We start from the raw sequence: 288,358 nt of genomic DNA on the forward strand, positions 1-288,358 counted from the left end.
TTTATTTTAAATGATCACGTCTGAAACCCATTGTGAGCTGTCGGGTCCAACTTAGAGCAAAATTTGTGAGAAGACGTTGTGTTGAAAAAGTTATGAGAAGAAGAAGTCAGAGAAGACAGAGAGACAAATGGAAAAACTGACTTATTCATTCATAAAACATATTAAAAATGTGACATTCAGACACCAAAGCCAGGTGCTGCTTTATGAGAGAGCCAGCACGCACGCGCACACACACACACACACACACACACACACACACACACATACACCACACACACACACACACACACACACACACACACATTCTCTTTAATGTAATCCAGGCTTGTGAAATGACTTCTGCTTATGAATTTTGAATAAAGATGGCTATACATAAAAAAGCCCTATTCATTTAGGCTGCTGCCACGTTGACATATTTTCTCCTCAAATTTATGAAGAGCGGCTCGTGTCAGTGAACTCAGATAATGGCAAATCAGGATCTCAGCACTTTTTCTAATAGAAACTTTTTTTTCTCCCCTCCCTTTTTTGATGAATCTTCTGGCCTCTAAACTTGTCCAGAGCTCGGGGGAAGCTCATACTGTAAATACTATCAAACAGAACTCTTATTTATGCAGCGAATCCCTTTATTTTATTTATTTGGGCTTCTTCTAGGCAGGACCTCTCTCTGCACTCAGCTCTCCTTTTACCACACAAACATAAAACACACCAAGGTCCTGAAGAATGAACCCCTTTTGTCTCACAAATAGGTTTGCTTTGTATATTTGCACTTCCTCACACACACATACACGCACTCACAGTGGTGTATTTTGCCCTGAAAGCAATGCTTTTAGGGCGGTGGTGTAGAAAGGTGTTGGATGTTCTCTTTGCAGGGAAACAGATGGTAGAGTAAACCTGCTGGTGTTATTGCAAACCTGTGTTTCTTTCTTAGAAATGTGCCACAAAGATGCCAGGACCGTCTGCGACTTGTATGCCGACTTCTCCGAGGTTTCATATCTCAGAGACAGAGAGAGAGAGAGAGAGAGAGAGAGAGAGAAATATGCTCACTGGTGTATAAAACAGCTCTATTTGTGCAGCAGGAATCAAGACAACCGTTTGGTTTCTTCTGAGGAAAGCCTAGGCCTCATGCCACAACATTCTCTTAAATTATTATTATTTATTATTATTATTTCTTTTCATTTTCTAGTAAGAGAAAAAAAATCAGAGAAGTCAATTCCAGACGCAGATCCACTTGATCATAATCTGGAGGGTGGGGTTAATTGTTTGTTATTAGCATGGGTAACATGCCCTAAACCAGTGTTTCCCAACCCTGGTTCTCAAGGCACGCTGCCCTGCATGTCTTAGATGTTTCCCTGCTCCAACACACCTGATTCCAATGATCAGGTTGTTATAAGGCTTCTGCAGAGGCTTGATGACGAGCTGATCACTTGAATCAGGTGTGTTGGAGCAGGGAAACATCTAAAACGTGCAGGGCAATGTGCCATGAGGACCAGGGTTGGGAAACACTGCCCTAAACACTATATAAGGGCAGGTGCTGTGTTGTGTGCAAACACTCTTGCACATGACCAAGAATTCAAGAGACACCATGATGAAAAACTGTAAGTTTTATCTATTAAATAATACATTTTGTTATTTTGTTGGCTTCTCTTATAACTTTTTATTTCATTATGTCAACTTCTGGGCTTCCATAGATGCCTTCAGTGCTTGTTTTGTGCAACCAACAGTCTAAAGCCCCCAAAATATTGAACATGAGCTGATAAAGAATAGATAAGAACAGCAAATTTGTGGAGGTGGGTGCGGCTACAGGAGGAGAGAGAGGTGTGGAGGGCTGGCTCATGAGAGTAGTGTCAGGTGAGCTAATTGGCACAGCTGCTGCTGGTTTTTCCTGATTGCATCTCTCCAATTTTCATGCAGTGGTGTGCTGACCTTCAGAGAAACAAAGAAGAGGAACTCTGCCTGAGTTTTCTGTTAAACAGAGCGGACTGGAGGACATGTGCTGGAGGAGCTGGGCAACTACAGGCACATGTTGTGTGTTAGTGATTTATGTTACTGTGTTCTGAGTGTGAGTCATAATAAAAGCACTGTATACTATCTGAGAGCTGAATCTGTGTGTCTGTGCTGGGGAAACTCATGATGGTAGTAAGATGGCTACAACAACTAGATATTTTATTTATATAATAAATTATATATTATATATACATGGACTATTTGCACATACATTAAAGGGATAGTTCTGAGTTTTTTTCTGAGGTGGGGTTGTATGAAGATGAAGCTGTGTACAGGGTCAGCGGCAAAATGTTTCTTAGCCACTTCACCCGACCAAAAACAACTCAATATCAGTTTAAGTGTAGGCAATATTTAGAAATTATTCACAGCCTTACAGGTCGGACAGCTGTTGCTTTTTAAAGTGTTTCTTTATTGTTGCTAGGCAACCACCAAATCAGCTGAAAAATCAATGAAAACAACTCACCTGCCTTCCTCCAGGCTGCTGTTTTCTGTTCATATCCTGGTAACTGTGTTTGGTAAAATCACACATTTAAAGGTGTCCAGCAACAACCACCACTGATTTGTCCAAGCGTCTGTAAACTTTGTCCTCACCTCCACAGAAGGCTCGTCTCTTAACTGATAATATAATTGGACAATGTGAAGAAAATGCAAATGATGTCAGACGCTTCTTCACACTGAGTTTAAGTTTTTTCAGCTCGACACATTCATGGCGCTCCTGTAAAAACACAAGGCGCTTCAAGTGCCCACAATGCAAGCTGTCCAGTGTGCATTAGCAGTGTGCAAAAGGCTTCCTGCCTGTAGAAAAGCTGTGATGTGATAGGACGGCTTGTAGACTGACAGGAGGATCTCTGTTCATGGGGCACACACTCTACAACTTAGCTATCAGGGCTCCTCCAGACAGCGTTTTCTGACGAGAAGCCGCCATTATAAATCCATAATTTTACCTTTAGTTGCAGGTGAACAGCTGCCTCGATTGGTTCGTTTGTTTGTGTGTGTTATTGTGTGACTTCTGTGAATCCGAACTAACACTTTAAAACACAAAAGTCACACAATAACACAAACTAACTGATCAAGGCAACAGTAGACTTGCAACTCCTGTGTTCTATGAGGTAAAATGAATGTTTTTGTGTTACACTGACTGTGGATAAGTACCTCATACAATCCCACTTTAAAAAAATCCGACCTATCCCTTTAAACTTGGCCTATACTTGTATAACTGGCATGAAGTTGAGGTAGAGATTTTCTAACTCTATCAGTCCACTTACAGGCTCACACACTCATGCCGACATTGGGATTTTTCAGGCGGCGCTGATATTTTTGGATTGCGACTCCCAGCGGTCGATTACAGCGTGTTATCAACATTTTACAACAGCAGGCAGAGGCCGTGGTTTTAGCAGAGCACACAGGGTTTTATGTCTGACAACTCAGCTTTTATTTTTATGGCTGTATAAAGGCTGATGTATGAAGGCTGATGCCAACGTTTCGTGTCGATATTCTGTGTCTGAAAAATTGGCCATTTTCAAGCCTGAAGCTGTTTCTAAAGGCATGTCTTCATCCCGTGTCTTTGTCAAATCGGTTCTCTCTGAGATAGAAGTACAATAGTGCACACTCACACACACACACACACACACACACACACACACTTGTACTGCTATTCTTTTGAGGATCCTTACTTACCATGATGCTTTCCTTTATCCCAAACCTTAAAGGGATAGTTCAACCACAAATGAAAATTCAGTCATTATCTACTCACCTTCATGCCAATTGAAGGTCAGGTTTATGTTGTTAGTCCACAAAACTCTGCTGGAGTTTCACAGGAAAACGGTGTCGTACAATCTCCCAAACAATGGAAATGAATGGTGACCAGTTTTCAAGGGTAAAAAAACAACTGGAAAAAACATAAAATGCCTCCATACTGCCCATCTGGTGTAATTTAAGTCCTGACATGCTGTTTGCACACTGTCACAACACACACGCCCAGTTCAGATGGATCACTGGTGGATCTACAGTGAAGATTTAGCCTTTTTAGTCAACTTGGCATGTTGGGATGTTGATATACAACCCCAAATACAAAAAAAAAGTTGGGACGTTGTGTAAAACAAAAATAAAAATAGAAAGCAATGATTTGCCAGAAATATTTTAAGACTTGCATTTAATACAAAAGAGAAAAATGATTATCTTTATTGTTTTTTGTACATATGCACTCATTCTGAATTTGATGTACCACTGTAAAATATAAAGTTGGACAACATGACAGCTCCCCAGAAGTGAAGCTAAAACATCTGGATCACCCCCTTGTGGCATTCTGCAGCACAGATCATAAATCTCGCTCTGTTTACGATTGAGTCGGCTCGGTGTGGTGCTGTCTGACACAGGTACGACTGATGTGCACATTTTGAAATTGAATTATTTGATTCAATTATTTCATCAGACTCCTTTTCAAACAAGATACTATTTAGCTCTAGCATTAGCTCCAGGCATTTCGCTAAAAATCCTGGCCTAAAAATCTTGTTCTCCAGATGAAAAATAAAAACATGTTTGTTTGGTACAGACCTCAATAAATATCACATCATCACGATTTTAATAGTGTTTTGTTTTTTTGGATTTTGGGTGTGCCAGCTGCCTCTCTGGGTGGCACAAGCACACCCGTGGCTACGCCGTAGGCGCAGACTCTGGCTCCAAACAAGATGGCAGCGCTTGTATCCAGAATACTAAGACTTCATTTTTGTACAGTGGGAGGAAGTGGAGACTCACCGTGCATCTTTATTTATGCCAAAGGGATATAGACACAGGAGTCTTGCCTGCTCTGTCATTTCCCAGCTGATAATAACCAGGAGTCGCTTGACAAAACTTTTCAGGTGAGATGTATATTGTGCAAGACAAGAGACGTAGTTCACTGTGCGGCTTCCCAGAAAATTAAACTAAACTACGAAAAAACCTCGAGCAAACTTTCTTGACTTGCAAACTTTTCTTTTAACTGACACACATCAAATGTGTATTTCATGGCACAATTCAAACTACGAGCCACTTGTCTCTCGCTATGAAATACCAAAAGAAGGTCCCATGGAGGACAGCGGAAGGGGAGGGACTTCCTCTGAATGTCCACACTGTGGTCGCAACCTGTGCTGCTTTATTTTAAAGGAAAAGAGGCCCAAAAAGTTATCAATCCTCAGCTTACCACGAAGAAAATGGCACACTTTCAAGCTCAATTTTGCTGTCTGTGAAAAGTTAACAGCTTCGCAGATGACTTGACAAACAGACAGACAGACAAGTGATGGTGCTGAAAACTAACAAAGAGCAAGGTGTTATAAGTTGTGTTAGAGACACGCAGTGAAACATGGTGATTTGTTCCCCCTAGGGTTCGTATTTTATTCATCAGGACTTGATGCATCCAAGTATAGGATCATTCGGTTTTGGCACCTTTAAAGATTTTCAATTTGAACAACACATTAAAAATCAAAAGAAACAAAGAAATGACTAAGGCTGTGTGAGTTTTAAAAATAAAATACATACATACATATATTTATATATATTATAAAGAAATCAACCAAACCATTTAAAAAAGCAGTTTTGTTCAATGTAGATTGTTTGGTTTGTCTCACAAAAGCAATAAGATAAAATGAACTAAATAAATAAAAAAAGAAAACATAAGAAAAATACACATGAAAACATTAATACTTTAAACTTTAGCATCTTTTTGCTTTTTTTCCCCTTATAATTATTAACCTTTAAAACTTAAGTTTCTCAAGAGCAGATTTGCTGTAATTTTATAGCATGCATTTAATTTCTGAAATTGTGAGTCACTTAGCTTCTCTTGTACTATTTCATATTTAACTTGTTTTTATTTTTGTGTTTGGCGTCCTCTTCTTTTCCTTCCCCTCTGCTCCTTCCTTTTTTATTTTGCAGAAGTCGTGTTTGGAGTCTCTGCTTTGTGAACTTTGACCCCCCCTGTTGTTGTTGTTGTTGTTGTTGTTGTTGTTGTTGTTGTCGGCTCTTTCTGTTAAGGGGTTCGACTCTCCCGTTACGACCCCCCCAAAAAAAAGAAAGCGAACAGGGACTGAGAAAAAGACGAGAAGGTTCTATTAAAAGAATAGATATTATTCTACTGTTGACTGTCTGCGTCTGCCTCTGGTGGCTTCAGTCGCCGTGTACCGCTGCTACCTGAAGCACCTCCTCTGGTTCTCAACCTTCAAATGAACAGATACTAAAAGAGTCTTTTCTCATCTTACCAACAGCACTTGGTTTAGTTAACTTGTTTTTTTTCTTTTTTGCTTCGGTAAAGTCTGTAACTCTTGATTATTAACGTAATAATTTATTTATAAAAGTAATACATATATATAGTACCTTTGTTAGAGATTACAGATTGGGCTAATTCTTACTGAATCCCAAGCTGTAACAATTCACAGTTTTAATGCAAAAAATTAACAAATGAGTCAATAAATAAAAGAGGTGTGTATCTGAGCGGTGGGCTGGCTGAGGGGGAGCTCGACCTGTTGCTCCAACCAAACTTGTGGGGCAAAACTGTCAAACCAAAGGGCTATGAAATCATGAAATTCTTTATCTCATAAATGCCCGCCCCCTCCCACACCACCCTGTCAGTGCCCCAAACCTCATAAACAAACCCCCTGCGCATAAAATGACAGATCTCACTCTCTCGGGACACTCTGACCCATTCTCACTGCTCTGCCATTCAATCCAGGAACACAGCAGACTTGTTGAAACTCTCTCAACAATGGTAATGGAAAAGTCATGCAGCTGAACAAAAAGAACAAATGTCTATAAACATGGAAATCCATCTTCTCCCGGGGCGTTCTGCACCCACAGGGGTTCCCGTGTCTCCTGGTCCTCGCTGGGCCGGCCTGGCCTGTGTCGACTCCCTCATACCGGCGTGGTGCGGCGGTTCGCTGTGTTGGTGTGGCTCGAGTCTTTCAGGTCCTTCTGGATGCAGTTGTGGACTTGCAGGAAGTTGTGGTCCCTCTCCGAGTTGTAGGTGGCGGTGGGCGTGCCGGAGGACTTGAGGGTGTCCCGGGGCAGCGTGTACATGGAGATCTCCGTGGATGGCAGCGCGCTGAAGCCCTTGAGGCCCACGGGCGAGGTGTCGCGGGAGTGCGATGGGTCTGTGGAGCGGGAGGAGGAGCGCGAGCGGCGTCTGTAGCGGTAGCGGTAGCTGGGGATTCGCGTTATGGCCGAGCCCTGGAGGTAGTCGGCTGCGCGCGCCCCTATTCGGAGCTGTCGATGGCGGTCGATGAACATGTGCACGGCCAAGACGCCCACCATCTCAGCCATGATGAAGGAGAGGGCGCCGAAGTAGAAGGACCAGCCGTAAGAGTAGCTGTTCTTCTTCGAGTCGCTTTTTGAAGGGTCCCCCGCGTTGGCTGATATGTACACGATGATCCCGATGATGTTGCTCAGGCCTGAAGGGTCGGGAGGTGCAGGACAGGCACCGTGCAGGCAGGAGAGGGGTGGATTATGGGTAATGGGTTCATAGGGAACAAAGAAAAGAAGAAAACAAAATATCAGTCAGGATGAGCTCATCAAGTTATTCTTAGTGCACGCTTAACTTAATATACAGTATCATATATGTTCAGAGCGCTGATTCATGCTCTGTACACGCTGTACTGATCCTGACCAACATGACTGAGCTTACACTCCCACACTCCTACAAATAAGGGTTCCATAAGGGTTCTTCCTGAAGGTCTGCACAGAACCATTTACTTCTGAGGAACCCTTTTTATTGAAGACACAGCTTCTTTGTAAGACTAAGGGTTCCATTAAGAACATTTTTCATTCAAAGAACCTTTTTTGGAAGAATCAGTTCTTAAAAGATTGTTTTGTTGAAAGGGTTCTTTGCACCATGATTTCTATTTTCTTTTACTTCTTGGTAGAACCCCCTGGGTTGGTTCTCGATAAAAAGCTTGGAAGCTTGTTAGTTCTACATAAAAACCTTAGAATATAAAAGGGTTCTTGGTAGAACTCCCTGAGTAGGTTCTCAACGCAAATCTTGGAATATAAAAGGGTCCTCAGAAGATTCGCTTGGGTGGGTTCTAGATAAAAACCTTGGAATAATAAAGGGCTGTTGGTGGAACCCCCTGAGTTGGTTCTAGATAAAACCCTTAGAATATAAAAGGGTCTTGGTAGAACCTTCTGGGTGGGTTCTAGATAAAACAATTGGGAGAAAAAGGGTTCTTGGGAGAACCCTTCAGGTAGGTTCTAGATGAATTCCTTGGAATATAAAAATGTGGTCCGTGGAATAAAAAACCTTCCGGTAGAACCCCATAAATGGGTTCTAGATACATCTTGGAATATAAGAGGGTCTCAGTAGAACCTCCTGGGTGGGTTCTCAATTAAATCCTTGGAATATAAAAACGTTTTCATTAGAACCCCCTGACTATGTGGTCTAGATAAAAAGTTTGGACTATAAAAGGGTTCTTCATAGAGTCCCTCGAACCTTGTAAACACCCTTGGAAGGTGGAAAGGTTCTGCATAGAACCCCCAGAGAGGGTTCTGGGTGGAACCATTACACCATAGAGGGGTACTTCTGTAAAACCTCTCATAGGGGATTCTAGGTGGAACCTTTCACAGATGGTTCTAGGTATAACCATTTATGTTTGGTTCTAGGCAGGACTCTCTAAAAGGGTTCCAAATGCAACTGTTATAAAAAGTTCTACCAGGAGCCAGAACGAGTTCTCCTATGGGGATAAGCCAGAGAACCCTTTATGGTTCTGGTTAGCACCTTTATTTCTAAGAGTGCAATCTTTGCCCTCGCAGAGAGAAACAAGGTCTTGACGTAGATCATTTGGGACAGAGTAGAAGATAATCCACATTGGAGCTGTGTTCTGTGTTCTGTGTTAGAACACATCATATATCCACATATATATTTATACTTTGACTTGTTAGTTTGGTCACACAGGCAGAAATGTTTGACGTGGTATATCTGGGAAGATGGATCGTAGGGAAAGTGTGTCAGGGACACCATATTTTTAGAGATGAGTCCCAATGGGTGGCTTTTAGCCCAGCAACAGGATCAAGAGAAAAGAAAAGAGGACAAAAGACGGAAGAACAGAAGAAGAGACTTGTGGCTGCGGTACAAGAGACAAACAGCCAGAGACAGAGCAGTACGTGGCCTTCACTAACATCCTTTTGTCCAATCTGTGATCACATTTTCAGAACTTTAAACACATTTAGCACGACATCAGCCTGTTGAGGATCATTTTCACAGAACATGCAGTCAATAATTATGTGCTTAAATTTTCCAAATTATAAGCTTAGTCTCTGGTAACATTAACGTTCAACTAATTGATAAATCATTATTAAAAAACATTCAAAAATTTCTTATATGAAACAATAGCAAAAGTATTTGTCCTCCCTTCATTAAAGCTTTATTTATACAGCAACATACTGCATATTCTCTGACAAATAAAGCGCACTGAAAATATTCTAAATATAACATTTACTTGAACTGATGATGATTTTTTGGGGTGGCTAAAGAGAAAATAGAGTTTAATCAGTATGGAGATGCTTAAAATGGGTAAGTAAATAAATTTAAAATTAAAATTCTTTTAATTTTTAACTAGTTTTAAAGTTTGGGGCAACATAATTTAAAGTTAAACCATGATTAAACTGGGTTTAAAAATTAGTTTTTGTTGGTGCAACCCAGTCTACATGTCAGTGGAAAGACACACAAAGGCCTCCATGACCTTGTCTCTGTTGTAAAACTCCCCCAAAAACAAGGAATTGATTAAAATATCAGATTTTGTAAGCAGCTATTCATGAAACACTGATATGCTTTTATTGTGAAGCCGCTGCAGGGAGCAGTCATGGAGGTTAGCGACTGCAGTTAAGTCGCTGTTCAATAAAAACTCACCTGCAGACACAAAGAAGATCCCTGCGCTGAGGATGATGTTGTGGCGTGACTTGTAGAACTCACTGGCAGCTATACACAGGCCTCCCATGAAGAGCAGGATGACGCTGAGGATGGGGAAGATGCTGGAGGCTCGCACCGCACCTGCAAAAATCAGCGACAGAGGACAGCGGCGGAAAAAGAAAAAGAGAGGGAAAGGAGGAGGAGGCGAAGGGGAGAATGGGATGTGATTTGGTGTTCACACAGAGATGAGAACAGCCAAAGGGGCAGCAGAGAAAGAGGGGAAATGGCAGCAGCGAGCACGGGGATGAAAGAAGTGATGAAGATGAAGCAGAGGGAGCGAGAAACAAAGAGAGAAAAAGCACATTAGAATCCATTTCAGCATCTGCTCCTTGTGTGTGAGCACATCCTAATCAACACCCCATCAGGCCTGTGAAAGACTCCATCAACACTGTCTAGTGAGTGTGTATCCCCACAGTGAGCCTGTTACCCAACCTTATGTAATCACACCGCTTGACTCTCCCTCCCTCCTCCCTCTCAGCTCTCTCCTCCACAGACCACAGAGCTCGCTGGCTGCTTTATGTAGCATCATGTGAACGGCAGACAACAAAAGTGCTATGGGGCTCTGGCATGTATATGAGCCAGGCCGCAGTGCAGAGGGATGCAGACCGAACGGCGTCCTTGCAGCTAATTATCAAGAAGCAAAACACTGGAAGAGAAATGTGATGTTACTTCTGAGGTCGAGTCAGGGTCAAAAAAGAGCCGCGTTATGCCCTCAGGTGTCAGGTAAAATTAGAGTCTCACTGAAGTTTTTTTTTTTTTTTTTTAAATACTCTATTTATCAGTTTGCAGGGTTACTTTAAAAATGTATTCTGATACAATTACTAATTACCTCTTACTAGAAATATAATACTCCAAGTATAACAATATTAAAGTAATGCAACATGATAACTTTCTGTAACCTCACTATAAAATATAGTGAAATTGTTTAGCCTTATGTAGTAGTTTAGGGCTTCATCATCAATTAATCAATTGATTATTTTCTCGATTATTCAGTGGTGGAAAGAGTGCTGAAAATCTGTACTCAAGTACAAGCATTGTTATTTTACTCAGTTACAAGTAAAAGTACTGGTGCTGGAAAAATACTTAAGCAAAAGTACAAAGTATTCTTCTAAAAAAAACTACTCAGAGTATTAGATACTTTTTAACCGCTGATGTTTAATGCATTATCAACAGCAGCATTCAATCAAAAAGGGGTTCTGCTTCCCAAAGTCCAAGATGACGTCCTCAAATGTCTCGTTTGTCCACAACTCAAAGATATTTCCACATTTCGATAGAAATTTCCACCCAGTGAAGCATTATTCCACTGATAAACTGAGGAAAGCAGAATGGGTTTGGCTCAAGGAATGATTTAATATTCATTTACAACATGTATTTCCTGTAACCTCTTCCATCTCACATCAATATTTTAGTTATTCTTTCCATTTTATAGATTTTGTTAATTGTGTCCTTCCATTTGCTCATTTGCCCCTCTGGTTTCAATCAGTTTTTTATTTGCTCTTAAAATCCTAAAAAGATATTGATTGTTTAAAAAAAGAGGCGTCCTTGCAGCTAATTATCAATAGGCAAAAACTTTGAGAGAAATATGATTTTATTTTTGAGGTCGAGTCAGAGTGAAAAAAAAAACTGCGCTGCGCCCTCAGGTGTCGGGTAAATTACAGTCATGCTGGAGTTTGAGGAGCAGACAGCTGTTGCAGGGGGAACAATGAGGAAATCTCCCAAACCTGTCCTATTTTTTTCATCAGTCACCTCCTTCCATCCTTCCCCCTCTCTCCTGTTTAACATGCACGCTTAAACTTTCATCAGGCTGGTTAAATTTTCACCACTTCACCTCATCTCCCCACATGGCTGCCACCTCAGCACTTTCCCATCTTCTCCCCAAAGTGCTGACGCCGGGCTGGGTGGCTCTGTGCTGAACTCGGCTGCCTGCACCTCCGCGGGGACCCGCTGGGGCCCCCGCCGGCCCATCTGTCCGCATACCTGCTGCCATTCATCGCTCCGACCCCCCCACCGCCACACATCCTTCTCTCTACCAGGGATTCATTTATCCTCCACCCCCACCAACACCCTGAGGTGTTGTGGCGCCCGGCTGGCTCGATGGGAAAGCCACCCTCAGCCCACAGGCTGATAGGCAGCAGTCAACAGCTGCAGTGGAGGAGAGCGCCAAGCTGTAGCCATGGCTGGCTGGCTGGACGCTCATCACTCAGCCTCCACCAGGCTCTCAACACGAAATACAGCAACACCAGGGCCTGATGAGGCGTTGTACATATGTGCTGTAGTTTTGCATGCAACCACACATAGAGATTATTTACAAAATCGTTCTCCAAAAGTTGTTTGGTCTCCAGAGTTCCACATCCAAATCTAATGAAACAGGCTGTGTAAAGTTCATTAAAGCCTCTTTTACACTGGACAAAAAAAAACACAGTAGCATCTGGCTTTTGTCTTCAGTGGGTACAATCAGCATTTACTCCCAGGTCAAAAGACTGAACAGACTTTAAGGTGTGTGTTCATCATCTTTAGTTGAGATGAGCATGGAGAGAAACAAAACTTCAGACCGCAGAGATTCAGTTAGAAGCTACAAAAGTACCGAGAGCTGAACACACAGACTCTTAAAAACACATTTCTCTCTGCTCTCCTCTACAGACATGAGTTGAGTCTCATCTTTCCAGCTCACATCAGAGAAAAAAGGAAGGCAAACTCGTCTACTGGCAATGGGAAAAGGGTCAGTCATACATTTTTAGCGGGGTTAGCCACATTTAAAAAAAACTCCACTTTTGTATGAAAACTTACAGAGTCCATCCTGTCCCTTTAGAGCCCGCTCTAATTCAAAAGTCCTCAAATACAAACATTTTATCGCGCCCCTGTGTGAGTCATACAGACATGGAGGGAAACCATCAGTGGCTGTATGAGATGCACCAGGCTTTCAACTTAGTATTAACTGTCTGGAGGAGGTGGGATGGGTGGATGGGTTGAACCAACACAGAACCGAGCTTCATGTCCCATTCAAGACCAAAATGTTATTAAAAGTTTTCACGTACATAATGTTACACAGCTTGCTTCAGTTACATCACTGAGAAAAAGTACTTATTGATTACGTTTTCCCAAACCTTGCCAAGGTGTCTAAACCCAACCAAACTGTGACCTTTCCCTCAATGTTAACCACGTGTTAAAAAGGCTTTCTGTCAGCGTCTCATTCAGCCGCTTCTGCCAGAGTTTTCCACAAACTAGTGCAAGTTGGCCTCTATATATAAACACAACATCTAGCAATGTACAAAGTTGATTGAAAATTAGAAAAGTTTCATAATGACTATTACTTTTTTTCCGGTTATGACCAAAGAGCAGTTCAGAATTAATTAAATTGTGCAATTTCATGGGGAGGTAGAGCGGGTCGTCCACTAATCACAGGGTTAGTGGTTTGATCCCCGGCTCTTTCCGTCCACATGTCCAAGTGTCCTTGAGTAAACCCAAAATTGTTTCCGATAGCAGCTCTGTCACCATTGGTGTGTGTGAGTGCGTGTGTGTGTGTGTGTGTGTGTGTGTGTGTGTGTGTGAGATGAATGAGAGGCAAACTGTCCATTAAGGTAGAAAAGCTGTACACAAGCGCAGCACATTTATCTTTCATTTCATCAACAACCTGCTAAAGAACTTGGAGGCTGAGTCAAGGTTTGAAAAACACCAGCCTCATGCTATAGTCTTTAATACCTCCTTTAAATGCATCCTGCTGCAGGCATTTTGAGATATGAAATATGAAAATGAAAAGAAGACGCTGGGATTTACAGTGAAGCTGATAAAAATAAGAAGCAGAGACATCGGTTTGTCAGTGTTGGCATTTTAAGAAAAGTCAGTTAGCATCATACACATCTGAATTTATGATATTTAATGTTTACTGGATCAACATACGGCTGAAATGTTTCCTCTGTGATTTTTGGGTCATGTGTTGTTGAGTAAAAATTTTTGTGTCCCAGGGTGATCTAAGTCAGAGGAGCGCAAGTTCGTTCTTTTGAAGGGCCAAAAATTAAACTGGATGGAGTCACGGGCTTATAATAAATGTTGATGTTATGTAAAATTACATTAAATTAAAATGCATAGTATTTCATGCAAAATTTACTTTCTAGATCTCAAATGAAGTTTCAAAAATAATTAAAACGCCACTCTTTGGTTTGCTTAATTGCAATTTTTATTCATTTGCAGAGATGATTCTCAAAAAAGAAAACATCCATATGTGATATTTGGGAGCCTCAATTAAAAAGGAAAGACACCTTTCTGACAGAAAGTGCATGCAGCTCAAAGTGCTTTAAATTAGCTTGAACAACTGTATTGTCAAGATTGGAAATTTGACTTCAGCTTGAAAAATTCAACTTAACAAAAATATGAATACAATTATTTTCATAGTTGATTAATCGGTTGATTACTTTCTCGATTAATAAATTAATTTGTTTTAAAATGTCAGAAAATGGTAAAAAATGTCAACCAGTTTTTCTTCAAGCCCAAGATGACGTCCTGAAATGTCTTGTTTTACATACAACCCAAAGATGTTCAGTTTATTCTCAGAGAGAAGTAAAGACACCACAAATTTTTCACATTTAAGAAGCTCTTAAAATAAAAAAATACTCAAACCGATTAATCGATTATCAAAATAGTTGGCGATTTCAGTACGAGTAAGATAAAAGGGATATTAGATATTTTTTAGCTGCACAAAACATTTTGTTGTCATCACAGTCAGGATTTTTCAGCACTCCTAGCGTCAAATCTGATATAAATGCTGTTTCAGAGACATTTATGGCTTCACGGCAGCAGTGAAGGAAATCAGACGTAGATGAAGGCTGCAGAGATCCTCCTCCCACTGACAGAGCACAGGAGGAGGTACAGTATGTTCACAGGTTACTGTATATTCAGCCTCAGTGTGAAACCTTCATGTCTGGATTACAGTCTGTATGTTAGGGGATTATGGGAAATGCTCTCATGGACAGTGACGTTTGTGCAACATTTGGTCTTCAACAGCTACAGGCCAGATTGTGGTGAAACCTCATATGTGGCCCCCAGAGGCAGAATACTAATGATTTTAGTGACCCGCTGACCTTTTGAATTGTGCCTTCACGAGGCTAAAACCTTTCAGTTTTACGCCATGTGTACCGAAAATTTACCAAGCATGTTCACAATCCGCAGAGGACTGCACACAAGATATTTAACTCTTTAATGTGTGTTTGGCGGGCACTTTAATTGACTGAAATATCACATTTTTATCTGAAAGCACTGGTAAGGGTCAGTAAAAAATAAATAATCCATCCACAATCCATTCTGTCATTTAAATCCAATCCAAAAATTCAAAATTTTCTTTGTAAAGGGCATGAAGTTGATCACACTGATTTAAAAGTTAAATATACACTGAACCAAAGATTATCATGACATCAAGTTGATAACGAAATAAACTTTATTTTTGATAAAAACATTTAATTTCAAGTGTCGTATTTCAGCTTCATTCAAATAGTGTCAGATTTCAGAACTTTAATTGACATGGAGTTTATACTAAAATACTTTAAATAATTCTGTATTTATATATATATTTATATTTGATTTATTTGTATTTCATTTATTTTATGCTTTGTCAGTTTTGGTCCTCGATAGAACTGAATTAATCTACAGAATCTTCAAATCTAAAATGTTTTACAAGAAAAGTGAAACTTTCTGTTTCAGGATGTAAATGACTGAAGCTGTTAACCCGGAGCTTTAAAACATTTTAGAACCTTTATGAATGTGTTTCTGACCCCGACACTGTAATGTCTCTGCTCCTTGTCCCACCTGTCCTCATCATGTCATCATTCACCATCACGATGTGCTTATCACTTCCTTTAACCTTCCCCTGAAAGAACCCGGCGACTGAGCTCCAATCTGTATGATGAACAAGACTTTAATGCCGTTATTCGCCATCTTCCATTTTTCTTTCGTCTGTCTGTCTCCGTCTACTGCGCACAGTCATCTCGCCGTCTTTGTCTCCCTGCAAATGTCCCCCGTCTCATCTGTTCTTTCTCTCACTTAATTCCCACTCAGTCAAAGCACAGGATCATTTGAAAGATAAAGTGTCGTCTCGCCCTCCAACCCCCCGTCTTTCTCCATTTCTACCCCCCTCTCTCCCACTTGTCTCCTTGAGTGACCAGAGGGGATTGTGGGGGTTTAGGGTTACCAGTGAGGTGGGTTGATTAAATATTAAGTTGTCCTGAGAGTTGACCCTGCTCCTGTGTCCCGCTCTAAATGCATCGCTCTTCCTAAATTCCCCCTCCGTCTCGTGCCTTCATCCCTCCATCCTGTTAACCCTGAAGATATTGACACAGCCGTTCACAGCACATTACCTGGGAGAGGGCACCGGGGCTCTTTTTCATCCATCAGCTTCATTTGCGGAGACAAAAGAGGGATAGAGGGCCAGCCAAATTTATTGACTGTTGACAGTGGGGCTGTTTAATAGTGAGCGATCTCAAGGTGACACCAAACTTTAAGAAACCTCAGAAAGGCTCCGGTGCAGAGAGAACTTTTAACGCCATGCAGATCATAAGGGTTCAGCAAATATTAAAGTCATAGTTTGGATTATTTCAAGTGAGGTTGTATGAGGTACTTATCTGTAGTCATCTACAGTAGATACCAGTCGACATACTCCTACAACAAAATGTCCACCTAAAAAAATCAGTCAGTTGCAGTCCCTTCAAACCAACCAAAGTCCATAGGCGGAATTGATCATTTTACCATGCAGAACACAGGAGTTGCTGGTTTACCACTGCCTCAGTCTGTTAGTTAATTTATGTTACTGTGTGACTTTGATGAATCTGAACTATCCTTTTAAAACATCACTGTCATGTAATGACGCAAACAAGCTAACAGATCGAGGCAGCGGCACACGAGCAAGTCAAGGTAAAATGACTGATTTTGCCTATGGAGTTTGGTTTGGCTTGGAGAGAGTGATATTACGCTTACTTTCACGTCAGAAAAGGCTGTCTGATGGCAAGGTAAAGCAGGAAAAATATTCTAAATACAGCAAATTAAATATAGGTGAGCATTTTTTTAGTGGCTAAAATACCTTTTGTTGCTGATCCCGTCCACTGCAGTTCATTTCTTAACTTCTGTGCCGCTGCCCCTCTTTCTCTCCAAACTCAGGGTCTGCAGCCCGCAATCCACTGTAGGCAATACACTGACTATTGACTACTAAATACAACTCTACATCAAATAATCCAAACTATATTTCAGCTGTTTTCCTTAAAAACCTGATAACAGTTTGTTCTTCAAGTTGTTGCAAAACCTTTATACACCCCCTCTTGCACTAGCCTGCTTTGTGCAAAATGTTTTATTGCCATGCTGGAAATTTAAGGGTGCATGAGTTTTATACAGTTGCAATATTTTCATTATATTCATTCATGTGGTCTGAATTGTCCTACATTTTTTTAAGGTTGGTAAATTAAGATATAGAATTCAAGTATCCAAGATTCAACAACTACACTTTTTTCAATTGCTGCATGTATATGTAGACATATAAATATGTCTACAAAGTAACAAAAACATGAACCTTGGTTTTGACTTATAGGTGTGAAAAGGCCTGCGCACTAAAATTAAAGCTATGACATTCAGACCTGAACATCTGGGGACGCCAAGGATAAGCCTTAAAGCCTGAACGGAGTCAATCAGACTTATAAGATTAAAATCATCTTCTTTTGCTTCCATAGTTTCACCTTCAAAATCAACTGGAAAGAGCCTGGAGGGTCAAACAGTCGGCTCAGCTCTCCGTACAGTTAGCAGCAGAAATAACCAGAGGTGGGAGGAAGTCACACATGTGCAAGTCACAGGTCTTAACCTTCAAGTTTGAGGCAAGTCGCAAGTTACTGTGGTAATATCGTAAATGTCGATGTAAACAATGACAAAAAAAAGTTTCTCCCTCCACTAAACAGAAGTGCTGGATCATCCTGCCCTAAACGGTAACATGAAATGACTTGGCTGACTAAATGACTGAGAAACAATAGAACATAATAAATGTACGATTTTCTGCAAAAGAAAAAGTGATAAATGTTGACTACAAGCACCTGCAGCACAGTATTATCAAGTATCATAACAGTATATCTGCCAAGAAAAGCCCTGATTATTTGTATCCTTCTTCAAACCACATTACATCCAAAGCTATAAGAAGTGTGTATGGCAGCTGGTGCCTCAGGTCTGCAGAGCTTCTCAGAAGTCTTGAGAGCAGTGAAAGGACTCGTGATGTTGCAGCTCTCCAGGGCAAGAAGACCCAACTCATTTCCATGACCTCGAGGATCGGCTGGCCTGCAGTGCTTCTCCAGTCCTATGCATTTCTCTGTGTTAGCTAACATGTTTAGCAGCACACTCTAAAGTGCAGTGACCTTCACAGTGACCTCCCAGCATGCATCGTGCCTTCCCTGGAATCGGGCTGCAGCTTGCTGCCCCTGGGTTTGGCTGACTACGCTCTACCTCGGAAGAAAAGGCAGAAGTCCCTGCAGATTTTCCATGTCAGGATGCACTCTGCTCTCCTGCGCAATACTGAGTGTGTCAGTGTTCACATGAGGCTCAGATCGCTGTGTCTCCGAGCGGCTTGTTGCCTGCAGTGAGCAACGACGACGGGAGTTGTTGGAGGAAGACGGGACAATAACTATGCCCCGAGGCAGTGAGGCTGCCTCTGTGAGAGAGGCCACCTATTTAAAGTCAATCCTTCCTCACCACATTCTGGAGTTTTCACATCTTCACATTCCATCGTTTAAGGATCGGCTGAGCCCCTGTCAGAGTTTTGGATCCTGCCTGGAGGGATGTTTAAGCACAGCAGCACCCCGGGGAGAGGCAGGCACAGAGACTGACAGGCTGACAGATAGACAGGGACTAGTCTCTGCTGTGTGCTGCTGGGTGAGTGCAGAAACAAAAGGACAGGTCCATGATACACCATGTTTAACAGTCCTGCACGGGGTGACACAAATGTATTGATTTGTTGATATACTCAGCTGATGTTGACCTTATTAAACATTAGCTACTGACTGATAATGTCAGCCATCTCTGACATGTTGAAAGTTTCTTACATCAGACGTGCAAAATGTGATTTTTTGGGAGTCATTTTATTTGTTTTAGCAGCTCATGGTGACAAATGCAAGGACGGAAATCACTGAAAATATACATGGAGGCATGAGGTCTAACCTTAAGTAAAATCATTGCAACTCACTGAATTTTTGTCTAATTTTCAAGTGGTTTGCTTTATTATAAACATCACCCACATATTTACACAGGATAAAATGCTGGTTTTCATACCAAAATACTTACATAATATTTAAGATTAACATACCTACATAATCAGGTTCTAAATGTATTCGTACTTTTCTCACTGCATGTAGATTGGCTGCCATGATGTAATTATGTTTTTAATTAACATACAGCGGTCCTTTAGGGAGCACTTTTGGTGTCTTGAGAATTTTTTACATTTATTGTCCCCCCAAAAGTGAAAAGAAATATCCACCCTTGCATAAATGCTGACATAAATCAAAGGTGACACAAATTGGAAGCTGGAAAACTGACAAAAACTGAAACAGTATTTTCTCAAACTGAAGAAAATCACCTGTGATGTTTGACAATTATCTCAACCAGGATGACATTATTCGGACAGAGGGCTGCTGGTACAGCTACCATCCTAGGTCAAAATGTTAAAAATTGATCATTTCATATTTTTATTTTTATTATCTGTCTGTCCATCCTGTTATTATGAACAGATTTAAGTGGAGCAGTTGTTGTCAAGGATGTCATCCAATCCTGCACAGTGCACAACAACCTGCAAAATATGACACGCCCACTTTGATTCCCATGAAAAACCTGCTCTTTTTTTTTTGTTTGTTTCCAGCTGGAAACCAACTTTTCAGGTGCTGAGCCAATTTATTTTATGGTGGAAAAGCTCAGAACAGTTCAAAATTAGGTCCAGGAACCAGAACGGGGACCATGTTGGTGGAAAATGCCTTTAAGTGAAAACAACATGTTTCTCACTGGAAAATATTCACTGGAATCACATGTCAATGAAGTGATGACTTCCATTTTGCCCAGAAATACACTAACATGAAATTTCTTCTAAGTCTTCATTATAGGAGTCTGGACAGATGTGGATGTAAACAGCAACTGCTATTCACCTTCTTTAAGTAAAAGTACCAATACAACAATGGAGAAAAACACTCCAAGCAAAAATCCCACTTAAGTAAAACAGCTAAATATAATTAAAAGAATCAAAACTAAAAGTACTGAATAAAAGCAACTATGCAACACATTATGTTACAGCTTATAGACGACGGCTGACTCAGGGCTGCTGGGACACTCTGGTCCTGAGAAAGAACTGTGGCGACTCTCCTGTGTGGTTAAAACTCTGTCAGTCTCCGGCTGCTGGAAAACAACGACCCCGTCCAAATGAAAGCTTTGACCTCCATGCTAATAGCTAATGACAGCGGCGACCTCCGCAGCATCTTGTGTTTCTGAAGCCCGCGCCTCGGCCCACATGAAAGGATGCTCGAGGGAGCCCTGTGATTAGCACTGAGGTCGCCGTTTTGATTTGGGTCGAGGTCACGATCACACAGAGAGTGGCGCATCTTCTGTTTCTTCCCCCATGACACCCACATTCATGTGACACCCAGTTGAGGAGTGAGCACCAACTCTGCACTCGTCAAGAACGGCTGGTCACGCATTATATGGTGTTTTCACACGTTTTCTGTTGTAAATCATTTCCATCATGATTGACCATTCACTAAAACCCGTCCTGAACCTGTGATTGCCCAATGAAACCATGAGTAGACTTTCTGTACTATTTCAGTACCTTGTACACGCTCATTTCCCAATATACAGGAAAATTCTATACCCTAAAAGAATCCTTTAAAAACCCTCTGTCAAAGCGAACCCCAGTTTTTGCAATTCACGCAATTTCTGGATGGTGGGAATTTTTATCAAAGGCTCTGATTGATTGAAGCCTAATTTTTTTTCTCACCTACACTCCAGGAACTCTGCCTCTGATTGGCTAAATCTGTCTGGCTTAACCTTGGGCGTACCTTGGGCACAAAAAGTTTGGGAAAAAAGTTTGCAACATAGGCTGCAAATAAAAAAGCATGTGTGCCTAATTTGCTTAACACCTACAGCTGTAAACTTGCATTAGTTCCACGTGTCACGGCTCAGGCTGTGACTTCAGGTGTTTTCCTTGGGTCTCCCCAGCTCTCCTCTTCCCCTGCGTGTGTGTGAGTGTGTGTGGGGGTGTGGCCACATCATCTGGCACCTGGTGGAACTGTACACCTGCATGCAATCACCTCATCAACACTCTGAAGAAGCCAGCTCTCCAGCCATTCAGTGGCAGATTGTTCAGCCAGCTCAGTGTTAACATCTCAACATCAAACCAGCTCCAAACGCTGCTCCAGCTCATTCCTCCACCCATTCACTCTCCTCATCTGCCTGCCTGTCCCCTGCCTTCTCCAGCGCCCCTCACCTTTAGTTGTCACAGTAAATCCCCCTTACCTTTTGCAACGACCTGCTGTGTCTGTGTCCTAAACGACCATCTTAACACCCTGACTTCTATATACAGGAGGCCATTTTTGTTTGTCCCAGGGTCATGACCCACCCTCCTTTGAATCTGACTAGCTAGCCTAGTACCATAGATGTACATAGATGTAGTCTTTGTGATGTCACTGAGCGCTTTCTGAAGAGCCATGGCGGAGCTCTCAGTGTGGTGGGTCTAGATGTCACCATCTTGGAAGTCAGCTAACTCCTCCCTAATTCACATCAGGTTTTCCAACTCTTTTGCCATGACAGACTTTCATCTTCAGGGGCTATTATGAGCCCAAAAAAGACATCTCCTTCACAAAAAAAACAGAATTTGGAATTATAACCAATCTGTCTGATGCAGTTTTCTGTAGCAGATACTTTAGATCTAGATCAGTTTGCACAACATTTTACCTGCAGAATAAAGTTCATCTGCGTGTGCATCCTGACTGAAATCCCAGTGAGCTACACATATAATATAAATAATACAAAGTTGCACCAAACTCTTATGAGTTCTATTCAAATGAGGCAGAATCTTCGCAGCCGAAGAAAAAAAACAAAATTACAGCTTTTCTCAAACTCTAACTGATTTCTATTTATACTGGTTGTTAGACTGTTTGCCTCGTGATGATTGGCACTTTTCTATTTACAACCACTATCACTGGTTGTTTTGCTGTCAGTAGCCGCAAATGAGAATTGGCACACAAGTTTACTTTCCACAGATGGAGGAAATCTCATCTACTTTGATTTTATTGAGCAAAAACACTGAATATTGTCACTATTTGGTTTCTCTGGTCCTTCATATACACATGCAGGAAGAGGCAAATGAGTTACCCAGAGTTTGGAAAGTAAAAGAGGATGGGAGACTGGAAAAAGCAAACTAATGAGGAATGCCACAATTCAAATGAGCAATGAATCATATATTAAAGCAACACTTGGGAAAATGTGCTTATTCACTGTCTTGGTAACAGTTGAGAAGCTTGATATATTCCTTCATCCTGGTATTTTGGACACTTGAGCCTTTCTTCCAAATTCTATAATATTTTTCCAGTCATGGGCAACATATCTGGTGTTCTTGTTTCCACTGCCTTTGAATCTGACCGATATTTAGTTGTTAAATATTTTGACTTTTTGAAGGGATTCACCATGGTGATGCACAGATGGGCTCCAAGTTAAACTGAGTCTGCATGTCTGCATAAATCACCCACTGTAATGTTTTATATATTTTTTTCCAATTTAGAGACCTGTACATGCACCTGTAGGCTATATTACCTTTTAAATGATGCTGAACAGCATGAGCTTTCCAGGTGATTTCTTTATTGAGTGTTGTAGTGATGTCTGAGTGTTTTCTTTAATAATTTACTCATGATTAGAGAAACTGCTTTCAGTTTTGCCCTCCATGTGCAGCCACACAGCCCATGTAAGCAGCGTGGCTCACCTGCAGGTCACACATGGTTGCAGCGATGCTTCTTTTAGAGCAGGGGTGTTAAATTCATTTTAGGTCATGGGCCACGTACAGCCAAATTTAATCTCAAGTAGGCCGATTCCTCCACGCATTCATATCTTATTAGGTTCTTACTGTGCAAAGTGCCTGGAACACAGTGAGTCTGCACCAGCAGCGGGAGGAAAAGCTAGCTTGGAAAACTATGCATCAAAAAGATACACTTTGGTTTTCATACAGATTAAACAAGCAATATATGAAGCATTAATTACTCAGCTTCCGATGAAAAGTGGATTTTATTTCCTTTGGACAGAGCCAGACTAGCTGTTGCACCGTGCTTCAAGTCTTTTTGCTAAGCTAAGCTAACAAGCTGCAGGTGGTAGCTTCATACTGAACAGATATGAAAGACAAAATGGTTTCAGTCCTCTCATCTAACTACTGAAAATGAAGTAAATAAGTGTATTTCCCAAAACTTGAATAAAGGATTTAGTAACATTTTACATAACATTTAGCTGTTTCTCCAGGTCTGTGCGGTACGACAGCGCTCACACACAGGCCGCGTCTCGCTCTGCCTGGCGTGTGGGTGGCTGCACCGGGACAGGAGCTGTAGTAATGAGCGATGGAGGCTGGTTGGCCCCGCCCGGCCCTGTCGTCCTGCCAGCATGCGTGCCAACCTGCTCACAGAGACACAGGGTGAGAGCGGATACTGTGTGTACTGTATTGATTGGCACGGCTGCCGCTCAGGCTGGTGTCCGAGCGCTGGCACTCTTCAGCGCTGGCTGACAAACAACTTAATGAGACTCAACACCCATGCAGGCCCATGGCTGGGTTTCTACAGCAGTGAGTCCTCCTCAATGCCACTGTGGCTTCACTCATGCAACCTGAGTCCAAATAATCTGAATATTTAGAGGCATTCATGCACTGACTGGCAGCTGCTTTAATTTCCTGGAGCACCAGGAAACAAACACACAAGGGAGCGAGGGAAGCAATCCATGAAACCCTGCATTTAATATTTATCTTGAAGTACAGTTAGCCTCTAAATATTGCATTTAAAGTTATGGTTCACCTCAGCTTCCAAAGCTGCTTATTCTAGCTACATATCTGGGGACAAAATCACTAAAAATGACCATGTAGCTGTTTATGTGACTTCTCATTTTATATATTTTGTCTCCTCCCTTCTTCAGCCAGAAGTTAGAAAAACACAACCTTTTTGTACCTTTATTTTTGATAGGATAGCTGTAGATAGACGGGAAAGGACGCGGAATCAAATCAAGCCCAGGTCCAGGAGTTTTTATGAAATTAATGATTTACTAACAACCTGTCGATTTTTACAAATCAAGACTCGATATTTTAACAATGGCAGAGAAATGGAAATGTTCCCAATATGACCAAGCAATATGCGCACTACCTTGAACCAAAATACCATCAGTCAGCAAGTTTTATGAAAAGGAACTCAGTTTGATGGAAGCAAGAATAACAATGACGTCATTACACTTCCAAAGCAACAGAAATACCACGAAAACAAAATCCCCATGAATCTTTTTCCTTCCAGTCGCTCAGGTAAATGTTCATCTGTGGGAAAATGATGCCTTTGATGCGCTGTTGTTTACCTCCACTTTCCAAAACTGGAAACCAGCTTAGCTCAGCCTAACATACTGCAAAGCACATCATTTTGATCAGATAGTGATACCCCTTTATGTTCTAAAAGGCTCTACCAGGAACCAAAAAAGGGTTATCTATGGGGACAAGCTGAAGATGGTGGTTCTGGTTTGCAAGAGCGTAGATCTTTGCTCACTGTTAGAAAAAAAAAATTCAAGGTCATATTCTTTTTTTCACCCTCCCAAATTCAGCTGACATCCATGAAATGCATAAACAGAACTGAGTACATGTGCTCGAAAAGAACACACACGCGTGGTACGTGTGAATAAACGTGCAGACTGTCCTCTTTACAAAGTCTTTTCACCTCCATCCTTTCTTTCCTTCTCCCTTGTTCTCACTGTCTTTCTTACTTTGTCCCTCTCTTTCATTGACATGGTTGAGAGGAAATTAGCATTGGCTCTTAATCAGCCTCCCCCAGCCCAGAATGTGCTGATGTGCAGGACAGGGTCATGCTAATCAGGTGCCTCAGCTCCCAGGCACATTGATTTAATACTACAAACGCTTATTAATCCCCTCCACACCTCCTCCTCCTCCTCCTCCTCCTCCTCCTCTTCCTCAATACCGAGCCCTTGCATCGTCCTCGTCCTGATCAGGAGGCTCGTTGCCCCTCAGCCTCAACTCTCACCCCTCCCAGCCTCCTCCCTCCCCCCTCATCAACCCTGGCATCAAACATCCCTGAGAGAAAAAAAAAAGCAGTAGGAGTGGCTCCTGACTGAGTTAAAATACACAGTGTGAAACAATGTGCATAAACAAAGGAAATTAGCTTTGGTGGCTAAATTCAAAATGTGCAAGAATGCTTACGCAGCTTTCAGGCTGCATCTAAAAGCTTATGTGTCCTGACAACAAACCTCGCAGGCAGAATGCAATTTGACTTGAATTGATTAGAAGATAAATGCAAAGTCTCACTCGCTGGTGTTTATAAAGTAAAAAAGGAGTGAGAGCTGAGATGTTCAGATCTGACATTTAAGACACCTCTGGGAATTCATTAACGAGTTATTTTGTTTGTTTTTACACTCACTTTTTTTGTGAGATTTCTGTTACTTATCCAGTTCCCATTCCTCTTCTTAAAACTTAGTAACTAATGGTGCTCGCAAAAACCCGCAACTGAATAGAAAACACCAGGACTGGTGTAAATTTAACAAATTTGTTCAACAAACTTTAGCGGACATGGAAAAAAACGCTACTAAAACAAATTGCATCAGATGCATGTTGGTCCTTATTTAGATCAGGGCTGCCAAAAGTGCAGCCTGTGGTCTAAGGTTCGATTTGACCTGCCAGATGTTTCTACCTAAAAAAAAATCTTACAATTAATTTTTAAAAAAATATCATATAAAAGGTTGTTTTTGTGAGGTTAAACCTGCCTGTCTGAAGGATTGATTTAAACTTCAGTTTAGTCCCAGAGTAGTTCTTATCCTCCCTCTTGTAATCAGCTTAGTTTAATACATAATAAGCTAAATCTAAGAGTATTTCAAGATAAGTCTGTGCAAGTACCTTTGAGTTAAAACGGCTGTGCGTTGGTTATAATGTTACAGATTAAAAGTCCATCACAACACCGCAATGAAAGGATTAATATCCACAGTGCAGCCACAACAAGAAGTGCATTTAATCCTGTGCCTGTCATAAAAAATAAAAAATGTTAAAATGGGGCTACCACCTGCTCCACAGTATTGCTGCATCTGGCTACAGAGAGCAAGAAGTCTCTCAGTGTTCAACTTCAACTCCAAAAATGTTGGGACATTGTGTAAAATGTCAGTAAAACCAGTATGCAGTGATCTGCAAATCATTTTCGACTGGTATTCTATTGAATACAGTACAAAGAGAAGATGTTTGACGTTCAAACTGATAAACTTTATTGTTTTTTTTTTACTACTAGCATACTACGTGGGCTCAGGAACACTTGGCCAGTAAACACAGTTTGTAGCTGCCTCTACATATGCAGGTTAAGACTCTACCATGCAAAAGAGAAAGACATATATCAACAACATCCAGAAACGCTGCAGACTTCTGAGCTCATCTGAGATGGACTGACGCAAAGTGGAAAAGTGTGCTGTGCTGTGAACCTCTCCTTGCAGGCTGAGCATGTAAAGATGTACAGGGATGATTCTGGCACACACACACACACACACAGCTACCACATTAAAGCTCAGCAGTCCTCCCACTGAGCACAGCTCTGTCATATTAACATAACATCACACACACACACACACACACACACACACACACACACAGACGGGTCAGTGGAACACAGTAGACGAGCTCCCTCACACTGAAATCACTTCACATGACAGGCCCGCTCAGACAATTAAAGTTCCCTCCACAGAACACATTTCAATTACTGTAATTACCCTCCACTCCACTGCTGATGTCCCCACAGATCACGGCTGAACGTTGGCATGACAGCGCCGCGCCAGAGCTTAGCATGGCCAACATCACACATCAGCAGGGAAGTGAACGCCACACTGAGCCGCACAGGACAGCACAGGTTTTATCTTTGGTCACAGTGGTAGAACGGAGAACTGATGATTATTAAGATCATAAATATTTATTCATGAGTCCTTTTTCATCAAACAAAACTCAAGAAGAATAACAAAAAATATGAAGGTTATGGACAAAATTAACAGAGTAAAATTATTAATATCATATGTTAGAAAGTTTTACAAAACTAAATCAACGAATTTTCAAAAAATCTGAAAGTTTTGTCAAAATGCACTTAATGTAAGAAATACTGTAGGCTCATATAATTATTGCTTCTCTTTTCCATTTCTTTATGTTATTATATTTCATAATTATTGATCCAGTATGTTCTTTAATCTGACCAGCACATCCTTTTTAATACATTATATTTCTTGTGTCTGGGAAAATAAATGAACAAAACTATTTTTAATCTTTAAGAAAGAGGCCTGCCGCTTGATTCGACGAACCAGAGCGTTTTAAACGTAAAGCTTTGACATTTGCACCCAGTCACGTTTAATGAACCGTAAAAGCCAATATGTCTGTACAAGGAATTTTGCATCAATAGTTGATACTAGTTGGACAGCAGAGATGACAGGAAATCAGGGCCATCAGAGAGAGGGAGAGATAAATGCAACAAAGATATAATCAGATATGATCCATTAGCCTAAACTATTATGTAAATGTCAGTAAACTTAAACTAAACTTTGAGCGACATGCCATAAAAAGAGATGTGTCACAGAAACACAGATGAGTAGCACGACCTGTCAGCAGCACTGTCATCATGTCAGCAGTGTGGTGGTGGTGGCAGTTTGGTTAGTTTAGACACTAAAACTACTTTGTTACATTTCATAAGTCACATCACAAAATGCCACTTAAGTAACATAAAACTTTAAAGTCGAGATAAACTAAAGAAAATGTCTTTTCAACCCTTTTAAATCACATCCCTAGTTCTACTGTTCACCTATGTAACGATACAAGTTTGCACATATATGGCCATTTATTTTAACAAAGATAGGCTAAACTACCCAGCATGCACCCCTGAGTTCATAGCTCCCACCTCCAAGATACTGTCCTGATTGGCCACTTCAAATCTATGATGTGAGAAATTAGCAGAGCTCATCTTTTCTCCCATATTGAGGCTACCTAAAATGTGATATCAGTTTGTGTAGAATGTATTTTTGTATTTTCAAATTACAGATTACTTGTATTTTAGGGTCACACTTTACATATCAGTATTTTGCATTTTATTTTGACACTTCTGAGCCAGGATTTGTAATTGGCCACAAGATACATTTGTATGTATTTGTGCCTCTCTCTGTCAGTTGCATTGTTTTACAGTGTATGGGCTGGAAGAGTATGCACACAAAGCACATCTTGCCGTTTTATCTCATGCAGACTCTCACACAGCCACACGGTGTGCGCACCAGTTGTTTTTTCTTTATGTTGTAGCAGCTGGAGGTCATTTAGCTTTTGATTGCATTTGGATCAGCTTCCCTCTGGCTTGCAGCACTAAAACTGTTCTCATTTTGATATGTTCTACACAAAAAGCGGTCAAACCTGACTGTGTGCTGCTTTTTATTTAGAGATAAAAAGGACACGAGTACATAATTTGCCATTTTCTGTCACAGCGGTGGGAATTTTCAGGTTGTTTCAGCTCGTAACTGATGAATAAATGTGTGTGTGTGTGTGTGTGTGTGTGTGTGTGTGTGTGTGTGTGTGTAAGTGATCTGAGAGTGCAGTCGTCTTTTGATGATGCCCGAGTGACGGCGTCCCAACACTGCGGCTCGTCATGTGTATTCTAATCTCGCTTTAATATGAGGACAGACTCCTTCACCTCTGTGTTTTACAAGCTGTGCTGTCTCTATATTCCCCCGTTAATAAGATATAAAGTTAGAGTGCTAGCTCTCACTCGGTCAACCAGGACAAAAATGATTGGCTTTTAATTTATTGGCCCATGTCTGTGTGCTGTGTGTTTTATGTATCAGTCGATGGGTTCCTTATTTGTTGCCTTGGATACGGCGAGAAATGCAGGACGCTCAATGTCACCGCGACCGACTGGGACACCTGCTAAAGCAAACACATGGACAGAAGCTGGATGTTAACTAATTTGCCTAGCAGTAACTCACAGAGGTGGAAAATAACTAAGTACAAATACTTTGATACTGTATTTATAGTATTTATAAATTGTGGTATTTATAACTTTACTTTTAATCCCTACATTTTAACACAAATGTCTTTGTTTTCTACTCCTTACTTTTTCAAAACAGGCGTGTTGCTTTAGTTTTAATACATTTGAGGGTAATTATGAATTATTTTACAATGACTTTACAAGACAAAAATGACAGAACACGAGGTGACAAGACTGAAAGGTGTAATAAGACAAAAAAAAATACATATAAACATATATAATACATAAAATAAAAATAATAAACAAAATAAAAAAGATGCAAGCAGAAAAACAACAACAAAGACGTGACAAAATAACAAGATGAAATGTAATAAGATTAAAAAATGATGTGATAACAAGATGAAAAACAAAGGTAAAAAAAAAAAATATAAAAAGAAAAATGACAGAAAAGACACAAGACGAAAAAGATGTAAAAAGAAAAGACCAACAAGAAAAATAACAATAAGAAAAATGCTGCAAAAGACGTAACAAGATGAAAAAGACATAACAAGAACAAAAATTGTGTAATAAGATGAAAGATTATGTAAAAGACAAAAAAGATGTAAGAAGAAAAAAAGCAAAAACATGATGAAAAAGATGTGACATGATGAAACGGACAGAGAGGAAGACTCAACAGCAGCGAAAAGGTGAAGTAGAAATGTCCTTCAGAGGGCGACTTTTTAACTTTTATACTTTGAATACATTCCAGAGCCTGTACTATTTCACAGTACAAAAGTTGAATTGGTACTTCAACTTTTACCGGAGTATCTGTACTTCTACTTGAGTAAAGAAACCCCCCCACACACACACACACACACACACACTCCCGTATACAGACTGGTACTAGAGTCTCTGCACCGGACGACAGGCCGTGTTTTTGCCACCCCCTGCTCTGCCCTACAAGCCCCTGCGTGTCCTGCCCCAGACCCATTGATTTTATCGGGCGACGCCAAAGCCAGTTCAGGCCTGCGTCCAGTCTGCCGCGAGGCCCCAGGGTGACACGGGCTGTGACACGCCTGCCCTTCTGTCATCAATGTCAGCGAATACTCTCAGATAAACACATGCAAACACCAGAGGCAGAGATCAACGATGGCTCGGGGCAAAAACACACGGGAAAGTTCATGAGAAAGTTAATACAGGGGGTTAAAAAAAACAAACAAACAAAAAAAAACAGCCCTGATACTGCTGCTTTTTTTTTACATTTCATATTTTCTGTTTTTTTCATTGACTTTTGATTTGTTCACATGTTGAAAATACTTGCCTGTGGGCTACTGCAAATGAATCATGGGAGCCCAATCCCCTGCCCTAATTCTAAACTATATACTTATTCTAACTGGAGCCTAAACCAGACAACTGGTACAATAAAATGCTGCAGGAATGAGTCCTAAAACATGGAAGTGAGTTGGCATATTAACACTTCCAGTTCCCTCATGTTGAATCTGTGGGTTTTTTGAATGGGTTTTGATCAGACGCATCTGTGTCTCTTAACCCGAGTTTGAGAGACTTTCACATTTTTCTTTTCTAAAATATAAAATAAATCAGTAAGTACCCCACGAGGGAATTTTGAAGGTGGTCAGGTAAAGTCAGATGACTCACTTGAGGATATTCAATGTCTTCCTGGATTTTGAATATATTCTATGATTTAATGTATTAGAAATTTTGTCATTCATATGTTATTTTTTTGTTTTGTTCCAGTGGTGTTAAACATATGGCCAGCGGGCCAGAACTGGCCCTCTATAGCAGTTGTGTCTAACCTTTTATCCTTGGATCCCCGCCTACTTTGACCTATGAAAAGCTGAACCCCAGAGTTTTTAATTGACATGCAAATCTAACTTTGACAACCTCAGAGCAGACAAAGTCTTGTGGACCCCCTGTGATTTCTGGCGCCCCCCTCGAGGGGCCATGGACCCCAGGTTGGGAACCAATGCTCTAAAGGGTCAAATCCGTCCCACTGGATGACTTAACGTAGAATGAAAATTGCAGAGGAGTCATTAATGTCACATCTTTTCAATAAAATGAACTGCTTTTTTTTTTACAGCTCCCACATGTTCACATACAGGCTACATGACACAACACTGTCATGCAGAGTCTAGTGTTCATGCAAGAGCTGTGGGTGGAAAAGTTTGTCACTTTTTCCAAGGAAAACGGACCAGTTTCTACTTCTTCACAGAGGTAAATAGGAAGCTCAAGCAATAAAAACAAATGAAAAACACAAGAAAACAAAACAAAAAAACAAACAAACTTATTGCTAATGATGCAGCATCAGCATCACAGCTGTAGCCTATTGAGGGTGAGTTTGTGAAGACATGCATACTGAAGGCTGCTGAATAAGTCTGCACCCACAAAATGATGGTTCATTAATTGTGAACATTTTCAGAATGCACTCGTACTTTTTGATACTAAAAGAAAGAGAAACAATTTTTAGGTGTTGTTCATAGATTATTATTCACTGGTTTTACTGGTCTGGCCCACTTCAGATCAAACTGGGCCAAAGACTGAAAATGAGCTTGACATTGTTCTCTTCTGTACGCACAACAGTACACAAAGTTTTCCTTTCTCGAAACAAGGGTCTAAAGCAGGGTTACCAGATGGCTGGGGAGAAAAAAGTGAACAAGCAGAATGGAAAGAGAAGCACGAAGCACCTCTAAGAGCTGTCAGCCTCTCAATGACATTGAACATGAAGTACAAACACTCAAAAAATATGGAAAATACAGCTGAAACAGCCACCTCACTGGTGCTGGTTTAGACTATAAACCAGCACAAAAATACAAGCATAATGTTCTGGACAGACACGTTACAAACACTGGACAGGAAATAGAGACCTGGGTCACCTGAAGGTCCAACAGTAGCAACACCAACTGAGAAATGCAAGCTCAAGGAACAAAACACAAGTTGGTTTTTGTGTGTTTTGGTTTACATGTGGTCTGGGCCTCTTAAATTTTGATCTTACCTAAGAACATGCAGAAAGTATGTAAGCATTGAGAATTACTCCCATGCATAATTTGAGATCAAATCTTTGTGTACGATCGATTAATGCATGAGGCCCGTTGAGCTGAAAGACGCTAAAATGCAAGTAGTACACTACAAGTGATGCATTGTTAATTAAAAATATTGATTAAATTAATGATGACATTCTGAATTTGCAAACTTTACGCATGCCGTGCATCATTTCCCATTCAGAATAACACTTGTTTATTCACTGCTAAAACAGAGCAGTATCAACAGCAGAATATAGTGCAGACTTTAAAGTATCAGTCTATATAGAACTGGGACACGCTGTATGATTGGGGGATTGTGTTCAGCGGGCTGCTGGAAAAACAACAGTTTTTTGATCTGAAAACAAGCAAATACGCAGCCTGAAGCACTAGAAAAATGCTCTGGCCAGGAGTAAGAGAAAATTCAGTCATAAAAACAACATAGAGTCTTTAAAGGAGTCAGCAGTGAAATGACAGAGGACGGACTGGTTGGAGTGAGAAAACGAGAAAATGGCGCCATCGTGAAAAACCTGCTGCAGGTTCAGCACACATTTTTTATGTTAGAGCTGAAACGATGAGTAGAGCGACAGAAAAACAACAAAGTTCATGAAGCTCTAATCCTCTAATGGTCCCTGTTCTGGTTTCTGGTCCTATCTTTTCTGTTTGTATCATTGCAAAGTGAGTTTGGGGGAGATTTTGGATGGTCAGACAAAAGACAAACATAAATTAAAGTTTATGTATTGGGGTTGCAACTATTGATTATCTTCTTTATAAATTAATCTGTTTTGGATTATAGATTATTTTGCATATTAATTGTTTGGTCTTCACAACCTCACAAAAACCAAAACTGTTTTCTACACTATCCTAAGGGACCAAGTAAATTTATCATATTGCTTGTATTTCATTTATTTTCAGATAATTCAGTCATTTTTATTGTTCTTGTTAGTTTACAATGTTGTGCTCATCCTGCATTTCTGCAGTGTTCCTGCAGCCTCCCTCAGCTTTCTCGTGTCTGGAGTGGAGGAGATGGGGAAAACAACTCGTTTCAACCATAAATCATATATTAAATAAGATTTCAACCTGTTTAATATAGTCTATTTGGACTGCTGTACTGATTTTTGGACGCCCAATTGCTGCATATTGCTCCTTTAAGGTTTTCTATTACTTATGATCCACACACTTGATCAATCTGAGGAATCTACCCAACATTTCAGTGCATTTTGACACAGAATCTTTTAGTTTGGCTTCCAATATTAAATTATTTTCTCTAGCAATTTAGCTGATGATTATTTTCAAGTTTAACTGATTACTCGTTTAATCAAAACATTTGAAAAATGCAGATTATAATTTCCCGCAGTGCAATTTGACTTCTTCGAATAGTGTCTCTTTTATACATATTTTTTGGACGTTTACACCTTTAATTTGAAAGAGCAGCTGAAGTGAGGACAGGAAAGCGGGAGAGAGAGTGGGGGACGACACACAGGAAAGGGCCACATGCAGGAGTCAAACCTATGGCTGCTGCAGAGGACTCACAGCGTCGGTACATGGAGCGAACACACCAACTGAGCTACCAGGTCAAAAAACCCAAAGACTCTTCATTTACTATCATAAATTATGAAAAAAAAGCAGAAAATCCTTACATTTTAGAAGCTGGAATCAGCAAACTTTTGACATTTTTGCTTGAAAAATGACAATTAATCGATCATCATAATGGTTGCAAACTAATGTTCTTTCCATCGACTAATCAATTAAACGACAAATCGGTGTGACTTTATTCTCAGATAAGTCAGAAAAAAGCAGCTGGTCTGTGTTTGCTTGAAAAATTACCTTTAGAAATGATAAATAGATTATCCAAATAGTTGTTTTTTGGGGAACTGATAACAGAGATGATGATGTATTATTTGGTAGTTCAAAATATTCTACTAAAAGTCATTTCAAGAGACAAAACCTTGTGACTAACAGTTAATATCCTGCACCACATCCCTCCTCCCCTCACATGCGCTTCCTCTCTATATCACAGTGAATTGATGTCTTTCAGTTTAGTTTTAGTAGCTTGCATAACTGGGCGTTTTCTTCCCCTCTTTCTTCTCTCTCAGCTGCTTAGCGCCCAGTAGAGCAGTGGATGATGGGAGCTCCGACACGGCATGATCTAAAAACCCACTGGCGCTTTAGTGTGCCTCAGCTGGCTTATATAACCCCGTGTGGATGTGCAAACTGCCTTGCTATTGGGAGAGCTGAGGACTCACGGAACAGACACACACACACACACAGAAGCTACTGATATGTGTTTGTGTGTGTGTGTGTGTGTGTGTGTGTAGATGTCAGCATAAGGACAGCAGATCAGAGTGTGTGTTTGTGTGATGTAGGAGCGGGGGTGCATGTTTAGCAGAATATACGCAGATTTGTCTGTTTTTCTGCTCGGCAACCGGAGCACCAAATATCTCCCTCCTCCTTGCTACGCTGTTTGATGACATCACCAGTGTGTCCCCTCGATTTTGGACCGGCGAGCTCCCTCGGTGATGTCACTTCCGCCGAGGCCTTCACCTGAAGTGACATCATTTCTGTTGCATAACTATCCCCCCCTCTTCCCACTGCTGCATGTGAGAGCAGAGGCAGCTTTTCTCTGTCTTTGGCCACCCAGAGGCGCCGTGAAACTCCTCATTATGGAAATGCCAGGTGTGTGTCCGTGAAATGGAAATGGGCAGATATGAAAATACATCACAGGGGTTTCATGTGGAGACACCCACTGATGATCCTGTGTCCTCCATGACCTCCTCATGCACCAGAGAAACACCTTAAAGGAGCAGTATGTAGCAAAAATGAGTGCTGCAGTCTGAATAGCGAGTTGGAGCCATACACTGAATATTAAATGGGTTGAATCCCTATTTGATATACAGTCTATGGTCACTCCCCCCCAGACTTGATGAAGCTCGGGCGTGCTGCAGGAACACTGCAGGAGCACAAGACGCTACTGAAATCCCTGCAGCACCTGAAGGCAGCAGGATATGTTGATAAATCCGCAGCCTCTGAGAACTGTCTCACAAGAATGCAGCGCCGTTACGCTCAGCCGTTTACCATGGTTACCGTCATTAAATCACCTGAAAACGACACCAGGCTGATAAATTATGACCACACAGACCTCTACACACATCAGACTGGTCAGCTGCTTGATATTCTGTATTTTTATGGCGGAGACGTCTGATTACCATGGGCTCATCTCTTTTCCAACTTTCTTTTTTATCGTTGAACACATCATGTTCTAAACACTAAACTATGTGACTCTATATGAGGTGGGCCACATTACAATTATTGCTAAAACAGTGTTGGCCCAATCTGATCACCATCAAATCTATGTCTTTATTCTTTATTTTGATCGTTTTTACTTTACGGAGAATCATTCTCATCTGTCTTCGGGTGCAGATTTGTGGTGATGTGTGTTTATGTTGTGATGCTCTGAATCATTCAAACATGTTGGACGTTTCCTGAGGTAAAGCTTTCTGTTTGCTGAGTTGTCCTTATCACATTTAACTGTGACTGGCGCTGCTGTTTCAGAGGTGCGAATTGAGTTGCACAATCTGTGGGCCTCAGACCTACCACCTTGTTGCTTGGCGTTTATTATTCAAATTCCAACTGAAAAAAATACTGAAAACTACAAAATATTGAACTGAAGATGCAATGCATGCTTTTGCACCCTGAACCAGGCCTGCGTCAGACAAATTTAGGGATCAGTTCATGACAATTATTCATAATGAAGTTTGAGATCCACGAAAAATTCATACATTTCCTGGGGGAAATGACAAAACAAGAGAGCACAGAAAGATGGTGTTTAACGGGAGTGTTGGCACATATGGTAAGTTCCTTTAGTTGTTTCTAACTGTCATTTGTCTGTCAATGCAAAGTTAATCCTGTTACCCTGAAAACAAAAGCCCACTGCTCCGAAAACACACACTCCAGACTGTCTCACTGCCTGCCAGACTCCATTAACATATTGCTCAAATTAACTCTTATAATCATTTACTCCTTTTATTAAGATTATTGATGATTTCTTATGACTCATAAACAGACGCTTAGTCATTTGGCAAACATTCTGCATTTATTTAAACTCTAATTCATGTGAAACGGACAAACAAAAACAGTTATTCCAGCCCGGAGCAGAAATTCCAAAAGGACACCGCTACGGTGACCATTTCAGGTGGGCGTGGTATGTGGCTACAGTGGGGGTGGCCTCCAGTATGTATCTTCACTGTCACATGAGAGTCATCATGACATCAAAAGTCAACTGCCATGTCTGTATTGTATGCATCAGTGTGTGAATCATTATCCGTTACACAAAAGTCACTTTATTATATTCATTTCACCAGTGTGGAGCTATCACATCTGTCTGCACGATGCACATGTCAGATCACTTCGTCCCCATGGCCCAGCTATACTTCCCCTTTCCTTGCAACAATTTTATTATTTAAGACAACTATAAGTTGCCTATAAGTAATGCATGTTTGGTGCGGCATTTTTCAGTATTACTGTCACCAAGACAGGTGTCCCCGCCACTTTTGCCTTAATGTCTCGAGTCAAGTTGAATCTCTCAGCACACAGTCTTGTTTTAGCTTGTTCATAATATCTGTTACCACAGCAGGACAAGATTCTGGATTCAGGACAACCGCTCGTAATTCGGGACCTCACTGAATTTTTCAGGATATCTCGTCACCCTAGACGCCGCAGCTGTAGCGATGATGTCAGAGGAGCGAGCATTTCCTTGATCTCTGATGACATATCATGGTCATTTTATGGTTTACCACAGTAAGTATATACGGATTTCTCCTTTAATGCTCTGAATCATCAGGGCTCTCTTTCAAGCCACGCAGATGACAAAAGGTGCTGTACCACTCCTGACATGAAATATTATGGCGGCTGTGAGGGTGAGGAGCGGCAGAGTGTGAGAGACAGCGATCGAGAGAGGCCTGACCTATATAAGAAGGAGGCTGAAATATTTATGGATGTGAGTGTCCTAATTGGCAAGCCACTGGGAGCACTGCAGCCTTCTCCTCCAATCACAGCCTGGGAAGAGGTTAACCCACACACACACACACACCACACACAAACACGCGCATGCACGTGCAGGCGAGCATCGGTGGTCCGAGGGCCAGAGCGCAGCCTCTACCCCACGACCCTGTCATCCCCAGTCTGAGAGACGCCTCTTCAGAAGACTGATCTGCCTTCGCCAAGGCTCCGGCATTGTTACAATCATTACCAGAGCTGTTATCATAACCGTTCTCCCTGGCACATATGGACGGGAACAACCGCTCAGAGCGCTAAGTCAAACACAGCCTAATTGGCTGGGCTTAATCTCCAGCACTGGCACGCACTGCTCGGCTCTGTGAGAGGCCTCAATTACTGTCCCCGCTGATGGAGACGAGGAGACGGACACTTTCTGACTTCTAGTTTCAAACCACTGCAGGCTGCGGCAGGGCGGGGGGAGGAGGAGGCGGCGGGAGGGGAGGGTACCACATCAGGGGTCAGTGGGGACTCTGGAAATTGGGTTGTTTATCAAATACACCAAAGAAATACATTTTACAATCTGTGGTGAGCAACTTCAGTTCCATGATATGTATTACTCATTGACAAAAGTAATTACCAGACCAATGTTGAGTTCAGGCCAAACCTCAGCAGATTTTCTGCAGATTTTAGACGAATAGAGATGCTGCTTGTAAAACCTAGATCCTTAACATGGATCAAATGATCCATGATGTATGTGCATGCATGTAACATGCAGGAAAATAGGGCTTCCCCAAAAGCCACTGTGTAATTTGAACTCAGGTTATTAAGAAGCTTACCAGACATTTATTTATGACTTAATTTGTTTGTATGCTGTGTGTTGTTGGAAGATGAATCATTAATGGTTTTGCTCTCTCTGCTTCACACTGAACCTTACATTTTATGCTGATTGACTTTTCCAACAAATGTTCACTTTGTTTTGAACTGTTGGTAATGAAATAAAGTCTCAAATTCAAAGGTTGAACTAAAATCTACTAAATAATTGGTTTTAATGTATTCTGTGCTCGCTTTTGCTCAAAAACAATCTTTGTCATTTGAAATGAATATTGTCCATCACATTACACAATCACAATTCTGCAGATTTTCATTCTGGATCATCGCTGAAACTGTGAAAAAAAAAAAAACAATAAAAAAAAAATAAATAGTAGATTCCATTGGGGACTCCTGTCTGTCAGTAGAACAGCACAGGCACTTTTAACTACATGTACCACTCTGCTTCACAGGTGATTTAATAACAGTTAATGTTATAACTAATCTAAAACTTTTTATCAATCCATTGGGACAACTAAGCTGTGGAGCTTTACTGCGGTAACATGTTGGCCTAGACAAAGTAGCTTGCAAGCTAACGTTAGTGTGCAGGAAAATATTTGTGTTGCTTGGCAACAGTCCAGTCCAGTGACAGCACTCTTGAGTAAATAAATGAGTAAATAAACAAAGAAATGAATCTGTTACTTGCTACTGAATGCTTGTTACTGTTAACTGATAAATGGAGCTTGTAGAACTGTTGTGCAAAAGCAAACTCACACAAGAGAGAGTGCTGTTGTACTGAATACCAGTACAGCTGTGTTTCGGTTGTTGTCATGAGTTTGCAGGCCCTACACTCTGGGTGCAAATAGCATTGCTAGGCTTTATAAATAGCCACATTGGCTACTGCAGGCTACTGACACCACATCACCACATCACAGCTAGCTTAGCCACAGTGACTGAGCTCATCAGCTCTCCAGAAGTCCTGTTCTTACATTGAATATGTTGGGGTTCACAGACCCTCCAACTCTCAGCAAAACCCAGAATTCCTGAATGCACATTAAGCTTACCAGTGGCTAACATTAGTTAACCAGATAAGAGCACAAAGTTACTGAGTTTCAGTTCTCCTTTTCTATTCTGACCCTGCGTCAGGCTAACATGTTCAGCAGCAGTTTCTCCACAGACCAAACTCATTTCCACCCAGCATCAAACTCCGACTGACACAGTGAACAAGCCAGCACCACACACTGCAACTGGATTTCACATTATAATTCCTTTTTTGTGATCAAATTGAATTCACATGCACTGATCAATAGTACCATACTCCATCACCTTGATAGATTCTCCATTTAATTCACCTATAATTATAATTCCTATCACAACTTGCAATACTTACAAAAGGAATCCATTTACTGCCCAACACTGACGAATAATGAAATGAAATGCACAATTTGTTATGGAATATCAGCAGGCGTGAAGACTTGAATATCCAAACTGAAGTGTCCATAAACTTTTCAATATGGATTTAATCCACCAGCGGATGGTTTCCCCGATGTAGAGCCGCTCTCCAAGAATGTTTCTTTATCAAAGCTGTTTTAACAGATTGCCTCACGAGACGACATCCAAATCAGAATAAGAAAATCCTCCTCATTGGACCAGAGCTGCAAAACTGCAACATTACAGTTATTGTCCCGCCAAAATTAAAACTAAAATCTGCTGAAGTAAAAGCAGATTTGAAGATTTAGTATGAACACAAAAAGTACATGAAAAGGAATTTGAAGTTACAAAAAGGAGAATATTTATAATTGTTTCTACAACTTTCTGTATCCTGTTGCACAAAGGTGGAGCAGAGCTGTAACCGTGGAAACATTTTTACCTTGTCCTACACTGTGACAGTGACCATAGAAACGGCTGCATCATTAGCAGAATGGTAACCATAGCAACATAAACAAATGAAAATTACCATTCTTTTTAACCGGTAGTGAAAAGTGTCGGGTCTGTGAGTGGATTAAAAGTAATATTGAATAAAATCCTCCAGGTTTCTAGTTTTAACTCATGACTGTGGAGTCACAAACAACACCTCAGACACGTTAATCGGCCAATCAGAAGAGAGTATTGAGCTAACGATACTAACAGTGCATCATGAGCTGAGAGTCATTGTTGTGATTTTTAGGATTAGCAGGCAAATGAGTTCGACAAGCATCTCTGTCTTGCTTGCACAAAGGAAAAGAGAGCAGAAATCAATGGGCTGTGTTTACAGGGTACACAGCCGACTGTAACACTGCACGTTATGTTACACACAGCCAAGCAGTAAAAACAGACGAGCTGCTTGGCAGGACTCAGCCTGGCCGGCCTCGTGCTAAAAGCAGGCAGAGACAGCAGTGACACGCGGGCCAAGAGCAGTTACTGGCACCGCGCACCAGTCTGAGACGGAGCAAGAAAGTGGGACAAATCTTAAAAATATTCTGAGGAAATGTCAAGAGAACATAGGGAGAAAAGCCTGGTGTGATTTTTCCTCGTGGTCACTTCTAAGACAAACGCTTGAGCATCAATCTAATGTGCAAAAAAGAAAGACAAGATACTCACGCAAGAAGTACTCAGATGGGTCCGCTTCGTAATCTGTTTCCTCTGGAAAGTGGTCTATCTGTTTACACATCCCTTTGAAGTTTCCTGTTGGGAAAAACAGAAGCAGAGTTCAGGAGAGTTCATACAAGAAGACACCAACAATTTTTAACCTCCAGTTAAGACGCAGCATTGGAGCCACGGGCATCAAACCAGACGAGGGGGAAAATATGATCAAATTAGAACAAGAGGTGACAAAAGTACACGCAACCTTTACTCAAGTAGAAGTACAGATAGATAAAAAAAAGACTCTTTCACAATGTGTTCTTACGTCTTTCGTCTCATGACATTTTTTGCTTTACATTTTCTATTAAAAACAAGGAATAAAAACAGGAAATGCAAAAAAATATATATACACACACACACCCACACGATTGCATGATCTCCTGGCAGGGATAAAAATTATTCTTCAGCACTGGAAAAGTCAGACTTGACCAGAATTTACTGACTTGGTTAAGCTGATGACTGATAATGTTTCCTTTGAATTAATAATAGCTAGCTTAACAGTTTTTTTAACAATGAAAAAGAAAGATTTTTCCCAGGTTTTTATGGTAATGTATATATATCAGTCACACATCAAATGAAAAAAGAAACAAACACTTGAATAATATGAAAAATACAACCATGCAGAATAACGAATCCTTTTTATAATCTTTATTCTACATGGTTGTATTGTTCATATTCAGTTGTTCGTTTTTCTTCATCTGGTGTTTGACTAATCCAACACTGCCAAAATGACAAAAAAAAAGACAACAAACAGCTGATCTGCAAACTTTGTAGTAACTCACAAACTGCTCCAGTGTCTTTAAACATCAGCACAGTTAGTCTCAGACAGTGGATGTGAGCGGACCTTGTTCTCTGGTCCTGTCTCTCACACAGACCAGAAGATGGTCTTCAGAATCAGACCTGAGCTCCCGGCCTCTCCGGCAGCAGGTGGCGGCTTGTAAACAAGAGCAGCGCAGCTGCTATGACCTGGAGCCGCTCCAACTGCTGTGCACAGGGAACCTCATCTCTTAATGCTCATTCATTTGGCCGACACCTCGCCGTCCAGCTACTCCGTCCATCCAGGAAGCAGCGTGCCGGCCTCCCTCTCCCCTCCCTATCACTTCCTCCTGTCTGCTCTCCTCTCAGTGGAAGTTTGGCATTGATGAGGTCACTCAAGGTGGCGTGGCGGGGGAGGCGCCCATAAGGCGGCCATTACGGCGACCTGCTGCTGCAGCGAGGAGGCAGATGCCGGGGCGTTTGATTGGACCAGATTAGCGTTTCATTAACTTCTTCATCTCCTTTCCCTCCAGTGTCCCTCTAATTAGGTGAACAGGTGTTGGTTACCATGGTGCCAGGTGTTGGCGAGGAGGTTTTGGCAGCGAGGCGTGATGGGCACAGCGGGGTGCGGTTATTACTTTGTGAACGGCCCACATGCAGCGGAGAGAGAGGGACCCCCCGGTGATGACCACTCAGACATTAGAGAGAGTGTCACCTGGATAAAAAGAGCCATCAAAGCGTCCTCGATCTGCTCTCCCACCTGCGTACAGGATTTGTGTCGGGTGACCTGCAGGCGGGCAGTCGCCGCCGTCTGTTCAGAGACTCAGTTCAGGATGGATGTGTTTAGATTAGGGAAATGTTTGTTTTGATTGTCTCAATGTCATTTATCAAGTTTCCATCTGGGTATGACACAAATTTTGGCAAAATTTCCAGAAAATCGGTGAAAGAAATGAGAATGTATGTTTCCATCCATTACTGCTGCATCTGCAAACACTTGCAGCTTGTTTTTTGTTTAATTTACAGGAAGTCCACTCAGATTTTTTCATGCATCAATTTAGTGTGTAGGATTTAGTGGCACCCAACTCTGAGCTTATTAAACTCATGAAAAACATAAAAGGCTGTATCTAGAGCCAGTATTTGGTTTGTCTGATCTGGACTACTGTAGAAAAATGGCGCTGCAACATGGTGGACTCCAAGTCCAGGTCCTTGTGAATCATAAACACTGGACCTTTAAAGTGTTCATAACAACAACTGGATGAAAATGCACTTATGGTGAGTTCACAGTACAGAATTATAGCCCTGATTTTACACTTGCTTACAGTTTTTGGAGATTGTAGACAGCACTCACAAATCAGCACTCCTAACCATCTGTATGTGTGAACTGTTCAAAGACGTGATCGGAGAGCTCACCAATGCCTCGCACATGCGAAGATGTTGGCTACAGGTTGCAGAGCCATGCAATAAGTTGCAGCCAATGAGAGCAGACAGAGGCTGGGAGAGCAGGAGTGAAGAAGGAGACAGCAGTGGAGCAGCAGCCAGAAAACCCCAAAGAATTATGAATAAAATGAGCATAAAGGAGCTATAAAGTTTGTCGTCCTCCAGCAGCTACAACAGTAACATGCTGCACACTCAGCTGAGACTCACCACAGGCCCCATCATATGATATTATCATGATACGTCACAATACAATATAATTATGACTTTAAACATTAGATAAAACATGTTGACAGTCTATTCATCTCATTTAAATCGTTTTTAGTATAGCAGGTTAGTCTGTGTCAAGCAGACAAACACACTAACCAGTCCAGCTGGTCGTGACCTCTGCTGACCTTGAGGAAAAGCAATGTATTCAGAAAGTTGTGTAATGTGAACAGTACAATAATCTGACAACTTTAAAAGTCACATAGTGTGACCAAGGCACAGCTTTGGAGGTTAACAGATTACAGTAATGGGATTACAAAATTAGGATACAAAAGGTAAATGAAATCCATTACAGCAACAGGGGAAAAAAAGGTGTAATCAGATTACATACATTTAGTAGAAATGGAGATTATTAGCAGGATTACAATTTTAAAATTCATGTATTCTACCATGAGCAGTGCCCACACATCACACTTCACCAGTCCCACAAAACCTGTGTGGTCTCATATGAAACCAGCTAATTATCATGGCCTCTACTGAAAAAAACACTTCCACTGTGTTGAAATTTCACCATTATTTTGTCTTTAAATCAGAAAAAAGGAACAGCATCATAGCACAGTAAGAGGTCTGACTTCCAGCTGTGAAAATGCAGGGACTCGACATCTGATGTAAATAACATTTACAGATAAGACCAGTTTCACTAAGCTTAGCTGCACAGATCAGCAGCTAACATAGCTACACAGACCAAATGCTAACACAGACAACCATTACAATATTCACATTCACACATAACAAAGAAAAGAATAGCTGAACAAAAAAAAAACAAAAAACCTATCAATGAACATAAAACATTTTCACAGTATTTGGTATTGAGGTAATTAGTAACTGTATTCAAATACATATTTAAAGTAACCCTCCCGATCCTGCCATGGCATGACTGAAATTTGATTCAGGAAACATTTTTAGTGGTTTATCAGGCCAAGTGTGGGAACCTCTGCACGAAAAACTCACTAATCCTCAGTGGACACAATCCAATGTACTGACTATGTGCGTGTGTGTGTGTGTGCGTGTGTGCGTGTGTGTGTGTGTGTGTGTGTGTGTGTGTGTGTTCGCTCCATTCCCCCCACTGTCTCAGCTCTGGTCCATAATCAAAAAACACTTATCGATTTTCATCAACAGGTTCTGTGGCAATTAGTACAAGAGAGAGTGAGAGATAAAGACAGAGAACAGCAGGCAGAAAGACGACGTAATGGGAAGGAGGAGGAGAGATAAATATAGGAAGGGCAGGGAACAGAAAGGTTTTGAAGGACAGAGAGGGAAGATGGAGCGGGAGGTGGAATACATCAAGTTTTAGTGTCACAGTTTAGGCCTCGGTAATTGCTGAGCCATGAAAAAGCCCTCCAGAGTTTAACAGTCCTGCACAGTTTTGAACTTGATGCTCTGATATACGACACAAACCGGAGATCACAACTGGGCTCGTTCCAATCAGGTGGACAGTGATCTCTGTTAACTAGCGCGCAAGCACGAAATCCTCTGCAGCTTTTGGTGGAGACGCTCGGCAGCTAGCTGTAGCACGCCAGCTCTCAGATGTGAGCTGGTGCACATTGTAGGTGTAACCCCGCTGCCTCTTGCAACTACTCCCCCAGGCTGCTGCTGGAAATAACAATATGTTCCTCTTCAACTTGCCTGCTTAAATAAGCTTTAAATAAGTTGCATTTCCAGGAGAGGAGATGCGAGAGGAGGGGGGGACACACTTGTGCCGCCTCTCAGAGCATATTTCACTGAAAGATGACTTGTGTTTACATACGACTACATTGCACGCTCCCAGTGGAGATGTCTGAGCAAACTAGCAGCAGCAGCAATCCACAGAGCACCATGTGTGTATCTTAACAACATTATCAAGTGGGTGTAAGATTTGGTTTGCAGCTGGCCGTCCCATCCGCAGTTGTGCGATTTGTAATAGCAGCTGTGGAGAGTGGCCTATTGGGGGAACCACTTCAATTAGCGTGCTAAAAGATTTATGTGACACTTAACCGCTCCAAACGGTCCTTTTCTTGTAAGACATGTAAACTCAGCAGGCTGGTAAATGTTTTATAATGGCATTTTCATTTCTCAGACCTCCCCACGTGAGTGTGAGCGCAGGGCCGAGGCGTGGAGAGGGCTGCTCGGCCATTAAGAGCTTTGGCAGGGGGACCGCTGTTGAGCGGAGAGGTGTTACCGGAGGCTCAGGTGTGCAGTGGGTCAAAACACTTATCACTCAAAGAGAAACACCTGTATTCGCTGAGCAACACTTGCACCTTCAGCACAGCACGCTGGATTATGCTGGAAGGGCTTTAAAAGTCGCGTGAAAACTGTGACTTGCTTTTGCAGTTTCATATTTTCCAGATTGAAACTGGATAAAGATCCAAAATGTTTTGTTAACTATCAAATTAAGGCAACAAGAATCAGGCTGCAGGATTTAGGGGCTTGGCACCAAAATAAGACTGGAGAGTCTGCAGCCAATGACAATGCTAACATGCAGATGGTCCGTTTTTACCATCTTATGCTGCACTCACATGGATTCAGTGGTGGACTGAGTACTGACAATCTCTACCCATGTACAAATACTTGCATTACTAAAATATGATTCAATTGCAAGCAGTAATACTAATGTTATTTATACAGTGTGACAGCCCTCTTGAGTTCTTTGCTGGGCTGTCTATCCATCACTTCCTGGTTGGGCTGGTTTCACTTCCTCTCTGATTATCACCTGTGCTGCTGCTCCTCAGTTATACAAGCTGTGAGATTTAGTCAGTCTTTCTCTCTTACCCCAAGCACATGGTTTCTTTGGGTTACCTTTGTGTTTATTTCTTTTGTCCACCACACCTCAGTACACTCACAAACACAATACATTACTGATGCTACATTATTTTTAATTCCCTTGTCTGGTTTATATTTTGGTTTAAAAAATACTTTAGTTTAAAAATCATGTGTTGTCCTCTCTACTTTGCATGCGTGCATATAAGCGTATGCGTGTGTAAATAATTAACAATGGAGTTAATAAAAAAGAATTTCCCCCAGTGGGAAACTAATAAAGGGACACTCTTCTTCTTCCTCTTAAAATATACTGATCATTGCCAGTTTACTCTGCGCCAGCATCAGAATTATGTTAACATTAAGGTAGAGTCACACTTTTTTTGTATTATCATATTCATTCAACTTTATTTCAATCTATTTGTCAAATAGTAAAACATTTTGGCTTGCAGGGGGACAAGGACGACCAGGCTGAAAAACTTTTCTGGTACGTGTGTCCTCAAAAGCAAAAAAATATAAAAAATCTAAGAAAAGAGAAAGGTTTTGTTGTTTAATCCTCTAAAGACAAACATTATGTCGTGAAGAATCAACTAACGAGGTGAAACAATGTTTTTCCTGACTCGTAGGGCAGTGAATCAAGCTTATTAGCGTAGCCTTGAATCACTGTTACAGTCTCAAAGGGCTTCAGATAATTTAACACAACAAATGAAAAATGAAACTGTCCAAACTTTAAACCCTCATCCAGAAGAAGGTTTAGGACTGTGTTAAAATCCAGACGGTAACAGCAGCCCGTTCAGCCAGACTCAGTATAAATCAGGTGGTAATAATCTGTAGAACTGTCATTAACCCTCTTTGGAACTGTGTTGCTGTCAGCTTATATACCCATTTTTGATCTCTCACACTCACACAATACTTACTCAGTTATGTTGCAATACTTTTAAAAAGACACAGGACCCTTAAGAAACTAATAGCAGTGTTTTAATTTATCACATGACTCTCTGGAGGATCCTGGATCCATTTTCTGTGGGCTTCAATTGTGCTTCATTTGATAATTAAGTCATGAAAAACTGTTAAAATGCTTCAAATATGCGTCAGATCTATTTTTGACAGATGCCGTGTCAATTAGCACAGAGCAGATTGAACTGGCAGAAAGTCAGACGCAGAAAGGGCAGGTTAATTATCAAAATAAAAGACCCCATGCAGACTCGCGATCACAAAGACAGCCAGAAAAGAAACTATTTAAACACATAGCCTGGTTATCCATGGTAGAGGCACAAAGAGCAAGGAAAGAGGACCTAATCAACAAGATCTGAGCAAGTAAACGTAACCATGCAGACGTGCCATGTTTGGTGTAACCAACTAAACCAACCAACCAACTGAAAGAGGTAAAACACTGGACCTCTTGCATGAATGTTTTTTTACTTTTCTCTTATATATGTTCTTAAACAAAGCGGTAGGATGAAAATAAGAAAATTGTAGGGGGGGTGGCCCTGTAGCTCAGTTGGTAGAGAATCCACTCCACGCCTGCGGCCCTTTGCTGCGTGTCATCCCCTCTCTCTCTACCCCCTTTCCTGTCTGCTCTTCAGCTGCCCTGTCCAATAAAGGCAAAAAGCCCAAATAATCAGAATTTAAAAAAAAAAAACGAATAAAAGAAAATCGTACGGGGGATTCATGAAGTGTGTGCTGAGAGCCAAATCTGTTCTTACTCATGCAGCGTGGTATATTGGATGTATGTGCCAGGAAGTTTGAAATCAGTGCAAATTGCTTTTTCTTCATTTTGCAGCACAAAACAAAAGTCGGTTTTGTGCGTATTGTGCAGACTGTGACACATTTTGTTCTTACCTACAAAGAAGCAAGAAATATGAAAGTACTGATGAATGCCACAAAAGTTCTTAAATTGTTTGCATGCCGTTTAAGATCAAATCTGTGAGTGATTCATGCACGACGCCCAGTGTTTTTCCTGACTTGTGGGGCAGTGAGTCAAGCTTATTAGTGTAGCCTTTAATCACTGTTAAAGTCTCAAAGGGCTTCAGATAATTTAACACAACAAATCATCCAAACTTAAAACCATCATCGAGAGCGAAGTTTAGGACTGTGTTGAAATCCAGACGGTGACTGTAGCCCGCTCAGCCTGACTCAACAGTATAAATCAGGTGGTAATAATCTGTGGAGCCGCCATTCAAAAACGGAACAGGTTATCTGAGATCCCCTCCTAGGAGCGAGCCACCGTCAAACCCCCTCGGACCCTCGTGTGGAAGTGCGCATTTGAGGGTGGTTGGTTTTTCCAGACTTACTCAGTCCAGTCACTGCTGGCCACAGTGCCCCCCCACCCCCAGCAGTGTGAATGAGCTATGGGCTAACCTCATGCCCCCTGCGTCCCCTCCTGTCCTCTGCAGCCATAAAGCACTTCATTACCACAGAGCCTGGAGAGACAGAGAAGCACTCAAGAGTGGAGTGCAGCGGAGAGAAGGGGGTTGTTGTGACAGAAGGGGAGAAGCAGGGGGTTGGTGGGGTGGATGGATGTAGATTTATAGTTGCCCACCACAGCGAGGCTCTGGGTCTGCTCCAGAGGGACCCGGGTTTATCCGGTCAGCATCAAGCACATTTTCTGGCCCCGTTGGCACGAACACATAACCACGAGAAGCAGCTATTCCTGGGCCAGTGACGTCGTCGCATTGCTCTTTTTATTCGTGTTTTTAAAAAAAGAAGCTTTCCCCGGGCTGATGTTCACATATAGGTGCAGGGTTTTGGAGTGGCTCCAGCTGAGGCAGAGCTCTGCTTAATGTGGAAACGTTCCAAGGTTTAGGTGTTGACTGGTTAAAAGAGGTCTATGATGCAGCTGAGAAGGTTTTTCTAATGCTGTGATGCAGTTGAGAAAGTTTTTCTAATGCTATTGATACCAGCAGCACAGCCCCTGGCTCCTGGTTATTAGACAGCAACAGGAAAAGAAAAACCTCATTTCCTCTGGCCATCTTTCTCAGAGTGGGAGGACAATTTTCTGGCCTGCTGCTGAGGACTTTCTGCAAGTTTTAAGGCAACTACAACCCATTTCTCCCTACCTGACTCTCACCATAGGCAGCACTATTAATGGGGCTTTTCCATCGGCACTTTTGGCCACGTGGAGTCAAACTGCGCTGCGCTGATTTGCAATTCCATTACCGCTTTGATCGCGCTGAGCTGCGTCGAGTTGCGCCCGAGATGGACCTACTCTGCAGTGGGGCCAAAGCGAGCCCAACTCGCCTCCGAGCGGGCTGTGGTGACATCTCGCCAACCACAGCTGACCAGTGACAAGCCTCCCTTCTGTTTTCCTGTTTTTAAATCAGCTAACTTCAAGGTTCAGAGGAAGGACTCCTGCTCTCCAAGACCTTTGACTTCTTGTTAAGTTTGCTGTCATACAAGACTCAGGACCATGATTGTGCAGGATTTGATTATTGGTTATTTTTGTTTTAGCAAAATATAATTTAACCATTTTCCCTCAAATCTAACAAGCAACTTTCTTCTAATTGTGTAACTGCTGCATGATAAATTATTAGAATACATATATTGTACCTCAGCCTCCACAAGAATTAGTGGACCTAATATTAACTGAGTACAACTGCTACAAATTACTCAGTCATTTTTACTTCTTTTTAGGTATTTCTCTCACTTTTATAGGCATTTTTCATCCATACTTAAGTATTCATGACATTAGGCAATCTAATGAGTTACTTTTGCTTCTAACTGAGCAATCTTTCAGTCATGTAACAGTGCTTGAGTACAGATGTTCAGCACCTCTGTTGAAATCTGATCGCTCAGACCACATTCAGAGGTTTGTTGAGCTAATGCTGTCACACACACACACACACACACACACACACACACACACACAGACACACACACACACACACACACACACACACACCTCAACACCACAAAACTGTTATGTTTGACCACTGAATTTTATAACCTCCCCAAGCTGGATGACTCTCACTTAATCTTCATTTTGCCGCCCCACCCCTACATCTCCACCATCACTGTACCCGTGTGATCGAAGTGACCACACAGCAAAGCAAAGAACCACGAGGTACAGTAGGTAGAACAGACAGCCTCTCTGAGATGATTGATGATGTCCTAGCTTGTCCCAGTGGAGTCTCAGTCTTATCCTGTCCAGTCCCAAATAATCGCCTCTCAGTGGGAAACAGAATGATGATAACGGACAACACTGTTGAGCTACAGATTACAAACATGGACATTATGGAAGAATATTGTGCAATTTTCAAATTAACTTTGCATTGCAACTCATCATTAATAAAACACTTGGATGAAATAAAGTTAAGAAAAGTTTTCCTAAACAAACATTTTTGGATAATGATGGGAGCCCCATGCTGCAGTGCTTAATATGCTATAGATCTAAGTTGTCAGTATGCTTCAACTGAAGTGTCTGTCAAATGGTCAAACAGTCTTAACTACTTACTGACAATGATGTCATATCATTACATAGCAACAGCAACAACAAGCAATGGCTGAAAGCTAAAGTAACATTGCTACCAGCTCCACGGTGGAGGAGTTAGCTCCAGAAATAGGAGCAACTACAGTAGTGTGGAATTGGTTAGGGCAGAAGAGATCAGATGTCCGATTAACTACAGTAATATGCAAGACATGCAAGAGGACAACAAAAAGGAGCAGTACAACAAACTAATTTCACCACCTCAAGCAGAAGCACCTGGCTGAGTATGAGGAGAGCCAAAAAAAAAAAAAAGCCAGCAAGGAGAACTCAACAGCTATTTTGAGTTCTAAACCAAAAATACTTTTCAGTATTTTGTCATATCATTGAGAATATCGCTATTGCAGAGATATACTGACTATCATGAGAGCAATACCTCCCACCACAAGTCTAACACTAACTAGTTGCTTTTGAGAATAAACCTGCTTGGTTACAGCAAAGCTACTGTGGTGACCACAGGCAGGGTTGGGTAGTAACAGATTACATGTAATTGGGATTACCTGATCAATAAATAACTATGATCAGATCAGATTACATTTGAAAAACTGTGTGATTGTATTAACATTACACTAACAAGGATTACTTGATTACATATTTTAAAATTTTAAAGTTCTGAAACTTTTTTCATGATAACCAATACTCAATTAGCTCATGAAAAGACATACTGGGTTTCTTTGACAAGTGCTCGAGCAAATAAGGCTATCCATGATTGGTTGGTTGGTCAGAACAGCCTACTTCCCGGGCAAACTTATTGAATTGAAAACAGGAGATGAGTATTTTGAATAAGGTCTCCTCTTGCATCACTAGAGTAAAGTCCTGCATGGGGCTGTGATTAAAAAAAGCAGCAACAAAAACTTACACTAAAGAAACAGCATCCCATCTGTTGAAGAATACACACGATACAAACACAGTGCTGAATATGCAAAATGCATGTATGTGCACTGAAAATGTTTTGCAGTATTTGAAGAGAAAAAAGAATATTTGCTAACTTCTTTTTGAGGCTGCATCCATTTTAAGTATAAGATGTGATATTTTCAATGTCTAATTTTGAAGAAGGTCAAAAGTATTCAGATTATATCATACTTGTTTGTTATTTAATGGATTACATTACTAACTACAAAAAGTGCCCTGTAATTTGCATTCAGTGCTGACTACTCCCCAAGCCTTGTCACTGGAGCTCCTCATGCTGCCCAGATTATAAATGTGTCCGATCTAGCACACCCCAGATACATGAATAACAGTCCTATCTCTGCACATTGTGTTCACATTGTCTATCATCACGTTGAACATATCTGCAGGTAGAGGAAGAGGAGGACTGGACGAATCCTTCCTGCATGCCCGAGGAGAGACAGACATCCTGGTCGGGCCTGCTGCCCACACACCAAACCCTCAAACAGTGATCAAACAGGATCACAGCTGCCACAGCGCTGCAGACAGAGACAAAGGTTTGATGAGACACAAACACGGAGGAGGTGCATGATGGGATGGGGAGAGTGGAGTGAGGCAGGGGGGAGGGGTGGGGGGGGTTTCAGGAGGTCAGGAGGACTCTCGACTGAGTAGGAGGTGCCGTTTAAAAGAGAAAGAGTTAGAGAGAGATTCAAGCCCACTTCTGATTCGTCAGTGGGCGGCATTCTCAAAAACTTTCCAGGCAGCCATTGAGTGCGTCAGCAACCACAAACCCCCCTCCCCTATACCCTCCTCCTCCTCCCACATCCATCCTCGGTCCCTACGGCAGCCGTTGCCATGTGGACATCGGAACCGTTCGCTTCGGTTGCCATGGTTATAGCTATCCGGGCCCCTACTATGGGAGGATGACATGGACGAAGCCGGTGAGGTGTCTTTAACCCCTGGACACACAGCGGCTTCAGTGACACAGCATGCAGCATTAGTCAGCTGCTGTTAGCAGTACCAGCACAGCAGCCTGCGAGCTAGCGTTAGCTTCACACAGCAACCTGCAGATGCAGTCAGGTATGCCCGCGTCCTTTAGGGTCAAACATAAGCACCGAACAGCCAATGGAAAGAGATATATTGCATGCATGGGTCATTAAACCGCACAAATGAACACAAATGGCCTCCTCTGGTCTGGTGTTAGGACGTTGCAGCATTCTCGTGTGCATGCATGTAGAGCTATGTGCATACAAATCCCCTGTGGATGAAAAGGTAATGGGTTCATGCATGTTACCCACTGACACCTTCTCCCCTCTAATGAACAGCCGCCCTAGCAGCAGTGACAAGAGCCCTAATCGCCTTATTCATCTTCATAATCACACCTTATTCATCCTTATAATCACTATATTCATCTTGGTAATGACCCCGCTAAGGCAGGGAGGCCCATACACACCGTGTCTCCGCCGTCATACACTCACACACACAACACAGATGTAGCGAGGCATCTGGGGCTCTGAAAACATGCTGTTTTCATGTCAGCACCGGAGCCGAACTGTTGTGTGACGACTTAAAGACACAGTGAAATGACAGTTAGAGCATCTGTAGCTTCAATAACGTGACGCGTTTCAAATTGGAGCAGAATATGCGGACAGGGTATAATTTCGGGAGGCATCTGATCAAAACGTTCTGGGAATTTGAAAATGGACGTGACTTAGCAGTTCAGGCCTGGATGCAGCCTGCTATGAAGGCCTCTTTGCCTCCACTCACATCCTCCTCACACATGTTAGTGGTTACAGAGGTGGAGGAAGAGGAAACTAGACCAGAGCCACTCCCTTTTTAAAGGTAAACTTTTCTACAAAAAGAGATGAGAGTCTTATTTGACATCCTAAGTCCATCCAAACACACCTCCAATTGCAGATGTTCCCATAGCATTTCCTGACACAGATTCTCATACCTGAACTTTGTGTATCAGCTGATACAAGTACCAATACCAATAAAAAATAAATAAATAAAAAAAAATGGATGGTTTAATCTCCCCTTGCCCATGATAAATTGTTGGAATGGCATTCTGGATCCTGTGTTTAAATGTGCACCACATCAAATGTTCTGTGAGCCAATGCCACCAAAAACAACATAGGTTTTTCATTTACACATATGCTTATTATAATTTCTTTACAGTTGTATACTTCTAACTCTGTATGGATGTGATATGATTGTTAGTTTAAAAAAGTTTTTAAAAATTAGTGTACGGGACGCTGCAGGAAGTAGCTAGCTCCTGTTTCAGGGATATGTCATCAGTGATCTAAAATAAAAGTCCTACTTTAATTGAATATCAGGCTACTTTTTTTTATTGTGGGTCTATATAATTTTTCAGCACGTAAAATTATTCTAAGGGACATACAAGATGGGGTCCCTAGTATATTTTCTGTCTTGTAAAAGGTCCTTGGCTGCAAAAGAAATTGAGAATCTCTGTAATAGTTAACATTATATTGGATTGGTGTACATACTTGTGTACTCGCGATACCCAAATTACCCAATTTAATTGCACTAGAGCTGGACATTTGTTGTGTTGTGCAGTTTGACATTCATTGTTTTTGATCACTTTTATCAAATATCTGACCCATATGTTGGTATTTGTTTTATTATGGATTTATAACAATGTGAAAATAGTTAGAGCCTACTATTACTGATCAGTTTTTCATGACATGGGCTTATTATTGTGTAACAAGTTTTAATCCAAATTAAATTATCAATAAAAAATACTAAATATTGTATAGTTGGGTGTCAAGTTTAAAACGCTCACACTAATGTGCTGTTGCAACACAAAGCAAACTGATCGATAACTGATACTGATAGCTAGAGCAGAACCCAAAAGTTCTGCTTTCTGGTTTATCAGATCTCTGTATGATGAGAGAGGTTAGCTGGTTTCTCCAAATCACATTTGATTGGACATAATTTATGAATACGCCCCCGAGTGCAGGATGAGTCATCGAAAATACTTCAGCGTTTTACAGGAAGAGGGATTTAGATATGTGAATAATCAAAAATGCTTTTCAAAAATATAGATGTGACATGTAACACAAGAGCAGAAGAATTAAAGCAGGGGCATGGTTTCAAGTGCTTGAGAACAATATTTTTATTTTAAATATTCGTGACTAAGTAAGCAACAAAGTAAAACACCAAGCTTCATCAGGACTGTGATCAGATTGACAGTGATAGAATAATCTACTGACTGTCATCACATCCTGATTCAAAAATTGCTTGATCCCGATTGGTGCATGAAATTAGGTGAGATCCCCATTTTCTAACTCGGCTTCAAAAAACAGAGAAAGTTGCACTTTATTTTACAGTACAGCTCTTTATTAAACAAAGCATATTATTTATAGTTTTTGCCTAATGTTGTCTTATTAGTACACTGTTAAATGAAGTGCAACCAAACAGAACTACAGAAATCTCTCATGTGAAATACTAAAAACAGTTCTAACTTTGGCAGAAAATCATGCAGGATCCCATCACTCATAGCAAGAAGAAGATAAAATATGTTTTCAGGGCCTCTGAGTATTTTTATTTCACTGTGTCTTCACTAAAAGAAAACCACGGAGCAAAAAGAACACAGTATTAGCTGCTTTGCAAATAAAGATGCATCTTGCAGGCTGTGGAGAAGTTGGCAGGTATGTAGCACAGCAGCTGTAGCTGTAGGTGATGTGGGAGGCAGACTAATGGAGGCAGCAAGGTGCCGTCAGGTTTCAGCTCGTTGGAGGATGACTGACAGATGTTAGACAGTCATTTGACCTCCCACGGCTCGGCTCCGTGCGCTTTTCCAACAAAGCCGTTCCTGTGTTGCCTTGAACGCTGGGATGTCCGCCGTTTTCTGCCGTGAGACGTGGAGTGCGCCGCAGTCCGTCTGCGAGCTGAGAGCTGCTGCAGCGGCCTGTGGCTGCACCGTATGGGTCTGTTTACTCCTGAGACGGTGTGCTGATGGGAAAGAAAGAGGAAAGAAGGAGGAGATCGCCTGTGATCCACTACCGAAGGAGCAGCAAACCTGCGGGGAGGCCAGACCCTCTCTGTCATATTCACTTCACCCCACTGCTTTCTCGACTCCTCTCTTCAAATTACTCTTTATTTATAGTCTCCTGTCTTTATACTCTGTTTAAACCTTTTCCACTAAAGGAGCATTATGTGTAGTTATTGTCACAGATTCTGCTTGTGTCTCCACTGTACTCGCCTGGCGACTTCCTGAACCTGCATTGCTGAGGAAGTGGTGCTAAATCCAAGCTGCAGGCAGGGCTGTGACGAAAACCGCTTTAAGACTGTAGTCATGTGATGCCTACCATGCCACTGAGCTCATTTTCATAATCACTGCACATTTTATTTTGAAGGGGTTTGCGCAGTGCATTTAAGTTGCACAGCCTCTGATTGTTTGACACGCCAGCAACACGGCCTGTGATTGGTTGACACTCACCCTAACAGTTTTTCTAACAACATGCAAACAACAACAACTGTTTTCAACACAGAAAAACTGATAAACAATCACATAAGAGATTCACTGCATCTCCAAAAAGGCACTGCAATTTAAGGCTGAATTATAAAGCTTCTCAATGGATACAACATTGTAAAAGTACAATGCTCAGCTTATTTTAGGGTTAATTGCCTTTAATTTTCCAGCAGTTGGGAAACAACAGACAAGACTTTCCTTGGTTTTGAGAAGCTGCAATGTTTATTAACTGACACATTAACCTGAACTGTACATTTACAGCCAGACTTAGTGCTGCTGAGTGTAAATTTCAGTGTCCTGATTCAGAATATCAGACCTGTGTGTTTTGCTGCCTTGCTATTTATTCAAGAGATCGACAGCATCAGTCGATTCAGCCATGTTGCTTCATGTCCAGGTTACAAAGCACTCATGCAGCTGTAATACTTTGACAGGTGACGTCATTATCGAGCGACAAAGTCATCAAAGAGAGGAGTGTTTGGGTTCATGACTTAGATCATGATATTTTCCTAAATCTAATCAAGTAGTTTTGTAACCTGCAACAGTTTCACCACATTAACCATGTGTTTATTACTGTTACCCTTATGGCAAAGGTCACATGACAAAGGTCACCTGATTTTGTCCTTTCCTTAATGACCAAAAATCATAAGTCATGTCCTCTCTGCTCCTCTGTGAAGCGTCAGGATGTTGCAAACTGTTCATGTCTTACGGTCGCCTCCTCTCTGCTCTTCTGTGAGGCGTCAGGATGTTATAAACACTTTGTGCCTTTACATTCGCCTCCTCTCTGCTCCTCTGTGAGGTGTCAGGATGTTATAAACAAAGACAAGATGAGCAGCGTCACCCTCAGCTCAGGAGATGTCAGAGGGAGTGGGAGGGATTTCTGCTGCCTGTGGTCCATCTGTGTGTCTCCGTCGAGACGTGTGGACACACTGGGACAGGCGAGGTCACCGAGCGGGGCAGGAACCGCGATGAAGGGTAGGATGAGATTTCACAGATCCAGGAACAGGGAACCAGTGAGTCACCGGTGTCACTGCGGAGTGCGTCACAGCCTTCTGGTCAGACGGAGCGAGAGCTGTCCAGTTCTCAGAAGAGTCCCTCAGCAGCAGCAGCACCCACAGAGAGAGGCATTCCCAGAACGCCAGCCAAGTAAACACCTCGCGCTAATAACAGCAATCGCAAAAGCAACACCTCACCTACGCCAATCACAATCATGTAATCAGCTCCACAGGGGGAAACTGGTTTCATCTATTTGTGATCCAGCGCTCCAAGACTTAAGAAACATGTTCAACTTCATTTAAAGACAGATGTTTGGACACTCCTAGAAATAATGGTTCCAAAAGGGTTCTTCCTGAAGGACTGAGGTTCTATCCAGAATCAAATGCTTAGAAGTAAATGTTTGTCAGTGGTTCTTTATAAGACTCAGGCTTCAATTAAGAACCCTTGAAAAAAAGAGTTCTTCAAAGATTGATGAAATCTTTTGTCAAGGGTTCTTTGTACCATAATATCAAAAGGGTTCTCAGAAGACCCTGTGGATGGGTTCTAGATGAAATCATTAACATATATAAGAGCTTTTGGTAGAACCCCCAGAGTATGTTCTTCTCAGCACTCTTAGGAGGCGGAGATGGTCTGGAGATAGAACCCAGAGAGAGTGTTCTGGGTGGTTTTTGTAATTCTTTGTAAGACTAGGGGTTCCATTAAGAACCCTTTTCATCCAAAGAATCCTTGAAAATTCAGTTGATTTGAATTGAATCTTTGAAAGAAAGTTCTTCAAGTATTGTTGAAATTGTTTTTCAAGAGTTCATCAAGGTTTTTTTGTACCACAATTTACCACACTTTAGGTTGGGTTCAAGATAGAACTCTCTGCAAGATGGACGTAGTTTTACTGCAGGCGAAGTAAAATGAGTCAAAGAGGAACTGACTCCAGTTTAAGACTTGACTGAGAAAACTGTCCGAGTCAGTGAAGAGAAAGACAATCAACTAGATGTTGGTGAGTAAGAGCTTATCAGCGCTGAGAAATGGAAAATAAATGCTGCTTTATTTTCATCAACACTGACCAGCGACACTAACTGCCAAACCTGGTGTAAAATTATGAAAATTCAACGTCTGAATAAAAATCAGGATGCTAAGGCAGAGTTTGAACTGACTCATCCGCTGGGTGACGTCAAACAAAATCACAAATTATAATGGGACCGCAGAGAAATGTCAATTAAAACAACTGATCTTAATGTCTGTTGTCCTGTTACTGTCTGCTGTGTCATCGCATCAGATTCTCACATCAGCCAATGAAACTCAAAACTCAAAATCAAACTTTGCTACGAGACCCAGCAGGATCCTGTGTACCATGCTCCTGCAGTGCTTATTTTATGTACTGTGTTGCTTTGTGGCATCTTTTGTCATGACCACGGCCGTTACCTCCCCGGTGTTTTCCTCGGTTTCCCCCCTTCTCCTGTCTGTCTTTGTGTGTTTGTGTTGTGGGTGTGGTCTTCCCTCCCTGGTCTCCTGCCTCCTCCCCGCTCTGCTCACACACCTGGCAGCACTCAGCTCATCTACACACCCAGTCTGTACACCTGAGATCCATCCATCAATCAGCCCTGCCGTATAAAGTACCTGTGCGTCACTCCAGTCCTCTGCAGTTCAGTGTTGTGCTTCAGGTCCTTGAATGTTAGGTTCTGATTTACTATTTGCTTGTGTGATTTCCTGGAAATCTAAACCTGCTCTCGTTGCACTTGTATAAAACATCTACATCTGCCTGCCCACTTCTAAACCATCTTCCCCCATCCACAAATTCGCTCCCCTCTGCCTTCGCCTCCAGGATTCCCCCCTTGTCCATCCTCATCCCGCAACAATAAAACCCTTTTCTTAATCGTCATCATCTGTGATACAGCCTAAAATGCTGGTATTGGTACTGGCAAGTACATGAGTCAATACAACAGTTGGATACCACATAATTTAAACACAGCTTCCCAAGGATGGTGAAGTCCTGTTCTGTGGAATTAATTTTCTATGTGAATTTTTTTTAATAAGGTTTAGTCTGAGCCAACCTTTTCCGATAAATGATAGCAATCATTTTATCACATTGTATGTACATATAAATGGTATAATAATAATAATAATAATAATAATAATAATAATAATAATAATAATAATAATAGTAATACCTGACTTTTCTTTGTTTTTAAATTGTCTTTTAATATTCCCATTGGCTGCTTTACTCCCTAAATATTGGCACTGGTTATTGAAAAACTTAAACCACTAAAAGGAGCCTTAAGGGGCCACAGAGAGTTGATGAGACAATACTAAAGGGGCAACTTGGGGTCTCTAAAAACTTTTGGTTCAGGTGAGGATAAAAGACAGAGAGCTTAAGTACTGTGTGTATTTGACCGGGCAGGAGGCAGAGCTAAGACAAGAGCTAAACTAACCATCAGGTGTACTCGCCATGCCACTGTAGGACCTAAAGCGTCCTCTCTGCAGGACTGAGCTGAGTCCTGCCTGCAGCACAGCGCCGCACTCCAACAAACCTCCACCTAATCCCTCAGACCTGAATTAATGGACCGGCGTGAACTTAAAAGCTTCGTCCAGCAGAGTCCACAGCAACATGCTAACAGCCTGGGAAACACCATTTACACAAGGAGCAGGTCATGATCCTTACATACCTTACATTACACACAAAAAGTTTATATTACACAGTTTTAAGTGCAATTGTCACAACTGTTTCACATCACAACTATAACTATTGCATGTCTACAAAAGGTAGTATCACACCCAAAACATTTCATTCATGCTTCAAAACCTAGTCATTGTGCCATTAAATTGGCCAGATCCCCCAAAACGAAAAGTTATTTTGTCAGCGTGTGAGCGGCACTGCTCAAAATGTTTAGATGTTTTCTTCACCAAGACCGTCGACCAGGAAGTGTTTTTAAATACAAATCTCTGTTTTGTTTTACACTTCATTGACATTGGCTGCTGATGTACTATACAAGAATGCCAGTTTTGTCAAGCTGAATGTTAATGTGCATCACACTGAGCTTTTTACATTCAGATTTCATCAGAGGGTAAAAGTTTACAGGGAAATGTCAATACTGTAGTATGCAGAAAAAGGATACACATTTATGTGTATACAGTAAATTTATTTGTGTAGCAATGTGTTACATGTACTGTAAACAGAAAATCCTCCTTTGCCTACATTTTAATATCTGAATGGATCATTTTGCATGTGATGGCTCAAAGCATGAGCCTGTGCAAGTGGTTATTGTGCAAACTGTTTACAACTGTACTTAATTTTTTGCACACATGCTCAAAAACTCATGTGGCTCATGTCTTCCACCTTAACTCCTGTCACACACTGTAACAGACTTGTGATGTTGCGATGTTCTTGTTGTTCATACCTTGTTCTGAATTTATTTTTGTGTACAGACTGTGAAAACAGGTTTCGAATGAATCTGAATGTGATCAGACAGTTTTCTAAGCTGTGTTTATTAGCTGATGTCGGATCAGATTCACGCCTCGGCTTTCACACTAAAACTACATTTTCAACAGTTGCGTTGACCGCCACATAAAATTCAACTGAAAGCCAGGACTCTGACGTATCCGTGTTCTGTAGTCTGAGTTGTGAGTTCTGTCGCTCAAACTGTATTTAAAACAATTCAGCCTCAACTAATTGGATCTGGAGATGTGAGTTTTGTGGAACATTGAGAGCACGTAAGGACACCGACTACAGGAGACGTTATAAATAAGTAAATGTTTACGTGCATCCTCGGTTCAGGATGTAGCATGCAAGGAAAAACTCTCAGAAGGTTGTTGTAAGTGTATTTCATGTTCGGGCCTCTGAACAAACTCCTTTCAAACAAAACAGCAATCAATATCTTTCTTTTCTCTGTCTGTGTCTGACTTCAGCCCCTTCCCTTTTATCATTCGAGGTTAGCTAAAGCTAATCAGATAGCTTTCAGCTCGTTGTCAAACTTAGTGTTGCATAGAAACACAGGTGATGTAATGCTCCTTGTGCGAGTGTTGAGCTGCTGCTTTCTGTGTTAGCAGCTGGAGCAGGAGAACAAAGCGTCCTTTAAACTTTCTCACCTCGGGTTTATATCCACAGCCTGGAAAACATCACACTCAATTCAGTTCACTTTAATAAACTGGCAGCAGCAGCACTGAGGTATCTGTGCACCGGATTGTTCACCTCTCTGTGCTGGCGATGATGAAGTTGTAGCTGATGCTCATTCGCTGTGATGAAACCCTAAATGATTTGACCCCGCCGCTGGCCTTTTACTATGATTTACATCATACAGCATGGAGGAGAGCTAACGGTATCAGCGCAAAATCTGCACAGTGAGCACAGCGGGACAGCGGCCGGGCGTCATAAATTCCCTCTTAAAACAGCTGCACATTGATCTTATGAATGTGCCGCACTCTTATTTAAATCAACTGGATCCCCAAACGCCATTAATAACAGTGGGAACACTTGAGGACAGATCTGAGAGGAGGGGGGGCGGGGGTTTACTTTTACTGGCGACTATAAAAGATCACAAATCAAAGGCAGTCAATGCAGCTGTTTCACTAGATTATAACGATTACTGTATGAGCTGTGAGACACACACTGAGACAGAGGGATGATAGAGAGAGCTGCAAGAATACAGCAGAAAGGAGAGAGAGAGGGAGAGAAAGAGATGAACCATTTACTGTAAGGTTTTATCTTTAACTGGTGATATTATTATCATGTCATTTACTGTTTTTTAAGTTATTTTCTTGCTTTGACAATATTATTTTACAACTTTTCAACCATTAAAGCACATTAAACTGTAATAAACAGACTGTGGTTTATACATATATGTAGTATTGAGCCCCTTTTTACACAGTGTTACATATCACACCTAACAAATTTTTACATTGGTTAAAATACTGGATTAAATACTTGATTCTGATTGGTCAATTACAGCATTCTAAGGTCTGTTATTTCTGTACAGAAGGCTGTTGTTACGAAGGACAGGCTGATGCTGTGTGACAAATTATTGACCTTTTTTGGTACATAACCACGTAACAAGCAGGATAATGTTCAGTGAGCAGGTCACTATTGCAAAATAAAGACGTAAAATCATTTTAAAATGAATATTTTGTGTTAAATAAAGGTGTGCCTTTATTTTGGTAAGTAAGCATGTAATAAGCAGATTATTACTGTGAAATGTAAAGCATTTTCTCTTACTTAAGCTAGCAGTAATGACAGTCACCTGCTAACTGTAATGTAAACAAACTTGACAGCGTAACCAACCTTGCATGAAGGTGATGACGATAATCTCCTTACGAGAACATCCATAAGAGCATCTTCTGTTCTATTAATTTATTAATTTTGGTGATTTGTCAAGTCGAAGTTATCGTCAGTTGAAATGTTGATGATCTGTACGCTTGTGTAACATGTTAACTGTGTGTTCTGTGTTGAAATGATCAGGAGTACAGGCCTGTGGTGCAGGCTGACTCACTCCTGTGTTTGCTGGGTGTTGGGGGTCCTGATCGCCCTCCCAGCCTGTTAAATGCACTTCAGCACTGCTCTCAGCAACACACACACACACGCACACACACACACACACACACACACACATTCTACCCAAATATGCTGCGTATTCAGCCACCCGCCTACTCTTCCCTTCACCATCTCACATCACACTGGCATGAAAACCACCATATGCACACAAGTTTTCTCTTTAGCTGTATACTATTTATAAAGAAAATCTCTCTCTCTCTCCTTTGTTCTGTGTGTTGTGCTGTTTTTACATGATCATCCAACACTCACTGTAATATCACAAAGTGCTGCAGACCTGTACTCTGAACTCATTATTAAGGGTTAGATCACAAATATCAAACAGCAGGCTGATGTTGGCCTTTTATTACATAACAGTCATCATGATCTACCTCTAATGTGAAGGATATAATGCTGCTTGATAAAAATACAGGCAGAAATGAAATGTAACTTAGTACATGTACTGTACTTGAGTACAAATTTGAGATACTACTTACTTTCACGCCACTTTATACTTCTACTCCACAACATTTCAGAGGGAAATATTATACTTTTTACTGCACTACATTTATTTTACAGCTTTTGTTACTTTACAAATCAAGGTTTTTGCACACAAAACATATAAAGATACACAAGTAGCCTACAGCTTAAACTAGAGATCTTCAGAGTGGGAGGCAGGAGGCTTCAAACCGACACATTCTCATCCGTTCTCATCACATACAAACAATTTGTCACCACCCCTCGGCCCAATTTTACTGAGAGGTGCACATTCGACCCGGGTGGTAACAGTCCACTAAGTAGTAGCACACATAAAACAACATAAAATACCAATATTTTTTATATTTTGGCAAATTAGCATCATTAAATGTTGCCAAATTAGCAGCTCCTGTTTTCAATGTATCCATGGATGTGTAGACAACTATCACTGAAATACTTTGATGCTGAAGAAAACTTAAAAACGTGATGATTCTCAGGAAAGTTCTGGAGTTATCTGTCTTGTAAGTGAATTGCTGCACACAGCATCACTCTGTAGCAAGGGGTTAAAGAAGAATATTTGTCCACTAAAACTGAGAGTCTTCACTTTTTAGAACAGTGTTTGACAGAAAGCTTGATCAACTTTTAACATGCGACTAATGCTGTGAAAGGGTGACGGTTTGGTTAAGTTTAGGCACTACAACTGCATGGTTAGGTTGAGGATAAGTAGGATAAGTGTTTGGGGTTACCATGACTACTTACATCAACTACTAGAACTAGAAATTTCTATGTACATAGGTGTGAGACCAAATATACAAATTATAGGAAAACATGATGAGTTTATTCTGTATGCCTTCATACTTGACATGCATTTAAAAAAAACTGATTTCATTTGGTAGGTGTGTGTGGGCTGAGACAGTCACGGAACTTGCCGAAGCATGCGCTGCCATGTCCTGCAAAACCACATCCATCCAGGTGAAACAAAAGTTTTCAGAGTCTTGTCTCATCTGCACGCAACATTGGACTTTCGATGTATGCATTACATGCTGTTTGCAAGTTTTAAAGGTAGGACTCGTACAAAATCTCCAAGTTGTTCATAAACGCACCAGAAAGATAGTTGATTGTTCTGTCTCCTTTTAGAGATGTCAAATACCAACATTTTTGGGTTGATAAAGTGTCCCGAGCACAGCAAAATAAGAGCAGATTAGAGAGACTGGGTGGAAATTTCAGATCAATCCCTGAACTATAAACACACACAGCAGTGATACAGTATGGTGGTAGTGCTGTACATAATGCTCAGCCAGGCCTCAGCCAACAGCAGTACCAACAGAGTATCAGATTATACCTACAGAGCATCCAAAGCCAAATCATTTCACCTGATACCTGGATATCACCACACAACATTATGATGTCTGTGGCTGCTGTTGATACTGACCCGCCATTGACGTCAGAGTTGGATAACACAGTTCTATTTAAGAGAATAAAAATGTATATACAGCAGCAAAAAAAGTTCACAAAGTTCCTCTTTTGAAGCAATGTCAAGGGCTGGAAATGTACATCTGAGCATCAATCCATCCATCCAGCATGAATATTAGAGCCATAATCATATTCTGAGAGAGGGGGAGTGAGAGAGACTTTTTTTTTTTTACAGTTGGCTACATTTACAGTGATTATGATTCACTCTTATGTTCATATGTCAGGTTTTCTTTGCAGTGCAAACAGGATGTTTTGTATCCCATCTCTCGCTAATAACACATGGACTGATAAGTCATCATCATCCGGAAAAGGCTCAGTTACACCACATCCTCCAAGAGAGGTCCAGTCGCCCGCTGCCAACTCCTCGAGAGATGGAGAAATAAATGGTAACAGTGTGATCGACGGTCTTATGCAAGATCTTTAAAGATCAAGAATGAGCTCGCTGTCCTTTTATGGGCTCAGGGGTGGAAGAGAAACACAAATCTGTTAGTCACAACAAGTCGGAATGACTTCAGCGCCTGGAACAAAACAATGGCCCAATGAGCAATCACATCATGATTTACTGCAGCGTCAAAGTTCAATTTGGCTGCAGCTCCTGGTGGTCGAACATCACGTGACTGACTGACCTGGTGTGTCATGCATCTTTCACTGTGAGAAACTTAACTTATTTAAGTGTGAAGTTTTCATCAAGAAGGTACTCATGTAACCTCTAATGTCCAAATATCAGTTTCAAAGTCTTCAAGGTTCACAAACATGTCGCTCTAAAAAGTAATTCAGGGGACTTATTGCCACCACTCAGTTTAATGCAAGATTGCAACAAATTCAAATTTATTAATTTAGATAAACCTTTTAGGTTGTAGACATTATTTTGATGAGTTGAGTTGACATAATAATGTTGGTAATTGCATTAACTTCACATCGTTTTAAAGTTCAACTCAAATTTCTGTTTTCATTAATTTAGAACTAAATTGAAGTTTTAGTAACTTCATGAAACTGGCTTAATTTTTCTCCACCTTGAGTTCAGGATTTCAAGTCCATTCCCCAACTCACTAATCATGTTTTACACCATTAGGACTACATGCTAGAAGACCTGAAGAAGATCTTTTTGGGGCAACTTAATGGTGCAGCAATGCACAATGAAACAACCCAGTTGCAATAAACTAAGGCTGCACGATTTCATAAAAATTTGTGGGTAGTATGTTTAGGCTGTGGTGGTGAGGGCTGCAGGGGATGCTGCAAAAAAACCGAAGTGGCATGTGGTGGAAAAATTGAAACGGTCAACTTCTAGAGAAACGCAACCCGATGTCACACTATGGAGGCCAGTTGTGTAAGGTGGTGATCAGAATGCTCCATAGTCAGCCTGAAATATCACTGAAACTGGGCGCTATCAAGGGAGAGTTCATGGACCAAAGCTGTGTCCTCGCTTTAGTTTATTTCTTGTGTTCTGCTTGGACACCTGGATCTGGCTGCAGTTCATGCTGCAAAACAGCAACACCGACAAGCTTCTTTTGGTTTGTGTCCATTTGTTTGAGACAGCGCAAGAGATAGTTTGTGTGCAGCGGTGGTCATGGAAGGTAGAGACCGAATTAGCAGAGTGGTCAGAGATAAATGACAGAGACAGGCTAGCTGTTTCCCCCTTTTCCAGACTTTATGCTAAGCTAAGCTAACTCGGCAAGAAAATTAATAATAATTTCGTGCTCTTCCCACAAATGGTCACCTTCCAGGCTAATTGCTCTTCTCCTCAGTCCGATTTCATTACCTCGAGCTCACAAGGAAGCCTGCGAGGTCTTCCTTGTCTCTGTGCTCTCTTTGCTTTAGCCTGGTCCCTGAAATCCCTCTCCTCCCAGCATACGGTATTAATCTTAACACCCTCGCTCTCCTCTCTTTTGTGCAATGCCCTCATCTCCTTTTCTGTTTTTTTTCTCCTCTGAAAAGCGTCAGATAAAAGATCACTCCCACCACCACTGTGCCTGTATTACTGTGTGTGTGAGTGTAAGTGTGTGTGTATGTGTGTGTGAGAGAGAGAGAGAGAGAGAGAGGCCTTTCCTTGGTCAAACAAAGTACTTGTTGTTTTGAGTGGAGTGAGAACTGGCAGATGGGGAACATGCTTCTTTTTTAAACGCAAACCTAAGTTTAGTTCTAGGTCTAGAAAGGTTCTATGTCTGTAAATTTTTAGCTCACTTTTTGTACAATGAAAACTTGCAAGTGACCTATCCTGCCCTCTCCTCAGCAAAAAAGTCAGCAACATGCAGGCGACACTAAATTTTAACTTAAATAACCTCAAAATATGTTCCAAAATAAAATAAAATAAAGTAAAATCATTATTTATATTTTGCAATTAAAAAAGCAACCAGTGTGACACTAAATTCAGCGCCAAATTTGATATAATTTAAATGCAAAAACTGTGATATCAATAATGTGTATGTGAGACGTGTCTGTTCATGTCCAGATAATGATTTAAACAGAAGTTTGACTGAATTTAAATAATTCCATCAGCGTCGTCTTGTTCCTGAAAACTGCAGACCTCAGCAACACTTGAGCAGTTTGGTAGATAAGGTTATTGGGGAGAGATAACAAAGTCTTAGCACAAAGACAAACGCACTGAGAGGCATAAAAGCCAAACTCCGAGCAGCAATTTCCAATAAAGGTGAAGTGAGGTAAATGCAGTTACGTCCGGGTGGTGATGAATATGACGGCAGGAGTCCGGGCCGCTGGGGGGAAATAAGCCTGTGTGAGAGAGTGACTAATGCTGGTTTACTGTAAACACAATATCTCATGCCCACATTACAAATCTTGTGCCGTCTTGGATACTATTGGATGTCTCTCAAGTGGAAACATTACTCAGTTTACAAATTCACATGATTCCTAGGGCTTCGGACAGGCTGATCAATATTTGTGATCGTGAACCTCTCTCTCTCTCTCTCTGAGCCAAAGAGTCTGATGTCATCAAAACGTGCTGCCTGGAGCTGCTCCATCGACAGCGAACGGCACCCTGACTTTGTGGGTATTTGAGCTTTTCCTCCAAAGCTGAGCTCCATTTTAAAAGCGGGAGAGATAACGGTTAGGAATCAGAAAATGCGTGCTCACGCTGTCAAAGTCACCTTTCCCATCTCTGCCAATTACAGTAAGTTCTCTGAGGTGCAATACTGTAACTCAGCCCGGCATCACACATCAGCAGGAGAGACAAATTCCAGCACTGTGAGACAGCTGCTTTATGCCCAGGATTACAAATTGAATTGTCTGAGGCAGTATAATATATCTGAACACTAAAATGCAGAGTTATTCACTTTTATTTTATGAAGTCTCAAACCTTATTTTAAAATATACCAAATACTGTGTCATAAAGTGGAAGTGCTTTGGAAAAACAAAAATGAATAGTGACTGCTGAACGTCAGCAACACACTTGGTTCACCCTGATATTCTTACCCTAACCCTGACCAATCGCTCTTCATGCTTAAACCGAACCAACCCAACCAACGAAGGTTTTATTAATTATAAAAGAAACAAAAAGACAGAGACAAGCTTCACGAGAAATATGACAGACCGACTTATCTTCCCTTCCTTCTCTACAGAATAACCCCCTGACTACAACAGACCAATATCCAATATAGAGAAGGTCCATCTTGAGCAGATGCAAGAGGATAAAAGCTGTAAAAAGTGGCATGGTTTGACTCGGCGCATCCAAAGTGTTGATACCTACTGTATTGCCTTTATGTTTTCAACAGCATTAACCAACTAAACTAAAACATTCACATTATATATTTTTGCCCCATGCGACCTTGCAGCAGATTGTTCATGTAAAGAATATTCATGAAAGTAAATAACCACTGTTGTCTGTGCACAGAATGTGGGGAAAGCCAACGTATAGAAATCAATTTCATCTGTCATTGTTGGAATGTGCAAAGGTGTTCACGAAAGAGCTGGGTCTTCAGTCTTCTCTTAAAGACTGAGAGGGACTGAGAGGGACTCTGTTGTGGCGGTTGAATCAGGCATCTATCATTAGCAGAGCGCAGTGGGCAGAGGGAGCGTAGACCTGGATGAGGAAGTTCAGGTGTCAGGGTTCTGAATTTGATGCGGACAGCGACTGGGAGTCAGTGGAGCGATCTGAACAGCAGGGGGACGTGTGCTGTTTTTGGCTGATTGAAAACCAGACGTGCACATTCTGGATCATCTGTAGAGGTCTGCATGCGGGGAGGCCTGCCAGTAAGGAGCTGCGTCATAGTGCTCCAGATCTTTCTGGTGTTGTACAAATCTTGTTTCAGCTCAGGACAATATATGCTGGAGTCATGTTAATGTTGGTGGAACTTTACAAATCGCCACTGTATTGCAGTAGGTGCCTCACCATCCATTGCCTGGTGGGAATCTGCACTCTATGGAGTGATCTTTTCTAGTAAATAGCCATGTTAACAGCTCGTCTTTTCAGAATAAGCACAAAAATTGGAATACTGTGTGCATGTAAATACAGTCTCCTGCAGTCGTCCCTTTAATGCTGCCAAAACTCGCCAGCTCACAGCTTTGGTGGTTTAGTTTCAACACTCTTCATATAGTCGGGGTGTGTGGTCCCAAACTCCCTAAATTCTTAACGTCTCGAGAAATCGCTCTTAATACCTTTCTGTAGCTTTCTAAACGCCCCACTCTCTGGCGCCCCCACTCAGCCCCCCCCCCCCCGCCTCCTCCTTTGGACTGCCCAAGGCAGAATGATTAATTTGTGGCTATTGATTTCTCTTCCTGAGCTGAAAGTATGTGAGAGGGAGGGAGGGAGAGGGGTGAGGTAGCGTGAGAGAGGGTCAAAGAAGCAAAGGGGTGAGGAGGGAGAGACTTGGAGCGAGGAGAAAGAGAGAGGAGGAGTGGAGTGAAGTGGGTTGGGGTGGGGTGGGGTGGGGGGGGATACATCCAGTATTCAGTGTAGTGCTTCTCTGCAGTTCTTTTTTTCTAATCTTTAATGTAGGAAAAAAAAGCCAATGGTTGCAGTCTGGATGCGTCAAACCACCTCCCCTCAGTCTCTCCCTCCCTCCCTCCCTCTCTCTCTCTCTCTCTCTCTCTCTCTCTCTCTCTCTCTCTCTCTCTCTCTCCCTCTCCCTCTCTCTCTCTCTCCCTCTCGGTGGCGATTGGCAATTCACCGAGTGTCCACATGTCATCTCTTGCCCTGCTGCAGCGGCGAGCAGCGCGGCATGCTGGGAGGAGGAAAAAAAAGGGGGGAGTTTAAGGGACGGCAGCAAGGGAGGGCAGGCAAGATGGCTAGATGGATGGAGGCATGTTTTCATCCATTTCCCCGTTTCATTACATGTATGTAAATGCTGCTGGGTATGTATGCGCACATGTGTGAGTGTGTGCTCACAACCCACCCACCCTTGTTTCCCCCCTCTTCCTCCTCCTCCTCCTCCTCTCACGGCCTCATATAAGACAAACATTGTCTTGAACACAGTTTTCTCCGCGCCAATTCCTCACTGCCTCTTTTGATTCCTCTTCCCATCCTTCCCTGTGTCTTTCTCCTCAGTTAAATCCCCATGTAGCTGCTCAGAAAATTTTATATTATGGCCTCTGAAAAAAAAAGGGAAGAAGGTCGGGTTAGAGGAGCTGAGAAGCCGTGTGATCGGCACTTAATTCTATTGGGTAATCGTTTTAATTAAGCCTGTATGTGGTTAGCGTTTGCAGTGACGAGCCTGTCTCTCTGCGTACTACAAGCACATTTCTGACAGATGACGTTTGGAGACGAGTATGACCTACATTTGCTGTTTGAGAATCACACTCTCTCACACACACACACACACACACAGCTCATCTGAATCCATATAGTTAATGAGAGAAATGAAATATGAACAGTGATCAGCAAAATGTCCATTTTGTCAAGTGACCTTTCAAGGGCATACATGCAGCAGCGGTAACAGTCGGTGAAATTATTGCATATGCAACATGACGGCTGAATCAAAGGGGTGGAAACAAAGAAATCAGAGGCGAGGGGAAAAAATCCTCAAGATGAAGAGAGTCACTAAACAAGGTCACGACTTTTGCTTCATTTTGCAAAGCCGGTTATCACTAACAGTACCACCAATTACATTCCAGCCCACAGGGTTCAACAAGAAGGATTGCTGCTTGCCTGGGGCAAGTTAGATGTCATGTTGGGCAAGTAAATCTGGCAACTCACTTGCCTGACCAGGCAAATGAATTAAACTTTTAAACTATGTTAATAATTGATTAATGGTTTAATTATCTTTTCTTGTAGTACTGGCAAAAAAATGCTGTTTTCAGGCTCTGATTTATAGATTTATTTTTGACATGTTGCAGCCCTGGACTAAACATGGCAATTAACTTCTGTCTTTGTTGTTATTAGATAAACACTAATAAAAAATGTATAAAAGTGCAATTAAAAACTGACTTAAATCAAGTGAAAAAAAACATTCACACTGAACCCTGGCCTACAATCTAATTATTTGTGCTGAAATCTATTGAAAGCTACTGTGTATGTATGATGAAAGCTAGAACACCATGTAGTATCATTGTTGTTAGTATTATTCCCATCAGGGGATCATGCAATTGGTTCCAAGTGTGTGTCGAGCTATTCTCACACACCACTGGGATGATCAACCCCCAATTTTTTGTGCAAATTTCTGAGTGTATGCTGAAGGACTTCTGTGATTCACAGTTTTAGAAAAAAAAAAAAAAGGAAAAACGTTGAAAAGCGCTCTGCACCTTTAGGGGAATTTTACAAACGCAAATTTGGACTCAAGGCTGACCTCTCAAAAGACAGTTTAGGCCATAACTCAAAAAAATATGACAAAATTACACACATATCTGACAGGATAAAATGATGAGGTGATGACATTTCACATCCAAAATGTCAGCTGCTCAGCTCTCTGTCAGTCCTCTGTCCTCCTCTGTAAAAGTGAAGACGGCATATTTCTCAGTGATTAGTTCCATTTTAGTTTCTCTGGTTAGTTTCTCTCCTGTGTCAGCTTTGTTTTACTTGTTAATGTTCACTTCCAGCTAAAAGGCACTGTGTTAAGTTACTGCTGATGAAAACCCAACATTTCTGACCTAATTTCGAAGCTTTGAGATTACAAAATAACAGGGGACTTTTATTGTGAAGAATTTATAGAGAATAAAATGTTTATCCACCACTCAGACACTCGACTGAAGACAAGTGCTTATCTCTTAAATCCACGGCTTCAAGCAGGTAAAGACTCCGCTGTGCTGGACCGAAACACACCGTGTATGGATCGAAAAGGGGCAAAAGCATTGCAGAAGTTACGGATGAAGGTGACGAGCCTTCGTTGTCTCAGCCGAAAAGGGGAAAAAAATTGTCATGTCCATCACTGCCGATCAGAGCCGGAGCGGTTAAATACCTCTGCAGAGTCACTGGATCTGGGAATGAATGCTGATTGCACCCTTCCCCACTGAAGACAAAAACATATTAGTGGGAGTTTGTGGGGGTTTTGTCCACCGTTAAAGGGGGTGAGCATAAGGAACTAAAGAGTGTTATATTAACACTGATTTTGAAAGATTTCAAATGATCCTATATGTTCAACCCCTGCTTTCTGCTCATTTCCGAACAATCTCTTCAGACTGCTCTGCTAATTCTCACCATTTCAGTGTCTCAGCTGAAACTGGCATGGCGCCATCAAAAGCAGAGATGATTATATTTTGTCCAGTGATCAATGCAGACATGTGCATTGGGAGGAGAAGCCCCGTAGTCTCTTATATCGACTTTATTTCAATTCCCAGACACGCGGCCTTGAATGCTAGTTACGTTCTGACTTTGTGGCCGAGCTGCCCCGGAGCGAGTGGTATGAGGAACACTGTGGGTAAATAAAAGATTCATTTTCACAACTTGTTCATACAGTCATCCTAAAGACAGGCACAGCGCAGGCCCTTACCGTGGTGATGTCACGGCATGACACATTAAACACACACACACACAAACACAGGCTGATTACAGACACACAACTGTGAGGCTCAGGAAAACGTCACTCACTGCCACTGAGAGGAGAGAAAGAAACACAAATGTGCAGCTCACGTCTGCAAGACATCTGCAGTCACTTCCAGGTGAAAATATCTTCATGCATGTGTGTGCATGTGTGTGTTTTTCACCCGGAGCTGCCTGTGTGCATGCTGCTATGATCATGAGAGACTCCCTGTCCTGGAAAGCGATCTGAGGGAGCAAAGGGAAGCCACGCTGCTCCTCATTAAAAATTCATCCTGTTCCTTACTGCTCACAGAAGCACAGAGACATGAAGGTGAGCTCTCACATACATGCCTGCACACACACACACATACACACACACACACACACACACACACACACACACACACACACACACACATACACAGGGCAGAAAAGAGGGGGAGGAGAGAAGCAGCATGCTCTCCTGGAAATTACATCCTCCTCCTCAGTGGACTTAGCAACACCTTATCCTCGCCTACATCAGGATGTAGCGACGATAACGCCGGCAACTTCATTTTGGCAAATTCCCTGATTCGCCCTGATCTGCAGATTAACGCGGCATTGTCTTTTTATCCCAGTGAAAATCAGCAGCATCGTCAGCAGTTCGGCCTATTCTTTGTCTAAGCGTTAGAGTCACAGTACGTACCTGCACAGACATGAATAATCGAGTGTCAGCCTTTCCCAGACACCAGGTTTACATCATTTCCTGTAGGAAGCCTATTAAATCATCATCCTTCAGGTTAAACACCCAACTCACTCTATCAAGCTGCTCCGGCTGACATGTGAGTGATAGAACAAACAGCGTCTAAATCAATTTAAGTTAGGTCACATTCAACATTTGCTAAAATTAAATTGTGACTGGTCATGCAGTTCAGTTCAAAGCAAAATGAACTGAACCAAAACCTCTGCTGTGCTCACATGAACTCCGTGACGTCTTTTCCTCCTTCATACACTCTCATGTTTTGGATCGAAGTGGTTTTCAGCCGTCTCATTTGACAGATACAATCTCATTACAACTGTTTGTTTTCCCAACAGCACCATTTGCTGTGACAGTGGGGTCTGCCAGCCCTGTCGACTGCAGTAAATAGTCACTCTGGAGTGCAGTAAACATGACCATCTGAGCAGCGTCACACTGACAGGCAGCTCTGACGTCCTCACAGACAGACAGGCGGGCACAAAGGCCAGTTTGGTGCCTCCAGGGCTTCGCCATCAACATGGCTGCCAAAGGACACACCGTACCTCTGAAGACACCAACCCTTCTTCATTATTTTCATGTTTTTTTATGTGATGAAAATCAGTTTGGAGAGTGGATCAAATGAAATCAATTTGAATATCTTGGTGAAAGTAAGATAAAGGAAAAATTACAGTTGTCAGGGCATGAAACCAAACCAAAAACCAAACAAAAAAATCTTTAAATCAGAAAATTTTAACCTTAAAAACAAAAGTCATATGGAATCAGTTTGGAATTAGGTTAATTAAAGATGGAGGCCACAAGTGAGGAGGAGTAAAACACAACCTGTTACTGTCTCTGCAGTGCAAAAAAATCAATCCCATCAGATCAACAGTCTGTCTGAAATTACAACACTGTCCAGGGTCTTTGCGTTGTTGCACAGAAAACAAATCAATCATATCGGAAGTCAAATATGAAAGACATCTGATATCTAACTACACTAAAGTCTTGAAATACAGACACACACCTGTGCTTCCCTGAGCCATCTGATCCAGATCACCTTCATCCTCTCCTACCGGCTGTTGAGTGTTACTGTAGGAGGACATCATCATGTCTGCTTCCCTCCTCCTCGCCCTCTATATCTGCCCTGCGTGCTCACTTCTCCATCTGTCACGCTCAGGCTCTGCCCTGCTGGCGTTACCTCCAGCTGTCCTCCTCTGTCCTCCACCCGGCCCCAGGCGGCGACCCACAGCTCGGCTGAAGGTTCCTGCAGCCGAGCTGTGGCCCCCCAGCCTTGGTCCAGGCCTGAGACTTTGCTGTCAGCTGGCTCTCCCACTAGGTGCTAAGAGGGCTTTGGAGAGGTGGGAACATCTCTGTCTCCTCTCTGCAGCTCTGTTTGTTTGTTTATTAGCAGAAGACAACTGGTAACAAGTCCATTATGAGAACATGTAACAGCCACAATCATCTGAGTATTCACTCCATACCAAAATTATATGTTAAAGGAGAAATCTGTGATAAATTTACTGTAAATGAGTCTGATTATGAGTCCTAAGAAATTATTAATAATCTTTCAGAAGGAAAAGGAAAAGAGGGTGCCTTAGAGTTTTTTGAGTACATCAAAAAATATTTGACAAACTCAACAGCAGTGTGTCTTTACGGAAACATTGTTCTTTACCATTTTCATTGGAACTGTTTCTTTTGCAGAAAAATGGAAGAAATATTATAAATCCAAACATTTGGATGAAAAGACACACAGATGTAATCCTTACAGACTTGATATATCAATTATTCAATCATTACTGCTATCATTATTATTACGCTGTTAGCATTAGCATCATTATCAGCAGGCAGTCGTACATTTAGCTGAGGTAAAGCCACCAAACAGACTCTAACTCTGCTCCCGCTCCTTCCCCCAACTCTGAGATGATGCAGTGTGTTTGGGCTGCGTTCTGACACAAAGCAAATACGGTGTAATAGATTGCAAATGAACTGCGCCACGGACACCACCAATTAATCAAAAGGCAGATTGTCGTGCTTTCTCCGTGCCATTGCAGAAAAAAAAAAAAAAGGAGTGAATCGCACCTCCTTAAAATGAATGGATTGTATCTGCAGTTAATTATCATTTACTACATGGTCTCTTTGGGATGTTTCCACAGCTTAAGGATACGGCCGGTGAAGTGGAACGGAGAGGAGCTCTGCGGCGATGGAATCAGAGATTGGCCTGCTGGTAATTACACTTTCATTGTAAGAGGATCAATTCTATGTAATCAGACTGCAATCTCGCTGAAAATTGAGTGGTTATTCAAACCACTTTAACATGGAAACTTTACATTTTCAAAGGAGCAACATTTGCTTGACAAACAGTAGCTGAGAGCAAATACAAAAAAGCAGTTGGGGGGTCTGATGACGCTGGATGCAGACGCACATTGTCACCACTTTTGATCTTGACCTCTGACCTCTGAGCATTTTAGGAGCTTGAAAAGTGTTGGTTGTTGGTTTTTCTTAATATTGACTGATTTTCAGATTATTTTCTCAATCAATAAATGAATCTTTTTCGTTGTAAAATCTCAGAAAAATGTAAATATTTTAATATATCAGTTTCAGGCTATATGTAATATAAACTGAATATGTTTGAAAAATTACTTAAATTGTTGGTAAATTATCAAAATAGGTAGCTAATATAATTGAATATTTGACCAATATTTTCTGTCCTATATATCGCTATAAAAGCGCCAAATCTTAAGTTAATGCATTTGTATACAACAGAAAAATTAATCTCTACAAAAGATTTCAGTCAATAATGACTTCCTAAATACTGTAATACAAACATGTAATTTTAAAACTGTCATATGTACAAAAATGGCAACATTGTATTTTTTAATTAGTCCATATGATATTTTTTTAAAGTATGTTTTATTTGCAATGCCATGGAGAAGTACTACACTACCCAATCCTGAAGTGTAACAGCGACATCTCTGATTGGTGGAGCTCACTGTTACCATGGAGATGTTTACAGTACAGGCCAGCTCCTCCAGGATTTCACGGGCCTTTTTTCAGGATCGCTGCGACCTAAAATGCCTGATTTCATGGCAGCTTTTCTAGAAAACTGCGATGCATGTTGCGATGTTTTCTGGCATTTTTTAAGTGAAATTGCAGGACCAAGAGGAAATTGCAATAAAAAGTAGCATTTAATAAAAATGCACCCCGTTCTGAGTGTTCTCAGCAACCTTACCAAAAAAGGCTCAAGATTACAAAATTAACAAAACAAAATCTAACAAAATCTGCTTTATTTATAGATGAAAAAGTGGGGGATGGAAACAAAATCTTTTTGGAGCTCAGACTCTGTTAAAACAGCACAAAATAATTTTTAAAAGTCCACAGGACATTGATAAATGTCAATTACAATGACAAACCTTGTTTCCTCTTCAGTACCTGTGACAAAATAAAACAATATGAATTCAAAAAAAGAAAAAATAATAAAACACTGAGTTGGTTCATGGAGACGTTTGTGTGGAGGACGCGCAGGCAGCTACGATGATTGGTCAAATTTGTACAAAAGTTACAGAGTTTGGACAAAATTGCAAGCTCATGCAGAATTCACAGGGACAGGCTGAATTTGCACAAATTGTTGCGATTGCAACTGAAAGGTTCTGCAGCATCAATGGTAAGAGTAAATGGGAAATTCACTTATGGAACTGAACCTGTTGCAAAAGACTGTTGACTGTTGCATTCTATAGTTGAAATTCTGCCGAAATTTGACAAAACACAGCTAAGTATGCAGCATGTGTGTTTGACCCTGTTGCTAAACTGCTTTTAACTGTCACTCTCTGGTTGAGACAGAGCCACCGGTCAAGCAAACAAATGTTGTGTGTTTGATACTGAAAACATTGATTTTTGGTGGCGTGTTTCTTAAAGCTTTGCACGTCTTCGAACTGCATTTTGTCCTGTTCCACGATCCTGTTTCAAAGATACTTACGTTGAGTTAAAGGAGCAAGATGACACAGAAACGCTGGTGTTGGCAGGCAGTCAGCAGTCCTCGCCTATCGTGGCCTGGTGCCACACAGCACAGTATGCTTACACAAAGACTAACCAGGGTATGTTTTGTATTGATTTGTTCTCTGGTCATGTAGGATAAAGATAGACCCCACCCAACAGCACCAACTGCAGCTAAAAATAACACGCGTAAATCAAGGCCACACACACACAAACACACACGCAGTGATGTGTCGGGGGGTCAGAGGGGATGATTATTATGTAGTAACTGAAACGCTGCTCCTCCTTTGACGCATGTCGCATCTTTAATGCTTGTTCTTTTATTTTTATTTTTTTCTAATTTATAGCCCCGGCTGTATGGGAGGTGGGGGGGGGGGTAGTCATTTATGGGAGAGTGCCACCGAAGTTTACAGCCCCTCTCCCATCGACCAAAGCCATCTGAGCCATTAATCATACACTAAACCTATTACCATGCCATCACACCCGTCTACTGTCCATCTCATTTCAGAGACTCGGTCAGGACGGACGAACGCCGCTTCACAAGACATGACTATTAATATAAAACCGGGGAATCATAATGGTGTCTCTCCTTCCAAGTGTGTACTTCAAACCTCCATTGTCCTCTCAAGTTTGATATAATTCAGGAAAATAATGATTTTTTTTTTCTTTTTTTAGTTGAGGGTATAAAATGATCCACATGTCAATTGCTAATACTATTAATGAACGAATGCATTTGGGCATTCTTCTTCAACAATCCAGTTTTTCTGGCTTTGTAAGGAGTAATGTAATATAAATGCAATATAAGGATAATGATGTAATATAATTTATTCTTACATAATTTCATCAATTTCCATAATATAAAAATCACTGCATGATCCAAATCCCATTCATTTTCAAGATGATGACAAGATTTAATTGAATTACTGTGTTTGTTGGCTGCACAAAAAAATCCCACAGTGGTCATTTTAAACCTACATCAGTCTTTACTTTGAGTCCACTGTAAACAGTACATGTACCAGGATGTGAATCAAGATTAAAAAAAATATAATGTTATTACTATTATTACTTATTTTAAGCCATGCTTGCAACATGGCTCTAGGATGAACAATGTTGTTCTGTCCAGACTAACATATCCCGAAAACTATTGGATTGACTGCCATGAAATTTTACACAGACAGAACAGTGGAACAATTAAAGCAGGGGCACACAATAAATAGGTTTATTTCTCTTTTATGTAATGACTTGTGTCTTGTTTAATAAGAAAAGATACAGAGAATTTAAAGGGAAAGGTTTTCAAACACACAATATCTAAGTTATACTACTAAGGATCTCTCTGATATCAAAACAATTAAAAAAAACAGCTGTCCATATATGCATCTAATTGGGAATATATTCAGGGCACACAGTCTCCACGCTCATATTTTGGTTCATGTATGTGCAGCCACACAAGTGCATGGCTTTTTAAAGTCGAGTACTGTGTTTAAAATTTATAATAATGATGTAATGTTTTACTCTTACGCTTATTCTGAAACCATTGTAAGCAGTAAATGTACCGAGAAAATGTGAATCAACATGAAAATACAGATATCATTACTATCATTGTCCATTTACAACTTTTCACAGCTGTCTAGCCCCTTCATCAGGGACCACACTGGGACCGTAACACCTCATATTTTTCATTGCTGTTGCTGGCCCATACCGTAGATACTAGTGCACCCTTGGGCTGCACAATATGATTTTTTTTTTTTTAAATGCCACATTGTGATTATTTTGACTCAAATTGTAATGGCAAAATGTGATATGATTAGTGGGAATGATAATTTTTTTTGGTTCTGTGATTTGGATATTGCACTTGATCATATTCCAATTTTGATAATATTGCGATTAGTTGTGCAGCCCAGCTTATATCAGATGCACCCCAGTCATTTTGTTCTGGCCAGTTTTTCACACCAAGTGTGAGGCAGATTTAAAATGGCTGCCTCATACTAAGATCAGTTGAATAACTGAAAAATAATGAAACAACATTAAAAACAACCGTTGAAATCACAATCACAGTGTAGAAATGTAACATACCTCAGGCCTGTTTAGGTTCGACAACAGTGCTGTTATGGTGTAGCACAATAAACAGACCTGAGGCTGCACTCGAACACAATCAATGAACTCTGCACTGATACCCGGGTACCAGAGTCTGTTGATGCACATCGCTGTAACTGAAGAATTATAACAAATGGCAACACAACCGAAGGCCACAGTCCTGCACTGTTCTTCGACTGTCTCCAGCCTCAGCCTAATCCGGTAATGTCTGGCCTGTAATTTGGCCTTAGTGGGCAATAGAGAGGGCAAGGTGGAGACCAATAAAACAGTTGTGTTCGGCAGTGACTGTCTGCAGTCTCAGCGGAGCTCCAATGAAAGGCAGGCGAGGGCAAAATGAATCCCATCCATCGCCGGCTGCAGGGCAGGGTGACAGTGCAGTGCAATAGAGCTCGGTCACTTTACAGAAGCTGCTATCAGCTGAGGGGAGAGGCAGCCCAGAGTAGCGATACCATCCTGACAGAGGAGGGAAGGCTCAGTTTATGTGCTTCAACAAGTGGCTGCGAGGCCCTGAATACACTTTTCCATCCACGCTGCTCTCAACTTGTGACTAACTGTAATCCGGCCCATGCAGCTGTGTGTACAGTGGATCGGTGTCATAATACAGTGTAATGCCACTTTAGGGCCGAGACATTAGCCTGGGTGGGCATACTCCAGCTGGGTAATCCTTATCTGATTGGACTATGAGACTAATCCCGCTCCTCACTGCCGCTCCGCTCTGCTATCTGCTTTTATCTCAGGCCTGCCTCTCATCCTGCCTCTCTGCTGTACACACACACACACACACACACACACACACACAAGACACAAACATCACCATTCAGACATGTTTAAGTACACAAAAGCACGTATGCACACACACACACAATATACTCCCACATGTGTTTTCCAATGCATGAATGTACACTACATTGATGCTCCCACGCTCTTATACATTAAATCATGAGGCAGTATGTGTGAACTGTGATCTGTGGTGATTGACAGGAGCTGTGGGAGGCCATACTGAAGTGGTAGCCATTTTAGCTAAAAAAGGAAAACACGATTTTCTAAATAATCGCTGTTGGGTGAAGAACACTTCAGTGTATGATGGTGCATGTGAAAAGAAAGAAAAGAGTTCTCATGGCTACGACTCAAAATTAAAGGCAATAAAGTATAGTGTTTGGTTGATATGGACAAAGCAAATATTCTTCCTCCAGTTGATAGGCAGGCATCTCTACACAGCGCTCAGCACTGGGAAAAGGTCTGACTCCACACATAACCACTCTGAAAAAGGCAATCCTGCCAGAAAGTTGTGATGTTGCAATCACAACTATTAATGCCAATTCAACCAATCCCAATGAATTCTGCACAGCTTTGCAAGTTTGTCCAGTCACAGCAACCTTTTCTGCAAATTTGACAAATTGTTGTTATTTCTCACGAGTTCCACCAATCATAACAGCCCCCCATGCATGCATGTATGTCTCAATGAACTGACTCAGAAATTTATTTACTATTTTTTATTATTATTTTGTCATTGGTACTGAAAAAAACACAAGGTTTGTTATTGTTCAAAAGCTTTTACTGCTTTGTTAATACCTCCCAGGTAAACTTCTTCACTTACAAATAAAGCATATTTTGTAGTAATTTTTGCAATCCTAAGCATTTGGGAAGGTTACTTAAAACACTCAGGACAGAGTGCAGTTTTATTATTCCTGCAAAAAAAAAGTTCCCTTTGATTTGTAATGAATTATACAAAAAACACTTCCTCGTAACAACGCCTGAAAACATCACAACATGCATCACATTTTTTTTTAGAAAAGCTGTCATGGAATCAGGCATTTTAGGCCACAACAATCCCCCCAAAAAAGCCCTCATCTTGGGCAATGCGAAGCCCAGGATGCAGCAGTGGTGCCGTAGAGACACTCATGTCTCTATAGCAACATCATCAGGTCAAAATTTTAGCTTGGTTTATGACCAAATACCTGACAAAGTAATGACACTCCCAGCAGCCTCAGCTTTGCATCTAGTGCTAATTATTTATTAGCATCCTAACAGACTAAACTAAGATGGTAAACTTACTTGCAAAACATCAGCATGTTAGCATTGTCACTGTTAACATTTTAGCATGCAGATGTTAGCATTCAGCTCAAAGCATTAATGTACAGAACAGCTTCACAGAGCTGCTAGCATGGCTGTTGACTTGTTTAAGTGTAAATGCAGAAAATGAGCTGTTCTATTTACTGTTCTACCAGAGTTACTACAGGAAACTGTGATGGGTATTTTTCATACTTTTCTAACATTTTACAGATTAAATTATTAATCAAGAAAAAAATGAACAGCACATTAAAAAAAGGTAAAGGGCAACTTTACTGTCACATATACATTTATACAATGTACTGTGAGATTTAGCCTCTGCATTTAATCCATCCTAGTGTTAGGAGCAGTGGGGGACTTAGCATACATGTTAAGCCCTCAAATAATAAAAAAAATAAATTATTGCAAAATAGGTATCAGCAATGCAGGAAATTGCATGGAACATACTGCAGTTCAGGTCTTTTTGATTTTAGAGATATAAGAACTAGCACATTGACTTATGAACCACCATGGCCCCCCTCCTTCATCCACCATTTCTCTCCCACGCCTCCTCCTCGACTCTCTCTCTGTGGAGCCTGAGGGCGGCGCTGTAATGAAGATGAATGTCTCAGATTAGCACCAAACACGGAGCGCTACACCTGGCTGAGAGCACAGAGGGGCACAGCGGCTCCACTTAAAGACGTCCCAGATAGGACGGAGGAGCCGCGGCCTCCAGGGCCCAATTCATCAGCAACACACATGTTTACTGTGTGCACAGCTCATGCCTCAGCAGCTGAACCGCGCTCTGCACCCACACTGTCTGCAGACACATCTGTCTGTGCAACCACAATCACTGAACTTTTTATACTGTCTCAAGACTGTAAGTCTGACCTGCACACTTACAAAAAACTTTACAATATTAACAGCAGACCGCCAATATGTGCAGATTTTACCTCCAAACACTGAAATAGACTTCTACACACACAATGGTTTGCACGCAGCTCTTGCACTAAACTTAATTAGCATTGTAGCGTAGTGAATCGGCATCTGAGCCATTGACATATGAAGATGGACGCCGCAGCTCCACTTCCTCCCACTGTACAAATCTGTGCTGCAGTGATCGGGGTTGGAACCATGTATTCCTGCCTACATGGCTGGCTGAGTCAATCGCGAGCAGACCGCAGCTGTCAATCCTGATGTGAAATCCCCTTCTTACAGCATCAAATAACTAATTAAAACCAGACCAATCAGAAAAATTAACACTCGAGCAAACATCAGCCTGATAAGAACCACCAAAAATGCCAGAAACCATCTTTTGGAAATAATTTATTTGACATGTATTTCATTTTTTAGTTTGGCCCACATCCTATCTATTAATAATGAGGAAGCAGGATATGTGACCTATACTGCAGCCAGCCACCAGGGGACACTCAAGATGCTTTTGCTGCACTTTTGGGGAGCTCTCACCTTCTCTAATTTTTTAAAATCATTAAAAATTATGCTGATGTTGTTGTGAACGATATGATATGGTACAATAAGGAGGAAAATGCTGCATGTTAGAGCCAAACTGTGGTACTTATAGTTATAGTACACTAAAACTTTATACTTATAGTATATGATGCTTTGCTGTCGATTAAACTAGCCGACAGTCCAATGCTTATTTTGGATAAATAATCATCAGTAATGTGGATATAATGACTGTGGGCAAAGGCGAAGACAGCGAGAACAGTTTGGTAAGTTCAGAAAATTACATCACTTTACTGTAATGCAGCCTTTAAAACTAGAAAAAGACAGCACTTTTGTCAAATCACGATATAACTATATCATATATATATTTGACTTCATTTCGTTCCCCCCTACACAAACACACACTTCTGAAACCAAACCTACGCTCTTCCAGATACACAATCCTTTCTTCTAGCGGGAGTGAGATTATTTTTCTCTGTGTTTCTCTGACAAGCGGTGAGTGAAGCAGAGGTCGAGGTGTTGAAGCAGCACCCAGTGTGGGTATTCCCATTTTGCTTTTTCACAGGTTCTCCTCTCCAGTAGCTGGTTATACAAACACAAACCGTCGCCCACCTGTGTCCACTCTGTGAGCAGGATGTGTGGGCCCGCGCTGCCAAACACACAGTCTGTGTTCTCTGCTGCGATAAGGACACAGCGACTACTTCGACCATTTGCAGCCTCAGTCGCTGCCTGATCGCCAGCATGACTTCATTTAAGAAGAGCTGGGGGAAAGATGAATACTAGTCATCTTGGCACTTTGAATTAATTGCGCTGAGCTGCAAACTGAAGCCTAATTAACATCTGAAATGTTAAACTTGATATCACTGCTCCTGATTATCTGTGCTGAAACAAGGCTGGGTTTGCAGCCTGCTTATCTCTGCCTCTCTCCAGCTGCATCCGCTCTGTACTATTTCTCAAATTCCCCCCGATTTTTGGTTTAAAATGTGCAAACTACCTATAATTAAATGTACTCGCTTTTTAAGACCCAATTTCCTGAGCAGGAAGTCATTTGAATTAGAATTGAAATGAATCTGACCCCGGTAAGTAAATACACTGGCCCCCTTTTTCCACTCCCTTGCCTCCTCTGGGCCGGGGATCATTCATGAATCACAAATGACAACTCTGGGTTTATTTCCTGCCATTTTGATCTCGCATTCAAAGGGAGAAGCTCATTGTGCCGATACAAAAGCAACATACACACGCACCGAGCCAAGAGTGTGATGTTCTGATCTCGTCTTGACTCGGCGCCGTTTTGTTTGCCAATTAAATAATGGCCTGGCAGGGATAAAGGCCAGTCACTGTCACAATTACACTCCAACTGTGATTAATCCTATGTGCATTAAGGTAATCATTGTAGGAACAGTTAATACACCGCAGCACTGTATCAGCAGTCAGCGTTGTCTCTTTTATCTACCGAGGCGAGGTTGCCTGAGCTCTCTTCCCAGAAACTCTTTGTGACACCTTCACAAACTTACAAAAACACTCACTTCTGGAGTCGTACCGGTGAACCAGTGAAACCACAGTTTTCTGTTGTTGACACCTGAGCAGCTTCTCGGGAACAGCTGAGGTGTAAACGCTGTGATCTGAAGTCGAGGTGAATAGTACACAAAAGAAACTTTAGCGGTGCTAAGGTGATATTTCAGTGTTCAATGTTAATGGATTTTCTTTTTAATTTAACTGGTCGACATATTTAATTTACGGCTGCAAATGTCAGAAAGTAGTGAAAAAATGTCAAGTCTAAGGTGATTTCTTTTAAACCCAAAGATATTCAGTTTAAGATGATAATCTCCATATTCGGGAGGCTGAAAACAACATTTTCTGCCATTTTGCATGAAACATTACTTGCTCATCAAAACAATTTCACAGTTTAATTCTTTTGTTATCACTTGCCTTGTTGGGAGAAGTGAGTTGCTAGATATACTAGCCCAACATGCCATTTCACTTGCCCCGACAAGCGGGCAATTCTTATTGTCGAGCCCCGCATTTGAATTTCAGCTTGGTATGAGCATTTTTTTTCTCTCACTTAACAAATAAGTGAATAACCTGCAATACAGCTTTTTGAAAAATGCTAAGTACTCTATCAAGAGCCAGTGGAAATGTGGCAGCCTTCATGGAAGAGGACACAAACCCTCTGGAGGGTATTTTCAGGTGATTATAGATGGATGAAAACATACGTTCACACAAGAGAGTCAGGTGATGTTACTCGAGTTACAACAACTTGTTAGGCTACTGTAGGTGCAATAAAAGCTTCCCAACAAGAGTAATTTATTAATGCTGTCCATCTAAAACTAAAGACAGATGTCCAGATGAGCCCCAGCTAGACAGTTACCCAGCTTCTCCCCATCAAAATTTTACATAATCATTTAAAGTGTCTGTGTGCAATAAGTTGAAATTTTCCAGCTGGCCACCATCAGCCCGCCGCCTCACTAACACCGCTAGCTAACAACTTTGGGTTCACTGTCTTGCTCAAGCATCAAAATGCCGACCCTGTGATTCGTGGACGACCTGATCCTTCTGCTGAGTTGGTGTCTAAGAGCTTTGTCTGCATAAATCAAAGAACTGACCAAAGTAAACTGGACTAAGAATCTGACCAAGCATTCAAAGCTAACTGTCCACCTGACGAATGTGAGTACCATGTTTACTATTGTTTTTTTCAAGCTCTGTTTTTGTTCTCCACCAACTCCTGAGAAAAATACCTGCTCTTTAGCTACTAAATGCTCAATTATGTTCAACCACTAGTTGCTAACTGTCTGTGTGGGTACAGCTGTTTTTTAGAGTGTTTTTTTCTGCCTGCTGCGGCTGAAAACGATGCCACAAGAGCAGAGAGACCGAACCAAATTAGTAAAGTTGTGGCCAGACGATAACTGATGATCTGAAACTGACAGAAGTTCTGTAAAATCAGCTGATAATTCTCATATTCACAGTCTCATTGTCACTTGATACATTGCTATTATAAAATATTGATTGTAGATGCTTTAAATTGTTACTTCAAACCAGGTTGAAGCTTTGAAGGTGTACAGAGTCTAGCTGACTATCACAGGAGCCACAGGAGCATGAAGTCAGACGCCGCGGCCTTTCAGGATCTCACAGCCAAAGACGATGAGCAGATTTGTAACGCTCTGCGCCCTCACAAGGTTACAGTGTCAGCGTCAGCACCCAGTGCCTCCACTGGAACATGACAGGAGGCGCGCCACCTCCGTCTGACGGGGCAGACGCAGGAGAGGTCGTCTCAAAACCTGTGCACAGGACGTGAGGCTGTTTGACATCTCAAAGAGGCCGGGTCAAAGGTCACATGGCGAGCGGCATGCAGCCCCGCCATTATCAATGCTGTCATTCAGGTCATCTGCTACCGTGACTTTAATTTCAGGGCTTTATTATGAAAATAAACACTGTTTAAACTGCCGGCCCTGTGTCACGGCCTCTTTAAGTGGACAGAACCCCTGCAGCGTCCCTTAATTAGGGTTAGACCACTGTATTGGTTTGCCAATATATCAGGCTGATATATGACGAAGGCTCCTCCCTAACTACAGCTCCTGAATATGTTATTATTTCATTATTTAAACTCTAATGTCTGACTAGAGGAACTGTTCCAGGGTGGTGTGGGAGGCTTTTATGCAACAGCTTCAGGCTGCAACCAGAAACCTGCTTCACCCTGCCTGCAGGAACTGAACACCCAAAAAGAACTATATCAGTCTGGAGAGTTTTAGTCCTGATGGTCCATATCCAAGTTGTTGTTTCTGCAGCAGTCTCTACCAGCGTGTGTCATTTCATCTGACAGGTTATTTATCTTTGTGAGATTGTTTCATTACAGACGCAATTTTGAGAAAAGGTTTGAGGAAAAAACAGACAAGAACATTAAACACGGCAGCAGAATTAGGATTTTTCTCCTCTCATATTAGTTGAATAAACTTGTGACCCCTCACGATTTTTCTTGCAGCCCCTTGAGGGGGGTCCCAAAACATAAACCTGCTTCACCCTGCCCGCAGAAGCTCAACACCCTAAAATAATTGTATTAGTCTTGATTTAAAGGGACAGTTCACCATGCACCATAGATATTTATCCATCCAGATTGTTTTGGTGTGAGTTTATGAGTTTTGGAGATGTCTATCATCTCTCTAAAATAATGGAACTAACTGGCACTCAGCTTTTTGTGCTCAAAGAACCAAAAACAAATTACATTTGTTAGTGAAGATAATTTTTCTTTCTACTAAACTATCACAGATGTGTGCATCCACTCATGTACAAGAGGCTCTTGTTCGTGACAGTGCAGGATGTAAACATTGATGGCGTCCTCCTCAGCTTAGTTAGACGCATAGATATCTCCAAAACTTGGCAACTCATGCCAAAACCATCTAGATGGATAGAGAGTTTAAGTGTAGAGTTTTTGTCTTTCTCACCTTGCAACCTTTTAAATTGCAGCAACCTTATCACATGTTGCAAACAAGAAAGTGACTTGTCTTTGTCAGATTGTTTAATTACAGACAGGAAGAAGTAACTGGCCAGTATTGTAAATAAAAATGGAAATTATAGAAATGTTAGAACAAGAACTGGCAGAATTAGGATTTTCTGTCCATTTAAGAACCTCACACCCCCTAAGATATATCTTTTAACCCCTTCGGTCATATCCCAAAACAGACACTTGTGTATTTCTTGGACTTCAGGTGTATGAACGCAGTCATTACTGGCCTTCGAACACCATTTTCAGTCAAAACCTGCTGTGCATCTCATGTGGTGAAACAGGTATGCTTACACAAGTGACATGGAAGGAAAAACAGCCTCCAATAATGATAAAAAAAAATGCATGTGATGGCTTGCCTGAAGGCACTGACAGCTGTCAACCATGTTGGGAAAGTTTGTTGAGCAGCAGAGCAGCTTACCTTCCAAGCAGCACGTCCTCCACAGGCCCGAGTGGGTCATCACCTCCTCGTTCTTCTTGCTGGTCTCGTTCTCGCTCATGGACTTGGTCTTGCAGACACCACGGGAGTACAGCCAGTAGTCCGTGCCGACCGCGATGGTCATGAGGCTGAAGGCCGCGAAGGCACCCACCGTGGTCAGCAGCATCTGGACTCCGCGGTCGAACAGACCCATGTTTCCGCATTCCATGAAAGGGGGACCCCCTTTCCTCTTGATGTACAGGAAGTAAATATTTGAAAATTTACGGGACCAAACCAAACCGAAAAAACGGGATATACTCGAGCGGAAGGAGAGGGAAGAAGGAGGAGGAGGATGCGGTAGGAACCTTATGGTTGCGTTTGGGTGAGGACCACAACAAGAGAAAAATGGAGGATGGCAGGAGGTTTTTGGGGGGTTGGAAGAGAGGAAGAGGCAGCGATGTCTCTCCTCTCTGTTTGTTCTTACTTTTGTACCCAAAAAGATTAAAAAATCAGGTGTGCAGAGGATGACAGACTTTTCAGCCCTTCAGCAGGCCTCCAGCTGCAGATGTAGCAGCAAAAAAGCTACAAATACTGAGCTATAAAGGATTAATTATGTCCTAAAGCCTAGAGTGCCACTACTACTACAGAGCCGAGCCTAAAAACGGAAGTGAGATGAACCAGACTGAGGTTTATTCTCACTGGCCTGCACAAGACGAGAAGAGGAACCTGTTTTCTTGACGTGTAAAGGTTACAGCTGAGCACAGAGCTGAATTAACATGAGCTCAAATGGAGCACAGAGATGGTTGAGGGGGGGCGGTGTTGGAGTAATGGCAGGCTTACAGTACAACAGTTCAATATGTCTGTTACAGTGAGTTACAGTTACTTTAGTCAGAGGTTATAACATTGCGTTTACTAGTAAGAATTCAGAATTATAACTATACCCTAAAGTCTATTATTATTAATATTATTGTTCTATTGTGTTTTGTTAGTCAAAAAGGGAAAAAGCAAGGAGATAATAAACTGGAGAGGAAAACGAAGGACAGCAGGGAAATCTATCATACTAGAGAGTAAACAAATGGACGAATTCAAGTCCTAAAGCAATTCTCTGGCTGTTTTATAACGACCTATTGTGGGGTTAAAAGAAAATATCACGCTGTCTTCCCACAAATCAACCCTGCTGCACACGATGGAATGAGGAAATCAAGGCTCAACAAATAAATTAATTAATTAGCGGGTTTTAAAAACACACACACACATAGAAACCGATAAAAACCTAAAAAAGAAAACCGAAATTAACCGCGTTGATTTTCCTTTTTCCTAAAATTTTGATCCCCAGTTTCCATATGTAGCCCTATAGCTCTGGGAAGGTTTCCGCCGAAAATGGGGGTCTGCGGTCAGAGGAGGTTCGGTCGTCGACGATCCGGAGAGAGCGGGGAGCATCCAGCAAGGCAAGCCGACCATCACTCGACATAGAGCCGGCAGGAGGAGGACAAGGAGTCGGTGTGGGCGCCGCCGCAGCCGAGGATGCTTCTTCTTCTTCTTCTTGTTCCGTGGATGGAGGAGGATGCTGCCGCCGCGGCTCCTGCTGATGCTGATGCTGATGCTGCTTGAATATCCAAATTCACCGTGGCAGTATCACACCCAGGACGGTCCCGTTTGTATAGCCCTTGCGCCATGTAATAGGAAGAAAAATAAATTCTGATGAATGTTGCAATCCCCCCTTGTTTTCCCCTCCTCCTCCTCTCTTCTTCTTCTTCTTCTTCTTCTTCTTCTTCTGTCTCTCCGTGCGCGCTCGGATGCAGGTTTGGCCGCTTGCAGGAGGAAAATATATATATATATTACACAATCAGGACTTGCACAGATCCACAGACAGAGCTGGTGTTGTCACGATGTCAGTGTCAGCGGCGGTACACATTCAGTACATTCAGGTCGGCCTCTCTCCCCCCCTCCGATTCACTCGGATGATGATGAGTAATGTTAAAGAAGCTGCAGTTCTTCTTCTTCTCCTCCTTTTCTGGTTTTTAGAAGGCCCACGGTGTATGTATGCACGCGTGTGTGTGCGTGTGTGTGTGTGTGTGTGTGTGTGAGCGTGTGTGCGCTCCGTGCTGCAGCAATGGAGGCTCGTTGCTGGAAAGATATTAAAGATTTTTTAATTCCGTTTCTGTGAGTGGAGGGGGCGGAAGGAGGGGGTGTTTCGATGGTGGACACTGTCTCTGTCTCTCTGTGTGTCTTTTGCAAAGGTAAATGCAGGATTACTGAATTGCATTCGTGCACACAGGCTGAGATTTATGCATTCGTGGCTTATTATTATTGTCCGATCCAATTGTTGCAGCGCTCCCTCACGCATGTACCCGCCACTCTTCCCTGAAGTAATCTCACTAAATGTCCGACCTGCGGCTTCACTTCATCTCCTGTCTTTAATAAACTGCGATTTTTTTTTTTTATTCTGCAGCAGCAGCAGCTCACAGCTTTACAGGCAGAGACACGGACTCATCCTCTGATTAGGTGATTCTCCATGAATGACAAACAGCAGCGAGGATGAGGCTGCAGTCTGGTGGTGGTGATTCATGTTGACGGTTTGAATGTGTGAACTCAATGTTGAATTAATCATTTTTATGAAATAAAATAAAATAAAACCGACTAATTAGTGTGCAGCATTAGCACAGAGATTATGTGTGTGGTGCTGGAAGATGAGCTCCGTCCAGTTCTGCCCCCCCTCTGTGGAGTTTGTCGCCCCCTGCTGTCCAAACGTCTTTATCACAACTAATAAAACTCTCAACAAGGGATGCAACGATATAACAAATATCGCAGTCAAAAATGTTTCAATACTGCACCGGACTATGACGATACATACCGTGATATTAATCATTTTATTTTATAAAAGGACTGACTAACTGCTGCACTGTTTTTGTTTTGCAGTTTTTAATTCAAATTTTCATCGCTAAAGACCAGGGGTGGAGAAAGTGCTGAAAATCTGTATTCAAGTAGAGATAAAGATAAGATCAGATAAAATAAGATATTCAAAAGGTTCAAAAGGAGGAATTTAAAAAAAAAAACAAGGCAAGAATTAAATAAAACACCAAATTCTTGCATGTGTCTTACTGTTATATGATAGGGCTCTAAGACTGCAGACTGTCTGACTGTAAGAAGCTGGTGTGACAAACAACATCATTTCTACTTTGTCATGATCAAGTTTAAGAAAGTTTTGGGAATCCTAGCAATGAATCATTATTTTTACTGCTTTTTTTCTAAGGGCTCACAAGCCAGACCATTTAGAATCAACTGATTCAATCTTCAGCGTTGTATTTTATAGCAGCATTGCATGCAGCATCTTGTGTGAGTTTGTTATTCAGAATAAGTACTTATGGTTATCCACCAGCTCGATACCAACGTGGTGATGGTGGTTAGTTTAGGACGAGGAGAAATCTTTCGATCGCAGGCCTTTGACACCTCACAGGATAATGGCTGCTCTCATGTTCAAAAATGCATGTTTATTTATGTTATGAGTGTCTTTTTCTTGCAAAATAAAAATCATATTAAAAGAAGACTAAAATTTGTCATTTTCATGTCAGACTTTGCTGTCATCCACACTTACAGCTGCATCAGCATGTTGTGAGGGGGCCACACTTTGTGTTTTTTAGGGGGGGTTGAAATGTTGTCCAGCTGCTCATGTAACCAGCGATGTCAGAGAGAGTGCGTGTGCAGGTTGGACGTCTCCTTGTGAAAAAAGTCATCATCATGTTTCTCTCAGGCCTCGGGGGCCACATGTCAGATACCCGGACGATCCGGTCAGGGACGCGTTTGGACAGGCTGATTTCTGCTGCTCTTAGTTCAGCACTTATCATCTCTGAGCCGCTGAGCAGCTGCACGTTGAAGCATGAGACTGAAACCTGCACTGCAGGTAATAAATATTATGACTGATTGAATACCAGTGGTGGAAGAAGTACGTATATCCTTTACTAAAGTAAAGCCGTAAAAAAAAGAGTAAAAGACTTGCATGAAAAATTCAGCAAAATGTATTTGAGGTATTGAAATTACTCATTATGTAGCATAATGTCCTTAGATGGCTATATATTAGGTTATTTAATTTTATTCAGCCTATAAGCAGCATTTTAATGCTCAGCTTGACATAGAGCTGACTTTAACTACTGTTACTTTTACTACTCTTGGGTAATTTATTCAGTAACACTTTATATTTGACATAACAAGCTGTACTTTGCATCAAATTAGACAAAAAATAGTCATATGTTCTTTATTAGACAGTGTTAGACCCTTTATTGGGCCATTATTAGAACTATGTAGGGGTAATTAGAGCTATGTTGTACTGTGAACACCTGCACTGTAAACTAAAGTGTATTTTTTCACCAGTGTCAGACTCATTAGTCTTTATTAGAGGGTAAACATCACAACAGAACTGTACTGTAAACTGAAGTGAAATTACTTCTCTGCTACTTCCCCACTGAAAAACAGTATGTGAGCTTTACTTTATGTCACATGCTTGGATGTAAGAGAGAATTTCACAGGTGTGTGTTGCTTTTTTACTTGTTTTTATTGTGTCAGTTTTAGATTCTTCCACCAAAAAAGATAGTGGAGGTCAGACAAAAGCTGCTGTGGCTAAATGAGAATATTTAAACCTGTAGACTGGCCTCAACTTTCAGATTATCAGATTTAATTTGTGACTGATATACTGGATGACAAGAGAGGTCTTCTTACATATGACTCTACTTTTAAAGTATAGGAATGTATGCATGGCCTTTTAAAAACATAACTGATGGCGACATTTTTTAAAAGTTTATTTAAGTTCTCAGCTTTTCAGTGAAACGCTTTTTACAAGATGTTGCCGACAGGAAAAATGCTGAAGTTTTGGAGAATAACTGAGAAAGAATATCTGTAGATTTTGGACTGACAAGGAAGAGGACATTATATAATTTTTTTTATCATTGTCCTGTTGCAACTTTCTGGCAGCAGATGGCAGACTGCTTAGTTGAACAAGCAATCCTTTTACAGTCACCTTCATAATATAATTTAGGGTTTTCAAGATGATCAAAGTACACTGAAAACTGTTGCACTACTTTGAAAAGTTTAGACGATATATTCAATATTTAAAAATGCTGACTTTGAGCTCCTTTGTTATTTTTCTTAAGCATTATTATTTGCAAGAAAAGATAATTATAAAAGGTTGAATATCAGATATAAACGTATGAGAGATCCTGGCCATAGAAAGACTTTGGATACTGAGTTCTGATTGGTCCATGATATCATTGGTTAATGATATATGTCTTTTCTTATTCTGTATGAGCAATATGATGAAATATTTAATCTGAACATGATTTTTCCTGTAAAACTGCAGATGTATGTACATTAATGTATGCGTGTATATGTGTTATGTCAAATTCAAACACAAGATGCAAAGAAATCATTGCACTCTCCGTGACAATGTTAGCAAACCAAAATTTATTATGAGCCGTGCTTTCTTCGTTTTTGTGGTTGGATGCTACTGATCAGTTTGTGGCACTGGTTGTTACCATGGTAACACGGGTCTTAAGCCTGAGTCAGCCTGGGGGTAAGGTGGGTAATTTACTAAAGTCGCTTCCCTGTTTGGCACAAACTCCTCCACCATGGAGTTTGAAGCAACTTTCATTGTCAGCCATACTTGTTGTTGCTGTGTGTAACAGTGTGATGAAATTCTGTCAGTCAGTCATATATAGCCATTATCAGGATATGTATTTTTTCTTACATATATTTCTCCTAGGAATAGATCCAAAGATCTGAAGTGTTGCTGAGGTTTCCAGGTCTGGTTTCGCTCCCCTTCATAAAGTCTGTTCCTCAACAACGACATGATGAAACCGGTGTTAATTCTCCAGTGAACTCCGGCTGAAGCAGATACCAACACTTTTCCCTGAAGGGAGACCTTGAGCTCTGACTAAAGACCTCTCTGATTCTCCCTCTCTGTCAGGATTTGGGACAGCCTTCGCTTTCATTAAACAATTATCCGTGACAGGCGTGGAGGGCGCGCAAATCAGGTCCCAGGCTCGCACCCATTCTGGTCCCACGTGGACTCTTTATGCCAATCTGACATTAACTCAGCGGGCTGCAAATCCAGCCCCAATCGGGGCCTTGTTAGAGGGCCCCTGGAGCATTGGCTCAGGGAGAGCTTCCAGTAAATTGTCCTCTGGAGTGAAAGAGGGAGAGGGAGGGAGAAAACAGAGGCTCTCTTGAAGGTGGTCGCACTTTGAACGTTTCTATCCTCAGTAATTGAACCTGATTAGAGGAAGTCTCTGGGTGAGGATGTACCCATGGGCCCTCTGTTCTACAGGGTTAAAAACAGTTCTTCTCTCCAGGAAGGCAAATTAGACAGACTGCACAGTAAACAGCTCGAAGAGGGCACATCTGATGTTTGTTTGTATTTTAAATACATAATATAATTTTGTTTGTTTTTTTAAAGCTGCAACCAACAGGATTTTGTTCCTCTCATTATTTTTGAGTTCGATCATTTCCATGAAAAAACATTCCTGAGTATTTCTCCGTTATTTTGTTCCTGTCATGGTAAGAGCCCGACTTAGTGAGACTTTTGAGGCAGATACCGATATTGATATTGATATAAACTTTAATCTGTATAAGTACTTAGTCATTTGCATTGTGTATGTTTAGTGTAGGTAGTGTTAGATTGTAAATATATGCTTTAAAGTTAGTGTGGGAGTGTCCCTGGTTGTGGGAGGAGAGTCTGGGTAGACTCTGGGCCAGGTGAGAAATCAGTGTAGGTTGTGAGAAGAAGGGGGGCAGGTTGAGTGTCTCCTCTGCTCTGCTGCACCTGTGTGACTCCTTTCTTATCCACCTGTCTGCTGCCTGTTTGGTGAGAGATGCTTTACATCTCCATGCTGGTTGGTTTATTCAATATGTAGAGTTCACCAACATCAAACCCTACAATGACAGAAATGGGAGTTTTTTAGGGGGAGATAGCAGGGCAGCAGTTTTTGAATTGATACCACTTCCTAAACAGGTGCACTTACTGCAAATGTAATTATTTTGACCACTTTGGAATCGATAAAAATGGTCAGAAATCCCCCCAAAATGTCACATTTAGACATCAAGACCTTGACAAACACCTGAAAAAAGGTAATGCTGTGGTTTGGTCACAAAACCTTTTGACATTTCTGCAATTGAGTGGCAAGCACTTCTGTTCTGATGATTGCTCAGAAACCCCCTTATTGTTAATACACACAAGAAAGTGATCCATCCTCTAAATGTCCCATGTCTCTAGTTTGTGGTTATGAAGTTTCATGAGACTGTGTAGAGCAGGGATCTTCAACGTTTTTCAGTCCAGGACCGCTCAGCTGATAGAGAGACGAAGCAGGAACGCCCTACTACATATATTGCATTTCATATTTTTGGGTCGCCACGTTATATTTGAATTATATGCAGCTTGCTAGTTCAGCACTATGGATAGATGCCTCACAGTAGTTTTAGTAGTTTTAGTTAGCTCACATGACTGCACAAGGATGGGCTTTAAGTCAGGTGTACCAAATAAAATGAGGGAATAAGTCTACTGAAGTTATGATCAAATTACTGACTGAAATATGTAAATAAAGTATGTTATTGATGACTTGAGTGGCTCAGTTTTACTGTAACATGTTGGTCTGATATCTGGATTTTAAATCTGTCCAAGTGTGTCAGAGGACTAATACAACAAAAGTGGCATGCGAATATGAACTTGAGTTGCTACAGTAGTTGCTGTTGCTCCTCCCGCCTCTCAGTCACAAACACAGAGCTGCTCTCCGTTCTGTTCTTATTCTGGGTTCCCTCTCTGTGTTCTGCTGTGCGTTCTGTCGGTGTTTCTCTGCCTGTCTTGCGTGTGTGAGGACACTGCCATGTCAGCAGTGTTTCCACCCTGATCCCTGAGTGTCTGCACTGAGCTGTGCAGCTGAGTGAGCGTTTTGACACACACACACACACACACACACACACACACACACACACACACACACACACACACACACACACACACACATTGTCCTTTGCCCTGTGTGACAGGGTTCTACCTTGACCCTCTCATAAAGGGAGCACATGTCCAGTCACAGATATAGTGATGTATATGTATTGCATTGGTCTGCAAAAGAGCAGATTTCTTTAGATCAGAAGACATTACTTATTACATTAGTTATCAAAAGGAGATCATTTTGGGGGGTAAACAGTATATAAAACCGTATATAACATTATTATTATTATAACATTGTAACATAGTATATAAAATAAATACATGATGCCAAATATGCCATTTGGGAATCTATAATGGTACAGTGTTACTTCAAGGCAACATTTACATTTTAACAGTTTTCTGTGACTTAATTATCAAATTATCAAGTACATTAAACAATTAAAAAATATTGTTGTTGATCTATTAATGATCAACAACAATTAATGATTAATGTTACAAGGTGATGGAGCCGTACAACATCAGATGTGATCAGGAAAGGACTCTTATCAAGCATGTGAAATTTGGGGCTGACTGGATCACGTAAACTCAAATTACAGCAACTTCCTGTTTCATTGGCGAGACATGAAAACTCAACGCCACGCCATGGCCACGCCCTTCAACCATAGCTGAATCTTTTCATACCTTTTGGTCACAAACTAGTCTAGATGGCACATGGCAATTTTGAAGCCAATCTGATAAATTCTGTTTGAGGAGTTACAACATACAACACGTGGAAAACGCCAAAGTTGACCACTTAATTCAAAATGGCCAACTTCCTGTTGGGTTTAGGCTATGGCTCCAAGAGGCTTTTTGTACATCTGGACATGATACACGTGTCTCCCGGTGTTCGTACATGTAGGTGAAACGTACAGGTGGGGCTACTTTGTTGAAATTTTGTAGGGGCATTTTGCCATGCCGATATACACAACCCACAAAATCCATAATTTTTCAGTGGGACTGACAAGTTTCATACGCTGTTGTACATGTTTAGGCACTCAGAAATTAAAAAGAAAATTAATAATTCACTTAATTTAGGACACTTTAGATGAGAGACTTTCACTTAGGATAAGAGTGCACTACTTCTTCCACCACGGTTTCTTAAGAATTTTCATTTGAAAAGAGAAAGAGTTATTTTGTTCTTTCCAAAGCCACAGAGTCTGGCTGGTCGTCCACATGGTTATCAGCTGAGCTGGTGAGTGGCGTCAGCATGTTAGTTCCAGCTCCAGTGTGCGAGCTCTGTTACTGTGTGTATCAGAGAAGTGCGCTGGCGTTACAGGTGCTGCGCTGTACAAACTGTGTGCTGAGCAGGTCTGTCTATTTGTCCTGTGACAAAAACAAACATATGTCGCAACTGCAAATGTGTGACTCACTTTCCAATTTGTTCCTTTTTGTTTTATTCGGGTTGATAACAAGGAAACAAGCTCAAGAAGAGCGGGATCACTGGTAACATCTAAATCATAATGCTTCCTCTTTTCATTCTTTCTTTTTGCTCATCTTTCCTTCCTTTACTTTATCTTCACATTACTCCTTTGTTTCATTTGTTTTTCTTCTCTTGTTATCTCCTGTTCATACATTTTGATACTTTTCTTTCTTTTCCTTTAATTTTTTTCCTTTCTTCTTGTTACTTCCTACTCTCAGAAAAATAATGTTTCTTCAATGGCTCTCCAAAAGACTCTCAGTTCAGGAGCCTCTTTATTTTGGGGATTGTTCTTTCTGTACTTCATGCGGTTCTAATGAGTTTTTTTGGTGGCAAGTATGTGGCATTTAAAAGGTCTGAAAGTTTTTTTTTAACTTGGAAACCTGCGCAAACCTTTCATAAGGCATTTTTGCCAGTGAGAAAGTTTGAATCCCAGTTCACATCAGCTGCAGAAATAACTTTCATAAAAATGGTTCCTTGAAGAATTTATTTATTGCTAAAGTTTTTTGGAGCACCATTTATGGCCTTTGAGGGTGATTTAAAGATCAGCTTGCAGTAACAGCTCTTTTGATTTAAGTTCCGCCTTTTGTTCTTTCTTGCTTGCTTCCTTTCTTGCTTGTTTCTCTCTTCCTTTCTCTCTTTTTAAAAATACTACATTAAACATTTACATTTGGATTCTTTTCAAAATGGTGTGGGATGATGAGGGCAAACTTTTTTCTTTGAAGGTTCGGAAATCACTTTTGCACATGTTCTGCTTTAATTTAAGTTGATGTATTCACTTTATTTTGTTTCGTGTGGTGTTTTGTGATTGTTTGTTGCAATTCAGGGTGAATGTATAATAATGTTATCTGAATAAATGATTGCTCTTTTCTGTCTGAATTTCCTTCTTTCTTGCTTTCTTTCTTGACTCTATTTACTCTCCACCTTCATTCACAGAGTCATAATATATTTGAGAGGAGCAAACTGAGATCAGTCGTGGAAAAATATACAAGTTCTTGATGTCAAGTTGCCATAGAAACAGCGAAGTGTCCACCTGCCCTACACCACTGGATGGTGTTGTTATACACGACTTCTGATATCTGAAGCATTACTGAACCCTGAAGGCATCATTACCATTTATTTTGTATGAACACCTTTTTATCACCTTTTACTTTTCATTTATCTATAATTTAACCATATTACTATCATTTATTTCTTACACCAAAAGACAACTCAGAGCTATTTTTCGCTCATAATATTTTGAGTGATTTTAACATTGAACTGTGGCAGGCACAACTACACTAACAGGATTAAAGGAATAGTTTAAACATTTTTGGAAATACTCTTATTTGCATTCTGGCAAAAAGTTATATGAGTATATTGTTAGGCTACTCTCTGTTAAGAGCCTAGCATGGCGAGACTTTTGTGTTGCAGCGGTTGTCAACACACAAAACATAGTTCAACATAAAATGTTCAATACATAAGTGTTTGATATTTGCACTTTTTTTTTTTAAATTTATATCAAATATACTGTAAAATTATGATAAATAAATAAATGATGATATTTTGGAAATTATGAGGTTTTTTATAAGGTAATTGCATTGAATAATTGAAGTCACTCAGAACATAAAACTCAGAAGTAGTACTAAATGAAGACACATTTCAGAGCTGAAAGAGCCAGAATAGACCTTTTTCATGGCAGCCTTGATATGATATGATAATGGATAAATACAGGTGTTGCCAATGATACTAATTAAAGGGAAAGTTCACCCCAAATTTTAAAAATCCCAATTTTTTTTTGCCCTGGCTGGTGGTGCTGTTTATCCATCTAGATTTTTTTTGGTGTGAGTTCCAGAGTTTTGGAAATATCAGCTGTAGGAATGTCTGCCCTCGCTCTTGTATAATAAGACTAAATGGCACTAGTGCTGTGGTCCTAAAAGCACCAAAAAGAGCCAGTGTCTCTTTCCAAACATCATGATCCACAGACCTTTGTGTGAGCAGTTTCATGCAGAAACAGCAGAAAGCAAGTAGTGCCCACATGAAACTGCTTCAAATGCAAGACCGGACAAACCACAGATAAAGACTGTTTCCCCAATTTAAACCGTTTTTAGGCTTTGACAGTCACAGAAGCATTGCCTGAATGCCATATCCATGGTGAAGGCACCAGGGAGCACACTGAATGCAAATCTCGCCAATTATCGCGTGATCTGTTGTACTAAAGCAAACATGGAAGGCTGTTAACCGGCAGCTTGTTGATGCAGTGCAATGTCCGCTTGAAAAGTCCAAAAAAAAGCAGGAAAAATGTCACAAAGTTTGGGTGAGAGCCTCTATTTCAATTGTCAAGTGCCCTCTAATACCACTAACATTTTTCTTCTTCGTCGTCTTTTGTTTATTTGACGGGACATCTCCCTCAGTGACGCCGTCAGACACGTCTTACAAATTAACTTGTGTATTTCCGACCGTCTTTGAAGGCAGCATGAGGAAATAGCAAGGTGAAGGTGTTAATATCGCTTTAATGTCTCTGACGCACAAAGTTTCAGCCTCGGACTGGAGGAGTGAACGAGTTAAACTTGCCAACAGAAGTGGGTGTGATTCATCCTGCTGCTGTGGAGAGAGGAAAACGAAACCAAACACAGTTCAGCGGCTATGAGCGAAGTTTTGTCCAGAAAGTTGTGATCAAGTAATTCCAGCAGATCCAATCAACGACCAGGTGATCTCATGCACAAAACCAGATCCGATGTCTAATCTTGATTTACTTCTGTTTCAGCCACGCAGATGATACGGTGAGGATCTGAAAACAGCAAACTGAGAGGAGAAACATGTCTGCGTCTAGGTGAGAAGTTTTCATGTTTGAGTTACTGTTAGAAAACAAAACAAACAGTAGTAACAAAAAAGTGACAAATACAGTAAAAGAAGTATGTGTAAGATTAAGATCGTTGAATGCCAGAAACTCCAACAAAGAACACAATTAATGACTTCTGTAATGAAAATGTTAAATAAATCTGTCATTTTATTGTGTCAGTTATTAATTAGTTTGCTTGTTTAATATTAAATAAATGTATCTTAAAAACAAAGGAACAAAGACAGATTGAGTTAATCATCACTACAAAGGTAGTTTGCAGTTTAAAATATGTCATGCAGTAAATGACTGTGGCCCAAGAATTTGTCGAATATTGCTTAATGATGGCAAAAATGAAGTTTTCTGTCACATTGAACTCATTAATCGATCAGTTTTGTCACTGTGGCACCCTGTGATCTCTGGCGACATCTGCTGGTCAAACACTGAAACTGCAACCAAAAGCAAAACCTTGTAGTTCCAAACCTTTTTGGCTTGTGGACCCTAAAACAAATCCATGTCCTTGGTTCAAAATGTCTCTAAATAATCACTTTTGACCAGGTTATTTCATATAATTTATTTTTACAAGTTAAAGAGCAATGATTTAGAGGAACATCTGAGGAAATAAATGTTGCAAGTATTTTTACTGCTCCTCCACCTTGTTGATCCTCTTTGACCATGTTTGTGTCTCTTTGTAGTCATTTTGTGTCTCTTTGTAGTCAATTTGTGTCACTTTGTAGTCATTTTATGCAATTCTTCAGTTATCTTGTCTCTCTGTTTTCATCTGTGCATTTTCTTTAGTCATTGTGTGTCTCTTGATACTAAGGTTTTGTACTTCTGCAGCAGCCTTTGAAGGCAGCATCAGGAAATAACCTCTGGGCAGGTGAACACCTTAGTATCGGTCTTGCACAAAGTTTCAGCTGACTGCTGACAGGAGTGTCGAATGAGTTAAGTAGGCCAACAGAAATGGGTGTTACATCCTGCTGATGTGAAAAGAAGAAAATGAAACCAAACACTCCTTAGCGCCACTTGTCAAAGTTTTGTTTATAAACCGAGTGTTGGTTTAGTCATTTCAGCAGATCCAGTGAACAGATGAGGTGGTGATCTCTTGCACAAAACCAGATCTTGATTTATGTCTGTTTTAACCACGCAGATAATTTGATGGGGTTGTGAAAACAGCAAACTGAGAGGAGAAACATGTCTGTGTCAAGGTGAGGAGTTTTAATCTCTGAGTTACTGTTAGAAAATGAAACTTTTAGTAACAGCAGTGGCAAGTAAAGTGAAACGAGTATGTGTAATGAAGATTAAGATCTTTGAATGCCAGAAACCCAAATAAAGACCATAATTGATAACTTCCGTAATGAAAATGTGAAATGAATCATATTTATGAATATGCTTGTTTAGTATTAAAATATATCACACGGCAAATGATTGTGATCCATGAATTTGCAGAATATTGCTTAATGATGGTAAAAATGAAGTTTTCTGTCACATTGAACTCATTAAACAGACTCTCTGGCGACATCTGCTGGTCAAATTGTGAAACTGCAAACAAAAGCAAAACCTTGTTGTTCCAAAACTTTTTGGCTTGCGGACCCTAAAACAAAGTTATGTTGTTGGTTGAAACTGGATATAAATCATCACTTTTGACCTGTTTTAATTTATTCTACAAGTCAAACACCAAATATTAGAGGAGCATCTGAAGAAATACATTAACTGCTGCAAGTATTTTTCCTGCACTTTCAACCTGTTGATCATCTCACAACCCCTCAGATTTATGTTAAGACCTTGTGGAGGGATCCTCACCTTCTTCTGATTTATGTAGACAATATAGGACTTTATATAGTCTATCAGTGGGTCTTGTGGTTTGAATCAGTCATTTGTTCATTAATACAGTATGTATAACGGTCAGTTCATCTTTATTAATACATTCGGCCTCGTTGTGTCCTTTTTATGGAATCGGGCATAAAAGTGAACAAAAAAACCTGGACCACAAGCATAAAATGGACCCTGGCCTCTGGCACAACAAACACTGAGACACTTTGTTACCCATCAAACAAGGATTATCTTTTGTTTGGCCCAGTCACACAAAGAGTGTGAGGATTAGTGAACCGCACATCACATGATCCCCATGAAACTGACTGTTGTTACTGGCTGTTGATCAGCCAAAACTTGTTTGTATACGTCAGTGTGGCCATGAATCTGCTATAGTTGTCTTGTGTGTTTAGTTCTCATTTTGTGTGTTTCTGTGGGTGTTACATGTCTCTTTATGGTCGTTGTGTGTCTGTTTGCAGCCAGTTTGTTTCTTTTTTTTTATCTCTTTGTCGTCATTTGTTGTTTTATTGAATCTCTTTGAGGAAATTTAGTGTCTCTTTATTGCCAGTTGTGTCTTTTTGTGTCTCTTTGTTGTCTACTACCTTACTTTTCTTCAGATGAACTCGAATCTTTGAATTTTAGAAACTAAAAAAACACAGTGAGCTGTGAACCTGATTTGTCATTATTTTGGTGCCTGGAAATTAAATGTTTTTTAATCGAAAATATTATCGTTTTAACATTCACTTTCACTTGAATGAATTTACTCTATATTTTTAAAATACAATTTTTGGGTTGCAAAAGCTCAAAGATTCACGTTTATCTAAAGAAGAAAAGTAAACAATCCTTGAGTTGGGCTCAAAACTCTACTGCCTTGAAGTTTTGAGTTGTCTCAACTTTTCCGTAACCCTACAACAATGATAAATGAAAGAGCCACAGGTTGCAGACAGGTGCCCTTGGTGGAGTTCATTTAAAGTGAGATTAACTCCACAACAGTTCAGTGGATTGTTTGAATTAGTTTTGAAATCACACATCTGGATGATTTTTTGTCTTCCAGAAGGGAACTAGAGGAGGCCCTCTGCACCTACACCACAGAAACTCTCAGCTACATCAACACAGTGAGAGGATTCTGTGAGAGGATCTCAAAATGGATGCTTGGGAGGGAGACGGAGCTGCACATGATGATGGACATCAAAGACAGGAATAACAGCATCGACTTAAACCTCAGTCATGTTACCAAGTCTGAAAGCAAAGCTAATGCCTTTTGGGAATATCTGAAGAGCAAGGTGACCCAGATGTCTGCAGACAGCAAGCGTGCAGACCTGGTGAAGGAGCTGGACGCTGTGCTGACGGACACTCTGAGAGGCCTGGAGGAGCTCGACTGCTTCCTGGATGCAGTGGAGAAGCTGGCGGTCACTTCACTTCACGTGTTCATGGAGAAGAACAAGGTGTTGCATCTGCCCGAAGGGATCAGCCTCGATGACGTTCAGGTTGTCATCGCTGCTGCGCAGCTGATCTGCCCTCTCCTCCTTGACTTTAAAAGGGATGCAAGTGTCTTCTTCCTACCCAAACTTCAGAATGTGGAGGTGCTGTCATATCAGCTGGACAGATACATTCAGACCACACAGAAAATCTGTGACAAGTTGGAGAAAAGGTAAACTGACACTTCTTCAAAATAGTGTGCAGATTTTGCAAAAAAGACATTTATTTTAGAAAGTAAGTGTAATGTGTGTCTTTCACAGCACTTTCAGTGACTTTAACCCAAAGTTGAGCATGAAAACTGTGGTAGATCTCGATGTGGATTTGTCTGAAGATGACATAGAAAGGATGCTTTATCACATCAACCAGCTGAAAGATATCAGGTAAGCAGTACCCCTTTTTGCTCCCACATATTTATATTAATGTAAATGTAATTTTATCTCTGTTTTATGTGGATTTTATTACTTCTTGTAACCTCCTAAAGTTTTCTCACCGCTTCAAACCTGAATTTTGAAGTAACATGTTAACATTGATTTTTTTAATTCCTAATTTTGTCTTTTCTCTTTATCAGGATGAACCAGCACTTCCGGACGGTGTTCTTGTTCCAGGAAGCTTCATGTTCTGAATTCATCAGGGAGTTCAGTGAGCGTCAGCCCAGGATGCTGCAGTTTCTGAATGACCTGGAGGAGACCGCTGTGCAGCTAGACAGGATGAATATGGGAGCAAAGATCTCCAGTGTGGCAGGAAGCTCAGTGGGGGCAGTGGGAGGCGTGCTTTCCATTGTCGGTTTGGCGTTACTTCCTGTAACAGCAGGGGTGTCCGTAGGTCTGATAATAGGTGGGACAGCACTGGGAGTAACCAGTGGAGTCAACAGCGCTGTCACCACAGCCACAGAGATTGGAGTAAACAGAACACAACAAAAGAAAGCCAATGAAGTCTTCCAGAGCTTCATGGAGGATGTGCAGGTTCTCCAGGATTGTCTGGAGGAGGTCATCAGCAGGGAACCAAGTGAGATAGATGTGGCTGCGGGAGTAGGTAAGGTGTTAAGTAAAGTTTGTGTCATTGGAAAAGGTATTGATTCACTGGTTGATTGTGCCTCTTCTGTTAAGTTCTTAAAAACTGAAGAGCTGATCGAAAGTGGTGGGAGGTTGTTGGCCCAGGAAGGTAAAGCATTACGTAACGTGCCCAAGGTGGCCTCAGACATCCCAGATATCGGTCAGGCAGCAGTCAAAGGGCCTCTTGCTCTCTCTAAGACAGCCAGAGCAGGTCTCATCGCAGTCAATGCTCTTTTCATTGGCATGGATGTCTTCTTCATCTGCAAAGACAGCGTCGGCCTGTCCAAAGGTAGCGAGACTGAACTCTCACAGTTCATCAGAGCCAGAGCTGCACTGTGGAGCTCGCAGATAGACTCGTGGCAGAAGATGCACGACTCCCTGAACGAAGGTCTGCCGACATCAGAGAAAAACCAAATTATCATGGAGACGCCGTTTTATCCTGAGAAGGAGATGGAGAAAGACAGACATGGAGAAACAGAAATGGAAACTCCATATGATGAAGTGGATGAAAAACTGAAGGAAAAATAGTTTTGTGTGCATCAGTGCTCAGTGAGCAGAGAATAGTGTGTGCCCTTTTGCCAACTTCTAAATAAATATGTAATATAAATATCTTGAACAATGTTTTACTTATATTTGGACAGTATGTGTTTTTTCCACTTCCGCCAGGAAGACTGTTAAAACGTAAAAACATATGAAGAATGAAAGGATTTCTGTCTAAAGAAGTTACAGAAAAACTTGTTCATGCTTTCATTTTCAAACGCTGCAGCTGGAGTGGAGTCCTCGCCATCACCAAGAGAGTGGAGCACATTACACCAGTGCTAAAATCACTGCACTGTCTTCCTGTGTGTCAAAGGAGAGATTTTAAAATCCTGAAACTTGTCTATAAGACACGAAATGGTCTCGAGCCTGATTTACTTGAACCAGACCCCTCAGATCATCTGGAACAGGTTTACTCAGTGTTTCCAGGATCAAAACCAAGCAAAGTGAAGCACTTTGTAGTTTCTCTGCTCCCAACCTGTGGAACAAACTCCCTGAATACCTGAAACTGTCAGCTCATTAAAACGTTACTGTTTACTGCAGCTTTCCAAAGAAGTAGATACAAAACTTCTTGTTAAGAAAATCTGTAGCTATTGTTTTTATATTTGTTTGCTTTCAATTTTGGTTTTGTGATCTCAAATGAAATTTTAATGTTCTTTTAATGTTTTATTTTAATGTATTTTTGTTCCCTTGTAAAGCACCTTTGCTTGCTTTGTTAGGTCACTTTTAAGAAAACTGGACTGTCAAACTGAAACAAAATGTGAAGTGTCTTTAGAGAAATGTTCAGTTCCAACAAAAATGGAACCCTAAAACCATTATGAAGGGAGGATTTATTACATGACTGTTGCATTAGACTGCATTTTAGCTACGTGGACCTGATAAACTGGTAACTGAGTTCTAAAAAACGCTGTATTATCTTTACTTTCACTGAGTTAAATAGGCTTACTTCTAACCATTTGGCAGAAGGTATATATTCTTAATTATCTGTAATTGTTGTGACATTAACCAGTATATTCAGTCATCTTTTTTACTTATTTGAGCAGTATGTTTTTTCTTTGACCGTGTTTATGAACCTTTTAGTAAAACTGTTTGAAAACATCATGTATTAAAATTTTTGATTCAGTAGTATATACTTAACCTGATCATAAATAAAATTACTTGTAATTCTAGAGTTGCTGTAACTGTCATATAAAAATATATCAGAGCAAAACTTCATGCAACATACATTCTGTAAAATCTCTGTATAATATAGTTCATTCTGCACATCCCTTTATTTCAGCCAGGATGAGATGGAAGGATGACGGTGTACATTTAATAAAATGGGACTGTCAAACCAAAAACACTGACTCTTCTCCCTTTGTTACATAAAGTTACACACTAAAGGACATGCAGACTGTATTTTGAGGGGATATTTTACTGGTAATGCTTTAGTTTACAGCCCACAACATACTTTGTAATTACTCTGGAGTTAAAGTGTCCAGTGTTTTTTTATATAACACCGTACCAACACTTTACCAACCAATACATGTATATAGGTACTGGGTAACAAGATGGAACAAGGGGTTAACTATTCCTGATTTTATAAAGAAATTATACTGCAGTTATTTTTTTAACTGCTGGGTACCTATTCTATCATAAGTATGATCTACTGACAAATTCATCTGGAGCCTATCAGAGCGGTCGCTGTGTGTACAAGGTGGACAACAGCCTGGACAAGTTCTCCAAGTTTAAGACACGACTGACACATAGAGAAACTGGCCAAACCTGTTTATTAGTGTTTTCTGCCCATGTTGCATTCATTCTTTTCCTGGTACAGAAGTCCAAACCTGAGCCTGAAAGCCTTTTTATCAAGTTAACCTACTGTTAGTGCAAGCCAAAAGTTGATTTTTATTATGAAATGAAATGTCTTTGTCAGTGAGTTTAATGCTGACCGCTATCGTTCATCAAAAGTGCATGTGCAAAACAAAACAATGGTCATTTTTGTCATTTTTTGATAGCAGCTCACTTGCAAATATTGCAGGGACAAAGTAGCTGTTAAGGATCAAAGCTCACAGCATGCTTTTTTGATATCTTCTCTATATGTTGTATGAGGAAGACACACACAGACTGTCAATGAATAAGAACATGTCAGCAGCTTCTGTTCGGTGCGGAGGCTCTGCTTATTCCCAGATGAACTTCAGAGACATATCAACAAGTCTCTCCTGAAGGAGTCGATCAACTCTTTCACTCTGAGCTGCAGTAAAGGTGTTCTTCCAGTCACCAATCTGACCTGTAATAAAGACAACAAACCAGACTTGATGATATCTGATTACAAGTTTTTCTGCACAGGTGCTGCAGTGATGTTATGCACATACCTTTACTTTACTTTAATTCATAGTATTAAATTGTTTTGAAATGAGTTTAAACTCTAACAAAGAAATTAAGATTCTATCAGAATTTAAATTAAATAGATTTGAAATGTGTCTGTCTTTGCTCACATCTCACCAAAATCATGTCAAGAGGTGTTCAAGAGGATGTCGTACTGGTCTCTCTTTGAATGCCAGTCCCTGATGTGGTCAAACCAGGATGATGCAACAACTGTATAAAGTAGTAAAGTATCTCTTAATTTACATGTGTTGTTCAGATCTAGATGTTATAGTTATGGTGTTACACCACTAGTGGGCGCTGTTGGCCAAGGAGTGTGTGGTGCCTGATCGTCCTGATTGATAATCTAATAAAATGTTTGTTGATTTTGACCGTTAATGTTGAATATCATTTTTTATATCATTTTTTATAAAATGTGTAGCTATTTTAATCGAGTGTAAAATCAACAGAAGAAGTGCAGGAGCATTAAGCAGGTGTGTATTCATCATGACGTGAGACAAAAATTGATGAAGTGCAAATTGTGAAATGTTAAGAATCACTAAAATAGAATAAAGGGCTAATGGTCAGTTTTTTTTTATTTTAAGATTGAAAGGTACCCAGAAAACAGTGGTGTCAAAGCTCAGCAGTCTGGAACGTGCTGTATTAAAGTTAAAAAAATACTGGGAAACAATGGTTTCTGGAAAGTAAAAAAGTTAGGGAGGCTTTCCAGAGCATATAAGCAGGCATTGCATAGATTTGTATTCAGTGTGCTGTTCCATGAAATAGCCCTTGGTTGCTTTGTATCTGCACTAATACGTGGTAAATCTATATTTACATTGAAACCTGTCGAACCCAGTGTTTTTCTTGAAATGTTTGAGAAGTGTTTTTGACCATCTGAGAAATTTGAACAAAGCGATGCCCTGGAGGACCAAAGAATTACGTGGGATACTCCCAGGACCTCAAGTGGAATAGTCTTAATGATAAGGGGGAAGAAAGGGAAGTGTGTGAGAAAAGATAAATAAACAAGGAAGCTGCACTACATAGGCTCTCTTGTTAGTGTTCAGTAAGTGTCTGTTGAATACATTTCAGTCCACCACTTTGGGTTTTACAGATATAAAGCATAAAACATCACTTCGAAACACATGCATAGAATGATATTTCTGCAGCTGCTAAATCCAAGCACTTGAATGCACCACTTCTACAATGATGCCATGATCATGCGTCTAACATAAGATTAAAAAGTCTTTCCAAACTTTTTGTCGAGTCTTCATCATCAGATGGCTTTCAATTAAAACTTTATCTGCACATGACTCTATCTGGTCATCACCGTCCAGACACTGAGGTACCTCACCGTTTCCCGCCAAAAAGTCCTGAAGAAATTGCTCAAAGCTGCTGGGCGTCTCCAGGTCAGCGACGGCATGACAGAAGTGGTAAAAGGAGACGATGATGTCCTTTGGATTCCGCATCATGTAGATGATCTGACATAAGAACAAACAATGAGGCATGTCATACTCCATTCAAATAATTCACTATTTTATGATTCATGTGTAGCTTAGGCAGAGACTAAATATGGAAGCCCATTCCTGCCAGGAAAAATTAGTTCACAGTTTGAATTTGCACCCCAATTTTTCTACCTTAATGGAGAAGGCCCTTTACATTACTTTACATCACATCACCCTAATCCTGGTTTCCCTCCACTGGCTCCCTGTGTATTTTAGAATTGATTTTAATATTATACTGATCGCCTTTAAAGCCTGTCTGGGTCTGGCCCCCAAGTTACATAATTGAAATGCTGATCCCTTATGAGCCAGTACGCGGGCTTAGATCCTCAGACGGGGCCCTATTGGCTGTTCCAAAGTCTTAAATCTAAAGGTGACCGCGCTCTCTCCATCAGCGCCCCTCGACCTTTGGAACGACCTGCCCCAAGGAGATAAGGTTTACAGAATCAGTAGCATCTTTTTGATAGAGACACCTGCCTGTATAAATGGAGTTGAAGTGAACAGGTGAACCCTTATTAAGATTTATAGGGGAGCAATAGAAGGTATTCTGACTGGAAACATCACAAACAGGCATCATGGGATGTGCATAACCAAGGACAGGAAAGACTCTGCAGCAGGGGATTAAAACAGTCCACAGCATCACTGGTACCCACCTACTGAGCATCAGTGATATCGGAGAGGTGACCTGCCTGTGCACAGCCTAAAGGATACAAAAAGACGATACCCACCACAGTCACAGCCTGTTCACCCTGCTGCCATCTGACAAGAGATACAGAAGTATCCACTGCTGTACCAGCAGACTACAGAGCAGCAGACTACAAAGCAGCTTCTTGCTGCAAGACTGCATAATTCATCCTATGCACTCTACCATAAATGGTTATTTTTATGGCCCATTCAATGTCTGTTTTGTGGGTAGCATAAAATAATTACAACTAGCATTTCGTGATACAGCCCTGTGTTGTAGAATGATAAAAGATGAACCTTGAATCCTTTAATGTGCCTTGTGTCTCACTCCCACATCCAGCTACTCCATCCTGCCCGACAGTTACCCCAGTCCCAGTCACCTGACCGTCCACTCTCACCTACTCACCTGTTTCCACTGTGTTTCATCACCCTTACAGTACATAACCAGCCCATTTCCACTTATTTCCTTACAGGTCATTCTATGTCGCTCCATTGTTTCATGCCATTGCTTTCAAGCCTGTTACCTGGAACCCTTGTCTGTAAATACATCTTTGAACTGCATCAGCTCTGCCTTTATCACCTGCGTTTGGTCCTGACTTTGTTGAGTCACTCTTACCACCGAGTCTGATTGCTTCATACCTCTACAAAACATCTTGCATGCATCTCCCAACACATGTAAAGGTTCCCTAGAATCAACGAGTAAGAAATTATACAACATGAATGAATATTTTTCCATTGTAATTATGGAAATTCTGTACAAAAACCTGAATCAGCAAAGGCAAAGTAGCTGTCTGGGAAACAGCCAAGTGGAAAAAGGTTCACTGTATTATAATGATGATGATGATGGTCAGGCCCAAACATAATTAAGGTGAAGGGTTCACTATACAATAAAATTTCAGTGGATCATTATAATTTACTTCATAAGTTCAATTTAGTTTAGTTTTATAAGTCATATGAAGGTGAACACAGGGTGAATGGTACAATAAAATGTACCATGGATGAGACAAACAAGTCAGCTCAGCAGTGAGACGACTAGTCGCAATAACAGAATTCCCTTTTTTCACTACTTCTCTCTGTCATAGCAAAGACGTTGTTTCATTCAGAAAAGCAAGTCCAAACTTGGAAATTATTCAGAACATTTTTGTTATTTTTGGGGGGAACATTTTACACATCACACAAAATAAAATCCCTTCACTCTTCCACTACCAGACCCATCCCTGCAACCTCCGGCCTGTCACCAGCAGGGTTGGACAAGTTATTTGGGAAATGTCACCAGATACTTCATTACTCCTTTAAAAAGTAATAATATTACTTAGGTAATTGCTTACATTACTATTTCTATTACTATATTACTTTTTTACCTTTTACCCAAAGTTGAACTGTTGATCAGGTGAACTTAAGTAAAGTATGCCTCTCTCACTTTCCTCAGCCTCCATCTTTCATTTAGCTTTTTGGCCAACAGCTGACATGACCTGTCCTGACCTGCTGCACATATACGGCATCATTAAGTAGCCTACCTCAGTCAAAAAGCAACTCAGAGTTACTTGAAATGGTAACTGTATTATAATTACTCTTTTTGTAATCCCTACACTACTCATTAGTGGAAGAAGTAATAACATTACAGCCCAACACTGGTCACCAGCATATTGGGCCCTGTTGTTTTCGCATCGGAGAACCTACATATGGTTCCTTTCCTGCTGTGGTGTTGTTGTCGTTACCACCATAATAAGATTTCGGATTTACTAATAAATCTCACGCACTGTTGAAGCAAGCTAAATAGCATATTGGTAGGGAACGCTGTGTGCAGTGGCTAGTGCTAGTAAAAATGCTAAGCTAACATATATTGTAACTATACAGTAAATATCACATGGGCAGAAGGTGTTTTCCTTGATTTTATTTATATTTTTTTCCACTATGAAGCTTGCCTTGATGCATTATATGCAATTCAGAAAAATATCAGCAAGATTCTCTCCTAAGAGTAAAATGTAGATTTTAAAAAAGATCTTACCATGGAACTGCAATATAATTTGCATTTTGTAATTATTCAGTATAGATTTTTTTCAATATGCAAACATTTGCTGTCTTGTATAAAAACAGAACTCAGTGCATAGATTAGATTGTATAAGATTAACGCTTCATGAACTGTGTTACACACAGAGTGGCCAAACTTTAACACATTACAACACATTAGTACGTGACCTCACCGGTGTGATGAATGTACAGTAATTATCGAATTTCTACCATAATTTTGTATAGAATATATATTTTTTTATTTTGACAAGACAGTGCAAGAGACACTGCCACCCTCCCCTGGATTTGCAAAACTGTTTTCTCTGACAGTGATGGTCTGGGTCACTGGTGCCGGCTACGAGACCCACTGACGCAGAGTGAGAATCAGTATTATGTGTTCGTTTCTTATTTGTGTGAAAAGATGTTTTCACTCTTCTCCTGACCATCTTTGGCAAGAGTTTGATGTGATTCTTTGAAGTGAGTACATATTAGTTGTGATAGACAGTTCATCCAATAACCTGCTAAGTGTTTTTAAAAAGTGCCTGCCCTTTTCCAAGCAGTTTCAAAAAATGACTTCCCAGATGGTTCTGTCTAACAAACAATGGGCATCAGGGAAAATATGCAGCTCAACAGCACCTGTTACACTAAACAAGTTTATGGCATTGCATCCAAGTTTGACAGATGTTTCACAAATTTTGTGTTACTCATGCCAATCACCTCAGACATCTGTTTCCTGGTTGACACAGACAGCGATGACAATGGATGAAATTGCCTCCAAAGTAGGAATGCTTTGCCTCCCGGACACTACTGCAGTGTAGAAGGAAATTATCACCCAAATATAATTTTGGCTTTTAAAAATGTTTTTAATCTGTCATCCGTGACCAATTAGTGGACGATCTCCCTGCAGGTCTCCCCCTCCCTCACCTGTTCGCTCTGGTGTGTGAGAGGAGTCTCTAACTGTCACTAAAAATCACACACACTCTGCAGCAAAATTCAGATAGAAACTCCTATTAAATGTATATGCCTCCTTATGCAGTTATTTTGTCAGTATTATTTGGTAGCATTTGGTTTGATCCAAAAACATTTTGAAAGAGACATGGTATTGCTACCTCTATTGGCAGTCACTGTTGCTTGCAGCACTAATATATATTAAAAATAATTTATGGCTCCTCCACTTCTTAAACTTTAAAACACCAACACTTTGCTATATTTTAAGCTTACTGTTACTTACAAGCTTACTGGCAGTGTGCACCCAGCTGTCAGTATTTTGAAGAAGCCAATAGCCAATAAAACATGTGCAAATCAAAGTCCAATATCCTGCTACTCTTAAGAAGAGCTGTGAAGTTTTTCTGCCGCTTTTATTTTATGGCTGATTCAGAGGTAACATGGAGAAGATCACTGACCATCTCTGCAGGTATAAAAACTACAACTTTGTCATCGGATCCATAACTGCGGAGTACATTGATTCACTCCAGAGCTTTGAAATCAGAGATAGTGACATATTCCTCGTCACTTACCCAAAGTCAGGTCAGTGAGACTCTATATCACATCATCAGCATTTACAGTTTGGTTCATTGCTGGGAACAAATTTGCTGATCAAGTATGGAGTCTCATAACTTCTGTCCACCCCACAGGAACAATATGGACTCAGCAGATCATCATCTCCATCTGTGAGTTAGGCGGAGGTCTGAATGAATATCCCAACAACATGGAGCAGATGCCGTGGCTGGAGTTCTTGGAGGGTCGACAACCTTACTCTCTCCGACCCTCTCCACGGCTCTTCGCCTCTCACCTCACACCGGCTCTCATGCCTCCTGGACTGAAGGACAAGAAGGCAAAGGTCAGTATTTTATGGAAGCTCAATCCTGCCAGGTAAATACAAGTGTAAAAATAGATTTATAAAGTTATAAATGTGAATATAAAACAATCCAATTTACTGCAGCATGAGACAGGGAAAATCACCTTTGAAAAGCTAGAATGATCACATTTTTTCAATGAATGAATTTTAATGAATTCCCCTGGCTTCTCCAGTCCACATGTCCTTGAGCAAGATGCCTAATCCCAAATTGCTCCCGATTGACAGGCCAGCACTTGGCATGGGAGCACCCTTGGGTCCCATGAGATGGCCTTGTCCATTAAATAATGCTAAAAAAAAAAAAACCCTGGTCCATTCCATTTACTACAATTACGAGAGAGAGCAGGTCAAAAAAAAAACTTATGGTGCAAAATTTAAACTTAGTAAAATCTGTTTTTCTTGGCAGGAATGGTCTTCCATATTTGGTCTGTGCCTAAGTTACACATGAATCATAATCATTTGAATGGAGTTTGACATGAAGGAGTTAACAATGTTGTATGTATTGGTGTCTCCTCTGGCCTCATTGTTTGTTCTTACATCAGATCATCTATGTGATGAGGAATCCAAAGGACATCATTGTCTCCTATTATCACTTCAGTAAAGCCCTCGCTGACCTGGAGACGCCCAGCAGCTTTGAGCAATTTCTTGAGGACTTTTTGAGGGGAAATGGTGAGATAACTCAGAGTCTGAATGGTGATGACCAGATAGAGTCATGTGCAGCTACAGTTTTAAACAAAAGCCACCTAATCATGAAAACTTGACAGAAAGTTTTGGTGGGAAACATGATGGTTGTATTTGCAAGCTGTCAGAATAAATGTATTCAACAGAAAGCTAAATTAAGGGACACATTATTTCATTTAACAGTTGCAGGATCATCCTGGTTCGACCACATCAGGGACTGGCATTCAAAGAGAGACCAGTACAACATCCTCTTCCTGACCTATGAGGACATGATTTTGGTGAGATGTGTTTTTTTTATTCTGCATTTCTGGAGTGCATTAAGGGACACATTTCAAAACAATTTAATACTATGAATTAAAAAGGATCATGTTCATGTGAAACTTAAATTCTAAGAGAAAGAATGATCATTTCTTTGTTAGAGTTTCAACTTGTTCTCTCTGATGGGTTCCCGTTTCTCTTTTAGGACCTGAGGACTGCAGTAACTAAGATCTGCACTTTCTTAGGGAAAAATCTGAGTGAAGCAGACATTGACCAAGTTGTAGAAAAATCTACATTCAGAAACATGAAGAAAGAATCAAAAGCCAACTACAAGTTTCTGCCAGAGACAAGACTGAAGGGAGACTTCATGCGTAAAGGTAACGTTACATAACTGCAGCACCTGTGCAGAAAAACTTGTAAACAGATGTCATCAGGTCTGGTTTGTGCTCTTTATTACAGGTCAGATTGGTGACTGGAAGAACACCTTTACCGCAGCTCAGAGTGAAAGAGTTGATCGATTCTTTCAGGAGAGACTCGGTGATATGTCTCTGAAGATCATCTGGGAATAAGCAGAGCCGCCACACCGAACAGAAGCTGCTGACATGTTCTTATTCATTGACAGAGTCTGTGTGTGTCTTTCTCATATACAACCGTTGCTAATGTGTAAACTGCATTGCCAAAGGTTTAACATTGAATAGCTTCTTTGTACCTGCAATATTTGAAACTGATCTGCTGAAGAAAAGTCATTCTCAGTGTTAACAATATCTTCTTTGAGCCCTTTTGATGTACACAATATCAAAATTATATCTGATATTTGTAACACACTATATCATTCATGTGCTTATAAATAGGGTTTTGTTCATATTTTCATATCTATACATACTGTATATAGAGTATACATGTAAGTTTGTACCTGTAACATCCTGTCTGTAAGCTTACATATTCAGATCTGTGCTTACTGTCTTTATTTGATGAGTCTGAAAATTTGGGTTTCTGTCTGCAAACTCAATAAAGTAACATTAAGAAAATGCCGGTCCTGATCTCCTGTGGGTTGGGTCTTTCTGTATGATACTGTTAAACAGATATTATGTTTTAGACCATTTATATTGACTCTATTGTTAAAGACAGATCTTCAAACATATGCAGCATTCCAGAGGAAACAGAGGAAGCATGTATTTTCTTAGACAGCTCTGACTGAAGAGACATTTTGGATGTATAGAAAAACACACATTTATTAACATTAAATTCTGACCAATCCTGTTGGATTTAAACAATCAGTGAAGTTACAGCTGCTGTGCCTCATGCGTAAATGCACACAACATCTCTTTTATGCACGGACACGTCATCCTATTTCACCAACCTACAATCCATCTTCTATTACTCAAAATGTGCATCATAATGAACCACAACTCATATGCATAAGCAGAAATGTGAGTAAATTTGAATTTACAAAGATCAAAGATAAAACATATGGCTTTACCAATTCCTTCACCTGAATACTCTCACTTCCTCTCATAACTGAAGAGAGTCACACCACATCTCCCTGTCTTAATGTTCTTTCCTGTATTTCAGGACACATATACCTGTTTATGGGTGCCATTGCCTGGTAACTTTAACACAGCTTTAGATATCTTAGCAAAGAAATGCCAAGCCTTAAAGAGGCTAGACATAGATGGGTGTGGTTTAAATGTGGAGATGAAAGCAAAACCAAACTTACTGGGAGGAAGTGTACATACTGAAGTTTTGACATACAAGGCACGAGGTGAATTTGCCATCAGCAGGCAAACATCTGTTTTAAAACATTATAATAACAGGAAAAGCCACCACAGAGTTGTGGACAGTGTGCCAAGTGGAGACACACAGATGTCGGCGAAAGGGTAAGTAAAGAATATTTATTAGGGGTGTAACGATTTACTCATGCATCCTATGTTTAATATCTAAGATATGAGTGCATTGATTCATATGATGCAACATATGATCATGCAATGTATAAATCTTAACATTTTGAATCTATTAATGCTATATGTTTGGGGTACTATTAGCTGCACAAATCTGGATAGTTTTATTAAATCCACTAACAGTAGAGACAGAGAGAAAAAGACATTACAGTGGTGTTAACATCTTATTATGAACCTCATGTGTAAATGAGATCCTGTAGCCTAAATGAGAATCTGTGAACAAACTTAAAAACTGCTTTAAAAAGTTTCATATGAAGAGGGATGTGGTTTTGATTATGTAGAGGAACAGCGATGCTCCATGTCACCTGCTCTTATAGTATTATGTAATGACAGGGCTGAATCATATCATTCTGAATCACTGGCTATTTAAAAATTTTATTGAACATGTATTGAGATACATACTGAATCATCTCAGTCAGTAAGATGCACATCCCTAAGTATTTAAGTTATTGTTGCCAAGGCTACAGTTATTTATTTAACAGTTTATAACCTAAGCTGGGCCAAGATAAAGTTAAGTGAAAGATCTCACACTTTCAGTTTGTAAACGTATAGTTATTGTATTTTTTTTAAATGTACTTTAAAAATGATGATGATCCAACCCAATCTGATCAGCTCTCTGCTGGATTTCCTGTCTTTGCAGACATTCACTGTTTTTCCTTTGCTAGTTTACATGCTTTGAGCTCTGCAGCCTGCAGACAATGAAGCAGGAAGTGATTTGGCAATGAAGTGAAATCAACTGGTTCTTTTGTGTCAGGATTGTGTGACACTGATCAAAATTTGGATTTTGCAAAAGTGTTTCTTGCAAATCTGATTTGGGGAACAACCTTCATTTACTGTTGCAACACAGTTGTGTTTTTTTCCATCATCTTCTGTGGAGAGAAGAGTTGCAGGGTTAAGAACATTTCATCTTTTGACAGTGATGTTAGGCAATTAAATCATAACAGTGTTATAACTGAGCCATCTTGCTGCTGAAAGATGAGATGTTTTCTGCTCAAGCAAAATCAATGAAACAGCATGTGGAACAAGCAGAGTTAGTTTAACAATAATTGGATAAGAAACAATCCTGTGAGAAAACTTCCCTCATTTCATGCTATAACAGGCCGGTTCATACAAAGTACAAAGTTCAACATATAATTTCCCCAGTTCAATTCAGTTTTATTAGTTGACACAGGGTCAGTGGTACAATACAATGTACTGGATGAGAAAAGCAGGTCAGCTCAGCAGTAAGAGCACTAGTGGCAATAAAAGCTCACTAATCCTCCTAAAGTGGAACACTACGGTGGCCGACAAGTGCAAACGCGCTGCATATACAGGCAGGCGCTGCAAATACAGAAACGCGCTGCATATAAGAAAACAGATGCAAAAGGAAAACGCTGCAAATACAGAAACGCGCTGCATAAACAGAAACGTGAACACTGATTCTGGTCTAATTGTGTAATATGGTGGCTTGTAGTCACTCTCAGGTCAACAGAAGCACATCTTGTGGGTTGACTTACTAATAAAATACAACAGGGTCAGACGGGTGGTTTAAGTGACAGCACAGCAGTCTGAATAAGTAATAACTTCCAAAAACATAGTGTGTAATAGTCCATTTCCTTCTTTCATCCCCCTCATCTGTCACTCCCTTTCTCTCTCTCAGTCACACACACACACACACACATATGCTGCTGCAGTGGTACACACAGCGACCAGAGCATCCAGTGTGCTCTCAGCTCAGCTGATTTGTCAGACTGCATCTAAACATTCCATCTTCACGGCTGCAGTGAAGACCAAGATGCTTTGCAATTTATTTTATGTTCATTATGATGTTGATTAATGTTAAAATGGTGTTCTTCTGCCTCGGTAATTATTAATACCACTAGGTAATACACTAAAGCAGTCACATTTGGAACTCACATTTCATGTTGTTATATTCAGTGTTGCCTGAAATATGACCACTATGTGTTTTGACTAAAGCCAAAATTATACCTTAAAAACAAGTTAACAAATCTGCTCTGATATGAAAATACATGGTATCCTGATTATTAATTTTCATATATACAAAACCTCTATACTGTATGTTGCATTTTTTTTTTGTGAACCCCTAATATTAAAGTTCAAACTGCACTTATGATATCAGTCCCAGTACAGCAGCAGTCATGGTTGATAGAGCATGATGAATGAGTTGAAAAGTCTGATGGGCTGGTGGTAAAAACTGTATTGCAGTTGTGACCTTGTATCATCTGCCAAAGGTAACAAGAACAGTCTGCATGCTGTATGGCAGTGGTCCCTGATGACACTATGTGTCTTCTGGTACTTCCACCACTCCACTCCACCACTCAGTTTGCTGTGGGCAACAGTTCCTTTTACCAGACTGTGATTAATCAACAATATTTTGTCTTACAGAAAGAAACTACAGAAGGCCCTGTGCCGCTACACCACAGAAACTCTCAGCTATGTTGACATAGTGAGAAAATTCTGTGACAGTATCTCTACATGGACGCTCAAGATGGAAAAACAAATGATCAGTATGGCGGACATCAAAGACAGAGCTGACAGAATCAACCTGAAATTACACGATGTTAAACAAGTGAAGAAAAACCTTGAGGCTATCAAGGAACATATTAAGAGCTTCAAGTTCCTAGAGTCTGCAGACAGCAAGCGTGCAGAGCTGGTGAAGGAGCTGGACGCTGTGCTGATGGACACTCTGAGAGGCCTGGAGGAGCTCAACTGCTTCCTGGATGCCGTGGAGAAGCTGGCGGTCACTTCACTTCATGTGTTCATGGAGGAGAACACGGTGTTACATCTGCCCAACAGTATCAGCCTCAGACAGGTTCAGGATATTATCTCTGCTGCACGGCTGATCTGCCCTCTCCTCCTCGAGTTTAAAAGAGATGCAAAAGTTTTCTTCCTTCCTAAACTTCAGAATTTGGAAGTGCTGTCATATCAGCTGGACAGATACATTCAGACCACCCAGAAAATCTGTGACAAGCTGCTGAAAAGGTAAATAGATATTTCTTCAAAATAATATGCACAAGCATCTACTGTAGAAAATGAATTGACATGTGTCTTTAACAGCTGTGTCAGTGACTTTGGCCAGAAGATGACAAAAGAAACTGTGGTAGACCTCGATGAGGATCTGTCTGAAGACGACACACAAAGGATGCTTTGTCACATTAATCAGCTTGATGAACTCAGGTAAGTATTACACAAACTTTCTTGTGTATGTACATATGTATATGTATGTCTGTATATCTATGTGTATGGATGCGCATACATACACATAGATATGGTTGTCAGAGACTGCTTTTACATAAAGACACATATGAAAAATATTAATGTTATGAAGAGCTGATTAATGAAATTTCTCTGGGCAGATGTCTGTGAAGATTCTCAGTCATCCAGGTCATGGTATTTGTAGCAAAGGTTGTCGTAGGCAACTGGACTTGGTAGAGTGCTTCTTCAGTCCTGGCTGACTGATTGGGAGTTCAGGTTCTTACCTGGAACTAAGCAGTCATCTTCAAGATCTCTACCAAGACCAGTTGCTTATGACAACCTTTGCTATGAATCTGGGCAGATGGTTCAAAGACCCTTATTTGGATGAATTAATCTCTAATTAAAAAAAAAAAAAAAAGAGTAAAACAAAAATGGTGGATCACTCAACAAATTTACTTCAATATTAAATATATTCATTTATATCCTTTGATGACTGTTTTCATGAACTTTTTTCAACATAGATTTTCCATGAAAGAAAAAATGAAAATTTAGTAATTACATACTCACCCTCATGCCAACTGAAGGTTGGATTTTAACTTGAGTTTTTAACACTGCTGGAGTTTCCCAGGAAAACAGCATTACAGAATGCCTCAAACAAGTAACTTTTCAATATCCAGCAAGAGAGCTGGATATGGCGATGTTAATTTTTTCTTTGGTTACTCACAGCACAGCTTAGAAAAAAATCCCATGTGGCCCTTAAAGCATTTTCCACATAGACCACCATTATAAAAGAGATTTCTGTAAAACTGTGGACAGGACACCTGCAAACAAAGTGAATTATTATGAATTTATATCAGTAAAATGTTTCTCTTTATCAGGATGAACGAGGACTTCCGGACATTGTTCTTGTTCCAGGAAGCTTCATGTTCTGACTTCATCAGGGAGTTCAGCGAGCGTCAGCCCAGGATGCTGCAGTTTCTGAACAACCTGAAGGAGACCGCTGTGCAGCTAGACAGGATGAATATGGGAGCAAAGATCTCCAGTGTGGCAGGAAGCTCAGTGGGGGCAGTGGGAGGCGTGCTTTCCATCGTTGGTTTGGCGTTACTTCCTGTAACAGCAGGAGTGTCTGCAGGTCTGATAATAGGTGGGACAGCACTGGCAGTAACCAGTGGAGTCAACAGCGCTGTCACCACAGCCACAGAGTTTGGAGTTAACAGAACACAAAAAAAGAAAGCCAATGAAGTCTTCCAGAGCTTCATGGAGGATGTGCAGGTCCTCCAGGGCTGTCTGGAGAAGGTCACCAATCAAACACTCAACAAAATAGAAACAAGTAAGATAGAAGTGGCTGTGGGAGTAGGCATGGTGCTTAATAATGCTCGTAGTATTACCTGTAAATGCATTGATTCAGTGGCTGATGTTGCCTCTGCTTTTGAGTTGTTGGCCCAGGAAGGTAAAGCATTACGTACTGTGTCCAGGGTGGCCTCAGACATCCCAGATATTAGCCAGGCAGCAGTCAAAGGGCCTCTTGCTCTCTCTAAGACAGCCATTGTACTCAATGCTCTTTTCATTGGCATGGATGTCCTCTTCATCTGTAAAGACAGCATCAGTCTGTCCAAAGGCAGCGAGACTGAAGTCTCACAGTTCATCAGAGCCAGAGCTGCACTGTGGGGGTCAGAGATAGACTCATGGCAGAAGATCCATGACTCCCTGCACAAAGGTCGTCTGACATCAGAGAAACACCGAGCTGTCTTAGATAAACCATTTTATCCAGGAAAGCTCTGCACAAAAGTTCAGCTGATGGACAATGCCTTGACTCTGCTTTGATCACCAACATCTCTCTGCTCTGAGTACAGCCACTGTCACTCTCTCTCTTTTGCTCAAAAAATAAGTTTGTTTTTTCTGATAGTGGGCATTGCATTTGGGACATCTCAGCTTTTTTCTGTCTGATTCTGAAGAACTCATGTATGAAAATTAAATCTTGCTAATAGCTGTAAATGACTGATCAGTGTCACACATAATTTTCAAGTCTATGATTAATTCTGTATTTTTTTCTTATTTCTTTATTTCTTATCTTTCTTGATTTATTGAGTAAATTGTAACTATCACATGGGCAGTATGTTTTTTCCTTGATCTTTTTTTTTTCACTATGGAGCTTGTGTTGATACATTATAGACAATTCAGTAAGAATTCAGCAAGATTGAGAATAAATGTAAATTAAAAAAAGAAGATTTTATCATGGAACTGCAATGTATTGAATGTTGTTATTACTTGATATATGTTTTTCCACATGCAAACATTTGTTGTCTTGTATAAAAACAGAACTCAGTGCATAGATTAGATTGTATAAGAGCCTTTTTTCTGCTTCATGAACTGTACTACACACAGAGTCCAAACATAACTCCCCAGTGTTGCCAGATGTACAGCAATTATTGAATTTGTACCATAACTTTAACAACTGATATACAATAAATAATTCCAAAAAAGTCCAGATGTACGATCATTTTGATATGCCCATAAACGCACAGCTAAACCATATTTGAGAGAAACCAATTACATCATCATTACCCTGATCAAGATGCTGGTAGACCAGTGACACAGTCAGGGTCTGAGGAAGCCTGCAGAAGCATCTGTTCTGTGCTCAGGTTAAAGATACTGAAGAAGAGCACACTGAGCTGCTGCAACATCCTGATGTGTGATGGCAAAGCAGAGAAAAATCCCTGACCCGATTTTCTGAGCTGTTACCTGAAGTGTAAGATTTTCTCAGGCAGTCTAGATTCACTTGATGACGAGCATTGGCAGTGAAAAGTGTCCATGGAAGCAACTCTTCTCAAACAATGGTGGCTCCTGAAGAGGGTAGCGTAAATACTGTGATAGCATCAGTTATATCAGAACTGGAGAGTATTAATTTATTTAATTTATTTTAAAGATGTTTTCATGCTGCTCCCGACCATCTTTGTCAAGAGTTTGCTGTTGATGCCCAGTGATTTCACAATATTGTTATGAATAAAATTGATACTTTTTTTTTTCCAATTTAACTTCACATCAACAAAGATGCCTAAAAAATAAGTGCCGGAAACTTGAGAAATTCCTCTTCCCCCCACTGACACTCTAACATAATCCTTTTCATATCTCCTTCCTGCTCCGTCCTGCAAATATTATAAAATTTGACTTTCTAATATTTAATGAAAACTTGTTAAGTTGAAACCATCTTGTAATTCTCACCTGTTCCTCATTTGTATCATTTGTTAGAGTGTGTAAGTCAGTATGTGATAGAATCATGTTGGTATCATCCGCAACCAAAATAGGAAAAGAAAATTTACAAACTAGTGAAAAGTCATTAATACATATAAGAAACGATAACAGCTCCAAAATCAAACACATTTTCTGCAGAAAAGTTCAGAGACAGTCACCTGGTTAATGTATAATCTTCCTTATGCATTTGGCATTTGTCTTCTTGATGTCATTTGGTATCATTTTGTTTGTTTCGAAAACATTTTAAAAGAGACATGGTCAATGTAGTAACAGAATATTGATCCATATTTGATCCACACTGTCTAGTTTGACAATTTCATCTAAGTTTTTTTTTTTTTTTTTTTTTTAGCAGTGGGTTCAGATGCAGCTTTCTTCCTTTGTTTTGGTCTCAGATGCTGTTGGTGTATTGCTACCTCTAGTGGCAGTCACTGATACAACACCAACACTTTGCTATACTTTAAGCTTACTGTTGATGGCAGTGTGCACTCAGCTGTCAGTATGTTACATACAGGCCTGAAGAAGCCAACTGCCAATGAAATATTTGTAAATCAAAGTCCAATGTCCAGCTACTTTTTCTGTGAGCTGTGAGTTTTTCTGCTGCTTTTTTATTTTTCCAGCTGATTCAGAGGTAACATGGAGAAGATCAGCGATTATCTTTTCAGGTATAAAAACCACATCTTTGTCACCGGACTGACAACTGCAGAGTACATTGATTCACTCCAGAGCTTTGAAATCAGAGATAGTGACATATTCCTCGTCACTTACCCAAAGTCAGGTCAGTGAGACTTTACATCACATCATCTGCATTTACAGTTTGGTTCACTGCTGGGAACAGATTTGCTGATCAGGTATGGTGTCTCATAACTTCTGTCCCCCCACAGGAACAATATGGACTCAGCAGATCATCATCTCCATCTGTGAGTTAGGCGGAGGTCTGAATGAATATCCAAACAACATGGAGCAGATGCCGTGGCTGGAGTTCTTGGAGGGTCGAGAACCTTACTCTCTCCGACCCTCTCCACGACTCTTCGCCTCTCACCTCCCACCGGCTCTCATGCCTCCTGAACTGAAGGACAAGAAGGCGAAGGTCAGTATTTTGTTTGATATTTGGCTAAGTAACTCTGAGTTACTGAGTAACTTCTTGAAGTAGGTTGTCTTATGATGGCTTGTACGTGCGATGATTATTTTCTTGATTAATGATTTCATCTTTTGGGTAGATGAAGTGTCAGAAAATGCCTGCAATAAAATCACTAGATCCCAACATCTTAAAACTGCACTGCAGTCAAAAAATCTAAATCAAAAGATCTAATTTACTGCAGCATGAGACCGGGAAAAGCAGCTGTGCCTAAGCTACAAATGAATCATAAAATAGTGAATTATTTGAATGGGGTTTGGCATGAAGTAGATAATAGTGTCGTATGTCTTGGTTTCTTGTTCTTACGTCAGATCATCTACGTGATGCGGAATCCGAAGGACATCAGCGTCTCCTATTATCACTTCAGTAAAGCCCTCACTGACCTGGAGATGCCCAGCAGCTTTGAGCAATTTTTTGAGGACTTTTTGGCGGGAAAAGGTGACGTGCAGATACATTTTAAATGAAAGCCATTTGATTATTGAGATTTCACAGAAAGATTGAAAAAAAAATATTTGTGTTTGTGTTGACAGTAACTGCAGACACAGAGCACAATTTAATAATGAGAACTGTTTAAAATCAAAAACCTTTTCAATTCAGCTGCAGAAATATCACTCTACACATGAAGTAATAAATACTATTTATTTCTGTAATGTTATGCTGGTGGGGAACTTTATTGTACCATAATGGTTGCATTTCCAAGCTGTCAGAATAAATGTATTCAACAGAAACCTAAATTCAGACATGGATTATTCCATTAAATTCCATTAAACAGTTGGAGGATCATCCTGGTTTGACCACATCAGGAACTGGCATTCAAAGAGAGACCAGTACGACATCCTCTTCCTGACCTATGAGGACATGATTTTGGTGAGATGTAGTGTTTTTATTCAGCATTCTGGAGTGCGTGAAGGGACACATTTCAAAACAATTTAATACTATGAATTAAAAAGGGTCATGATCATGTGAAACTTAAATTCTAAGAGAAAGAATTATAATTTCTTTGTTAGAGTTTCAGCTTGTTCTCTCTGATGGGTTTCTGTTTCTCTTTTAGGACCTGAGGACTGCAGTAACTAAGATCTGCACTTTCTTAGGGAAAAACCTGAGTGAAGCAGACATCGACCAAGTTGTAGAAAAATCTACATTCAGAAACATGAAGAAAGAATCAAAAGCCAACTACAAGTTTCTGCCAGAAACACGGATGAAGGGAGACTTCATGCGTAAAGGTAACATTACATAACTGCAGCACCTGTGCAGAAAAACTTGTAAACAGATATCATCAGGTCAAGTTTATTCTCTTTGTTACAGGTCAGATTGGTGACTGGAAGAACACCTTTACTGCAGCTCAGAGTGAAAGAGTTGATCGACTCCTTCAGGAGACACTGGGTGATATGTCTCTGAAGATCATCTGGGAATAAGCAGAGCCGCCACACCGAACAGAAGCTGCTGACATGTTCTTATTCATTGACAGAGTCTGTGTGTGTCTTTCTCATACAACATATACAACAGTTGTTAATGTGTAAACTGCATCACCAAAGGTTTAACCTTTAATAGCTACTTTGTCCCTGCAATATTTGAAACTGATTCACTGCGAAAAAATGCTTAATTTGACTGTTCTCTTGTTTTGCAGACACACTTTTGATGAATGGTGGTAAAAGCATTGAGAAAGACATTTTATTTCCTGTGACTAATATATAATAAAAATCAGTCGTAGGAAATGTTTGGTTTGCCTTTGCGGAAGGTTAACTTGATAAAAAAAAAAAAAAAAAAAGCTTTCAGACCCATGTTTGGATTCTGTACCAGGAAAAAAAGAATGAATGCAACATGAGCAGAAAACACTAATAATTGCTTTTGAACAATAGGTTGTCTTTATGTGTCAGCACTGTGATGAAGTGCATGAAATGATGAAGTCTCTCTCACTCTCACACACACACACACTGCAGAGAAGACTGTGGCCTGTGGAGCAGCAGTTCCTTTCATGGATCAAGGGATTCTGTTAGGCATCATCTTCCCTTCTGTTGTGGTACAGTCAGCTCTGAATTGCCCTTGTCATGCTGAAAAGCCTCGATGACTCTGTTCTCCTCCATCGTCTCCTCGGTGCTGAGTAATCTGAGGACTATTTAGTGGGAAACGGTGAGGTACCTGATAGAGTCCAGCGCAGATGAAGTTTTAAATGAAAGCCATCAAACATTTTGAGGATACAGCTGATTAAACAATCTTGTACTTAATGTAACAAAAAACATTTACATTAAAATACTACAACTACTTGTGTGTCTGACAGAGTTTGCAAAATTCAAGTCCTCAGCCCAAAAAATGCAATTTAATAAAAAAATCACTACAAGTTTGGTCTGTTATAAGCTTTAATAGCCAATAGTTTGATCTTTTAAATTCACTGTTACTCACAGCGCCAATATATATTAAAAATGTTCATTGTCCCTCCATTTCCACTTTAAAGCACCAACACAGTGCTATATTTCAAGTTTACGGTTGGTGGCAGTGTGCACACAACATGTGCAAATCAAAGTCCAGAGTCCAGCTACTCTCAGTGTGAGCTGCGAGCTTCTTCTGCTCTCCTTCAGTTCTTCAGGTGCAAGCATTTCTTTTACTTTTCCAGCTGATTCAGAGGCAACATGGAGAAGATCACCGACCATCTCTGCAGGTACAAAAACTACAACTTTGTCAGCGGAATGACAACTGCAGAGTACATTGATTCACTCCAGAGCTTTGAAATCAGAGATAGTGACATATTCCTCGTCACTTACCCAAAGTCAGGTCAGTGAGATTTTTACATCACATCATCTGCATTTACAGTTTTGTCTGTTACTGGGAACAGATTTGCTGATCAGGTATGGTGTCTCATAACTTCTGTCCCCCTACAGGAACTATATGGACTCAGCAGATCATCATCTCCATCTGTGAGTTAGACGGAGGTCTGAATGAATATCCAAACAACTATGAGCAGATGCCGTGGTTAGAGTACTTGGAGGATCGAGAGCCTTACCCTCTCCGACCCTCTCCACGGCTCTTCGCCTCTCACCTCACACCGGCTCTCATGCCTCCTGGACTGAAGGACAAGAAAGCAAAGGTCAGTATTTTATGGAAGCTCAATCCTGCCAGGTAAATACAAGTGTAAAGATATACTGATAAAGTTATAAATCTGAATATACATTCATCCACAGTGTATACTGTGATATGTCACTGTTATGAGTAGAGCTGCCAACAATTAATCTACCAATTATTTTCTAGATGAAGGATTTAATCTTTTGGGTCTGTTACGTGTGAGAAAATGTGCACAATAATTTGCCAACATCTTAAAATTGTATTTTTTGTTCCACCAAGAGTCAACACTCCAACTCAAGATATTTAATTTACTAAAGCATCAGTAATTTTCTGTTGATTTACGATCAAATGATTTCCCCCAGCTCCTCCAGTCCACATATCAAAGTGTCTTTTAGCAAGAAGCTGAACCCGACTGACCGGCCAGCACCTTGCATGGGAGATACGTCACCATGGGTGTGTGTGAATGGATGAATGATAAGATAAGACAATCCTTTATTGATCCCTCAGAGGGGAAATTAGGGTGCTGTAGCAGCACAGTGACAGAATAAATACAAAACTTAACTTAAGAGAATAAATAATTAAATGTGTGTGCAATAAGAACGGAATAAAATAGAAACTATATAAGAGCGATTCGACACAAAATGCAAAATTAGAGGTAATAGCAGCACACATGCAGTATCCACAGCTAGTGCACAACCTTCATTGTCTGTTAAGGTAGAAAAATGCTGTATAAGTACAATTCTTTCCATTTACTACAAGTGTGAGATAGTCACTGAAAATCATGAGATTTAAACATTTGACTTACTAAAAACATTAAGGTGCAAATTCAAAGTTTGTGACTCAGTTTGGTATGAAGGAGATGACAGAGTCGTATGTCTTGGTTTCCACTCTGGCCTGACTGTTGTTTTGTTCTTACGTCAGATCATCTACGTGATGCGGAATCCAAAGGACAACATCGTCTCCTATTACCACTTCAGTAAAGCCATCGTCGTCCTGGAGACGCCCAGCAGCTTTGAGCAATTTTTTGACGACTTTTTGGCAGGAAAAGGTGACGTACCTCAGAGTCTCAGTGGTGATCACCAGATAGTCTAGTGCAGATTAAGTTTTAAATTGAAGGCATCTGATCTTGAAGATTCAACAGAAAGACTTTTCAGTCTTATGTGCACTTGATTATGAACATTTTAATTTCTATTTAATAATGAGAGCTACTTAAAATGAAAATCTTCTTAGGCAAAGAACACTTCAGGTAAATATTGGTTACTTTACTGTTAGTACTTCATTCAGGCCTGTAGATTTTGCAGCTACAGAAATATCAGTTTATGCATGTGTGTAGAAGTGATAAATTTATATTTATATCTTTGATGTTACCGAAAGTGGTGGACCAACTGTCCCTGCTGGAGATAAGTACTAAACTTGGACTTAAGCTTGTCTTGTATCATGATGATTGTATTTACAAGGTGTTCAGATAAATGTATTCAACAGACACTTTGTTAGGTTACTGTTTTATAATGAAGATGAACATGAGTGCCTGTTTAGTACATCTTCCATCTTTTTTATCTTTTCTCACACCCTTCCTTTCTTCCCTCTTCTCTGCGACACTCCTTATTCCACTCCTTAACCAACAGCACCCGCTAGCTGCCAAACACCGTAACCAGACCACAGCATCTTCATGAAAATGCAGTATAACAATTAAGGGATGCATTATTACTTTATACAGTTCTATCATCATCCTGGTTCGACCACATCAGGGACTGGCATTCAAAGAGAGACCAGTACGACATCCTCTTCCTGACCTATGAGGACATGATTTTGGTGAGATGTATTGTTTTTATTCAGCATCTTATTTAGATTGGATTTCAAATCTTTTTAATATTATGAATTAAAAATGTTTGTTTGAGATTTAAATTCTAAGAGAAAGAATTTCTTTGTTAGAGTTTTAAACTTGTTCTCTCTGATGGGTTTCTGTTTCTCTTTTAGGACCTGAGGACTGCAGTAACTAAGATCTGCGCTTTCTTGGGGAAAAACCTGAGTGAAGCAGACATCGACCAAGTTGTAGAAAAATCTACATTCAAGAACATGAAGAAAGAACCAAAAGCCAACTATCAGTTTATGCCAGAAACAAAGCTCAAGGGAGAGTTCATGCGCAAAGGTAACATTACATAACTGCAGCACCTGTGCAGAAAAACTTGCAAACAGATATCATCAGGTCAAGTTTATTCTCTTTGTTACAGGTCAGATTGGTGACTGGAAGAACACCTTTACTGCAGCTCAGAGTGAAAGAGTTGATCGACTCCTTCAGGAGAGACTCGGTGATATGTCTCTGAAGTTCATCTGGGAATAAGCAGAGCCGCCACACCGAACAGAAGCTGCTGACATGTTCTTATTCATTGACAGAGTCTGTGTGTGTCTTTCTCATACAACATATACAACCGTTGCTAATGTGTAAACTGCATCACCAAAGTTTTAACCTTTAATAGCTTCTTTGTACCTGCAATATTTGAAACTGATTCACTTTCAAAAAATGCTTAAAACAGCACTATTGATGAACGACAGCGGTCGGTGTTAAACTCACTGATAAAGACATTTCATTTCCTGTCACTACTTCATAATAAAAAGCAACTTTTAATGAGCGGCTGCAGTCGTAGGACGTTTGGCTTGCACTAGCAGTTGACTTGATAAAAAAAAAAAAGAACTTTCAAATTCATGTTTGGATTCTGTACCTGGAAAAAAACATGAATGCAACATGAGCAGAAAACACTAATAAACACATTTGGACAATCTGTTGTTTTTAAGTGTCAACTCTGTGATGAACCGGAGACTTGTCCAATCGTGGTTGTTCCCCCCCCCTTATCCCAGTGTCTGCTGGGATAGTCATGGATAATAAGTGAATAAATGAATGAATGAATGTTGTCTTTACTGAATGTTAAAAGGAATTAAATTGTGTTTATGTGCTTTGAAGGCTGTGGTCACTGGCAACGACTTCACACTTCAGTCTTCATCTAGAATGAGAAAACTGTTAACAAAACAGATTAATATCGTAACCTGGAGAAAAAAAAGCACTTGTTACTTGAACACTAACAACAATTTCACCCAGTATTCCTTTCATGTAAGTCTAATTAATCTAATTATTGGTTACTAGAGGAATAGTTGATTGCTATTGGTCTAAAGCAGCCTAAGTCCCGCCTCCTTCACACAGGATGTGGAGACGCTGTCCCTGCTGTGGAAAAGAGGACAGAAGAGACGCAGGTGTTAGTTGTGTTTGATGTAGATCTGCACAGAAACCGGAGAGAAATTATTCGAGCAAGTGAGACTTCAGAGGCCTGATTTTCTTCTTATTCTTTTCTTTTCTCGGTCAGTTCTGAACGTGAACGCACCTGACGCACCTGGCGCGTGAGTGGATTGGTCTGTTAATTGTCACAGCCTCGTGAAGTCACTGTGTTTCTGTAAGGATAGAGAGGTGAGTGGGATTATTTGCATCTTAAATTAGTATATGTGTGTTATTTCAGCAATTCTTGAGAATTTGGACAAATCATGTCCTCCCAAAAAAACTTGAAAAAATATTTCTTCTAAGACTCTAATTCTTATGTTATAATAAAAATGCATTCTTTAAGGATCGATACACGTGAAATATATTTAATTTATAGAATGTTTTGGTTTTCTGTAACCCTTTTAATTTCTAAACCTGTTAAAACCTTCAAAATCTATACTTACTGATAACATAGGTGTAAAAATGTGTTGTTTTAATCATCTTTGCTGGAACGTTTTATATGAAAATGTTGTCCCTTAAAAAAGTTGTCCCATATTGCCATCAACATTGTCAGATTTTTACAAAATCATGTTTTAATCAGGCATGAATAGGGTTATCTATACCCTAAGGACCCCTGTCTCATTAAAAAAAAGCTGAAAATACAGTTCAAACACTGGTTATATTTATTAATGAATCCATTAAATAATATTGCATCAGCCGTGTCTCAACCATAACATGTCAACTCTGTAGCCCCTCTTAAAGATAAATAAGAATTATGATTTAAATATGTGTAATTTGATTAGCATTAACAGAACTGTTTTCAAATCTAAAAAATGAAATGGCTGCTCACTACAACTGTGTTGCAAAATTAAAAACTTGAACGTTTTGTCAAGATATTCCATCTAACAGAGTTGAAATCTATGCCGATGGAGGTGACATAACTCTTATTTATTTTTAATAATTGAATAACATGTTTGAAATGAGTACTTTTCCCAACTTAATAAGAAATAAATAAAAAAAGGTGTTTATTTCTTGAATAAAAATATATGAAAGTTTTTAAGTTACAGCTAAATTAAAGATTTTGTATTTGGTTTATTTTATAATACTGAACTTGTTGTGTCTGACGTGGTTCTTCCTCCTCCTCTTCATCAGAGCTCAAGGCTCCATCAGGCAGGCTGTAGACCCGAATCACTTACTTGTTGACAAAGCAGAATATGGACCAATCAGCTAAAAATAAATCCTTACAGCTGCATCAAAAACGGGGTTAATGGGTCCACGATATTGTTGGCATTTCCTCTCAGTATCACCCCGCTTCAACAGGAAGAGAGTTTGCTGAGAAACCCGCCAGAGAATCACGCAATGTCAGAATGTCACCTCAGCAGTGAGAGCAGGTGAAGAGTGAAAGGACAGAAAGAGACAGAGACGAGGAGAGGGAGACTTTGGAGAGAGAGGAGAACTGCTCCATCTAAACTTAGGTTAATGTTTTGCTTGTCGTAAGTTTACATGTTCGGATCTGGACGTTGTTTCCCTCTTCACCATGGCAGGCAGATGGAACCTCCTGATTCTGGGTGAGTCACATCTGTCTCCCATTTGCACAGTAGTTAACAGGGCTGAAGAGACAATCAATCATTTTTGTCAAAATGATGTGGCCTGATGCAATTTTAAAATTGCAGAAGGCGCAATATTTATAAGCAGTGGAATGTCGGTAAAAATACCACTTTAAATTAAATATTGATGTGCTGCAGAGACCTGCGCTGCACACCATATTCTACAGACTTAAGAAAACATCTTAAAGATTTCAGAGTAAAGTGAGACGTCCGATGACCCTTGACCCCCCGCTTCCAAAGCCATTGTTACAAATCCCTGCAAAAATCACACCATGATAATTTCAGTGTTTTTCAGTGAAAATCCTAAGAGCCACAAAGTAAGAATACAAGTCAAAGTTATTTTAAAAATAGTGCAGAATTCGCAGAAGTAGTGTGGAGCACAGCAGAGAGCCACGTCGAGCGCAATTTTGAACTGCATTTTAAACTGGATTACATTTCTGGTCGTTTGCGTCCAACTGAAGTTACTGTGCCAACAGCTCATCAGAAGGAATGCCACAACAAAAATAATGATGATATAAAAATGACAGTTCCCTATAACAGCACAAATCCTATTGCAATATCACAGAGTCACAATTAGATTTTTGTAAAATTGTCCGATATTTGTGGTGGAAAATCTGTTGCATGTTTAAAAATGTGCTGTGCACCAAGGAGGAAACTAACCGGTTGCAGTACCCCACAAATTTAAGACTAGGTATTAATATCTGTGTATGTTTCCTGTCTAAGTTTAAATCTACCATGAAGTTTTAGATAAAACAGCAGATATTGCATGAAGCTTTAAGGGGTGAGAGAAACTGATTACAACTTCTTAAGTGTAATTTCTTTTTTTTTTTTTGTCTACTTGTACTTCTGCCTATTTTTCAAGTCTGTAATTTTACCTCTCTAAGTATGCATTACACTGTGTAATCTGCTTTATTAATTTTAATATCATAATTCATCACTGACTAGGCCTACAATTTGATTAAAAGTCGAAACCTCTCATCTGTACTTTTGTAGTGAATAACGCTGTCCGAGCACAAACAGGCCAATAAAAACCATGAAATACGGACAAAAAAAAAAAAAAACTGCAGCAGGCACGGGTTTGGAGAGGTGATCATAACCTCTGACTAGAGCTGATTTAGAAAAAATATCTTTATGATTGTGATATAATTAGTGATATTAGATGGATAATTTTCATTTTTATTCCTGTTTTCACTGAAAACATTAAAATGATGAAATGATGGTGAGTTTTTTTTTGTGGGAATTTGCACTAGGGCTGCACAATAATCACAATAGACCTCAAAAAATATCACACCATCACAATTTTGATAGTTTGGTCAGTGAACATGAACATTGTAATGCAAAACTGATAATTTCCACTAATTTTAATACATATCGCAATTTCAGTCAAAATAATTGCAATGTGACTTTTATTTTTTATGTATTTATTTATTTTTACCAAATCGTGCAACCCTAATCTTCACCAAATAAAGATGTTTTATTAAGTCAGTAGAATGTGGTGTGTAGGGCAGAACCTCTCTGACGCACAACAACAACATTGAATTTAAAATGTTTATTCGATTCAACTTAATGAGACAGAACAGTGCAGGAGTTGGGAGTATTTTATAATCGAGATTTGAAGAACAGAAACCCCTTTTGATTCAATGTCGTTATTGATAATCCATTTAACATCAACGGTTGAAAAGTAATGTGAGTTTTTTTGAAAAGCTTCAATTGAGTACATTTACACTGACTGGGCATCGACATTTCTGGTGCAGAATTTTCCTTTAAATATTCAAATGTTTTGGCCCGAAAGGATGTAATCAAATATGCCTCAGTATGAAAGCAAATTTATCTAAACGCATAACTCACCATGACATTTTGTGACACGTGGGGTTTTTGTCATAGATTGCTCTTATTTACATTTAGAAATTAGGAAAAATACAATATGATTTTCTATATGATTTATGTGAAATCGTTATATGCAGCTAGAAGCAGTGGTACAATGCGGCTAAAATATGAAACAGTCTGAAACAGTAAGCCACGTGTGTGCTTCATCAGACTGCAACTAACTAATTATTTTCATTGTCAATTAATCAGTTAATTATCTTCTCGATTAATTGATTAGTTGTTTGGTTTACAAAAAATGTCAGAAAATGGTGAAAAATATCAGTCAGTGTTTGCCAAGACTCAAGATGACATCTTGTTTTTCTCTCAACCCGATGGTATTCAGTTCACTATCGTAAAGGAGGAAAGAAACTAGCAAATATTAACATTTAACGAGTACCCAAACTGATTCATCGATTATCACAATAGTTATAATTTAAGAACTGTTTTAAAATCACTTAATTTTCTCAGCTCTAGCACTCGTTTACAACTCCATCCTCGGGGAAACACTGATATTTCTAAGCGTTTCTCATGTTTTATTACTGAAATAACTTTCCACTGAGATAAAGTCTAACAGGAATCTTAACATGAAGTCTGAGAAGATGGTGAGAAACTCAAACTGACACGTTCATATCTGTCCTCAGAGGAGGAAACTCTGCTGCCGTCGGTAACAACACAGAGATTCTATCTTGTTTCTCTGGAACTGAGACTTCTGAAACATTTCATAATATCATGATCACAATCTCAGCTGGCCGCTTTTTAAACAAGTATAAGTTCTTCATTATTTAAATTAGTTCCCTCTTAAAGTTGGTAATTAAATGGTCAGTTCTATAACTTACCTATAATATCTACTGGATAATAGTTTTTACTGGAAACTATTATCTTACAAGTAAAACAAACTGTTGACATTTTTTTTAATATAAAAATTCATTCACCTCCAATATACTGTATTACTGTTGCAACAAATTCCTGAGCAGCAAATGTCTTAAAATATCAACAAATACAAAAACTATCTGCTTGTCTGGATGCCAATATTGATAAAATGGAGTTAAATGGAATTATTTTGGAAGTAATTGGGTCTAATCTATAAAATGTACAAAAACCCTAAAATGTCCATCACAACTTTACTTTACAGAGCCCAAAGTGACATCTTGAAATAACTTCTTTTGGCAAAAAAAACCCTCCTTTACTGTAGTAAATGACCAAGAGAAGAAGCAAATCAAGCAGCAATTAAGAAGCTACAACCAGCAAATATTTGACATTTTTGCTTGAAAAATGAGAAACAATCAGCTATTGAAATAGTTGGCAGCTAATTTTCTTTTTATCACCTAAGTATGTCTCATGGTGATTTGGATGAATTGACCCTTTAATTTAAATTAAATTTGCTGCTTCTTTGAAGAGAAGGCTGAATTCATTGTATCAGTTGACAATGTAAAAAAAATAATGTAACCAGACACTTGCTTCCTGTTTCTATATACTGTACTTGACAAATAGAGGTATGTGACACTCTGCTAGAGGGTTTTTAAAAAGTTTTCAGATTCATTCATTTAAATTATCATAACGACAGATCAGGACGACAGAAGAAAAATGTCGATTAACATAAATATTTGTCTTATGCGTCACCCATTAAAGATGGAAACTGTCTCTCTATCATATTCAAGTCTGGGGCTATAGGTCTATTATTGTTCTTTATCTTTATCTTATTAGGCCTAGTTTATGTCTTATATTATTTATATTACTATGGCATCTATATTAATATTTTAGAGCAGCCACACACACTTAGTGAGCAGCTTGGCTGCAGTCACGGTGTGAGTTGCAGAGTTTTGGAGATACTGGCTGTAGAGACGTCTGCCTTCAAAAATTCAGAACAGGGTTACTCAAGATTATCTCCTTTACTTTTCATGTAGATGTCTAGTCAGTGTTGATGGCAAATGTAGTCATTTGGAACAATAAAGTCCGCAGTTTGTGCTATAGTGACCAAGAAAATGGTGTTCTCCTCCTTGCAGGGCTGTACTGGCAGTGCCTACATATACCACGATGCATTGCATGTGAGCGTCAGATGCCCATATAGATCCACATTAAAAGCGCTGAATTTTTTGTTGAATGTTCAGATGAGAACTGCAGACTGACTCACCTGCTTGTTTTTCAGCTCTGTACCTCTTCTTCATTGAGGTCCTGTTGAGACCGTCCTGCCCTCTAGGTTTTTCTCTTGTGAAGAGACAATGCATCGGTATGAAAGTCAAACTTATCTTAACTCGGAACTGATGGAAAAACAGCCATATTGTGGCATGTGTGTCTTTTTGTCATAGATTGGTCATCTTTGCTTTTAGAAATTATAAACTGAAAACATTTACCCTACAGGTTGCAGTAGATCACCAGCATATCAGACCAAAATAAATGCATGCTTAATTTTTTCAATAAAGTTGAGAGAAAAAAAAGGTCATCTGAACTCTCACTCACAAAACTCTGATCAAACATGGATCAAGATTCTGTTATTATGTAACCTATTTCTTGCTTCGAATTTTTTTAGAAACTCATTTTAGTGACTGCTGATTTGCAAACTGAGGCAGGCTGTAATCAGGGAGCCGCCACTCTGGCTCTCACACAGGAAGCCCAGACTTGAAAAAGTCCTGTCTCACTCCCACAAGAGAGATCATTGTAACCCAAACTATAATCTTCTCTAACCCTAACCAAGAGTTTTCTGTCTTTGAACCTACCCAGATCTTAAACGCAGCATTGTCACATTATAAAACATAATCAGTTTAGTTAGTACAACGTGCATAATGTACAAACAATGCTTGCAAATCAAAAACTAAACTGCTGTTTCCAACTAAGACTCCTGAAACGCAGATTAAGCAGTGTTGATCAGAAATGGTTCAATATTCTGTTATTGCATCGCCTGTTTTCTATTCCTAAAGTTTTTCATAAACATATTGTAGTTTACGGTTTAGCTGTAATATGTTACTCACCAGGCCAGCATGCTGGAAACAGACATCAGGCAGTACCGCATTTTACCTTTACATTGCAAATAATTGTTTTCTGATATCTAAACATATTGTACTTAGAACCTTTTAAATAAAATAGTTTGTGTTATTAACTTGTTATTAACACAATCATAAGTGATTTTAAATCCATCTAAAATATATGTTTATTCAAACCCTTATTTATGTGATATCAATTTTTAACATTCTGTGTCTTTAATTAAGATAATGATGAATGTGCTGTTCATAAGAATAATCCTGATGATATTTGGCCCTGTGGAACGAATGCACGTTGTTTCAACACAAATGGCAGCTACTACTGCCAATGTATGGATGGTTTCAGATCATCATCACAGACTGTGAATTTTACAACACACACATCTGCAACTTGTCACGGTAAGTTATCTTGTATATTGAATAAGTTATGGCAGAAACTGTGAGATTGAAGTTTTGCAGCAGCAGTTGTGATCTAAATATAATTATCCTGTCTTTCATCTTCTGCTTTAAGAGATTAATGAGTGTCAGGAGAGCCCAGGCCTCTGTGAACCTAATGCCAGGTGTGTTAACACAGTGTCCACTTATTTCTGCATTTGTGACGATGGATTCATCTCCAGTACTGGTGTGAACCATTTTCACCATGGTGATAATGTTACATGTAAAGGTAAGATGCTTATCAATAAGCTCCCTACAAGAAAATGCTGTGGTGAGTCATATTTAGCATTGGTTCTCAATTTTCTTTCTCAGCCAAGAACAATTCATAAGATCTAAGATACGTTTATCCCCCATCTATGTCCCTTGGAATATTTTGAGGAGGCCTGTTCTTTTACACATCCATGTGAAAGGACAGTACAAGACAAATTTACACGGAAATGCCCTCTTGGTGCATGCATAAAATAAAAAGCAAATTCTTCTTATTTTAAATCATCTGCAAGATAAAATGAATTTAAAGTTAAGATAAGGAAATTTCTTTTTTTTTTTTGTTCATTTTAAAGCCCCCGTGGACAAAAATGGTGACGTTTCTGCTCTAATAACCGCAAAAATAAAATGATCTAAATACAAATGTAATAGAACCAATAATAGATTGTTAGATTAGAATAAAATCTATGAACCCGTTTAGATTTAAAAAATTAAAATAGTTTAGGGCTGCAACTAGGGATTTTATTTTTTTATTTTTTAGCCGATTAATTGGTCGATTATTTTCTCGATTAATAGTTTGTTTTAAAATGTCAGAAAATGATGAAAAATGTTGATCAGCGTTTCCCAAAGCCTAAGATGACATCCTCCTCAAATGTTTTACTCACGACCCAAAGATACTCAGTTTACTGTCAGAAAAGAGTAAAGAAACGAGAACATATTCACATTTAAGAAGCTGAAATCAGAGAATTATTTCCTTAGAAAGTTACTCACACTGATTAATTGATCATAAAAATAGTTGGTGATTAATTTGACACTTATAATCAATTAGTCATTGCAGCCCTAAAATATTCACTGTGCTGCAGTACTGATAGTCTGATCTCCCCCTCATCTCAATGTTTGAGTGATGGCATCCTTTCTCAGCTATTTTTAAATTTCTTCTACCTGCTCACATACATACTGACAAATGTCAAGAGGAAAAGGTTTGTGGTCAGAAAGCAGCATGCATGGTTGCATAAACCACCTTAAGTTTCAAAGTTAAATTTGTCCCCTCAGCAAAATATTTCACCAAGCTAAGGGGTACACTTTGGAGCGTTGCATAAAGCCTCTTAGGTTGTCCCCTAGTGTTTAGACTGAAGCTTTCGCAGCAAGCACATTTAATGAAACAAAACTTCCTGTTTCTTCAGAGTTAAACTGTGATGTCTTCAAAGATGTGAAAGAGGTAAAGCTACACCAGAAACAGTTTTTTCCACAGTTCAGCATATAATCAAAAATGTCTATTGCCTCAAACTTTGATTTCATTCTCCTCAAATTGCTCTCCTAGACATTTTCTGCTGCACATGATCTTGTGAAGGACTTGACAAAAAGCTGTCAGAATCCAACAAAGCTGGATGGACATTACATAGTAGAGGTATTTCTGCACATAAATTAATTGAAATGCAATTTGATTTTTTTTTAATATTTTCTATTTTTCCATCTTCTTTCTTCTGCTCCCTACATTTTAATGCAAATATCAGTCCTGTCTACTCCTTGCATTTTAAAAACAGACTTCAGTTTTAATGCATTTAAAGAGAATTGTTGATTAGTTTTAGGTTGTGTCATTGCACGCCACCTCCCCAACATCGACTGATTTCAACCTTAATGTATGGAAGAAGAACACGTGACAATTTCTCCAGGTAGAACCTTTATAAAGGGTTCTCTCATGGGGACAAGCCAAAGTACCCTGTATGTTCTAGTTAGCACCTTTATTTCTAAAAGTGTTGAGTAAAGAATGGGTGCACTTTTTGCACCCCTGGTACCTCACAACCAGCACAGAAACAGGGAGTTCTGCACCTTCGAGTTCTGCCACACAGTGTTCAGATTTCTCTGTACAACTTTGTAGACTGTGTGTGTGTGTGTGTGTGTGTGTGTGTTGATCAGAGGTACCCGGTCTGAAAGTCTGCCTCGGTCTGACTGTCACACGCTCATGTCACCCTCTATTCGTCCACTCTCGTGTCTGTAGAGGCTGTTGTCTACGAGCGATGAGCTCTTGTCCAGTGGAGCCATCAAGAACAGCATCGAAGTCTCCACCTTTCTGGATTTGGTGGAGAACACTCTGAGGTTCGTTGGACCTTTCACCACGCTCCCCGGGACAACGATATCCTCCAGTCACACAGGTTAAATATAAATTGACATATTGTGAAGCAGCTTTTTTTGTTTTCTTTACTTTGTTCCTTCGAGTTTATCTTTTGCTGAAGTCATTTACAGTATGAACAGAGAAGTTGATAAAAAGCTGATCTTTGTACCTGAGTCCAGACCTGGTCCTGCGGGTATATAATGGGACTGACTTACCCAGGGGACCTGTGACTCTGTCATCCAAGCAAGCCAAGATGGACATCCAGTTAGAGACAGCTGCTGGAGATCTCTCCCTTTACCCTGGTAATGATCATGAATGTAATTAACAGATTTGTAACCACGGTCATAAAGATAGAAACCAGATGACCTGAATGTAACGACCATCCTGTAAATCTCTTGTTATCCTGCTATGATCGTGAAAGGCTTTACAATGGTGTCCTTGCTGATCTACGCCAACCTGGAAGACTCTGCAGACGGATTCTTTAGTGGGATGAAACCACATGACAATCAAGGATTTAGGATCAACTCTAAAGTCGTCACAGTCACTGTCAGTAACAGAAACACGAGCCACCTCGAAAAGCCAGTCACAATAACTTTGAACCACCTGACACAGGTAGCAATGAATTAAATTACACATTAAAATACACATTTTTCTGTGTACCTATAGAGCTGTTTATCGAGATTGTTTTGGTGTGGGTTGTGGAGTTTTGGAGACATCGGCCATGGATTTCTTTGCCTTAGATGGCAGCCAGCTTGTGGTGCTTAAACCACCAAAAATTAAATTTACTCAGCAGCAACGTAGCTTTCCAGAAATCCCCGACCCATGTCTGCACCAGAGGTGGTGCGAACCAATCGGCATCCTCTGAGGGACTACTGACAACTGCGGGCGTGGTTTCAGTTGCGCTAACAGTATAACAAACCATCTGGCATGTCAGGTTTGGGGCTGTAGCTAATGAAAGAAATTTTGGTAGACTGACATTCTACTTACTCTTCATCCAATTGATGGGGAAATAAAACTGCATGTTATTTTATGTATTTATTTATCAGGGATAGTGCATATTAATAAACATTACTGTAAGTATGCCTGAATTAGCCAAAAGGCTAGTTTTCATCTGTAGTCCCTGGCCAGGTCGATATAAAAATTAAGGAACAAGTTATAACAACAATTGTAAAGGCATGCTAATTTACAGTAAAAGCAGAATACAGACATCCATAGCAATAAAAGCAGAGTAATAAAAGTGATGCAAATCACAGCAAACGTAAGTTCAATCAACAACAAACAAATGCAAGCAAGGACAGACATAAGAGAGAAAAAAAAGAACTTTGCAAAATTAGACATAAGCAAAGATGCCAAAGAACAAAGACGGACAAGAAAATACAGAGCAACATGAAAACGGTAGCACCAAGGTAGGTCTCTAGAACAGCGTTGGGCAGTAATGCATTACTTAGGTGACTCATGGATGATAGGCTTGTGTTCATGACAGTGACTGATTTAATCATTAATGGCGTCCTCCTAGGCAGAGCTGAAACCTCTCATCCATGAGTAGATGCACACTTCCTCCTGCATGGTGGTACATTTGTCAGGTGTAGTTAGGTAGAAAGAAAATAGTTCTTACATGAAATTGCTTACAGCAAGATCTGTGGATTATTTTTATATTGTGAAAGGCACTTTAACTTTAATTTAGTCCCATTATAATCGAGAGAAAGCAGACATCTCCATGTTACTGCAACTCACGCCAAAACAATCTAGATGGATGCATGACACTTCAGGTGAATCGTGTGAACTGTCCCTTTTAAGGATAACAATCTATCTCTGCAAGAAAATAGTACTTCTATAATGGCCATTATCTATTTTGTTTCACAGTTAAATGACACTGGGATCTGTGTGTTCTGGGATTCCTCCAAGAATGGTGGGACGTGGTCTGCTGATGGCTGCATTGTGGTGCAGTCCAACCATGAATACACCGTGTGTTCCTGCAACCATCTGAGCACCTTTGCTGTGCTTGTAACATCCTATGAGATACAGGTTAAAACATGATTTAGTTTTGACTCTTTCTCTTTCATGGTCTCAGAAAAGTTTCTGTCTCTCTACATCGGGCGCCACTAGTTAAATGCACACTTACGCACTGTTAGCTTAACACTGTTAGCACAATTACTGCTCTCGGCACAGAACTGTCTGTCTCCAAAAATCTACTTGAGTGAAAAGTAACCTGCATTAAAACTACTCTGAGTAACCCTTCTTTCTTTCCCAACAGGCCTTGGAGTTAGATGATTTGAGGCTGATCACTGTGGTAGGTCTGTCCCTTTCACTAATTTGCCTGTTCACCTGCATCCTGACGTTCTGGTTTATCGTCTCCATCCAAAGCCCAAGAACCACAATCCTCCTGAACCTCTGCATCAGCCTCTTCATTGCCAGCCTCATCTTCGTTTCACGCATCTCTCGCACTGAGAGCCGGGTAAGTACTTGTCCTGCGTCCACATGAGCGCAGTTATATTCCTGACATTCAAATATATGAATGAATGAATATTTTATTTCTGGTCTGGTCCTTTACATGACTCATCACTCATAGGAACAATCAGACACATTAACTACATTCAACCATGATGACACACCATCATTGATCTTCCAGTTTTGCCTCTGTATGTAGTGTTCATATATAGATCTTAACTGTGCACAGAGTGATCTCTGACTTTTAGGCGAATTTACTTAACTTGGTATTTATTTTGCTTTTTGGAAAAGTCCTAATTCACCCATTCACCCCCAGCTGATAAATCCCAGTGAAATATTTCCCTAAGCCACTCCGTTGATTGGTAAATCCAGCAGCCTGGTTCACACGCTTACCATGCTGGCTTTTAGGGTGACCGCATGTCCTGAAAAATTCAGGACAGTCAAATTTCAAAGTGTTAAAGAGTTGTCCCTAATCCCGAATCCTGGAAGATAGATAATCCTAATAGACAAACTAAAATGAGCTGTCTGTGTGCTCCAAGACTTGACTCGAAGGCAAAAGTGCTGAGGAAACAGTCACATCCATTTGTTTCCAGTGCTGCCATCTTGGTCCTCATCTCTCCACTAACTTCACTAGGTTGGCTGTACAGTGGTAGCAGGACTGCTGCATTTCTTCTTCCTAGCAGCGTTGTGCTGGACATGTGTTGGGGCCGTACATCTCTCCAGGATGGTAGTCCTGGACTTTAACACCGACTTCAAAGCCCATTACATGATGGCAGGAGGCTATGGAGCACCAGTTGTAATTGTTGGTATCACTGCTTTAACTAATATCAACGAATACAGCTCTAAGATGGCGTAAGTTCCTTTATTGATGCTGATCATATTTTTTTTTTTATTTTTACTTGAATCCTGCTTAATAAACTTTCAATATGCATTGCAGCTGTTGGCTAAATCCGAGATTGATGTACTTTTTCTTGATCCCTGCCAGTGTCCTCCTCATTGTGAGTACAAAATTAATTAATTAATTTAAAAAAATTGCCCCTGTCATTAAGCCCCACCCTTCCTTGTTACTGTTGTTTGTCAAGCTTTGTGTTCTCACACTGCATATATGTATAGTTTACATATATAGTTTACAGTGGTAACATTGGCAGATTTCACATTGAAGTTGGCAGTAATTTTTGAAACACAAGTAAACAAAAGCTGCTTCTCATTTCCAGCTGAAGACTCTGGATTATGTCAGCAAAATGCTAAGACTTAAACTCCTTGAGTCAGCAGAGAAGTCCATCTCTCGATGACTTTTTTAACAGGAAATCTGCAATATATTTACCGTAGTTTATCATAAAATGACCATGATATGCCATCAGAGATTAAGAAAACATGCTAAAATAAAATTCTCTGACAACAGCGCTACAGCTGTGGTGTTCTCCTTTGAAATTTCTATTCTGGGATAGAATGACTGTTTTAGTTTGCCAATTTCACGTTAATTAGACTTCAAATTAATGACGAATGTTTGCTGAGTTAGTGTCTATTTATGAACCGTAAGAAATCATTAATAATCTTTTAGGGGTAGATTCCAGGGTGTTTATTTTCTTAGCAGTCGGCTTTTGTTTTCAGGATAACAGACTTAACATTACATCGACAGACAACTAACAGTTGTAAATAGCTGATCAACTTAAAGTGTAGGACTTGTGCTCGCTTGTTATTGTCAGATTATATTGTTGCGCCCCTGCAGTGTTCCTGCAGCCTGCCTGAGCTTCCTCAACGTGCTTTAACCATAGACCATCAGACCAATTTAAGTGGAGCAGACCATGAGAGCCAGACCAGCCGGACCACCATCGCCTCAGGAAGAGAACTGGGATAGGAGCTAAACTAACCTGACTTAGACCTGAGAGAGCAATCCTGCATGCCTTATAAAAAAAATCCAGTTTAACCCCTGAGAGTAAGGCATGAGTTTGGCAAATGTAGTGGTATCTAACACAAGTTTGGCTGGAGGTAACATTCCTTCGCACATTTGCTCATTTGTTTAAGGTTTTTGAAAGACTGCAGAGAAGAAGTCTTGAGACAGAGTATGGCTCTTCTTTTAGAGCCTCGTGCTCAGCAGTGGAACATGTAGAGATATGCAGTCCTTGACAGGTCTGCAGTCCAAAGCTTAGCTACGATGAGACAGCTGCTGTTCAGAGGGTCAATCACTGAAATGCAAAATACCCCCAAAACTGACTTGCGTGCTATTTTAAAAACCTCATCTCTGTTGCCTTTCAGATAAACATTATCCTCATTCTCATCGCTGCGGGGCAGTTGGTTCGGAAGTTCTCAAGTTTAAACCCTGACCTGGACAAGCTGCTGAAAATAAGGCGAGTCAGCACCAACCTGTAATACCAACCTGCAACAGTCAGGGGGGACTAAAAGTAACTAATACTCTAAATAGAGATAAGTACTTTGTACTTTTACTTGAGTATTTTTCTAATGCCAGTTCTTTTACTTGTAATTGTTTAATATTTCAACAATGTAACAGTACTTGTACTTGAGTACAGATTTTCAGTACTCTTTCCACTGTCTACAGACAAAGCGAAACAGTTGACTTTCAAATAACAAGCTGTTTGTTACAAATACTCTGTAAATTCTGTATTCTGCAGACTATCCAGATAAAGTGGTACTGTTATATTCCCCTTAGATGCATTAAAATCAGAGAAATGTGGCTATTTTGAAGCTGTGGGGAGTAGAAAGCACAGATATTTGTGTTAAAATGTAAGGAGCAAAAGTAAAAAGTCATCAGAAAGATACATTCTCAAGTAAAGATGGTGAAAAATCAACTTAAGTGCTAATAAAGTATTTGCATGTCCCACCTCTGCTTAGATTTGACCTGTGTGTATCTTTGTTGTCTCCTGCAGGGCATTCACCATTGCTGCTGTGGCTGAGCTGTGTGTGTTGCACACCATGTGTATCTTGGGTTGGTTCCAGTATGCATTGGGCACAAAAATCACGGCTTACCTGTTCACCATCTTCTGCAGCCTACATGGTGTTATGCTTTTCGTCATTCACTGTCTATTTACAAAACAGGTTTGTCATGATCCACTAAGAAAATACAGAACGAACTCTGCTGCCTTATCTGGTGTCAGAACTCAAATTGTATTCTGATTTCAGGTGAGGGATGAGTATGGAAACATCCTGTCCAGACTCTGTGCACGGCAGAAGAACAGCTACCCAGAGGTCTCATACTACAGCACAGCTTGTGTAAGTAGTTATTTTTATTTCACAGTAGTGACTCTGATTCAGGTGGAATGTCGGTGAAGTTAAAGGGATTGTTCTGTTTTTTTTATGTTGGGTTTAATGAGGTACTTTTCCATAGTCAGTATGTTACCTCAAGTAGATGTCAGGCAGCACGCCTCCATTGAAGAAGCAGCAGAAGTCCTGGTGATGCACTGCTGTGGGCAGGGTCAGCAACAAAACATACACCACCTGGCCAAAAAAAAGAAAAAAGTCTTAAGCTTTGATTACACCATACAGTCACCATGGCTTTGTTTCGATAATCTTATGCAATGTCACAACATCTATTTCTGTCCAGAGTTGCATTAATTTTTCACCAAGATCTTGTATTGATGACGGGACAGTCGGACCGCTGTGTAAAGTCTTCTCCATCACATCCCAAAGATTCTCAGCGGGGTTAAGGTCTGGACTCCATGTGTGAAAATGATGCCTCATGCTCCCTGAACCACTCTTTCAGTGTTTGAGCCCGATGAATCCTAGCAAAAAAATCCACTGATGTAAAAACCTGCTCATTCAGTATATTCAGGTAGTGAGCGGACTTCATTTTTTTGACACGTAACGTTGCTGAACCTCGACCTGAGCAAGTGAAGCAACCCCAGATCATAACACTGCCCCCCACAGACTGATACCCCCATCAATCTGGAACAGGGTAAATCTGGACTCATCAGACCACCTGACCTTTTTCCATCGCTCCAGAGTCCAATCTTTATGCTTCCTAGCAAACTGAAGCCTTTTTTCCCCAATTTGCCTCACAGATAAGTGGGTTTCTTTACAGCTACACAGCTGCTTAGTAGTGTAGTAGTAACATGTTTTTAGCTTTTTAATCATTTTAGCTCACAGAACACAGGAGTTGCTGTTCTACCGCTGCCTCGATCAGTTAATTTATTTGTTATTTTATGATGTATTTATATATCTGAGGACAGGAGAGGACATGCAGCAAAGGGCCACAGGCAGGAGTTGAACCTATGGCCACTACAGAGGACTCACAACCTCAGTACCATGGTCACCATGACTCAAATGACTGATCGAGGCAGCAGTAGATAATCAGCCTCTGCAGTTAAATAACTAATTTTGTCAAAGGAGTTTGGTGGCTTGGGAAAGAGCGCTGTAACATCAGCATCTTGTTGGAAATGTCTGTGTGACAGCAAGGTAAAGCAGTAAAAAGAATTCTAAAGATGGAGTACGCTAAAGGTGGCTAAAATACATCTTGCTGTTGGATCCTGTCCACAGCAGTATCTTGCTTAGCTTTCCTACACTGTGGGCGTGTTGACCGCCATCTACTGTAGGTAATACACCGACTATCAAGTACCTCATACAACCACAGACTATCCCTTTAAACTGTCGCATCCAATAAATTTTCAGTCCACATTCACCAAGTCAATCAGAATGCTGCGTAGGAATGTGTTGAATTAAATCTTTACTTCATAGTCATGATCTATTTTCATAAAACATATTTCCTAAAGGATGTGAGACAATAGTTTTGATTTACTTATTAAATAAGATGCTGTCATTCCTCAGACAGCAAAATTATATCAAGCATTTACATTTCAAAAGCAGAGACAAAAGCCTTCTCCAGGGTCAGACGCTGTTGTCGTCTCTTGGTGACTGAGCAGAGCCTGTCCTGATAACAAAAGACTACTGAAAATGTGTGTCATGACTGTCCTCTGTGGTCCTTATGCATCCAGGAGCACTCAGGACACGTGAGAGTCTCACATCTGCAGAGCTGAACAGTGACAGGAGCAAAAGTCTGCCAGCTCAGACACACGGCCAACTACTGCCCTGCCATTTGTGCCCAATGCATCCATTTGTTTTACTGCATGAATGTTGTAAATATTATCAATCAAGCAATATTTCAAACTGACGTGCTATCAGAAAAAAAGGGGAAGAATGACTCGTTTCGTAGACACATTTTTGATGAATGGCAGCTGTAAGTGCCAAGTTCACCAACATACACATTTTGTTTTCCGTCACTGTGTTGCAGCAGTTTAATGCTTTTAATGTGAAGCTGCAGCAGCAGGAAATGTTTGGTTGGTGTTGGTATCAACTTAATACTGCATTTTTTTTCCAACGTTGCCACACTTCCATCAGTGGGTTGTATACTCAATCACCATTATGTTACCGCATTACATGATACATAGTGATTTAACAGACATTTAAATGATTATTAATTTCAAATGCTTTCAGACCCATATTTGGGACTTCTGTACCAGGAAAAAAAATGAACACACACAAGCAGAAATTGCTAATAAAGTCAGTTGCCCAATCTTTTGTCTTTATTGAATGTCAAAAGGAATTAAATTGTGTTTCTTGATGTGCAGTGAAGGCTGCTTTGGTCACAGGGACTCCACGCTTCAATTCTCTTCATCTAGAAAGAGAAGAGGAGAAAATAGTTTTCCATCCATCAACAGAACAGATTAATTTGTCAACAGGATCTCTAAGTTATCAGATAATTGTACCGTCTAAACTTAAACGGTTTACATCAGTTCTCGGTCTAGACTGGATGTGTTAAAGGGATTTATTTATTAGCTTATTATTTAAGCTAAATCTCACCTTCTTCCTCCTCATCCTCTTCATCTTCCTCTTCCTCCTCCTCCTCATCAGAGCTGAAGGTTCCATCAGGCAGGCTGTACACCCGAATCACTTGCTGTTCACAAAACAGAATATCAACCAGTCAGCTCAACAATTGACGGCTACAGCTGCCTTTAAAACAGGCCATATTAAAGAATCTTCGCAGCACAAATCTCGAACAGAGACTGCGATGGCTCACCTTGTTGGGGTCCTTGAGGATGAGGTACTTGCCCTCGTCCAGCTTGCGGCAGATGTCGATGACACAGCGGAGGATTCCCCAGGCGTTCTCCATGCTCAGGTTGATCTGGCTGGCGAACTCGTTGGGTTTGAACTGCTGGGTTCCAAGGATGACGTGACGAGCGGAGTCCTTCACGTGGTATCGAGACACGTACCTGAAAAACACAGTGATGCAGACAACAGTCAGTCTGAGCTTTAACAGAAGTACTGCTGTCAGTATTTGGGCTTCTTGTCTCTGTATATTAGTTTGTATCGTGGTCAGAAGCCAGTAGAGAAAATGTAAATGGTGGCAAAGTAGGGACAGAAAGGGGTTTGTTCCTGCAGTGTATTTGTTGATTTGATGACTAATTAGTAAAACCTGGAACTTTTTTAACACTAGTCTATAAACTACAGTTTCAGGTTTTATACTCATTAAAGTTATCAAGATGATCTCAGTAAACCAACTTCTTAGATCAGGTGCATGGAAACAAAATAAAAATTATGGGGCGTTTGTGTTCCTCACCCCAGTTTGAGGTACTCCGATCCAGCCAGCATGGCGCAGCAGGTCCAGCGGGCCAGTTTGTAGCTGTTATTCTTCAGCTCAGTGGCCAGGACGGCTCCTCTCTGAGAGTCCAGCTTCTGACGCCAGTCCACCCCGTTACAATACTGATGAATAAACACAGCAACAAAACCTTTATAACATAACAGTGAAAAAAAAAAAAACCTGAGGTAAAGGAATGGGATTAGTACACTTACTATTGAGGCTGAAGGATTACAACGAGATGATGTAATTAAAAGAGCACCAGTTGAAATTCAAATGATTTAATACAGTGTAGAAAATATGACAGTTCTGTGTTTTATGCATTGTGCATATGAAAAAGGCAAAAACCACCTCAAACGAAAATTAAAACTTTCTTGTGAAACTTTTTTTTTGCATTTTGCTGTTTTAATTAAAATTTTCTCATGTGATACTTCAAAATAAGCATAAAACTAGATTGATGGAAACAGTGGCTGTTTGTGTGTTCAGGGTCGAAATCTCAAGTTTATTCATGAAACTCATGAATGAGATCATGAATCCCTCAGAGCGAACGAGCAGAACAAGAGATAAGAATATGGACCACTGGATATTCAGATTTAAAAAGAGAAGAATTAAACGTTTAAGCGTTTGTCAGGCCTGGTGATATTATGAGATGTTTTCCCCTCAGACTTCCTCTTACCCTGGAGTCCCACTCGTTCAGGGTCTTGACATTAATGAAGGACACTTCTCCGTTGGCACCGGTCATCACTCCATCGTGCTCACAGCGCACAATCAGATCAATATCTTCCCCAAGCTTCCAGTGACGGTACCTAAAAAAACAAAAGGGAAGAGCTTATTACATACAGTGAGACCAAAGTACGCCGCTGTATTTTCAGCAGAGATTTATTGATGTTACAGCCTCATCTTGAGGTGACAGTGAACTAACCAGCAGGTTCAGCGTCTCACCTGTAGGCTACAGATGCCACCTCACTCTTGTCCATATCCTCCTCTACAAATGGGTTGGAGTTAGGAAACTTGTACCTCTCTCCACCCTGAACCAAACAAAAACACAAAACACATCTTCATGAAATAAACATATTTAGGAGGTTATAGGGTTCCCTTAAATGTCCAAGAGTTCTCACAATTAAATAAGACGTGTAACAAATGCACTTTATTTGCTTTCTGGCAGAGCACCATCTCATATCTGTTTAATGTCAACAGCTGATTAGCTTATCTCAACACAAAGACTGGAAACAGGGCAGGGTTAGGGTTAGGAGGCGCAGGGGTTTACATGGCGTGTGTTCTTACCATGCGTAAACACTGCTGGCTGAAGTTGTGGTTGATGTATGTGGCCTCCATTGCCAGGTTACGAGGAGAGTTGAAGGAGTTGCCCTCGTCCTGCGGTGGCTCGTTGGCGGTCTCACTCACAGTCAGCAAATCTGAGAGGAACAGGAAGGTGAAAAGTAAAGCTCCTGCATGAACAGGACAGCAGTGATGTGCCAGGTTATCTAAGGATGCTCCACTAGTTATTGGCCGATATTCATTCTAAACAGTTCTAGATCTGTGGTCTCTAAAGTCCAATCAGAAAAGCTGATCAGATGACGAAGCAGCTGGGTCAGAAATTAACATCTGCCAAGTGCAAACTAAAGGTAGATTTGCTGCAATCTGCCTCACTCGCGGGTAAATGTTCGCACCTAAATTTTCATGTAGTAAAACATTACATTCAGAGACCTTACTGTCTCATGGTGTCGTCATTTCTGTCCTCTGCTGTCTGTGTTGGAGTTTCACACACAGGGACAGAGACTTCATGTTTGCGTTTAAGTGCAGCTCGCAAACTCAGACATTTATGCTTGAATGGCCAAGACGGTTGTTTTGATTCTGTATTTGTCTGTTTAAATACACAGGCCTACAAATATTTCTTGTCTGATGATTCAATTAATTCATGGAATTACTCAAATAATCAATAGCTGCAGCCCTTGTTAATATACAATGCTGTTAATAGTTCAATAAATCAAACCATAAACAAAGAAAGCTTCAAACAGACCACGTGATTGTATCAGCTGGTAATGTTTCCAGCAATTGGCTCCAGAAATCTTTATGGAGCATCTTTAATCCCTGTGGAACAAGTTCCTGGTCTCAGTTGATCTCTCTGAGCCTCACCAAAGTCAGAGTTGTCTCTCTTGTCGAAGAACAGCTTGTTGCCCACTCTCTGCACAATGATGTCCCAGGAGTTGACTGAGCGTGTGCAGCACATCAAGGTGGCCAAGATAGCATCAGTGGCAAACACATTACCCTGAGTCTTAGCAAGCTGGAAAGAGAACAGAAAAACGCCTGTTGTTGTAGTAAAGAAAGAGGCAAGAAGTTTCTGTTTGTCAATGTTATGTTTGCAGGAACAGCTCACTGTGAAAATGACTGGATACCTTGCGGATGACAGGATCATCAGTGGTGGTGACGGTGTGGAAGATCCTCTTGATGCTTTTGAGCTGCTTTTCATTGCGGGTGGTGATCCGGTCAAAAGCTTTATCATAGTACTCCAAAGCACCACAGCACTCACTGGAGGAACCGGGAAACAAACACTCATCACTTCCTGTTCTCCCCACTGAAACAAATTTAAATGACTGTTGAGGAAGAGCAGGTCTGTTTCACTCACATGTCAACAGGGTCAGCCACCTCCATGTATCTCATCTTCATCAGTCTGGGGAAGTCCATCTCCTCCTTCACCTCCCAGTCGCTCCTCACCTCCACAGAGGAGTCTCTGGGCTTCAGCTGAGCCTAAAAGTACGCACACGCGGACGGAAAGAGGAGGGGTGGAATAATTGTTTACAAACACGTTACGAAAAACTCATGAGATTAGAGAATTGAGAAAATAAATCAATTAGCTGATCAATACCTGGGATTTCTGGTCCCACTTCTGACGGACACCAAACTGCTTTTGGAACTTCTTCTGCAGACGCATACGATCCCTGAAAAGACAGAAGCTGGAGTGTTAAACTGAAGTCTGTACAACACGACCAGCTGTCACAGAAAATGTGCAAATGTGGTCTCACACTGGGATCCTGCTTCTATTGTTTGAAACCCAAAAGAAGAAAACACTTGATAGAAAATCAGCTACAACAGGACACTTCTTTACAGCAAGACACAACATGTGAGTGGGGTAAAAATCACTTCCACTGTTGATTACTTACATTAAAAAATATATATATTGTTGTTTTATTGTGACAGAATCTCACCTCTCCTTTTGCTTGGCGCTCTTTGGGAGCGTCTGCATGTTGAACTGAGTCAGGTTCCTGCGGTCCTTGTCCCTGCGCAGGTTCCTCTGTCGAAAAAAAAAAAACATGTTAAATATATTCTGCAAAACTTTGATTTGAAATCAACTGACAGATTTTGGGCAAAAGAGGGGGACATTAAGTGTGTCTGTGGCTTCTGTCTGTTGTACCTGAGCAAACCTCATGCGGTTCCTCTGGTAGGCGGTCTTCTGCGTCTTGGCCGTGTCCACCAGCTGGAAGCTCGTCTCATCCTCCTCATGGAAGTAGGCGTACTGACTACCGCCTCCAAACTGAGAGGAATATTTATCTGAAGACAAAGTAATCACACATTTGTGTAAGAAACCAACTTGACACAAGGCAACAATTACTAATCACATTACATGTAAATGAATGTATTGCCGTTATTTTAAAACGTTTAAATGAGGAAATGCAAGTCTTTCCCACGTTTAGAATCTGACAGTGGTAACTGATCAACTTGACTATAAGCTGTATTCCTAGTCTTCCAATTAGAGAGTTTATTATGTGTTCAGACCTTCAAATCAATGTGCATTTTCAACTGTATTACCACACAGACAATTGAAACAGAAAATACTGAATGATATTTTTAGGTGGAGGCACATCTGGGAGGACACCTGTCTCACTTACTTGTGTATCTCTTGTCTTGATAAGTTGCTCCAGTCCAGTCGGCAACCTGATGGAGGGAAAACACAACGTTAGAAAAACTGCGGCTCTTCCAGTGAATCACTTTATGAGTACATAATGTGAGAAAACAAACCTTTCCCAGACGGTCTCCTTTGCTGAAAGGCTGGTAGGGCATGTCTTTAAACTTCTCTGGGACTGCACATGGACCCCATCCGGACGGATTGTCCTGGATCACAGGGGCGTTGAACTTGGCCATGGCCTGAAGTTAAAGTGAAAAAGACCTCTGTGATTAATAGATACCAGATGTCAAGACAAACAGATAACTTATGAACAATGTATCAGCTTAAACTGAGGAGTCTGTATCTATTCTGCCTGTGCACAGGGTCTCAGCCAAGAAGCAGCACTGATTTCTCCAGCAATGCTCTAAAACAAATAGGCACTGATCAGCTTGCGCAGTGGGCTAGTCATCATTGACCCCAGAGAACTATTATTTGTAATCAAGGAAACTGATAACTCATATCTGGAACAAATATGTAGTAAATATTAAAAATCTTGCTGTGAAAATTTAAAAAAACACACATGATCATTTAAATTCTTTTAAGAATTTCTTGGTACATCACAATTCCGATTCAGAGGGCTATGATCATGCATTGTGGTGCATCAAAATTTTAAGCTGCAGGGTGCTGGTTGATTGCATCCATCTGTAGTTGTTCATACTCAGCAATCCTCACTAAAACTCAGGCAGCAGCCTAGTTTAGAACATAAACCTTTTGCCCATGTTTACATCTATTGTGTTTCACCATCCATTTTATTAAGCTGGCAGGAGAATACAGCCCTGTCTTACAAAGTTGTTACAGAGTATCAAGAATTGGGTTTTTTCGGATTTTCTCAGAGAAAATCATACAATTTTAACATCTGAGAGGCTTGAAAGAGAACCTGTCCGGCTGATTTTTTTGTTTTTTGTTTTTTGGATAAATAATACCTTGATAACAATTAAATCGCTAATAAAAATCGTTGTACTGGCTCACATTAGTTCTTAATAACATTTATCAAACTAACGCGTGTTTTAATTCATATGCATGGGCTTTATATTACCTACTAGTATAAGTGTCACCACTCCTTTCCAATCAAACTGAACTGACTGAACAATACGTTCAGTTTATGACGCCATTATGAGTTTACACTGAATATGTATGTTTCAAAAAGCTTGAAGGTCGTTCAAAGAGCCCCCTGCAAGGACAGTGTTACATCTGTTCATTTTAAACGGCATCTTTGTCGAGCAGCGGCATCAGCTGACATCTGGCACCACTGGCTAACAATAGCATAGAGTTAGCTTCCCTTGTACAGTCACATGCTAATAAATGCGTTGAAGCATAAAGCTCATTTAACAGAAACACGCAGTTTTGCTGCATCAAAGAAGAAGAGTCTTTTTTCTGGATAATCTCGGGGGAAATGGATTCTTCACCAGGCCTGACTCAGCTAAGTAACGATGGCCACTGCTAACGCTAGTCATCCTGCCAGGTGGCCGCGCTAGCAAGGCTAAGCTAAGTGGATGGCAGGCTCTAAACACTTACACAGGACTCGCTTCTATTTCGCTTCAAACGCGACTGAAAACAGACACTATTCATACGTCTGTACACATGTTACTGACATCTTACCGTGAATGATGTGACAACCTGTCAGACCTTTTAATCCAACCAGTCCTCGCACGGTGCAAATCCCCGACTGAGCGCCGGTGTGAAAGGAAGTGGCGAACTGCCGTAAAGCGGAAAGAGTATTCCTACCGTATTACAAGTGTAGCTGTCGTAATGAAATGTTATGGCTGCAGTTACTCCAGGCCCCCCTGCTCTTTATTCCACAGTATACTAATAAGACATAAAAAGCTGTACTCTGTATCAGATGAGACAAAAAACTAGTGATAATATATTCTTAGACCGTATTGGGCCATTTATCATTTCCTTTTTAGACTTTATTAGAGGCTAATTAGGGACACATTACCAATTCAGCCTGCTTAGTTATTCTCAACCAGTGCTGCTATTATGTTTTTGTAGTCTTGATTAGGTTTTATTTATTTATTTACTTGTTTATGTATGTATGTATTTATTTATTATTAGTCGTTTATTTATTTATTTATTTATTTATTCAATTAAGTGTAGTTTCAGTGAAGTTTCAAAGCAGTTTTAGTTTCCTGAGTGGATTTGCTTGTTTTTTATTTTAGCTAGTTAAAATGTATATTTGCACCCCTAGTTTTAGTTTTTAGTTAATTTTAGTTGATTATAATAACCCTGTTGCCGTTAGTTCGTCTTTCAGCCTGCAGCTCTACATTTCGTCCAGCAGGTGGAGCTGTGTCAGGGAGTACCCCAGTAACACCAACGAAGAAGAAGAAGAAGCTAACTCGTAGTTAGCAAGTCGCTAATAAATAAACAGAGAAACTAACACGGTAAGTAGTGCTACGTGCTGTGTTAATAAAAAAGATAAATAATCGAGTTAACAGGGATTAAATACACATGGCTAATAGCTAATGTTTCTGTTGAATGAGCACAAATCACCGTTTCCTTAGTTAGCATCCAGGCTAACATCAACGAAAACCCAGTCAAGTAACGTTAGCACTTCAGCAACTGACGTTATTATCGTTAGCATTTTAGCCTGATATACTAAATGAAAGCTGAGGTGTGTTAAGTGTTTACCCGCCATTGAGATCCAAAATATTGCTTTATCCTCATTACGAATATAAGAAATTGACACCAAAGTCCGTTCAGAAAGACATGAATCTAAAATAGTAGGATCCAGTTTTTATTCGGCTTTCATTCAGTGTACTATATATTACAATTTATTTTGCTGTTTTTTCTGGTTCTACAAAATGTTTCTATTAATTTTCATCAAAAGCCCTGCCCCCTGCATTTAAAATAACAGATTATGTGGTTTTGTCTGTATTAGAGTTGTCTTTTATTTTTGGTTTTAGACATTTCAATACATAGCTTCTCATTCTGTATTTTATTATTTTATCTTGGGGTGTTTGTCTTTCATTTGCGTTTTACCCCCTGCAATATATTTACCTAATTATCTATTTTGAGTTTTTAGTCTGTCTCTGATGTTTCCTCTCTCATGATGGTATTTCTTCCGTTTCTGTTTTCAATTATTGCTGTTCTTATTGTAGTGCATTAGTTTTAGTAGTCATTGCTTTGGGGATGAGGTTATTCTTTAATTGTGTGAAATACTTTGTGTTACATTTTGTCATTTGTTTGTATGAAAAGTGCTCCATAAATGAAGTAATTTATGACTGATTGACTGATTAAACGTCAGTACACTAGTGCTTAAACGATACCACAAGGAGATAAAATATATGTATATATTAAGAAGTCAGTGTCTGGTTTTACGATGCTGCCAACCAAATTTCTTTTTGTTTTCTATGTCTACAATACTTTCAATTTCAGAATTATTCAATAATGTATTGTTCTTATCATGCAATATTGAAAAACTACCTTGGTCTGCATCAGTGCTGCTCTAACGAGACTCTATCTGATGTCAAAATCTTGTAGGTGCAGACATGTCAGCTGATACCAAGATTGCTGAGCTGCTCACAGAGCTCCATCAGCTCATCAAACAGACCCAGGTAAGTTAGTGGCATCAATTAATAGTTATTACCCGCTGACTGAAACAGACTTGGATAGGTGTAGCTATGTGACAGTGTGATGCTCGATCAATCGCTTCAAGTTAAACAAATCCAAATAATCACCATGCTTGTCTCTTCTCAGGAGGAGAGGTCCCGCAGTGAACACAATCTACTCAACATTCAGAAAACACATGAAAGGATGCAGACAGAAAACAAAAGTTAGTCACCACCCTGTGAATTCATTTTTTGTCCCATTTCCAAACATTGTGTGGGAAAGACGAACAGTCCTCACTCCAACACAGAGGGTTTTCAGACTGTCAAACACAGTTTTGCTTCTCTACCTGATTATTAGTTGCTGTTCTATGAGTCCTCATTCACTCAAATCTTTTGTCTCCTTCAGCTTCTCCGTACTACCGGACCAAGCTGAGGGGACTGTACACCACAGCCAAAGCAGATGCTGAGGCTGAGTGCAGGTGAGTCGCCACAAACTCACTGTCTTTAGGTTTCAGGTGACAGGGGAGAAGTGATGGTTCCTAAACTGATCGAGGGAACCGTGTTGGGAACAATGAATGAACAAGAGTACTGTGACAATCAAAAAAATCAAAACAATCAAGTGATGACAAATTATTTTATTGCAGAGTTCATCGTCGGTACAGCAGAAAAGTCATATTTGGGTGTTTGGTCCAGTTTTGGGAACCAAACACACATCATTTTTAATTCAAAATATTCTATCTCTACAGGTTATACATTGGTTTAAGACAAGGTGTCCAGGTAACCCTGGAAGACCTGATCTATCTAATGATTTGTGAACTCCTGATTTTTTTTCCTTTAATGTCACCATCACAGTGAAACATCAAGATCAAATCTTCAGTTTGTCTTGAAACTTCCAGATTACGTTCATGACATATTAACAGTGTTACATGTAACACTCGTTATGCTCTTTGATCACATTTTGTCTTTATTTCTCGCAGCATTTTGCGTCACGCTCTCGATAAAATTGCAGAGATTAAGTCTTTGTTGGAAGAGAGGAGAATAGGTATGTGTGTACTGATAAAATCCAACTGTTGCTCTGTAACATCAAGTTATGTTTTTTTTAATGTGAAGAGATTCATAACTTGAGGATTTTTATTTCCAGCTGCAAAGATGGCGGGAGTTTACAGTGACAGCGACCCTCCCAGGAAGACGATGAGGCGAGGCGTCCTGATGACGCTCCTCCAGCAGTCGGCCATGACACTCCCACTGTGGATCGGCAAACCAGGGGAGAGGTAGCTGCTGCTCGCTGATGAGTTTTCTTTACACCAGTGTGTTATATTTTGGAGAATCTATTGTCAGAATTGGAATATAATTTTCAAAGTATGTTTTCATTAGTGTGTAATCACCTGAAAATAAGAATCGTTGTATTTTTGTCACGTTTCAACTTTTTTATGTTGCCTTCTAGAGACACTGCTCTGCACACCAACTAAAGTCTGAGCAATGATACAGAAACACTGATTAAAATATCAAATGTTTCCTCTCCCTGTAATGTTCTCTGTAGCCCCCCTCCTCTGTGTGGGGCGACTCCAGCCAGCAGCGACTACGTGGCCAAACAGGGCGACAAGGTGGCGGCGAGGGTGAAGGCTGTGGACGGAGACGAGCAGTGGATCCTGGCTGAGGTGGTCAGCTACAACCACTCCACCAACAAGTGAGTGTCCGACAAATATTCCAGATGTCAGGATGTGAAATCACAGCTGGACTCTCAGGACACCAATTTTTTTCTCAAACTGATGTGACTGTTCTTCACTTCTCCCTGCAGATATGAGGTGGACGACATCGATGAAGAAGGCAAAGAGTGAGTTTTCTTTAATAGCTTTGTATCTGACATCTCTAATATTCATCATAAATATCTTGTTCTCAGTCTTCTGTGTTTTCAACCTCTGTGGCATTTTCTTCTTCAGGGCTCACACAAAGCCTTGAAAGTTTGGAAAATACTTAATTTTAACTGTTATGTTTTCAAGGTTAGGAATATGCTTTAATCTGAATGTACTCTTTTAATATTTGATATGAAAAAATCCTGTTGCTGCATTTATTTGTTGTCTCCTGGCTTCTCATTTTACACTTATGTTGTTGCCCCTTTCACAGTTCCTTTCAGGTCTCATCTCATATTGTGGCAGTTTTATAAAACTGTCCTTGTGTTTTGTAGTTCACCTCGTCTGTGTGTTGATTTAATTTTAAAAAGTTAATAGCCATCCATCATTTAGACAAAACACGGACAACCTGAAGAAATAATCTTTCAGTGAAGATCTCATCGACATGTGTCTGAAAATGTGCGTGTGTGTGTTATCAGGAGACACACTCTGAGCAGGCGGCGGATCATCCCTCTGCCTCAGTGGAAGGCCAACCCAGAGACGGACCCCGAGGCCCTGTTCAGTAAGGACCAGCTGGTGCTGGCCCTTTACCCACAGACCACCTGCTTCTACAGGGCGCTCATCCACACTCCACCACACAGGGTGAGACTGTCAGCACTAGAGCTGTCACGATACCAGAGTTTTTAACTTTGATATGATACTAGTATAAAAATATGACACTCCATACCTTTTCAATATCACAGCAAAAAGAAAAAAAGTCCTAGGCACACATAATAGGATATATTTTTCCTTTTTTATTAATAACTCACACACATTGCTGGTGCAGAAAAAAGTCACTGGACTTTGTCTGGTTTTGCTACAAGTCAAATTTTCAGGCAGGGAAATAAAGATTAAACTGGACCGAGGTCTTGAACAAGTACTAAAATCATTTTTTTTTTATAGCTTTCGTACTTTCAGTAGCTGAAACTTGTTTACCAGCTTCTTCTTTCACCCTCTCTCATCGGTCAACCGAGGATGTTTTGAGAGAAGTGCACCAGCTAAGATAAAAATATATATTTTTAATTCCCTTTAATTCATCATTGAAATGTTCTCCCTGTGCATTTTTGTAGCTTCTATCTGTCTTATCCAGTAACTGTAATGCACACTAACAAAAAAAAACAACAAATGCTGTTTGTTGCAGCCTCAGGACGACTACTCTGTGCTGTTCGAGGACACGTCGTATGCTGATGGTTACTCCCCTCCGCTCAACGTGGCTCAGCGATACGTGGTCGCCTGCAAAGAGAACAAGAAGAAGTGACCACTGATGACTGGATGTGAAGACCAGAGGGACTAAGATAGAGCCTGTTTGGGAGCATTATTCTGTATTGAAACGGCGCTGATGATTTCCAATTTTTGTATTAAAAGATGTTCAGAAATAGTTGTCAAAGCTCAAATTAGGACCTAATGTTTGTGATTCAGTGTGTTTGGACGAGGTTCTGATCCACAATCTGTATTGATTGATCATGGAAGGTGATTATCAATAAAAACACCCCTGAACAGACTTTTTAAAAATACTTATCATCTTTTAAACGAGCCTGTATTTGTCAAAATCACCACCAGAACACAGCAAAGCAGAATGAACTACAAACGCCTGAATGTCTCATCAGCTGTGTCCACAGTCCTCTGTTGCATGTTCATACAGGGAAAGTGACGAAATTAAATCACATAAAAACAGTAATTAATGTAGTTTCTCTGATAGTGAACTGACAGATGAGTGTTGTGACATGATGTAAGCCTTGATGTCAGACCGCCACTCTGTCTGGATCTGTCAGTGAATGATTTGGGCCAGGAGAGGGCGCTTCTGCTCTGCCATGCCCTGAGGCAACCAGGATGTCCAGTAGAGGAACTTAGCTTAAGCGCCATCAATCCTCCTCTGACTTTTCAGTTTAGTCTGTAGTTTTCAAAATATGAAAAATCAGTTAATCAACTTCTATATCTCCACAAGACCTCATTCAAATGGGAACATCAACACAGTCGTTCAGTAGATGGTCGCTATCAAGTGTTTTGAATTGTGTTCAGATCAGTCAAACAGTGAGACCACAGTGATATTTAATATTTTGCTGTAATTTGTACTAATAGCACAATATTTTTTATTTCATCTAATTTTTGATCATATTTCACAAAAATGTTTGACAGTACACTCAAAAAAAAGCAGGTTGATGTGTGATATTTTTTTTTATAATTGTGCCCCTAACAGTTACATTTCTGTGATATTTTTTTTTTGTGCAGTTTTGACATCCCTCTCTCTGATTTTCTGCTTGTGAGCTTCTTCCTGGCTCAGCAGCCAGTGGGCGGGGTCAGAGGGGGCATCAGGAGAGAATCTGCACCTGGATCAGTTAGGCCTCAGCCTGTGTTGGTGGAGTCCATGTGAAACTCTTTGTCCTCTCCTCAGGCTGTAAGAGATAAAAATAACTCACCATTTTACAAACTCGCTGTGGTGCACTGATCACCAGCAGAATGTTTGATCATGCTTAAGTGTTAGAGATCATTAAATTATTCACTCACTGACTTCATCGCAGTATTTTATTAACTGTCTGCAGAACAAAGTGAATATTTAGTGACAGCTGTGTTGTCCTGATGATCTAATGGTCTAAAGACAGGCCTTGTAACTGTAACAATACGGGTTCAAAGTGGACAATGTGGTGGTAGCGGGTGGATTGTGAATTCCTTCCACTACTCAGGTATGTATAATGACACTCGCTGACCTCAAGGCCATGTTATAAAAATGATGTTTTATCCCAAAAATTGCGTAGAGACATTTTTTTTCAGAATTTCAGTCTTTCAAGTTATCAGCACCTGGTCTTCTACTCTAAAAATGTGTTTTTCGCAACCAGTGTTGTGTTACTTCCCAACTTTTTTGCAATTGGGGTTTGTAAGTAGCAACACAAGCAGAAATGCAAGTAAAAAAAATAAAAAATAGTATCCAACATAAAAAATAAGATAAAAGGAGAAATAATATATACAATAACTGGGAATGTGCAATGTGCATGCATTTGTGTAATGTGCAAATGTTCAAGTTATACAGACCTTTTATATACATGTACAATATGTCATTGAAATATAGTCTGTTTATACACATGCAATGTTGATGTTTTCAGACTTTGCATGTGCAATAGGTGTCATAAGTGTGAGTGATGAGTCTCATACGAATATTTATACATGAAGTTTAAAATATAAAAATTTAGTTAGTCTGGGCAACTGAGAGAAATGCAAAAAGGGTTGCAACCTTCCCCAGTCTCCCCTTCATCCATTATTTTCCTGTAAAAAAAAAAAAAAAAAAAAAAAAATCAGCTCTGTCAGCAGACCAAGATTGTAAACAAACCTCTGTGTAAATCTGCTAAAATACAAGATGATCCCTGGACATACAAATTAACTATCATTACAGTGTTAGTAAGTTACTATAGATAACAGTGTAACGTCTTGGTGGAAACTGTTGTGAAAGGTGAATTCACAAACACTGAACGGGTTTGCGAAGTGCACATCATCATCATCATCATCATCATCATCACCACAGCGCGCTTCTGTCTGTCGGACACAGACGGAGCGAGCGGAGAAGCTGCTGCTGCTGTGTTCAGAAAATGGCCGACAGATTTTCTAGATTCAACGAAGAGCGTGATTTCCAGGTAATGCATGCCGAGACGATTGACAACTTGCAGATATTTTAGCATGTCAAGATGTTTTAGTGCTTACAGACGGAATAAAACGTCACGGACGGCTGTGGATGATTACAAACCGCCTCGTGCATTTCGCTCTAGATGTCGGTTGCTAGCACTGCAAGCTAGCTAGGCTAACGCTAGTGAACATAGTGCACTGCGGCTCTTTAGAATTTAACTTCCCTCACGTCTCCGTCTCCGACTGCGTGCTATATTTGACTCGTGTCATGGGATATGCACTGTAACTTTATGCATACCCGTTTAACCGTGCAACATCAAAATAGATATCCAGGTCCAACTAGCTTTTTAGTGACCTTGGTTATTTATCGACATATGCTACCGATGGGTAGCTAGCTAGCAGATAAGCTAACTTGTACGCACATTGGGCAAGGTAGCATTAGCAAGAAATGGCTGTATCATTTTTGACAACTCGGTTACAACAACTGCAGCTAGTTAGTACTTTGAAATAAACTACTTATTATCACTCATCCTCTGGTTCAATAATTTAATGACATTATATGAAATAACCGTTAATATATCACTGCTTTAAAGCGTGTGGGGAACAAGTGTTGGGCACATAGATCCTAGATAAACAGATGTCCTTGGCCACTCATTTGTTGATTTTCCATGAATAAAAACGTGTAGCTCGTGTGTTTTAACTTTTGTAAATTTAACACAATTTCATTGTTTATTTTGTTGTTGAATGATTTACTTCAGCTCGATTTAGTTTGTCTCTGTAACGCGAAATAAAAAAAGCCTGAAAACACTGAAATGGAAGCAAGACGCTCTTGTTTTGCTTCACTGTTACGTATTTAATTAATTATACCAATAAATCTGTCCCCACTCTGCACATTAATAACATTATCTTCTGACATAATGTTATTTCAGGTTGTATGTGTACAACCGTAGTACCAGAGCTTAGCTGTTGAATTTAACAACTCATGTAAAAGCTGTTTGTCTTTCCTTTTCCTATCTATGATCTAAGACCGCACCCAGTAAAAGCCAAACAAAACATTACTGACTAGACTACAAAATATCCAGTCATTTATCACAGTTATTTCCCATGAATCCCTCAGATGGCATTATAATCTCCCCGCTTCGCCCAGCCTCATTCATACTCTATATCCGTCCATAAGCCACCTAACAGCTTTTTAGTTCTTTGACATAATTATTGGCTTATCTACAAACTGGCAGCAAGTAAAGTATTTTAAGAAATTGTGTGATCAGGTGTCAGTCTGCTGCACATTTTGTCTCAGGAGCAAGTTAAATGTGTCATTCCTTCCTTAATATTAGTACAAAGGCTGTCAGAAGTTTTAATACTTAAATACTTTTTAATGCCACATGATCAAAAACAATACGAATGATAGTATTGAAAGTACCAAAACTATAAAAAGGAAAAAGTGCTCATTCAAGACATCAGTTAAATCTTTTTTGTCGTCAGGGGTGTGACAATGTGAGCAATACCATGGTCACATGATACCTCCAGCAGGGTGGAGCTCATTGCTGCAAATTTTATTTTGAAGGGTCAGTCTCATGTTGTTTCATCGTGTAGTGCGTTTTAGATCGGCGCATGTCGTATGCCACATACAACAAGTCAGGAACACGGTCTCCGATTGGTTGAAAGACTCAACCCTAGGCATCATGGGATTGCCAGTGGACAGCTAACAATGACAACTGTTGTCATGATGGGAAAAATGGATAAATAACCACAGAAGACAGTTGGTGTTGGATTTTTTTTTTTAAATTGTGGATAGTAAACCACAATCCCACAGGAATATGTAGCCTTTTCACCGTGGTAGTAAAAAAAATCCATACTGTCACAGCCCTAATTGTCGTGTCTGAAATTTGGCTTACAGCATTGCCTCCGGCTTTGTTTTTCATTTTGCTGTGGTATTGAAAGGGGTATCAAGTATTGTTTTGTTTTTATACTAGTATTTTATTTAAGTTTAAAATTCTGGTTTTGTGACAGCCCTAATTAGTACTGTGTTTTGCAGTAATCTGTTGTTAGAAAAGTAGTGGTGTCATGCTGTTCCATAAACAAAAACTTGAATGTGAAGATAATTACTAGATAGTAAAGATACATTGCTGCTTTTTCTCATCTGTGTGCCTTCGTGTCCTTTTTATTTTCCGGTGATTTGTGAAGGAAGGTGATAGTTGCTGAATCAGCATGTTGTTTAGAGTCAGTGAAAGGGCTTGGATGAATAATCTGAACAGAACCAACACAACCGCTCTTCCTTAAATTTTGCTGACAGCATTTAGTTCCATCATTTATGGGCCATGAAAAATACAGCGAGTTTTTTTGAACAAGAACGGTGAAGCCAGAGGTGATCTGGTATGATTTGAGGGCTTTGTGGTTCATGAAATATATCATCTTTGAAATCTTAGGGAATAGTGTTGAGCCTTCCTACAACTGACATCTATTTTTCATACCTTCATAGCCTCCTGACATTTCACTGGCGTATACAATATATTACAGTATTTGTGTTAGAAAAGAAAGCCCTCTGCTATTATAACATTGTGGTTAAAAAGCCTTCTGCATTTGAGGTAGTGTGTCCTCTCATAGTTGTCATAAGGCTCAAGTTTGGTTCTGTTTTTGACTTGTGGGAGGGAAAATATAGAGAAGCTGTTGCTGCTGGTCATTGCAGCAATGTTACATCTCCATGTCCCATTGATTGTCTTCTTATTAAACCTGCCCAGTCTGGGGATTTTGGTGGCAGCAGTGTTTCTTTTCTGCAGACAGATATTAGCGTTTTGTTTTGTTTTTTTCTTTCAGTAGTGCTGTTGTTGTTTGCACTATAGTTTTCTTAGCTTAGCGTCCTCAGTAAAACTACCTGGTTAACTTTGTTTCAAGCTGCAGAGGCTGAACACAACTAAGTTACAAGTTTGTGGTGCCAAGACGAAGACCCTTTTATACTGAATATATGATGGACGGTCGCCTAACGGGGATGTGACAGGAAGGGCCATGTTTGTTCCCTTCACTACTGATAGGAGGCATTTTCTCAGTTAGAGAGTTTCCATCAGAGCGATAGTAGGAAAAGGCAGTGACTGGTGAGGGCATGGTGAAGTGCCAGTTTGGCAGACTGACCTCTGGTGGTGTGTTCTTTGTGTGACAACACCTCATTACAGCATCTGTGTATCAGTTTATTAGAAAAGAAGCATATGTATTAAAAATCATACCATGGGGATTTCTAAATACCCTGATATACTGCAATACCTTGATACTGCCCAAGCGTAGTAGTCAGCAATGATGTGGCAAAATAGTCACCAGACACGCCATGAAATCTGCAAGTTTAAGCATGTGTATAACAAGCAGTTTGTGAAATTGCTTGTTTTTTCCTCTCTGCCCACGGTATTTGTGTCCAGTGGGAGCTCAGTATTCTGCTATTTTGTCAGTGAGAGGTGAATTGCTGTGTGGTCTGAATGAGTCTGTTGAGGGCAGCTCTGGCTCAGCACAGTGGAGGTCTTGTGTGTGAGATCTGCTGTGAAGGCATTCATATGCTCAGTATTCAGAAAGTTTCTCTCTGACTCCATGGACTAAAGCCTGCTGCCAAGCAACACGGTGCAGGAAACACCCACAGATGGTCTACCTCATATCCACAGCACAACCAGTCCAACTGCTCTGTCTGTCTTACTCTATTGATTTGCATTGTTGTTAGAGCGTTAGCGTGCGGCTAATCTGGAGTTGTAGAAACACAGCAGGCAATCTATGAGCATCCACAGAGCTGGCCTGCAGCAGTTCTCTGGTTTCTTAATGTAGTGCCCATTTCACCATTGCAGAGCTATGGAAATGTACGCTTGTAATGTACATCAGAGGTCAAAAGGAAGATCATTGCTATAGAAGTCATTGTGGTGGGAGATGCTGAGCTGGTAGAACATTGAGCTTCCTGAGCAAAAAGTCAGGTGGAGGAGAGGTGGGGGGAAAGTCATTGATCTCGCCATGAATAAGTCCGTTGCTCTTCCTCTGCATCTCCCCTTCTCATAATCCCCAGCTTCACTCTTGCTGATGAGGGGTCCTATTTCATCTGAATTGATGACTGCTAGTGTGGCATCAAATCAGCTCATTATTATGGGCTGATTTGAGCAGTTGCTTATCTATGCAAAACCAGAGTCCCCTAGAGAGTGTGGGGGCTAAAGCATCTTCCATGGCCCAGCCAATGTTAGCATCGTCTTTGTCATTGTCAGAATTTTTTTCTGCACAGTTCTTAAGCTGTAGACTATTTTTCAGTAATCTGCCAGTGTAAGAATAAGTCCTCAATAATAGAACAGCAAATTAAATGTACTGCCCCGCATGTTTCATCCCTCAAATATACATGAAAAGATTAAATAAAACCTCAGCATGTCCGATATTTTGTGTTTGGTTACATTAGGTTTAGGTGTTTACACATGTTCTATTGCTAGCTGCAAGAAACTACTAAATAATGCAATACCATGGTCTATTTTTGGAACCTTAGATTTCGGCTTGTGTGAAGGTCAGGAGAAGACGGACTCACAAACATGACCTTCTTCTCTCCTCTGCTGCTAAAGAGAGGAAGCCATCTGTCTCAGGGCAGAAACTGCTCTATAAACACACTCTCTTTGGTTAGGGCAGCAAGCCCATTACTCACTCTCTGTCCCAAACCACGCATACACCTAAACAATTAGCATATGTAAAGCTATGCTTCAAATTCAGACCGTAAACAAGGAGGAAGGAGGGAAGTCTTCCTTCACTGCTGTCACAGCTGGAATAATTTTGCCAAGAAATAAAGACAGAAATAAAGTCTGTCAAATTTCAATCATAGCTGAATACACAACTGTTTTTTAGCTGAGATTTAAGTCATAATATAATCCTCAAATTGAAGGCACTTTTAAATGAAAATGGAATTAGTTATGAGGGGATAACAGGTAACAGAGACCAAGAAAGTTGCATATTTCTGGTCATAGCATATACATATTGGAGATTAGCATCTATGCCGCACTCTCTGGAGGTGTTTCTATGTAGGTTTTTAATATAATGTGTATTTTCCACAAATATTTCTTTAAATGGTATGATTTATGTAATGTTTTGCTTTTGTTTAAGAAAACAGCTATTTTACAAATATATGGGGCAACAAAACACTTTTCATCACCGCATAGACAGCTCTTGGGAAGCTTAATCAACCCAACCCTGGTTTTGACCTGAGTCTGGCTCGTGATGATCATACCATCTTATGCTGTGGATGATATAACCACTGGAGTGTTTTCCAGTCCTATTATTCAGTTTGTGCGATTGACTATTAGTCATTGTGAATGACTGTTATTCAGTGCGAGTGACAGGCGGTAGGCACGCCTCCATGCACAGTGCTGTCTCATTGTTTTGAAAACAGAGAGATGAAAATAAACTCAGTCAGTGTCATGTTTTTAAAAGCTGATTTTCATGGTATAAACTCATCTTTAATCTTCTGTGATTCTATGAATAATGACTACATCTAATGACTATATACACTCTATATATGACTCTGCTGATTAAGTAATTAATCATTTGTTCTGCGAAATGTCAGAAAATTGTGAAAAATGTTCATTACAATTTCCAGATGTCTTGAAATTTCTTGTTTTGCGTAACCAATACTCAAAATACCCAAAATAGGCTGTGTGTGCTATCGCATAAGGCAGAGAAAATCACCAGAACCTCACAACTCAGTGTCTGGAGCTGGAAAGTTCACCAACTATCACTTATCAGAATAGTAACTCTTCTGTTGAGTTTATTATTTCAGCTCAACTACCGTAGATAGAGTAGTAGAGCCAGAAAGACAAGTTGGAGCCATAGATGGTATATTAAATAAGTTTAGTCCATATTTAATGGGGCTGGGACAAAACACTTGACTTCCAATTCGATGCTGCCACGATTCTTGCCGATTTGGTGTTGGCTGTATTTTCAAACCCACTGAGTTTTAACCCTTTGAGGTTGCTGTAGCAGAGTGGAGTGATGAAGCCACAGTAGTAAACTATCAAGGTCATTTAAAGAATTAATACAGTAAATACATTACATATTTCTCTTTTAAATGTGTGTCCCTCAGGGTGGGAATCACTTTGACCAGTATGAAGAGGGCCAGTTGGAGCTGGAGCAGGCGTCCCTGGACAAGCCCATCGAATCGGTAAGGCCACATCTATCATCCCGCACCATTGGACCAGCTGTGAGAGTGGATGATTGGTCCAGGGAGGAATAAGAACCACACCTTTTTACTCCATTCATTTCTGTCCATGTAGATGCACCCATCCAGTGTTTTCTTGAACACACTTTTGCCACCTAACCTGTAGAGTCACTTGTCTCATGTCCATTAATACCCTTTAAGTCCCTCCCACCTCCCATGTCCTCTGCCTACTCCATTTCCTGTGTGACAGTTAAAATGATTATGTATATGCTAGATCCTGTTTTATGTAGAGCCTACAGATAAACGTTTGATTTTTTTGTATCAGTCTCCCATTAGTCATTGTTAGTCATCTTAGCACAATGAGATGAGATGACTCTGAAAGCATGGAGTGGATAAAGCACTGTCATTAATGGTTGTTTTTATATATTGTAGCTGTTCATCCATTTTAAACTCATTTAAAATGTAGAAATTCCAAATTTGATTTGATTCTGTATACTATATATATCTGCTTTGAAGGAGGTTGCTGTACATAGCCCTGCAGTTTTGTATATTTCTGTAATCCATTGGCAATATAATAAACCCTCCTTATACAAGAAGAAAAAGAATAAACACATTCTAGAGCAGATTTTGATTTGAAAACAGCCTAATTAGTAAGATTAGACAATTAAAATAATTATATATCAAATTATTTTGCAGTGGCTCAAATCTGTCTGTTAATAAAAAATAGGCAGTGCTTATTCCACTCCATTTAGCAAACAAGAGAGTGCACATTAGATGGTGTGAATGGCTACATTGGTGTTTGAGTGAGTGTGTGTCTATGTAGCTTTTAGAATTTATGTGTTAGTGTATAGTGTTTGTGTCTATAGGACAGTTATCTTATTGTACACAACTTGGGGTGTTCGACATTTCTCTCCTGCAGCGAATTGGCCCCTATTAGCTAAGCAGCAATGACCCGGTTTGTATTTGCACGCTCTGCTTTCTTACTCCTATCTTTAGGGTCCTTGTAACGCTTCTCTGACTGTCTTTCTCTCTCTCTCTTTCTGTTTCACTACTGTCACACTCTACATCTATTCTCTTTCTACCTCTCTCGCTCCCTCCCTACTACACAGTGATTCGGTGTACAGTACCCTCTGTCATTCTGTGCTGGCATGGTGCTTGTGCAACTGGGACTGCATTTTTCGCTGAAGAGGCACATAGATAATAGCGCAGGCAGCTCTCTTCTTTCTGTCTTTCCCACTCTCTCCATCCCCTCCTCTGTCTCTGAAGCACTGTGGTGAGCAGGCCCAAACTCCCCTAAGTACACACAGTGTCGGGTCACCTCTCCTCCACACTATGGACATGCTTTGTGAGCCAATCTGATAGGATCAGCAGCCAGGTGTATATCAAAATAATGGCACAGTTGTTGTTTTTCCAGCCTCAAAAGTGATGGAAAGCTTTAGTTTCTTTAATCACATGTCAGCCATCTTAATGTTAAGTAGTTGATTAATTATTAGCTTACAAAAAAGGCATGTGTGTTTGATCTATACAGTGTCAGAAAATTGTGAGAAATGTTTCCCAAAGCCAAGTATGACGACTTCAAATGTTTTGTTTTGTCCACATTCCAAAGGAATTCAGATTTCTGTCATAAAGGAGTAAAGAAATGAGAAAATATTTGCATTTAAGAAGCCAGATACAGAGAATTTTGACTTTCTCATAAGAAATACTTGTGGCCAATTAACTTAATATTTGTTGCAGCTCTAAAAGTCTTAATATCATTAAAAAAACAAAACAGATAACCAAATAATGGCTTGCAAAGACAAATTAAAAACATCAAGCCTAAATTATTTTAATTTACATAATTTTCTGGTGGATATAAATTAGGTTTGACTAAACATTCAGGGCACCTAAAAAAAATCGGCCCCATTTTTGTATCAAGGAAAAGCGCCATAGGCTATAAATGAATGTTACCAGGTTTGTGTTTGAAGTTTTTCAGCAGCAGTAGGAGAAAATTCAGTCAACCTTGCAGACCAATGGAATATTCATATGTTCTGCTTGAGAGGAAAAACGCCATTATTTCTCACACTATACAGTCATTGTAGAGTGAGCATGTGTTTTCCATAGCTAGAATCTAATGAATCAAGAACATAAAAAAATTTTATGGAGTTCTATGAATGACGTACTTTCTCACAGGCACACAAACATCCCACTGTGTGTGGGTGGTGGAGAGCGAGAAAAGAGAAAGGGAGAGAGGTGGCCTGCTCACCTGGCTTGAGTGGCTCTGTTGCTCCTGCGCTATTATTTTGTGGAGGGGCGCTGAGGGCTGTGCTGCAGCATCACACAGTTCTTCACACATCTGTGGGAAAAATGTCCACATCAGAGGTGCCGCCAGCTGTCACTTCCTGTTGTCACCAATAATATTACATATTCTCTTTGGAAGGTGCATGCCCAAAGAAGAAGGTGGCAGACTTTTTTAATCCACAGGCAAGTAACCATGAAAGTTTGCCACCAATCTGTTTAAAATGAAGATAGTTTAGAGGATTTGGTGACACGTGTGGTTACATCAGGTGCATTTTTGTAATGCAAAAGACACACTTCCTGTTTCAGAGACCAAATCTACCAGCATATGAGCCAGATGCCTCACAGCATCTGCTGAAATATCAATAGAAGATCAGGAGAAATTTATCTACACATGATTAGCCTCATAATATAGCTGTAGACAGGTATGATCTACAGTGCACTACAATAATCATTAAATGTTAAAATACAGACTAATAAATGTAACCATGTTAGGGACACAGGTCTGTCCCTGCCTCCGTAGTGCAAACCTCTTAAGATTTTTGGCACTTGTCCACCAGTGTTACATCTCGGAGCCGTTACTGAATGCTTTGGCCCAGCTTCTCGGAGCCCCTCCCCTGCCACTTATTGTGTGTGATCTATAGGCAGCTAGAGGTCTGTGGTACTTTATTGGGATCTTTTTTCTCTTCCTGTCTTTCCCCTCTGGTCTTTGCTCTTTCTCTCTAACATTGTTTTTGCATTGCATGTGTTAACTTGGTAGCATTCAGTACTATTTTCTCTCAACACTCTGTCCTAATCACTACTACAGTTTTCCTCCCAGACTCATTCCTCCCACGTCTCCTGCCCCCTTCCAGCCCCCCCAACCCGCCCCCCCCTCCTCCTCCTCCCCCCCCCCCCCCCACCACCTGACCCTGTCCCAGAGCGATATGCAGCGGGCAGCCTCAGAGCCACAGAAACCGCACATATACACTGGAAATCTAAGAGACGCATGTTTGCAGGCCACAGGGAGATTAACTGGTAAACAGTTTACTGTGTATGTCTTTTTATTTAAGTTGTAGTCCTTACCAATTATCTCTAATACAGTTACTCAGGCCCAGAACATTTTAGGCATCAGCTTTTCATGAATTATGAAGTGTGTAGCCCTTTGCATTTTTTGAGACAGCTGTTTGTCACCATTAACTGTTAGACTCCTGTCACCTATTAGGAGGGAAGAAATTCAAAGTCAAGCCCAATCCTTGTTAAAATCCTGAAAAAAAATGAATAAATCAAAATTTACAACACTGCAATCTCTTTATTTAGCACCAGTGAACAGCAGGGTGATGGGAGGTGCAAGGTCATTGCTGAGGCCCTTTCAGTGTCTTTTTTTTAAGTAACTAATGGAGTATGAGTGGAAATACCCCCAAAAACAAAACTAGTTGTCGTAGTTTTCCCCAGAGCCAATGAAACTGACAACCACTATGTGGAACCAATATGCATTTGAACCGCAAATTAAAGTCTTGGTCTAAAATAGAACTTTTCAACATTATCTTGAAATTAAAAAGTGGTGGGAGCTGGCAGCAGCTGTTATGTTAGTTAACTAAAACTTATACTAAATAAACAAAACAAGATGGCTCCCCAAATTAAATTAATTAAAATATGATGACATGAGTAAAACTTTTGTACTGCGATTTTCGCTGAAATGCTTTTAAGCAAATGTTAAATTAAAATAGAATTTTTCATCATTATATAATTTATCTCATCAGAAATCTGATTAAAAAGAAAAAAAAACCCCACAGAATCTCATAATAATCAGATTCAAAAATCAGTTGACCCCTTAAAAAAAAAAAACAGCCAATCAAAAAAAAAAAAAAAAAAAAACACATAAGCATTTGTCTGTAAACCAGTCTGACCACCTTATAGGGCTGAACTTGTTTAAAGATGGTGGAGACCCCATTTAACTACACTTTGATAAACTTACAGTTGATGAATTGGTCCTTCAGAATTTTGAGGTAAGTATGTGTTTTTGAATCATTACATTTAAACATTTATATTAATTGGACTCTGCTTCTCTGTCATTTTCCCCATCACTTTAGTTAATGAAATCTTTAATCCCCTCACGTTCAATCTGACACATCTGCACTTAACCTCCATTTACTGGGATGCAGGAGCCCTCTGTTTTTGTTGTTTGGCTCTCAGTGCACTGAGGCAGTTGTTTCCATTTAGTCACACCTGCTAGTTGAGCTGAGACTGACCAGGAATGAACAGAGTGCAGAAAACAAGGGAGCTGCATGTGAGTTTATGAGGAGCAGCAGACGGCAGCAGGCCCTGTCCACCAGCAGCACTTGCCAAAAAGACATTCCTCAGGGACATGAGAGAGGATGATGAGTAACTACTGCAGCGGCCCACTTCACTTTTTGTAAGACAGTTCCCTAAAGGGTCTGTTTCAGCTTTCTTTTTAGATCAAAATTGTTGTTCAGAGCGGTCAAGCAAGGAAAATGACATAAGATATGTGGTTTGGAGTTGGGTCTTTTATACCCAGGCTGGGACGCACACAAACACAGCCGTACTGTACACACATAAAAATGCATGCATCAACAGAAGCAATAAGATTCATACATACTCTGAGGTCTCTAGGTGGGGTCCACTGCATATCACTTCCCTGACCCATATCTTTTGCCATGCACTGTGCCGATGACAGCACAGTGCACACTTTTAAAACACCCCCCTCTTGTAGATCTCTTTTGTTTGGATAACATTTTCTATTTTTCTTTTCTCCTGTATTAACAGTCGGTTGGTGGATTTATTGACATGCCTACCTTTTCTGTTTGTATACAGTTATTATGTTTGTTTAAAAGCAGAGAGAGATTTGCATTTTTAAGAACTAGAGAAGCTAGCAGAATTGCAGTTGAAAGCGTTTGGCCGGTTTCTTACGTTGTGTCACGTGTGACTGTTTTTTTGACAGCCCAGTATTTTAAAGCCAGGTTCGTATGGAAATGCCTTCACTCCACTTGCACTGCTGTTGGACTCGCCGTCGTTGCTTTCATCCGTCTGTCTGTCTATTCTTTTGGTGCACTCATCTGTTGTTCAACACGCAGTCTGCGCCTCATCTCCGCCCTCTAACCTTTGCTGAGGCCATTTTGAACTAATCTCTTCTGTTACTTTCAGCAGTTGCGACTGGTGCCTCATCCAACCTGCCCTTATTCTCTTTATTCAGTTTTTATGTATTACTGAGAAAAAAAACCATACAGCCCTGAGTCAGACTTCTCTAAATGTGCTGAAAAATAAACAAATCAGCCAACAGGGATTGTGTAGAGGCTGAGCAAGATTATTTCCCCTGCAGCAAGTTTAGGTCGCATTTTATTTTCTTCCCAGCTCCAAGCCTCATAGATCAGCTAATCCTCCAAATCAATATAAATGTTCAGTTGTAGAGCATTACTGCACCACAATACTGCAGTAAGGGACAGAAGCATACCCAATGTCGGCTGGAGGGGAGGCGTTCACTGCAGCAAATTCTGCAGTGTTTTCCTACACAGTGAAGTCAGGGGACAGTTTATCCACCAGGGAGGAGGCGACATACTCTATCAGCCATACAGCGTCTAATCCTGTGTATCCTGACATGTCCAGAGCTGCCATGCAGGGACATCTTATACATAGTGATAGCATGTTAATGCAGCCTTAGTGCAGCCTGCAGTTCTCTTCCCACCAAGTGAGGCCCAGCACATATTCGTCTCTTATCTAATCTAATAGCGGAAGAGATCCAACAGTCACAGAGAGTAAGCGCAGCTCATGCACCCATGAAATGGAGGGAAGAAAATACCAAACCCTAACAGAAACAGGAAGTGAAGCAGTTCAGCCTCTCTCATGGGTATTTGACACAAACATCAGCCAGATGTTTTGGACATATTTATTGGGACTGGGTGACAGGGCTAATAAATAATGTCTCAGTATTTTTAGGGTATTCCGTGAAATATAATATATATCTCAATCAACGCATTTTCTCTAAAATAACTTACTGAAAAATTTCCAATAGTAAAAACATAGAATGACCTCATAGTAGGCCTGGGCCATATGGACAGTATCGGATATATCTCTTTTTTTTTTAGAGCTGCAACTAACAATTATCTTCAGAAAACGGTGAAAACTTTTGATCAGATCATCAGGATTTAGACATTAAAAAAAATCTAGATTAATTCAATGGATGAGTAATTACAGGGAGTATTTTATCTATATTTGATCATTTTTCTTATATCATGTTTTCCTAGTGTATTTTCCTTTTTTAAATTTAAAGTTATTTATAATAATTAAAATTGGTAGATAAAGTTTATTTCAGTTTCAGTGCCCTGATGAAATTTTGGATTTTATTGTAAATACAGAGTACTGGCCAACTTATTGCTATCAGATTTCTTTTTACTTAATATCTATGTCAGTGGCCACCAAAAATTCAGTATTGGCTGGGCTCTAGTGCATATAATGACTAAGCAGGTAAGCAGCGAATAATAAAACAGCTAGAAAGGTCTGGGAAGTTCAGAAATTTGCATCACTTTACTGTAATACAGCATCTAAAACCATGAAAAAACAACATTAATGCCATATCACATGATAATGATCTCCAAAATCTAAAATCATATCTAGTCTCACATCACGTTATCAGTATATTGCCCAGCCCTAATATTTTTTCTAGTTTTCACGATTGTAAAGAGGCTTTTTTCAGTTTTTACAACATGTTTTTATTAAATAGGGCAGAGGAAGGCAACAGCTTGCTTTGAAATACCAACATTGGTTGACAAAAAGATCGATTGAGACTGTGTGGGCGGAGATGCAGTGTGTGCTGTGTGTGTGACTACCACTCCCCTTCACATGCACTAACCCATACAAGCCCAGCTCACCTCCACCACCCTAGAAACTCACCTCCACCATGGCTCAGCCTGCTCTGTTCTGCCCCTTTGTCCCGACCTCCTCTTTTTTTTTTTGTCAAAGAGAACTAATTGAGCCCTGTTGAGCCATCACCTTCCTCTTTGTGCCTGATCCACCTGAGACTAACACAGTTGGAGTTTTGTTAACCCCCCCCCCATCCACCCCCAGCCCGCCCCACCCCTCTGTATGTGTATACCATTCACAGTGCGCTACTAACACCGACGATCCTTTTTGTTAAAACACTTTTAACAAAAAGCTGCATGCTGTTTTGTTCCAACCCCTTCACTTTCTGTTTGTGAAAGTTGATGTAAATCTCTTTGTGATTATAAATATCCTTTTTTGTTTGGTTTGTATGTTTTTTTGGTAGAATGCAGCACTCTGGTGAATGTTAGACAAGCTTGGAATAGTTATAATCACAACTGAAAAACACTGCTTATTAAGAAATCTCATTGTTTCCTGTTTATTTGTGCTTGAGGATGTACTGTAGTGTGTAGTGGTGGGACGGTCTTGCATTTCACTTAATGTTTTTGTTTTCTTGCTGACCCATACTAGTGATATAATGGTCTCAGACATGCACATTTGGCCCCAGAGCGTGCCAGGAATTCCTGTTGTGTATGTTCTTGCACACCTCTGTAGCCCCTTTGATTCATTATCAGTTGCCTGATCTTGCCACATATAGTTTAACAATCATTGGTATTAAAAATTAAGCAGAAAAATAATCCTTTAAAGTGAATGGCCTCATTGTAGCTGCACACTTTTGCGGGACCACTGTCAAAATGTGTCTCTCAGCTTGTTATAAAGCCACTTTTGCTGGCTAAAAACTATCTTGCGCTTTGGTAAAGGCCATCTAGTCTGTAAAGTATGATTTCAAAATTATGAATACTAATGATTAGGGATGTAATGATACCAAAAACTCACTTCCAGGGCCGCATCTAATGATTTTCAGTATAGACTAATCTGTCAATCATTTTCTTGATACATCGATAAGTTGTTTGGTCCAGAAAATTAAAAAAAAATTTCAAATGGTAAAAAATGTTGTTTACTGTTTCTAGAAGCCCAGATATTCAGTTTACTGTCATAGAGGGCTTAAGAAACCTGAAAATAGTCACATATGAGAAGCTAAAATCAGAAAAAAAGACTTAAAATGATGAATCGATCATCAAAAATAAGTCACTAATTTAATATCTGACGACTAATCAATCAACCAATCATGCAACTCTACTGCTCTAAAATACAGTAAAAGTAGCCAGCCATGATGTAAGCATATGCAAACAACTGGCATTAATTGTCTTATTAATAATAATGATAATGATAAAGAGCCTGGGTCCACTCAAGGTTTCTGCCTGTTAAACGGAAGTTTTTCCTTGCTATAGTTGCCTCAGTGCTTGCTTTTGGTGGGGAAAAAGTGGGTTTACAAAGAGTACAGTCTAGACCTGCTCTATTTGAAATGTGCCCTGATATGACTTTGTTATGATTTGGCACAATACAAATAAAATAAAACTGAATTGAAATCTAAAAGATATTGACTTAAAAACTTTTTTTAGCATGATAATCGATATATTGTTACATCCCTATTCATGATATTTACGCAAATTATTAAATTAGAGGAATGCTAACTTTGCATCAAACAATATTTTCAAAAAGCTTGAATGTGGTTGGGAACCGATGATTGATAACAGACCAGAGAAGCTGGAGGTGTCCAAAAGCATGCACAATAGCTATTTCTAGTATATATCTAATGGGGCTACATGCACACAATGTCTCCCTCTCTTCACCTGCACACCCACATATCCCCTCACACGTGCATATTCTGTCCACCCTGGGCCTTGTAATGGTAATCCAAGGCCCACTAGCTCCACTTCTGTCTCTTCCTCTTGCTATATTTTTTGTGACAGCTGCATATGTTTCATGGTGCTCCCCCTTGTCATGGTTACGGAATCACAGCAAGCTTGGAGTTTCTGGTCTTTGTTTTGTTAATGCAAGATTTCCATACCTGTTCTGTGTCACTTTTCTTTGTGTACTAAGATCTTGCTCTGTAGTGGTTCATATATGTATGCGTGTGATACATATATTGCCCTCTCCTACCTTCCTCCTCCTCTTAACTTCTCAGTTAGTGGATGTGACTTGATGTGTTATCTTTATTATCCAAAAACATAGAAATGTTCATGCCCAATTTCTTAAAAAAAAAAAAGAAAAAAAAAAGGTTTTTAAACGGTATCCTGTAGTTTACAGGCTACACATAGCTTCATGTATTCATCATAGTGGAAAACCTACCCTTCCTCTCAGTCTCCCACCCTCTATCTCCCTCTCCCACCCCCCCAACCGCCCTTACCACTCCTTGTGCTGGAAGACACTGATGTTACACGCTGTAGGTGATGTGGATGACGATAATGATGATGGTGATGGTGGTGGTGGTTGTGCTGATGATGATAGCGTGATCTGAGTGTTGTTGTTTTTTTTTATCATTTTATTTTGTTTGTTTGTTTGTTTGTTTGTTTTTTGACCAGTGCCCACGGGGAAAAGCTCCTCTTATTATTGGAATATTTTTGGTTTTTTTCTCCTCTCTTCTCTCTGCTAGGATAACATCGGGCACCGGCTGCTACAGAAACATGGCTGGAAGTTGGGGCAAGGCCTTGGCAAAACCATGCAGGGTAAGGACTAAACTCTTCTGCACACACCTATGTGTAATGTATGCTGGTGGTACTGAGCCACTGCCCTCTTGTCATTTTCTTTCCCCTCACATTTCCAGGTTTTTTTTTTCTTTTTTTGTATCAGCAAATTTTCTTTTCTCTTCACATACTTTCTCTGATCTCTCCCTTTGTGTCTGTTGCTGGGTAAAGTGAATTTTTATTTAAATGAATGTCATTCCAGTTGCTCCTGTAGCTCTCACACTGCTGTTCCCTCAAACTTGAAGAGGGAGGAGAATATTCCTGAGGTCTTATAAAGGACGAGGGCAGGGACCCTGGGGGTTGGGAGATGGAAGTGAAGTGTTTATTCGTCTTCACTGATGCATTTAGTTATAAAGTGGACTGTTTCCCTCTTCAAAGTCACAGTTTAATTGGATGCAGTTTTGTTTAGTCAGCCAACTTCAAGAAAAAGTGGTTATGGACTTGCTTATGTGCCAGCACCTGAGTGTTGTACCTTCTCCAGATCTCTCTGAACCCCTGGGTAAAAACAAACATCCTCCGATCGGCTTACAGTGTCGGGTTTATATCTTGCTTACAGGAGCTAAATGTGGTTTCCCTATTGAAACATGGCCAAATACAGAGGTGGTAATGAAGAGCACATGGTTGACTCTGGAAACACAAACCAGCAAACGTGTTAGCCAGAACTCTATCCAACATGGCTACCTCTTTGCTGGAATGTGAAGTGCTTGAATTAACAGGTCCCTGCAGCAATGAAATTGGAGTGAATCCAGAAACAAGGTACATTAGATGGTCTGAATCTGAGAGTCCGTTTGGTTCGTGTCTTAAGGTTTTGCTAGACCTGCGTTGTCTGTCTAAATCCCATATAGTCTGCATCATATTCCCTCTTTTGAAAATCTATAAAGATCACATGTGCACTAGAAAATTTCTCTTATATTAAAGGGATAGTTGGGATTTTTTTGAAGTGGGGTTTTATGAGGTACTTACCCATAGTCAGTGTATTATCTACTGTAGATGGCGGTCAACGTGCCCCCAGTTTGGACAGTGCATATTTCTACTATATTTAGAATATTTTCCTTGCTGTCAGACACCCTTTTCCAAAGGAAAACCGCTGTTATAGAAGCTGAATAATGCCCTCTTCAAACCAACCAGACTCCATTGAAAAAAATCACTAATTTTATCTTGCAGAGCACATGACTTGCTGGTCTACCGCTGCCTCCTTTGGTTAGTTTGTTTGTGTTATTGTGTGACTTGAGTGTTTTAAAAGGTTAGCTTGGATTCACTGAAGTCACACGATAACACAAACTAAAAGATCGAGGCAGCGGTGGACCAGCAACTCAAGTCCTCTGCAAGATAAAATTAGTGATTTTGCCAGTGGATTCTGGTTCATTTGGAAAAAGCAATATTGGGCTTATGTAACTGTGGTTTCTTGCCTGAAAAGGCTGTCTGACAACAAGGTAAAGCATTGAAAATATATTATACACTTAAACTGGTGGCTAAAATACATTTTGTTGCTGAGCCTGTCCTCAGGAATACATTGCTTACCTTCCATGCCGGTACTTCTCTTTCTTCTGGGGACGTGCCGGCTGCCATCTACTGTAGATAATTCACTGAAATACTTACAACATAGAACCACCACTTTAAATAATCCAAACTATCCCTTTAAGATCAAGGATTCCTGTCTCTTGAGTGTAGTGAAAGCTATACCACAAAAAAAGCTCTGTATATTGAATTAATTCTGCCAGATGTAGAGAGCTTTCAACTAAAAAGCTGCATTAAGGAGGTTTACTTTCTGGAGACAGCTGTAATTGGATGGCCTAGTTGATATTGACTTACTGTAAGAGGGAGCACGCTGAACCGAGCTGAGTGTGTGGGTTGGTCTTGGCTAACGTCAGCACCTCATTAGCTCAACCCCGCTGTGCTCATAGGCTCATTGGCTCAGAGGCAGTGGTGCAGAGCCCTGGCATGTTTCCACTGAGCCTCTTCCTGTCTCTTCACCCTGTTTCCTCTCCTCATGAGCATCTTTATTCTCCCCATCTTCATTACTTTAACTCTCTCTCTCTCCATAGCCTCACCCTTCCCTGCGCTTTCTCCAAAGAGGATGATGTATAGCATTGTCCGTGAGTGATGTCATCACTGGCAGGCCAATGAGTCCTCGCAGTTTGCTATGAATGGAGCTTGTTTTTCCACATCATTTCTGGCATTTAGTTTTGTTTACCTCCTCCACCGTGTTGTTTTCTGTCCTCTGAGTCCATACCATTTTAACCCCAGATCTACCAGTTTCATCTCTATAACTCTCATGCAGTCATTTCCATCCACTTCACTTCTCTTTGTTGCTCAATTGCAACTCTTGCTCAAGTGCATTGCACTCCCTGTAAACCCAGCAGTAATGTGGGCTCAAAAATCTGCATTTTAATGAGAAACACAACTCATTCTGCAGTCTCCAGCACACGCCCAAACTACAGACAAGTTACAGCCTTACACATCAACATAAAAGAGCGTAGAGAGCTACCAAAGTAAGTGAGTAGTTTATATTCAGAAGATGTTTGTGTTCAGACTTGTGCTTCTTTATTTGATTTGACTATATTTAAACACAATCGTGTATACGGGCTTATTCAGAGCAAGGGTTTACTGACACTTGACAGAGTAGCCAGGCTGTGTTGCAGGGGCTGACTGATTTTCTGCTCTAATATCCAGCATTTATATAATTATCAGAATTATTTTTTTCCGATTGCCAATAAAATAAAGCAATTGCAAAATGTTCCACTGTGGCTCTGATGCAGCCTCCTCTCTCTGTCTGTTTTCCACTCTGTAGTCTTGCACAATGTCCTGCCCACAGCGCCGTCTGGCTGTTAATTAGGCTACTTTATATACTCCTGGATAGCTTTATCTATAATAATCATAACCTTACATAAAAGTTGATTTTATATTTGATTATATTTATAATCTGAATCTACAAAGTAACTGGCTAAAGACATAAAATAAATCTAGGGGACTAAAAAGTACAGCTGAACGATTTTGAAAAAATGTCTAATTGTGATTATTTTGATTAATATTGCAGTTGGGATATGATATGATATTAGAGGGAATGATAGCGTTTATATCATTATTCACAGACAACATGAATATGATTATGGTGTGATTTTTGTAGGGATCTGTATTTTAAAAAAACTGTTTTCTTAAGGCTCTAGAATATGATGTGCAGATACCTCTGCAGCACAACAATACTTAATTTAAAATGGTATTGCCTTTAATGAATATTGTGCCACCTGCAACTTGAAAATTGCAGCAGGCCGTATTGCAATTTTTCAATAAACTTTTGATTAATTGTTCAGCCCTAATAAGTACAATATTTGCCTCCAAAATGTAGTGGAAGTTTAACATAGCAGAAAATGGTTATTAAGACACTTCTATCTTTATTGCAAATGTATGTTGGTTCCAAATATCATCAAAAATCTCATCAAATAACCTTGTTGTAAATGATAAACCACATTTTATCCTTGTATTTACACAATATTATCATGTTTATTATTAACATGATATCAAATATCGCGGTTATTGTTGATACCGGTAAATCCTGACACCCCTAGGCCATGATATGTTGTTGTGTGACATGTAGACATTAAATGTAGATTGATGAGCTTCCAGAGTCCCACAGGTCAGATGACTGGCTGTCAAGCTGTTTCCTGGCTGCCCGAGCACCTCTTGTTCATGTACATATATGGCCGCGGTTCCGCCATGTCGTCTCATAGGTATTCTCTCCCTGACCGTGGCCAGGGACCAGAGTAGACCAGGAAGCTGCTTCATTCTAGGCAGGTTGACAGTAATTTCTGAGCTTAGCATTCGGTGTTCTGTTTATTTCCATCTGGCCTTGAACAGCTGAATAGCAATCTATTTGATGTGATAAGGATGTATGCTGTGCTTTGTGTGGAGGAGAGAACAAGTTGCAGGGGCTGACTGTGCTCTTGTTTTTGCCGCTGGCACCACTGATGTGTGGTTATGTAAGCATCCTGCTTTGTGGGCAGATGAGACTGCGGCAGAGTGTGTCCAGTTGTTGTGTAGGAATTAATGGTCCGCTGTTGGAGCCCACTGTCTCTGTTCAAATTTGCTAATGCACTTATAGGAGTAGACCTGCAAAAACACAATCGCATCCTTGCATCTCATTGAAGTCTGCTGGATAATCATTATAATCTTCCTCTCCTTTCCTGTCCTCCTTGCCAGAAGAGAAGGTTTTTGAATTTTTGAAGTGAAAGCATTGTGTCCCCTTTTTAAGTTTTTCACTGTATTGACTTTGTTCTTATTCTTCTTTTGTCCTTTTTGCCCCTTTTTAGGTAAGGTTTGTTGGATCCCCTCTGTATGTCAGTATGTGTGTGTGTGGGTGTGTTTTCTTTCTCCCACTCTGCAGTTGACCTCAATGTAACACCCCTTTTACAGTGTACCGTAGGCTAATGGCCTCTGTCAGCTTCCTCCTCTTTGCTTCATAATCACTAAACCTTTATTTCAATCTGCACACAAGTGTTAAAGTGCTTCGATTTGAACAAAGAACAAAAATCCATTTGAAATCAAGATAGATTTAAGAAGCCATGATTCCATCACATCCCTTAGAATCATCATCTTCCACGTATGTTAGATTTTTTATTTTTTTTTTTTCCTCTTTGAGTTTCCGTTGCTGCTGTCGGGTATCTGATTGGCTGTAACCACGGCTCAGACTTTGAATGGCTTGCAGAGTAGACAAGTTTTCCCCCCTCTGCTTGTTTGCCTGTTTCTACCTCCAAACCTGTGAAACTTTTGTGTATGTGTGTGGTCATTACGTGGGACTGAGATGTGCGTGCGTGTGTGTGCGCGTGTGCGTGTCTGTTACTGACCGGGCCATAGAGTCAACTTACAGGGAAAACCTCACCACCCTTCTACACCCCCAAATGTCTCTGTCCCCATGGTTACACGCTCCCGTCCTCCCCCTGTTTCTTTGCCCCTCCTGCACAGCATGTTTGTCCCAGAGGTGCACTCCTGCCTGCCTCAAACTGTCACACTCACCTGGGGCTTTAAGCAGTGTTGGAGGTAACACACTGAACTACTACTTTCACATCATAGAGTGAAATGTAACACTCCAGACAGGCGCACGGTTCACATTATTAAGTATACTTTGGTAAAACTGCTGCTAGATACCAATGCAGAACCCACTCTAAGCACTGCTCAAAGCCTTGCTGGCTCTTTCCTCAAGTACATTTTATGTGTGTCACGTGTTCACTTGTTCCGGGGGGTTAAGCACATCCCAAAACAAGCTTGCTGGCTGTGAGCTAGCGAGGAAATGAAAGAATCTCAGGGAGATTTGCTAACTGGGCTGACAAGCGTCTGCGAGGCAAAAAGCTCAAAGGGGGAAAATGGTGGTCGTCCCTAGAGGCATCTATCATCCCAGACACTCCAAAAGTAGACGTTACCTTTTGATTCACAACTTTTGTTGGATGGTACGCTTCCCTTTTTCCTTCACTTGTCGGAGTTGATATGCCAGCAGACTCCGCTGGTTTTGTTAATCAGTCCCTCACCCAGTACAGCTCCTCCCAAGGAAACTAAAAAAGAAGGATGGGTCATTGACTCATAAACCAACATCCTTATGATCTGCTTGGTGCCAGACTTTGGTGCAAATTCTATTGAAGCCTATGGGAGACGCATGGAGAAGCACAATAAAACCCCACATATCTGCATCTTATGTGCTTCAGTGAAAAAAATCCTCTGTCAGCACCTCAGAGAAGAGCTACCTCTAATCACCTCTATTGTGCTTTAGTAGGTACCAGGTGTGCTGTATATTTTATGGCTGTCTATCTCTTTTAACTTTTAGAAAAACTTGAAACAGTGAACTTGATGGCTGGTGTCTTGCAGTGGTTAATCTATGTGAAGCCTGGTCATCATATCAAAAACAGTAGATTACATTAGTATAGCAGTATTCTTCAATAAAGTCCAGTACCAAAAAATCCATACATCACAGCCCTAAATCCAGCATAACATTCATCTGTCTTGCATGCAAAGAAGTTATTGAATTAGCATACAAATCAAGCCAAGTGTACCTTGAAAACTCAGGAGACTTGAGCTAAAAAATGGCACATTAAAATACTGGTGCCTCCATTATTCAGACTGATACCCTGTGAAACAGAGAGGGGTGAGATGAAGGAGTGGCTGCCCGTCCATCAGTATGCTAACTGCCTGAGAGTTTTTAAGTGTGGCACTAATGTGCGTTCAGTGATGTAATGGCACTTCCTTTTTTTTTTAAGTTTCCTTGGCTCCTCAAAAAGTACTTATGTGATGGGGTTTCTATTTTTTTCTACTCGGCGAGGGTAAAAAGTGAATGTTTGCTGGGTTCTTACTGATACAGGACTTTTGGCGTACTTTGTAAGGGGTGGTAGTTTGGTACCTTCGGGGCATATTCTGGTTGAGAGAGCAAGATGACGCCAGGCTAGGGGCCTGGGGACTGGGACGAGTGGTTGGGAGAGAGTGGTGAGAGGAAATCCCTGTAAGCATCTAGCCCTGAGTGAAGGGATGAGGGGGGTGGGTGGGGCGGGGGGCGTGACACAGTGATGCCCCTCTGGTAATAAACCCCCTCAAAAAAAAACCCACAACCACACTCCCAACCCCACCCTCCCTTCTCTATGTGCCTCAATCTTCCTGCTTAACCAATTGGTGTTTCTTTTTTACAGCGATTTGATCCTGCCCATGTTGTGCTGATGGTAAACTTAGTGGTAAATGTTATTTTATCCCCCAATTGAATTGTTTTATTTTATTTTTATTTTGTTTTAATTTCTCCCATTTTTTGTTTTCCTCTCATCAGAGCACCAATGCTACATAGGCTTTCAATTCTCTCTGTATTAGTCCTCATTCTGCTGCTTGTATATTATCATGCATATGTATTACTCTTAGAACATTGTCATTTTGTTTGTTTTCAGTTTTTTTAAACCTTGTGATTCACACCCTGTGATTTAGATGCACATTGTTTTTGTCTGGTCCCTTTCTTTTCCACTGGAATGGGTAATGTGGAAGTATTGTCACTGTGTTTAAAGATTGGTGATAGTTTGGGATGATTGTAATTGTTCATTAATCTTTAATCCTGGGCCTGTCTTGTGACTTCATTCAAATAGACCACTGCAGTGGCTGGCTAACAGATCAGCCCTGTTCTTTTTGGTTTCGCTTCTCTGCCGCCGTAGGGCAAAGAGCGTGAACACACATGCCTATCAGTAGATAGTCTTGTGATGTAGGTATCACACAATCAGTCCTCTCTTCTCACCTCTGTGGTGTAATAAGGCCTCCACAATCGTCCAATCAGCAGAGTCAGGTTTCCAGCTAAAAGAAAACCCATCCAGCTGCCAGACACTGCAGTGGGACTGAGAGTCCAGGCAGGCCTTTACATGTTACAATGCCCATGCATCTATGATTTCAGAATTAATATGTCATTGGGCTGTGATGACTAAATTACTTTAAAGGAAAGCACAGGAATGATGCAAATATTTACATCAAATATTTTTTTTTACCTTCCTCTGTCCAGAAAGGTAAGAATGTGCCAGAAAGTAGCCCCATTTAAGAGTAATGGGTTTTTATAATCTAAGTAGGGCTGCCCAGAAAAAAGATTTTCCTAGTCGACTAGTAGTCATTAATTAAAGCCATTAGTCGGCTAGTCATTGCACGTTTATGATATCAACTTAATAATTCAAATATAGATTTTTGGGGCACTAAGTGAGGTGCCTGTTAAATGCTAACAGCAAAAGCTGTAATGTTTCTGAATGTGTCAGAAAAAACAGCAAGGAGGCTGAATATTTTGTTAATTAATTCAACACAGTCTAACCTCACACAAGGCTCAATTTTCTCACTCCTCAACCGCTTCGCACCTCCTTTCCCCACCTGAACCCACCATGTCTTCATCATCACCTGGTCAGAGCTGCTGTAAATCACCTCAGGCTCCGTCAGTCTAGGAGACTGTGTCCCAGTATAATAGGATCGCTAACTGAGCTAATGGCAGCTACCATAGGACTGAAATTGGGCAAGACAGAAGAAAAACAATGTACTTATTAACCTCCCCCAGGGGGAATATGATTATTTCACTCCATTGTTAATTTGACACATGCGTAGGCCTGAATACACCCATGCACATGCAGTTTGTGAGAGAGGTGATAGAGTGATGGATGCTGCCCAGAATCAGGCGCCCTGAGCAGTTGGTGAGTCAGTGCCTTGCTCAGTGTTAACCGGACAGTGCCCAGGAGGTGAACTGGCACCTGTCCATGCTACCGTACTTTTGGTTCAAGCTGGACTTGAACCGGCACCCTCCAGTCCCTAAGTCATGTCCTTGCAGACTGAGCTACTGCTGTTCCACTGGCCTGTGAACGAAGACTTTAACCTGTAACACTGAAGTCATTGGCACACTGCTGTGCTGCAGCTGCCATAGACATATATTAAGATGCAGCACTAGCTTTGGGTCGTACATCTCTAAACAAGTACAAGTAAATAGTGTAGCTGTTTTTTTCTGGATTAGAAAGCACTATAAACAAGTTGTTTTTCTATTTAAGTTTTCATGATTTACGTGCAGTAGTTACAAAAAATAATCCTGGGCAAAACGACAAGACATAGTGCCCAAATGGAGTTTGAGGTGGGAGTTATTTTCTGCGTCTAACAGATAAATTAAAGTCAATCAAGATTTTTCTCACCAACAAACGGTTTAGGCGACTATAAGGGGGCAGCCCTAATTATTAGTACATCACACATGTTGCCTCCGGGCTCTTTTTGGCTCAAAGCATTACTTTGGCAGGACAGTGGAAAATGCATGATATTAACCTTCTGTTGGCTTCTTTATATCAGAGAAAATGCTTGACTGAATCTAATTTGTAAGAAATTTAAACCACCTGCCCTATTTTGTGCGGGTATCACGACCATGCAACTTTTATTACACATTTTCAACCCAAATGCTTATAGTTATTCCATATGCCCAATGGTATACACAGAAAATTGATTCATGAAAAAAAAAAAAAAAAACCTAACTTGAATATGCGTGAGGAAAAAAACTGAAACCAAACTGAATTGATAATCACTATCAGTAAGATCAATTATTGTATCTGGCTGGCAACAGGAGCAGCAGACTAGTCCAAATTCTTTTTATGCCTTTTGTGTTGAGATTCCCCTGTCTATCTGTCTGTCTGTCCTCCCCTTCCTTCTCCTCCTTCCCCCCATACCCATGTCTTACCAGGTAAGTATCCCCATCCCTTGCACTGTCACCATGGCGATACCTGGCCTGTGACGTCACTCTGCTGTAGTTCAGTGCTTGTGTCCTTTTTTAATTTTTACTCTGTCTTTCTCTCTGCTTTGTTTGGCTGATTATGAGTGGATTAAGCAATTCTGTGTCAATCTCCAAAGTAGTTTTGATTTTTATATATTTTTTATATCTTTAATGTTTCATTCTGTTTTTTTGGTTGTCTTTGGTTTGTTTATTTTTTCTACAGTTAATTTCCTTCCGATCTAGCTCTTTTCACAGCTTACGTAATATAGCTTAAGTAGACAGTGGAAAATAATCCTTCCAGTCATGTTGAGGAAGGGGGCCTGGGACAAGGGGAACAGATTTGGACCTCAGGACAGTGAAAGGGGCTTGCAAGGGTCAGCCAGCCTGCAGACATTTCAGAAAGAGATGATGCAATAGGCCTCAGATAATATTGGGAGGCTTTGTTCCCCTCATGGAGGATGTCGCATTGGCAGCAGCTGCGCAGGCCTGTTGCAACTCCCTTCACATACACACACACACACACACACACACACACAACCCCTCAAGCTGTAGCGTCCTTGATAAACTTGGCATTCTGGTTTAACAAGACTGCAGCAGTGAACGGGTGGAGGAGGGGTGGTTCACCTACACTGAAAAGATATGGAAACAGATTGGCTTAAAGCTTCTTGTGAACTTTGCCTTTCTCTAGTGCTGAACAACCCTGATGCCCTTGTCTTCATTTAATTGACCAGGAATACTATAATTGCAGCTAATTCGACCCATTCAAAATGCAAATGAGCAGCCAGGTCAAATGTAACAGGAAGGCTAGGATAAATCGCTCATCATTTTGTGGCTGCAGTAAGCTGTGAGAATGGCTGGTGTTTGGTTCACTGTAGCTTTCTGGTCTCTTTGCACTTCAAGGCAAAAATTCTCTAACCCCAGCACCCTATGCTCTAAAAGCAGGCTGTCTCCGAGCTGGCCCTCTGTCCCAGTCTCAGACACTCACCTCGTCCTATCTCTGTCTCTTTCCCCTCAGGACGCACCGACCCTGTGCCCATCATCCTCAAATATGATGTCATGGGAATGGGGCGGATGGAGATGGAGGTAAGATGCTCTTTATTGTTTAGATTAATTGTTTAATTAAACAAAATAGAAAGTATCAGGTCATTTTAAATGTGGCTGTTGCTCTCACTGGCCCACCACACCGACAGTGTCCAACATTAGCTTAAAGGGATAATTCAGATTAGATTTGAAGTGAGGGTATTAGGTACTTGTCTGTAGTCGGTGTATTACCTACAACATTTTAACACTTCCAACCAGACTCCATTGGCGAAATCTGTAATCCAGCAACTCCTTTTTTCTGCCAGATAAAATGACCGATTTTGCAAATAGAGTCTGGTTGACTGAAAGAAAGTGATATTTGGCTTTTATAACTGAGGGTTGCCATCGTAAAAGGTTGTCTGACAGCAAGGTGAAGGGGTGAAAATGTTTAAAATATAGCTTACCTTTAAACTGATATTGATTTTTAGGCAGGCCTTTTTTAGGTGGTTAAATTTGTTGTTGACCCTGTCCCCAGCAGTATATTGATTAGCTTCTGTGCTGGTACTTCTTTATGCTTTCCCAAAGTGAGAGCATGTCTACTCATAAAACTCCATAAACTCCACTTCAAATAGTACAAACTGTGCCTTTCAAGTATTTTGACACGTGTGCTCTGAACTTGTTCTTGGTTCTCACTGCTGTAATTTTTGAACTTATTTTGCTGGAACTAAATTAATGTGTTGAACAACAACTGCTGCTGAGAGGTATATTAAATAAACAACAGAGGCATGACGTCATAATGCAGCCGTTGGTCATTAAGACAATATTAAAGCTCAGTGGCTTTCAGCATAGCACTGAGACAGAACAGGTTAGTCAGTTTTCTACTCATCTAGAGCCACCCAAATGAAGTGTGACTTCTGTTACTGTTCAGTGGAAACATCTAGGAGCAACGGTTATGGACTACTTGTCTTCACAAGGTCAAAGAACATATTACCAAATGTTGAAGCTTATAACATGCATTTTTTTAAAAATCTGTCCTGGTTTTCAAAGCTCACTGCTCTCTGGAAGAGTCATTGGGCGCTTCAAACACATTTCCAGGGCAGAAAACCTTTACATGAGCCAAAGAGCACTACGCTCAGTGCCAAGATTCAGCTGGAGACGTGTAAAGCTCAGCAGCACTGGACTGTTGAGCAGTGAAAACACTCTGAAATTATCAATCACACCAACTGGTAGTCCGACAGACAAATCTGAGTGAGTGGATGCCAGCAGAGCATTACCTGAATGAATGAATGAATCAGTCGAAAAAAAATTCATGGCACGGGTTAAGTCCTAGCTCTTGTCTACGTGGTTGCTGCTTCGGTGTGACATCGATCCTGTGCACAAAATACAGTCCATGCAAAAGTTCTTCATTGTGATGTCTGTTAAAGAGCTTGAGTCTGGATTTTAACCCCGTCCAGCACCTTTGAGATGAACAGGATGAACACAGAAAATGCGATATTATACCAAACCCTAGTTGCTTCTGCTGCCCGCAAAACATCACCGATGTTATTGGAAACTTTAGTTCCTGTCGTAAATTGCATTTGACCTTCACAGTTTTGGCTGAATATGATTCATCTGCCTCAGGGAGGATTTATACTTCCACATTGATGTGTTCCAATAATCCATCATGTCTTTACTATTAAAGTCCAACTGAAATTAAATTGTTTTTTTATCTGCTACAGCATACATATCCGCTCTACAAATCATGTCCTCCTCTGAGAAAAAACAGAAGCCATAAGGGAGAAATTTATTTGATATTATATGTGTTTGGTGTCGTGATGGTGGCCCCCAGCTTTGTGTTAATTCAATGGAATACTGTTGATTTAACTTAACTATAGGAGAAATATATTCACTGTAATAAATTAGACAATTAACATAATATGTCATCAGAATTCAAGGAAACATGTTAAGTTATAATACTTGCTTCTCTGTCAACACCCCGATTTAATCAGACAAACAGTGAGCAAACTATATAGTTGGAGGACAGTTTCCTTACTTTAACTCCCAACATCTCCCCAACTTTCTTCTTGAGGATATACTGCTTTTCTATCCCAAAAATTAGTCCATGGTGACTGCTGACCGGAGGGGAAACACAAATGTCAGAGATGTCACCGTTGATTTTGACTAATGAAAATAGGTCGGAGGCGAAGCAAGAGCACAAATACTTGCAAAATAGAATCAGAGCAAGCGTTTTTTCAAACAAGTGACACGTCACTTGGCTTGTTCACCGATGCTCAGAGCAGGTCAGGACATCTTCATTGTGGAAAACCGAAACAATCTGGTTTTGGCTCGTTTGCATCGCTTCCAGTGACGAAGCGATGTAACAGCTTGTCCCACACAGTGTATTAAATATAACTTTGAACTGCTGTTGTTGACAAAGGAGTGTTTTCTGCGAGTGGTGTAACTGCTGTTTGTCCTCTCAGCTGGACTATGCAGAGGATGCCACAGAGAAGAGAAGAGTGCTCGAGGTGGAGAAAGAGGACACAGAAGAACTGCGGCAAAAATACAAGGTGAGCTCCTTCAGTGTTAAGTCATTCCGATCACTTGTTTTTTCTATAACCTATAATGTTAGGCTGCTGTGGTTAATGTATGTAATGGATGGAAACAGAAGACAAGTACTCCAGTTACTGTAATTAAGTTTTGAACACAGCCTGAGATTCATTCACTGATTTCCCTGTGCGTTTCCCTCAACAGGACCAGATGGAAAAGGAGAAAGCTATCGCAAAGGCTCTGGAAGACCTGAGAGCCAATTTCTACTGTGAGCTATGTGACAAACAGTACACCAAACACCAGGAATTTGACAACCACATTAACTCTTATGACCACGCTCACAAGCAGGTACTTGTGCTTATTAGTTCTCCTATTCTTGTTTTGCATTAAAACATGACAGAAGTGTTTGCCTGATCCTGACGTGCTTTGTTTCTCTCTCTCTCTCGTGTCTGCAGAGGCTTAAAGAGCTAAAGCAGAGAGAGTTTGCTCGCAATGTGTCATCGCGTTCCCGGAAAGATGGAAAGAAGCAGGAAAAGATGCTGCGGAGATTACATGAGCTGGCTGAGCAGAGAAAACAACAGGACCGGTAAGAATTTATCCCCAGAGTGCCCTCTGCTGGCTGTATTTCAAAATTTATCTGTTGGTAGAACAATTGCATGTCTGTTGTGTTTAAGGGTCAAGCTGCAACCTGTTTGACCACATCTTAAAGTATTTTGTCCATTTTGTTTGTTTCCTAAACTCTTACTGAAACTAAATGATTATTTTTAAGTTGATAAAACTGAATTCTGACACTGAAAACTGTGAGAACCCTGTCAGTGTGCCCCCAACAGTCGGCCACCGTCTACTATCGTCAGATACTCTAAAAAGTGTTGTAAATAGTCTGATTGGTGGTCTCTATAATGGACAATCAGGTGATGAAGCAGCAGAGTCCAAACTTAAAGGGCCAGATGCATTTAAAGGTGCATTCAAGTGCACCTTGTAAACTCAGAAATCTCTACTCGAATGGCCACGGAGCTTGTTTAAAACATGGAAGTTTCTATTTTTTCTTCTTTTCCATTGTTGAAATACAACAACTGTCATTACTTTCTTGTTCTTTCAGTGTAACAGTTTTGATAGTTGGATATTAAAATCCTAAAAACATCCCATCCCAAATTTTATTTAAAAAATATTACCAAATTGTTAGCAGAAAACTCAAACCTTGTTTTTGTGCAACAGGTCCTGCTGAACTGTTGAATCCTGATCATAGTTTTTATTTGTGATGATAAACACAACAGGCATGCATGTATTTTATTTAACTGTCTCTATAAATTATGTCTGGTATTTCTTCAGTTGGAAACATTGATCTCATGTCATATTATCACATACTTTTGTGTTTCAGAACTCCAGGAAGTGGACCCATGTTCAAAACTACCACAGTAGCTGTGGATGGAGAGAAGGCAGAGGATGGCGAAAGCCTGACGCCTGAGAACACTACTTTGACAGACGGTGCCCGGGAAGGATCACCGGCAGATAAAACTGGACAGTCCTCTCCGAAGCCCGGACCAACCATCAGCTTCTCTCTGGGGAAGAACACCTCCTCCTCCCCAACGCCAAGCGGTGCATCCAAAGTCAGCGTGTCCTTCTCTTTTGCGAAGAAAGCTCCAGTGAAGCTGGAAACAGCTGCAGCAGTGTTTGCTGATCATGGAGAGGAGGCTATGGAGGAAGAGGAGGGCCAGGAGGGAGAAAAGGCTGCAGGGCAAGAGGAGACATCTGGCTGCAGCACAGACAGCCCAAAGGGAGGTGAAGTAGGAGGTGAAGGAGTAGAGGGTGTGAGCGTGGCAGCAGGAGAAGAGGTGCAGCCTGATGACGGAGGCTCTCTAGCCTCCACCCTGAACAAACTGAAGATGATGATGAAAAAAGAGGAAGGATATGCAGGTCAGGAGCCTCAGTACTATCATTATGTACCTCCAGCTCACTGCCGGGTGAAGCCTCACTTCCAGTTTTTGCTATTTATGAAGGCCACTGATCAGTGTCAGAGCAAAGAGGAGGAAGATGAGGAAGAGGGGCAGGAGGAGAAAAAGGTTGAAGACAGTTCTGAACAGACAGAGCCCAACGTCACAGAGTGCAAGACAGAAAAAGAACAAAGTAATGTTGCTTCAATGCCTGACCCAGAGCCAACGCCTCCATCGCCTAAAGTGAAGACGGAGGATGCGTCTTCATGTGCAGCAGATGCAGCTTCCACAGTACCAACGTCCCCTACACAAAAAGCAGAGAATGTACAGGAAAATCCAGATTCCAACTCTGGTCCTAAGATCCCCACAGGTCCCTTCTTCCCAGTTCTGAGCAAAGATGAGAGCACGACCCTGCAGTGGCCGTCCGAACTCCTCGAGTTCACTAAAGCTCAACCGTCTCTGTCCTATAGCTGTAACCCACTTTACTTTGACTTCAAGCTGTCCCGCAACAAAGGAGTGCGTGGAGGGAAAGCAGCAAAGTCCCCTAAGCCTAGTGAAGAGCCCGATGACAAGGGACAAGAGACAGCCGCTTCAACAGCTGAAGGAGACGCAACTACTAAACCTGGGAGCAGCACTGACAAAGACAAGCCAGTGACAAAGGGAGAGCCTGGCCAATCAGAAGGTGACGAGCAAAAGCCTGCAACTGGCAGCAGTAGTACAAAGAAAAAAAAGAAAAAGAAGAAGCATAAGAAGTCTGCAAAGCACTCAAAACGCAAAGGAAAAGAAAAAGGATCAAAAGATGGTGCAGAGGGTGAGACTGAGGCGACGCAAGAGAAGCCCAAAAAGAAGAAAAAACACAAACGGAAGAAGAGCAAAAACAAAGCTCCTGACCTAGACGAGGCAACAGGTGATGAAAAGGAAAAGGCGAAACCAAAGTCAGAAGATAAAGCTGTCACTTCTGGTCAGCAGGCCACTGGAGGGGGAGGAGCTACAGGAAACACAGGAGCAGAACCAGGGAAAAGGAAACGTGCAGCGAAGGAAGTGCCTTGCAAGTCTGGAGCGGAGGAAGGAGGAGCCGGAAAAGGCGCAGACAAGAACAACTCATCAGAGGAGCACAGCAGCACCAAGAGACAAAAGACAGACTCCAGCGCTCCTCAAAGTGCCTCCTGCTCCACCTCCGCCCAAAAGAGTCCCGGTCCTGGTCGACCTCCCAGCAGTGAGAGCGAAGAAGAAGGCGGCTCAAAGACTCAGCGGTCACGTCATCATAGGTCCAGTCCCCGGGAGCAACGCCGTCACCATAGCGAGGAATCAGGGCGGTCCTGCAGTCGCTCTTCAAGACGGGGGGAAAGACGGGGCAGCAGTCGTCGCCACCATCGTGGTCAAACCTCCCACAGCCACTCTTACTCCAGCAGCTCTGAGCGTTCCTCAGCAGGCAGCAGCGCCTACAGCCACCGCAGCCGCAGCTACTCAGACAGCTACAGTGACTACAGCACGGAGGGTCGCAGGCGGAGGCACTCTAAGCGTTCCTCAGACTCTGAGTACGAGCGTAGGGGAAGTCGAGGACGTAGACGATCCAGGAGACATCAGTACTCCTCTTCCTCCTCAGAAGATTCTCGCTCACGTTCACGCAGTTACAGCCGCAGGAAGAGGCACCGGCGGCACCACAGGAGCAGCTCGAGAAGCTCCAGCAGCTGGAGCCGCAGCACCAGCGCAAGGTCCTGGAGGCGCAGTTACAGCCGCAGCCACAGCTCCGCCAGCCGCTCCTCCAGCTCCACCAAAGGCTCCCCTCGTCGACGAGGCCCCAGGGGTCGAGGGGACAGTGACACGCACCGCAGAGACTTCAACCGCTCTCGCATCTACCGCTCTCAGTCTCCACGTTCATCTTCATCAAGAGGCCTTAACCGCAACACCCACTCGTCCAGCTCACAGGCTCTGAGGCCAGGAGGGTCCAGAGACGCAGGGGAGCAGAAGAACACCCTTACTGCACGCCAGCTGCTGGAGAAAGTCCAGTCTAAAAAAAGCTCTGATGATTCTGCCACAGGAACAAAATCTGGAATTAAGATTAAGGACCCACCACAGGGTTACTTTGGTCCCAAGCTGCCCCCGACCCTTGGAAACAAAGCCATGCTGCCGCTGTTTGGGAAGCTGCAGGCCGGGAAGAAACCAGTGATTCCTCTAACAAGACCGGACGAGGGTGAGAAATCAGGAGCAGGGAAGGCTGAGACGGAGGCAGAGGTTATCCTGGTGGAGCCTATCAGGGAGTTCCCCCCTCCACCACCACCTCCAGCTCCACCGGTTCAGAAGGTCGAGGAGGCCCCACAGGCCACGGTGGTGCAAGAGGAGACGCAGCAGCCCCCTACAGAAACCCCAGTTCACCAAGAACCCCGGCCGCTGTTTGAGCAGGAGCCCACCATGATAATGCCCCAGTACCAGGGAGAAGCGGGACAGGACCCCTCTCAGAACCCCATGATGGAGTCCCTCATACCAGAAATGCAGCAGCAGCAGCAGCCCCCAATGCACGCCTACCCTGGTTACCCACCACCCAACCTGGAGGAGGATGGCATGGAGGCAGAAGAGGATGGATTGGCTCCCCTGGAGAGTCAGCCAATCACGTTCACACCAGAGGAGATGGAGAAGTACAGCAAGCTGCAGCAGGCGGCACAGCAGCACATCCAGCAGCAGCTTCTGGCCAAGCAGGTTAAGACATTTCCCTCTGCTGCAGCAGCTGCCGCCGCCGCAGCAGCAGCTGCCAACTTGGCCCCAGCTCCCCCTCCACCCGCCCTGCAGCAGATCCACATCCAGCAGCCTACCGTGTCCGTCGCCTCCGGCACGTCGATCACCACAGTGCAGCATGCCATTCTGCAGCACCATGCTGCCACTGCAGCAGCCATGGGCATCCACCCAGCACATCCCCACCACCCTCACCCAGCACATGCCCAGTTGGCCCAGGTACACCACATTCCCCAGCACCACCTCACCCCCATCTCTCTGTCTCCATTGGGCCCCTCCCTCGGACACTCTCTGGGACACTCACTAGGACACGCGGGGCTGATCCCCGCCCACCCGACAGCCTTCCTCTCTGGTCAGCCCATACATATCATCCCAGCCTCTGCACTGCACCACACCCCTTTAGCCCTCCATCACGTACCACACACGGCCCTCTACCCCACACTGTTCACACCCCGGCCCTCACAGGCTGCTGCAGCAGCAGCTCTCCAACTCCACCCACTGCTACACCCAATATTCTCAGGGCAGGACCTCCAGCACCCACCCAACCACGGCTCCTGAGTAATGATGCAAGTGAAGGAGTGTCGTCACAGTACCCAACCACTGGAAGAAAAGACTCAACCCAAGCTGCTTAGCTTAGGGTTTTAAGATGAAGTCTTTGTGACAACATGCAGGCGGTGAGACAGGAAGCTGTCATGAAACCACCATCTTACTGGCCGACACAGTGCAGTAAGTTGTAGCCACAAAGTGGTGCTGCATGTGTCGGGTTCAGAACTGACACTAACTTTTTCTTCTGGCTCATGTAAGGTTTTTCTTTCCATGTTTTGCCCTGAATTTTTCAAACAGGGTGTATATTTACAGAGACTTCCTCGAGACATTGGTTTGTATTCCAGCTTGAGGTAAATTAACATCACCCAACTGTTTTAAATGAGTCAAAGAAACCACTGGAGGTGTTTTTTTTGTTTTCCACATAAAAATGTTACTGTCACGTTCAGAGACAAACTATTTCATAATGATACTCTGTTTATGTTGTTATGACTACTCTATTGGATCCTTGGTCTCAAATAATTTGTAATGCAGTAACTTGTACATATTATCAGTGTGTAATGTGAAGAATCCCACCAATGATGACCATATGGAATAGCAGCTGTGGCATTCAAATCGGTATGACATTGTCACATAAGAAGCCCCTCTCTAAGCGAGGGGGAAATGTGATGTAGCTGTTTAACATCCCTGATGCTCTGAGGCAAAGCTCATGTTCCCTGTGGCGAGGGTACACCTGAATGAATTGCACTGAAATCTGTACATCCAGATGGTGCGTTTGCATCATGTAACAATAAGATTGTAGTATACTGCAATAATTGTATTTTTCTGTTTTTAAATTATTTTCCAAAATGCTCTTCAAAAGAAGGGCTGTGTTTTTGCTTTTGTGTAATTTTGTAAATAAAACTGCTGTAGATTAACCTATTAACATTGTAGAGGTTTGAGGAAAAAGCAGAATGATGTGGTGGATGGAAGGTGGACTCATGTATGTATTTTAAGGTTGTTTCTAAAATAACCCCAGCTGCGAAGGGCCGGGATGACAAAAGAATAGTGATCTGTCAAACAGTAGCAACTCTGTATTTTTTAAAAATTTACTGTTTCAGCAAATAAAATCTTGAGTTCATGTGTCTTTTTCTATATGTATAGTTCACCACAAAATTGAAGGAAGTTGGCGCTCTTTTGAACAGGCTAGATTGCCATGGTAACTTAGGCTGAGCTCATAACCTTGTCCACAGCAGGTTATGTTCAGAGTTTCAGATTTAAAAAGCACCTCTGTTCAATTAATCCTTTTCCTCATGATTCTTCATGAACAATATAAATTCCCAGCTGAGGGTGTTGAGCTGTATATTAGATGTCACCAAACGAAGCGGTGTCATGTAATTACAGCGGCAGACTATGTATTGTGTTGCCATGGGAACATCACTTGGTGATGCAGAAAATAGTTTTATTTTTTTTCCCTGTTTGCTTCAGGTCATATTATAACTGCACAGCAGCTGATCCACACGCTAAGAAAGGATGAGGCAAATATAGATCGCTTTGAATGATGGTTTTAAGTTTGATCTGTTTTGCTTTGCTATCACTGATAATATTCAATCCCTTAAATCTTACCGATGCTCCACAGTCACGAGAGTGAAAGAATACCAGCATCACCTCATCTGCAGAAGTCACTGTTGAAAAAGAAACACTAGGTGGCGCCCTAGTTGCATCTTGAGAAAGCAGTAAATCAACAGGAGAGTTAACCACCTACCTACAGTAATGCTGCTGACTGAGAGGGAAAACTGTTCTTGATGAGAGTTATCTGGTGAAAATCAGTTTTAATTAACTTTGTTCCTGTTAACAGAGTCACAGTCATTTGATGAAGATGTACCAAGGAAATGAAACATGTTTTATTCTAATAAGAGAATGAAGTCACTCACATAGTGAGACTAGACCGAAGCATAAATCCAAGAGAGAGTATACAACAATTACAAAATAATTGCTGCTTCCATTGTTTTTCTCAACAGATCCTTGTTGCCACCCTGTTTGTCTCTGGTGTATTAACATTAGCAACACGTAAAACTAAACATTCCTCAGGGAGTATTCTTAATGAAACATGGAGCGTTGTGAGAATTACCACACTAGTATTTCTATTTCTCTATGAACCATGCTGAACAAGGCAGAGTGACACTGACAACATTATAGACAGATTACGGAGCAAAACAAAATAAGCAGCTTTTCACTAGAGGCAAAAACAAGTTGTGAATGAAGTTTTGAAAGGTTTGAAGCATTTTTAAAAACCCATTTGGGTACAGTCACAAGAGATTTACAGTTTGAGTGGTTTTGATTTTTAAAAGACTAAATTCTGGATGTGTGGCAGGAATCTGAAGAAAGCAAGTAGACTTCTTAAGTTCAACACTCTTTTGGAGCTTCAAGTGGAATTAAATACTGTATGTAATTAAGGTCTTCTTCAACCTTGCCATTTTCAGGTGCCTGAAATAGTTAAATTGGTGGAAAACACACTATAATGGCACAATTCATTAAAGAAAAATCATTTAAATCCGATGTTAAAAATTCAGTTCTGCCACTTTTCATATCATGAGGGATGATGTGCTGCAGAAATGTCCACGACTGATCAACAACCGACACTGTGGATGGATGGTGGTCAGCCCAGGTATCTGATCACCAGGAACATGAAGACACAGGTCAACAGCATGCCTCCGATCATGATGAACTTGTCCTGTGTGGCTCGTCTTTCTATCAGTCTCATCACCGTGTTGGACAGCCCTAACATGTTGGCCACGTCCAGCATCTTCTTATGGGTCCCCTGTGTGGGAAACAGAGCCGTACTCATGTAAACAGCAACGATCACACGTGTTGGATAAGTGTTTTGGAAAATTCAGGCAATGACATGACGACAGTGTAATTATCCACACTAATTCGTCTGATTTCAAGACACGTCGAGTGCCAACACCCTCGCTGACGCGCCGTTCCGTCAGAAGTTTCTCATGGCTAGACAACAGGGCTATGAGTGCCGATCAACAGACACACCCTGATAAGAGGAGGCCTGAAGCAAAACCAGGAAGACCATCTCCTCCCTGGAAACACGGACTCACCCTCTAACTGTGCATTTACCCACGAACAATGAGACTATTGTGATGAATGTGGACACCAGAAACTGGGTCAAGGAACGTCATTTTTAACTTGTATCTATCCAGGAAATGTGTATACGGGGTCCTTTCTCCAGCAAACCAAACGAAGAAGCAAAAACGTGCTCTGCAGCAAGTACAGATTTCTTTCTAGATTTTGTATTAAATTACTTGCACACCTTCAGTGTAGATCTTTGATCTCTGAGACCGTTGAGGATGCCAGCGCCGCTGCCCAGGAGGTCGTCCATGCCTCTGTGTGCGTTGTGCAAGCTGGAGTTTAACTGTAGGGTCTCATCTATAGGGATGGAGGTATCTGCGTCCTGTTGAACAAGAGCAAACATTTTTTAATTCCACATTATTCAGCTCAAGACATCCGAATGATAAACTGAAGAAAATAGCTTGTCTGTCAACCTGACAAGGAATTTCACGGCAGCCATAACAGCCATGGTTACCTTGCCTCCTCACTATTCAGTGACTCTTTGGAGAAAGTTTCTCATTATTTTGAGATGCTACCTCATTATTTATCGCACATTATTTCGTATCATTATACAGAATAACCTCTGACTGACTTCAAATGAACCTGTACTTGTAAAAAGAATAAAAATAAAATCATCCTTGACACTTAAGTTAAATTCATTATTTCCGTTCATTGTTTTATTTGATGGTCTTGCTGTCCCTGGCATTTGGCCTTAGTGCCCTCAAAACATTAACAACACATAAGGCCAGGTGGCCCTGCCCCTAAAAATGATGAAATTCTAGGCCTGCTGTCAATCAGACAAGCTCAAAGTTCACTGAGCACTATCATCCCAAGACTTGGACCTCTGACTGTTGGATTCATGCCCAGCAAAGTGACTTCTCTGGCTACAATATGAGCTTGAAAGCAACAGTGCATCTGGCTCACGTTGGTCGTGAAGGTGCGGCTCATGAGCTCCTCCCTCTCTCTCTCCTGGGCCTCCCTGGCGTAGCGTCGGTGTTGGAAATTCTGCAGGGCGGTCCGAAGGTGCTGGACGTCATACTTGAGCTGGTCCACTCGCCTGAGGGAAACCAAATAATACAGTAAATTAATAAATAATGGAAAAACGCTCTCTATACAGCTAAAATATTCTTTAACAGATACTCGATCACCTTCTTGAGATATCAGTCCCTCCAGGATTTCACAGGTGTTTTTTTTAGGGATTACTGCAGCCTAAAATGCCTGATTTCATGGCAGCTTTTCTAAAAATTGTGACGCATGTGGCTTTGTTGCAATCCAACATCACAAGTTCTTGGAGGGACTGACGTATTTTCTGACAGTCATCTTATACAAAATTTTAATTATTATTATTGTTGTAATTGATAAAAATATTTGTCTTTGGAATAAACAGAGTCTCCCCGTCTCCTCAGCTTCACTCAGGCCCCACTAGAGATCAGAGGGTGCTGTGGGATGGGGTGTACTGTGTCCCCTGAGGCCTGTTTACCCAGCTCAGAAATGAATCTTTGCCCAATGCAGCAGGAATGCTGGTGATGACGGGGCTTCTGAGGAAATGTTTTCATAGAGCCACGTCGCCACAGGGCAGGACAAGGCTGCCTGTCTCATCTTCTTCTACACCCTCCCTATGCTTTTATGAGATATTGTTCATCCTGCCCTGCCAGCTCTTGGGCTTTTTTTTTCTTCTTTCGGGTCACCATCAATTGACGGAATCCAAACTCACAATTTGGCGTTCTGGCGGCGGTTTGGTGGTTCCTTGCTGGCCAGGATCTCGAGGCGTTCTAACTGATTGAAGATCTGGTCAGTTCTAGCCTGCAATTCGTTCTCTAACACTTGAATGATGAGAAAGAGAAAAAAAATGAGAGAATACAAACAAAAGACTTGTGATTTGGTATAATTACAAGAAGCAAAACACTATATCACATTTCCATCTGAGTCTATTTGAAAAGATCAGGAAAAAACTTTACCCTTGTTAAAGGGTATTTGGGCTTTTATCTGTCAGCGGCTGGTAGATTTTTATATATTTTAAAAAGTGAATTTCCCACCCTGGTTACAGCCCTACCCTGTTTATTCCAGGTGGACTGCACACCTGCACACCGTCACAGCGTCGCAGCTACATGCACATCAGACACTGTGAGCAGGGCACTAATTGCCGGAGGGGGCACCAAAACAGCCTCTCACAGCTCTACTCACTGCATTAATAAACTCTGCAGGGACATCCTCATGCTCGGCAGGCATGGCTGTCTTTCAGGGGCTGTAGCGGACTCAGTTTTAAAGCTAGAGTGTACTGACTGGTTAAAAAAAAAAAACACGCCATGGCATGGTGTCTTGACCTCTTACCTTCAGATCTCTGAATGACTGATGAATGATGGATGGCTTTCCAATAAGTACACTGACAGTAATTGGGTTTCTAAGCAATTCTGTGTAAGAAACAGTATCAACCCAAAAATTGCTGTAAGAACTTATAACAGAGTGTCATATTAAATTACATGTAGGCACCCAAATGGCCAGCAGCGGCTCTGCTCTCATCACTTAGCATGCCACATCCTCCTCTGGTGTAAACCACAAGTTGATGTCATAATTTGGGAAGTGGAGGAGGAGGAGGGGAAGGGCTGTCAAATGCTTGGCTCCCACCATTATCTAGAAGAAGCCCTCCCCTCCCAGCTTCTGTCACTGCACCCACCCCGCTTCTTCCTGTCCTGGCACCAGCCTGGCCCAGGACTGATTGGGCAGGCACCAAGCACAGAATACAGCCCCCCCCCTCCCGTCATTATATCAGAGTAGCCATAACAAGGAGTCTGATGCTCATTCAGTGAGCAACTAGTGATGCCTCAAATGACTCAGATCGTCTTTTGTTTTGGCAGTGGTCAGATTTCTTTCATGAAAACTTTTAGTTCTGGCCTTGATCCAGAGCTGTAAATAGTGTCTCAAATGGCTTTTTATTGTTTTGGGTTTTTTTCCTTCTTTTGTTGTTTATTATGAATCTGAAATCTATATTGTTTGTTGTCCATATGAGTCAGTTTGGTGGCAAATGTGTTTCCCTCAATAAGACAACCCTTATAAATGATTTATAAATGGTTAATTCAGTTGTAAACACTTTAAATATAAAATAAATACATAAAACAACCATAAACATAACCATATCAGATTTGACAAATTGATGTGAGCTCCCTATTTGGCAAGATCCATTTACTGTTTACTTCTAATTAATCTTACTAGTAAGTTACTAACATGTATGACTGGCAAAAGGGAGCCTTAATTGTAAAGTGTAAAATATTTCACCATTTATTCATGACTTACTACCATTATAATTGGCTTACTGTAAAGTGTGAAAACGCATCACTTTGTGTTAATGACATATTAACACCTGTGACAATAATGAGGGAGGCTGCTGACAGCATGCTGAAAATGTCAAGGTAAACATTATTTCAAAGCCTTAGTGTATGAATTTGGTCATTTGATTGAGCCTAACCATAAAGTATTTATAAATGATTTATAAGTTTAACCTTATAGCAAAGTGGTACCCAGTGATTCAATGGTAAACTGCCTACAGCTGCTGCCATCAACACTTATTGTTAGTATCATTTCAACACTCATATACAGAGCAGAGGGAGAGCTCAATGTGCACAGCTCATTACTCACAGTGTACTGACTGACGGTCCGTCTTCTCCAGGTTTCCCATAAGAGACTGCACTTCCTGGATTTGTCTAATCCAAAACAAATGTTAGTTAATGTTAGTTTATGGGAACCAACACATGATGACAAAATACAATCCAGCTGTTTATGTGAAGTATATATTGTTGTTTTGTTTAATTTGCCACAATAACAACAATAAAAACAAACATATAAGCAACAGTAAAATGAACAAATAAACAAAAACAGGTCAAATCAACAAACATATCACATAGGACGTTACAAGAAATAGTTCATGTTGAAGGTAAGTCACAGATTACAAACGTTCACATTCAGGAGACTCTTTGTAAAATAATAGAAGAAAAATCAGGTCAAAGGTCATTCAGGTTGTGCTGATAGACTTGGTAGTACTGATCTACTCTACACTTTCTCTGTTATTAATAGTTTGCCTATAAAATCGCTGAAAAATGTTTAGAAAAGTCAAAGATGATGTACTCAGATGTCTTGTTTTGTTCACAACCACACAGTTATTCAAATTCCTCTTATAGAGGAATAAAGAAACCAGAAAATATTCAACATTTAAGAAGTTGAAATCCAAGAACATTGACTTTTTTTTTTTCTTAAAAAATTACTCAAACTGATTAATCAATTATCAAAATAAAATAAAATCTTTTGCTGGCTACAGAAGTTATATTTCTTCTTGGGGAGGCCAAAAGTCAAAGACATTAGATCCATTTCCAAATCTTTTCCCATTTGACACTGTATTTCAGATTAATACTTCTGTAATTTACACCATCACCATAGACGATAGGTTAAGCAACGGTGCCTATTTCTGTTTTACATTTAAGACACAGAGGTGAGAGTGAGTAGTTAAAATAATGCTACAACTAAAAGATAACATATGGACTCTATATGTATAATTATAAACTGGATTTCTTTTGTGATGGCTAACTCTCCTTTTAAAACTTTTAGAAACACAAGCCAACAACTGTGTGAAGATTTAATGACCAATAATCCTAGCATGTCGGTGTTAGTTTACTACAGTTAAAAATTAAGTTAAATCACTGGTTTGTTAACATTAATTAGCTCTAACAGTTACACTGGTTAGCTAGCAGGCTGAGAGTCTGCACACAGTCTCCACAGGAAACAGACACACTCACTTGTTCGTCTGATGGTAAAGCGTCTCCATCTTCCGCGATTTGTTAAAACGTGTTGTCTGTCTTTGCTCTACGCCGTTACTTTACTTACAGCACCTTTAATTCTGACAGGTGGATAAGCTAGCGAGCTAGCTAACGGTAGTGGAGTGTACACGTCATCAGCCGAGTGTTTGTATACGGAAATATGAAAGCGGAAGTTGCGCAGCGTCTCCCGAGAGAGGGAAAAAAAACGAAGAGTGCTCACTCTGACGCGATTTCTGGACACTGACAGGTAAGTTCAACCAACTTTACCTTTACCTTTAGCTCAGATAAGTGACGACTGTTTCTCTGACATTTTTAGAGGGGAGGACAGTTACATGGTTTATGGAAGCCCGTTTCCGCCAGTGTGAGGGGGAAGTATCCTGTAAATCCTTGTAAGGACAAACTTTCTGAAGATAATGACTTCATAGCTCAAAATGAAGAGCTAGCATGTAAACACACGAGAGATCTTCTCAAAATAATAAGAAACGTTTTACAAATAATGACTTAGTATCTCATAATAATAAGTAACTTTTTCAAAATAGTGACAGGTAACTCAAAATAATGATGGGTATCTGAGTAACTATTTTGAGAAAGTTTCACTTTTATTGAGATACTGAGCCCTTATGTTTAGATATTGATTTTATCAGGCAGTCTGTCACCACTATATCGGTCTATATTGGTATTTACATATATGTTGGCCAATATGTGCCTATATGAAAAGATATTACAGACTGTTTTTATTTTCTAGCTTTATAGACAGGCTTCTGTGTATATTTAGTCTTCTTTTCTCTCTCTCTCTTTCAGATTTAATATAAATACATTTTTGCTCTATTTATTTACTGGTGAAAGTTTGGTATTTCAGTATTTTCAGTGCTTTGATAGAATTTTGGGTAATAGAGTTAATTTTGTTTATGTATATAATCTATATTCTGTGTATATAGGAGGATATTGGTGGATATATTGATATTGGATTTTTTTAAACCTCCTAATATTGGTATTGGCTTTGGCTCCAAAAGTCCAGTATCAGTCAGACTTTAGATAATAACTCATTATTTTGAGAATGTTTCCTTTAAAATAACTTGCATAATCTTTTTGACTCACATTCCACATAGTATCATCAACAGTCCATTCCTCAAAATTATTAGAAAGGAACTGAAATTTTTAAAATAATTCAGTGTAAAAGCAGCAAATCTTCACATTTTAGGACCTGGAACCAATAGTTACCAATGAACTGCAGAATGTGTTTGACATTGTCTCGCTAAAATTAGCAGGGACGTCTCTGAAAAAAGCTCCAAAACCTGTACGTACTGTTCAGCATTAATGGTCATTGCATCTGTTTTTATTTCACAAAGCGTTCCAACGTTTTTTGGAATTTTTGGGGTTTGTAAGGTGAAACCAGACACCAAATGTCACACCGAATGTCATGCAAAGACTGAATCCTCTGTGTGGTTCCCAGGACCGCCATGATGGACGTGTCAACATTTAAGTTCAGGTTATTCAATTGATGCTAAACTTCCCAACTTTAAATCTAGGCTGCAGGCTATGTCTTCCATTATATTTGATATTCTCTTAAATGTAATGGCTGACAGGTGTGATTGTACAGATCCTTTTTCCCCACCAGGACGAGCTCTGAGAGCATATAGCATAATCTGTTGACATGTAGACATCTGACAGGAAAGACTCTGTGAAACATGTCCCGGGGCTAGCTTTTGTCAGCTCACCCTGATTCAGTCTAATTAGGCTATCCTTGTTTTCCACAGATAGGTGTCAGAATATTCCTGTCTGTCCGTCCAGAGGCTTCCTTCTCGCCTGCGGCCAGAGACACCAAAACTAATGATATCAAACTTTTCATAGCGAGGTGAGAAGTTACTGTAGCGAGGATGTCTGGGGAAGCAGACGGGTTGTTTGTGAAGTTTTCCGTCACAGACTGACTCTGTCACGGAGGTCTGTGTGAAAGTGGCACGATTGTATTTCCCAGAACAAGCTGTGAACATTTCACAATCGTTCCCCGGTGATTTAGTGGGAGGAAAATCAACCTGAGGCGCTGCCTGGCACTTTTCACAAAACCACATCTCAATCACCTTTCTCCAGCCCTCCATCACCGTGCTGAAACTGGGAGGGTGAAGAATCAACGGGAGCGGGAGCAAGCACTGCAAATTCAAGCATCCTTTGAGCTAATTAGTGCAGTGAGCTGTTACAAGCTCCCGTTTGCCAGTGATAGCTGCGTTTGTTTACCTCATTCAGCGCAGTGTTCATCAGATATCGGCCCAGACAGTTTTCCGCGGCTGCCTGATGGTACTTGAGTTGATGGTTGTATCTTCAGGCTAGACACTTCTCAACAGAGGTCCTTTTCACCCACCCCCACATGTCAGACGCCTTGAGATCTGTTCATGCCACTTCTTGCTCTCGCTGTTCACCGTTTTTGGTTGTCATAACACATCCCCAGGGCAGCGGTTTGGATGTGCACAGCTTTAACCTGTTGCTCAGAATAGAGAAGAAGTGGAGAAAGGGAGAAATAAGGCCCCCCTCAAACCATTCCTAAACAGTACATGAGGCATATTTACTTCTCTCTCTCAAGGTCGTGGGGTTCTCTCTGTCTGTCCTTTATCTTTCAGCCCTGAGGAAAGGATGAGATGAGCTTACTGGTTTTTCCTCCACACCTGAGCACCACGGGCGCAAACTGGAATCCAGACTCCAGGTGTGGAGCGCGATCACGCCACTCAGACTGACCGAGAGATGACATGTGGTTACACCTAGTTTAATGCACATTCATGATGCAAAGTTATTAGGAATCTGTCTGGTTATCACCTCCACTGAGGAAGCTACGTCTTTAGTCCCGTTTGTTTGTGTCTGCTTCTCAGTTATCAGTGCATCCCAAAAAATTGTTTTGCAGATTTTGAGGAAATTTGTTCCTACAGTGAACATACACGTTTGTTGTTGGTACAGATCCAGGATTGTCAGATACAACATTTTCGAAGATGTTTTTGTTTTCATGAATTAAGACTCTGTAGTGTTGGCGGATAACCAAATATGCCAGTGTCTGATATAGTAATATTTTCCAACTCATGTTGGCCTACAACTGATGCCAATGATGTCAACTGCAGACAACATCAAGTCTCTCCTGTGGTGGAAAGGAATCATTGAATCTAAATTATGTAATCAGACTACACAAAATAAGTAATTAAAAATGTGCAATTGAATTACCGTTACATTGTCAAGGATTTGTTTGATTGCTTTTTGATTATATCTTTAAAATATGGCAATTATAAAACTCTTTAAAAACTTTTTTCATAATAACCAGTGCTCTATTAAGTCTATTAACAGACAGCTCCTCCACAAAAAGAACCCTATGCAAAAATCATTTTTATTTTACTGAAAATGTTTTGAGATTTTTAAAAAGTGGCTGTGTCCAGTTGTTTAGTATAAGGTGCAGCATCTACAATGTTTGATTGCGAAATAATTCAAAAGTACTCAAATTAGAATAAATATACATATATATACATATATATATATATATATATGTATATATATATATATATATATATATATATATATATATATGTATGTGTGTGTGGCCGCCTCACTGGATCGTCAAAGAATGCTATTTCCTGGTGCCGGGCTTTGCTCCTTTGGGGGCTCCGGCTGGAACCGAACAGAATTTAGCAGTGGATCAGTAGCCCCGTCCCCGTTAGACAACATGACAGTAGAATTATTGGTTGGTAGATGAAGAAAGCTCTCAGTGTGCTCTGTGGCTACTCCCCTCAATAACACTGTTTTGTTCATCAAGAGAAAATGATAAGTTAGTGAATTACTTCTACACAACCTACTTAATGATGTTTTCCAGGCAATATAATACATCATAACTCTCCAATGATTGCCCAAGACAGACAGAGTGAAGAAGCCAATTATGAGGAGCAAAACTGCCTTGGGTCAACAATTTTTGGATACCAGTCATTTTTTGCAGGCAGGCTGATCTTCTCAGTCCCCCCTGAGGGAGATGATCCACTCGTCTTTGAAGCCGTGATGAGACGCTGAATGAAAGCAAATGAGGGCCTGTCAGAGATGACAGGAGAAACTCATAAGCTCCGGGTGTCTCACCGAGTTCTGGTGGGAAAGGGGTCCAGAGGCGGGGCCAGAGGTGGTGCAGCCCCCCCACCACAGTAAGGAGGTGATGGGTAGTTGGTCTGTAGTAGACTATCTGTATCAAGAGACTGCTGTTAAAAAAAATTGTGGTGAAGTTACAGTAATCAAACAACCAGGCAAAAAATGGCACACAAACACAAAGAGACACAAAACAGCTCCAAAGACATGCAGAACAAACAAAAGAAACTCAAAATGAACATGAAGTGACGCACATTGACCACAAAGAGACTCAAAATGATGCAGAACAACCAAAAAGAGATACAAAGCTACATAGAGACAGAAAGTGGCTGCGAAAAGATGCAAAACAAAGACAGAGACAAAATGACCACAAAGGGATGCAAAATGAACCCACAGACTCAAAATGACCAGAAAGAGGTGCAACAAGACCAAGATGTGATGTAAAACAGCGACAAAGAGATGCATAACAATTACAGAGAGATGCAAAAGATGCAACACAAACAAGAAGAGATACAAAATGACCACAAAGACACAAAAAAAAACTACAAAGAGATGATATATGAACACAAAGAGCCTCAAAATTACCAGAAGGATGTAAAATGGCCAACAAGAGGTGCAAAACAACTACAAAGAGACACAAAATGAACACAAAGAGATTCAAAATAACCAGAAAGACGTGCAACATGACCAAGACAAATGCAAAACAGCCACAAAAAGATGCAAAACAACTAGAGAGATGCAAAACGGCTGTAAAAAAAAAAAAAAATGCACAGTGAACACAAAAAGACAAAATGACTGCAAAGAGACGCAAAAACAACCACAAAGAGATACAAAATTAACACAAACAAGTTAACACATATCAAGATCCTCAAAAAGCTGTTAAAAGATGCAAAGCATCAACAAGAAGCTGCGACACATTTACAAAGAGAGACAAAATGACAATTAAGATACACAAACGACTGAATATATATTCATAATTAGACTAATAATAATGTACACATTATTACAGGGCTTTCACTTTGTGTTTTAAGTCATTTTTACAGATTCCCCAGATGTGTCTCTCTTCATTAAAGCAATATGGCCCCTATTCAAAACTTTCTAAACCCTGAAGGGATCCTTTGCTTCTCTGTGGATGGAGAGACAGGTAGCTTTCCCAATGAGAGAAGGTGATCAGACTCCCTTGTTTTGCCTCCTGCCTTATTTTGTCTGACCTTAGAGAGCAAAGCGTGTTCGTACAGCTGTCAGACACACACAGCCCCTGTGGCCATACCACCTGTGATGCCCAGACCTCTCAGGATGAGAGATGCTGTCCACCTTGTGGTTGGATGATGGCTCTGCCAGGACGGGAACACAAACAGCAGCATGGCACGGAGCGCTGCACCGGGCTTCCCCTGCCTGACAGCTTCCTACCCACAGTCATCCACCCGCTCATGATCAAGTCGTATGTGTCAGACTGTGTGGTTCACAGAGCTCAAGGGATAATAGATTTTGAAGGCACATTATTGTGTATCTGAATCCTTAAATGACAGTAATGATTTAATTAGCAAGAGCACTTGAGGAAATAAAGCCAACAGACGGCATAATCGTGTAGCTGTGGATATCATAAATGATCACAGACGACAATCCAGACTTATTTTTTAGACATGTTGCTGTTTGAGAGAACACATAGCTCTGCTCTTTATCTGTGCTGTGAAAAGATAGACAAACATGAAGATGAAGAGACACAAAACAACTACAACAAAATACAAAATTAAAACAAAAAATGCTCAAATGAACACAGAGACTCAAAATGACCAGAAGACGCACAAAATGACCAAGAAGAGACACAAAACAAATACAAAGAGATGCAAAAAAACAACCACAAAGAGATACAAAATGGCTGTGAAAAGATGCAAAGTGTCCACAAGAAGCCAGAAAACAAACACAAAGACACTTAAAATGTCCAGAAAGAGATGCAAAACAGCAGTGAAAAGATATAAAACCATCACAAAAAGACACCAAACATCTACAAAGATATGCAAAACAACTACAAAGAGATGCAAAATGAACACAAGAACACTGAGGTGAGGTGCAAAACGGCAGTGAAGAGATACAAAAGGACCAGAAAGAGACAAAACAACTACAAAGAGATGCAAAATGGACCTGGTCAAGATGCAAAACAAAGACAAAGAGGCTCAAAGTGACCACAAGGAGACGCAGTGAAGCAGCAATGAAAAGATGCAAATGACCACAAAGAAACACAAAACAACAACAAAGAGATGCAAAATGAACACAAAGAGACTCAATATGAACAGAAAGAGGTGCAAAATGATCAAGAGGAGACACAGAACAACTACAAACAGATGCAAAGCAAACACAAAGATACAAAACGAGCACAAAGAGACACAAAACAACTACAAAGAGACTCGAAATTGACACAAAGAGATTCCAAATGACCACAAAACAACGCAAAATGACCAGGAAGAGATGCAGACTAGTGATAATTTAATAAGTAAAGAGCATTTGAGGAAATAAAGCCAACAGATGGTATAATTGTGCAGCTGTAGGTATTATAAATAATGACAGACAACATTCCAGACTTATTTTTTCGAGATGTTGCTGTTTGAGAGAACACATAGCTCTGCACTTTATCTGTGTTTTTTCTGTTGTACATTGTTGATCTGGGAAAGTTTTGTTTTGGGTGTAATGGAGGTCAGTGTGTGTGTGTGTGTGTGTGTGTGTGTGTGTGTGTGTGTGTGTGCAGTTGAGAGAGAGGCAGAGGAGTACCATATACTGAGCATGGGGGAGTCAGTTATGAAGGTGCATGAGGTCTTATCATGTCCTATCACAGTGGCTGCAATGTAAACCCTGCTGTTAGCGCTGCAGGTGTTTCTGTGGGGCAGCATGGGAACAGCCTCCCCCAGAAGTTTCCCAGTGGGGGTGAGGCTGGGGGGGGGGGTCACAGTGGACCGGTCAAGGGGGATACCAGTAGACATTTGCAGGGCGTCTTTGCTGTGTGAACACTTCTTGTTCAGTACACTGCTCTATCTTGTTGTGCTTTGTCTTGCTGCGCTACATCCTCAAGCATCCAGCCATCTTTCTGTCTTTGTGTTTCCTTCACTTGACAAGTTTACTTGTTGAAAACATCTGTTTTCCAATTATTCCATTCCAAAAATGTCCCATTGGACAGAAAACACAATAGCTTGTTGTCCCATAAAGAAAAAAAAAACATAACAACTACAGGGAGGGCGTGTATTTTTGGAGCGATGGGCATTTGTTTCAGAATTAATTATCACAATAAATTGTCAGATAAATGTAGTTTTGGTCCAGTGGGACATTTTTTGCACTATTGGGGTTTGGAGTAATGGACAGTCACCTATTCAATATGTAAATATTATACACTATTGTTGATTTGATTTATTTGTTAACACATATACACAAAAGATACAATTTAATATATACGTAAACAAGATAAAATGTGATGGAGAGGTGGATCTAATTAATTTTTAATTAATTGATTGATCATTTGGTCTGGTCAAATGTCAAAACATGGTGTAAAATAGATGACGTGTTAACAGTCGTGGCTCTGTGAGGCTGCACAACAGTGATTTAAGCTAAGTGCATGCTAACACCCTCATAAAGACAAAGCTAACATGCTGATGTTCAACAGGTGTGTTGATTTCCATGTTCACCATCTTGGCTTTGCCTGTTAGCATGCTGACAAATTAACTGTAAAATCAAATAACTGTTGAAATATTTCAGCTGGGACCAGCGTGTTGGACCAACCACCAACCCCACAATCTGTTTAAGCCATGCTGTGCAAAATGTTCATCACAATTAGCCCGCCTGAAGCCAAAACTGTCATATTTAAATTTCTTTCCAATAATATTTCATTGAATTTTGAGAGAGTTGGGAAATAACATGCAGCAAAGGGCCATAGGAGGGAGTGGAAGCCATGGCTGCTCCAGAGGACTCGGCACATGGGGCAAACACTTGACCAACTGAAAAAACTACAACTGATTTTGCCAAAGAAGTCTGGTTGCATTCCAGGAAATTCTGTAAGAAAAGCTGTCTGGTAGCTGCTTCTCAAAACTGGGGTGCGTTGCTGCCGATTAATTTTTCTGTTGATCCACTAACCAATTAATCGACTAATTGTTTCAGCTTCAGAGCAGAGGAAGGCTCTTCACATTGTCTGTTCTCCAGCTTCCAGCTGACTTAATTCCAAGAGAATGTCTGCTTAGACTTTGTGTCTTAAATTTTATTACTACTCATTCCGTAATAAAGTTTTTTCCCTCTTTGTCCTCAGGTGAAAATTCATCATTTCAACCCCGCTCCCACTCAATTGACCATCACACACGTAAACATCTCCTCTGCACCCGTGCGTCTCATCAGCCATTGTGAGGAGGGCAGCCGCCGTCCCAGTCCACCCAGCCTCTGAGTTTAGACCCCCCCATAGAGGTATGCACTCAGCCTTGTCATAGCTCTAGGCAGTGCATGTTCTTGTTGTGGGTTGAGCAATTGCATTAGTCATTTCACATTCCAAATTCCTACCCCATGCCGTATTCACAACTCTCTCTGCCTCTGCCTCTCTTCTCCCTCTTTTTTTTTCTGCGCCAGATCCATTGCTCCCCTCATCCTCCTCATCATTTAATTTTCTCTCTGCGCCGTGTCGGGGTGTGGGGATTAGGCCCAGCGCTGATGCTATCTAAGTACCTTCTCTTCAGAGGCGGAAGTCTTGTAGGGTTTAGATGTTTGACCTGGGGCTCAGAGGTTCCGATTACAGGACGGGACTGCGCTTTGTGTCCTTGAGCAAAGTATCTACCGATCCTCCCACGCTTCAGTTAACATCTACTGTTCTTACACAAATGAGTGATGTATAAACCTCAAAGCTATGTACGTTGCTTTTCGCTAAGCAACACAAATATAATACATATCTCAAAAAAAAAGTACCCCAGCCCCAGTGTGGCAACTTATGGAAAACCATTTCCATCAATTTGAAGGAAAAAAAAGATCCTGTGAGTAACAAGAAGTTTTCTCAAAATATTTTTTCAGAACAATGACCTAGACACTAACTCAGTATTTTAAAATACTAACTCAGTATTTTGGGATAGTAACTCATTATGTTTTTATAGAGATGTATTTAATTGTGTTTGTAACAACTCACAAAGATACATTGTAACAAAACATAGTCACACTGTTATAAAAAAAAAAAAAAAAAAAACAACCTCCCTATGGGAAAAAACAATCAAACAAAGAAACAAAACAAAAAAAAAATGTAACAACTTTATGTGAAAGAGATATTGGACACTATAATTATTTTGAAACACCAAATCATTATATGGAAATATTTTGAGATACCAAGTCATTATATTAAAATGCAAATTCATTATTAAGTCATTATTTTTAGATACTAACTTGTACTACTTTTGAATTACTAAGTCATTTTTTTTTAAATTGTGTCATTATCCTGTAATACTAAGTCATCTAAGGATATTAGGTCATTATTTTGAGAAAGATTTTCACCATAATAAGTTACATGATCTTTTTTTATTTCATCACATTGGTGGACATGTGCTTCCATACCAATTCATCTTCATCCATCAGAGCACAGTGTGCTGCTGCAGCCTAGCCCGGCATAGTAACCTTTACCTGAACCAGGCCCACGCAGACGTGAGAGATAGTGTTACTACCAGCGTCACCCTACATTATCTATGTCATTCAGTGTCTCGGGGTGACTGAGAGAAGCTTCAGCATACAGCAGGCCGACTGTAGCCCACACCCGCACAGGAAAACCTGAATACAAACACACACACTCACATATCACTCCCACTGAAGTGACCACAGGTGTGCACATGGCAAGTATGCACATACACACATATGCAAAAACCTTTCTGCCCTCACCTGTCTGCTGTCAGGACTGTTTCAAACACACACACACACAGGAGCTTGCACACTGCGCCCCTGCTCCGTCCAACCCCCCACCCTGCTCAAAGCAGCCAGCCTCAGGGCTTGTGCGTGCGAATCCGGCTGTGGACTCAGCAGCCCCCATCGCTGCACCCCCTCCACTCAGGGTAGTGGGGGAAATGAAGGCTTTAGGAGTTCATTATAAAACAACAACAGCAGCAGCAGGGGATAGGCCTCCTGGGGCCACAAACTATCCCTTCTCATCCCTCCATCCTCATCTTTTTGCTTTATGTCCCTCAATATCTCAACCCCGGTCCACCCTGCTCCCCGCGACACACTCCTCTCCCTCGCTCCTCGTCCCACGGCACAACATGCCTTTTTAAAAACACAACATTTGTGCTGAAAAAGTTAAATATTGATCTGCAATATTATAATATGACGAGTTAATATAGTGAGTCAGTAGTCTCAGTTTATGAACTTGTTTGACCTCAGACATCAGAGAGACGGCTGACGCATTTATGCATCACTGAACTGAAGTTTTCAACTTTATTGTCCCAAGAGGGGAAATTGATATTGAAACAAAGGATACAAGCAGAGGTTTATATTAGTGATATAATGCTGTTATTAAATACAAAGTCAAAAACATATTGTTGCTGTCCAGTGAAAACCACATATCTCAAAAGCAGCCCCGTTTCCAGCTTTGTGACAACCCAACCCACCAGATTTTTAATGGTGTATTTAACTTTAAGAAGTGGGAAAAATGTTTCAACCCGTAAAGGAACACTTAATCCATCATTTTATCAGGAAAAAAATGAATTGCCTAATTTGGAGATACATGATTTTCATCCTGGAGAGATTAAGAACTTTTGTACTGATGAAAAGGCCAAGTTTTATATTACTGCTACGGTCCAGATTTGATTCCAACCCAGGCCCTCTCATGTCTTTCATGTCTTTTTTCAGCTGGTACTGTCAAAAAGCCAGAAAAAAATAATTTAAAACAGTATTATTAACTGTTAATAAGTGCATAGTAAAGGGTTTATTAACCTTAATAAGACACTGTTCTCGCCTTAGATCCAGAAGCTGCAAAAAGTATATAGAATAAATAATGAAGCAACAAAAAAGCTTAATAATGGTTTAACAATGACATAAGTCAGCTAAGCTCAATAAATGTGCTTCTAATGCTATTATAAACCATTACAAGAAACTCATAAAGCTTTTATTAGCATTCTTAAGCAGTCTATAAACTGTTAACAAGTTTCTTATAAGTGCTTATAAGAATGTGACAATAAATGTGTTCATTATGTTATTATTAAAACTTATTTAGTCTTATTAAAACAGAATAATGTTGATAAGCAGCTTATAAGGCCTTATTACAAGAATCTGATTGCGGTTATTTTTGACTGATACTGTAATTGCGATATGATTTGCGATATTAATTTTTACATAATCATTTCTATTTTTTATTGAAATAATATTAAAATGATAATGCAGTGAGTTTTGAGGGGATCTGCACCAAAGAAAGATGTTTTTGTAAGTCTGCAGAATATGATATGTAGATCAGTACATTTCTGCAGCTTGACAGAAGTAAATTCAAAATGATATTTTGACCTACATTTTGTATTAAACTAATATTGTGCCTCCTGAAAAAGAAAAGAGGGCTATATTTTGGTTTTAATAAAATTTTGATGAATTGTTCAGCCTGAATACATTTTTAGCAATAATTACTGCATTTTCCGAATTAAAAAAATAACTTTCAAAGCATTTTGTCTATACATAATTGATTGCTGTTTGATGTATAGAGAAGAAAGCATGCTTTTTCTGCAGTTACAATGATTACTTATTTACCCTTTGTCATGTGGTTTGAATTGAGTGACATTTGGCCCATCTTATAGCTTTATGCTGTTTCTTGTTGCAAGATTTACTTTAAGTTACATAAAACTGGCTGTTTCTTGCCCCAAAGGCATGCAAGTGCACTCATCACACTGAGAGATAATTTGCGGCAACAATAGCATGCACTGTACATCCATTACAGGGATTTTTAAGGTCATAAAAACTCAGTAATTTTGAAATTGTCTTATAATTCGCTGCAATACTTGGGGTCTTTGGTTGATGTTTTAATAAGGAATAATAATGTGTAATCATAGTAATTAGAGAGCAACATCAAAAGCACCAGAGCACACTCTATAAATACCTCATACAATAGCCCTCTGTATGCTGCAGGTTCACTGATGCCTTGCAAATGAGTGGAAAGTTATGATTCACGGCGGATAATAGCACGTAAACCGCTCTCATCGTCAATCTGGGGCGGCCAAATGTTTCTTTCTTATGGTGAATCGGGGGTCAAACGCTCTGTAACACAGCATTCCTCTGAGTCATCACCTTTGTCATCATCGTCATTATGATTGTCAGCGTGGTTGGCGTGCTGGCTGGAGGCACAACACCTGTAAGCGTGACCTCCACCCACCTTTTACCAGGCGGTTGACGATGATGCAGACCACAGGCCTTTCAGATGAAAAGGAGGGCAGGGCAGTATCAGCAGGAAGTGGTTTCTGCTGGATAGATGCAGGTCACAGAGTTTCAGGCAGGTGTATTGCACCCACTTCCCTGTTGTGTGTGGTGCAATCTCATTATAGTTGACTAAAACTAAAACTCAGTGTGAAAAACAGTTTAGTTAACTGAAATAAAAACAAAAACTACACTTCAGAAGCAAGAAAACTAACTGAAATTATATCCTTTACTTAGAAAACTAACTAAAATAAAAAAAATAATCAGGAAATATCTTTCAGTCTTTGTCAGTTGTGTCAAATTTGTCAGCACAGCAAGTATGAGGAGGCACTGGTGCATGTTGTTTATAGAGACTGGGATATCTACATGACAAAGTGTTGTGTTTGTTTGTCGAATCAGTGCCTTTTCTGACCCCAGGATATTACCTGCATGAATATGAATGAAAATTATCTGTTATAATACATCATATTATCAAGCAAAGTGTCCTGCACTGCAGGATCAAACTGTAATTGGAAGATCAGTCATTCTTGAGGAACTGGGACGAGACTGTATTTTTAAGGTTTTTAATTTTTACTCTTCAATTATGCTGGGAAATAAATTTTAAAATATCAAACTCTTGGCTATTAAACCTTGTAATGGGCAAACTTTTTATTTAATGGAGACATCAACTTGATTTTTATTTTTTCATTTGACTGTGAGCAGCCATTTCATTTTTTAAGTTGCTGAGTTCTCTTAATGCTAATTAAAAGAGTTTTAAACCATAATTTTTATTTAGCTTTTATGTAGAAAGGCTATGGAGATCACATGTTATGGTTAAGAAATGTCTGATAGCAATATTATCTAATTAATGTATCAAAAAATAAAAAATAAAAAAAAGCAGAAAGCCAATGCCAGTGCAACTTTAAAGGGCCAACATTTTCATATAAAATTGATTTTAAAACAAAGGTAATTATCATAGCACATACCTATGTTATCTGTAGCTATTGTTGGTTTTATATTTTGATGGTTTTTAATGCATTCTGACACAGAGCAAGTTTGGAAACTAAAAGATATTAAACAAATTTTCATAAATTCATTTAATAAATTATATATATTTCATACTTATAAATCCTTATAAAATAAGTTTTCACCAAAAAAAATTCAGAGTGTTGGCATTCATAATTTTTAAAGGTTTTTTGGTGGAACACGATTTATCCCAGTGTTCAATAATGACATTTAAATACATTTTCTCATCAGAAATTCATAATAGGTTGTTTAAAAATACCCATTTTAGTTGTGTCCCCAAGTTTCCACTCAGTCCTGTCACTCTGACACATTCTCCCCTCTGTAAATGTGGGATATTACACGAGTCACATGATCAACAAGACGAAGCAACACTTGAGACTCCTGAAGGACAGAGGAAGACCAAACGCAAATTCTGTTCCTCTGTTTTCTCTATTATTGTTCATATTGTTAGTATGACTGACTGTCAGCCTCAACCTTCAGTTCAGTTACCTCATTTATCGTTCAGACATTATTATGTTTTTTCTTAAAGATGTTTTGTTAAACCATTTGAAGGAGCTCATACTCTTAGTATTGATGCCATGTGGATAAATTTCATGTATTTGCTAATGCAATGCTAAAAACTCAGTCCTGTGACAAAAATTGCAGGATGCTCATTTAGGAACAAAGTAAAACCGTTATTAAACTCGTTCTGAGCTTCTTAAATCTCGTCCCTGATAAATATCCTCCATATTATAATAACAAAAAACTAATACAGAAACTGAAACTAATAAAAATTAAACTAAAACAAGCAAATACACTCTGAAAACTAACTGAAACTGAACTGAATACAAAGTAAAACTAATAAAAAACTATAATAACTCTGGTGTGGAGTGTGTGTGTGTGTGTGTGTGTGTGTGTGTGTGTGTGTGTGTGTGTGTGTGAGAGAGAGAGAGAGAGAGAGAAGAGTACGATTGAGTGCTGACCGCCCGTGGCGACTGAACAAGACACAACAAACACATGGCTCTTACAAATGTACGTCCATTTATTAATCTTATTTATTTTAAATAAGAGATGTAATGCAGCAAGATTTAAAAAAAAAAACATTTCCTTTTGAAATATGGATATATATACACATATATATTACCAAATTCAAAAGAACTGTACAAAAACATCTAAAATATGATCTTAGGAAATAACTCTGCATAGCTCATAAATCTGACTGATATTTGCCAAAAAAGATGAAGTGAGGTAGAAAAATTACGATTCCACATTGTCATATGCCTGGAGCCCTGACATGAGTTATATTCATATTTTATATATATACAGATCAGAATCACTCAAACAAAACATAAACTGGCCGATAAAACAAAACCGTGTGGGTCCGACGTGCACTTTTGACCTGCACACATGGACACATAAGAGTCGTCTTGGATGTTAAGGGTAAGAGAGTATAAACATGGTGATTTTCTTTGATTGGCAATTTGGGAAAATAGAGAGCCTGATTAGCCCACTTCAAAGGCATTCAGAACAAAGACGAGGCTAAATTAGACTTTGAGGACCAAAATGGTTCAGTCAGGCAATTTTAAACTTGAAAGTATAGGATAGTCTGTGCTTCTATAAATAGAGGAAAAAAACAAGAGGAGGGCTGGTATGTTAAGAAATTAAGTGTTTTTCATTCTTTGTGTTTGGTGTTTCCTTAACTATTACCCTTTGTATAGTGTTTCCCTTTGTTCTCTTGAGCACACATTAGAGATTTCCATAGACATTTCCATAAGAGCAACTGAAACCCAGCTTGTTTCTTTACACAATAACCCTGTTAATGCATGTAGTTACAATATATATCAGTGGCATCAACCACCCCTCGAAGCTTCCAGTGATTCTATTTAAACATATAATTAAACTAACTTCTATGATTAATTATACACTGTGTATCATATGTAGCAGAGAGAGCAACTTAAGTGCTTTTTAACCAGACATGAACCCTAATAACATGGGGTGTCACAATTCTCCAAAGCCAAAGAGGTTTTTTGATATTTAGATTTCGTGTCTAGATTTTTAAAGATAAGCAGATCATTGGTTTTAATGCCCTGACAGCTGTCATTTACATTTTTAAATTATTCTTTAAAAACTGCCTCTGCTGGATTGAGTGTGATATAACAGCTGTAAGCTACGCTGTGTTGTATTTTAAGTGTTTTTTTTTTCTTCAGACACCTGCCAGACAAAAACAATATTGGTAGCACAGCCTGAAATCAAAAGGTTCAATTCAATCGATTTCTGATTTAATATTGAAACTGTGACACCCCTGCTAACAACACAGCAGACAGGAAGACAGACAGACAGGTGGATTCCTTTTAAGGCCATTTTAGCCTCAGTGGCATCACTCATTTACAAAAACATTAAAGTATAAAGCAGCAGTACAACAGGCACAATGGGTCGGCTGCACCAACAGGACTTAGGCCTGGTCTCAAGCTAAGTTGGTCCTAACCCGGCATTCTAAGTCCGACCTAATAGTTACACTGGTTGCACCGTCTAGGCTTTAGCCTTGTTTTCAGGAGCAGGTGTAAAGTCCAAATCTAAGATGGTTAATCCAGAAATACAGATACCTTTTATTCTTTGCCAAGAAAAATTAAAGCAATACAGGTGGAAACTGAATTCTGTTCAGCCAGAAATAACTCTGTGAAGTGATGTGGCTGCACTGATTTAGCTAACACGCGATGTGTATGCTGTTAACACAGAGTTTACACAATTTGTATTGTATAATATTTGCCGAATTAACAAGACAGCCCAAATAAATGAGAATTTGTCATAGACAGCATTTCACAATGTTTATTATTTTTCTCGTCACTCAACAACTCACAAAATTGCATGATTTTTAAAGGGAGTCTGGGGATGTTGTGGTTACTCATTCAGTGGTGAAGTCGGTTGAAACAGGCAGTGTGCTTACTAACATTTGCCCATCTATTTTATCTGAACAACCATTTATGACCTAAAGTTGACTCCTTCTTTTTTGTCATTATGTCAGACTGCTTGACAGTTACTGTTTTCTTGTGCTAGCTGTACAGCTCTAGTAATTTTCTTACCTCAGTGTGAGATGAAATAACCTTTTCTTCTTTGATCCTCCATAACACTGCTGCAGTTTAGAAATGATAAGCTACAAACCAGCAAGACAATGGAAGATTGTTAATATATCCCAGTGACGCACGCTGCTATGCAACATTCATAGTGTTGTGGACGTTCACATGAACACACACCGCTAAGACCATAGATCGTACTTAAGATTAGGCTTAGGTTTGGTTGGTGCAACCGACGTTAAATCCATTCTAAAGACTGGTCCAGACAAAGACCGACTTAGCAGTTAAGACCAGGCTTAAAAAAAGACCAGTTGGTGCAACCTACTCAATGACTGATACAATAAATAGTCAAGTGGAAGGGGGCCAATGCAATTACAATACAACAAAGTCACTGTCAGAGCTCCCCTGCAGATGGGGGGAGGGGGTTGACATTGTACTGCTGGTGACATCCAGTCCAGTCCAGTACCTTGTTTAAGAGCTTGTTTCCCTCCGTCCCAGAAGAGTAGTGGCGTTTCAGTGCATCCAGCGAGAGAAAAGCAGAGTAGTTTGAGAACATCCTCACCTACAGTAAATTGCTGCATATCAAATCAAATAACCAGAACTATTATTATAATGTTACACGTATGTTCCTCCCCAAATAACATGCGGGACAGAGGGGAGAAGACATGCTCTGATGTGAGATCCCTCAGTGAATTGTCTTTGCCTATATTTCTTCTATCTCAACATCTGTTATGCATTTTTGCAGGTGTACACCTCCTCCTCCCTCACACATGTCTGACACTCCACATGGCAGCACCAGCGTACCTGGCAGTGGCAGGACAGACTGGTGAGGCGCATGGCTGTGTTATAACCCCGTCCACAGCACAGGCTCTGACAGCTGGTGTCTTTGGCGCACGACCGTCCGCCTGTACCCGGGGAGTAGCGGGAGGGTCTGCAGAAGCTCGGGGACTCCTCCAGGTAGACCAGGTCAGTAGTGCGGAGGCTCTGGCCGTGGCGACGGGGCCCCGCAAGCTCCGTCTCCCCAGTGGCTGCGTTGGTGACGCTCAGCACTCGCACTGCTGTGTCGTATCGATACTTCAGCAGCCGTCCGGTGTCGTGGAACGGAGACAGCTGCTTCCAGCAAGTCCGTACGGCACAAGAGCCGGAGACGCCGTGACACTTACAGGTTGTTTTCAGCCCGCTCTTCACTGCCTGAGATGGGAGAAAAAAGAAAGCAAGGGAGGAAAAAAAGGGAGATGTCAGTTCCTTCAGTTTGATTCATTACCTGGCCTCTTATCTGGGAGGTCTATCTGGACAGAGTGAGACAGTTTCCTGCAGGGTCGGTAGGGGGTTAGGAGTGGTGGTCTGCAGATAGTGTGCCTTTAGCCCACCTCAGTCAATAATTTTGACATAATGGATTGGGGGGGGGGCGTTCAGTATGTCGTATTTCATTTACTTCACATTTCTCACTTGGACAGCTCTTGCAATTTTTTTTTCTTTTTGCTCAATGTGTTGAAACTAGCTCTGTCTGTCTTTCCTAAAGCCTGAGGCAAAGGTGACAAACAGTGCAGACAGTGGAATCTCTCCACCCTGTTCTTTGTACATGCCTGCTCATGGAAAACATTGATAAGAATTTCTGCGCAAGAAGAAGTGCCAAAAAATATGTAGCAGCGGTTTGCGATGGTGCCCCTGATTTAGGTTAATAGTTCACTGAGCTTGATGGTCAGTGATGAGAACGCGATCACTCCGCCTGAGAGCTGCTGCTTTCTTGGCGGGGGCCAGAGACAGGTCACACAGACGAAGCCAGAGGGTACCTCTGGGTTGAAAAGTTCTGCTCAGTTCCTCCCTTTGCAGGTATGAACCCCTTAGGGGCTTCAGAGCACCATTACTGAGGGATGTTGTGGGGGGTGGGGCTCCGACCACTTCATGTTTTTGTTAACACGACTTGTGGTTTCTTCTTGGCCACATTGGTGTAAAGTGAGGAAAACATTTAACTCAGCAGAGATGAGATAAGGCAGTTGCCCTCAGTTCTTCCTGTTGTGTTTTTTTTTTCTTTTTGTCTCCTAAACCATCTCTGGCTCTGTCTAGGTGTGAGCTGCAGGAGAGGGACCCTGAGGCCTGCTATTTCGGAGCTACACAGTGGTGGTTATGAACATTAGGTGGATTTATGAAGAGCACAGTGATCCAGTAAGTGGAAAAAAATGCTCGCTCGTATATTAAAAAGAGGCCACGGTTATAATCGTTCTCTCCGACATGAGACCTTTAATTTTCTGTAGGCCCGCACAGCAAGCTTTATCATGCCTGAGAACACCTGGCTCCAACGATCCCACAGCCGTCTTGTCTCCCTGCTGCACGGCCTCACCCTCTGCCTCTGTACGATCCACCAAGGCCGACGACGGCAGCAAATAAGGGGGCGTTTGTCTGGCTGGCACTGTGCAAAATATGCAGGTGAGGATTCGGCATCCTCTGATTGTGCTGAAGTGTGTCAGAGGTATAATTTTCATGTAAAATCGCAGCAGAGCTAATTGACCCTTCCAGAGTCCTGCCCCTTTTTGCTCTGTGCCCCAATAAAAGTTGAAAAAGATTGGTACCTTGCAGAATATCAGCCAACTTTCTCCTTACCTGTTTCCTGTAAGATGGTTAAACATACAGTCACACTCAAGTTAGTCAATATTCGCAAAATACTACCTAATCTACGTTGGTCTGTAGCTTGGTTATGTCTGATAGCTAAATTAGCAAAATATTAACTAACTAGCTAGCTAATCTACTTCAGTCATTAGCTACTGTTTTGATAACATTAGCTAAATTCAGATATGACATCTTTTTAACATCTTCAAAAGTTGATTTTCTTTTCAACATAGAAAAGCTTTACACACAACAGGAAACAGGAAAGGAGAAAGTGACCACGGTTCCGCTGGGTACCGGTACCCATTAGAGGCTGACATTTTTTTAGGAATTCCACAGGACAGTTTCACTTTTCATCACAGGATCAAGTCAAGTCAGCAGGAGCAGGTGGAATCAGGAATTATAATAACAATAAATCAGTTCTTAAGATATAAATATGCACTTGTCATATAAAGAAATATTATTTATTTTGAAAGTAATGCTAGTTGTTCTGTTGGGATTGGGACAGGACAGGCGAAAGTAGGATGGGACAGGAGTGACATCCCACTCCTGTGTCACCTTCCACCAATCTTGCATAACTGTTATTGGAGCACAGAGCAAAAAGAGGGGCGGGACTTAGGAGGGATCAGTTGAGCTAAACGTGGCTCAGGTATAGGTGTTATGTTTTTAAGCCTTAGGCTTGGAAGGCAACTTTATCATATAGAGGAAAGGGTGCAATTCCGCTGAGGCACATTTGATGTAATATTTCTACTCCACTCCTTTGGGTTTATTTGTTCACACTCACCCGAATTCCAACGTTGATGTTGTGGGCATCGACCTGCGCCCTCAGGTCCTTGCTGACTCTCTTTTGGCCAAGGAACTTCTTGAGAAACTTGGTGCTGTATTTCAGGTTGTCGCCGCAGACCCCCCACTGCCACGCTTCTCGATGCTGGATGCCGGGGGAGTCGTCACATGTGCACCTCTCCATTCGGCCTGAGCTGCACGCTTTGGCGAGCGCATGGGTCAACGCTGCGGAGGACACCGCCAGCAGGAAGGCAGTCTCCTTGAATGCTGGGGTAGATGTAGAGGACATCAGAGGAGGTGGAAATTACATCAGTATTTGTGGCATTAGCAGCATGTCTTCTGAGTGCAAACTATGTATAGCTTAAGGGATTAATTCATACAATCAGCAAACTGAGAAAGACTTTAAGCCAACATGTTTATTTACAAAGAGCTCACTACGTTGTCATGGTTTACTACAGCCTCAGCATTATTCTGCAGTTTTCTTGAGTCATAATTCCTCTTCTGACCTTTCTGTTGGTTACGCACTGTTATTTGCTTCTCCCAGAGCCATCACCAGGGTATATTTTGATCCAATTAATTATTATTTTGACTAGGAAGGATTTTCCCAGATGAAAGTGGGTAATCATGCCACCCTTTTCCTCTGGGAATGGGCGCTTTCCCGTGATAAAAATAACCACAGGGCTCGAGCGCTCTCCACCACACCACATTTCTTGGCTTTCTACTCCCTCATTACCTCCATGCTGACCTGTTCATGTTCTCCCACACACTGATATCCATATGCATAAAGCCTGGAAGATCCTTAAGCATTTTCTGTGCACAGCAGACCCGCGGGAGACTTGAGCTATGAGCAATATGGTGATTTAGTATGGACATATCTTTTTTTTTTTTTCAAGTGGACCTAATCGATGGTTGTATCAGGTCAAGGAGAAAGTATTCAAGTAGGCAACTTTTGGGAAGTTATTTCAGACGTTGTATCAAGTGAAGCGGACTGTGCAGAACATCTTACATTGCACAAAATAAAAGAGAAGAGTCAGCTGGTGTTGTGGTCAGAAATGCTTTGGTATTACAGTGACTAGAAGCCTCTCTTCAGATGCAGCACGGCTAAATACTGGTCGTAACTGAAGCTAATTTCTGTGTTGTAAAATCAGTGATGCAGGAAGGAGCTGGTAGACAAGTTTGGGTTTAAGTTTTAACGTGATCATAAGGAAGGAACAACCAATACAAACAAAATTAATGGTCTAAAACTATTTTGTTTGCTTTTTATTATTAAGAGGTAAACAATATATTAACTTGTGTTTTCAAAGTGTGAGACTCTGGGTCTCCTCTCAGACAAGCTTTAATTTACTTGCTTAGTTTTGCTCAATTCCTGGATATCTGTGGGATCATGATTATGTTATTTGTTCCTGCAGACACAGCTGAGCAAGATAACTTAATATTGCTGTTTGACATCATTTCAGACTACACCAAATACATAAAAATGCATGAAATCCACCAACACTGTATCACTGAACTATGTAGGCAATTCTATGTGATCTCCTTTTGGTAATTAATGTAATAAAATCTGATATTTTTTCACTTCCTTTTAACCGTAGCTCCCCTGAAATTATTTTGAGCCCCTCTGGAGAGGACTGCCTCCCACTGTGTTTGAAAATTGCTTGTGGGTCGCACCATTAATAAAAGAAGTCAATCTAATATAATAAACATTAATATAATTATTTTATTAAAGTTACACTGGAATAATATTTGAAGTCTGTCTCCAAACTTTTGTGACAGCTCTGCTTCACAAACACTGAGTTGATTTTACCATCAGCATCAGGGCCATGCAAGCAGATGTGGCTCAGCACCACAATTTACTGTCTTGCTCAGAGAAATTTGCCCCAAAATAATAATAAAAAAAAGTTCTTCTTACCTGTAGTGCTGTTTGTCCACCTAGGTTGTGAGTGTCTGAGTTTTGGAGATGTCAGCCGTTGAGATGTCTGCCTTCTCTCTAGAATAATGGGACTAAATGCTACTTGGTTTGTGGTGCTCTCACCAAAAAATGCATTTGAAGAACTCGACAGCAATGTCAGTTTCCAGAAATCATGACCCAGTTACTCCACAGACATTGTTGAGAGCAGTTTCATGTAGGAACTCTTATTTTTCTAGTGCGAAGAAAATAGTTTCTACATGAAACTGCTCATATTTTCTGGTCTTGAGCTTTTAAAATATATATTTTTTGTCACTTTGAGCACCACAAGCCAAGTCCCATCGAGTTACATTATATTGTAGAGAAGGCAGACATTCCCATGTCTGTCTATGTATCTCACACCAAAACAAACTAGATGGCTAAATAGTACTACAGGCCAGAGGAAAAATAAGCATTTGGTGATTTTATGAACTGTCAACTTAAGATAAAACACACTATATATCTTCTAAGAGAGTAATGTAGATTTTTAAAAAAATCGGGCACCTATGCACCTGTCTCGAAAAGGATGGAACACAAAAGGGATGAAGGCAAATAAAGAAGATAAACAAGTCTGCGTAACTGGATGGTCGAAGCTTCCATCCCAGCATTAGCCACTTTGGATCACGGGTAAACATTAAAACTGCAGAGCGTGTTGAAGTTCTGGGCTGAATGAGCGGCTCACCTCTTTTCAGGAGGCTTCCTCGGCCGTCCAGACTGCAGTTCCAGCGCTCATTCCTGAACTGATACCGACACTCCAGGAGGCTGAGGCGCACCGACTCCCGCAGCGTCTCGGCCAAACCGGGTTCCCTGCGACACAGTCTCTTCTGCCGCCTGGTCAGAGTCATCTGCTCGCACTGCTTCAGGTGGGCCTTGCCCGTCGGAGGTTCATTGGAAAACGGACCTGGTAAAAACACCAAGGGTTCCCGACCTGTCAGCCTTGGAGTGGGGAAGAAAACACACAAAGATTTAGGTGAGTAGACGAATGCAAATTTTCTAACGCTGAAATAAAATGTAGGTCTATAGCCTTCTAAATATCTTCCAATAATTATTATATCACTGCCATTAAAATCAGCGAATTTGTGTTGCAGTTACTTTCTTTTTACGCTGTTTACGCAGTCGTGCCACCTGGAAATGTATATTTCTCTGTCAAAAAAATTAGACCGAGAAACGGTGTGTCTTAGTTTTTTGCAGGGGTTATACTTTAGTTTTCCTATTTGATGTAAAAACTATAAATCATTAACAATCCGCGTACAACAATTATTCAATAAATCAAAATAAAACGCGTAAAAATAGCGTAATAATTAAGATTAATGTGGTTGAGATGCATCTTAAATTGCCTCTAGTCATGAGTATGGTTTGTTGACAAATTAGCGGGACAATTTGCGAAACTGTTAATTTGTCGAACAGTATAATAACGATTTAAGTCAATAGTTTGGGTACAATTGCGCGTGCGTAATTTGGCTGAACTTCATAAAGGTTGTTGTTATTATATCCACTCAGGATTAAAACAACAAAGACGATCGATTAATGTGATGGCCGAAGTAAAAAGGAAATCGGCTGACCCAAAGTAAGCTGCAGAGTGCGAGAGGAGGATGCAGAGTGCAATGAGTCGCAGTAGGCAGGCGGTCCGTGGGAGCCTGGAGCGCATGGTGCCGGGTTGGCGCTGCTCTTCATCTCGCTGATTCTTCAACGGAGAAAGTCTCTGCCATCTGGTCGGCGCACCTCTTTAAGGGGCCCCACATGCACACAGACTTTCAATCCGGTGCGCCGGGCCCAGCGGTCCGCTGGGAGGCAGGGCCCTTTGGTGTGGGGGGTGGAGAGTGGGTGCATCTTCTTGCTGCACCCTCATTGGATTCTCCCAATATTGTTACTGTATGTTCACTCCCACTGTAACGCCACCCAAGTGGTCAGAGCTGCAAAATGACTGGGGTTACCAGCTGTAATACAGAAACCTCTGTAACACTTTCTATGATATATTATAATGCATTAGAGACATACTTATAATGTGATATGTCATGCTTATAGCAGTACATAACATCTATAAGGCTATAACAACAATAACGCGTGATGCCATGACATTATAACCATGCTTATAATGCATTACACTGTGCTTATAGTTATAAGCACTCATAAATATTCATAATGCTTTATAACAATAATGACGTTTTGTAATGACTTTTAAGGTCAAGGATCATAAAATTGTTGGTCACTCATTATAATGCATTATATCAGTAATTATAAGGCATTAGTAAGTGGTTATAATGAATTACAACTGAGTACTATAATATACTATGGTCACAGCCAAAAAATATCAGCGAGTGATGTATAATGCATTGTAAGCATACTTATTATGCAGTATACTGTGCTTATAGCAATGTATAATTATAGTTATAAGCATGCATAAATATTCATAATGATTTATAATAATAATAGTGCATCATAAAGCATTTTAGAATGACATAATGTCAACTGTCATATCAGTAACTGCAGATCACTTATATTATAATTTATTGTAACAGTCATTATAATGCATCATAATTGGTTATAATGTATTACAACTACACTGCATGGTGGTTTCATGATCAGAGTGTGAAGCTCTATTAGACCCCAGGTCATACCTGCAACGTAGGCCAACACACATCCATTCTGAGGTGTCCTTGACCAACAGGTTGGATCCCTGACTGTGGGGAAGAGAAAAAAACAAAAAGAGAATTCTCCCATTTTAGACATACTGTATTTATTACTTTATAATCATTGTGATTAGGCAGCCTAAATCCACCAAACATGAAAAGAAATTAAAGCTCAGCATTCAGCATTCAACCCGATGGATGAGGAGTTAATGATCCACGAAGTCTGAGATTAAAGGACACAAACATACAGTATATTATTAAAGGCCCTTCAGCCTGTTCTTCCAATGAACTGCACTGGCTCCTCAGAGGAAAACCAATCATGGATAGAGCTCCATCTAGTGGATTCAATATAGAAATTCAACATGGAGATAACATTTGGAGAGGCTGACCAAAGCAAGTCCAAAGGAGAGGAGATGTCAAATGAATACATCATGGTTGTCACTAGGTGCAAAGTATTCATTATTGTCTTGATTAACCATTTGATCGATAAAATTCCAGAAAACTGTGAAAAATTTCCATCACATTTTCTTACAGCCAAGGTCATTTCCTAAAATATCAGCATATTTGTCCAACTAAGAGTCCAGCTCCCCAAAATATTGAGTTTTCTCTCATATAAAACAGAAAAAATCTGCATCTGCAAATTCTCACTATGGTGAAGCTGGAAAGAGAGAGTATTTGCCATTTTTACTTGTACAGCGATGTTGATTTTGGCCACGTTAAATGACTGTTTGTGTTAAAGGAGTGATACAACAGCTTCAGTTCCATGTAGTTGAATTTACTCAAAGAGAAGTTTTGTTGCATCCACATATCAATCAACTGACATTATTATTTTATGATTGGTTTGTGGAATTAACCTGTGTAATTGTCACAAGAAATCTCAAGCACAACCACGCCCATTTCAAACCCAAAACAGGAAAGTGTACAAAAAAAACTTGGAAACTGCAGACTTGGATTATGCCAGACAAGCAGTACGGAGGCACTTTTTTCAGTTGTTTTTTACATTTGAAAACTGGTCACCATTAACTTACATTGTTTGGGAGATTTTGGGGTGGACTATCCTTTTAAAGGTTTTTAGAGTAAATTGTAATCTAGCTACTTTAGATTTACAGTTATCTAAAATTTAATTAACTAATATTTTTCCTTCCAATCTACTGCTGCGCTCTCCAGTCCAGTGGGTGGCGGTAATGAGCCTATAAACTGATTCGTCAACCACCATGAAGACCCAAAGAAGAAGAAGACGCGGGTGGTGACGACGACGACGACGGAAAACGCCATTTTGTTGTAGGACAGGACCAGCGACGGAGGACTGAGAGGCGTCAGTTAAGGTAGAGATACTATCTGTATATATTGAACATCAAACTGTCCTTTGGATATGATTTTCATCTAAATAAGGATATAGAGAAAAAAAGGTTAACTTCTTGAGAGTTTGATGTGAGTTGGGGAAACTTGAAGCCGTTAGCGGTTTCCTTAGCAGTTTAACTTTAGCGCGACTGTTTGCTGAAAAAAGTTTTTTACAGATTGTATGCCTTCATATTAACTCCTCTTAAGTAACAACCAGCGAATATATAAGTCAGTGTAGTCTTTTTGCTCATGGGTTTTGTCTTTTTTAATGTCTCTGGACGGTTCAGTTGATGTTAAAGTTAGTCCATGGCTCCTAATACATCTATAGCTAGGCTAATGTTAGCTTATGTTTAACGAGCTTCCAACTGGGCTAACACTTCTTCCTGCTTTATGGCTGATGTTAGTTCACCAATAATCAAAGTTGAAAGTCAGTTATACACCCAGCAACACGGTAATTTAGCGTTAACGTTTGAATATCAGTTAAATTTCATGCACAATACGCCAGTTAAGTGTCAGCATACGTATAATTTAAAATCAGTCCATGGTAAATAGGTTGACATTTTCTCTTGTGGGTGTTGGAGTCAACTGACCCACCTTAATTCAACTGATGACTCTTGGCATGAGTTATTTCATTTTATTTGACTTGGCATCGCAGACGTCTATCTGAAGGAAGATAGGTGACGCAACCTTACTTACCTGTTGGTATGTGTTCTTAGTTTTAGTAGTCCAGAAAGTAACTTATCATTTACATGGAGCTAGGGTTGTCTTTTTTCCTTAAGCTATGGGGTAGTTGTAATCCTTTAAGGGATAGTTCACCTAAAAATGAAAATTTTCTATCCACACTCATGCCGTTCGAAGGTCGGGTATAGTGTGTGTATTTTCGGAACAGTGGGCTTTTGTTTTCAGGATGACGGGCTTGAGTTCACATTAACAGACAATTGTTATAAACAGCTGATCAACTTACAGTGGAAGACTTACTGTCGCTTGTCATTGTCAAGTAAAACAATAACTCAGTGGTGGTCATGGATATTTATCAGCTTCAGCTGTTATTAAGGAGAGTAGTGAGCCGCATCACCACTGGAGTGAGGTAGACAAAACATAGCTGAGTACAGTAAATAAAGGATTGGATTTTGATCTGCGTTGTTTCGCCGATATTAATCCATTAAAATTTTCCTGGATCAACAGCAACATCTCTAACAATTAACTGCTTATCATTGGGTTTGGTTTGTTGGTCTAACAAAAAACAAGAGATGCCAACTTGTGTTTGGAGAAATTGTGACCTTTTACAAACCAAATATTTAATCAATCTGTCAGTTATTTTCTACGTGTAGTAAAATTATTTGATTCTAGCTACAGTTCACCTTCCTAATGAAAATCTTTCCTACACAAATATAGTGTTGTATAGTTTCATAAGAAATTTTACTCCACAAAACGTTAATAGTAAGTGTCAACCCCTCACAACTGACACAGAAGGGCATTTTCTTCTTCACTGGACATTTTGCATCGTCAGCCAACAATCATACAGGCAGAAATCGGTTGTACATAGGGCCGTGATATCAATTACTTCGCTGACAATAGATGCAGTTGTCCCGAATTGAACACAGCGAGAAGATATGTTGTCATCTTACTCACTCTTGCTCTTCCTGAACTGGAAGAATGTGTGCATGTAACACACGGCTGAGCAGAACAGGCTGAGGCACGTCTCCAGATGTCAACAGACATTGTGTAAAAACCTTAAAACCACTGGAGTATAAGCAGGTGGTGGGTTGAGGGAAATGCAACAGAAACATCATTTGCAGCACTTGAACAAGTTCTGGAATATACTGACCATGTTGGTTGTTAATGTCCTGTTTTTTTCCTTTTGTGGAGCAAAAAGTTTTCTGACTGTTAGAGTGAATGGTGAAAGAAGTAAGACAAAGAATCAGATGGTTTGGATTTTTGTCAGACATGTGAAAAGTAGCTGATTCTTCTGTTAGTGGATCAACCGAAGAAGAATTGGCACATAGGTTTGGGCTGATGGATGATGCCATCGTCCATTGTGATAGCTGGCAGCCATCGACCACTAATCCCTCTACCACCATCGTAACAGCGCAATCTAAAAGCCCTCTGTATTTGAGGTAGTGTGTTCCCTCATAGTTGCCATAGAGTTGTTGCCCAAGTTGCATTTTTCACACAGATTTTGATTCTCCTCAATAATTAAGGCCGAGTATCGGTACTCAGTGCCTTTTAAGGCATTGACTGAAATAAACTGGTTCTAAGTGATAGCAAAATGTCTCCAGATTTAGGAGGCTGCAGCTGTCATTTTAAATATGTCTGGTTCATTTAATTAGAATTTCAGTCAAATATATATTTGGATGTAGGAGATGGTGATAAGTGTTGTCTCTAGCAACATTGCCAGCTATCCCTGACACACTCAGAAATCTTGAAATCACACAGGTCAGCCAAAAACATCAGCTTCTAAAGGTGGATCTTTAACACTTTGATAATTTGTCATTGTTTACAGTGTGGTATCCAGTTTTTCAGAGACCTATCCACTCAATTTTTTTTGTTCTTCTGCAGGTGAGCCAAGATGGGTAATTTGTTTAAAGGACTTTTTGGCAAGAAAGAAATGAGGATCCTGATGGTAGGGCTGGATGCGGCTGGAAAGACCACCATCCTGTACAAGCTCAAACTGGGAGAAATTGTTACCACAATCCCTACCATTGGTGAGTCATCTCCTGCATCTGCATAACAAATTTATAGCATAATACCTGCAGTGACTGATATCTCGGCATTGGTAAGAAGACAGTGCATTGTGATGACTCAGACATCACTTTGTTTTGTTTTTTACTTCTTTTTTTCGTCTATCCACAGGTTTTAATGTTGAGACGGTAGAATACAAGAACATCAGTTTTACGGTGTGGGATGTTGGTGGCCAGGACAAGATCAGGCCTCTCTGGAGGCATTACTTCCAAAACACACAAGGTGAGAGTCTTCTGTTTTTTGTTTTTTTTTAGTTTTTTAAGCTCACTGTTGGACTAAGGCATGTGGTTACCTTCATGCACTGCCTTCATACAAACCTCTCCTTTTTTCCATTTTCAGGCCTTATCTTTGTAGTGGACAGTAACGACAGGGAGCGAATTGGTGAGGCAAGGGAGGAGCTGATGCGAATGTTGTCTGAGGATGAGCTCAAGGATGCTGTGCTGCTTGTGTTTGCAAACAAACAGGTGAGTTTGAGTCATTGTCCTAATAAAGTACATCATTAGTGGGAGAAAGCGGCATCCATCAACTAGCCATTCATCTATGAACAGGAGAATGGCTCACTATCACTTGATAATAATAAAAAAAAATTGCAGAGGTAGCTTTGGCATAAAGGTTGAAGAAGTCAGCTTGTGACTGGAAGGTTCAGTGCCCAGACAGGAAGGATAAATCAGAGGGGGAAGTAAAATAGGTACGCAGTTGCCCCAAGTGCTCATTAAGTTAACCGTATAAACTTAATAGTTTTGAATCATTACCTTAAATACTTCTAGTAGATCCTGAAAAACGAGGTGAGTCAGCTTTAGTAGGCTACAGCATTTATTCAGTGTGTCAGATACATATTTAATCAACATTTAAAGGTCCAGTGTTTAAGATTTACAGGGTCTATTGGCAGAATATAGCAGAAATGGAATATAATATTCACGCTTCTGTTTTCATTGGTGCATAATCCCCCTGCTGCCAGTATTTCAGAACCTTTAATCTAGAATCAGAATTATCCAGATTTTGTAAGACCTTTTTTGGCATCCTGTATAAAACTGATCTTCTCTGTCATTATTGTTCAAATAATTTTCAGATATAATCTTTTGATCCAGATACCACAAGATCAGGATTACAGAATCTAGATTTGTGGTCTTTGAGTAGGCCTCCATATGTTAATTAGGGGACCATCTCAATAACAGAAAAGTTAAAAATTACATGCAAATTATTCATATTTTGTATCTGTATTAGCACACAATACATAGGCTAGAATTTGCTGGGGGTGCAACAGTTACAAATTTGACATTCATACTTTTTTACCCCAATATCCTCAGACTTATTTCCTGGCAGGCTGTGCCCATTAGAACAATTAATATGAATGCTTATTGTTTGGCATTTCTGATTGGCTGCTCTTTGCGATCAATAACAAGACCTAATCAAACTGAAGAAAGCGCAGGCTATCCTATATTATAGGTCTTTTTTAACTTTCAAAAGAAATAAGCTAAATTGCTTTGAAATTTAGTGTGAGCCTTGGCTTGGTTGCCAGTTTGCCAGTTTCTTCACTGCAGGTTGTAGAAAAGTTAGTTGGAGGACGTGGCTGAATCCCTGCTTGAGACATTTTGATTAGGGAAGCATGCAGCTTGGTCCTCTCCCCAAGAGGACAAAACCAAAGATCCGTGACTAGACAATACCAGTTTAGAACACTACAGGGAAAAGATGCAGCCGTGTAAACACTCCCTTCTCTGCTGGGATCAAGTTGGCTGATAGCGGCGCTGCGATTCAGCTTGTTATGTGGCAGGTGTCTGGTTTTAGAAAAGTGTTACTGTGTGTGTTGGATGCTAGACGCCAATTTGTTTTCACGGAGAAGTCTGCCCGCCGAATATCTGTCCTGTAAATGTGTAACTGTGGCAATAACAGTGCTCATGGTGTTTCCTCAGGAGAGATGAATGTTTTCAAGAGGAAGAAACTCTTAATTATCTCTACAGGAGTTGTCACCACCTTGGTGAAATTTTATAGATTATAGTCTGATGTCCGTTACCAAGGAGGTGCTCCTTTCAAAAATATAAGTTATGTCAGGTAGATTTTCATCTGCAACAGTGCACCCCTAGTGGCAGAACTTGCATATTGTACATTTAAATGATTCAGACTTGGATTGGGGCCAAAACAAGTAGTCTGAAACTATACATCACTTCTTAACTATGAGTGGAGACGCTCACACCCACGCTGTCTTTATAGGCTTGTATGAATTCTAATGTATTGTTATTAAAAAGTTTGTATAAAGTTGCATTATTACAATTTCAAAAAATGGATAAATGCATTACTACTCATCCTGTAATGTTAATGTGAATTAATCAAGCAATTGATGATGGCAAGTGACCTTTAAAAGTTGGTCTGTGCAAACAGAAACTTAATTTTTTGTCTTCTTGTTAACTAACTGTTATGTTTGCTGTGTTTTCTGCTCTTTCAGGACTTGCCCAATGCCATGAATGCAGCTGACATCACAGACAAGCTAAGCTTGCAAAGTCTGCGCTCTCGTACCTGGTATATCCAGGCCACATGTGCCACTACTGGAGATGGTCTCTACGAGGGTCTTGACTGGCTTTCAACCCAGCTAAAGAACGCAAAATGACCTTTCACTCCACCTCTCGTCAGTGATCTCTGTCTGCAGCATGTTGGGGGACTGCACTGGTCCTGGTCTCCTCTTCTTTTCCTCTCTCATCTAAAGTGTTGGACCTTTGGCCAGTGCGTCTCTGCATCTGTGTACTGTATGGGTGTGTTTGGATGAGTATTTTTGGATGAATGAGTGTGAGTGTGTGTGTGTGTGTGTGTGTGTGTGTGTGTGAATGTGTGTGTGAGAGAGAGAGAGAGAGTGGGAGCAGCTCTTCTGTGCCTTGAACACAGTTAACTCTTAAGCACCTCAGCCTTCCAGTGTCAGCACTTCCAAAAGCACTGATCTCCACAAAACAAAGACTTGCACAAGATGTTGAGTCCTCTGTGCCATCTGTCAAGGATGTTTGAAAAACAAAAAAACATTTCTTAATTTTTTGAAATTCAGTTCCACCTTTGGTGGTTTTCCCTCTTATGGCCATGGCCGTCATATTTATCCTCATGGGAACTTAAACACACAAAGGATTAAAATGCCAGTCATGAGCCTAGAAAAGGCAATAAATGTTTGATGTTTACATTATGTGGAGGTGTATTGTGTGTGGCTACTGCATTGTTTGTCAATGTGTGTATCCTCAGGGTGCTGTGTGGGTTTCAGCTACATGGAGGCCTTAGTAGAGTTGCTCCCACTCTGTTTTTTTATTTACTGAAAGCCTTATTTACTCTTGTATGTAGTTGTCTTTTGGTTAGGGTCTGTTTTCTTTTTCTATTTTTTTTTTTACGTTACTGTTGATGCACGCATGACCTGGTTTACTTGAGCATGAGCTGACGTGCCAGGTGTGCAGTCTTTTGAGTAAAATGCTCTCGGGACCAAATTGGTTGGATTCAGAAAGGGCTTGTTGTGTTTGGTTCAGTTTGGGATTCACCTGCAAAGTGTGAGGTCGCACCTCAGAGGACACACGTGCTCTTGAACAAATTGTCAGCGCTGTGATAAACGGTACAGTTGAATTGGAAGTGTTTGCTCTGGCCTACTGTTTGAATCAGCACTGTAAACGCTTCCTTGTGCTTCAGGCTTTATGGTGTTTTTCCTGCATGCAGCCAGGGCGCTTCCCCTGGACTTATTGACATTATGACCCTCTGATGCCATTTGCACAATCTCATCAGCTTTCCCAACAGAGGCCTACGTAAAGACAGCGGTTTATCTATCAGCTTTTGCAAAGAACCCATAAACAATAACCCTCCTCATTGCTCTACACCAGCAGACAGTTAAGATGTCCAACCCAGTAACAGTGTAATTTCCCACACATTCAATTATTCCAAAGGCTTCTGCAATTAATAAGAAACCAATCTTGAACTGTGCACACCCCTTACTGAGTAAATATGACTCTAAGGTCATAATATCAAACTGACCTCTAAAGGAAAATTCATTTTCCCTTTTTGTATTTCTACAACTGGACATTTAGGTGTTTTCTTGAAAAGTTTGGGTAACTTTTTCGGGCTTTGTCTCTGTTATGGTTTTTCCTAAACATCTGTCGAGTCGATAGGACAAGTCACACGATCTGATATACAGCAAAAAAATACAAATGTATATAATATTCTATAAGAAAATGTATTTTAACTTGACATTGTCCACGTACCCTTGTTCAGATGTGAAGCTTTAATTTTCAAGATCATTTCAAACAACAAGGTATGTGCACATGTATTTCTTAATGACCTTTTATGCTTTTTTAAACTCATCTTGTAACATCTGATAAATGCACTATAATAAAGAGATCTCTATTGTACATCTCCTTCATTGGCCTTTTTACTGAATAATTTAAAAATGTATTCACATGAGAAGTAATGCCTCACTGCAATGAATATAATCCTTTAAGTTCCGTTGTAGTTGAGTCAGCTGAAGTCACAGTGATAGTGGATTTAAAGTAGAAGTTCACATAAAAAAAGACATGCAAGTGATGAGTGGGATCACACTGATGTTCCAAACAGCTGTGGGTGTAATCCTCAGTATCAGGTGCTCATGTTTGCTTAACAAACATAAATCATTTCTGAGTTGGAAATATTTATAAAAAGTTGACTGGGTCAAATCAAATATGTTTGATATTATTTTTACTTATGAATATATTTGCAGTCCATTTGATGACCAAATTTTAAAGACATTATCCATTTTGTTTAATTTAAACTGTTTTGCCCTTAAAATTGTGTCTTTCTTTTTAATCAATGAAAGGTAATAAGTTTTTGGAAGCTCAGATCATAAACCAGTAGATGCTGCATTTACTGACTGCGGCCACTGGAGGGCAGTGAACACTCGTGATTCTAGATACACTCAGGTAATTTGGAGAGAAGAACACAATCACTCCCATCATATACTTTCAAAATAAACAAATGAAAAGAGAAAAGTCTACACCAGGTTGTTAGTATACTGTCAGGTATGAACCTCTTGAGGAGGGAAACTGATCTGAACCCCAGAAAACTGCTATTTAACAGCTCTTTATCGATACAGTTATTACCAATACAGATGTCCCTGTTGTTATTTGTAATATTTGCTCTGGTACAGAGTTGAACATATGCAGTTTGACCACAACACTCAAAGTGCACTTTGAGCCTTAAATGGGCAAGTACTAATATACATTTTACACCTTTATTTAACTCATCATCTGTGGACTATAAGCCTCAAAACGTGAGTAATTATCCCTGTCTTATACCATTATTAAGAAAACGTGTCCTTCAGGATACATTTAATGCCAGATTATCAAATTTGTGAAAATCAACGTTATTATTTTTCAGCAGGAACATATAAGATAAAAAATATATGTAAACATCAAAAATTAACAGCACTTACATCATGGTCAGTGTCTTTGTTCACTGCTATTTTGGATTTTTTATACAAATGACAAGTGTTAATAAAGTCACATGACCTGGGTGCCTGACCCATCCCCTTCTCAGTGTTTTTGATGATATGATGTTCACAGCCAGTTTCATGACTGCATCTCCCAGGATGCAGAAACCATTTAACCTCCTCTGAACTGCGGCAACTTTACACAGGACAGCGTAGACAGGGAAATTCCAGCATTTTTGGCTGAGAGCCAGATGACAAGTTATCCTAATTATCCATCCAGCTACAGATCAAACTTGCATCCAGTGGAGGTCATTTTTAGATATCTTCCCACAGCTCCAAGGGAGAGCTTGTGGCGTGACATATTGGGTTAATGAAGACCGATCGTCCCGGGAGACAGAGGTGGACCGGTGGTGACGCAGGGTGAAAATGAGGGTCTTTACCTGACAGTTAAATAGCCTGCAGACCACCGCTCACCCTCGTTTTCTGCTCCTTCTAGATTTCAGGTGGCCAATTCTCCATAGAGTTGTTACCTTGGAAACAGCACCTTATGTATTTATAGAGAGAGTCTGAGTCGACGAGGAGACGGGGGAGCTGGAGACGAGACATGGACTGTGATCAAGGTGGAGCACATGCTGGGGTCTGGTTTTACTATTATTTTGTTAAGGTTCTTTAATTGAACAAATGATCACAGCCTTGTAGATACACCATCGCGCACCTTGCTCTCAGAAATAAAGGTGCTAACTAGAACCATAAAAGGTTCTTCATCTTGTCCCCATAGGAGAACACTTTTTGGTTCCCGGTAGAACCTTTTATAAACGCTCCACTTGGTACCCTATCAGAGAGTTCTACATAGAACCCCAAATAAAGGGTTATACCTTGAACGATCTGTTTAAGATTTCGCCCCCCTATGAGAGGTTCTACAGAGAACCCTCCTATTGTGTTATGGTTCCATTCAGAACCCTCTCTGAGGGTTCAGTCCAGAACAGTTTCACGTTCAAAGGGTGCTAAGAAGAACCCACACAGGGAGTTCTACCAGGAACCTTTTTACATTCCAAGGGTTTTATCTAGAACACATTCTAAGAACCTTTTTATATTTCAAGGATTTCTATCTAGTATCCATGCAAGGGGTCCTACCAAGAACTCTTTTATATTCTAGGGTTTTATCTAGAACACATTCAAGGGGTTTTACTAGGAACCCATTTATATTTCAAGCATTATTATCTAGAGCCCACCGAAGGGGTCCTACCGAGAACCGTGTAATATTCTAGGGGTTTTATCTAGAACACATTCAAGGGGTTTTACTCAAAGGTTTTATATATTACAAGGGTTTTATCCAACACACAAACAAGGGGTTCTACTAAGAACCTTTTTATATTTCAAAGATTATTATCTAGTACCCACTCAAACCTTTTATATTCCAAGTGTTTTATTTAGAACTCACCCAGGGGGTTCTACTGAAAACCCTGTTATGTTATGGTACAAAGAACCCTTGCCAGAAATGTTCTTCAAGGATTGCAACAATCTTTGAAGAACTCTTTCCTCCAAAAAGAGTTCTTTGGGTGAAGAGTGTTCTTAATATAACTCTTAGTCTTACAAAGAATCCTTGACTAAAAAGGGTTCTTCAGAGGCAAATGGTTCTGGGTGGAGCCTCAGGCCTGCGGGGAGAACCTTTTTTTTTTGGAACCCTTATTTCTCAGAGTGTTGACTCATCATCGCTCAGTTTGCAGCAGCTGCCTGTTGCTCTTTATATTGAAGTTCCGCGGCGCCTGCTAACCTGATCTAGCAATATTTTTACATGAAAGATCCTGCTTTGTAATTGAGGTTGAGCTGAGGTGATTATTATCTTCTGAATCGCCCTCGCTGGTTCGACACATTCGCCGCGTAGCCCTGAAGTACTTCACATCTTTCCTGCCATAATCTGCCTCAGTCTCCTTCACACACCTCGACGAGCCAATAAAGCTGAAATGAACCTGAAATAATTCTAACAGGATATGTAGAAGCACACACATCACGCCACACTTGACCTTTGGCAGGTGTTTCTCCAGATCCACTAAATCTCACCCCGATGTGTGACATCACGCTCTGTAGTTTCACAGCACATTAACCCTTCATTCACCCCACCATCATGTCGATTTCTCAGCATCTCTCTGTGCACTAATATTGTTACTGCTTCCCCATGACCTCTTGTGGTGCAAAGTAACCAAGTACATTTACTCGAGTACAAATATTGACATTTTGTGCTAATTTTCAGAGGGAACTAATTTGTTTGTTTTTTTTTACTTGTCTACGTTTATTTGACAATTTTAGTTACTTTTCAGTTTGAGATTTTACATAAAAAATTGGATACACTTGTAAAACTTGATGCATTATTTAAGATCAAACCATTCCCACCTGCTCATGCAAACACTCTGACCATTCATTCCCACACAATAACACACTCCAATTGATTTTGTGTTTCTCGGAGCAGTTGTGTTGCCTCAGTCAAAGGTGCCAGATGTGTGGCTGATGCACAGCATATAAATACTTTTGAATATTTGTTGCAGCTAACAAAGTCAATTAACAACTAAGAAATTTGTCCAAATGTCAGACTAGTCTTGCTTTGCCTTTGTACTGTAAATCATCTTTTTAGTTTCATTTAATTTGTTAAATCCTGGGGCCCTGCAGTGTATTTTTTGACCGTCCGTTGTTTAAACCGCCAGCCCCTGCAAGATTTGCATTGGGTCTCTGTGAGCAGCGTGTCCTGTCCTGCCATTTTTAGACAGACGTTGATTCAGCTCTGTTACTACCTTTGCTGCCAGCTCAGAGACAGAACAACAATACCCCCAAAATCCTTGTTTGAATGTTTTATACAGAACGGTGAGGCAGAACAACAGCACAAGATTCAGGCTGTAAAAAAGGCTCATGACTTGCTTGCAGTTTCACCAAAGAGTGACTGCCCCACCTTATCCTTCCAGGATGGTTTAATTTGAAAAGTCTGTTTGAGTCCCAAAGAGGTGACAGTATGTATTATTTTACAAAAAAGCAAAAATTAGAGAAAACTTAAAGGAAAAGCTCGCAACCCCCCAGATTTATCTTGTGACCCTCTTAGAGGCCCTGACCCAGAGGTTGGGAACAACTGGATAAAAGAGGAGCATGTTTACATTATTGTAATGTTCCTTTTACTTAAGCTAAGGATCTATGTGCTTCTTTAACCAACAATGACCTTCATCCCAGGAGATCTGACACACCTCACCATTGTTTTTCACTGAGCAGCTGCATCAATGATCAACCTCTGAAGATCAATCAGAGGATATCGGTAATGAATCGTAAAGGTTAGGTGGGAGTAACAGTCCAGCATCAGTCCAGTCCATCAGTTTCATCTTTGTGTGAATGCTGAGCAACAATAAAAAGACTAAAAGGTTGTTGTTGATCAGTATAAAGACGAAGCCTTGTAACAGTGAAGGTAAATATTTTCTCTCTATATATGCTCAATGCAGACATGTATAACGTTAATGGTCACTTGCATTTCTTGGCCTGCAGAAGTCACAGAAGGTGCTCAGCAGTGCGCCTGTGGCTGGGCTGGTATTTTAAATCCTGTCCATCCACCCACCCACACACACACACACACACACACACACACACACACACACACACACACACACACACACACACACACACACACACACAGAACACAGGAAACGGCACAGTTCACCAGTAGACTACACCTTTCTGTAAAGACGAGTCATCTCTAGCCTTTCACATCGCCATGGAAACACAGAATTTGTCCGACTGATTGGCAGCGGACCGACGCTGAGGCCAAGAACTCTTTGATTTTAGAATACAGCTGAATATGTAGCCTTGTAAGTTGAAGAAAGATGTCTGCCGTGTGTGAAAAAAGAAGCTAGATGATTCAATATGGACAAAGCTTTATAGATAGATAGATAGATAGATAGATAGATAGATAGATAGATAGATAGATAGATAGATAGATTCTGTGTGGTTATTTTCCTATATGGCCCACTTGCTATTGATGTTGAACAGGCTTCCTTTATTGTAGTCGTCATTGCTAATTAGCCAATATAATGTCCAGTTTCTATTCTGAATTGTTATATTTGTGGTTTCTGTTTGTACTCCATTTACTTCTGTGAATATAATATGTCCCATATAAGATAAAAAGATTTAAAATAATGCAATCTATTTCATTCTTGTCATAAAAATATACTATTTTAACCAGTTACTGCTTTAAAAGAATCTATATCTAACTTAAATAATTTTATATGTAGGCTTTCATAAACTAAATAACAAATACTCTTAATTTAATTACTGTAAAACACAATTTTCAGGTTACAGGTTACATTCACAATTCCATATTTTGCAATAAACAATAAGAAAAAATACTATTCATACTTCATTTTTTGGTGAAGAATAAGTGAAGAATAATGCCACCTCGGACACAACTGAGGGATCATTTCATTGGGGAAGATTTGAGTTTGTGAAGTGAGTTGATCATATAGGAATAAACATATGTTTATCTTGTGCACGTGGAGTCGTTTGTCTTTTGTTCTGACTTTGATTTATGTTTTGTTTTGTCACCAAGAGTGAGTGTCTCTTTTTTGTTGTTATTAGTTATATATAATGAGAAGTCTAAATAAAATCTGTTAAAAAAAAAGAAAATAAATAAATTTACAATTTTAACCACGTTAACAAAACACATACAATAACATTACAACATGCACTTACTTGCATATCAATTATGAATTTACATTAACTGCTATCTGTACAGAAGGAAACAAATCTGTTTACTAAGTGCTGTGTTCAGACTGAATTATTTATTTGATAAAAGGAAGAAGAAATAGTCACGCTCACCTGACATCCGGTACTCGCTGCAACATAAATCCAACGCACCCTTTGAGGTGAGGCGGTCTAGTTAAACTGGCTGCCTTGTTCCAGCCTGTTGTCACCTGTCAGTCAACAACTCTGTTCCCATCCTCAGAGTCAGTATAAAACATACAAATATAAAAATTAAGTCCTAACACCAGAAACGGCTCCTTATAGCGTTTTATTAGCGTCACCACGTGTGACGTTTAGCGCCTTAGCGCTTCATCGGACAAGACGGCTTTTATTCCAGAGTACGCGTCGTGGCCTGAGGTAAGGACTTGTTATTTTTTGTTTATTAACATGGGCCGCTACTCATGAACAACACCGATAAGATGACCTATAATTTCCACATTTTTGTATTTTAAAAAGACATTAATCTGCAGTTTATATATATGTTGACCAATTGCGATTATTTTGACTAAAATAAAGATTATGTTACTTTTGTTGGGGTCTGTATCAAACAGACGTGTTTTCTTACATCTGGAGAGCAAGATTTGTAGTCCAGGACATCTCTGTAGCACTACAGCACTTCAGTATACTGCTGTTTTCACACATCTTTTTGCAAAAATTGCAATGATGGCTTGGTACCTGGTACCTCAGTTTAAAGCGTTCACCCCCTGTACTGAGGGTTTGACTCCTACCTAAGACCCTTTGCTGCATATCATTCCTCTGTCCCTCTTTCCTGTCCTCACTTCAGCTGTCCTGTTCAGTAAATGCACGAAAAAATATTAAGAATTTAGATATTGCACTTGGCCATATTGCAGTTTTCACAATTTTGTGAGACAGAATCATTCTTACACAGAAAATTATTTACTAATCATAGTAATCTCTATACATGACAACATATGGGAAACCATTTAAAGCTCAGATAATTCTTTTTCTTTATTTCTTTTTCTAATTTTACTACCATGATTCTTCACAGCAACCCATCTGCTTCCAGCTGCAGGCCTCAATAAGGATTACCTACTTGCACTTAACATAAATATCTTTAGATTTTAGATTGACAGCAACTAACTTTAGTCTTTCTTGTCATTTGATAACCACTAATAAATGAGGCAGTTTGTACAGGGGCAAGTAAAAACTGCTTTCAATAAACATTACATAATGATTTATTAAAAAAAATAAATATTGGGCTTGGGCGTGATTTTTTTCAGCTTCTGAAGTGGGGACTGCCAGAACAAGTTTGAGAACCACTGGTCTAAATGAGGAATTCAGGCAAAAAATTCAGTTATGTCAGATATAAGTTTTACATGAAATTTTAATACAGCTGAACATTCACACAACAAGTAATGTTTATAAACAGTCCTGGCTTTTTCATACGTCAGTGGACTAGTTTCTGTTCCTGGAACTAAAAGTTTTGGGTACTTTGGGTGGAAACGTGTCTTTTGGCTGGCACATCTTAGCCTGCTGCTTGTACCTCATGTGGCTTCCTGGCTTGACATCTATCTCAATGGGCCGGATTCCAACTCCTCATACGGTGCAAGGTGCTCACCCCCCTCCTCTTGGTTGGCACGTGGCCCACACACACACAGATTCCACATAATAGCTGGTGTCAGACTTTGTATCTAATGCATCGCTCTTTGCGAGTTGGCTGACTGAACATGGCTCATTGGCTGCACTAAACATTTTTCTCTATTGTTTCCACCGGACAAAGGGGCATAAATGCACTGCCAGATTTCTGCAAAGTTTAAAATGGTTCGATAATAAATGTTTTCTATATAATTGGAACAGTCTTGGTTCACTGTGTCTTGCAGGTTTAGAGTAATATCCATCATTGCGGTCATTTAGGTCTATACATGACCTCTTACTGTTCTCGTTGTACCCAGAGGATCCTTTTTGCTGCACTACCAGCTCTGAATGCACAGTGTCATTGGATAATGCTCTGAAGGTTACAGTGAGACATTAGCAACTGTGTGCACTGGTGCATGTGCGTGTCCACGGAGTGTTTCTGCATGTTGTCAAGTGAAGGTGGAAAGATGATCGATGAGTTATGGCAGCTACCTTTTCTCTGTCTCTAATACAGTGGGAACACCTCTGCCTTCTGCCTGTCCAGGTTGTCTTGTCGTCCTGCCTTCAAGTTGCACTGTCATTGACATTCCTCCCCAGCAACCCCCCCCACCGCCCCCATAATAACCTCAGACGGCCAGTTTCCACTGAAGCGAGGGCAGATCTATTGTGCCACAGAATGTGCTGAAGGGTTTCTGGGTCGATGAGCTTGTACAGCTGAGATGGAGAGAAGGAGGACAACAAGGACAAACTGGGTTCTTTTAACTCCTTAGACACGTCCAGAAATTTCTTTCAAGAATTTGAAAGATAAATCTGTTATAAATTTACTGTAATAAATCATAAAATGACCATGTCATCAGAGATCAAGGAAACATAATACACTGAACAACAATGCTGCAGCATATTCTGGTCCCTAAGTTGTGTTACTGTTTGCCAGTTTCATGTTAATTCAAGTAAAAATTAATGTTCGCCGAATGAGTAAGAAATCATGCATATTTTTTTAGAAGGAGTAGATTTTTATAACAGTTAAATTGAGCAGTTTGTTAATAGAGTCCGGCAGGCAGTGAGACAGGCAGTCACTTAACCCAAAGTGCGTATTTTTCACGATAATGAGTTGAGCTTTTCATTAACAGACAATTGACAGTTACAAATAGCGGCTCAAATTACAGCATAGCACTCGTCAACATTTGTTATTGTAAATTTGCATGCATCCTGCGCTTCTGCAGCGTTCCTGCAGCCAGCCCAGGCTTCCACGAGTCTGGGGAGGAGATGTAGGGAGAAACAACTCGCTTCTCTCATAGATCTTATGTTAAATAGGATTTCAACCTATTTCAACTTATTTAATGTACCTATGGCTCCAACTCACTATTTGGACTACAGCACTCATCTTTGCATGCACAGCTACATATTGCTCCTTTAAAACTAAAAGTAAAATGACCCTAATCCCTCATCATTTTTAGATTGAGAGCCCTGATAATTCACACTGCAGTATGGTCAGATCCAGAACCAACAATAAAAACAGCAGATGTCATTTTATTAGAAAACATTGGCAGAGTGTGCTCATCAACTCTGTAGAGCTACTTACTCAGCAAAATGCAGCTCTGCAATGAGCAGCTTCCTGCTCGGTAAAATATTGAAGCCCTGAGGCAAAACATGCCATCAGCACTACATAATCTCCAATATTGTTTTTTTTTTTTTTTTTACAGTCAATCAGACAGTAGTATAGTAAGCTGTTTCACAAATGATGCAGCTCGTGGCAATTATCTCAACATGACATCATCTTTGGGCTGATGATCTATTAGACCTACTGCAGCAGTTTTATGTTTATGTGTTTGTTTACTAGCTTTATACAGGTGTGCAACATGAAATATAGCAGTGGTATAAAAGGAATAATCACATTTAAAATTGCAGTATATATTACCTGTCAAGTGCACATGGTTGGCGTGAAGAATGACACATCAACACGTGTATATCAAATGAAATGGACCAATGAAAATGCCACAGCAGGATGTAATTAATAGAAGCCCTGGTCCTCACCTCAGAAACATCCTCACCCCTCCTTAGTTTACTTGCTTTGTTTTGCGCTATTCCTGGATGCCTATGGGATGGTGATTGTTGTCATTTGAACCCATAGACAATCAACAATACTTAGGGGTCTAATGATAGATTGATCTGATTGATTTATCGTTTCAAAGTTCAGTGCTTAATCGATCAATCATTGTAGCCCTACCTCAAAAGAATTTACTATTTTCTGACTCAGGGAAAAGTGGGAAGCAGTTAAAATTCCAAAAACTACTGTATCTTTGAACTATTTCTTTAACCAGATCACACACATTTAGACTTTTCTGTGTTAACTCTTTTTGGTAACTAATATAAAAACTAATGCAATATATTTTGATCCTCCCCTGAAGCTCGTTGGAGTCCTCCTAGGGAGGCTTTGAAAACCTGAAATAGATCAAATTTGTCTTTTATAGCAGCCTGCATGTTATTAGTAATGGCACTTCACAGATGTGATTTTTTTTGCATTTTTTCTTCAATCTTTCTGAATTTTACCGTCCTACTGTTGGCTAAAATAAAGCCAGTCAAAATGGATCCTTTCCTTACTGAACTCTGCTGTGTTTTGTCCATCTGAGCCTGCTAGCGTTGTAGCACTGATCTCCTTCACAACAGCCTACAGTGTGAGCGTTTTGCTGTGTGTGAGTGAATGTGTGTGTGTGTGTGTGTGTCAAAGTGAAAAAATAATTGGTCCTGGTTGGAAAAATACATGGATTTCCTAAACTCTGACTCTAAAATAACTCTCTGTCTCATTAGCAAAGAGAACCAGTGCACAAACCATTCAGCTAGCAGCTTCTCATTTTTAGGTGGTTAAAATGACTAACATTGCCGGTGGCAGATCATATCAGCTAATTAATGTTGATTCAGTTAGCACCTTGATGGCAGGCCAAAATTAAGCTCGGCTGTTGTCGGGTCAGAGAGCCGGTGTCTGTCCTCTGCTCTGAAGATCATTTTTAGAGGGAGGAACCTCCAACTCTGTTGTTTTAACAACTCAAACAGAGGATTTCTGTTTAATTTTTTTGATATAATATGAGTGAAACTTAAAGGATAAACCTATAATATATTCAAAAATACCCATGATATGTCAGAATGGCTTTTCTTTGCTTGTGTCACGTTAATTAGAGTTCAAATTAATGCTGAATATTCGATGAATGAATAAGTGTCTGTTTACGCTCCTGTAGTGTTCTCGCAGCCTGAGCTTCAACAAAGAGGATTTCAGCCTATTTAATATACCGTCTATGGCTCTCTTTGGACTGCAGGGCTCATTTTTGGACATGCAGTTGTTACATACCGCTCCTTTAAGCTGATCATCTCAATCATTTTGAAAGAGGATGTCAGCACTTGGCTCAAGTAGCTTGTAAAAAGATAAGGCGTGTCAAAGTCAGCAGGCTCCAGCTGTTATTTCAGTGTCCAGATATTAATTAACATTGCATATCCTCATGTACTGGCACATACCCAATATTTAGGGCTTACTTGTTGCCACTTTAAAACAAACTTTCATCTAAAACATGTTCTGATCTCAGTATTGGGTCATTTGCTATAAATAGTAACCAACCCCTGCTGGGCAACATCATTTTCACCTCCAGCACCAGTACCAACACCCAGAACAGCATGGTTTGAATTTGGGTCTTTCACAAAGTAGTCAAATACTATACATCCTCAGACATATAATAATCCCTTTCAGTCATCATTTATGACCAACTAGAAGTGTGTGGTGGTGGCTGTATCTGCAGAGACCACGCGCTCTCATTATTTTCCTGTGCTTGAGACACTTTATCAACCCAGAACGTCAGTGTGTGATGTCCTGGGAATGTGACTTAACAATAAACTTTCTTTCTGGTGCGTTTACAAACGTCATTTACTTTTTGTCCATGTATAATTTTGCTGGATTAAATTTATATCCAATATCATACCTGTGAACGCACTAGGGTTGCACAATTGATCGAAATATGAATTGAAATATGGCCAAGTGCAATAATCAAAATCGCAGGAGCTGCAACTTTTTGATAAAGGTAAAATGTGCGACAAAACAGCATTATAATGAAGAACTACAGTGCTGTAGAGATACCCTGACCTACTAATCTTATTCTCCACATGTAAGAAAACATGTTTGTTTGGTGCAGACCTCAACCTATGTCACATCATCATGACTTTTCAGTGAAAAAAATCTGATGCAAAGGTGATCACTCCTACTTATTGTGAATCATATCACACTCATAGTATCTGTCAAAATAATTGCAGTATGATTGTTTTACCATATTTTGCAGCCCTAGAACACACACTGACATTACTGTACTTATTCACAGTTTTACAGACAGATTTTCACAGATTTATGTTTGATGTTCCAGGGTCAGGGCTTTGTTTTATTTAAGATGCTGATGAAAATGAATAAGATGAAATTTTTATTACCTAGGATGCATTCCATGACATTTGTAGAGGATTTGTACAGCCTTTAGTAGACACTGACATCTTGAATATAGTCTTTTAAATGTTTCCTGCTTTAACTTCCTTCAAAAAATAATGTGTAAATTTGTGCTGTTGCTGGGTTTTGTCTGCTTGTTTTCAGCTCAGGAGGAAAGGCACCAGCTGACAAGCTGATGTATCCTCTCCCTGAGTGTGTGAGCCAGCTGGACATGACGGACAGGCCAGTGCGCTGTGTAAGTCATGTGCAGCCTGACCATACATTATTCATCACTCTCATCATGGCCCTCCATCCTCTTTTATCTCTCCATCTCCTGGCATTTTACTTTCTCTCCCTCTCTCTCCCTCTTACTCTCTTAATTCATCAGCACCCATTAGCTGCTAAAGCCTCTCTCTGTTTGACAGCAACACTCTGCATCTCTCTCATCCACAACACCTGACAGTCTTCACTCTGTGTCCTTGATTTCACTCCATCCATCTGCTTCCCTTAGCTACTTGTAGCTCAATTTTTGTCCTTTTTTGTCCTCTATCAGATACAGTCTTGTACATGATTGATTTCAGTATGGATTTTCCCCATTGTGTTTCAAGGGCAGTCTTGAATAGCAGACATACCGCTGCCCTACTTCTGGACTCAGATTGTTGGTGACTGGAGATGATAGTCGCCAGGATTCAAAAGAGAAGAAAATGAATGTATTAGAGATGCATCGATCCACTTTTATTCAGTTCTGATCTGATGCTGACACCTGAAGAGTTTTCTCCGCTTGGAAAGCTTGTGTAGTTTGTGTAATGCAACTTGTGTAATAGTGTCCTCCAAGCATCGTGGGGTGCTGTAGGATTGTGACTTGTGGCATTCACATGTGCTGCAGATAGTGCTGAGAGATGACCCTCATTTCCCATGATGCACTGCTGAGATTTTTGCCTTACATTCCAAATCGCATACTTTTTCTTTTTACTTGTAGTACGTTTTGCAGCTGCTCTCACAAAGTACAAAGTGTTGCATGCAGAATGCATACGATTGGGACGTACAACTTCCTCATCACATTGAGCCTGAAACTTTGACACTTTGCTCATACACCCATTACAAAGGATTGTGGGCCAGAATAGCCAGAAAAGCATACCGGCTTGCAAAATATTGCAAAATGTGACCAAATACAGTAGGAAATCCTGGTATTTTTTGGCACACTGCATTTGACATACTATGTAGTATGGTGGTATGGGTTTTGGAACGCACAGTAAGTTTGCTATTTTCCAGCATGTTCCAAAATGCAAATATTATTTTTTGTGTTCATAATGTGTTTGTTCAGAACATGGAGAGAAGATGCAGAGTTGAGGCGTTATGTCTCCATGTCCCATTTATTATTTTCTTATTAAACACAGCTAAGTTAGAGACATGTGGCACTGAGGCAAAGACTCTTTTAAACGCAGCAATGATATTATGTGATGTTTCACTGTGGACATCATATATGCCATATGCCAATTTGGTAGACATCGCTTAACCCCACCACCCATTTGGTTTAACTGTAAGGAACATACAGCTTGTATTACAAAATTGCAGGTGAGAATTGGATTTTAAATGTCCAATTATTGGGCTTTGTGCATTGATTCATAATCTTTCAAGAGAAAATCATGATGCATCAATTATTTCCCACACCCCTACTTCAGTAGCTGGTCCTCATACTGATACTTGATCAGATTGGCCCCATATCTATAATTTATACTTGCACACAAACATTCAGTGGGCCGAGCCGCAGGCCACAGTGATGCTGAGGTTGCCCTCCTGTGGCGTCCTTCTCGTCATCCTCACCTGCCACTGCGCTCCGGTTGCCATGCCAATCTTTTACAACCTCGCCACGGGCCCAACACAGCTTCATCATTAGCTGCTGTTGTCATTAGGGGATATTTCAAGTGTTCGCTCTTGTCTCTCCCTTCCTCGCATCACCAGCACCACCCTCCCCCATCCTGCTCCCCTGTTCCTGGCACAGTAGATGCTTCAAGCATTTCTCCACCCGCCCCCCTGCTAGCTCAGCTGCTGAGCCCCACACAGGACCATGTCCCTGGACTCCCCTTTATTACCATATCATGAGATGTGCCGTAGGCGTGTAGCAATGCAGCGTGCCGCCTGTGTCTTTAAGAGAGTGAGAGAGAGAGTATAATGTGTAATGGGGAAGAAATAAGGCAAGTGAGAGGGAGTGGGTGAGGGAGTGTGAATTTATCACGGGCAAAATTTGTGCTTCATTCTTCGCTGTGTGCTGAGCATCCCTGCACCGGCATGCACAGTCTCCTAAGGCTCATACTGCTGAAGAGTACGCCCCTCTCTCTTTCTCGCTCACACACACTCAGGCTCTCCCACTCAACCTCTCCCTCCTCACACACATACACACACACACGTGCTCACAGTCACACACGCGCAGTGCCGTCAGGAGCGCTGCTGCTGGACCACAGCCATCTCGCGAAGGAGGTTCCAGCGGAGGGAAGAGAAAGCCAGAGCGAGCGCGAGACAAAGGGAAGGAGGACGGTAGAAGGAGAGGGAGCGAATAGGAGCGCGGGGACCGGCACAGGGAAGGAGAGACCCGGCGCTTTGTGAAGAACAGAAAGCGAGGGACAGGAGGAGGGAGGAGGAGAGAGGAAAAAAAGAGGAGGGGGAACAGGAAACGCGATCACTTTCAGCTGCAGCGGTCCGTGTCGCAGCATGGGCAATGCACCATCCCAAGGCATGTCAACCCTATCTCCATGCATACTTGTGTAGCAGGTATCTTTTTGATTCAGCGTGTTGTGCTATCCAACCACCTGGCTGTCCTCCTGTCACACTCTGTGGAAGCAGGGAATGGGGGTTGGGCTGAGGGCTCGTGGAGCGCGGCATCGCTTGAGGAGAGTGATGCTTAAAGGTAGCAGCAGTTAATGGGTAGCAGGTTAGGAGTGAGACGCCTGGGGAGAGGCTTGGATACGAGGATGAGGTGCTGGAAACACTGGGTGGAGGCACCATTTGTGTGAGCAGCAAGAAATGGGAGGGGGCTGTTGTAGAGCAGAAGTACCATCAGTGAAGCAGGTGGTGCTGGTGGGTGTGTGTGTGTCTGTGTGTGTGTGTGTGTGTATGTGTGTGTGTGTGTGTATGTGTAAGAGAGGGAGGTGACTAGTGAGAGAGATTTCTGTCATGTGTGTAGTTGAGCGCAAAGTGTGATTGTGCTCGCTTGTGTGTGTTTGTGTGTGTTGGAACTGCTGCTGTCACCCACATGGGCGACCTCTGGGAAGTGAGGCGCTCCAAAGGGTGTGTGTGTGTGTGTGAGAAAGGCGGTAATACAGAGAAGGAGCAAATATTGATATGACCAATAAAACAACTGGTGGATGTACTGGTTGCTTAATGAGGGGGCTAGGCAGTGTTGTGTTGAGTGAATGGGGGATGGTGTTGTAACTGGATGATCGGGTGGGTCAACTCCTTCATGTGATGCTGTCTCTCTATTCCCTTTGGGCCTCTAGCTCTCTCTCCTTTTCTTCCAATCTTTCTTTTAATCTCTCTATTTCACTCTCTTTTACACTCCCTTTGGTAAAAAATACCAGTTGCACACTCTGCAGCCCGAAAATGCTGTGCTTGAAAATGAATTCAATATCTCTGATTCCTGGTGAGAGGTATATTTGCCACTAGATGTGTGTGTATATACTGCATGCAGGATACTGTATATTTGCATTCATCAGTCCCCCCAGGATTTTGTGGCCTTTTTGATGATTCTTACAGACAGCAGCTTTTCTAAAAAAATGTCATGCATGTTGCTGTTTTTAGGCATTTTTTTGCAATTAATTTGCAATTATTTTTTTGTTAATGTGTATTTAATTAAAAATCAAAGGCAACTTATTCTAGGGAGAATAAAATCACACTGTCCTCTGAGTGTTCTAAGTAACCAAAAAGGTCCAGGGTTGCTAAAATTCATACACCAAGACATACAGCTGGGAATATTCCACAAAGAAACAAAAATATTTTTGAGGTCAAACAGCAAACCCAAAAATATAAAAATGCACAGAGCATTAATGAATGTTGTTGTTGTGTTCTTTTCAAAAAGCAAACAAACAAACAAACAAAAGCACTGGTTGGTTAACTGAGACATACATGTATGACGTTGGCATGGGTTACCGCTATGATTGGTGGAACTTGCGAGAAGCCACAATGATTGGTCAAATTTGCGGGAAAGTTGCGGCGATTTGTCAAGATTGTGAGGTCGTGCAGAATTCACAGGGATTGGTTAAATTTGCGTTAATTGTTGCAACTTCCTGGAGGGACTGATATGTGTCCACGAGTGACAGCTGCGTTTTCAGGAGGAAAGGGTGTAAATGTGGAGACAAACAATACAAAAACAACGCACAGGGCGTTGGGGTTAAAGTAAGAAATAATTGGGGAAAATCTACTTGAGGCATGTTAAAACCCTCGTAGGACTGAAGGGGTTCTCTGACAGGCAACAGAGGACAAGTATCCATTATCGAGCTGTGATGAAATCAAGAGGGGAGAAGAGGGTAAGGGGGCGTACGCTCAATTTTCAGAAAAAAGGGCAGGGCAGCACAGCTCTATGAATTCATCCACCTTCATTTTTCTCTCGAAACTCTTCATTTTCCCTCACCTATTTCTCCCTCCTTTTTTCCTCCCCCTCCTCTTCATCTCTTGCTTGCCTCTCACCCGGGGACAGTCTGGTAGCTTGTGGGGAGCAGGGGGAGTGAGACAAGAGACAGAGGATATGAAAGACGGGGAAAGAATGAAAGGAAGTTTAAAAGAACAAAAGACACGAAAAGGGCTGGCACGTAGATGGAAAGGTAAGTTGCGATGCTGAGGTCTTGTGGGGGCTAAAAAGCAACATAATTCTCTTAAACACTCTTGAGTGTCTAAATGAGGTCATTACTTGGATGGTTGCATGGGCTCAACTGTGGAATAGTAAACAGCCCTTTAAACCTGTTTGCTTGTGAGCTTCTTCTCAGATGTGTCTGGTGGAGAATATTGATGTCCTCAACTTGTCTGGTCAGTTTTTGGCTGCTGGGATTTGCTTCTTTTTTTTTTTTTTTGTTGGATGACCTTTGAAAGGTTTCATTTTTCATTTCTCCAAGTTGATATTTGAATCCTCTTGTCAGACGCTCTTATCGGTCTCTTTACACAGAGGAAATCGGTTTGAGGCTCAGGTGAAGGCAGACAAAGCTGCAGTGTCATGAGACCTTTTGCACTGACCAGAGGTCTGTGTGTCTATTGGATTTTTTTTTCAGTTATCATTATAAAGCTTGTCCTTGGAGTTCTGTCTGTAGCTAGTGTCTATCTTAGAGGGATTGACGTGGATTAGGCTGAGCCATGAGTCTCTTTTTTTCTGAAAAAAGAAAATTAATTCAGCTGAATGTTAAAACAATTACTTTATTTTAAATGGAAGCACCACAGATTTTATTAATGCATTAGAACAAGTGATTTCTAGCTGTATGGACCTGCAGAATTCAAGATTGCCATCACTGTTGGTGGCAATAACAGGTACTAGTTAAACTTAAAGGAACAATATGTAATAATTGTGCATTCAAAAGTACTGCAGTCCAAACAGCAAGTTTGTGCTAGAGACTGTATATTAGATTGATTGAAATCCTATTTGATTAATAATCTATGGTTGATATGAGTTGTTTCACCCTGCCCCTCCTCCCCAGACTCATGAAGCTCAGGCAGGCTGCAGGAATGCTGCAGGAGAGCAAGACATTTGACAGTAACAAGCAACAATGAATCCTACACTGTGACTGGTCAGTTCCACCAAGCACGGCTGCAAGCCCCGCCAGCAGCGCTTCAGAAGCATTTCAGCAGTGGAGTGTTTTTCCCGCCTGATTATGTTTACTTGCTCAGATTTTGTTGATTAAGTCCCCTTTCCTTGCTCTTTGTGCTTCTGCCATGGATAAGCAGGCGACATGGTTAAATAGTTTCTTTTCCCTGCTTTTTCTGTGTCTGACTTCCTGCCCATTCGATCTGCTCTGTGCTAATTGACGCGGCATCCGTCAAAAATAGACTTGCCGTGTATTTGAAGCAGAGCGGAGAGCTGCTTCTGGGACGTGCCAAGGCACTGGTGGTGGAATCACAAGCATTGTGTAGAATGGCCGCGATCTGACATGGCGCAATTATAATGCGTTACAGCCTCGCCTGGGGGAATTAAGCCATAAGTTGATCCATATAAATTGTTGTCTGTCAATGTAAAATTAAACCCAAGTTTGAGTTTAGTGACTGCCTGCCTTACTCCTTGCCAGAGTCCATTAACATATTGCTAAATTTAGCCTTTATAAACATCTACTAAAAATTTGGAGGACAAGGAGTAGTGTAGTGCTGTTGTCAAAGTAGTGAGTATTTTAACTTAGCATAGTTCCTTAATTTCTGATGATGTATTATGGTCATTTTACTGTAAATATATTCCAGATTTCTCCTTTAAAGCATCCAAAGATTACTACCACAAGCCATACAAATGTTTGAGCTGCACATTCAGGCCACCAGGGAGCCAGCAATTTGCCACATCAGGCTTAGCTTTGCCAAGTTGGCCAGTAAGAAGTACACCATTTACATTTGGTGGTCACAGTTTAACCACTGCATATCACGGCAAATAGAAGCATCTTTATAAGCCCATTAGAGCTGTACCAGTTCACACTGCTGGGCTAAACCGTAAAGAATAGATTAAGCAGAGTCAAGCATTAAGCCCAGTATTAGCCTGCTGGAGAGCTAATGCTTATCGAAATGTTGCTATTGTGCAGAGACGGCAGATCCCGGTAGCTTTATGCCTCCATGTTATACCTAGTATGTTCAGCTGAGGTTTATGTCAACACACATGTCTGTCTATCTGCTGATCCTCTCCAGTGAGCCAAAGCCAGAACTGTGTCTAGGGTGGGGGCTGCAGGGACCGAGATGCTGTTATACTGCATGTTGAAGTGATGTTACACTGTGTGAAACGAGAACGCTGCCAAAGACAAAAACAAGGCGTGGGTGTAGATGATATGTAGTGATGAATAAGGTAACATGCTGTGATTTAGTCCAGTACCGTTTGGACTAAGACTGAAAGTATGAGGTAATGCGATGACATATTGGCCACTGTAGCTTGCTGTATCTTCTCTGATATATTAGAATTTAAAATGAGGATTTTGTGTTGACATTGGCGCAGACATGTTGGCAACATGATGACACACTCAGCGCTGTGGATGGATGTACTGTAGGAGTATAAATAAAGGAAGATAAACATTTGTACTCTTTGTTTCGTGAGCTCAGGCATACTGTATTTCGGCCTGACATCGATGATTCATATTTATCAGGACTGTGACAATAAGCTAATCTCCTGATTCTGTACCATCACTTGGGTTTTGTTTTCAATATATATACTGTGATTCTTAAGTGCTGGGATTCTACCACCATTGTGATTAAATATTACAATGTATTGCAGTTTTTGTTTGCTTTTTTAACACCAGACCAGAAATACTTGCTTTGCCAAGGGGCCACTTTGGCAAACTGACAGGAGGCCAGAAGCCAGTTATTAAACTACCATTAATAATAACATTATTTATCAGTTAAAATAAAACTTGGACTGAAAAAACTGCACTGAAACTGACATGTTTTGATGGTGCCTGATATTAGCAACTTAAATGCAAATTAAACACATTGGTTTAGGATTGGTATGAGGTGGCAAAATTAAGGCAAATTAATATCTCTGTTTTTCATTAAAAGGCCTGTTTTCAATTTTGACCTTTCCGTGTTTGCTGTCGTCACTTATCTTTGCCAAGTGGCAAATCAGACGGCAGCAGCACCGCGTAGGTCAAACATACGCAGAAATCAAGTGTCACCATAGTCAAAAGTTACGGGAATGGTGACACCTTGTTCCTGGGAAAAGCAGTGTAAATCATGTTATTTTCATTGTTAATTTAAAAATGGTCAGAGGGCCACTCAGCACCCTGTCAGGGGCCAGATTTGGCTCATGGGCTCTAAGTTTAGAGTCTCTGCTCCAGACAATGGGAAAAAGATATATCACACCCTTCTAGAGTCTGTATATCATGAGATATAGTACGAAAAACAATGCACATCACATAAGATAATATTATCACAATCACAATGTAAATTTCTGTTAGCAGTTTAATTGTAATTTGCATTATGGGTCAGCGCTGTGCTAATTTAGCATATAAAATCCATTCAGCAATCCAAAAAACTATTTAAAAAAGCATTTGTTCAAGCTACGCTGATGTTTTCGGTTGGTAAAGTGTCCCAAGCACATCAAAATTATGACAAATACAGGCAGAGGGCAGGGTCTCTGCAGATACAGCCACCACCACACACTTGTAGTGGGTCATTTTTTGAGGACAATGTTGCATTGCAATCAAGTATTTTTTTTTTTTTCTTCCCAACCATCTCTAATATTTGCATCATAGTGCTTGGTACAAAACAAAACAAAAAACTGCACAAAGATCGCATTAGGGAAAAGAAGCAGATAAATGCTTTTGTGATTGGATAACAGATCTCGTTTTAAAACCAGCTGAGCTCTGCTGGTTTACCGTCTTTTCATTTCAGAGGACAATACTGTAAACAACAGACAGGTGGACTGACTGTACCGGGTCATGTCATCATGTGCCTGTCAGATATTTATTTAACACGCAGGAACACAACCTCAGCTGAACCACGTTATAGCCTTACCTTTGTTGAAGTCTATTTAAGCGCGGATCAGATCTGAGTTTTTGTCCATTACCAAATCCGCAGCTGATCAAAGCTTTTAAGCGTCTATTATTGACAGCAGCGTGTGTGGATCTCAGTGTGTTTGTGGAGTCATTGTTTTGCACTTCTGCACCTGCTTATTCCCCAGGTCTGTGCCACACAAAGCCCCATGAATGCCGCCTTGTGATTGGCTGACGATGATGCAATGTTGTATGGCAGAGGAGCTGCATGTTTTGAGGGCATTTCCGAAGTAATTGACCCCGCTGGGAATAGCTTTGCTGGAGTTGTACTGATGTTAAAGTAAATCTGCTAAACAAAATATTAACATGATATACAGACTCCGCACATTCTGGGGCACAACCTCTTATGCATAAAAGGGGCTGAGCACATAATGATTGTGTGATGGGAAAATGCCAGACTTCTCTGTCCAAACCGGCAAGCTGGTCCTTATGTTAGATTTGCTTCATGCAGTGTCCTCGTCACAGTAAATGCACCGGGGCTCAAGCTCACATATGTGCACCCACATACATGTGTGCAAATATGTGCTCTGCGTTAGTGTACAGAAGAGTGAGGATATACATGCAACATTTGGCCATTTCAGGAGGTAATTGATGGAGGCATGCTTCACCAGCATATAATTGTGCTGTGGAAAACGATCATTACAAAGCTGGGACTACAAGAGTCTTTGCAATTTTCCAGTTTAAGACTTGGGAGAGAATCCTTAATGTGAATTGAGGCTGCAAGTCAGAAATCAAAGTCTTTGTGAATGGTTTGTGCTTTTACACCAGGGGCTTGTGGCCAACATGATGAGCCTCCTGCAGCTGCAGTGTTAAGCTCACTAGTTAGCTCCCAAGGTCATTAATGATTCAAGAATTTAAATATTACATACATTTATCGAAGGTCCTCCACATTATATGCAGGGCAGAGTTTGATTTCTGTACATAATGATTGATTGAAGGCTGTATATTCTTGTCTCAGTTGAATGCTATTTTTGTAGCCTCTGATAGAACAGAAAGATCCCAGTCTAGTTTCATTTAATTTTGACCTTTTCAGAGAAAACTGAAAAGAAAAGAGAAATATTGAGCTGTTGCTGTTGCTACGAAGCCCTTTGACCTTCTGTTCTCTAAAAGCACACTGGCCAGTCTGTGAAATGTTAGTTGTTTTTCCCACTTAACTATCCAAAATGATATCCAGTCAAAGATTTTATGCTTGAATCAGTTTTATGGTTTCATTAAGAAAAGTTCCTGTATTTTTATTAGATGTTACACAGTTATATTTCATATTTGTTTCCTGGTTTGTTGTGCCCATATGTGAACAACCTCACAACGTTTACCTCAGCCAAATGTAATGCTAAAAGATGGGGATGCTCGGTTTATTGGCCATGACGTGACCAATCCAAATTAAATACAATTTCTGTTGTCAGAGTCATTATATAATTCAGTGCTTCTGCTATCAGTTACATTCATTCAGTCACAGTGGGCCACCCACAGAGCTTTTACTGCCACAGAAAGCCTTATCCTCACGTTACCTTACATAAAAATAATTCCAGTGAGTTCCGTGAAGTCAGGAATTCAGATTTTACACTTGTGGAAAATGAAGCCGCTGCTAATGGATTGGATTGGGCAGATTCACTGAGTTGAGTTATCAGAATCTGTTTTGGAGAGGAAAAGTTGGATCGGTGCAGAGTAAGGGAGCCACTATTATGAATTAGAATTTAAGCATACACACTGTCGCATTTACTTTGAAATCACGCTTGTTTATGATGACCAACAAGTCTCTTTTTTTCTGTCCAATAGTTCAAATACCACAAGTTAGTCAAATTAAACATCAAAATACCTGGTTTGTCTAGAAGGATGCAGAGAAGCATTTTCTGATCTCACGCTCATATCTGTGCTTTCTAAAACATTTACAGAACACTGTTAGCAAATAAATCTGTCCTGTGATGTGACAATACTATGGTTATGGTTTGGTTAGGTTTAGGACATATCACACCCATACACACATACTCAGCTTTGCTGGCTCGCAGTCTGAGGTGAGTTTGGTGTGGGAACATTTCCTTCAGAAAGGCAACCAAGTCATATGTAAATTGTGTGATACTACTCTACGGTTTAGTAGAATTACGAGCACCGTGCTGTACCACATTAAGAACAAGCACCTGGCAGCCAAAGATCAAGCTGCTGCTAGCTGGGAGGAAAAAGTGTGATGCATGCCGGCATTTACACCGGTGATATGCTGCCAGTCAGTGTTGTAGAGGCCGAGAGATTCAAAGAGCTAACTTTCATTACCTTGAGCCGTGGTGCACTAGAGAGAGAACTACTGTGACTAAAAGTATTGAAAACTGGGAGATGTGGTCCAGTGTGCGCCATAGAGCCTCTCCTTCCATTCAAGGCAACGACAAAAATGCCTGTCACATGTAACAGTGAAAGACTTCAGCACCGGACAGCGCCCATGCAGCCACAACTAACAACACAATGCACCCAACATGCGACAACAAGAAGTGCATTTATTCCTTATGCATAATCAGACAACTGTGCGATGGTAATAATATTTCAGATGAAATTACTATCACAATGTCCGAAATGAAATTAAAAGTATCCAAAGGGAAGCAGAACAAAGACTGCAAACGAACTTCACAGTCTTAGTGATTAGATTTCTATTGCAAAAGAAAACAGGCTGTAGGCTGTTCTGTTCCTGCTGTGCATTGGGTATAGTGTTAATAATATCCAGAGTGCTGGCTATAAAATGCTTGGAAGGGGCTTAACTGGGGTTATGCAGATTTGGCAAGTGGCTATAGCCGCCTCCTAGCCCCGCTGTAGTGCTGTGCATGGCTGTCTCCATTAAGGCCTGAATACACACAAAATATGCGTACACTGACAGCTATGGATGGCCTCTTCGTTCAGGTTGCCTAATAACCTCACAGAGAAGCTTGCTAGTGCAGTGTAGACATAGAAACAAAAGTCACCTCTTGTGTTTCACGTCATTTTGCTGTATTTTAAACCGTTTACCTACTGGTTAACGGGTGTCTGGCTACTGAAAGCAAAATCAACCGAAACTGATGGCTCTAATTAATTAAGGACTCTGTGTAGATTTAGCATTTAGTTGCGTCTAGCTGTGAGGTTGTAGATTGCAACCAGCCAGATGCTGCTCACCTCACCCTTCCCTTCCATACCTGTAAGAGAACCTACATTGGCCATAAAACTTGCAAAAAACATGAAAGGCTGTATCTAGAGCCAGTGTTCTGTTTGTCCATCCCGGGCTACTGTAGAAACATGGTGGAGCAACATGGCGGTCTCCGTGGCAGAGGACCCACTCCCTTTGTAGATAGAAATGGCTCAATCTAAGGTGACAAAATATCTGTCAATAAATCCTCAGAAATGTTACACACTGGACCTTTAAGATAAATCATTTGCTAAGGTTAGGGGAGCTTCGTTGTCATGGTTACAGTAACAACCAAGTGGTTAAGTTCAGGGAACGATTGTAATCACGATAAAAACAAAAAACTTTTCCTCCTTTGCTCCTGTTGTAATTACCACGACGGTTTGAAGGTTTTGTCACATGAATGACTGTTTTTACCCCAAAAACATTATGTCGTTTTGGGGCCCTTACTGAAGTAGCAGATGCTGTTCTCAGTATTTAAATGACAGCCTTGGATCACTGCCAACTCCTACAATTAAAATCAGATACAGTCACTTCCTGTCATTTGTGTGTCTGTACACAAATCAAGGACAGGTGTAACATCTAGTCAGCGTTCTCTTAAACAGCTGAGGTGGCTGCAGCTGGTTGGTTGGATTTCCAAAAAGGGCAGAAAGTAACAATAAAATTACTCCATAGTTGCTTGTATAACATGATCCTGAGGCGATTGCACAGTGGGTCCAGGAGGCCAATATTTACTTCATTATCCTCTAGCTTGCCCCGGCTCACAAAGCTCTAGTTGGTCCACAGTGATCTGTTGGAAAAGTCTTGCTGCCCTAATGTGCTCCTTAAAAGCTCCAGCCTGTGAGTCATAAAAACAACTTGTCGTGTATTAAGGTGTTCTGCAGTGAGACATAACAAAATGGACCCTAAATCAAAAGTAGCTTTCTGCTGACTAGTTGAGAGTCTGCGCGGTACAGAGCTGCTTTGTGCTGCTGCAGGAGACAGAAAAAAAGAAAGATTCACCTTTGTAAGTGGTGTTGTAATGACAAAATGTTAGTTACTTCTTGGTATATGAGGGATGCAAAATTCTTGTCCATTTGTTTCTTATTTGACAGCTAATTAGTTGATTAAAATGTACCCTACCGATAATTGCAATACTACCAGTCAGTATTTGAAGGCAGCATCTGTTTTCTGCTTTAGTGACAGTTGGTACAGTGCATATCAATTTGTGAAATCTAGCAGATAATGAGGTAAATATTCAAATTTAGTGGGCAAAAGGCTTCAGAACTTTTTTTTATTTTTATTTTTTTTGCAGTGATTAATGGTCACTTTTGCCCTTTTTGGATCCTTGAAAACTCTGAGTAGATAGTGTTTTTTATTCTGAGAAATTTTATAAAATAGGTAAGTCTCTCCTCTCCCTCTGTGACCCACCCAGCCTGTGGCAATTGGCACACAGATGATTGACTTCCTGCACAGTAATCCCACTCACTATTTTTAGGATTGTGACATCTCATTCATTTATGTGCACACAGTGTACTTTTGCTGAATGTAGACATCAACTTAAAAGACCTGCCGGTGGCGACCTAGGAACTGACTTGCAGATCACTGAAGAGTATATGTGTGCATGTTTTCCATTTAATTTAGTATTGTAATTAAAAACAACCATCTGCTGTTTAGTTTAGCATTAAAAGACTAATCCTGGCTCTGTTCCAAGGTAACAAATTTATAAGCCATAAGCACCCATAAATCTCATGATGTCTTCTCTTTGTTGAAACTATACAAAAGTAAAAAGTGTAAAACTGTATTTCAGGTGTCCAGTTTTTATTCTGAGCTATGCTAACTAGCTGCTGCATTGACATATATAAGTCCCTCCCTTTCCAGTGTGTGCAATAGGACCTAACTTAGGCAAAAATATGAATGCTAGTCATTGACAAGCGTGAAGATAAATCCACTTTTTAATCCCAAATGTTTAAAAAACAGACACTGAGCCCTCGTCTTGTTGGGTCCGCCATTTCTCCGTGGATTGCTGTTGCAGTGGTTGACAAGCGGGAGTGAAAATAAATCTGCTTTTAATACCAAAAGTTTGAAGCATATGCTCTGAGCTCCCCTCCTGCCGATGAATGAGCTGGCATTAGAGCAACCCCAGTGTTTCTTCTTCCAGAAGCTCCAGTCTGCCACTGACGCTGTCCTGCAGAGCTCCCTGCCTCTAAGCAGCTGTCTGTCGCCTCTGTGTCTCAGCTCCGCCTGGCCCTCAGCAAAGCCCCACGATAGATGTGAATGAATGCAACTGAAGGCAAAAGTAACCGAGTGAGCTGACGAACTCCTGGGCTGAGCATGTTGCTCATTAGCTGGACTCCTTGTAAGACTCTCTGTCCGATATTTCAGTTTAATGACGACTTTTCTGCAGGAGTTTCCAACATTGATTCAGGGTCTCACTGAAGGAACATGCATGCACAACTGCACTGGTAAAACCCCAAGTCTGAGATGATCCATGTTTGGTGTGAGTCTGCTGTCACCGGCCAGATTCCAGAGTGAAGAGGTGCAGAAGTCTAGTTCTGTCTCAGACCACTTGATTCACAATATGCTGAAAGGTTATTATGAAACTATTTCTCATTGACAAACAATGTTGCCTATCCTGGCTTTAAGAGAATAAATTTTCTTCCCCCACCATTAAATTTTAGGCAGCTCAATACAGGCTGAACTGAACTGACATCTTGAATGAGCACTTAGATCTCTTGATACTATAATTAGTGGCTATTGTTTTAAACTTGAGGTACTGAAATATCGATGTTTGACAACCTTACCCTGTAGTTTGTTTTTTTAAATCCCGCTGTAGGCTGCAAAAAGAAATGAGAGACCAGGTAGAAAAATAATTTTAGTCCTCTGATGGACAAGCTTTTATACTAGGAAGCTATTTTCTCCATGAGTACAACATTCGCACCCCCTGAGCCAAATAATATCTCTTCTTGTGGAACAAAGAGGTCTAACATCCATTTGAGCCTCACCTGGTATTTTGTCACACCTGAAATAGCAGCATGGATACGCTCTGCTTTTAATATTCAGTAGAAAATGGGGCACACAGTGTCAGATTGAAATACATCTGCTTCCTCCCTGCATGGGACAGCGGTATTCTAAACATAGGAGTTGCAGATCATGTTGAACTGTTCTCCCTCCCACAAGGTTGTGTTTTGTTACGTGGACATGTTTTTGTGGTTATTATTAAACATTTAAAGGCAGGTGAATGCTTAAAAACGGTTCAGGGAGAGTTGAGTTGAATCACTTATGAACATGTCAGGGTGTAGGTTGGAGTGCATTTCATATCAGGGAGAGCCTGATTTAGCTTACATTTCAGATACCTCTGGGCTAAAGACTCATTTCTGACATCCGTGTTACTTCACAAAGGGCGCTGAGCTGTGAAGCGACTGAGAGACCTGAAAGAGGGAAACAGTCGTTCCCTGAAACTTCCCCAGAAGAAAGTGAGGGAGGAAGAAAGGGGTTGAGTTAGAGGAAATGAAGACGGTGGTGTTAGTGAGGAGCTAGAAGAAGCAGTAATAGTCTTCTTTCTTCTCACTCAGACCGCTTCCTCCTACGTTCTCCTCCCATCGCTTCTGATTTTCAATCCCAAGATGCTCAGGAAGGAATACAAAGCAGGCAGCGCAGGCTCTGATGATTTTGGGCAGATTAGCCTCCTTCTGCTCCTGACTGGATCCAAATATCCCTCATCTCATTCTGGTCTCGGTCTCAATAGACTCCTCCACCATCTCCCTCTTTGCCCTTCCTCTCCACTTGGCACTCTACGTTCAGACTAAAGGTTGATTTATCAAACTCTAACGAGAGATTTAGAATCACTTTGCGAATTGAATCTTCAAATATGTCTGCGCCGCCTCGGGGCTCAGCTACAATTTAGATTTCCATCTTCGCTCCGTGCCAGTCAACATTTAAACCTCCATCGCATTTACTGTCAGTTGTGTACGAGCCTCAATCTCTTAAATCACTCATTCATTTCAGACTTCTCGTTTGTGCATTCTGTGCCGCACCTCGTCTTCAGTCTCTGCAGTAAGAACAGCTATGCTCTGCTGCAACCTTTTGGATCACTTTTCATTTCCCTCCTCATTTTCCCCACTAGGAGCTACCCTTCTGACAAGGAAACCAATTCCCACGTTATCGCCCACTAATATACATGTAATGACTTGTAACCGGCTGGGAAGCAGATACAGACCAGCATTATCCAGCGGTCGAGGCAAGCTTGAAAGACAGAGTTTTTTTTTTTTTTCTGAAGCAGGGACAACTGCCATCATAAACATTGCATGTGAAATCCATGGATGAGCCCAAACTCGCTGCCATAAACTATTAGTGCAGCGAGTATGAAAAGGTCAGCTCTGTTTTCCCCTGAGACAGACCCGTATCCCTTTGGTTCATCCCATGCTGCCTGTGTTTTGTGTCACCTGATCGATTAGCTGGGTGGCATCCATCTCCTCAGTCCGAGGCGAAGCCGGGGCTCTAATGCAGTCCATGGCATTGGCATTTTTGAAACATAGCCCACGTGCACGAGAAATACATGACAGGCGGGAGAGATATGAACACTGTGCTGAGATTTTCTTATAGATTATGAGCAGAGAAAGTGTTGGGATGGATTGGCTTTGTGACTGTAGGAGAAAGGAGGAGGACAGTGGCTGTGCTGCTGAATATGACTGGGTGTGTTTGGTCTGGTTTAATGTGTACCCTGGTTATTGTTGCTGGTGGTAGTGAGTGACTCACTGGTCATAATTTCAGCAGTAAGGATTTGCCTTCTAATGTTTGACCTTGTTCAATAACTAGAGCTCTGTTGAGGACTGCACACAGAGGTAATCACCGCCGAAGCCTGAGCTCGGCCTGGAGGTTATAACAAGGGTGTTTGAAGGTTGTCACAGTGTGGACGTGTTCCTTTGTTTGGGTTTGGTTTCTGTTTATATCATTTTATTGAATTTTTGGTTGCAGGTTATTTTATCGTGCTTTAATAAGATGCAAGCAGCAGTTCTTTGTATAAAAAAAAACCTAGAAATAAAACTGGAAATAGTATGATAGTATTAGACCCTTTATTAGACTGTAACTAGACTTATTAGGGAGACATTACAACAGAAATGTACTCTAAATTAAAGTTTACAAAGTATAAAATTAAAAAATAAAATAATGCTCTTAAGTTTATAGTACAGTTCTGTCATAATGTGCCCCTAATAACCTTCTAATGTCTAGTCAGGGTCTAATAAAGGGTCTGATACTGTCTAATAAAGAGCATATTTCTAGTTTTTGTGTAATTTGATACAAACTACAACTTATTATGTCTTATTACTGTACAAATAAAAAAGTGTAAAATACTGTAACTGTAAAATAAAGTGTGCTTAGAGCTGCAACTAACGATTACTTTAATTATTGATTATTTGTAGTTATATATTTTTTTAATTAAATATTTAATCCCAGAGTTTAGCATAACTTACATAAGTTTTTTCTGACCCTGCCCAAAGTTAGTCAGCTTACAACTGACCCTTGCTAGGTCTGTCGAGCAGTTTACATTTTTGAAACACTACGCCTTCAATTCCATAGAGAAATAATCAAAAGCAGCTTCTCATTCTTCTTAAATATGTAAAATTACTTAATGGCTACGTACATGATATGAAACACTAAGGCTGAAACACAGAGGCCAGAGTTACACGTTTCAGGCATTAGCATTCTCACCAGCTGTTGCCAATACAGGGGTGAGATTTGGGTTATGCTTTATAGTTTGTATTTTCAAACAGTACGCTTCACTTTTTACAAGAGAAAATGTTTGATGCTGGATAAAGCAGGGTCAGATCCTCACTTTTGAGAGGCTGGAGCCATTTGTCAAATCTCTTTGATAAATGACTTAAATAGGTTGCCAGTTTAGTAGGTACAGCTAGCTAAAACATTTTCTATCTAGTAGAGATTTCTTGCAATAAATCCCTCATGAAGGTTTTAATGTTTTTGTTCAGGTTCAGTTCACGGCCATGTTGGAGGCTGTAGTTTGTGGTGATGTGGAGCTGTTTTGCATTATACAGAGAGGTGTTTATAATATTTAGTCCACGCCTGTTGATATAAATTTGGTCGACAGAGTATTAGTAACACTTCTCAGCATAACACGGTATAATTGAACAGCACTACAAGTGTAGCTGCCAAAATGACCATAAAATTAAATCAACACCTCTTTAAAAGTGTTTTAACATAAATGGAATTTTATAATCTTTATGAGGGTTGAATTTATTGCAGGACGTTTGTATTAGGCCGCATTAGTCTTATATCTGTATATCTGTACTAATAAACGGGCAACTAAGTGTCATGCATGAAAAATCGTACGTATACGCACATACACATGCAATCATTTGGAAATCATTGCATGCAGCCATGCACACAACTGACAGACATGCTTAGAAAAGCCCCTCCGCTCACCAAGCCCTGTGTTCCTCCCACAGTTACTAGGAAACAAGAGGCTCACAGAGCCGGTTGTTGAGGCTGTGGAGGTGCAGCGAGAAAGCACACCGACAACAAGAAGGGTAACATGATTATGAGATGTGAGGCGCTGGGGTTAAATGCTGTAGAAGTGGCAGATGCTGTACACATTTAAAAAAAAAAAATCGCTGTCATCACGTTTGCTGGATTCACTACGCTGACACCTGTGCACATGCCGCACTCTCTGCTTTTGACTTAAGCTTCGCTCAGTGGTGGTGAATACATATCATGGCACGTACACATAATCTCACACATGATCTCCACCACATACCAAGATCTGACACCTTGCTCAAATTCAGTGCATTTTCTTGTGTTTGCCTGAGTGTGTCCCCTAAAAACACACCTTTACAGACTCTGACATTGTAGATTCATGCTATCTCATGTGATAAATGCGTCCACATCCCTAATGACCCCACTTACCAGTTCTTTCGCACCGATAAACAATGGATTAACCTCATTGTGCATGCATGCTGTGTCACCCAGCCATACATCAAGCCACTGATCTTCCAGCAGGTGTTTAGATACAAACTGCAGCAATCCTGACCTTATAATCTCTGTGTTTGTGTTAGTGCACGCCCACGTGGATGTGCATGTTTGTAACGCGTGTGTATTTGCCTCCCTTTATTTTGTTTTTGTGTAGGCCGTTCTAGCACAAGATGTTGGTGTTCCTTTAGCTCTATTATTTCACTCTCTGCAGAGAGGTGGGTGTGGCAGTGTGGCTCCCTCAGCCTGCTCCTTTTGGTTTGGCAGATGTATCTTTGCTTGGCCGGGAGCTGGAGGCTGGCTATTTGTCCAGTGTTGCAGCTTTCTCTCTTTCCTCTCGCTTCCTCTTGGCACATCAGGATGCCAAAGGCCGTCACAGTAAAATATCAGCCCCACCTTCTCGATGGCAGCAGGAATGTTGCACCTACGGCTGCAGAGCTGCGGTGAGAAGCTCCAGGGTTTGGCAGCAGGGCTTATTCAGCCCGGCCCACTCCCTCCCACCGCCAAACAGATGCTCTGAAGATGGAGGAGCGTACACAGATGGGTGGCTGCCTGCCGTTCAGACCTCTGTAATATTTGTTCATTGATTTAAAGGAGCAATATTTAGCAATTACGTGGGTAAGAATGTGTGCAACAGTCCAAATAACGAATTGGAGCCATAGATTATATATTAAATAGGTTGAAATCCTATTTAATATGTGATCTATGATTAAAGTGAGTTATTTCTCCCTGCCCCCTCCTCCCCCAGACTTAGAGAAAGCCCTGCAGGCTGCAGGAACACTGCAGGACATGTGCGACAATGTGAACTGACAACAAGCGATGACTAGTCTTACGCTGTAAGTTGATCAGCTGTTGATTACTGCTAATTGTCCGTCAACGTAAAGTTAAGCCCATTATCCTGACAACAAAAGCTGGCTGCTCTGAAAATAAACTCTCTGACACTTTGAGTTAAGTGGCTTCCTGACTTCCTGCTTGCCAGACTCCATTAACATATTGATCAGCTTAACAATTATAAGCATCTTTGCCCCCTACAAGATTATAGATGATTTCTTACAATTCATAAACAGACACTAACTCATTCTGTGAGCATTCAGCATTAATTTGAAATGTAATTGGTGTGAAATAGGCATTAGGATATGGGGCAGAATAGAAATTTCAAAGCAAGACACAGCAGATTCAGCACTGATGTCAAAGAAGGCAGTATGTCAATTTAACATGTTTCTCTGCTATTATGGTCTTTTATGATTTATTATAGTAAATATATTACAGATTTCTCCTTGATAGGAATGTATGGATATGGATAATTGGACAATGGTGGTCACTTTTCCAGATGTTCTGCCTCTCTTTGTGAACATTTTGTGCCTCTTTGTGATTGTTTTTATATCTGGATCAATACAGGATTTTTGAGGTTGATATTGATGCAGAATATGTGAGAGTTTAAGTAAACTGTTATGAATTAAATATTATATAAACTGCATTGAATATTAGTTGATCAAGGCAGGATATCGAGCTTTGATACTTTCAAGGCCCGGACCGAGTTGCATCGATCCTGTCGAGTATCAAAAAATGCCTTCTCACTCTACACCAAATTTCAATACCTAAGGAGCAAATCCCATCAGTACCAGTGAGCAGTTAAGCTCGCAGCATGCTACCAAGATCTAATAATTGGCTTTCTAACAGTAAATGTTGCAGAGGCATGCAGGAAAAACACTACATTAGGCTCAGAGATGGGGATCATTGTTTTTTTTTTTACCACCAGGTCTTTGAGCAGCTTCTTCTCTTGAAATATGCAATGGTGACACAGTGTATAATGTAATTTTCTTTTTGTTTGAAAAAAAGTTAAAAAACAAAAGTATTGTTCAGTACCTGGTATCAAAGCTAGAGTATAATAATGGTACCAGTATCAAACTTTCACAGACAATACCCAGCCCTATGGTTGATATAACATTTCTTTACACAATTTAATTTCTTGTCATTTATTCCAAAACCAATACATCTGCAATGAGCTAATATTGGCCAGTTTTGTAGTTGTTTTTTTTATTTTATTGTGCACCTTTATTCGGTCATTTTGCATCTCTCTCTGTGACACTCCACAGGTCCCTGGGCCTGTGTTCAGTAGGCTGTTCTGTAATCCATCCATTCAGGAATGTCATTTCTAAATAGGATTGGTGCTGCGTGGCTGGTGTCACAGATAAGTCTTCTTGTTTATGAAGATTATTGTAAAAGGTATTTATTATCCATTTATTCCCGATGAGATTGCTTCCCTGCCCCTGTTCAGATGTCTGTCCAGGTTACGCAGGCGATGTCTGACATCAATCACTCATTCAGCTCTGACTCTCACCATGAAATAAACCTTTATTATTCATTCAATTACAAATGGTATTAGTGTACTGTGTGTTCTGTGGGGACTTTGTATTGTGCTGAGTTTCATTAAGACGTTCTGTTCCTCGGCTGTGGAAAATGCCAGAAAAAGGTTGCTGAAGCCACTGTGGACCTCCCCTTATTGCTTTGTGTCTCCTCCAGTGTTGTCTTTGAAATTGCACAACTGCTTACTTTGTTTCGTTCCCACCTCCTGCGATGTGTCAAGTGCAACTTGAGAACAGTGAAAGCACATTTCGAGCCGAGAATATCAAGCATGGATACAGTTTGAAGCATAGCAGGAAGAAGAGAACCTTACGTGCATTCATGTTGACATCAACACGTAAACAGCTTGTTTGTGTGTGTGTTTGCGTGTTTATATTGCACTGAAACATTCTCCTTACATTACAGATAAACACATCTGCTATAGCAATGTTTTAAAGTGACTTGAGCCCTCAGGAGACATTAGATGTGATGTGGTTAATAATAAATGCTCCGAGCCAAGTCCAGAACCAATTGACAAATACGTTGTAGCTCACTGGGTTATCATTGACTCTCCTGCTGTTTGTCACAGCACACTGCCACAGTCTATCGATGTCAAGTATGGCAATAAAATGTCAAGGACACAAAGTTGGTGTGCCTTTATAGTTTTGCATCTCCACTGAGCATGTGCGCCCTGATAATCAGAGAGAGAGAGATGGAGAGGAGTATCTTTATTTGAACTTGATCCTGCATTAGTAGTCCGTGTGTAAGCACGTTAACCACAAACAGTTGTTGCACAGCATGCAAATGGGGTTTTGTAGGAGAGAGGTCTCACCTTGTGCGAGCAGAGAGCTTTTTGTGTGTTTTTCATGTTTCGTCATTGCACTCCTGTCTGCGTTGACTCTGTAATAATCTCTGTAATAATCTTGTTTGGCATATATAGTTGTTTTGATACCAGTGCTGTTACTGATTCTGCTCATCAGTCAGATTTTTTATCTATATTGATTCCTGATCAATTTAAGTCAAGCCCGAGAGCTACAGCTGTCTGTCATAATCTAAAATGGATGAGATGAGTTAAGTATTTTAGTAATGTAATGGTAACTTTCTGAGTGAAAGAAGAAGAATGGCAGGTCTGCCTGTATGGCGCTAATGTTAACAAAGAACCTTTTCTCAAACTATGGTACGAGTACCACTGTTGATACTCGAGCTCCCTCTAGTGGAACACAGAGGAATCTACTAAAATTTAAGAAATGTAATAAATTAACTTAGAAACATATAGACTAATATCTTTTTTTCAATATCAGCTGCTTCATAGTCGCTTTCATGCATGAATTGCACGCATACGTCATCCATGATTAGCGAAGAGCTGAACTGTGATGACAGTAAACTGCTGCCTTACTGGGAGGTCAGTGCTGACAACAGTCAACAATAAATCTTCTTATTAGGAATAAACCTTCCCCCTGCATGAACCGTGCGTAGCTGAAAAGGGTAGGCCTATGAAATTTTCCATCAGTCATAATGGTGGTGGCACTTTGAGAGCCTAATATTTTCCGAGATGGTACGTGCTGTAAAAAGTTTGAGAAATACTGAAGTAGGATATTTACCCCTCTGTGACCGATGTGCACAGGTGCAACAATTAGTTGATTCATTGATTATTCAGATAACAGGGAATTAATCAACAACTATTTTGATATTCACTGCATAAATGCCAAATATTCTATGGGTATGGTTTGAATGTAAATGTAAGGTTCATTTTCAAAAAACTGATCTGTTTTTTATTTTCTTAAATCATCTTTTCGTGCAGTCAGAGGTGTTTGGATGTTTTGATAAGATGTCTAATCTTTTTTCTTTTTATAAATTATTTTATAAAATGGTTTATTGGATTTTAGGAACTTCTCCGTTTTTGCAAATTAACTCCTCAAATATATTTCCTATTTGGTTTTCTTAGTATTTGGTGACAGTAGAGTGACTGTCTTTTTAGTTAGATGTCTGAGGCTGCAATGATTAGTCACTTAATCATCATTAATCATCCAAATGGAAACTGTTTTGATAATTGATTAATCATTAAAGTGTTTTTTTCAACAAGATACCAAACATTTGACTGTTTCAGCTTCTCATGTGTGATAATTTTACTGCTTTCCCCTATTTTCCATGATATTAGATTGAATATCTTTGGATTTTGGACTGTTGGTTGCACCTTTAGCTTAAGAAAATTGTGGTGAGCCTTTTTTGCTTTTTTCTGATTTTCTAGACACCGAGCAGTGAATTCAGAAATTACTTTACAGATTAATTAATAATGAAAACAATCATCAACAGCTGCTGTTATTGATCTAAAAAAAATATTAGATTTTTTTTTAGATTACATGCTGGTAAATAGTAAAAATGCTCATCTCTGTTTCACAGAGCCCAATGTGACGTCCTCAGACTCGTTGATCCAACCATCTGCCCAGAATCCAAAAATAATCAATTTACAACATTCATTTGGGAAAAGCAGCAAATCCTCATACTGGATGAGCTGGAACCAGTCATGGTTTGGCATTTTTGCTTGATAAATGACTTAAAATGCTACATTTTCTGTCACTAGTATATAATTTTCCTCCATATTTGTGCAGATTTTGTCTGAGCATTTTCTGGTACAATTTTTGTGTGTGCCCCCCAACTGTGAGCGTGTGTGTGTGTGTGTGTGTGTGTCTATGTCGGTGTGTGTCCCCTTCTTCTGCTGATAATGACAGCCGGCTGTGTTTGAATGATTCATAGCTGAATACTAATGAGACATGCTGCAGATGTCTTGGAGAAGCCAAGCTGTGCCCTTTAGGTGTCACTCAGCCCTCAGGGGTGTTGGTCACCTGCACATCTCACGGCTCTCGCGACTAACAGGAGCTCCACGGAAAATGCCAACTGATGCGGCAAGTTCTTAATTTCATATTTGTTCCAGACTTAATTTAACCTTTCTAACTTTGTGTGTTGTTATGGTAATTTATGACACTTGCACAATGGGTACATGATTGAAAGCAATATGAAGGCCAGATTGAAATAGATTAATCATTTCTGCAGACGCTCTACAATAGATGAGTTGTTTGGGAAGAGAGTACAACAAGATCTAACAGAGGAAGGTCACGGATAGAAAGAACATCAGCATTGTGCATCGGAGGGAGGCAAGGGAGCTGTCTAATAACAATAGGGAGCAGCGTTGGCCTTCAAAATGTGCTTCATCGCTCGCTTCCTCTCCTCATCTCCTTCTGTGCTCTCTCTTGTCTTTTTCTTGTTTCGTCTTCACGGTCGAATATACCTGACGCTGCCTGGGCATAGCATGAGTCGGTATCGATTTCTCTTCCCTCTGCTCCGTTGGTGGGTGTTTGACGCTGGAGTTCAGGGACACACAGGGCTTTGTTGTGGCCCTTTGTTCCTTTTCCATGTCCTCACCCTGGTTCGGCCTTCATCCATCACAAAAATGCCCCATCTCTGCGTGCCACCCACCTGACACCCTCTGGCCTTACTGGCGTCATGGTCTTGAGCCCACAGGGCCCTGCGCAACTTTCTACTGGAGCAGCAGGGTGCACTAAAATCTCAGCCGAGTCTTTAAATAGTGAAGAAAATATCCCAGTGATTGATTCTAGAGCGCCTTGGAAACCCATGTATATTAAACAGTTTGAAAATGTGGAAATTCAACAGTGGACTAATGGAGTTTAAAATTGCTGTCGATATAGTTACTTCAATTGAGATTAAAGCCACGAGTACCTATAATGTGCTATTTACGGCTTTAAACCGGGATAAGAAATCAGCGCTGTGAGATGGAGACTGGAGGTAGTTGTGGCGAGCAGCAAGCGCAGGCGGCACCACACTGTTTATATGTACCGGTGCTTCAGGTTTGCATCATTTATGTCATTTTAACTCTGTAGTCAAGGCATGTCTAGTCGAGCCTGATGTTTTTCTGAGGCAGAGACTGATGTTAAAGGAGCTGTATGTTAGAATTGCACATCCAGAAATGAGTCCAAATAGTGATAGACAGTGTTTTTTGACCATTTAATTTATTGATTTTATTATTCTGCTGTGATTAGATAACTAATTGATTGATAAAAAATGGCGCATGACAACAAATTTGATAATTAACCATTTACGATTCAAAATACTGAACATGTGCTGGTTCCACGCTCTCAAATATGAGGATATCTTTCTTCTCTGTGTTTTATATTAAAGCAGTGTCACTGTGACATGGTTTCTCCACCAGAGGACACTGAGAACTATATTTTCAAATGCAAAATGTCCCGTTCACTGTATATAGCTTTGTTGCAATTTGTAGGGATCTTTGTCAAAACTGTTCGTGCATGTTATTTGATCTGCAGCCAACAATTATTTTCACTATCGATTAATCTGTCAATTATTTTCTCAGTTAATCGGTTAGTTGTTTTTCTCTAAAGTGTCAGAAGATGGTGAAAAATGTTGATGAGTGTTTCCCGAAGCCCCAAAATGACATTTTATAGACTGACAGGTCGACCGGTGTTGAAAATAATCGTCCTTTGTGGTGCGAAGACCAAAGCAGCTGATTTTATCTCACACTGATTTCACTGTAAGGTCCACGCTCTTAACATACTGTTACCTTTCATTGCTTTGCTTGAATTTGTATCACACCAGTCAAATATCATAATGAATTCCAGGCAATGTACGAACCCTGCGGAGTGCGGACCACTTAAATGGAAGCTGCTGGTGCCAGTTCCCACAGCTTCTGTTGTAAATCTGCCTAAGAGCAATTAAGAGATATCGGACTGTGACACCTGTATCCCCTTTCTGCATCGAGTGTGTATTACTGTCTGTGGGGGTTCAAGGGTTGGCTTTTATCTCCCGTCTCTTTGTCCTGTACAGTACCACATTCCTGGCTCTCGTGTGTCAAATCCTCCGCTCGGGATGGAGCCGCCCGGGTCTCGCTTTGCACCTGTGCCTCATCCACAAAGAGTCACATCTGGTTTTCACTGTCATTATCATAATCATCATATTACGCTTCCTTCTCTGACACATAATCACTTTAATTGGACTGAAGCTAAAAAAGAGGCAATTTTGTGATGGATAGGAGATGAGAGAGGCATTTGGCAGAATTGGGCTGAAAATCCTCTGTTTCCTCTCAAATATATGAATAGGTTTAGGGGTTATTATGTCTATGTGTCTGTGTGTTTGCATATTATCTTTTGGATTAAGAGGGGTAATTGTCTGTCTCTCTGCAGATTTGACAGCAGTTTTTTATGCTGTAGCCATTTTGTGCCTATGCAGTCTAACATCAGCAGAGCCGGGGATGTTTCAGCACTCGTTTCTTTCTCACTTAACGCGCTGTCACTGGCCTCTGGAAATCTAATTCGCCACAAGTCTTGTCTCATGACTCAGACGCATGTGCTGTAAATCTGGCACGCCAGTCAAATGCCGTCACATCTGATTGATCTTAATCACCTTCACTGTGGCGTCTTTGGCAGATTTCAACTTTTTGTATTTATCGTGATGCTGGGAGAAAAGTAGGTTTGTGGTTACATTACTGCAACATCACTCTGCATTATCGATCTGCAGCCTCGCTTATTATAGAACAGAAAAGGATGTGCTATAATCATAACCAAGACATATTGAAGAGCGCTCTCTGTGCTTCTGTGCGGTTTTCTTACAGGACTGTAGGGCATAATTAAATTCTTGCTTTTTAGTATTTTCTTTTTACAACTTTTTATATTTTAAATCCCAGAGAACAGTTGCCAGAGCTAGACTCTTTACATCAAGTTAAGGAGAACCACTTGTAAAGTATGATTTAGCATCGCTGAGTCCCTGATTTGTTAAGATCCTGTGTGGCTGCAAACACTACTTGCTACAGCTGTTACATCCTCAGCCTCAGCTGTAACAATGACAGAAAGTGAAATTAATGTTCCAAATAAATTTCTCTCCTGATTTGCATGTTACGTGGTCTAAGCCTGTCATTATTAGTCCTGTGCCAAAAGTACCAAACACAGTGTGTGCAGTGTCTGAACTCTTGACAGCAGCAGGCCAGCTATATTGACACAGATCACAGCGCCCTTCACATTGATTTCAAACTCTAGCTTTTATGGGCAAAAGCCATCAGAAAAGCAAAGTGATCCTTGAGTTCTGAAGAATTCTTCTGCTCGCCACAGAAAAGAGGTGGATATAGATTTTTATTGTCCGGGGTTTCTGGACAGTTTCAGACTATAAATCTCATCCTCTTGGCAGTTTTGTCAGTCTGGTGCCCATCGTCTGCCTTGTCCTGCCTTTGTCTCCAAGGACTCAACTTCACACAAGCAGACGCTTGTGTCCTGTTTGGCGGCTCTCTGCACCAGTCCCCAGGCCTTTCGCTTTTAGTTTAGCAGATTAGAAAAGCAGTTTATCATAGCAAGAAGTGTGTGTATTTGTGAATGTCAGTATATGTGTGCATGCAGGGGCTGACTTGAATGCTTTGATGCTTTGAAGCTTCTCCTGTTGCCATGGTAATCAACCTCCAAATTAGCTTGTGCTGTGTCTATTTTTTCATACTCTCATACTTTCTAGACATTTTACCAGGGCATATGGAGTATTGTGGTAATATTTGTTAAACTTGTCTAAAACAGCTTAACTCAACTGTGATTCAGTTAACTGTACTGTAGGTCTGCCTGAACGTAGGCGGAGCTAATCGTCATAGCGGCGATATCCCCTCAGTTGGGAAACAACACCCGCAGGAGCCAGAATGACAGTTTCACTGCTCACCTCTGACCTCCCTCTCACCCTTGCTAAAGTTACACTGCGATACGCTCCTCTGACCAGTAAGTGGTCTGCAGTGTTTGCTAGCGTACCTTTACCTCTGGTGACATGTTTTGATAGTTAGTTCAGTTCAATTGAAAGTGGAGCATCTGTATTGAAAATCATAGCATGATTGTGTAAGCATCCACGATATGACAGTTAGGGATGTGAAAACGATTAAACATCACTACCCTTGCTGGCACCAGGAATACTTGACAGTTAACCTATATATGAATATTTTATTAACGCACAACACCGGGTAACTGTTGCCTCTTAGATGTTGTGCAGCCGACCACCACTACTTGGGGTTGCAGCCCCACTGTGTCCCTGCACTAATGCCTGCATGTAAACCAGTGAGGTGGAAAGTAGGACAGATTACACATCATAAAACCAGAATGGCTTAGCAGTATTTTGATGCAGGAAATGAAAATATGGTTGCATGTAGACTGTTTAACAATAAAATTCACTTAGCTGGAGCAATATGCAACCACATTCAACACAGGCGTATGGACGTTAACCTATAAGGAGAGTAGGCTGCTGGTTCTAGTGCTGCTAATGTTAGCCACACTGTGTGGCAGCTGGTGTCTGAATTGAAGAATGTGATTAACAGCTTTAAACGGCTCTTGCACACAGTATTATTGCAGACAGTGTTTAACCTCATTAATAAATATTCTGAGCGCTTTCTTACTTTTAGACTAGTTAGCTAATCTAAATTAAAACTGCTGTTTAATTGACAGGGAAATTAGTCACCAGGAACATCCCTAATGACAGAACGTGTGATCGCCCAACCCTAATTCTCACTGGAGCTTCAAAGTCCCAAAATGTTACCCTGGACAGCCCTAGTGCAGGCTGACTGTGTGTTTACACCGAAACAAATTAAATTGTCACAAAGAGCACCAGATATAAATACAGTGGGTGTATTTGCATTTTACTGTACTTTGTTGGTATGCATGTCATTTTGTTTCCTCAGTGTGCGTCATTGCACATTACTTCATCTCATCATATGATGTGACGTCCTTATTTGTGTGATTTTGTGTATACAAGTGCTGCCTGCGTGCTGATGGAATATAAATCTGTGTAAGAAAGAGAAAGAAACTGAGCAGCTCTTCTGATGTCGCACATGCACAAACTGTGGACAATGGCAGCGTGCATCTTTGTGGGGCGGAGCGACTCTGAGTGAGCAATTCTGGTAGCACCTTGGGCCGCCAGCGCTGTCTCTGCAATCACGCTCCCATTGAGGGCAGCCTTTCATCTCGGGCCTTTCACAGAAACCTTTCAGACGGAGAAAGAGAAAGATGGAAACGGGGAGATCAAGGCAGGGAGAGAGTGCGGAGGAAAGGAGAAGGGAAGTGCTTCTGCAGCCCCGAGCGCTCATCTCCAATCCTCACTGTGAATAAGCATGCCGCTGATGAAGGGTGCAGATGTTGAAAGAATGTATAGTGGCCTGTGTGTATGTGTGTGACGAAGAAAACAAGAGGTGCAGTTGGTGGAGCTCTCCTATTGTGTGTGCTCACTGTGCAATATGTCAGCCACCCGATTTAGGCCTCTGCCACATTTACCTTCACTGTGTCTTATAAACACAGCCACTGAGGCGTGATGTTGCTCTTGGAGAATAGTGTTGTACAGTTTCAGTACAGTAGATTACAGTACAGTACAGTACTGCGATGCATCACTGAGCTGGCTGTCGGTCGTTTTGCTGTTCTGAGCTGAGTAAAGCCGTGCTGGTTGAGCCGATGGATCGGGGGTGTTTGCTGGCGGTGCAGGGGGAGGGGGTGTTTGGCGAGGACTACCAGGTGTTCATATCTGATGGGCGGGGAGTCGGCCAGGTGCTGGTGTTGGAACGCAGGGATCCTGCCGCTGCAGGAGGTAAGCAGGGACCAATCCTAGGGCTGGGCGATGCAATTTATAAATCATATCTCGATATTTTTAAGCTATTCCGCGATATATGATACATATACCTATAGATATACACTGTCTATAAAAAAACATAAATTCTCAAATAGTGCAAAATGATAATTATCTTGTAGAATATGATGCACTGATGTGGATTAAACTACCCAACAGTGTATTGTGAGTAATTACACACCCACTGTACCTGTGTTACCCGCCGAGTCTTCCCCTTTAAAGACTGTGGGCTTGTGGGTAACCTGTGTGATGGAGGTCTAGACAGGTTTGTTGTGAAAGTGAGCTAGTTAGCCGCTACGAGTGAAGGTAAAGACATTTAAAACAGCCTAAAACCAGAGGTCTTACGATCAGATGATTGATTGTGATCGTTTTTCTTTTTTTCTGTGAAAAAAAATCACAATTACTTGCTAAGTAATGTTTTTCAGAGACCAGCTCTGCTCTGAAGAGAACAGAAGACACTGTAGTAATGTTTCCTGAACAGGAACTTTAATTCATACTTGAATATAACGAATATAATCAATATATCGCCCAACCCTAATAGAAACTAGTTAAAAACCGTAAACATCTACAGTAGCAAAATTCAACATACACATTAATGCAGCTGTTATCTATTATTGCTCTATCTATTACAGCTGTTGTCTATTATTATTGTACATTATTAATCCAAAACATCATATAGAATAGTGAAACACTGACAAGTACATTTTAAGTGAATACTTTTATTAAGGTCTAGGATGTCAACTTTTACTTGTAGTGGATTGAGGGCAGCGAAACATGGACAAAATCAAATATCACAATATTTTTGACCAAATACCTGGATTGAAAATGACTGATTTGCGATAGTATTGTAGAGATGACTATTGGTGTGTTCACAAAATATTAACACAATGAGATTTTTGATGAATAATCATCAGTCATGTGGATGTAACAATGTAGTGGAGACCACACTTATGCCATATCATGACATAATGATCTAAAATCTAAGACACATCACGATATCGGTTTAATGCCATCCCGAACCACACCCTCTTAAAATTCAAAGCCAATCACTTCTTTTGAAAAGCTTCCTTTATAAACTCTATTGCACTGTTACAGAAACCTCTCGTCTGCGCCAAGGTTTGCACGGCCTCCAGCTCTGAACTTTGGTACACTGTTGAAATGTCAATGAGGAGCTCAGGAAAACTAGGTGCTTTTTTAGGCCAAAAACTTTCATCTTTCTTTGTTTGCCATCATCAGGTTTGTTAGTTTTTGCTTTGTGTAGCATTTATCTAAAACAAACAACTGGCAAGCTTTGTAGCTGCTCATAAATCATTTAGGCCTACTTTGTCTGCCAAGTGGAGCCTGAGAGAACATTTCACACAGCAGTGTGAAACCGTTTTTGCTTTTGGATTCTCTGCAGTCATACCCCTCTCTGTCTCTGTCGCTCCTGTGTGTGTGTGTGTGTGTGTGTGTGTGTGTAAATTTGCTGTGGTCTTTAATGCTCTGGCAGCTTTCCTGTGTGTGCTATGGAGCTCATTTGATGTCCACAAGAATAATTTGAGGCTTGAGTAGGGAGAACCGAGGAGATACTGTGGAAATTTGAGCTGCGATTGATCATCGGAGAAGGAATGGGATAAAGGGATGTACAATTTCCTGTTTTCCTCCTTTCCCTTTTAAAGTCACTGTTTGCCTCCCTTTGCCTTTCAAAGGCCAGGATTTTACAGGGAGGCTAATTAGCCTCCTCCATCCCATTCAAAATGTTCAAAAGACTTTGAAGCAAATGGAAAAAAAAAAACACTGGCTTGAGAAAAGAGTCAGATATCTGGTGGAAAAATGAGAACTGATTGTAAGGCATTCATTGTACTGTATCTCCTTCCAGCATCATCATACTAATTGTGAAAACTGTTACAAGTAGGTAGAAAGAAAATGTCACTCCTCTGCATCCAGTCTTGTTGTGATCAGCAACAGTGTTAACGTCACACTGCAGTATGAATATATTAGGGCTGGGCAATATAATATTATAGCGTATGAATTAATATGCATCATAGCACATGACAGTATGGTCATATTTGAGTTTTCACTGTTTCCCCTGGTCGCTGCTGAGGGGTAGTTACTTTACGTCAGTCAACCGTAAAGTGTGTAGATCAGCTCAGATCTCAGTGTGATAGTTACTGAATGGCTGCATGTTGTGTTTGCTGTCGCGGAAAGGAAATAAAAAGTCGCTTTATGTAACCTTACTGCAGCTTTAATCATCTTAATCTCACTTGTAGCAGCTAACTAGCCAGCTCACTGTCACAACAAACCCCTCTTGACCTCTGTCACACAGGTTACACACAAGTCCACCTTCCTTAAAGGGGAAGGCTCAGTGGGTAACGCGCAGGCGCAGTGGGTGGTGCAGTACTCCACGTTGTAAATATATAAATACATACAAAAGTATGTTTTTGGATAATATTACTGCATTAACGTGTATGTTGCATTTAACTGCTGTAGATGTTTATTACAATACATCATTTTATAAGATTATGATGTGTTTATACTATTTGAGAATTTACAGTATGTTATTTTGGAGAAATCTTGGTTCTATTCTATTCTATATTGCAGAATAACTTAAAAGTATCTAGATATTATTTTTAAGCCATGCCGCCCAGCTAGAATATATGTGAATTTAGCACACCCACAGTGCATTAACACAGCAAACATCTGCTGGAGTTTTTCACAACTGTATTCTGCGTGCACATGGAAATATGATGGTAATGACTTCCACCTCTGCTGCAAGACAATCAGACGCTGTTAATTAGTCCTGGCACTATAGCATTCTCAATCAGGAGGAATTCTCTGCAGCTATGAGCTGTGATAGACAAAGTCCCGGTGTGTGTGCATGTGTGTGCGCGTGTTTGTGTGTGCGTGGCAGTCCTGATTATTTTGTTAGATGGTGAGTACGACAATTATTAATCATGATTATCGCCCTTGATAATTTGAGCACTTTCTAGCAGTTTATATCAACAACTTCCGATACTTTAAATGAAAGTATTATTTCATTGTAATTAATGTAGCTGAAAAGGTTGATGTGAGAGGATACCCTGAGAGAGAAAAACAGGATTTCTCACATTAACCTGAGTAACCTGCCTGCCACTTAGATGACAGCCTTTTCATACTGATGTAAAAAGCTTCATTTCCATGACAAAGCAATGTTAAGGCGTCAAATTCAGCTTTGGCCTGTTCTCTTCGCAGCCAGGATTCGTTTTCGAAAAGATTTGAGAGGAATTAAGACAACAAATGCCTCAATTCCCTGTCAGTCATCATCTGGGTGACAGACTGAGAAATGTCCCTTTGTTTCGAGACACAAAGTGAAGCAGGGCAGAGCTAAATGAAAGAGTGATATTTTGCTTGACAGCAGAGAGAGAGGGAGAGAGAGATTGGGAGACGGTGGGAGGGATGGCAGGAGTGTGCATGATTGAGATAAGCGACAGATAGATGGGGAGCCAGGCACAAGTCCTCTCCCACACACTGGGATCCCAGAGATACCTCCCACAGAAACGGTGAAGCACACTGCAGTTGCACTGTCACGCAAGGACATATGAAGGACATAGAGGGAGGGGATGGCTGTACCTCCGTGACAGGGAGCATTCAAACCGAGCGAGAGGAAGAAAAAGACAGACCTTTCCCTGCATTGAATGATAGCACGTCCTCCATCATAAAAACCTGTTATTGCTCATTTTAAAGGACAAACTGAAAATAATGCCATCCTGTTTTTAAAGGCGAACAAAAGCACTTTACACTAGCTTTTTAGAAAATCATACTATACATAGTGATAGACACTGTGTTTGGTAGTAGCTTAAATACAGTGGAAGGACAAACCAATGGAAACTACCAGCGTAGTATGAATATTACGGAGAGAGGATCTTCCTCTGCCTTGAGAGCAGATTGAATCCTCAAACAAGTGCTTTACTGTAGGTGTAGCGGTGTTATACCATTATTCCAGATGGAGCGCCTTCAGTTCTTTGAGGGATAAGAGAGGCGGGAATCTGTTTAAACATCTGTTTGTTGTTTATGTATGCTCACACCTTTAAGTTAGCTGAAATAAACTTTTAATTGGTATTTCTACATGACGATACTTGTCTTTGCAGCTGTATTTTGTCATACAGATTCATATGTTACAGTGTTGAAGAGTTAAATTAGATGCATAACTTTGTCAGTTTCTTTACAGTAAGAGTCAGACTACTGTGGATTTCAAAGGTTCAAATTAACAAAGTTGTGTAAACTGAAAACTCCTTAATGCAGAGTAAACATGGCATCTTTCCCAGCTTCCTTATTCTAATCTTTCTCATCACCCTAATTCTCCTTACTGTTTCCTGCATGACTAAAGTCTTACCCCTGTTAAGTGGCCATGTGAGGCCACATGCAGTATCAGGGTCTCTGCCTAAACAACTCTCTTTATTAGCCATGCTGGTTGTGTGGCTGTAGTGATGGAAATTTCACTTAGTTGAACAGTCAGTCCAACACTTTGGACCAGATTAAAATACTGTATATCGACAAGTATTTGATGGATTGCCATGAAATTTGGTACGGACATTCATGCTCCCTCCAAGGACATATTCCAAGAGGTTTTTATGCCACAACTATTTGCCAAAAGTCGGTTTTTACTTACCCCTGTTACAAATTGTAAGATGTTGTAGTGGTTATCAAATAATGTCTTTGACAAAGCTTGTTGGTGTGTTACATGATACATTGTGATAATGAGTTTTGTGATTATCTGACTTGCCTCAGCGTTCATGTTTCATACAAGCACTGCCGAGGCCCTGGAGGAGGGGTTGTCAGCAGCCCACTTAGCTGCCATGCAAGCGAGATGCTGTCATGCTCTCATTATGGAACTCCTGCAATGTTTTTTGGAAACCTGACATTATCCTTTTTCTCTGCCTTGCTTGCAAATTTGCAGCAAACTGTGCAATACATTTTTTTCTTTTTGCCACACACTCTTAACACCACCCAGCTAAACTCCTGTTTCCAGGATAATTGAGATACTCGCATGCATTTACTCACATAGTTTGTCTTTACTCGCTGCCTTTTTCTTGTGAGTGCCTGATCAGTATTGTACATGTGCAGCTCTCAACAAAGATGAGAAGGAAGCAAGAAGGCTCACTCCTTAGCCTCTTCTATCATCAGCCTTGAAAAAATATGACATGCTTAATTCTTTTTGCCCAGTCTGGCAAGTGAATTGCTAGGTTAACTAGCCTGAGGTGGCATTTTACTTGCTCTGGGCAATCAGGCAATCCTTATTGCTTTGGTCAGCCAGCTGTTAGCTTCTGAACTTGATGTATTTTCTGCTGAAAGAGGATGTTAGGGCAGGATGCAGTAAGGGATCATTCTGCACCATTAATCAATGGCATATTAAGAAAAAAAAAATGCATTTATTTTTTATTTTTGCCTACTTGTGCAGGTTCAGGTCACCCTTTAAGATTCAGCACTTTCCAGAAGGGGACAGTTTTGTGTTAGAAAATGGCCACCATACAGACAATAACACCTCTCGTCACATAACAACATGGCCTTTTCTCTGACTCTTTCTCTGACTCCTATTCATGTCTCCGCCCATCCTCCTTTCACGCTGCCTCCTTTCAGTGACGCTCTCTCTGTTCCTTCTCGCCTTCCTTGGTAACCGTATCTATGCAGCAAGGTGTGGGCAATGCCACACAGGAGATCGTCTCTGATTGGCATAGAGGTTGGCATTTTTGATGGAGGATTACATTTGACTGTGACTTCAAAGTTCAGTGGTTTTTGCCTGACACACACCAGTCAGCAAGTTGCGTCTACGTTAATTTTTACCTCCTCCCCTGCAGTGGCGCAGACTGAAGATGCAGGCTAGACTGCACCCTTGGCTTTGCTCCCTCCAGCTGAAGCTCATCTGGGAGGCGAGCGGTTCTGATTGGGGAGGATGGGTCCTGTGGGTGAAGGGGCTGAGATATCCCCATCAACCCACTCACCATCCTCCTCCTCCTCCTCACTGACTGAATCTGGGTCAGACCTTGCGTGACGGACAGCCTGCCATTATCACCACTCAGACACACAAAAGGGAAAGGCCAAGAGCTGGAAAGTGCTAGGAGGGTGGAGGGGAGGGGTCGATTGAAAGGAAGAGGACAGAGTGCTTTCCTCCTGTCCTGCTCTTCCTCTGGTAGGGCAACAGGAGTGGACGTCCTCCCCACGGGTGTCTTGTCCTGCCTCCCTTTGACACATTCACACTCACATGTCCCTGAAAGTAGAGGCATAGATGCAGACTTGCACACACATAATAAGATCACAGCACTGAGCCAGGGGAGTCAGAAAAGCCGTGAGTCTGTGATGTCTTGGTTTCCTTTCGTGTTGGATTGTTGGATCCGGGTCTTCTTAGGGTTTAGGAAGTGCAGGCTCTCATTTGTCCGATTCTCACTCTAATAGCCTTGACGTGTAGTGATTCTGTGGTTCACTACATGGGCTGTCATCGTCATGACGTTGAGATGACAAGGTCAGGCACCCGCTCTCTATTTCTAGACTGTCAACAGATGACAGAGGTCGAACTCAGAACAGCCTCGCCTCTCTGTTTCCTTCTGTTCTTTCCCTCACTGTTCACATCTTCATCCTTTTTTTTAATTTGGCGAATCTGTCGCTTTCCCGTTTACAAATTTTTCTTCTGATTCCTGCTTCATCTCTTCTCAACCCCCATTAAATGTCTTGCCTTTTACCCCTCCCTCCGTCTTCCTCGCCTCAGTCATTATTAACACTCGGCACACTCTGCATGCTCCCTAATTTGTTCTGCCAGTGACACTGATGTGCAGTCAGGTCGAAGAGACAAACAAAGCAAATGTCAAGCCTTTCCTGTGACCTGAAGAATTGGGAGTTGATTATACCTCCTTTTAGTCTTGCAGGTGAAAACATTCACTCTCACGTGCACACGCTAACCGTGTGCAAGAATCTCTTCCATTTATGGCAACGGCTTCTCTGCCGCAGCCTGAGAATCAGATCTCCTGTTTGATATTCATTCAGGTGAATGGGCCTATCAGGGTTCAGCAGAGTCCCATGGTGACCAATGGGTTTTATGGAGACAAATGAGGAATCTCGGCACCAGAGAGGAGGATTTACCAGGATAGATGGCAGCAATTGATCGGAGTCCATTAAATCTTATTCGCTAGAGGTCTAAATGGCCAAAGGACGATGAGCCTTGAAAGCTGCTCAAGATTTGCACGTGTTAAAGTGACGTGATAACAGTAAGTTACAAAAACGTCACCTTTTTGTAACCTTATCTGGTTTTATATAGATTCAGTGTGAGTCACAAGTCTTTGTGCTCTCACTGGCAAACAGACAACAGCTTCAAACAGGTAAAACATCCCAGAATCTGCTCTAAATACTAATGTCTATGCACAGCTGAGTTCATTTTCAAGGTTTTCTTTTAGGGCCTTAACTGTTGTTTTGCCAAACCGAATGAATGGCAGATGATCTCCTTTTGTTTCTTCAGTTTGGAGCAGTAACACGGAATTCGTTTTGCAAGTTAAACACCATTTATAGCACACTGAAAACACCAGAGCCTCTCTTCAGCTCCACCGTACAAAGTGTTCCCACAGGATTTTGTGAGACTGTGGTGGGTAGGTAGATGATTGCACATTTTTTTCACAAATTAATTTTCTAAATGTTAGGTAAAACTACAATATTTCCATGTGAAAATGCCTAAAAATGCTAGACATCTTATATATTTTGATGGGTTGCACTTAAATTATTCCAACAGTACTGAAACACAGAGAAATTCGTAATTAATCCAAGTGTCCAAGGTGTGTTTCCTTCTTGATAAAATTGTTTGGACTAGTACATAACTGCAGCGGATACTGTAATGTTAGAAATTATTTCTGTTATTAATGTATGAGAAGTGTAAAACTATTTTCGGTTCATTATAAAATAAAACTGTAGTGAGACTAATGTGGTGGGCTGGTGTTTCCACTGTGGGAAACACTGGACTCACTACGAGTGTTTAGATTTAAGGAGTGCAGATGATTATCTCGATTCCAGGGCTACGCTGAGGCTGAAAGAAGGGTTTCAGGGTAAAGTCTGGCAGTTCCTCTTGGATCTGTCAGGCTTAAAGTAATAAACCCACACATCTCCCTTGACAGAGGCCAGGATTACTTGTTCTGTACCCACCTGTTAACAGGGGAGCTTTGGTTTGCTTTGCTGTTTAGGAATAGCAGGTTTGTGGGCTTCAGTTGAGTATCTGTGTGAAATAATTTTTGTTTACTTCCAGGATCAAAATCATGATCAGTGTACATGAACTTACTGTATTTGTAGCTGAGACGGTTGCTCTTGAAATCCCCTGGGGCAAAACAGATGAGAGCCAAATAAGGTTTCCTACTTTTATCTATGATATATATTTTTGTACAATAGTGTATGTAGTTGTGTGTGTGTGTGTGTGTGTCTGTGTTTGTTTGTGTACATTTACAAACACGAAATGTCAAGAACTGAATAAGTCCCAAAACTGTTTTCTTCCCTTTTTAGTGCCACACTGAAGGCTAATATTTAATGTTTCCTGAGTCAGGGAGTTGTACAGGGACACAGTGATTCTGATACATTAACTCAGGGTACCTGTCAATGCAGATAGATATTAATCCTTCATCAATTAATTGTCATTAAGGATTTAACCAATTAATAATGTACTAAATGACAATGTAGGCTGATAGAGTTTATCAGAGTTTGGTTTGGTGTACCTTGTTAGTCTAGAAATGGCAGTATTTACCTAAATATTTTATTATTCTGTTTGATTGTATTGTTTGTGCATCTTGAATTAATGTTTCTCATAATGTGATGGTAGAACTGTTTGAATAAAACTTGCAGTTTGTTGCTTATTAAGTATTAATGATTATTTGTTGTTTTCAACTACTGATGAAGGAAAATGCACAAAATTTTCAAGCTTAATAGGTTCCCTAATGCAACACCAGTGACTTTGTGTATGCAGATCTTTTTTTTTCTTTCAGAAGTTTGAAGCCTGCAGGTAAACTACACCCAAACAAGCTTGCTGTCTTCTTCTTCACTACTTTTGTTGACGCATTACTGTGTTTCTTGTAGGGGTTGATAACGATTATTCGATGATCAGCTAATCTGTCAATAATAATTTGATCGGTCAAGTAAAATTTAATTGATCTACTATCAAATAAAGATCTGAAATAGATTATTTTTATGAGCATACTCATCATGATAGCTGATATTCAAGTATATGTGTTTAATATTGAGGCCTCTATGTCTTTATATGTTTCATAGGCTGATATGCAGTTTGTTGCTGTGGAATTAAAGCTTTGATTGAGGAAGGAAATCCGCATATTAAGCGTTTTTTTAATAACAATTCATCGATTAATTGATCTTTAATGAAAGTGCTTGCAATGTGCCTGATCGTGGACATTCGTAAGGGAAAACAAAACGGAGACCCACTGAGAAAAACATTGCTCCACAGGAAACCTTTAACTATGAATGAGTTCACAGTATTCTATGAGAGGGCAGCCGAAACAAGTGGCAGCAGCACTACTAATAAAATTTGGCTTTTAACCCTGTTAGTCGCCGGCCATGGTGGAGCAGTTATATCAAAGATCGTGTGAACCTCTAATAAGTCCCATGCAGAGCATCTTTCTCTGACTCTCTGCAGCCATCAGAGGGCACTGTAAAGGCTGCAGTTACAGAGGCATGCAATTTTTTTTTTGTTTTGTTTTGGGTTTAGTCCACTTTGTCAGAGGAAAAACTGCAGCACTGAAATCTGAGAAACTTTTTGTCAGTTCTTAATTGCAAGCTGCACTCACTTCTGCAGTGAGGCTATGCAGATTTCTCTCCCAGATGGCTGTACTCGCAGGCAGCCACTAGCTCAAGAGACAAACTCTCCGCCCACACTCATGGCTCAGCAGACCTGACCCAACAGTCCACACCAATACACACACACACACACACACACACACTCTCTCTCTCCATATATCAGTCAGATGCTGTATTAAATGTATTGATTCAGTTTTTCAAAACCGTGTCTCCTCAGAGCACGTGGCTGCATGTGGTAGCCGAATCTAATTTCTCATTCTCTAAGTACCAACTTGTTTTTCTCCTCTGCTCTTTTCAGATATTTGAAGGACCCCTGCCTCCTCCACATTAAACACAAAATATGTAGTTTGTCCATGTCTTCTTGAATAACACAAAGAGCCAATTTCATGATGCAGCTAGAAGAGTGCACCAAGGAAAAATAATATTTGGATGTAACCCCATTGTAATCACCAACATTTTGATTAGTAACTGTAATTTAATTACATATTTTTCCTCAGTAACTAACGGCTTACAATTACATTTGTTTTGTAATCTAATTGCATGTACTTAGTTACATGTGAGTAGTTACTTTCCAGCACTGCTAGTATCCTATTAGACATCATGTGAAATTGTGCGTATGAATTCTTGAGTTGAGATGGACATGAGGTCATGGTCACCTTTGACCACCAAATTCTAATCAGGTTACCCTTGAGTCCAACTGGTCATATGCGCCAAGTTTGAAGAAATTCCCTCGAGGTGGTTTTGAGATATCACATTCAAAAGAGTGGGATGACCCAAAAAAATAATGCCACTGGTCACAGCATACAGTCATGGATGTGCACAAAAAAATTAGGCTAATCAGTCCACTACTATGCAGAAGTACCAGCAGACAAGCTCCAGGTCTGTTGGTCACGCACACACATGCACACACAAGCAATTTAATTGGGCGTATGGAAATCTCATGGTTTGGGTTATTTATTTATTTATTTATTTTTTAAAAATAACGTATAGACTCTAATACTCCCTAGCAATCCTCACTTATGGTGCTAAAGGTGTGTAACGGTGTCTGTATCTGCAGGGTCCCTGCCCTATGCCTTTATTTTCTTTTTTTGCCGGGTTCAGGACGTTTCTGGGCATCAACCTTGGGGCAATGGGCGTATCGCCCCCAGCCAGTAAGAACGTGCACATCTAGATGGCAAGGTCCTATATCCAAGAGGAAGCTACAGCGTGTGCTTCTGTTGTTGAGCTGGAGCTGCCTTTAAGGTTACAGAACCTCATCATGGTTACAAGATCAACCACGTGGTTATTGTTGGGATATGATCTGATCACGCTTTAGAAAAACAGAACAAAAATGCTGACTCTCAGTTGGAAAGAGGCGGCAGGCAGCGGCCTCC

General features: G+C 40.6%; 13 protein-coding genes and 2 long non-coding RNA genes across 18 annotated transcripts; 11 read left to right on the plus strand and 4 right to left on the minus strand.

The window, feature by feature from the left end:
* Nucleotides 1–5,112: 5,112 nt before the first annotated feature.
* cacng2a (calcium channel, voltage-dependent, gamma subunit 2a) lies at nucleotides 5,113–89,299 on the minus strand. The gene is made up of 4 exons (XM_084744753.1): nucleotides 87,220–89,299; nucleotides 40,536–40,619; nucleotides 9,869–10,009; nucleotides 5,113–7,418 (listed from the first exon to the last, which is right to left on the minus strand). Exons 1-4 carry the CDS (start codon nucleotides 87,443–87,445, stop codon nucleotides 6,883–6,885), a joined length of 987 nt encoding a protein of 328 aa, XP_084600879.1. The 5' UTR covers nucleotides 87,446–89,299; the 3' UTR covers nucleotides 5,113–6,882.
* A 9,647-nt stretch (nucleotides 89,300–98,946) lies between these two features.
* On the plus strand, nucleotides 98,947–104,421 carry LOC146309153 (uncharacterized). Its single transcript, XM_084745027.1, has 5 exons — nucleotides 98,947–99,420; nucleotides 100,577–100,634; nucleotides 102,293–102,889; nucleotides 102,978–103,097; nucleotides 103,286–104,421. Exons 2-5 carry the CDS (start codon nucleotides 100,621–100,623, stop codon nucleotides 104,295–104,297), a joined length of 1,743 nt encoding a protein of 580 aa, XP_084601153.1. The 5' UTR covers nucleotides 98,947–99,420; nucleotides 100,577–100,620; the 3' UTR covers nucleotides 104,298–104,421.
* Nucleotides 104,422–112,174: 7,753 nt separating this feature from the next.
* On the plus strand, nucleotides 112,175–114,260 carry LOC146309154 (amine sulfotransferase-like). Its single transcript, XM_084744892.1, has 6 exons — nucleotides 112,175–112,369; nucleotides 112,477–112,682; nucleotides 113,240–113,366; nucleotides 113,562–113,656; nucleotides 113,842–114,013; nucleotides 114,096–114,260. Exons 1-6 carry the CDS (start codon nucleotides 112,228–112,230, stop codon nucleotides 114,203–114,205), a joined length of 852 nt encoding a protein of 283 aa, XP_084601018.1. The 5' UTR covers nucleotides 112,175–112,227; the 3' UTR covers nucleotides 114,206–114,260.
* Nucleotides 114,261–115,362: 1,102 nt separating this feature from the next.
* LOC146309155 (uncharacterized) lies at nucleotides 115,363–121,657 on the plus strand. Its single transcript, XM_084744122.1, has 4 exons — nucleotides 115,363–115,513; nucleotides 117,980–118,576; nucleotides 118,652–118,771; nucleotides 119,668–121,657. Exons 1-4 carry the CDS (start codon nucleotides 115,500–115,502, stop codon nucleotides 120,611–120,613), a joined length of 1,677 nt encoding a protein of 558 aa, XP_084600248.1. The 5' UTR covers nucleotides 115,363–115,499; the 3' UTR covers nucleotides 120,614–121,657.
* Nucleotides 121,658–122,600: 943 nt separating this feature from the next.
* LOC146309156 (amine sulfotransferase-like) lies at nucleotides 122,601–125,151 on the plus strand. The gene is made up of 6 exons (XM_084744891.1): nucleotides 122,601–122,816; nucleotides 122,923–123,128; nucleotides 123,488–123,614; nucleotides 123,949–124,043; nucleotides 124,228–124,399; nucleotides 124,482–125,151. Exons 1-6 carry the CDS (start codon nucleotides 122,675–122,677, stop codon nucleotides 124,589–124,591), a joined length of 852 nt encoding a protein of 283 aa, XP_084601017.1. The 5' UTR covers nucleotides 122,601–122,674; the 3' UTR covers nucleotides 124,592–125,151.
* Nucleotides 125,152–125,704: 553 nt separating this feature from the next.
* On the plus strand, nucleotides 125,705–129,013 carry LOC146309157 (amine sulfotransferase-like). The gene is made up of 6 exons (XM_084743461.1): nucleotides 125,705–125,945; nucleotides 126,053–126,258; nucleotides 127,155–127,281; nucleotides 127,951–128,045; nucleotides 128,211–128,382; nucleotides 128,465–129,013. Exons 1-6 carry the CDS (start codon nucleotides 125,804–125,806, stop codon nucleotides 128,572–128,574), a joined length of 852 nt encoding a protein of 283 aa, XP_084599587.1. The 5' UTR covers nucleotides 125,705–125,803; the 3' UTR covers nucleotides 128,575–129,013.
* A 7,096-nt stretch (nucleotides 129,014–136,109) lies between these two features.
* LOC146309158 (uncharacterized) lies at nucleotides 136,110–137,786 on the plus strand. Its single transcript, XR_014772391.1, has 3 exons — nucleotides 136,110–136,327; nucleotides 136,440–136,592; nucleotides 137,752–137,786. It is a non-coding gene; the product is annotated as an uncharacterized LOC146309158 (long non-coding RNA).
* Nucleotides 137,787–137,837: 51 nt separating this feature from the next.
* LOC146309159 (adhesion G protein-coupled receptor E5-like) lies at nucleotides 137,838–143,498 on the plus strand. The gene is made up of 10 exons (XM_084744143.1): nucleotides 137,838–137,846; nucleotides 137,889–137,975; nucleotides 138,567–138,720; nucleotides 138,860–138,982; nucleotides 139,102–139,292; nucleotides 140,544–140,705; nucleotides 140,935–141,135; nucleotides 141,763–141,980; nucleotides 142,066–142,126; nucleotides 143,385–143,498. The coding sequence occupies exons 1-10, from the start codon at nucleotides 137,838–137,840 to the stop codon at nucleotides 143,496–143,498; spliced, it is 1,320 nt and encodes a 439-aa protein (XP_084600269.1).
* Nucleotides 143,499–144,000: 502 nt separating this feature from the next.
* On the plus strand, nucleotides 144,001–146,653 carry LOC146309160 (uncharacterized). Its single transcript, XR_014772390.1, has 3 exons — nucleotides 144,001–144,182; nucleotides 144,267–144,356; nucleotides 146,075–146,653. It is a non-coding gene; the product is annotated as an uncharacterized LOC146309160 (long non-coding RNA).
* On the minus strand, nucleotides 146,641–153,411 carry eif3d (eukaryotic translation initiation factor 3, subunit D). The gene is made up of 16 exons (XM_084743460.1): nucleotides 153,257–153,411; nucleotides 151,732–151,857; nucleotides 151,602–151,647; nucleotides 151,127–151,263; nucleotides 150,921–151,006; nucleotides 150,581–150,653; nucleotides 150,341–150,462; nucleotides 150,111–150,243; nucleotides 149,851–149,998; nucleotides 148,999–149,129; nucleotides 148,657–148,742; nucleotides 148,391–148,520; nucleotides 147,697–147,839; nucleotides 147,157–147,349; nucleotides 146,940–147,033; nucleotides 146,641–146,754 (listed from the first exon to the last, which is right to left on the minus strand). Exons 2-16 carry the CDS (start codon nucleotides 151,852–151,854, stop codon nucleotides 146,741–146,743), a joined length of 1,659 nt encoding a protein of 552 aa, XP_084599586.1. The 5' UTR covers nucleotides 151,855–151,857; nucleotides 153,257–153,411; the 3' UTR covers nucleotides 146,641–146,740.
* A 538-nt stretch (nucleotides 153,412–153,949) lies between these two features.
* sgf29 (SAGA complex associated factor 29) lies at nucleotides 153,950–158,593 on the plus strand. Of its 2 annotated transcripts, none has more exons than XM_084745142.1 (10): nucleotides 153,950–154,038; nucleotides 155,138–155,211; nucleotides 155,354–155,429; nucleotides 155,612–155,684; nucleotides 156,183–156,247; nucleotides 156,347–156,476; nucleotides 156,746–156,892; nucleotides 157,004–157,039; nucleotides 157,535–157,697; nucleotides 158,236–158,593. In XM_084745142.1, the coding sequence occupies exons 2-10, from the start codon at nucleotides 155,146–155,148 to the stop codon at nucleotides 158,350–158,352; spliced, it is 873 nt and encodes a 290-aa protein (XP_084601268.1). In that variant the 5' UTR covers nucleotides 153,950–154,038; nucleotides 155,138–155,145; the 3' UTR covers nucleotides 158,353–158,593. The 2 variants fall into 2 exon arrangements, with proteins under 2 accessions (XP_084601268.1, XP_084601269.1); XM_084745143.1 differs by lacking the exon at nucleotides 153,950–154,038 and adding an exon at nucleotides 154,128–154,190.
* Nucleotides 158,594–160,597: 2,004 nt separating this feature from the next.
* Nucleotides 160,598–195,786, plus strand: gpatch8 (G patch domain containing 8). Of its 3 annotated transcripts, none has more exons than XM_084743989.1 (8): nucleotides 160,598–160,717; nucleotides 166,780–166,857; nucleotides 176,600–176,672; nucleotides 186,932–186,999; nucleotides 189,396–189,482; nucleotides 189,667–189,810; nucleotides 189,918–190,048; nucleotides 190,841–195,786. In XM_084743989.1, the coding sequence occupies exons 1-8, from the start codon at nucleotides 160,673–160,675 to the stop codon at nucleotides 194,679–194,681; spliced, it is 4,467 nt and encodes a 1,488-aa protein (XP_084600115.1). In that variant the 5' UTR covers nucleotides 160,598–160,672; the 3' UTR covers nucleotides 194,682–195,786. The 3 variants fall into 3 exon arrangements, with proteins under 3 accessions (XP_084600115.1, XP_084600116.1, XP_084600117.1); XM_084743990.1 differs by lacking the exon at nucleotides 160,598–160,717 and adding an exon at nucleotides 172,070–172,088 and having other exon boundaries at nucleotides 166,817–166,857; XM_084743991.1 differs by lacking the exons at nucleotides 160,598–160,717; nucleotides 166,780–166,857 and adding exons at nucleotides 172,064–172,088; nucleotides 183,356–183,397.
* Nucleotides 195,787–196,527: 741 nt separating this feature from the next.
* Nucleotides 196,528–202,732, minus strand: gosr2 (golgi SNAP receptor complex member 2). Its single transcript, XM_084743992.1, has 6 exons — nucleotides 202,550–202,732; nucleotides 201,399–201,463; nucleotides 199,480–199,588; nucleotides 198,690–198,822; nucleotides 197,968–198,108; nucleotides 196,528–197,466 (listed from the first exon to the last, which is right to left on the minus strand). The coding sequence occupies exons 1-6, from the start codon at nucleotides 202,576–202,578 to the stop codon at nucleotides 197,305–197,307; spliced, it is 639 nt and encodes a 212-aa protein (XP_084600118.1). The 5' UTR covers nucleotides 202,579–202,732; the 3' UTR covers nucleotides 196,528–197,304.
* A 14,332-nt stretch (nucleotides 202,733–217,064) lies between these two features.
* On the minus strand, nucleotides 217,065–226,219 carry wnt9b (wingless-type MMTV integration site family, member 9B). The gene is made up of 4 exons (XM_084744466.1): nucleotides 226,006–226,219; nucleotides 225,126–225,379; nucleotides 222,500–222,765; nucleotides 217,065–220,302 (listed from the first exon to the last, which is right to left on the minus strand). Exons 1-4 carry the CDS (start codon nucleotides 226,089–226,091, stop codon nucleotides 219,841–219,843), a joined length of 1,068 nt encoding a protein of 355 aa, XP_084600592.1. The 5' UTR covers nucleotides 226,092–226,219; the 3' UTR covers nucleotides 217,065–219,840.
* A 2,024-nt stretch (nucleotides 226,220–228,243) lies between these two features.
* On the plus strand, nucleotides 228,244–235,517 carry arf2a (ARF GTPase 2a). The gene is made up of 5 exons (XM_084744467.1): nucleotides 228,244–228,398; nucleotides 230,974–231,119; nucleotides 231,268–231,378; nucleotides 231,496–231,620; nucleotides 233,597–235,517. Exons 2-5 carry the CDS (start codon nucleotides 230,984–230,986, stop codon nucleotides 233,756–233,758), a joined length of 534 nt encoding a protein of 177 aa, XP_084600593.1. The 5' UTR covers nucleotides 228,244–228,398; nucleotides 230,974–230,983; the 3' UTR covers nucleotides 233,759–235,517.
* Nucleotides 235,518–288,358: the final 52,841 nt, after the last annotated feature.

Source organism: Lutjanus erythropterus, chromosome 19 (genome assembly GCF_056507025.1).
Source record: "Lutjanus erythropterus isolate fLutEry1 chromosome 19, fLutEry1.hap2, whole genome shotgun sequence".
NCBI classification, from domain to species: Eukaryota; Metazoa; Chordata; class Actinopteri; order Lutjaniformes; family Lutjanidae; genus Lutjanus; species Lutjanus erythropterus.

Excerpts from the sequence above, each read along its gene's own strand:
- LOC146309156 (XM_084744891.1), top strand. The coding sequence starts at position 122,675 with ATGGAGAAGATCAGCGATTATCTTTTCAGGTATAAAAACCACATCTTT. Across the intron at positions 123,129-123,487 it reads TGAAGGACAAGAAGGCGAAG|ATCATCTACGTGATGCGGAA; the intron begins GTCAGTATTTTG and ends TTCTTACGTCAG. Across the intron at positions 124,400-124,481 it reads GGGAGACTTCATGCGTAAAG|GTCAGATTGGTGACTGGAAG; the intron begins GTAACATTACAT and ends TCTTTGTTACAG.
- LOC146309157 (XM_084743461.1), top strand. The coding sequence starts at position 125,804 with ATGGAGAAGATCACCGACCATCTCTGCAGGTACAAAAACTACAACTTT. Across the intron at positions 128,046-128,210 it reads CCTATGAGGACATGATTTTG|GACCTGAGGACTGCAGTAAC; the intron begins GTGAGATGTATT and ends TTTCTCTTTTAG. Across the intron at positions 128,383-128,464 it reads GGGAGAGTTCATGCGCAAAG|GTCAGATTGGTGACTGGAAG; the intron begins GTAACATTACAT and ends TCTTTGTTACAG.
- LOC146309154 (XM_084744892.1), top strand. The coding sequence starts at position 112,228 with ATGGAGAAGATCACTGACCATCTCTGCAGGTATAAAAACTACAACTTT. Across the intron at positions 112,370-112,476 it reads CGTCACTTACCCAAAGTCAG|GAACAATATGGACTCAGCAG; the intron begins GTCAGTGAGACT and ends TCCACCCCACAG. Across the intron at positions 113,657-113,841 it reads CCTATGAGGACATGATTTTG|GACCTGAGGACTGCAGTAAC; the intron begins GTGAGATGTGTT and ends TTTCTCTTTTAG.
- gpatch8 (XM_084743989.1), top strand. The coding sequence starts at position 160,673 with ATGGCCGACAGATTTTCTAGATTCAACGAAGAGCGTGATTTCCAG. Across the intron at positions 166,858-176,599 it reads TGGACAAGCCCATCGAATCG|GATAACATCGGGCACCGGCT; the intron begins GTAAGGCCACAT and ends TCTCTCTGCTAG. Across the intron at positions 176,673-186,931 it reads CCTTGGCAAAACCATGCAGG|GACGCACCGACCCTGTGCCC; the intron begins GTAAGGACTAAA and ends CTTTCCCCTCAG.
- LOC146309153 (XM_084745027.1), top strand. Across the intron at positions 102,890-102,977 it reads TGTGACAAGTTGGAGAAAAG|CACTTTCAGTGACTTTAACC; the intron begins GTAAACTGACAC and ends TGTCTTTCACAG. Across the intron at positions 103,098-103,285 it reads AACCAGCTGAAAGATATCAG|GATGAACCAGCACTTCCGGA; the intron begins GTAAGCAGTACC and ends TCTCTTTATCAG.
- cacng2a (XM_084744753.1), bottom strand. The coding sequence starts at position 87,445 with ATGGAATGCGGAAACATGGGTCTGTTCGACCGCGGAGTCCAGATGCTG. Across the intron at positions 10,010-40,535 it reads CCCATCTGAGTACTTCTTGC|GTGCGGTGCGAGCCTCCAGC; the intron begins GTGAGTATCTTG and ends TGATTTTTGCAG. Across the intron at positions 7,419-9,868 it reads GATCTTCTTTGTGTCTGCAG|GCCTGAGCAACATCATCGGG; the intron begins GTGAGTTTTTAT and ends CCGACCCTTCAG.
- eif3d (XM_084743460.1), bottom strand. The coding sequence starts at position 151,854 with ATGGCCAAGTTCAACGCCCCTGTGATCCAGGACAATCCGTCCGGATGG. Across the intron at positions 150,463-150,580 it reads AGTGGGACCAGAAATCCCAG|GCTCAGCTGAAGCCCAGAGA; the intron begins GTATTGATCAGC and ends GCGTACTTTTAG. Across the intron at positions 147,034-147,156 it reads TCCTCAAGGACCCCAACAAG|CAAGTGATTCGGGTGTACAG; the intron begins GTGAGCCATCGC and ends TTTTGTGAACAG.
- LOC146309155 (XM_084744122.1), top strand. Across the intron at positions 118,577-118,651 it reads TGTGACAAGCTGCTGAAAAG|CTGTGTCAGTGACTTTGGCC; the intron begins GTAAATAGATAT and ends TGTCTTTAACAG. Across the intron at positions 118,772-119,667 it reads AATCAGCTTGATGAACTCAG|GATGAACGAGGACTTCCGGA; the intron begins GTAAGTATTACA and ends TCTCTTTATCAG.
- wnt9b (XM_084744466.1), bottom strand. The coding sequence starts at position 226,091 with ATGCGCTCCAGGCTCCCACGGACCGCCTGCCTACTGCGACTCATTGCA. Across the intron at positions 222,766-225,125 it reads AGGAAGCCTCCTGAAAAGAG|CATTCAAGGAGACTGCCTTC; the intron begins GTGAGCCGCTCA and ends CATCTACCCCAG. Across the intron at positions 220,303-222,499 it reads ACATCAACGTTGGAATTCGG|GCAGTGAAGAGCGGGCTGAA; the intron begins GTGAGTGTGAAC and ends CTCCCATCTCAG.
- LOC146309159 (XM_084744143.1), top strand. Across the intron at positions 138,983-139,101 it reads AGATCTCTCCCTTTACCCTG|GCTTTACAATGGTGTCCTTG; the intron begins GTAATGATCATG and ends TGATCGTGAAAG. Across the intron at positions 141,136-141,762 it reads TCTCTCGCACTGAGAGCCGG|GTTGGCTGTACAGTGGTAGC; the intron begins GTAAGTACTTGT and ends TAACTTCACTAG.
- sgf29 (XM_084745142.1), top strand. The coding sequence starts at position 155,146 with ATGTCAGCTGATACCAAGATTGCTGAGCTGCTCACAGAGCTCCATCAG. Across the intron at positions 156,248-156,346 it reads GTTGGAAGAGAGGAGAATAG|CTGCAAAGATGGCGGGAGTT; the intron begins GTATGTGTGTAC and ends TTTTATTTCCAG. Across the intron at positions 156,893-157,003 it reads TACAACCACTCCACCAACAA|ATATGAGGTGGACGACATCG; the intron begins GTGAGTGTCCGA and ends TTCTCCCTGCAG.
- arf2a (XM_084744467.1), top strand. The coding sequence starts at position 230,984 with ATGGGTAATTTGTTTAAAGGACTTTTTGGCAAGAAAGAAATGAGGATC. Across the intron at positions 231,120-231,267 it reads TACCACAATCCCTACCATTG|GTTTTAATGTTGAGACGGTA; the intron begins GTGAGTCATCTC and ends GTCTATCCACAG. Across the intron at positions 231,621-233,596 it reads TTGTGTTTGCAAACAAACAG|GACTTGCCCAATGCCATGAA; the intron begins GTGAGTTTGAGT and ends CTGCTCTTTCAG.
- gosr2 (XM_084743992.1), bottom strand. The coding sequence starts at position 202,578 with ATGGAGACGCTTTACCATCAGACGAACAA. Across the intron at positions 201,464-202,549 it reads CTTTACCATCAGACGAACAA|ACAAATCCAGGAAGTGCAGT; the intron begins GTGAGTGTGTCT and ends GTTTTGGATTAG. Across the intron at positions 199,589-201,398 it reads GGACCGTCAGTCAGTACACT|TGTTAGAGAACGAATTGCAG; the intron begins GTGAGTAATGAG and ends TCATCATTCAAG.